Below are 288,358 nucleotides of genomic sequence, written 5' to 3'. Positions count from 1 at the left end.
GCAACCTAAATGCCCACAGAAAGACGAATGGATAAAGATGTGGTACATATATAAAATGGAATATTGCTCAGCCATAAAAAGGAATGAAACTGGCTCATTTGTAGAGAAGTCGATGGATCTAGAGACTGTCATACAGAGTGAAGTAAGTCAGAAAGAGAAAAACAAATATTGTATATTAATGCATATATGTGGAACCTAGAAAAATGGTACAGATGAACTGGTATGCAGGACAGAAATAGAGACACAGAGGTAGAGAACAAACGTATGGACACCAAGTGGGGGAAGCCATGGGGTGGTGGTGGTGGGATGAGTTGGGAGATTGGGATGGACCTGTATACATGTATATGCATAAAATATATAACTAATAGTAACCTGCTGTATAAAGAAATAAATAAAATTAAATTTCAAAATTTTTAAAAATAAAACAGAAGAAAGTTCTTCCATTCACACAGATATATTTATATGAATGAATTATTCCCATGCTTATATCTATAAATACATAAACGAGGAATAAAATCTAACTTGAACCAAGAAAGAAAAAAAAACCTAAACCAAACAGTTATACAGAGGAAAACACTACCAAGGCACTTGTTCCAGCAGTAAACAATTCTGAAATTGGTCAGTGGTGGGGAATCATCTTCCATACAACCAACAGCCCCGTCCCCCCATGCAAGGAGCGTCCTCACTGCAAAGCTGGGGGACCATGCCGAGGCCTCTGTGAGTAAACGTGAGCTGAGCCCCAGGCCAGCTGCTACTGAACTGTTCCCACCCTTCCCAGGTAAAACACCTGAATATGTACAAGGGCTTGAAAGCCTAGAGGAAGGGCCGTGGAGCCACACCAGCGACAGCACGCAGGCCAACTTGCTGCCTGCAGGCCAGCCAGGATGGTCCTGGCCCCGGGCGCTCTTCTGGAAGCTTTCCATTTCCCTGCCTGAGATACCCCTCCTGTCCCGGCCCCCACTCCTTTTTTTCCTTCCTCAGCCCGGAGAGAAATTCCAGTGGAAGTTATGGGTGACACATCCTCTTCTTTACAGGTGGCAGCCTGGCAACTCCTGCAGAAAGTCCAGCAGAGCCCCACTCACACCGGGCCACCAACAAAGCCGTGGACCCTCACACCCTCCCACCAGCACAGCCCCGAGACTGCTGACGGGGCAGAGAATATGGAGTCAGGCACAGCTGCAGGGGCTATTGCTGCCTGGAGTGCAGTTTCTATTGACCTCAACCCAGGCACACCTGGGGAGGGCTTGCCGGCAGGGTCAGGCTGCCCAGGTCAGCTAATCCTCAGCCCTCAGGGAATCACACTGCGGAAAATGGACCTCGCTAAGACAGAATATTAGCCAAGGGAAAAAAGGACACAATGCCATTTGCAGCACCGTAGATGAGTCTAGAGGTAATCACGTGACTTGTAGTAAGTCAGAAAGTGAAAGACACATATCGTAGGATATCACTTATAGGTGTTACCTAAAAATTGATACCAGGGCAGATATTTCCACGGAGAAGGGCAGTCACAGATTCATTAAACAAACTTATGGTTCACCAATGGAAAGGTGTGAGGATTGGATTCATTAGGATATCGGGGTTAACAGACATATACAAACACAGGTGAAATATATAATCACCAAAGACCTACGGAATACCAAGAGAAGACTACTCAACATTCTGTCATAACGTACATGGGAAAAGGGTCCCAGGAAGAACAGACCTATGTATATGTGTAAAAGAACCACATCTTGCACACCTACAACAAGCCAAACGTTGTCATCAAACTCGCTGTAATAAAAAATAAAAAATTAAATTAAAAACACGAACAAGAAGTAGTGAGACAAACTTGAGGGGCTTTCTCCTGGCACATTCCATTCTAAATTCCAATCTAGAACAGGACTTCCATTGAGGCTCTGTGGCCCTAGTAACCAGATTTGGTAAGCGAGAACTGCTGCCACCTTGTGGCCGTTTCACACAACAGCAGCTTTAATCCCAGCGCTAATGGTCAGGGGATATTCAAAATCGTTGCAGGCCTGTAAATGACACCTGCCCTGAAAACAAATCCTGGGGTCATATACCGACCAAAAAATTCAAAAGACGTCCATATTTCAAAACGACTGTTTCAAGAGGCATATTTCACGCACATTAGTGTTCTGCTTCTTTTGCTTTCTTTCTTTTTTGGTTAAAGAAACGGGAATGGAAAAAGGCAAGCCTCAGAATGGGCGAAAACGTTCGCAAACGAATCAATGGACAAAGGTTTAATCTCCAATATATATAAACAGCTCACGCAGCTTAATATTAATAAAACAAACAACCCAGTACAAAAATGGGCAGAAGATCTATATAGACGTTTCTTTAAAGAAGTCACAGAGATGGCCAAGACGCACATGAAAAGCTGCTCAACATCACTAATTATTAGAGAAATGCAAATCCAAACGACAATGAGGTATGACATCACACCTGTTAGAATCGGCATCATCAGCAAATCTACAAACAACAAATTCCGGGGATGGTGTGGACAAAAGGAACCCTCTTCCACTATTGGTGGGAAGTTAAATTGATACACTCACTATGGAGAGCAGTATGGATGTTCCTTTAAATAACTAAAAAGAGAATTACCATAGGAGCCTGCAATCCAACTTTTGGGCATATACCCAGAGAAAACCATAAATCAAAAAGACACATTCACCACAATGTTCATTGCAGCACAATTTACAATAGCCAGGTAATGGAAGCAACCTAAATGCCCACAGAAAGACGAATGGATAAAGATGTGGTACATATATAAAATGGAATATTGCTCAGCCATAAAAAGGAATGAAACTGGGTCATTTGTAGAGAAGTCGATGGATCTAGAGACTGTCATACAGAGTGAAGTAAGTCAGAAAGAGAAAAACAAATATTGTATATTAATGCATATAGGTGGAACCTAGAAAAATGGTACAGATGAACTGGTATGCAGGACAGAAATAGAGACACAGAGGTAGAGAACAAACGTATGGACACCAAGTGGGGGAAGCCATGGGGTGGTGGTGGTGGGATGAGTTGGGAGATTGGGATGGACCTGTATACATGTATATGCATAAAATATATAACTAATAGTAACCTGCTGTATAAAGAAATAAATAAAATTAAATTTCAAAATTTTTAAAAATAAAACAGAAGAAAGTTCTTCCATTCACACAGATATATTTATATGAATGAATTATTCCCATGCTCATATCTATAAATACATAAACGAGGAATAAAATCTAACTTGAACCAAGAAAGAAAAAAAAAACCTAAACCAAACAGTTATACAGAGGAAAACACTACCAAGGCACTTGTTCCAGCAGTAAACAATTCTGAAATTGGTCAGTGGTGGGGAATCATCTTCCATACAACCGACTGCCCCGTCCCCCCATGCAAGGAGCGTCCTCACTGCAAAGCTGGGGGACCATGCCGAGGCCTCTGTGAGTAAACGTGAGCTGAGCCCCAGGCCAGCTGCTACTGAACTGTTCCCACCCTTCCCAGGTAAAACACCTGAATATGTACAAGGGCTTGAAAGCCTAGAGGAAGGGCCGTGGAGCCACACCAGCGACAGCACGCAGGCCAACTTGCTGCCTGCAGGCCAGCCAGGATGGTCCTGGCCCCGGGCGCTCTTCTGGAAGCTTTCCATTTCCCTGCCTGAGATACCCCTCCTGTCCCGGCCCCCACTCCTTTTTTTCCTTCCTCAGCCCGGAGAGAAATTCCAGTGGAAGTTATGGGTGACACATCCTCTTCTTTACAGGTGGCAGCCTGGCAACTCCTGCAGAAAGTCCAGCAGAGCCCCACTCACACCGGGCCACCAACAAAGCCGTGGACCCTCACACCCTCCCACCAGCACAGCCCCGAGACTGCTGACGGGGCAGAGAATATGGAGTCAGGCACAGCTGCAGGGGCTATTGCTGCCTGGAGTGCAGTTTCTATTGACCTCAACCCAGGCACACCTGGGGAGGGCTTGCCGGCAGGGTCAGGCTGCCCAGGTCAGCTAATCCTCAGCCCACAGGGAATCACACTGCGGAAAATGGACCTCGCTAAGACAGAATATTAGCCAAGGGAAAAAAGGACACAATGCCATTTGCAGCACCGTAGATGAGTCTAGAGGTAATCACGTGACTTGTAGTAAGTCAGAAAGTGAAAGACACATATCGTAGGATATCACTTATAGGTGTTACCTAAAAATTGATACCAGGGCAGATATTTCCACGGAGAAGGGCAGTCACAGATTCATTAAACAAACTTATGGTTCACCAATGGGAAGGTGTGAGGATTGGATTCATTAGGATATCGGGGTTAACAGACATATACAAACACAGGTGAAATATATAATCACCAAAGACCTACGGAATACCAAGAGAAGACTACTCAACATTCTGTCATAACGTACATGGGAAAAGGGTCCCAGGAAGAACAGACCTATGTATATGTGTAAAAGAACCACATCTTGCACACCTACAACAAGCCAAACGTTGTCATCAAACTCGCTGTAATAAAAAATAAAAAATTAAATTAAAAACACGAACAAGAAGTAGTGAGACAAACTTGAGGGGCTTTCTCCTGGCACATTCCATTCTAAATTCCAATCTAGAACAGGACTTCCATTGAGGCTCTGTGGCCCTAGTAACCAGATTTGGTAAGCGAGAACTGCTGCCACCTTGTGGCCGTTTCACACAACAGCAGCTTTAATCCCAGCGCTAATGGTCAGGGGATATTCAAAATCGTTGCAGGCCTGTAAATGACACCTGCCCTGAAAACAAATCCTGGGGTCATATATGGACCAAAAACTTCAAAAGACGTCCATATTTCAAAACGACTGTTTCAAGAGGCATATTTCACGCACATTAGTGTTCTGCTTCTTTTGCTTTCTTTCTTTTTTGGTTAAAGAAACGGGAATGGAAAAAGGCAAGCCTCAGAATGGGCGAAAACGTTCGCAAACGAATCAATGGACAAAGGTTTAATCTCCAATATATATAAACAGCTCACGCAGCTTAATATTAATAAAACAAACAACCCAGTACAAAAATGGGCAGAAGATCTATATAGACGTTTCTTTAAAGAAGTCACAGAGATGGCCAAGACGCACATGAAAAGCTGCTCAACATCACTAATTATTAGAGAAATGCAAATCCAAACGACAATGAGGTATGACCTCACACCTGTTAGAATCGGCATCATCAGCAAATCTACAAACAACAAATTCCGGGGATGGTGTGGACAAAAGGAACCCTCTTCCACTATTGGTGGGAAGGTAAATTGATACACTCACTATGGAGAGCAGTATGGAGGTTCCTTTAAATAACTAAAAAGAGAATTACCATAGGAGCCTGCAATCCAACTTTTGGGCATATACCCAGAGAAAACCATAAATCAAAAAGACACATTCACCACAATGTTCATTGCAGCACAATTTACAATAGCCAGGTAATGGAAGCAACCTAAATGCCCACAGAAAGACGAATGGATAAAGATGTGGTACATATATAAAATGGAATATTGCTCAGCCATAAAAAGGAATGAAACTGGGTCATTTGTAGAGAAGTCGATGGATCTAGAGACTGTCATACAGAGTGAAGTAAGTCAGAAAGAGAAAAACAAATATTGTATATTAATGCATATATGTGGAACCTAGAAAAATGGTACAGATGAACTGGTATGCAGGACAGAAATAGAGACACAGAGGTAGAGAACAAACGTATGGACACCAAGTGGGGGAAGCCATGGGGTGGTGGTGGTGGGATGAGTTGGGAGATTGGGATGGACCTGTATACATGTATATGCATAAAATATATAACTAATAGTAACCTGCTGTATAAAGAAATAAATAAAATTAAATTTCAAAATTTTTAAAAATAAAACAGAAGAAAGTTCTTCCATTCACACAGATATATTTATATGAATGAATTATTCCCATGCTTATATCTATAAATACATAAACGAGGAATAAAATCTAACTTGAACCAAGAAAGAAAAAAAAACCTAAACCAAACAGTTATACAGAGGAAAACACTACCAAGGCACTTGTTCCAGCAGTAAACAATTCTGAAATTGGTCAGTGGTGGGGAATCATCTTCCATACAACCAACAGCCCCGTCCCCCCATGCAAGGAGCGTCCTCACTGCAAAGCTGGGGGACCATGCCGAGGCCTCTGTGAGTAAACGTGAGCTGAGCCCCAGGCCAGCTGCTACTGAACTGTTCCCACCCTTCCCAGGTAAAACACCTGAATATGTACAAGGGCTTGAAAGCCTAGAGGAAGGGCCGTGGAGCCACACCAGCGACAGCACGCAGGCCAACTTGCTGCCTGCAGGCCAGCCAGGATGGTCCTGGCCCCGGGCGCTCTTCTGGAAGCTTTCCATTTCCCTGCCTGAGATACCCCTCCTGTCCCGGCCCCCACTCCTTTTTTTCCTTCCTCAGCCCGGAGAGAAATTCCAGTGGAAGTTATGGGTGACACATCCTCTTCTTTACAGGTGGCAGCCTGGCAACTCCTGCAGAAAGTCCAGCAGAGCCCCACTCACACCGGGCCACCAACAAAGCCGTGGACCCTCACACCCTCCCACCAGCACAGCCCCGAGACTGCTGACGGGGCAGAGAATATGGAGTCAGGCACAGCTGCAGGGGCTATTGCTGCCTGGAGTGCAGTTTCTATTGACCTCAACCCAGGCACACCTGGGGAGGGCTTGCCGGCAGGGTCAGGCTGCCCAGGTCAGCTAATCCTCAGCCCTCAGGGAATCACACTGCGGAAAATGGACCTCGCTAAGACAGAATATTAGCCAAGGGAAAAAAGGACACAATGCCATTTGCAGCACCGTAGATGAGTCTAGAGGTAATCACGTGACTTGTAGTAAGTCAGAAAGTGAAAGACACATATCGTAGGATATCACTTATAGGTGTTACCTAAAAATTGATACCAGGGCAGATATTTCCACGGAGAAGGGCAGTCACAGATTCATTAAACAAACTTATGGTTCACCAATGGAAAGGTGTGAGGATTGGATTCATTAGGATATCGGGGTTAACAGACATATACAAACACAGGTGAAATATATAATCACCAAAGACCTACGGAATACCAAGAGAAGACTACTCAACATTCTGTCATAACGTACATGGGAAAAGGGTCCCAGGAAGAACAGACCTATGTATATGTGTAAAAGAACCACATCTTGCACACCTACAACAAGCCAAACGTTGTCATCAAACTCGCTGTAATAAAAAATAAAAAATTAAATTAAAAACACGAACAAGAAGTAGTGAGACAAACTTGAGGGGCTTTCTCCTGGCACATTCCATTCTAAATTCCAATCTAGAACAGGACTTCCATTGAGGCTCTGTGGCCCTAGTAACCAGATTTGGTAAGCGAGAACTGCTGCCACCTTGTGGCCGTTTCACACAACAGCAGCTTTAATCCCAGCGCTAATGGTCAGGGGATATTCAAAATCGTTGCAGGCCTGTAAATGACACCTGCCCTGAAAACAAATCCTGGGGTCATATACCGACCAAAAAATTCAAAAGACGTCCATATTTCAAAACGACTGTTTCAAGAGGCATATTTCACGCACATTAGTGTTCTGCTTCTTTTGCTTTCTTTCTTTTTTGGTTAAAGAAACGGGAATGGAAAAAGGCAAGCCTCAGAATGGGCGAAAACGTTCGCAAACGAATCAATGGACAAAGGTTTAATCTCCAATATATATAAACAGCTCACGCAGCTTAATATTAATAAAACAAACAACCCAGTACAAAAATGGGCAGAAGATCTATATAGACGTTTCTTTAAAGAAGTCACAGAGATGGCCAAGACGCACATGAAAAGCTGCTCAACATCACTAATTATTAGAGAAATGCAAATCCAAACGACAATGAGGTATGACCTCACACCTGTTAGAATCGGCATCATCAGCAAATCTACAAACAACAAATTCCGGGGATGGTGTGGACAAAAGGAACCCTCTTCCACTATTGGTGGGAAGGTAAATTGATACACTCACTATGGAGAGCAGTATGGATGTTCCTTTAAATAACTAAAAAGAGAATTACCATAGGAGCCTGCAATCCCACTTTTGGGCATATACCCAGAGAAAACCATAAATCAAAAAGACACATTCACCACAATGTTCATTGCAGCACAATTTACAATAGCCAGGTAATGGAAGCAACCTAAATGCCCACAGAAAGACGAATGGATAAAGATGTGGTACATATATAAAATGGAATATTGCTCAGCCATAAAAAGGAATGAAACTGGGTCATTTGTAGAGAAGTCGATGGATCTAGAGACTGTCATACAGAGTGAAGTAAGTCAGAAAGAGAAAAACAAATATTGTATATTAATGCATATAGGTGGAACCTAGAAAAATGGTACAGATGAACTGGTATGCAGGACAGAAATAGAGACACAGAGGTAGAGAACAAACGTATGGACACCAAGTGGGGGAAGCCATGGGGTGGTGGTGGTGGGATGAGTTGGGAGATTGGGATGGACCTGTATACATGTATATGCATAAAATATATAACTAATAGTAACCTGCTGTATAAAGAAATGAATAAAATTAAATTTCAAAATTTTTAAAAATAAAACAGAAGAAAGTTCTTCCATTCACACAGATGTATTTATATGAATGAATTATTCCCATGCTTATATCTATAAATACATAAACGAGGAATAAAATCTAACTTGAACCAAGAAAGAAAAAAAAAACCTAAACCAAACAGTTATACAGAGGAAAACACTACCAAGGCACTTGTTCCAGCAGTAAACAATTCTGAAATTGGTCAGTGGTGGGGAATCATCTTCCATACAACCAACAGCCCGGTCCCCCCATGCAAGGAGCGTCCTCACTGCAAAGTTGGGGGACCATGCCGAGGCCTCTCTGAGTAAACGTGAGCTGAGCCCCAGGCCAGCTGCTACTGAACTGTTCCCACCCTTCCCAGGTAAAACACCTGAATATGTACAAGGGCTTGAAAGCCTGGAGGAAGTGCCGTGGAGCCACACCAGCGACAGCACGCAGGCCAACTTGCTGCCTGCAGGCCAGCCAGGATGGTCCTGGCCCCGGGCGCTCTTCTGGAAGCTTTCCATTTCCCTGCCTGAGATACCCCTCCTGTCCCGGCCCCCACTCCTTTTTTTCCTTCCTCAGCCCGGAGAGAAATTCCAGTGGAAGTTATGGGTGACACATCCTCTTCTTTACAGGTGGCAGCCTGGCAACTCCTGCAGAAAGTCCAGCAGAGCCCCACTCACACCGGGCCACCAACAAAGCCGTGGACCCTCACACCCTCCCACCAGCACAGCCCCGAGACTGCTGACGGGGCAGAGAATATGGAGTCAGGCACAGCTGCAGGGGCTATTGCTGCCTGGAGTGCAGTTTCTATTGACCTCAACCCAGGCACACCTGGGGAGGGCTTGCCGGCAGGGTCAGGCTGCCCAGGTCAGCTAATCCTCAGCCCTCAGGGAATCACACTGCGGAAAATGGACCTCGCTAAGACAGAATATTAGCCAAGGGAAAAAAGGACACAATGCCATTTGCAGCACCGTAGATGAGTCTAGAGGTAATCACGTGACTTGTAGTAAGTCAGAAAGTGAAAGACACATATCGTAGGATATCACTTATAGGTGTTACCTAAAAATTGATACCAGGGCAGATATTTCCACGGAGAAGGGCAGTCACAGATTCATTAAACAAACTTATGGTTCACCAATGGAAAGGTGTGAGGATTGGATTCATTAGGATATCGGGGTTAACAGACATATACAAACACAGGTGAAATATATAATCACCAAAGACCTACGGAATACCAAGAGAAGACTACTCAACATTCTGTCATAACGTACATGGGAAAAGGGTCCCAGGAAGAACAGACCTATGTATATGTGTAAAAGAACCACATCTTGCACACCTACAACAAGCCAAACGTTGTCATCAAACTCGCTGTAATAAAAAATAAAAAATTAAATTAAAAACACGAACAAGAAGTAGTGAGACAAACTTGAGGGGCTTTCTCCTGGCACATTCCATTCTAAATTCCAATCTAGAACAGGACTTCCATTGAGGCTCTGTGGCCCTAGTAACCAGATTTGGTAAGCGAGAACTGCTGCCACCTTGTGGCCGTTTCACACAACAGCAGCTTTAATCCCAGCGCTAATGGTCAGGGGATATTCAAAATCTTTGCAGGCCTGTAAATGACACCTGCCCTGAAAACAAATCCTGGGGTCATATACCGACCAAAAAATTCAAAAGACGTCCATATTTCAAAACGACTGTTTCAAGAGGCATATTTCACGCACATTAGTGTTCTGCTTCTTTTGCTTTCTTTCTTTTTTGGTTAAAGAAACGGGAATGGAAAAAGGCAAGCCTCAGAATGGGCGAAAACGTTCGCAAACGAATCAATGGACAAAGGTTTAATCTCCAATATATATAAACAGCTCACGCAGCTTAATATTAATAAAACAAACAACCCAGTACAAAAATGGGCAGAAGATCTATATAGACGTTTCTTTAAAGAAGTCACAGAGATGGCCAAGACGCACATGAAAAGCTGCTCAACATCACTAATTATTAGAGAAATGCAAATCCAAACGACAATGAGGTATGACCTCACACCTGTTAGAATCGGCATCATCAGCAAATCTACAAACAACAAATTCCGGGGATGGTATGGACAAAAGGAACCCTCTTCCACTATTGGTGGGAAGGTAAATTGATACACTCACTATGGAGAGCAGTATGGAGGTTCCTTTAAATAACTAAAAAGAGAATTACCATAGGAGCCTGCAATCCAACTTTTGGGCATATACCCAGAGAAAACCATAAATCAAAAAGACACATTCACCACAATGTTCATTGCAGCACAATTTACAATAGCCAGGTAATGGAAGCAACCTAAATGCCCACAGAAAGACGAATGGATAAAGATGTGGTACATATATAAAATGGAATATTGCTCAGCCATAAAAAGGAATGAAACTGGCTCATTTGTAGAGAAGTCGATGGATCTAGAGACTGTCATACAGAGTGAAGTAAGTCAGAAAGAGAAAAACAAATATTGTATATTAATGCATATATGTGGAACCTAGAAAAATGGTACAGATGAACTGGTATGCAGGACAGAAATAGAGACACAGAGGTAGAGAACAAACGTATGGACACCAAGTGGGGGAAGCCATGGGGTGGTGGTGGTGGGATGAGTTGGGAGATTGGGATGGACCTGTATACATGTATATGCATAAAATATATAACTAATAGTAACCTGCTGTATAAAGAAATAAATAAAATTAAATTTCAAAATTTTTAAAAATAAAACAGAAGAAAGTTCTTCCATTCACACAGATATATTTATATGAATGAATTATTCCCATGCTTATATCTATAAATACATAAACGAGGAATAAAATCTAACTTGAACCAAGAAAGAAAAAAAAACCTAAACCAAACAGTTATACAGAGGAAAACACTACCAAGGCACTTGTTCCAGCAGTAAACAATTCTGAAATTGGTCAGTGGTGGGGAATCATCTTCCATACAACCAACAGCCCCGTCCCCCCATGCAAGGAGCGTCCTCACTGCAAAGCTGGGGGACCATGCCGAGGCCTCTGTGAGTAAACGTGAGCTGAGCCCCAGGCCAGCTGCTACTGAACTGTTCCCACCCTTCCCAGGTAAAACACCTGAATATGTACAAGGGCTTGAAAGCCTAGAGGAAGGGCCGTGGAGCCACACCAGCGACAGCACGCAGGCCAACTTGCTGCCTGCAGGCCAGCCAGGATGGTCCTGGCCCCGGGCGCTCTTCTGGAAGCTTTCCATTTCCCTGCCTGAGATACCCCTCCTGTCCCGGCCCCCACTCCTTTTTTTCCTTCCTCAGCCCGGAGAGAAATTCCAGTGGAAGTTATGGGTGACACATCCTCTTCTTTACAGGTGGCAGCCTGGCAACTCCTGCAGAAAGTCCAGCAGAGCCCCACTCACACCGGGCCACCAACAAAGCCGTGGACCCTCACACCCTCCCACCAGCACAGCCCCGAGACTGCTGACGGGGCAGAGAATATGGAGTCAGGCACAGCTGCAGGGGCTATTGCTGCCTGGAGTGCAGTTTCTATTGACCTCAACCCAGGCACACCTGGGGAGGGCTTGCCGGCAGGGTCAGGCTGCCCAGGTCAGCTAATCCTCAGCCCTCAGGGAATCACACTGCGGAAAATGGACCTCGCTAAGACAGAATATTAGCCAAGGGAAAAAAGGACACAATGCCATTTGCAGCACCGTAGATGAGTCTAGAGGTAATCACGTGACTTGTAGTAAGTCAGAAAGTGAAAGACACATATCGTAGGATATCACTTATAGGTGTTACCTAAAAATTGATACCAGGGCAGATATTTCCACGGAGAAGGGCAGTCACAGATTCATTAAACAAACTTATGGTTCACCAATGGAAAGGTGTGAGGATTGGATTCATTAGGATATCGGGGTTAACAGACATATACAAACACAGGTGAAATATATAATCACCAAAGACCTACGGAATACCAAGAGAAGACTACTCAACATTCTGTCATAACGTACATGGGAAAAGGGTCCCAGGAAGAACAGACCTATGTATATGTGTAAAAGAACCACATCTTGCACACCTACAACAAGCCAAACGTTGTCATCAAACTCGCTGTAATAAAAAATAAAAAATTAAATTAAAAACATGAACAAGAAGTAGTGAGACAAACTTGAGGGGCTTTCTCCTGGCACATTCCATTCTAAATTCCAATGTAGAACAGGACTTCCATTGAGGCTCTGTGGCCCTAGTAACCAGATTTGGTAAGCGAGAACTGCTGCCACCTTGTGGCCGTTTCACACAACAGCAGCTTTAATCCCAGCGCTAATGGTCAGGGGATATTCAAAATCTTTGCAGGCCTGTAAATGACACCTGCCCTGAAAACAAATCCTGGGGTCATATACCGACCAAAAACTTCAAAAGACGTCCATATTTCAAAACGACTGTTTCAAGAGGCATATTTCACGCACATTAGTGTTCTGCTTCTTTTGCTTTCTTTCTTTTTTGGTTAAAGAAACGGGAATGGAAAAAGGCAAGCCTCAGAATGGGCGAAAACGTTCGCAAACGAATCAATGGACAAAGGTTTAATCTCCAATATATATAAACAGCTCACGCAGCTTAATATTAATAAAACAAACAACCCAGTACAAAAATGGGCAGAAGATCTATATAGACGTTTCTTTAAAGAAGTCACAGAGATGGCCAAGACACACATGAAAAGCTGCTCAACATCACTAATTATTAGAGAAATGCAAATCCAAACGACAATGAGGTATGACCTCACACCTGTTAGAATCGGCATCATCAGCAAATCTACAAACAACAAATTCCGGGGATGGTGTGGACAAAAGGAACCCTCTTCCACTATTGGTGGGAAGGTAAATTGATACACTCACTATGGAGAGCAGTATGGATGTTCCTTTAAATAACTAAAAAGAGAATTACCATAGGAGCCTGCAATCCCACTTTTGGGCATATACCCAGAGAAAACCATAAATCAAAAAGACACATTCACCACAATGTTCATTGCAGCACAATTTACAATAGCCAGGTAATGGAAGCAACCTAAATGCCCACAGAAAGACGAATGGATAAAGATGTGGTACATATATAAAATGGAATATTGCTCAGCCATAAAAAGGAATGAAACTGGCTCATTTGTAGAGAAGTCGATGGATCTAGAGACTGTCATACAGAGTGAAGTAAGTCAGAAAGAGAAAAACAAATATTGTATATTAATGCATATAGGTGGAACCTAGAAAAATGGTACAGATGAACTGGTATGCAGGACAGAAATAGAGACACAGAGGTAGAGAACAAACGTATGGACACCAAGTGGGGGAAGCCGTGGGGTGGTGGTGGTGGGATGAGTTGGGAGATTGGGATGGACCTGTATACATGTATATGCATAAAATATATAACTAATAGTAACCTGCTGTATAAAGAAATAAATAAAATTAAATTTCAAAATTTTTAAAAATAAAACAGAAGAAAGTTCTTCCATTCACACAGATATATTTATATGAATGAATTATTCCCATGCTTATATCTATAAATACATAAACGAGGAATAAAATCTAACTTGAACCAAGAAAGAAAAAAAAACCTAAACCAAACAGTTATACAGAGGAAAACACTACCAAGGCACTTGTTCCAGCAGTAAACAATTCTGAAATTGGTCAGTGGTGGGGAATCATCTTCCATACAACCAACAGCCCCGTCCCCCCATGCAAGGAGCGTCCTCACTGCAAAGCTGGGGGACCATGCCGAGGCCTCTGTGAGTAAACGTGAGCTGAGCCCCAGGCCAGCTGCTACTGAACTGTTCCCACCCTTCCCAGGTAAAACACCTGAATATGTACAAGGGCTTGAAAGCCTAGAGGAAGGGCCGTGGAGCCACACCAGCGACAGCACGCAGGCCAACTTGCTGCCTGCAGGCCAGCCAGGATGGTCCTGGCCCCGGGCGCTCTTCTGGAAGCTTTCCATTTCCCTGCCTGAGATACCCCTCCTGTCCCGGCCCCCACTCCTTTTTTTCCTTCCTCAGCCCGGAGAGAAATTCCAGTGGAAGTTATGGGTGACACATCCTCTTCTTTACAGGTGGCAGCCTGGCAACTCCTGCAGAAAGTCCAGCAGAGCCCCACTCACACCGGGCCACCAACAAAGCCGTGGACCCTCACACCCTCCCACCAGCACAGCCCCGAGACTGCTGACGGGGCAGAGAATATGGAGTCAGGCACAGCTGCAGGGGCTATTGCTGCCTGGAGTGCAGTTTATATTGACCTCAACCCAGGCACACCTGGGGAGGGCTTGCCGGCAGGGTCAGGCTGCCCAGGTCAGCTAATCCTCAGCCCTCAGGGAATCACACTGCGGAAAATGGACCTCGCTAAGACAGAATATTAGCCAAGGGAAAAAAGGACACAATGCCATTTGCAGCACCGTAGATGAGTCTAGAGGTAATCACGTGACTTGTAGTAAGTCAGAAAGTCAAAGACACATATCGTAGGATATCACTTATAGGTGTTACCTAAAAATTGATACCAGGGCAGATATTTCCACGGAGAAGGGCAGTCACAGATTCATTAAACAAACTTATGGTTCACCAATGGAAAGGTGTGAGGATTGGATTCATTAGGATATCGGGGTTAACAGACATATACAAACACAGGTGAAATATATAATCACCAAAGACCTACGGAATACCAAGAGAAGACTACTCAACATTCTGTCATAACGTACATGGGAAAAGGGTCCCAGGAAGAACAGACCTATGTATATGTGTAAAAGAACCACATCTTGCACACCTACAACAAGCCAAACGTTGTCATCAAACTCGCTGTAATAAAAAATAAAAAATTAAATTAAAAACACGAACAAGAAGTAGTGAGACAAACTTGAGGGGCTTTCTCCTGGCACATTCCATTCTAAATTCCAATCTAGAACAGGACTTCCATTGAGGCTCTGTGGCCCTAGTAACCAGATTTGGTAAGCGAGAACTGCTGCCACCTTGTGGCCGTTTCACACAACAGCAGCTTTAATCCCAGCGCTAATGGTCAGGGGATATTCAAAATCGTTGCAGGCCTGTAAATGACACCTGCCCTGAAAACAAATCCTGGGGTCATATACCGACCAAAAAATTCAAAAGACGTCCATATTTCAAAACGACTGTTTCAAGAGGCATATTTCACGCACATTAGTGTTCTGCTTCTTTTGCTTTCTTTCTTTTTTGGTTAAAGAAACGGGAATGGAAAAAGGCAAGCCTCAGAATGGGCGAAAACGTTCGCAAACGAATCAATGGACAAAGGTTTAATCTCCAATATATATAAACAGCTCACGCAGCTTAATATTAATAAAACAAACAACCCAGTACAAAAATGGGCAGAAGATCTATATAGACGTTTCTTTAAAGAAGTCACAGAGATGGCCAAGACGCACATGAAAAGCTGCTCAACATCACTAATTATTAGAGAAATGCAAATCCAAACGACAATGAGGTATGACCTCACACCTGTTAGAATCGGCATCATCAGCAAATCTACAAACAACAAATTCCGGGGATGGTGTGGACAAAAGGAACCCTCTTCCACTATTGGTGGGAAGGTAAATTGATACACTCACTATGGAGAGCAGTATGGATGTTCCTTTAAATAACTAAAAAGAGAATTACCATAGGAGCCTGCAATCCCACTTTTGGGCATATACCCAGAGAAAACCATAAATCAAAAAGACACATTCACCACAATGTTCATTGCAGCACAATTTACAATAGCCAGGTAATGGAAGCAACCTAAATGCCCACAGAAAGACGAATGGATAAAGATGTGGTACATATATAAAATGGAATATTGCTCAGCCATAAAAAGGAATGAAACTGGCTCATTTGTAGAGAAGTCGATGGATCTAGAGACTGTCATACAGAGTGAAGTAAGTCAGAAAGAGAAAAACAAATATTGTATATTAATGCATATAGGTGGAACCTAGAAAAATGGTACAGATGAACTGGTATGCAGGACAGAAATAGAGACACAGAGGTAGAGAACAAACGTATGGACACCAAGTGGGGGAAGCCATGGGGTGGTGGTGGTGGGATGAGTTGGGAGATTGGGATGGACCTGTATACATGTATATGCATAAAATATATAACTAATAGTAACCTGCTGTATAAAGAAATAAATAAAATTAAATTTCAAAATTTTTAAAAATAAAACAGAAGAAAGTTCTTCCATTCACACAGATATATTTATATGAATGAATTATTCCCATGCTTATATCTATAAATACATAAACGAGGAATAAAATCTAACTTGAACCAAGAAAGAAAAAAAAACCTAAACCAAACAGTTATACAGAGGAAAACACTACCAAGGCACTTGTTCCAGCAGTAAACAATTCTGAAATTGGTCAGTGGTGGGGAATCATCTTCCATACAACCAACAGCCCCGTCCCCCCATGCAAGGAGCGTCCTCACTGCAAAGCTGGGGGACCATGCCGAGGCCTCTGTGAGTAAACGTGAGCTGAGCCCCAGGCCAGCTGCTACTGAACTGTTCCCACCCTTCCCAGGTAAAACACCTGAATATGTACAAGGGCTTGAAAGCCTAGAGGAAGGGCCGTGGAGCCACACCAGCGACAGCACGCAGGCCAACTTGCTGCCTGCAGGCCAGCCAGGATGGTCCTGGCCCCGGGCGCTCTTCTGGAAGCTTTCCATTTCCCTGCCTGAGATACCCCTCCTGTCCCGGCCCCCACTCCTTTTTTTCCTTCCTCAGCCCGGAGAGAAATTCCAGTGGAAGTTATGGGTGACACATCCTCTTCTTTACAGGTGGCAGCCTGGCAACTCCTGCAGAAAGTCCAGCAGAGCCCCACTCACACCGGGCCACCAACAAAGCCGTGGACCCTCACACCCTCCCACCAGCACAGCCCCGAGACTGCTGACGGGGCAGAGAATATGGAGTCAGGCACAGCTGCAGGGGCTATTGCTGCCTGGAGTGCAGTTTCTATTGACCTCAACCCAGGCACACCTGGGGAGGGCTTGCCGGCAGGGTCAGGCTGCCCAGGTCAGCTAATCCTCAGCCCTCAGGGAATCACACTGCGGAAAATGGACCTCGCTAAGACAGAATATTAGCCAAGGGAAAAAAGGACACAATGCCATTTGCAGCACCGTAGATGAGTCTAGAGGTAATCACGTGACTTGTAGTAAGTCAGAAAGTGAAAGACACATATCGTAGGATATCACTTATAGGTGTTACCTAAAAATTGATACCAGGGCAGATATTTCCACGGAGAAGGGCAGTCACAGATTCATTAAACAAACTTATGGTTCACCAATGGAAAGGTGTGAGGATTGGATTCATTAGGATATCGGGGTTAACAGACATATACAAACACAGGTGAAATATATAATCACCAAAGACCTACGGAATACCAAGAGAAGACTACTCAACATTCTGTCATAACGTACATGGGAAAAGGGTCCCAGGAAGAACAGACCTATGTATATGTGTAAAAGAACCACATCTTGCACACCTACAACAAGCCAAACGTTGTCATCAAACTCGCTGTAATAAAAAATAAAAAAATAAATTAAAAACACGAACAAGAAGTAGTGAGACAAACTTGAGGGGCTTTCTCCTGGCACATTCCATTCTAAATTCCAATCTAGAACAGGACTTCCATTGAGGCTCTGTGGCCCTAGTAACCAGATTTGGTAAGCGAGAACTGCTGCCACCTTGTGGCCGTTTCACACAACAGCAGCTTTAATCCCAGCGCTAATGGTCAGGGGATATTCAAAATCGTTGCAGGCCTGTAAATGACACCTGCCCTGAAAACAAATCCTGGGGTCATATACCGACCAAAAAATTCAAAAGACGTCCATATTTCAAAACGACTGTTTCAAGAGGCATATTTCACGCACATTAGTGTTCTGCTTCTTTTGCTTTCTTTCTTTTTTGGTTAAAGAAACGGGAATGGAAAAAGGCAAGCCTCAGAATGGGCGAAAACGTTCGCAAACGAATCAATGGACAAAGGTTTAATCTCCAATATATATAAACAGCTCACGCAGCTTAATATTAATAAAACAAACAACCCAGTACAAAAATGGGCAGAAGATCTATATAGACGTTTCTTTAAAGAAGTCACAGAGATGGCCAAGACGCACATGAAAAGCTGCTCAACATCACTAATTATTAGAGAAATGCAAATCCAAACGACAATGAGGTATGACCTCACACCTGTTAGAATCGGCATCATCAGCAAATCTACAAACAACAAATTCCGGGGATGGTGTGGACAAAAGGAACCCTCTTCCACTATTGGTGGGAAGGTAAATTGATACACTCACTATGGAGAGCAGTATGGATGTTCCTTTAAATAACTAAAAAGAGAATTACCATAGGAGCCTGCAATCCCACTTTTGGGCATATACCCAGAGAAAACCATAAATCAAAAAGACACATTCACCACAATGTTCATTGCAGCACAATTTACAATAGCCAGGTAATGGAAGCAACCTAAATGCCCACAGAAAGACGAATGGATAAAGATGTGGTACATATATAAAATGGAATATTGCTCAGCCATAAAAAGGAATGAAACTGGGTCATTTGTAGAGAAGTCGATGGATCTAGAGACTGTCATACAGAGTGAAGTAAGTCAGAAAGAGAAAAACAAATATTGTATATTAATGCATATAGGTGGAACCTAGAAAAATGGTACAGATGAACTGGTATGCAGGACAGAAATAGAGACACAGAGGTAGAGAACAAACGTATGGACACCAAGTGGGGGAAGCCATGGGGTGGTGGTGGTGGGATGAGTTGGGAGATTGGGATGGACCTGTATACATGTATATGCATAAAATATATAACTAATAGTAACCTGCTGTATAAAGAAATAAATAAAATTAAATTTCAAAATTTTTAAAAATAAAACAGAAGAAAGTTCTTCCATTCACACAGATATATTTATATGAATGAATTATTCCCATGCTTATATCTATAAATACATAAACGAGGAATAAAATCTAACTTGAACCAAGAAAGAAAAAAAAACCTAAACCAAACAGTTATACAGAGGAAAACACTACCAAGGCACTTGTTCCAGCAGTAAACAATTCTGAAATTGGTCAGTGGTGGGGAATCATCTTCCATACAACCAACAGCCCCGTCCCCCCATGCAAGGAGCGTCCTCACTGCAAAGCTGGGGGACCATGCCGAGGCCTCTGTGAGTAAACGTGAGCTGAGCCCCAGGCCAGCTGCTACTGAACTGTTCCCACCCTTCCCAGGTAAAACACCTGAATATGTACAAGGGCTTGAAAGCCTAGAGGAAGGGCCGTGGAGCCACACCAGCGACAGCACGCAGGCCAACTTGCTGCCTGCAGGCCAGCCAGGATGGTCCTGGCCCCGGGCGCTCTTCTGGAAGCTTTCCATTTCCCTGCCTGAGATACCCCTCCTGTCCCGGCCCCCACTCCTTTTTTTCCTTCCTCAGCCCGGAGAGAAATTCCAGTGGAAGTTATGGGTGACACATCCTCTTCTTTACAGGTGGCAGCCTGGCAACTCCTGCAGAAAGTCCAGCAGAGCCCCACTCACACCGGGCCACCAACAAAGCCGTGGACCCTCACACCCTCCCACCAGCACAGCCCCGAGACTGCTGACGGGGCAGAGAATATGGAGTCAGGCACAGCTGCAGGGGCTATTGCTGCCTGGAGTGCAGTTTCTATTGACCTCAACCCAGGCACACCTGGGGAGGGCTTGCCGGCAGGGTCAGGCTGCCCAGGTCAGCTAATCCTCAGCCCTCAGGGAATCACACTGCGGAAAATGGACCTCGCTAAGACAGAATATTAGCCAAGGGAAAAAAGGACACAATGCCATTTGCAGCACCGTAGATGAGTCTAGAGGTAATCACGTGACTTGTAGTAAGTCAGAAAGTCAAAGACACATATCGTAGGATATCACTTATAGGTGTTACCTAAAAATTGATACCAGGGCAGATATTTCCACGGAGAAGGGCAGTCACAGATTCATTAAACAAACTTATGGTTCACCAATGGAAAGGTGTGAGGATTGGATTCATTAGGATATCGGGGTTAACAGACATATACAAACACAGGTGAAATATATAATCACCAAAGACCTACGGAATACCAAGAGAAGACTACTCAACATTCTGTCATAACGTACATGGGAAAAGGGTCCCAGGAAGAACAGACCTATGTATATGTGTAAAAGAACCACATCTTGCACACCTACAACAAGCCAAACGTTGTCATCAAACTCGCTGTAATAAAAAATAAAAAATTAAATTAAAAACACGAACAAGAAGTAGTGAGACAAACTTGAGGGGCTTTCTCCTGGCACATTCCATTCTAAATTCCAATCTAGAACAGGACTTCCATTGAGGCTCTGTGGCCCTAGTAACCAGATTTGGTAAGCGAGAACTGCTGCCACCTTGTGGCCGTTTCACACAACAGCAGCTTTAATCCCAGCGCTAATGGTCAGGGGATATTCAAAATCGTTGCAGGCCTGTAAATGACACCTGCCCTGAAAACAAATCCTGGGGTCATATACCGACCAAAAACTTCAAAAGACGTCCATATTTCAAAACGACTGTTTCAAGAGGCATATTTCACGCACATTAGTGTTCTGCTTCTTTTGCTTTCTTTCTTTTTTGGTTAAAGAAACGGGAATGGAAAAAGGCAAGCCTCAGAATGGGCGAAAACGTTTGCAAACGAATCAATGGACAAAGGTTTAATCTCCAATATATATAAACAGCTCACGCAGCTTAATATTAATAAAACAAACAACCCAGTACAAAAATGGGCAGAAGATCTATATAGACGTTTCTTTAAAGAAGTCACAGAGATGGCCAAGACGCACATGAAAAGCTGCTCAACATCACTAATTATTAGAGAAATGCAAATCCAAACGACAATGAGGTATGACCTCACACCTGTTAGAATCGGCATCATCAGCAAATCTACAAACAACAAATTCCGGGGATGGTGTGGACAAAAGGAACCCTCTTCCACTATTGGTGGGAAAGTAAATTGATACACTCACTATGGAGAGCAGTATGGATGTTCCTTTAAATAACTAAAAAGAGAATTACCATAGGAGCCTGCAATCCCACTTTTGGGCATATACCCAGAGAAAACCATAAATCAAAAAGACACATTCACCACAATGTTCATTGCAGCACAATTTACAATAGCCAGGTAATGGAAGCAACCTAAATGCCCACAGAAAGACGAATGGATAAAGATGTGGTACATATATAAAATGGAATATTGCTCAGCCATAAAAAGGAATGAAACTGGGTCATTTGTAGAGAAGTCGATGGATCTAGAGACTGTCATACAGAGTGAAGTAAGTCAGAAAGAGAAAAACAAATATTGTATATTAATGCATATAGGTGGAACCTAGAAAAATGGTACAGATGAACTGGTATGCAGGACAGAAATAGAGACACAGAGGTAGAGAACAAACGTATGGACACCAAGTGGGGGAAGCCATGGGGTGGTGGTGGTGGGATGAGTTGGGAGATTGGGATGGACCTGTATACATGTATATGCATAAAATATATAACTAATAGTAACCTGCTGTATAAAGAAATAAATAAAATTAAATTTCAAAATTTTTAAAAATAAAACAGAAGAAAGTTCTTCCATTCACACAGATATATTTATATGAATGAATTATTCCCATGCTTATATCTATAAATACATAAACGAGGAATAAAATCTAACTTGAACCAAGAAAGAAAAAAAAACCTAAACCAAACAGTTATACAGAGGAAAACACTACCAAGGCACTTGTTCCAGCAGTAAACAATTCTGAAATTGGTCAGTGGTGGGGAATCATCTTCCATACAACCAACAGCCCCGTCCCCCCATGCAAGGAGCGTCCTCACTGCAAAGCTGGGGGACCATGCCGAGGCCTCTGTGAGTAAACGTGAGCTGAGCCCCAGGCCAGCTGCTACTGAACTGTTCCCACCCTTCCCAGGTAAAACACCTGAATATGTACAAGGGCTTGAAAGCCTAGAGGAAGGGCCGTGGAGCCACACCAGCGACAGCACGCAGGCCAACTTGCTGCCTGCAGGCCAGCCAGGATGGTCCTGGCCCCGGGCGCTCTTCTGGAAGCTTTCCATTTCCCTGCCTGAGATACCCCTCCTGTCCCGGCCCCCACTCCTTTTTTTCCTTCCTCAGCCCGGAGAGAAATTCCAGTGGAAGTTATGGGTGACACATCCTCTTCTTTACAGGTGGCAGCCTGGCAACTCCTGCAGAAAGTCCAGCAGAGCCCCACTCACACCGGGCCACCAACAAAGCCGTGGACCCTCACACCCTCCCACCAGCACAGCCCCGAGACTGCTGACGGGGCAGAGAATATGGAGTCAGGCACAGCTGCAGGGGCTATTGCTGCCTGGAGTGCAGTTTCTATTGACCTCAACCCAGGCACACCTGGGGAGGGCTTGCCGGCAGGGTCAGGCTGCCCAGGTCAGCTAATCCTCAGCCCTCAGGGAATCACACTGCGGAAAATGGACCTCGCTAAGACAGAATATTAGCCAAGGGAAAAAAGGACACAATGCCATTTGCAGCACCGTAGATGAGTCTAGAGGTAATCACGTGACTTGTAGTAAGTCAGAAAGTGAAAGACACATATCGTAGGATATCACTTATAGGTGTTACCTAAAAATTGATACCAGGGCAGATATTTCCACGGAGAAGGGCAGTCACAGATTCATTAAACAAACTTATGGTTCACCAATGGAAAGGTGTGAGGATTGGATTCATTAGGATATCGGGGTTAACAGACATATACAAACACAGGTGAAATATATAATCACCAAAGACCTACGGAATACCAAGAGAAGACTACTCAACATTCTGTCATAACGTACATGGGAAAAGGGTCCCAGGAAGAACAGACCTATGTATATGTGTAAAAGAACCACATCTTGCACACCTACAACAAGCCAAACGTTGTCATCAAACTCGCTGTAATAAAAAATAAAAAATTAAATTAAAAACATGAACAAGAAGTAGTGAGACAAACTTGAGGGGCTTTCTCCTGGCACATTCCATTCTAAATTCCAATGTAGAACAGGACTTCCATTGAGGCTCTGTGGCCCTAGTAACCAGATTTGGTAAGCGAGAACTGCTGCCACCTTGTGGCCGTTTCACACAACAGCAGCTTTAATCCCAGCGCTAATGGTCAGGGGATATTCAAAATCTTTGCAGGCCTGTAAATGACACCTGCCCTGAAAACAAATCCTGGGGTCATATACCGACCAAAAACTTCAAAAGACGTCCATATTTCAAAACGACTGTTTCAAGAGGCATATTTCACGCACATTAGTGTTCTGCTTCTTTTGCTTTCTTTCTTTTTTGGTTAAAGAAACGGGAATGGAAAAAGGCAAGCCTCAGAATGGGCGAAAACGTTTGCAAACGAATCAATGGACAAAGGTTTAATCTCCAATATATATAAACAGCTCACGCAGCTTAATATTAATAAAACAAACAACCCAGTACAAAAATGGGCAGAAGATCTATATAGACGTTTCTTTAAAGAAGTCACAGAGATGGCCAAGACACACATGAAAAGCTGCTCAACATCACTAATTATTAGAGAAATGCAAATCCAAACGACAATGAGGTATGACCTCACACCTGTTAGAATCGGCATCATCAGCAAATCTACAAACAACAAATTCCGGGGATGGTGTGGACAAAAGGAACCCTCTTCCACTATTGGTGGGAAGGTAAATTGATACACTCACTATGGAGAGCAGTATGGATGTTCCTTTAAATAACTAAAAAGAGAATTACCATAGGAGCCTGCAATCCCACTTTTGGGCATATACCCAGAGAAAACCATAAATCAAAAAGACACATTCACCACAATGTTCATTGCAGCACAATTTACAATAGCCAGGTAATGGAAGCAACCTAAATGCCCACAGAAAGACGAATGGATAAAGATGTGGTACATATATAAAATGGAATATTGCTCAGCCATAAAAAGGAATGAAACTGGCTCATTTGTAGAGAAGTCGATGGATCTAGAGACTGTCATACAGAGTGAAGTAAGTCAGAAAGAGAAAAACAAATATTGTATATTAATGCATATAGGTGGAACCTAGAAAAATGGTACAGATGAACTGGTATGCAGGACAGAAATAGAGACACAGAGGTAGAGAACAAACGTATGGACACCAAGTGGGGGAAGCCGTGGGGTGGTGGTGGTGGGATGAGTTGGGAGATTGGGATGGACCTGTATACATGTATATGCATAAAATATATAACTAATAGTAACCTGCTGTATAAAGAAATAAATAAAATTAAATTTCAAAATTTTTAAAAATAAAACAGAAGAAAGTTCTTCCATTCACACAGATATATTTATATGAATGAATTATTCCCATGCTTATATCTATAAATACATAAACGAGGAATAAAATCTAACTTGAACCAAGAAAGAAAAAAAAACCTAAACCAAACAGTTATACAGAGGAAAACACTACCAAGGCACTTGTTCCAGCAGTAAACAATTCTGAAATTGGTCAGTGGTGGGGAATCATCTTCCATACAACCAACAGCCCCGTCCCCCCATGCAAGGAGCGTCCTCACTGCAAAGCTGGGGGACCATGCCGAGGCCTCTGTGAGTAAACGTGAGCTGAGCCCCAGGCCAGCTGCTACTGAACTGTTCCCACCCTTCCCAGGTAAAACACCTGAATATGTACAAGGGCTTGAAAGCCTAGAGGAAGGGCCGTGGAGCCACACCAGCGACAGCACGCAGGCCAACTTGCTGCCTGCAGGCCAGCCAGGATGGTCCTGGCCCCGGGCGCTCTTCTGGAAGCTTTCCATTTCCCTGCCTGAGATACCCCTCCTGTCCCGGCCCCCACTCCTTTTTTTCCTTCCTCAGCCCGGAGAGAAATTCCAGTGGAAGTTATGGGTGACACATCCTCTTCTTTACAGGTGGCAGCCTGGCAACTCCTGCAGAAAGTCCAGCAGAGCCCCACTCACACCGGGCCACCAACAAAGCCGTGGACCCTCACACCCTCCCACCAGCACAGCCCCGAGACTGCTGACGGGGCAGAGAATATGGAGTCAGGCACAGCTGCAGGGGCTATTGCTGCCTGGAGTGCAGTTTATATTGACCTCAACCCAGGCACACCTGGGGAGGGCTTGCCGGCAGGGTCAGGCTGCCCAGGTCAGCTAATCCTCAGCCCTCAGGGAATCACACTGCGGAAAATGGACCTCGCTAAGACAGAATATTAGCCAAGGGAAAAAAGGACACAATGCCATTTGCAGCACCGTAGATGAGTCTAGAGGTAATCACGTGACTTGTAGTAAGTCAGAAAGTCAAAGACACATATCGTAGGATATCACTTATAGGTGTTACCTAAAAATTGATACCAGGGCAGATATTTCCACGGAGAAGGGCAGTCACAGATTCATTAAACAAACTTATGGTTCACCAATGGAAAGGTGTGAGGATTGGATTCATTAGGATATCGGGGTTAACAGACATATACAAACACAGGTGAAATATATAATCACCAAAGACCTACGGAATACCAAGAGAAGACTACTCAACATTCTGTCATAACGTACATGGGAAAAGGGTCCCAGGAAGAACAGACCTATGTATATGTGTAAAAGAACCACATCTTGCACACCTACAACAAGCCAAACGTTGTCATCAAACTCGCTGTAATAAAAAATAAAAAAATAAATTAAAAACACGAACAAGAAGTAGTGAGACAAACTTGAGGGGCTTTCTCCTGGCACATTCCATTCTAAATTCCAATCTAGAACAGGACTTCCATTGAGGCTCTGTGGCCCTAGTAACCAGATTTGGTAAGCGAGAACTGCTGCCACCTTGTGGCCGTTTCACACAACAGCAGCTTTAATCCCAGCGCTAATGGTCAGGGGATATTCAAAATCGTTGCAGGCCTGTAAATGACACCTGCCCTGAAAACAAATCCTGGGGTCATATACCGACCAAAAAATTCAAAAGACGTCCATATTTCAAAACGACTGTTTCAAGAGGCATATTTCACGCACATTAGTGTTCTGCTTCTTTTGCTTTCTTTCTTTTTTGGTTAAAGAAACGGGAATGGAAAAAGGCAAGCCTCAGAATGGGCGAAAACGTTCGCAAACGAATCAATGGACAAAGGTTTAATCTCCAATATATATAAACAGCTCACGCAGCTTAATATTAATAAAACAAACAACCCAGTACAAAAATGGGCAGAAGATCTATATAGACGTTTCTTTAAAGAAGTCACAGAGATGGCCAAGACGCACATGAAAAGCTGCTCAACATCACTAATTATTAGAGAAATGCAAATCCAAACGACAATGAGGTATGACCTCACACCTGTTAGAATCGGCATCATCAGCAAATCTACAAACAACAAATTCCGGGGATGGTGTGGACAAAAGGAACCCTCTTCCACTATTGGTGGGAAGGTAAATTGATACACTCACTATGGAGAGCAGTATGGATGTTCCTTTAAATAACTAAAAAGAGAATTACCATAGGAGCCTGCAATCCCACTTTTGGGCATATACCCAGAGAAAACCATAAATCAAAAAGACACATTCACCACAATGTTCATTGCAGCACAATTTACAATAGCCAGGTAATGGAAGCAACCTAAATGCCCACAGAAAGACGAATGGATAAAGATGTGGTACATATATAAAATGGAATATTGCTCAGCCATAAAAAGGAATGAAACTGGGTCATTTGTAGAGAAGTCGATGGATCTAGAGACTGTCATACAGAGTGAAGTAAGTCAGAAAGAGAAAAACAAATATTGTATATTAATGCATATAGGTGGAACCTAGAAAAATGGTACAGATGAACTGGTATGCAGGACAGAAATAGAGACACAGAGGTAGAGAACAAACGTATGGACACCAAGTGGGGGAAGCCATGGGGTGGTGGTGGTGGGATGAGTTGGGAGATTGGGATGGACCTGTATACATGTATATGCATAAAATATATAACTAATAGTAACCTGCTGTATAAAGAAATAAATAAAATTAAATTTCAAAATTTTTAAAAATAAAACAGAAGAAAGTTCTTCCATTCACACAGATATATTTATATGAATGAATTATTCCCATGCTTATATCTATAAATACATAAACGAGGAATAAAATCTAACTTGAAGCAAGAAAGAAAAAAAAACCTAAACCAAACAGTTATACAGAGGAAAACACTACCAAGGCACTTGTTCCAGCAGTAAACAATTCTGAAATTGGTCAGTGGTGGGGAATCATCTTCCATACAACCAACAGCCCCGTCCCCCCATGCAAGGAGCATCCTCACTGCAAAGCTGGGGGACCATGCCGAGGCCTCTGTGAGTAAACGTGAGCTGAGCCCCAGGCCAGCTGCTACTGAACTGTTCCCACCCTTCCCAGGTAAAACACCTGAATATGTACAAGGGCTTGAAAGCCTAGAGGAAGGGCCGTGGAGCCACACCAGCGACAGCACGCAGGCCAACTTGCTGCCTGCAGGCCAGCCAGGATGGTCCTGGCCCCGGGCGCTCTTCTGGAAGCTTTCCATTTCCCTGCCTGAGATACCCCTCCTGTCCCGGCCCCCACTCCTTTTTTTCCTTCCTCAGCCCGGAGAGAAATTCCAGTGGAAGTTATGGGTGACACATCCTCTTCTTTACAGGTGGCAGCCTGGCAACTCCTGCAGAAAGTCCAGCAGAGCCCCACTCACACCGGGCCACCAACAAAGCCGTGGACCCTCACACCCTCCCACCAGCACAGCCCAGAGACTGCTGACGGGGCAGAGAATATGGAGTCAGGCACAGCTGCAGGGGCTATTGCTGCCTGGAGTGCAGTTTCTATTGACCTCAACCCAGGCACACCTGGGGAGGGCTTGCCGGCAGGGTCAGGCTGCCCAGGTCAGCTAATCCTCAGCCCTCAGGGAATCACACTGCGGAAAATGGACCTCGCTAAGACAGAATATTAGCCAAGGGAAAAAAGGACACAATGCCATTTGCAGCACCGTAGATGAGTCTAGAGGTAATCACGTGACTTGTAGTAAGTCAGAAAGTGAAAGACACATATCGTAGGATATCACTTATAGGTGTTACCTAAAAATTGATACCAGGGCAGATATTTCCACGGAGAAGGGCAGTCACAGATTCATTAAACAAACTTATGGTTCACCAATGGAAAGGTGTGAGGATTGGATTCATTAGGATATCGGGGTTAACAGACATATACAAACACAGGTGAAATATATAATCACCAAAGACCTACGGAATACCAAGAGAAGACTACTCAACATTCTGTCATAACGTACATGGGAAAAGGGTCCCAGGAAGAACAGACCTATGTATATGTGTAAAAGAACCACATCTTGCACACCTACAACAAGCCAAACGTTGTCATCAAACTCGCTGTAATAAAAAATAAAAAATTAAATTAAAAACATGAACAAGAAGTAGTGAGACAAACTTGAGGGGCTTTCTCCTGGCACATTCCATTCTAAATTCCAATGTAGAACAGGACTTCCATTGAGGCTCTGTGGCCCTAGTAACCAGATTTGGTAAGCGAGAACTGCTGCCACCTTGTGGCCGTTTCACACAACAGCAGCTTTAATCCCAGCGCTAATGGTCAGGGGATATTCAAAATCTTTGCAGGCCTGTAAATGACACCTGCCCTGAAAACAAATCCTGGGGTCATATACCGACCAAAAACTTCAAAAGACGTCCATATTTCAAAACGACTGTTTCAAGAGGCATATTTCACGCACATTAGTGTTCTGCTTCTTTTGCTTTCTTTCTTTTTTGGTTAAAGAAACGGGAATGGAAAAAGGCAAGCCTCAGAATGGGCGAAAACGTTTGCAAACGAATCAATGGACAAAGGTTTAATCTCCAATATATATAAACAGCTCACGCAGCTTAATATTAATAAAACAAACAACCCAGTACAAAAATGGGCAGAAGATCTATATAGACGTTTCTTTAAAGAAGTCACAGAGATGGCCAAGACACACATGAAAAGCTGCTCAACATCACTAATTATTAGAGAAATGCAAATCCAAACGACAATGAGGTATGACCTCACACCTGTTAGAATCGGCATCATCAGCAAATCTACAAACAACAAATTCCGGGGATGGTGTGGACAAAAGGAACCCTCTTCCACTATTGGTGGGAAGGTAAATTGATACACTCACTATGGAGAGCAGTATGGATGTTCCTTTAAATAACTAAAAAGAGAATTACCATAGGAGCCTGCAATCCCACTTTTGGGCATATACCCAGAGAAAACCATAAATCAAAAAGACACATTCACCACAATGTTCATTGCAGCACAATTTACAATAGCCAGGTAATGGAAGCAACCTAAATGCCCACAGAAAGACGAATGGATAAAGATGTGGTACATATATAAAATGGAATATTGCTCAGCCATAAAAAGGAATGAAACTGGCTCATTTGTAGAGAAGTCGATGGATCTAGAGACTGTCATACAGAGTGAAGTAAGTCAGAAAGAGAAAAACAAATATTGTATATTAATGCATATATGTGGAACCTAGAAAAATGGTACAGATGAACTGGTATGCAGGACAGAAATAGAGACACAGAGGTAGAGAACAAACGTATGGACACCAAGTGGGGGAAGCCATGGGGTGGTGGTGGTGGGATGAGTTGGGAGATTGGGATGGACCTGTATACATGTATATGCATAAAATATATAACTAATAGTAACCTGCTGTATAAAGAAATAAATAAAATTAAATTTCAAAATTTTTAAAAATAAAACAGAAGAAAGTTCTTACATTCACACAGATATATTTATATGAATGAATTATTCCCATGCTTATATCTATAAATACATAAACGAGGAATAAAATCTAACTTGAACCAAGAAAGAAAAAAAAACCTAAACCAAACAGTTATACAGAGGAAAACACTACCAAGGCACTTGTTCCAGCAGTAAACAATTCTGAAATTGGTCAGTGGTGGGGAATCATCTTCCATACAACCAACAGCCCCGTCCCCCCATGCAAGGAGCGTCCTCACTGCAAAGCTGGGGGACCATGCCGAGGCCTCTGTGAGTAAACGTGAGCTAAGCCCCAGGCCAGCTGCTACTGAACTGTTCCCACCCTTCCCAGGTAAAACACCTGAATATGTACAAGGGCTTGAAAGCCTAGAGGAAGGGCCGTGGAGCCACACCAGCGACAGCACGCAGGCCAACTTGCTGCCTGCAGGCCAGCCAGGATGGTCCTGGCCCCGGGCGCTCTTCTGGAAGCTTTCCATTTCCCTGCCTGAGATACCCCTCCTGTCCCGGCCCCCACTCCTTTTTTTCCTTCCTCAGCCCGGAGAGAAATTCCAGTGGAAGTTATGGGTGACACATCCTCTTCTTTACAGGTGGCAGCCTGGCAACTCCTGCAGAAAGTCCAGCAGAGCCCCACTCACACCGGGCCACCAACAAAGCCGTGGACCCTCACACCCTCCCACCAGCACAGCCCCGAGACTGCTGACGGGGCAGAGAATATGGAGTCAGGCACAGCTGCAGGGGCTATTGATGCCTGGAGTGCAGTTTATATTGACCTCAACCCAGGCACACCTGGGGAGGGCTTGCCGGCAGGGTCAGGCTGCCCAGGTCAGCTAATCCTCAGCCCTCAGGGAATCACACTGCGGAAAATGGACCTCGCTAAGACAGAATATTAGCCAAGGGAAAAAAGGACACAATGCCATTTGCAGCACCGTAGATGAGTCTAGAGGTAATCACGTGACTTGTAGTAAGTCAGAAAGTGAAAGACACATATCGTAGGATATCACTTATAGGTGTTACCTAAAAATTGATACCAGGGCAGATATTTCCACGGAGAAGGGCAGTCACAGATTCATTAAACAAACTTATGGTTCACCAATGGAAAGGTGTGAGGATTGGATTCATTAGGATATCGGGGTTAACAGACATATACAAACACAGGTGAAATATATAATCACCAAAGACCTACGGAATACCAAGAGAAGACTACTCAACATTCTGTCATAACGTACATGGGAAAAGGGTCCCAGGAAGAACAGACCTATGTATATGTGTAAAAGAACCACATCTTGCACACCTACAACAAGCCAAACGTTGTCATCAAACTCGCTGTAATAAAAAATAAAAAATTAAATTAAAAACACGAACAAGAAGTAGTGAGACAAACTTGAGGGGCTTTCTCCTGGCACATTCCATTCTAAATTCCAATCTAGAACAGGACTTCCATTGAGGCTCTGTGGCCCTAGTAACCAGATTTGGTAAGCGAGAACTGCTGCCACCTTGTGGCCGTTTCAAACAACAGCAGCTTTAATCCCAGCGCTAATGGTCAGGGGATATTCAAAATCTTTGCAGGCCTGTAAATGACACCTGCCCTGAAAACAAATCCTGGGGTCATATACCGACCAAAAACTTCAAAAGACGTCCATATTTCAAAACGACTGTTTCAAGAGGCATATTTCACGCACATTAGTGTTCTGCTTCTTTTGCTTTCTTTCTTTTTTGGTTAAAGAAACGGGAATGGAAAAAGGCAAGCCTCAGAATGGGTGAAAACGTTCGCAAACGAATCAATGGACAAAGGTTTAATCTCCAATATATATAAACAGCTCACGCAGCTTAATATTAATAAAACAAACAACCCAGTACAAAAATGGGCAGAAGATCTATATAGACGTTTCTTTAAAGAAGTCACAGAGATGGCCAAGACACACATGAAAAGCTGCTCAACATCACTAATTATTAGAGAAATGCAAATCCAAACGACAATGAGGTATGACCTCACACCTGTTAGAATCGGCATCATCAGCAAATCTACAAACAACAAATTCCGGGGATGGTGTGGACAAAAGGAACCCTCTTCCACTATTGGTGGGAAGGTAAATTGATACACTCACTATGGAGAGCAGTATGGATGTTCCTTTAAATAACTAAAAAGAGAATTACCATAGGAGCCTGCAATCCCACTTTTGGGCATATACCCAGAGAAAACCATAAATCAAAAAGACACATTCACCACAATGTTCATTGCAGCACAATTTACAATAGCCAGGTAATGGAAGCAACCTAAATGCCCACAGAAAGACGAATGGATAAAGATGTGGTACATATATAAAATGGAATATTGCTCAGCCATAAAAAGGAATGAAACTGGGTCATTTGTAGAGAAGTCGATGGATCTAGAGACTGTCATACAGAGTGAAGTAAGTCAGAAAGAGAAAAACAAATATTGTATATTAATGCATATATGTGGAACCTAGAAAAATGGTACAGATGAACTGGTATGCAGGACAGAAATAGAGACACAGAGGTAGAGAACAAACGTATGGACACCAAGTGGGGGAAGCCATGGGGTGGTGGTGGTGGGATGAGTTGGGAGATTGGGATGGACCTGTATACATGTATATGCATAAAATATATAACTAATAGTAACCTGCTGTATAAAGAAATAAATAAAATTAAATTTCAAAATTTTTAAAAATAAAACAGAAGAAAGTTCTTCCATTCACACAGATATATTTATATGAATGAATTATTCCCATGCTTATATCTATAAATACATAAACGAGGAATAAAATCTAACTTGAACCAAGAAAGAAAAAAAAACCTAAACCAAACAGTTATACAGAGGAAAACACTACCAAGGCACTTGTTCCAGCAGTAAACAATTCTGAAATTGGTCAGTGGTGGGGAATCATCTTCCATACAACCAACAGCCCCGTCCCCCCATGCAAGGAGCGTCCTCACTGCAAAGCTGGGGGACCATGCCGAGGCCTCTGTGAGTAAACGTGAGCTGAGCCCCAGGCCAGCTGCTACTGAACTGTTCCCACCCTTCCCAGGTAAAACACCTGAATATGTACAAGGGCTTGAAAGCCTAGAGGAAGGGCCGTGGAGCCACACCAGCGACAGCACGCAGGCCAACTTGCTGCCTGCAGGCCAGCCAGGATGGTCCTGGCCCCGGGCGCTCTTCTGGAAGCTTTCCATTTCCCTGCCTGAGATACCCCTCCTGTCCCGGCCCCCACTCCTTTTTTTCCTTCCTCAGCCCGGAGAGAAATTCCAGTGGAAGTTATGGGTGACACATCCTCTTCTTTACAGGTGGCAGCCTGGCAACTCCTGCAGAAAGTCCAGCAGAGCCCCACTCACACCGGGCCACCAACAAAGCCGTGGACCCTCACACCCTCCCACCAGCACAGCCCCGAGACTGCTGACGGGGCAGAGAATATGGAGTCAGGCACAGCTGCAGGGGCTATTGCTGCCTGGAGTGCAGTTTCTATTGACCTCAACCCAGGCACACCTGGGGAGGGCTTGCCGGCAGGGTCAGGCTGCCCAGGTCAGCTAATCCTCAGCCCTCAGGGAATCACACTGCGGAAAATGGACCTCGCTAAGACAGAATATTAGCCAAAGGAAAAAAGGACACAATGCCATTTGCAGCACCGTAGATGAGTCTAGAGGTAATCACGTGACTTGTAGTAAGTCAGAAAGTGAAAGACACATATCGTAGGATATCACTTATAGGTGTTACCTAAAAATTGATACCAGGGCAGATATTTCCACGGAGAAGGGCAGTCATAGATTCATTAAACAAACTTATGGTTCACCAATGGAAAGGTGTGAGGATTGGATTCATTAGGATATCGGGGTTAACAGACATATACAAACACAGGTGAAATATATAATCACCAAAGACCTACGGAATACCAAGAGAAGACTACTCAACATTCTGTCATAACGTACATGGGAAAAGGGTCCCAGGAAGAACAGACCTATGTATATGTGTAAAAGAACCACATCTTGCACACCTACAACAAGCCAAACGTTGTCATCAAACTCGCTGTAATAAAAAATAAAAAATTAAATTAAAAACACGAACAAGAAGTAGTGAGACAAACTTGAGGGGCTTTCTCCTGGCACATTCCATTCTAAATTCCAATCTAGAACAGGACTTCCATTGAGGCTCTGTGGCCCTAGTAACCAGATTTGGTAAGCGAGAACTGCTGCCACCTTGTGGCCGTTTCACACAACAGCAGCTTTAATCCCAGCGCTAATGGTCAGGGGATATTCAAAATCGTTGCAGGCCTGTAAATGACACCTGCCCTGAAAACAAATCCTGGGGTCATATATGGACCAAAAACTTCAAAAGTGTCCATATTTCAAAACGACTGTTTCAAGAGGCATATTTCACGCACATTAGTGTTCTGCTTCTTTTGCTTTCTTTCTTTTTTGGTTAAAGAAATGGGAATGGAAAAAGGCAAGCCTCAGAATGGGCGAAAACGTTCGCAAACGAATCAATGGACAAAGGTTTAATCTCCAATATATATAAACAGCTCACGCAGCTTAATATTAATAAAACAAACAACCCAGTACAAAAATGGGCAGAAGATCTATATAGACGTTTCTTTAAAGAAGTCACAGAGATGGCCAAGACGCACATGAAAAGCTGCTCAACATCACTAATTATTAGAGAAATGCAAATCCAAACGACAATGAGGTATGACCTCACACCTGTTAGAATCGGCATCATCAGCAAATCTACAAACAACAAATTCCGGGGATGGTGTGGACAAAAGGAACCCTCTTCCACTATTGGTGGGAAGGTAAATTGATACACTCACTATGGAGAGCAGTATGGAGGTTCCTTTAAATAACTAAAAAGAGAATTACCATAGGAGCCTGCAATCCCACTTTTGGGCATATACCCAGAGAAATCCATAAATCAAAAAGACACATTCACCACAATGTTCATTGCAGCACAATTTACAATAGCCAGGTAATGGAAGCAACCTAAATGCCCACAGAAAGACGAATGGATAAAGATGTGGTACATATATAAAATGGAATATTGCTCAGCCATAAAAAGGAATGAAACTGGGTCATTTGTAGAGAAGTCGATGGATCTAGAGACTGTCATACAGAGTGAAGTAAGTCAGAAAGAGAAAAACAAATATTGTATATTAATGCATATATGTGGAACCTAGAAAAATGGTACAGATGAACTGGTATGCAGGACAGAAATAGAGACACAGAGGTAGAGAACAAACGTATGGACACCAAGTGGGGGAAGCCATGGGGTGGTGGTGGTGGGATGAGTTGGGAGATTGGGATGGACCTGTATACATGTATATGCATAAAATATATAACTAATAGTAACCTGCTGTATAAAGAAATAAATAAAATTAAATTTCAAAATTTTTAAAAATAAAACAGAAGAAAGTTCTTCCATTCACACAGATATATTTATATGAATGAATTATTCCCATGCTTATATCTATAAATACATAAACGAGGAATAAAATCTAACTTGAACCAAGAAAGAAAAAAAAACCTAAACCAAACAGTTATACAGAGGAAAACACTACCAAGGCACTTGTTCCAGCAGTAAACAATTCTGAAATTGGTCAGTGGTGGGGAATCATCTTCCATACAACCAACAGCCCCGTCCCCCCATGCAAGGAGCGTCCTCACTGCAAAGCTGGGGGACCATGCCGAGGCCTCTGTGAGTAAACGTGAGCTGAGCCCCAGGCCAGCTGCTACTGAACTGTTCCCACCCTTCCCAGGTAAAACACCTGAATATGTACAAGGGCTTGAAAGCCTAGAGGAAGGGCCGTGGAGCCACACCAGCGACAGCACGCAGGCCAACTTGCTGCCTGCAGGCCAGCCAGGATGGTCCTGGCCCCGGGCGCTCTTCTGGAAGCTTTCCATTTCCCTGCCTGAGATACCCCTCCTGTCCCGGCCCCCACTCCTTTTTTTCCTTCCTCAGCCCGGAGAGAAATTCCAGTGGAAGTTATGGGTGACACATCCTCTTCTTTACAGGTGGCAGCCTGGCAACTCCTGCAGAAAGTCCAGCAGAGCCCCACTCACACCGGGCCACCAACAAAGCCGTGGACCCTCACACCCTCCCACCAGCACAGCCCCGAGACTGCTGACGGGGCAGAGAATATGGAGTCAGGCACAGCTGCAGGGGCTATTGCTGCCTGGAGTGCAGTTTCTATTGACCTCAACCCATGCACACCTGGGGAGGGCTTGCCGGCAGGGTCAGGCTGCCCAGGTCAGCTAATCCTCAGCCCTCAGGGAATCACACTGCGGAAAATGGACCTCGCTAAGACAGAATATTAGCCAAGGGAAAAAAGGACACAATGCCATTTGCAGCACCGTAGATGAGTCTAGAGGTAATCACGTGACTTGTAGTAAGTCAGAAAGTGAAAGACACATATCGTAGGATATCACTTATAGGTGTTACCTAAAAATTGATACCAGGGCAGATATTTCCACGGAGAAGGGCAGTCACAGATTCATTAAACAAACTTATGGTTCACCAATGGAAAGGTGTGAGGATTGGATTCATTAGGATATCGGGGTTAACAGACATATACAAACACAGGTGAAATATATAATCACCAAAGACCTACGGAATACCAAGAGAAGACTACTCAACATTCTGTCATAACGTACATGGGAAAAGGGTCCCAGGAAGAACAGACCTATGTATATGTGTAAAAGAACCACATCTTGCACACCTACAACAAGCCAAACGTTGTCATCAAACTCGCTGTAATAAAAAATAAAAAATTAAATTAAAAACACGAACAAGAAGTAGTGAGACAAACTTGAGGGGCTTTCTCCTGGCACATTCCATTCTAAATTCCAATCTAGAACAGGACTTCCATTGAGGCTCTGTGGCCCTAGTAACCAGATTTGGTAAGCGAGAACTGCTGCCACCTTGTGGCCGTTTCACACAACAGCAGCTTTAATCCCAGCGCTAATGGTCAGGGGATATTCAAAATCGTTGCAGGCCTGTAAATGACACCTGCCCTGAAAACAAATCCTGGGGTCATATACCGACCAAAAAATTCAAAAGACGTCCATATTTCAAAACGACTGTTTCAAGAGGCATATTTCACGCACATTAGTGTTCTGCTTCTTTTGCTTTCTTTCTTTTTTGGTTAAAGAAACGGGAATGGAAAAAGGCAAGCCTCAGAATGGGCGAAAACGTTCGCAAACGAATCAATGGACAAAGGTTTAATCTCCAATATATATAAACAGCTCACGCAGCTTAATATTAATAAAACAAACAACCCAGTACAAAAATGGGCAGAAGATCTATATAGACGTTTCTTTAAAGAAGTCACAGAGATGGCCAAGACGCACATGAAAAGCTGCTCAACATCACTAATTATTAGAGAAATGCAAATCCAAACGACAATGAGGTATGACCTCACACCTCTTAGAATCGGCATCATCAGCAAATCTACAAACAACAAATTCCGGGGATGGTGTGGACAAAAGGAACCCTCTTCCACTATTGGTGGGAAGGTAAATTGATACACTCACTATGGAGAGCAGTATGGATGTTCCTTTAAATAACTAAAAAGAGAATTACCATAGGAGCCTGCAATCCAACTTTTGGGCATATACCCAGAGAAAACCATAAATCAAAAAGACACATTCACCACAATGTTCATTGCAGCACAATTTACAATAGCCAGGTAATGGAAGCAACCTAAATGCCCACAGAAAGACGAATGGATAAAGATGTGGTACATATATAAAATGGAATATTGCTCAGCCATAAAAAGGAATGAAACTGGGTCATTTGTAGAGAAGTCGATGGATCTAGAGACTGTCATACAGAGTGAAGTAAGTCAGAAAGAGAAAAACAAATATTGTATATTAATGCATATATGTGGAACCAAAAAAATGGTACAGATGAACTGGTATGCAGGACAGAAATAGAGACACAGAGGTAGAGAACAAACGTATGGACACCAAGTGGGGGAAGCCATGGGGTGGTGGTGGTGGGATGAGTTGGGAGATTGGGATGGACCTGTATACATGTATATGCATAAAATATATAACTAATAGTAACCTGCTGTATAAAGAAATAAATAAAATTAAATTTCAAAATTTTTAAAAATAAAACAGAAGAAAGTTCTTCCATTCACACAGATATATTTATATGAATGAATTATTCCCATGCTTATATCTATAAATACATAAACGAGGAATAAAATCTAACTTGAACCAAGAAAGAAAAAAAAACCTAAACCAAACAGTTATACAGAGGAAAACACTACCAAGGCACTTGTTCCAGCAGTAAACAATTCTGAAATTGGTCAGTGGTGGGGAATCATCTTCCATACAACCAACAGCCCCGTCCCCCCATGCAAGGAGCGTCCTCACTGCAAAGCTGGGGGACCATGCCGAGGCCTCTGTGAGTAAACGTGAGCTGAGCCCCAGGCCAGCTGCTACTGAACTGTTCCCACCCTTCCCAGGTAAAACACCTGAATATGTACAAGGGCTTGAAAGCCTAGAGGAAGGGCCGTGGAGCCACACCAGCGACAGCACGCAGGCCAACTTGCTGCCTGCAGGCCAGCCAGGATGGTCCTGGCCCCGGGCGCTCTTCTGAAAGCTTTCCATTTCCCTGCCTGAGATACCCCTCCTGTCCGGGCCCCCACTCCTTTTTTTCCTTCCTCAGCCCGGAGAGAAATTCCAGTGGAAGTTATGGGTGACACATCCTCTTCTTTACAGGTGGCAGCCTGGCAACTCCTGCAGAAAGTCCAGCAGAGCCCCACTCACACCGGGCCACCAACAAAGCCGTGGACCCTCACACCCTCCCACCAGCACAGCCCCGAGACTGCTGACGGGGCAGAGAATATGGAGTCAGGCACAGCTGCAGGGGCTATTGCTGCCTGGAGTGCAGTTTATATTGACCTCAACCCAGGCACACCTGGGGAGGGCTTGCCGGCAGGGTCAGGCTGCCCAGGTCAGCTAATCCTCAGCCCTCAGGGAATCACACTGCGGAAAATGGACCTCGCTAAGACAGAATATTAGCCAAGGGAAAAAAGGACACAATGCCATTTGCAGCACCGTAGATGAGTCTAGAGGTAATCACGTGACTTGTAGTAAGTCAGAAAGTGAAAGACACATATCGTAGGATATCACTTATAGGTGTTACCTAAAAATTGATACCAGGGCAGATATTTCCACGGAGAAGGGCAGTCACAGATTCATTAAACAAACTTATGGTTCACCAATGGAAAGGTGTGAGGATTGGATTCATTAGGATATCGGGGTTAACAGACATATACAAACACAGGTGAAATATATAATCACCAAAGACCTACGGAATACCAAGAGAAGACTACTCAACATTCTGTCATAACGTACATGGGAAAAGGGTCCCAGGAAGAACAGACCTATGTATATGTGTAAAAGAACCACATCTTGCACACCTACAACAAGCCAAACGTTGTCATCAAACTCGCTGTAATAAAAAATAAAAAATTAAATTAAAAACACGAACAAGAAGTAGTGAGACAAACTTGAGGGGCTTTCTCCTGGCACATTCCATTCTAAATTCCAATCTAGAACAGGACTTCCATTGAGGCTCTGTGGCCCTAGTAACCAGATTTGGTAAGCGAGAACTGCTGCCACCTTGTGGCCATTTCACACAACAGCAGCTTTAATCCCAGCGCTAATGGTCAGTGGATATTCAAAATCGTTGCAGGCCTGTAAATGACACCTGCCCTGAAAACAAATCCTGGGGTCATATACCGACCAAAAAATGCAAAAGACGTCCATATTTCAAAACGACTGTTTCAAGAGGCATATTTCACGCACATTAGTGTTCTGCTTCTTTTGCTTTCTTTCTTTTTTGGTTAAAGAAACGGGAATGGAAAAAGGCAAGCCTCAGAATGGGCGAAAACGTTCGCAAACGAATCAATGGACAAAGGTTTAATCTCCAATATATATAAACAGCTCACGCAGCTTAATATTAATAAAACAAACAACCCAGTACAAAAATGGGCAGAAGATCTATATAGACGTTTCTTTAAAGAAGTCACAGAGATGGCCAAGACGCACATGAAAAGCTGCTCAACATCACTAATTATTAGAGAAATGCAAATCCAAACGACAATGAGGTATGACCTCACACCTGTTAGAATCGGCATCATCAGCAAATCTACAAACAACAAATTCCGGGGATGGTGTGGACAAAAGGAACCCTCTTCCACTATTGGTGGGAAGGTAAATTGATACACTCACTATGGAGAGCAGTATGGATGTTCCTTTAAATAACTAAAAAGAGAATTACCATAGGAGCCTGCAATCCCACTTTTGGGCATATACCCAGAGAAAACCATAAATCAAAAAGACACATTCACCACAATGTTCATTGCAGCACAATTTACAATAGCCAGGTAATGGAAGCAACCTAAATGCCCACAGAAAGACGAATGGATAAAGATGTGGTACATATATAAAATGGAATATTGCTCAGCCATAAAAAGGAATGAAACTGGGTCATTTGTAGAGAAGTCGATGGATCTAGAGACTGTCATACAGAGTGAAGTAAGTCAGAAAGAGAAAAACAAATATTGTATATTAATGCATATATGTGGAACCTAGAAAAATGGTACAGATGAACTGGTATGCAGGACAGAAATAGAGACACAGAGGTAGAGAACAAACGTATGGACACCAAGTGGGGGAAGCCATGGGGTGGTGGTGGTGGGATGAGTTGGGAGATTGGGATGGACCTGTATACATGTATATGCATAAAATATATAACTAATAGTAACCTGCTGTATAAAGAAATAAATAAAATTAAATTTCAAAATTTTTAAAAATAAAACAGAAGAAAGTTCTTCCATTCACACAGATATATTTATATGAATGAATTATTCCCATGCTTATATCTATAAATACATAAACGAGGAATAAAATCTAACTTGAACCAAGAAAGAAAAAAAAACCTAAACCAAACAGTTATACAGAGGAAAACACTACCAAGGCACTTGTTCCAGCAGTAAACAATTCTGAAATTGGTCAGTGGTGGGGAATCATCTTCCATACAACCAACAGCCCCGTCCCCCCATGCAAGGAGCATCCTCACTGCAAAGCTGGGGGACCATGCCGAGGCCTCTGTGAGTAAACGTGAGCTGAGCCCCAGGCCAGCTGCTACTGAACTGTTCCCACCCTTCCCAGGTAAAACACCTGAATATGTACAAGGGCTTGAAAGCCTAGAGGAAGGGCCGTGGAGCCACACCAGCGACAGCACGCAGGCCAACTTGCTGCCTGCAGGCCAGCCAGGATGGTCCTGGCCCCGGGTGCTCTTCTGAAAGCTTTCCATTTCCCTGCCTGAGATACCCCTCCTGTCCCGGCCCCCACTCCTTTTTTTCCTTCCTCAGCCCGGAGAGAAATTCCAGTGGAAGTTATGGGTGACACATCCTCTTCTTTACAGGTGGCAGCCTGGCAACTCCTGCAGAAAGTCCAGCAGAGCCCCACTCACACCGGGCCACCAACAAAGCCGTGGACCCTCACAGCAGCACAGCCCCGAGACTGCTGACGGGGCAGAGAATATGGAGTCAGGCACAGCTTCAGGGGCTATTGCTGCCTGGAGTGCAGTTTATATTGACCTCAACCCAGGCACACCTGGGGAGGGCTTGCCGGCAGGGTCAGGCTGCCCAGGTCAGCTAATCCTCAGCCCTCAGGGAATCACACTGCGGAAAATGGACCTCGCTAAGACAGAATATTAGCCAAGGGGAAAAAGGACACAATGCCATTTGCAGCACCGTAGATGAGTCTAGAGGTAATCACGTGACTTGTAGTAAGTCAGAAAGTGAAAGACACATATCGTAGGATATCACTTATAGGTGTTAACTAAAAATTGATACCAGGGCAGATATTTCCACGGAGAAGGGCAGTCACAGATTCATTAAACAAACTTATGGTTCACCAATGGAAAGGTGTGAGGATTGGATTCATTAGGATATCGGGGTTAACAGACATATACAAACACAGGTGAAATATATAATCACCAAAGACCTACGGAATACCAGGAGAAGACTACTCAACATTCTGTCATAACGTACATGGGAAAAGGGTCCCAGGAAGAACAGACCTATGTATATGTGTAAAAGAACCACATCTTGCACACCTACAACAAGCCAAACGTTGTCATCAAACTCGCTGTAATAAAAAATAAAAAATTAAATTAAAAACACGAACAAGAAGTAGTGAGACAAACTTGAGGGGCTTTCTCCTGGCACATTCCATTCTAAATTCCAATCTAGAACAGGACTTCCATTGAGGCTCTGTGGCCCTAGTAACCAGATTTGGTAAGCGAGAACTGCTGCCACCTTGTGGCCGTTTCACACAACAGCAGCTTTAATCCCAGCGCTAATGGTCAGTGGATATTCAAAATCGTTGCAGGCCTGTAAATGACACCTGCCCTGAAAACAAATCCTGGGGTCATATACCGACCAAAAAATGCAAAAGACGTCCATATTTCAAAACGACTGTTTCAAGAGGCATATTTCACGCACATTAGTGTTCTGCTTCTTTTGCTTTCGTTCTTTTTTGGTTAAAAAAACGGGAATGGAAAAAGGCAAGCCTCAGAATGGGCGAAAACGTTCGCAAACGAATCAATGGACAAAGGTTTAATCTCCAATATATATAAACAGCTCACGCAGCTTAATATTAATAAAACAAACAACCCAGTACAAAAATGGGCAGAAGATCTATATAGACGTTTCTTTAAAGAAGTCACAGAGATGGCCAAGACGCACATGAAAAGATGCTCAACATCACTAATTATTAGAGAAATGCAAATCCAAACGACAATGAGGTATGACCTCACACCTGTTAGAATCGGCATCATCAGCAAATCTACAAACAACAAATTCTGGGGATGGTGTGGACAAAAGGAACCCTCTTCCACTATTGGTGGGAAGGTAAATTGATACACTCACTATGGAGAGCAGTATGGATGTTCCTTTAAATAACTAAAAAGAGAATTACCATAGGAGCCTGCAATCCCACTTTTGGGCATATACCCAGAGAAAACCATAAATCAAAAAGACACATTCACCACAATGTTCATTGCAGCACAATTTACAATAGCCAGGTAATGGAAGCAACCTAAATGCCCACAGAAAGACGAATGGATAAAGATGTGGTACATATATAAAATGGAATATTGCTCAGCCATAAAAAGGAATGAAACTGGGTCATTTGTAGAGAAGTCGATGGATCTAGAGACTGTCATACAGAGTGAAGTAAGTCAGAAAGAGAAAAACAAATATTGTATATTAATGCATATATGTGGAACCTAGAAAAATGGTACAGATGAACTGGTATGCAGGACAGAAATAGAGACACAGAGGTAGAGAACAAACGTATGGACACCAAGTGGGGGAAGCCATGGGGTGGTGGTGGTGGGATGAGTTGGGAGATTGGGATGGACCTGTATACATGTATATGCATAAAATATATAACTAATAGTAACCTGCTGTATAAAGAAATAAATAAAATTAAATTTCAAAATTTTTAAAAATAAAACAGAAGAAAGTTCTTCCATTCACACAGATATATTTATATGAATGAATTATTCCCATGCTTATATCTATAAAAACATAAACGAGGAATAAAATCTAACTTGAACCAAGAAAGAAAAAAAAACCTAAACCAAACAGTTATACAGAGGAAAACACTACCAAGGCACTTGTTCCAGCAGTAAACAATTCTGAAATTGGTCAGTGGTGGGGAATCATCTTCCATACAACCAACAGCCCCGTCCCCCCATGCAAGGAGCGTCCTCACTGCAAAGCTGGGGGACCATGCCGAGGCCTCTGTGAGTAAACGTGAGCTGAGCCCCAGGCCAGCTGCTACTGAACTGTTCCCACCCTTCCCAGGTAAAACACCTGAATATGTACAAGGGCTTGAAAGCCTAGAGGAAGGGCCGTGGAGCCACACCAGCGACAGCACGCAGGCCAACTTGCTGCCTGCAGGCCAGCCAGGATGGTCCTGGCCCCGGGCGCTCTTCTGGAAGCTTTCCATTTCCCTGCCTGAGATACCCCTCCTGTCCCGGCCCCCACTCCTTTTTTTCCTTCCTCAGCCCGGAGAGAAATTCCAGTGGAAGTTATGGGTGACACATCCTCTTCTTTACAGGTGGCAGCCTGGCAACTCCTGCAGAAAGTCCAGCAGAGCCCCACTCACACCGGGCCACCAACAAAGCCGTGGACCCTCACACCCTCCCACCAGCACAGCCCCGAGACTGCTGACGGGGCAGAGAATATGGAGTCAGGCACAGCTGCAGGGGCTATTGCTGCCTGGAGTGCAGTTTATATTGACCTCAACCCAGGCACACCTGGGGAGGGCTTGCCGGCAGGGTCAGGCTGCCCAGGTCAGCTAATCCTCAGCCCTCAGGGAATCACACTGCGGAAAATGGACCTCGCTAAGACAGAATATTAGCCAAGGGAAAAAAGGACACAATGCCATTTGCAGCACCGTAGATGAGTCTAGAGGTAATCACGTGACTTGTAGTAAGTCAGAAAGTGAAAGACACATATCGTAGGATATCACTTATAGGTGTTAACTAAAAATTGATACCAGGGCAGATATTTCCACGGAGAAGGGCAGTCACAGATTCATTAAACAAACTTATGGTTCACCAATGGAAAGGTGTGAGGATTGGATTCATTAGGATATCGGGGTTAACAGACATATACAAACACAGGTGAAATATATAATCACCAAAGACCTACGGAATACCAGGAGAAGACTACTCAACATTCTGTCATAACGTACATGGGAAAAGGGTCCCAGGAAGAACAGACCTATGTATATGTGTAAAAGAACCACATCTTGCACACCTACAACAAGCCAAACGTTGTCATCAAACTCGCTGTAATAAAAAATAAAAAATTAAATTAAAAACACGAACAAGAAGTAGTGAGACAAACTTGAGGGGCTTTCTCCTGGCACATTCCATTCTAAATTCCAATCTAGAACAGGACTTCCATTGAGGCTCTGTGGCCCTAGTAACCAGATTTGGTAAGCGAGAACTGCTGCCACCTTGTGGCCGTTTCACACAACAGCAGCTTTAATCCCAGCGCTAATGGTCAGTGGATATTCAAAATCGTTGCAGGCCTGTAAATGACACCTGCCCTGAAAACAAATCCTGGGGTCATATACCGACCAAAAAATTCAAAAGACGTCCATATTTCAAAACGACTGTTTCAAGAGGCATATTTCACGCACATTAGTGTTCTGCTTCTTTTGCTTTCGTTCTTTTTTGGTTAAAAAAACGGGAATGGAAAAAGGCAAGCCTCAGAATGGGCGAAAACGTTCGCAAACGAATCAATGGACAAAGGTTTAATCTCCAATATATATAAACAGCTCACGCAGCTTAATATTAATAAAACAAACAACCCAGTACAAAAATGGGCAGAAGATCTATATAGACGTTTCTTTAAAGAAGTCACAGAGATGGCCAAGACGCACATGAAAAGCTGCTCAACATCACTAATTATTAGAGAAATGCAAATCCAAACGACAATGAGGTATGACCTCACACCTGTTAGAATCGGCATCATCAGCAAATCTACAAACAACAAATTCTGGGGATGGTGTGGACAAAAGGAACCCTCTTCCACTATTGGTGGGAAGGTAAATTGATACACTCACTATGGAGAGCAGTATGGATGTTCCTTTAAATAACTAAAAAGAGAATTACCATAGGAGCCTGCAATCCCACTTTTGGGCATATACCCAGAGAAAACCATAAATCAAAAAGACACATTCACCACAATGTTCATTGCAGCACAATTTACAATAGCCAGGTAATGGAAGCAACCTAAATGCCCACAGAAAGACGAATGGATAAAGATGTGGTACATATATAAAATGGAATATTGCTCAGCCATAAAAAGGAATGAAACTGGGTCATTTGTAGAGAAGTCGATGGATCTAGAGACTGTCATACAGAGTGAAGTAAGTCAGAAAGAGAAAAACAAATATTGTATATTAATGCATATATGTGGAACCTAGAAAAATGGTACAGATGAAGTGGTATGCAGGACAGAAATAGAGACACAGAGGTAGAGAACAAACGTATGGACACCAAGTGGGGGAAGCCATGGGGTGGTGGTGGTGGGATGAGTTGGGAGATTGCGATGGACCTGTATACATGTATATGCATAAAATATATAACTAATAGTAACCTGCTGTATAAAGAAATAAATAAAATTAAATTTCAAAATTTTTAAAAATAAAACAGAAGAAAGTTCTTCCATTCACACAGATATATTTATATGAATGAATTATTCCCATGCTTATATCTATAAAAACATAAACGAGGAATAAAATCTAACTTGAACCAAGAAAGAAAAAAAAACCTAAACCAAACAGTTATACAGAGGAAAACACTACCAAGGCACTTGTTCCAGCAGTAAACAATTCTGAAATTGGTCAGTGGTGGGGAATCATCTTCCATACAACCAACAGCCCCGTCCCCCCATGCAAGGAGCGTCCTCACTGCAAAGCTGGGGGACCATGCCGAGGCCTCTGTGAGTAAACGTGAGCTGAGCCCCAGGCCAGCTGCTACTGAACTGTTCCCACCCTTCCCAGGTAAAACACCTGAATATGTACAAGGGCTTGAAAGCCTAGAGGAAGGGCCGTGGAGCCACACCAGCGACAGCACGCAGGCCAACTTGCTGCCTGCAGGCCAGCCAGGATGGTCCTGGCCCCGGGCGCTCTTCTGGAAGCTTTCCATTTCCCTGCCTGAGATACCCCTCCTGTCCCGGCCCCCACTCCTTTTTTTCCTTCCTCAGCCCGGAGAGAAATTCCAGTGGAAGTTATGGGTGACACATCCTCTTCTTTACAGGTGGCAGCCTGGCAACTCCTGCAGAAAGTCCAGCAGAGCCCCACTCACACCGGGCCACCAACAAAGCCGTGGACCCTCACACCCTCCCACCAGCACAGCCCCGAGACTGCTGACGGGGCAGAGAATATGGAGTCAGGCACAGCTGCAGGGGCTATTGCTGCCTGGAGTGCAGTTTCTATTGACCTCAACCCAGGCACACCTGGGGAGGGCTTGCCGGCAGGGTCAGGCTGCCCAGGTCAGCTAATCCTCAGCCCTCAGGGAATCACACTGCGGAAAATGGACCTCGCTAAGACAGAATATTAGCCAAGGGAAAAAAGGACACAATGCCATTTGCAGCACCGTAGATGAGTCTAGAGGTAATCACGTGACTTGTAGTAAGTCAGAAAGTGAAAGACACATATCGTAGGATATCACTTATAGGTGTTACCTAAAAATTGATACCAGGGCAGATATTTCCACGGAGAAGGGCAGTCACAGATTCATTAAACAAACTTATGGTTCACCAATGGAAAGGTGTGAGGATTGGATTCATTAGGATATCGGGGTTAACAGACATATACAAACACAGGTGAAATATATAATCACCAAAGACCTACGGAATACCAAGAGAAGACTACTCAACATTCTGTCATAACGTACATGGGAAAAGGGTCCCAGGAAGAACAGACCTATGTATATGTGTAAAAGAACCACATCTTGCACACCTACAAGAAGCCAAACGTTGTCATCAAACTTGCTGTAATAAAAAATAAAAAATTAAATTAAAAACACGAACAAGAAGTAGTGAGACAAACTTGAGGGGCTTTCTCCTGGCACATTCCATTCTAAATTCCAATCTAGAACAGGACTTCAATTGAGGCTCTGTGGCCCTATTAACCAGATTTGGTAAGCGAGAACTGCTGCCACCTTGTGGCCGTTTCACACAACAGCAGCTTTAATCCCAGCGCTAATGGTCAGTGGATATTCAAAATCGTTGCAGGCCTGTAAATGACACCTGCCCTGAAAACAAATCCTGGGGTCATATACCGACCAAAAAATTCAAAAGACGTCCATATTCCAAAACGACTGTTTCAAGAGGCATATTTCACGCACATTAGTGTTCTGCTTCTTTTGCTTTCGTTCTTTTTTGGTTAAAAAAACGGGAATGGAAAAAGGCAAGCCTCAGAATGGGAGAAAACGTTCGCAAACGAATCAATGGACAAAGGTTTAATCTCCAATATATATAAACAGCTCACGCAGCTTAATATTAATAAAACAAACAACCCAGTACAAAAATGGGCAGAAGATCTATATAGACGTTTCTTTAAAGAAGTCACAGAGATGGCCAAGACGCACATGAAAAGCTGCTCAACATCACTAATTATTAGAGAAATGCAAATCCAAACGACAATGAGGTATGACCTCACACCTGTTAGAATCGGCATCATCAGCAAATCTACAAACAACAAATTCCGGGGATGGTGTGGACAAAAGGAACCCTCTTCCACTATTGGTGGGAAGGTAAATTGATACACTCACTATGGAGAGCAGTATGGATGTTCCTTTAAATAACTAAAAAGAGAATTACCATAGGAGCCTGCAATCCCACTTTTGGGCATATACCCAGAGAAAACCATAAATCAAAAAGACACATTCACCACAATGTTCATTGCAGCACAATTTACAATAGCCAGGTAATGGAAGCAACCTAAATGCCCACAGAAAGACGAATGGATAAAGATGTGGTACATATATAAAATGGAATATTGCTCAGCCATAAAAAGGAATGAAACTGGCTCATTTGTAGAGAAGTCGATGGATCTAGAGACTGTCATACAGAGTGAAGTAAGTCAGAAAGAGAAAAACAAATATTGTATATTAATGCATATAGGTGGAACCTAGAAAAATGGTACAGATGAACTGGTATGCAGGACAGAAATAGAGACACAGAGGTAGAGAACAAACGTATGGACACCAAGTGGGGGAAGCCATGGGGTGGTGGTGGTGGGATGAGTTGTGAGATTGGGATGGACCTGTATACATGTATATGCATAAAATATATAACTAATAGTAACCTGCTGTATAAAGAAATAAATAAAATTAAATTTCAAAATTTTTAAAAATAAAACAGAAGAAAGTTCTTCCATTCACACAGATGTATTTATATGAGTGAATTATTCCCATGCTTATATCTATAAATACATAAACGAGGAATAAAATCTAACTTGAACCAAGAAAGAAAAAAAAACCTAAACCAAACAGTTATACAGAGGAAAACACTACCAAGGCACTTGTTCCAGCAGTAAACAATTCTGAAATTGGTCAGTGGTGGGGAATCATCTTCCATACAGCCAACAGCCTCGTCCCCCCATGCAAGGAGCGTCCTCACTGCAAAGCTGGGGGACCATGCCGAGGCCTCTGTGAGTAAACGTCAGCTGAGCCCCAGGCCAGCTGCTACTGAACTGTTCCCACCCTTCCCAGGTAAAACACCTGAATATGTACAAGGGCTTGAAAGCCTAGAGGAAGGGTCGTGGAGCCACACCAGCGACAGCACGCAGGCCAACTTGCTGCCTGCAGGCCAGCCAGGATGGTCCTGGCCCCGGGCGCTCTTCTGGAAGCTTTCCATTTCCCTGCCTGAGATACCCCTCCTGTCCCGGCCCCCACTCCTTTTTTTCCTTCCTCAGCCCGGAGAGAAATTCCAGTGGAAGTTATGGGTGACACATCCTCTTCTTTACAGGTGGCAACCTGGCAACTCCTGCAGAAAGTCCAGCAGAGCCCCACTCACACCGGGCCACCAACAAAGCCGTGGACCCTCACACCCTCCCACCAGCACAGCCCCGAGACTGCTGACGGGGCAGAGATTATGGAGTCAGGCACAGCTGCAGGGGCTATTGCTGCCTGGAGTGCAGTTTATATTGACCTCAACCCAGGCACACCTGGGGAGGGCTTGCCGGCAGGGTCAGGCTGCCCAGGTCAGCTAATCCTCAGCCCTCAGGGAATCACACTGCGGAAAATGGACCTCGCTAAGACAGAATATTAGCCAAGGGAAAAAAGGACACAATGCCATTTGCAGCACCGTAGATGAGTCTAGAGGTAATCACGTGACTTGTAGTAAGTCAGAAAGTGAAAGACACATATCGTAGGATATCACTTATAGGTGTTACCTAAAAATTGATACCAGGGCAGATATTTCCACGGAGAAGGGCAGTCACAGATTCATTAAACAAACTTATGGTTCACCAATGGAAAGGTGTGAGGATTGGATTCATAAGGATATCGGGGTTAACAGACATATACAAACACAGGTGAAATATATAATCACCAAAGACCTACGGAATACCAAGAGAAGACTACTCAACATTCTGTCATAACGTACATGGGAAAAGGGTCCTAGGAAGAACAGACCTATGTATATGTGTAAAAGAACCACATCTTGCACACCTACAACAAGCCAAACGTTGTCATCAAACTTGCTGTAATAAAAAATAAAAAATTAAATTAAAAACACGAACAAGAAGTAGTGAGACAAACTTGAGGGGCTTTCTCCTGGCACATTCCATTCTAAATTCCAATCTAGAACAGGACTTCCATTGAGGCTCTGTGGCCCTATTAACCAGATTTGGTAAGCGAGAACTGCTGCCACCTTGTGGCCGTTTCACACAACAGCAGCTTTAATCCCAGCGCTAATGGTCAGTGGATATTCAAAATCGTTGCAGGCCTGTAAATGACACCTGCCCTGAAAACAAATCCTGGGGTCATATACCGACCAAAAAATTCAAAAGACGTCCATATTCCAAAACGACTGTTTCAAGAGGCATATTTCACGCACATTAGTGTTCTGCTTCTTTTGCTTTCGTTCTTTTTTGGTTAAAAAAACGGGAATGGAAAAAGGCAAGCCTCAGAATGGGCGAAAACGTTCGCAAACGAATCAATGGACAAAGGTTTAATCTCCAATATATATAAACAGCTCACGCAGCTTAATATTAATAAAACAAACAACCCAGTACAAAAATGGGCAGAAGATCTATATAGACGTTTCTTTAAAGAAGTCACAGAGATGGCCAAGACGCACATGAAAAGCTGCTCAACATCACTAATTATTAGAGAAATGCAAATCCAAACGACAATGAGGTATGACCTCACACCTGTTAGAATCGGCATCATCAGCAAATCTACAAACAACAAATTCCGGGGATGGTGTGGACAAAAGGAACCCTCTTCCACTATTGGTGGGAAGGTAAATTGATACACTCACTATGGAGAGCAGTATGGATGTTCCTTTAAATAACTAAAAAGAGAATTACCATAGGAGCCTGCAATCCCACTTTTGGGCATATACCCAGAGAAAACCATAAATCAAAAAGACACATTCACCACAATGTTCATTGCAGCACAATTTACAATAGCCAGGTAATGGAAGCAACCTAAATGCCCACAGACAGACGAATGGATAAAGATGTGGTACATATATAAAATGGAATATTGCTCAGCCATAAAAAGGAATGAAACTGGGTCATTTGTAGAGAAGTCGATGGATCTAGAGACTGTCATACAGAGTGAAGTAAGTCAGAAAGAGAAAAACAAATATTGTATACTAATGCATATAGGTGGAACCTAGAAAAATGGTACAGATGAACTGGTATGCAGGACAGAAATAGACACACAGAGGTAGAGAACAAACGTATGGACACCAAGTGGGGGAAGCCATGGGGTGGTGGTGGTGGGATGAGTTGGGAGATTGCGATGGACCTGTATACATGTATATGCATAAAATATATAACTAATAGTAACCTGCTGTATAAAGAAATAAATAAAATTAAATTTCAAAATTTTTAAAAATAAAACAGAAGAAAGTTCTTCCATTCACACAGATATATTTATATGAATGAATTATTCCCATGCTTATATCTATAAATACATAAACGAGGAATAAAATCTAACTTGAACCAAGAAAGAAAAAAAAAACCTAAACCAAACAGTTATACAGAGGAAAACACTACCAAGGCACTTGTTCCAGCAGTAAACAATTCTGAAATTGGTCAGTGGTGGGGAATCATCTTCCATACAACCAACAGCCCCGTCCCCCCATGCAAGGAGCGTCCTCACTGCAAAGCTGGGGTACCATGCCGAGGCCTCTGTGAGTAAACGTGAGCTGAGCCCCAGGCCAGCTGCTACTGAACTGTTCCCACCCTTCCCAGGTAAAACACCTGAATATGTACAAGGGCTTGAAAGCCTAGAGGAAGGGCCGTGGAGCCACACCAGCGACAGCACGCAGGCCAACTTGCTGCCTGCAGGCCAGCCAGGATGGTCCTGGCCCCGGGCGCTCTTCTAGAAGCTTTCCATTTCCCTGCCTGAGATACCCCTCCTGTCCCGGCCCCCACTCCTTTTTTTCCTTCCTCAGCCCAGAGAGAAATTCCAGTGGAAGTTATGGGTGACACATCCTCTTCTTTATAGGTGGCAGCCTGGCAACTCCTGCAGAAAGTCCAGCAGAGCCCCACTCACACCGGGCCACCAACAAAGCCGTGGACCCTCACACCATCCCACCAGCACAGCCCCGAGACTGCTGACGGGGCAGAGAATATGGAGCAAGGCACAGCTGCAGGGGCTATTGCTGCCTGGAGTGCTGTTTATATTGACCTCAAACCAGGCACACCTGGGGAGGGCTTGCCGGCAGGGTCAGGCTGCCCAGGTCAGCTAATCCTCAGCCCTCAGGGAATCACATTGCAGAAAAAGGACCTCGCTAAGACAGAATATTAGCCAAGGGAAAAAAGGACACAATGCCATTTGCAGCACCGTAGATGAGTCTAGAGGTAATCACGTGGCTTGTAGTAAGTCAGAAAGTGAAAGACACATATCGTAGGATATCACTTATAGGTGTTACCTAAAAATTGATACCAGGGCAGATATTTCCACGGAGAAGGGCAATCACAGATTCATTATACAAACTTATGGTTCACCAATCGAAAGGTGTGAGGATTGGATTCATTAGGATATCGGGGTTAACAGACATATACAAACACAGGTGAAATATATAATCACCAAAGACCTACGGAATACCAAGAGAAGACTACTCAACATTCTGTCATAACGTACATGGGAAAAGGGTCCCAGGAAGAACAGACCTATGTATATGTGTAAAAGAACCACATCTTGCACACCTACAAGAAGCCAAACGTTGTCATCAAACTTGCTGTAATAAAAAATAAAAAATTAAATTAAAAACACGAACAAGAAGTAGTGAGACAAACTTGAGGGGCTTTCTCCTGGCACATTCCATTCTAAATTCCAATCTAGAACAGGACTTCCATTGAGGCTCTGTGGCCCTAGTAACCAGATTTGGTAAGCGAGAACTGCTGCCACCTTGTGGCCGTTTCACACAACAGCAGCTTTAATCCCAGCGCTAATGGTCAGGGGATATTCAAAATCGTTGCAGGCCTGTAAATGACACCTGCCCTGAAAACAAATCCTGGGGTCATATACCGACCAAAAAATTCAAAAGACGTCCATATTCCAAAACGACTGTTTCAAGAGGCATATTTCACGCACATTAGTGTTCTTCTTCTTTTGTTTCGTTCTTTTTTGGTTAAAAAAACGGGAATGGAAAAAGGCAAGCCTCAGAATGGGCGAAAACGTTCGCAAACGAATCAATGGACAAAGGTTTAATCTCCAATATATATAAACAGCTCACGCAGCTTAATATTAATAAAACAAACAACCCAGTACAAAAATGGGCAGAAGATCTATATAGACGTTTCTTTAAAGAAGTCACAGAGATGGCCAAGACGCACATGAAAAGCTGCTCAACATCACTAATTATTAGAGAAATGCAAATCCAACCGACAATGAGGTATGACCTCACACCTGTTAGAATCGGCATCATCAGCAAATCTACAAACAACAAATTCCGGGGATGGTGTGGACAAAAGGAACCCTCTTCCACTATTGGTGGGAAGGTAAATTGATACACTCACTATGGAGAGCAGTATGGATGTTCCTTTAAATAACTAAAAAGAGAATTACCATAGGAGCCTGCAATCCCACTTTTGGGCATATACCCAGAGAAAACCATAAATCAAAAAGACACATTCACCACAATGTTCATTGCAGCACAATTTACAATAGCCAGGTAATGGAAGCAACCTAAATGCCCACAGAAAGACGAATGGATAAAGATGTGGTACATATATAAAATGGAATATTGCTCAGCCATAAAAAGGAATGAAACTGGGTCATTTGTAGAGAAGTCGATGGATCTAGAGACTGTCATACAGAGTGAAGTATGTCAGAAAGAGAAAAACAAATATTGTATATTAATGCATATATGTGGAACCTAGAAAAATGGTACAGATGAACTGGTATGCAGGACAGAAATAGAGACACAGAGGTAGAGAACAAACGTATGGACACCAAGTGGGGGAAGCCATGGGGTGGTGGTGGTGGGATGAGTTGTGAGATTGGGATGGACCTGTATACATGTATATGCATAAAATATATAACTAATAGTAACCTGCTGTATAAAGAAATAAATAAAATTAAATTTCAAAATTTTTAAAAATAAAACAGAAGAAAGTTCTTCCATTCACACTGATGTATTTATATGAATGAATTATTCCCATGCTTATATCTATAAATACATAAACGAGGAATAAAATCTAACTTGAACCAAGAAAGAAAAAAAAAACCTAAACCAAACAGTTATACAGAGGAAAACACTACCAAGGCACTTGTTCCAGCAGTAAACAATTCTGAAATTGGTCAGTGGTGGGGAATCATCTTCCATACAACCAACAGCCCCGTCCCCCCATGCAAGGAGCGTCCTCACTGCAAAGCTGGGGGACCATGCCGAGGCCTCTGTGAGTAAACGTGAGCTGAGCCCCAGGCCAGCTGCTACTGAACTGTTCCCACCCTTCCCAGGTAAAACACCTGAATATGTACAAGGGCTTGAAAGCCTAGAGGAAGGGCCGTGGAGCCACACCAGCGACAGCACGCAGGCCAACTTGCTGCCTGCAGGCCAGCCAGGATGGTCCTGGCCCCGGGCGCTCTTCTGGAAGCTTTCCATTTCCCTGCCTGAGATACCCCTCCTGTCCCGACACCCACTCCTTTTTTTTCCTTCCTCAGCCCGGAGAGAAATTCCAGTGGAAGTTATGGGTGACACATCCTCTTCTTTACAGGTGGCAGCCTGGCAACTCCTGCAGAAAGTCCAGCAGAGCCCCACTCACACCGGGCCACCAACAAAGCCGTGGACCCTCACACCCTCCCACCAGCACAGCCCCGAGACTGCTGACGGGGCAGAGAATATGGAGTCAGGCACAGCTGCAGGGGCTATTGCTGCCTGGAGTGCAGTTTATATTGACCTCAACCCAGGCACACCTGGGGAGGGCTTGCCGGCAGGGTCAGGCTGCCCAGGTCAGCTAATCCTCAGCCCTCAGGGAATCACACTGCAGAAAATGGACCTCGCTAAGACAGAATATTAGCCAAGGGAAAAAAGGACACAATGCCATTTGCAGCACCGTAGATGAGTCTAGAGGTAATCACGTGACTTGTAGTAAGTCAGAAAGTGAAAGACACATATCGTAGGATATCACTTATAGGTGTTACCTAAAAATTGATACCAGGGCAGATATTTCCACGGAGAAGGGCAGTCACAGATTCATTAAACAAACTTATGGTTCACCAATGGAAAGGTGTGAGGATTGGATTCATTAGGATATCGGGGTTAACAGACATATACAAACACAGGTGAAATATATAATCACCAAAGACCTACGGAATACCAAGAGAAGACTACTCAACATTCTGTCATAACGTACATGGGAAAAGGGTCCCAGGAAGCACAGACCTATGTATATGTGTAAAAGAACCACATCTTGCACACCTACAACAAGCCAAACGTTGTCATCAAACTTGCTGTAATAAAAAATAAAAAATTAAATTAAAAACACGAACAAGAAGTAGTGAGACAAACTTGAGGGGCTTTCTCCTGGCACATTCCATTCTAAATTCCAATCTAGAACAGGACTTCCATTGAGGCTCTGTGGCCCTAGTAACCAGATTTGGTAAGCGAGAACTGCTGCCACCTTGTGGCCGTTTCACACAACAGCAGCTTTAATCCCAGCGCTAATGGTCAGTGGATATTCAAAATCGTTGCAGGCCTGTAAATGACACCTGCCCTGAAAACAAATCCTGGGTTCATATACCGACCAAAAAATTCAAAAGACGTCCATATTTCAAAACGACTGTTTCAAGAGGCATATTTCACGCACATTAGTGTTCTGCTTCTTTTGCTTTCTTTCTTTTTTGGTTAAAAAAACGGGAATGGAAAAAGGCAAGCCTCAGAATGGGCGAAAACGTTCGCAAACGACTCAATGGACAAAGGTTTAATCTCCAATATATATAAACAGCTCACGCAGCTTAATATTAATAAAACAAACAACCCAGTACAAAAATGGGCAGAAGATCTATATAGATGTTTCTTTAAAGAAGTCACAGAGATGGCCAAGACGCACATGAAAAGCTGCTCAACATCACTAATTATTAGAGAAATACAAATCCAAACGACAATGAGGTATGACCTCACACCTGTTAGAATCGGCATCATCAGCAAATCTACAAACAACAAATTCCGGGGATGGTGTTGACAAAAGGAACCCTCTTCCACTATTGGTGGGAAGGTAAATTGATACACTCACTATGGAGAGCAGTATGGAGGTTCCTTTAAATAACTAAAAAGAGAATTACCATAGGAGCCTGCAATCCCACTTTTGGGCATATACCCAGAGAAAACCATAAATCAAAAAGACACATTCACCACAATGTTCATTGCAGCACAATTTACAATAGCCAGGTAATGGAAGCAACCTAAATGCCCACAGAAAGACGAATGGATAAAGATGTGGTACATATATAAAATGGAATATTGCTCAGCCATAAAAAGGAATGAAACTGGGTCATTTGTAGAGAAGTCGATGGATCTAGAGACTGTCATACAGAGTGAAGTAAGTCAGAAAGAGAAAAACAAATATTGTATATTAATGCATATAGGTGGAACCTAGAAAAATGGTACAGATGAACTGGTATGCAGGACAGAAATAGAGACACAGAGGTAGAGAACAAACGTATGGACACCAAGTGGGGGAAGCCATGGGGTGGTGGTGGTGGGATGAGTTGGGAGATTGGGATGGACCTGTATACATGTATATGCATAAAATATATAACTAATAGTAACCTGCTGTATAAAGAAATAAATAAAATTAAATTTCAAAATTTTTAAAAATAAAACAGAAGAAAGTTCTTCCATTCACACAGATGTATTTATATGAATGAATTATTCCCATGCTTATATCTATAAATACATAAACGAGGAATAAAATCTAACTTGAAGCAAGAAAGAAACAAAAACCTAAACCAAACAGTTATACAGAGGAAAACACTACCAAGGCACTTGTTCCAGCAGTAAACAATTCTGAAATTGGTCAGTGGTGGGGAATCATCTTCCATACAACCAACAGCCCCGTCCCCCCATGCAAGGAGCGTCCTCACTGCAAAGCTGGGGGACCATGCCGTGGCCTCTGTGAGTAAACGTGAGCTGAGCCCCAGGCCAGCTGCTACTGAACTGTTCCCACCCTTCCCCGGTAAAACACCTGAATATGTACAAGGGCTTGAAAGCCTAGAGGAAGGGCCGTGGAGCCACACCAGCGACAGCACGCAGGCCAACTTGCTGCCTGCAGGCCAGCCAGGATGGTCCTGGCCCCGGGCGCTCTTCTGGAAGCTTTCCATTTCCCTGCCTGAGATACCCCTCCTGTCCCGGCCCCCACTCCTTTTTTTCCTTCCTCAGCCCGGAGAGAAATTCCAGTGGAAGTTATGGGTGACACATCCTCTTCTTTACAGGTGGCAGCCTGGCAACTCCTGCAGAAAGTCCAGCAGAGCCCCACTCACACCGGGCCACCAACAAAGCCGTGGACCCTCACACCCTCCCACCAGCACAGCCCCGAGACTGCTGACGGGGCAGAGAATATGGAGTCAGGCACAGCTGCAGGGGCTATTGCTGCCTGGAGTGCAGTTTATATTGACCTCAACCCAGGCACACCTGGGGAGGGCTTGCCGGCAGGGTCAGGCTGCCCAGGTCAGCTAATCCTCAGCCCTCAGGGAATCACACTGCAGAAAATGGACCTCGCTAAGACAGAATATTAGCCAAGGGAAAAAAGGACACAATGCCATTTGCAGCACCGTAGATGAGTCTAGAGGTAATCACGTGACTTGTAGTAAGTCAGAAAGTGAAAGACACATATCGTAGGATATCACTTATAGGTGTTACCTAAAAATTGATACCAGGGCAGATATTTCCACGGAGAAGGGCAGTCACAGATTCATTAAACAAACTTATGGTTCACCAATGGAAAGGTGTGAGGATTGGATTCATTAGGATATCGGGGTTAACAGACATATACAAACACAGGTGAAATATATAATCACCAAAGACCTACGGAATACCAAGAGAAGACTACTCAACATTCTGTCATAACGTACATGGGAAAAGGGTCCCAGGAAGAACAGACCTATGTATATGTGTAAAAGAACCACATCTTGCACACCTACAACAAGCCAAACGTTGTCATCAAACTTGCTGTAATAAAAAATAAAAAATTAAATTAAAAACACGAACAAGAAGTAGTGAGACAAACTTGAGGGGCTTTCTCCTGGCACATTCCATTCTAAATTCCAATCTAGAACAGGACTTCCATTGAGGCTCTGTGGCCCTAGTAACCAGATTTGGTAAGCGAGAACTGCTGCCACCTTGTGGCCGTTTCACACAACAGCAGCTTTAATCCCAGCGCTAATGGTCAGTGGATATTCAAAATCGTTGCAGGCCTGTAAATGACACCTGCCCTGAAAACAAATCCTGGGGTCATATACCGACCAAAAAATTCAAAAGACGTCCATATTTCAAAACGACTGTTTCAAGAGGCATATTTCACGCACATTAGTGTTCTGCTTCTTTTGCTTTCGTTCTTTTTTGGTTAAAAAAACGGGAATGGAAAAAGGCAAGCCTCAGAATGGGCGAAAACGTTCGCAAACGAATCAATGGACAAAGGTTTAATCTCCAATATATATAAACAGCTCACGCAGCTTAATATTAATAAAACAAACAACCCAGTACAAAAATGGGCAGAAGATCTATATAGACGTTTCTTTAAAGAAGTCACAGAGATGGCCAAGACGCACATGAAAAGCTGCTCAACATCACTAATTATTAGAGAAATGCAAATCCAAACGACAATGAGGTATGACCTCACACCTGTTAGAATCGGCATCATCAGCAAATCTACAAACAACAAATTCTGGGGATGGTGTGGACAAAAGGAACCCTCTTCCACTATTGGTGGGAAGGTAAATTGATACACTCACTATGGAGAGCAGTATGGAGGTTCCTTTAAATAACTAAAAAGAGAATTACCATAGGAGCCTGCAATCCCACTTTTGGGCATATACCCAGAGAAAACCATAAATCAAAAAGACACATTCACCACAATGTTCATTGCAGCACAATTTACAATAGCCAGGTAATGGAAGCAACCTAAATGCCCACAGAAAGACGAATGGATAAAGATGTGGTACATATATAAAATGGAATATTGCTCAGCCATAAAAAGGAATGAAACTGGGTCATTTGTAGAGAAGTCGATGGATCTAGAGACTGTCATACAGAGTGAAGTAAGTCAGAAAGAGAAAAACAAATATTGTATATTAATGCATATATGTGGAACCTAGAAAAATGGTACAGATGAACTGGTATGCAGGACAGAAATAGAGACACAGAGGTAGAGAACAAACGTATGGACACCAAGTCGGGGAAGCCATGGGGTGGTGGTGGTGGGATGAGTTGGGAGATTGCGATGGACCTGTATACATGTATATGCATAAAATATATAACTAATAGTAACCTGCTGTATAAAGAAATAAATAAAATTAAATTTCAAAATTTTTAAAAATAAAACAGAAGAAAGTTCTTCCATTCACACAGATATATTTATATGAATGAATTATTCCCATGCTTATATCTATAAAAACATAAACGAGGAATAAAATCTAACTTGAACCAAGAAAGAAAAAAAAAACCTAAACCAAACAGTTATACAGAGGAAAACACTACCAAGGCACTTGTTCCAGCAGTAAACAATTCTGAAATTGGTCAGTGGTGGGGAATCATCTTCCATACAACCAACAGCCCCGTCCCCCCATGCAAGGAGCGTCCTCACTGCAAAGCTGGGGGACCATGCCGAGGCCTCTGTGAGTAAACGTGAGCTGAGCCCCAGGCCAGCTGCTACTGAACTGTTCCCACCCTTCCCAGGTAAAACACCTGAATATGTACAAGGGCTTGAAAGCCTAGAGGAAGGGCCGTGGAGCCACACCAGCGACAGCACGCAGGCCAACTTGCTGCCTGCAGGCCAGCCAGGATGGTCCTGGCCCCGGGCGCTCTTCTGGAAGCTTTCCATTTCCCTGCCTGAGATACCCCTCCTGTCCCGGCCCCCACTCCTTTTTTTCCTTCCTCAGCCCGGAGAGAAATTCCAGTGGAAGTTATGGGTGACACATCCTCTTCTTTACAGGTGGCAGCCTGGCAACTCCTGCAGAAAGTCCAGCAGAGCCCCACTCACACCGGGCCACCAACAAAGCCGTGGACCCTCACACCCTCCCACCAGCACAGCCCCGAGACTGCTGACGGGGCAGAGAATATGGAGTCAGGCACAGCTGCAGGGGCTATTGCTGCCTGGAGTGCAGTTTCTATTGACCTCAACCCAGGCACACCTGGGGAGGGCTTGCCGGCAGGGTCAGGCTGCCCAGGTCAGCTAATCCTCAGCCCTCAGGGAATCACACTGCGGAAAATGGACCTCGCTAAGACAGAATATTAGCCAAGGGAAAAAAGGACACAATGCCATTTGCAGCACCGTAGATGAGTCTAGAGGTAATCACGTGACTTGTAGTAAGTCAGAAAGTGAAAGACACATATCGTAGGATATCACTTATAGGTGTTACCTAAAAATTGATACCAGGGCAGATATTTCCACGGAGAAGGGCAGTCACAGATTCATTAAACAAACTTATGGTTCACCAATGGAAAGGTGTGAGGATTGGATTCATTAGGATATCGGGGTTAACAGACATATAGAAACACAGGTGAAATATATAATCACCAAAGACCTACGGAATACCAAGAGAAGACTACTCAACATTCTGTCATAACGTACATGGGAAAAGGGTCCCAGGAAGAACAGACCTATGTATATGTGTAAAAGAACCACATCTTGCACACCTACAACAAGCCAAACGTTGTCATCAAACTTGCTGTAATAAAAAATAAAAAATTAAAAACACGAACAAGAAGTAGTGAGACAAACTTGAGGGGCTTTCTCCTGGCACATTCCATTCTAAATTCCAATCTAGAACAGGACTTCCATTGAGGCTCTGTGGCCCTAGTAACCAGATTTGGTAAGCGAGAACTGCTGCCACCTTGTGGCCGTTTCACACAACAGCAGCTTTAATCCCAGCGCTAATGGTCAGTGGATATTCAAAATCGTTGCAGGCCTGTAAATGACACCTGCCCTGAAAACAAATCCTGGGGTCATATACCGACCAAAAAATGCAAAAGACGTCCATATTTCAAAACGACTGTTTCAAGAGGCATATTTCACGCACATTAGTGTTCTGCTTCTTTTGCTTTCTTTCTTTTTTGGTTAAAAAAACGGGAATGGAAAAAGGCAAGCCTCAGAATGGGCGAAAACGTTCGCAAACGAATCAATGGACAAAGGTTTAATCTCCAATATATATAAACAGCTCACGCAGCTTAATATTAATAAAACAAACAACCCAGTACAAAAATGGGCAGAAGATCTATATAGACGTTTCTTTAAAGAAGTCACAGAGATGGCCAAGACGCACATGAAAAGCTGCTCAACATCACTAATTATTAGAGAAATGCAAATCCAAACGACAATGAGGTATGACCTCACACCTGTTAGAATCGGCATCATCAGCAAATCTACAAACAACAAATTCCGGGGATGGTGTGGACAAAAGGAACCCTCTTCCACTATTGGTGGGAAGGTAAATTGATACACTCACTATGGAGAGCAGTATGGATGTTCCTTTAAATAACTAAAAAGAGAATTACCATAGGAGCCTGCAATCCCACTTTTGGGCATATACCCAGAGAAAACCATAAATCAAAAAGACACATTCACCACAATGTTCATTGCAGCACAATTTACAATAGCCAGGTAATGGAAGCAACCTAAATGCCCACAGAAAGACGAATGGATAAAGATGTGGTACATATATAAAATGGAATATTGCTCAGCCATAAAAAGGAATGAAACTGGCTCATTTGTAGAGAAGTCGATGGATCTAGAGACTGTCATACAGAGTGAAGTAAGTCAGAAAGAGAAAAACAAATATTGTATATTAATGCATATAGGTGGAACCTAGAAAAATGGTACAGATGAACTGGTATGCAGGACAGAAATAGAGACACAGAGGTAGAGAACAAACGTATGGACACCAAGTGGGGGAAGCCATGGGGTGGTGGTGGTGGGATGAGTTGTGAGATTGGGATGGACCTGTATACATGTATATGCATAAAATATATAACTAATAGTAACCTGCTGTATAAAGAAATAAATAAAATTAAATTTCAAAATTTTTAAAAATAAAACAGAAGAAAGTTCTTCCATTCACACAGATGTATTTATATGAGTGAATTATTCCCATGCTTATATCTATAAATACATAAACGAGGAATAAAATCTAACTTGAACCAAGAAAGAAAAAAAAACCTAAACCAAACAGTTATACAGAGGAAAACACTACCAAGGCACTTGTTCCAGCAGTAAACAATTCTGAAATTGGTCAGTGGTGGGGAATCATCTTCCATACAGCCAACAGCCTCGTCCCCCCATGCAAGGAGCGTCCTCACTGCAAAGCTGGGGGACCATGCCGAGGCCTCTGTGAGTAAACGTGAGCTGAGCCCCAGGCCAGCTGCTACTGAACTGTTCCCACCCTTCCCAGGTAAAACACCTGAATATGTACAAGGGCTTGAAAGCCTAGAGGAAGGGCCGTGGAGCCACACCAGCGACAGCACGCAGGCCAACTTGCTGCCTGCAGGCCAGCCAGGATGGTCCTGGCCCCGGGCGCTCTTCTGGAAGCTTTCCATTTCCCTGCCTGAGATACCCCTCCTGTCCCGGCCCCCACTCCTTTTTTTCCTTCCTCAGCCCGGAGAGAAATTCCAGTGGAAGTTATGGGTGACACATCCTCTTCTTTACAGGTGGCAGCCTGGCAACTCCTGCAGAAAGTCCAGCAGAGCCCCACTCACACCGGGCCACCAACAAAGCCGTGGACCCTCACACCCTCCCACCAGCACAGCCCCGAGACTGCTGACGGGGCAGAGAATATGGAGTCAGGCACAGCTGCAGGGGCTATTGCTGCCTGGAGTGCAGTTTATATTGACCTCAACCCAGGCACACCTGGGGAGGGCTTGCCGGCAGGGTCAGGCTGCCCAGGTCAGCTAATCCTCAGCCCTCAGGGAATCACACTGCGGAAAATGGACCTCGCTAAGACAGAATATTAGCCAAGGGAAAAAAGGACACAATGCCATTTGCAGCACCGTAGATGAGTCTAGAGGTAATCACGTGACTTGTAGTAAGTCAGAAAGTGAAAGACACATATCGTAGGATATCACTTATAGGTGTTACCTAAAAATTGATACCAGGGCAGATATTTCCACGGAGAAGGGCAGTCACAGATTCATTAAACAAACTTATGGTTCACCAATGGAAAGGTGTGAGGATTGGATTCATAAGGATATCGGGGTTAACAGACATATACAAACACAGGTGAAATATATAATCACCAAAGACCTACGGAATACCAAGAGAAGACTACTCAACATTCTGTCATAACGTACATGGGAAAAGGGTCCTAGGAAGAACAGACCTATGTATATGTGTAAAAGAACCACATCTTGCACACCTACAACAAGCCAAACGTTGTCATCAAACTTGCTGTAATAAAAAATAAAAAATTAAATTAAAAACACGAACAAGAAGTAGTGAGACAAACTTGAGGGGCTTTCTCCTGGCACATTCCATTCTAAATTCCAATCTAGAACAGGACTTCAATTGAGGCTCTGTGGCCCTATTAACCAGATTTGGTAAGCGAGAACTGCTGCCACCTTGTGGCCGTTTCACACAACAGCAGCTTTAATCCCAGCGCTAATGGTCAGTGGATATTCAAAATCGTTGCAGGCCTGTAAATGACACCTGCCCTGAAAACAAATCCTGGGGTCATATACCGACCAAAAAATTCAAAAGACGTCCATATTCCAAAACGACTGTTTCAAGAGGCATATTTCACGCACATTAGTGTTCTGCTTCTTTTGCTTTCGTTCTTTTTTGGTTAAAAAAACGGGAATGGAAAAAGGCAAGCCTCAGAATGGGCGAAAACGTTCGCAAACGAATCAATGGACAAAGGTTTAATCTCCAATATATATAAACAGCTCACGCAGCTTAATATTAATAAAACAAACAACCCAGTACAAAAATGGGCAGAAGATCTATATAGACGTTTCTTTAAAGAAGTCACAGAGATGGCCAAGACGCACATGAAAAGCTGCTCAACATCACTAATTATTAGAGAAATGCAAATCCAAACGACAATGAGGTATGACCTCACACCTGTTAGAATCGGCATCATCAGCAAATCTACAAACAACAAATTCCGGGGATGGTGTGGACAAAAGGAACCCTCTTCCACTATTGGTGGGAAGGTAAATTGATACACTCACTATGGAGAGCAGTATGGATGTTCCTTTAAATAACTAAAAAGAGAATTACCATAGGAGCCTGCAATCCCACTTTTGGGCATATACCCAGAGAAAACCATAAATCAAAAAGACACATTCACCACAATGTTCATTGCAGCACAATTTACAATAGCCAGGTAATGGAAGCAACCTAAATGCCCACAGAAAGACGAATGGATAAAGATGTGGTACATATATAAAATGGAATATTGCTCAGCCATAAAAAGGAATGAAACTGGCTCATTTGTAGAGAAGTCGATGGATCTAGAGACTGTCATACAGAGTGAAGTAAGTCAGAAAGAGAAAAACAAATATTGTATATTAATGCATATAGGTGGAACCTAGAAAAATGGTACAGATGAACTGGTATGCAGGACAGAAATAGAGACACAGAGGTAGAGAACAAACGTATGGACACCAAGTGGGGGAAGCCATGGGGTGGTGGTGGTGGGATGAGTTGTGAGATTGGGATGGACCTGTATACATGTATATGCATAAAATATATAACTAATAGTAACCTGCTGTATAAAGAAATAAATAAAATTAAATTTCAAAATTTTTAAAAATAAAACAGAAGAAAGTTCTTCCATTCACACAGATGTATTTATATGAGTGAATTATTCCCATGCTTATATCTATAAATACATAAACGAGGAATAAAATCTAACTTGAACCAAGAAAGAAAAAAAAACCTAAACCAAACAGTTATACAGAGGAAAACACTACCAAGGCACTTGTTCCAGCAGTAAACAATTCTGAAATTGGTCAGTGGTGGGGAATCATCTTCCATACAGCCAACAGCCTCGTCCCCCCATGCAAGGAGCGTCCTCACTGCAAAGCTGGGGGACCATGCCGAGGCCTCTGTGAGTAAACGTCAGCTGAGCCCCAGGCCAGCTGCTACTGAACTGTTCCCACCCTTCCCAGGTAAAACACCTGAATATGTACAAGGGCTTGAAAGCCTAGAGGAAGGGCCGTGGAGCCACACCAGCGACAGCACGCAGGCCAACTTGCTGCCTGCAGGCCAGCCAGGATGGTCCTGGCCCCGGGCGCTCTTCTGGAAGCTTTCCATTTCCCTGCCTGAGATACCCCTCCTGTCCCGGCCCCCACTCCTTTTTTTCCTTCCTCAGCCCGGAGAGAAATTCCAGTGGAAGTTATGGGTGACACATCCTCTTCTTTACAGGTGGCAGCCTGGCAACTCCTGCAGAAAGTCCAGCAGAGCCCCACTCACACCGGGCCACCAACAAAGCCGTGGACCCTCACACCCTCCCACCAGCACAGCCCCGAGACTGCTGACGGGGCAGAGAATATGGAGTCAGGCACAGCTGCAGGGGCTATTGCTGCCTGGAGTGCAGTTTATATTGACCTCAACCCAGGCACACCTGGGGAGGGCTTGCCGGCAGGGTCAGGCTGCCCAGGTCAGCTAATCCTCAGCCCTCAGGGAATCACACTGCGGAAAATGGACCTCGCTAAGACAGAATATTAGCCAAGGGAAAAAAGGACACAATGCCATTTGCAGCACCGTAGATGAGTCTAGAGGTAATCACGTGACTTGTAGTAAGTCAGAAAGTGAAAGACACATATCGTAGGATATCACTTATAGGTGTTACCTAAAAATTGATACCAGGGCAGATATTTCCACGGAGAAGGGCAGTCACAGATTCATTAAACAAACTTATGGTTCACCAATGGAAAGGTGTGAGGATTGGATTCATAAGGATATCGGGGTTAACAGACATATACAAACACAGGTGAAATATATAATCACCAAAGACCTACGGAATACCAAGAGAAGACTACTCAACATTCTGTCATAACGTACATGGGAAAAGGGTCCTAGGAAGAACAGACCTATGTATATGTGTAAAAGAACCACATCTTGCACACCTACAACAAGCCAAACGTTGTCATCAAACTTGCTGTAATAAAAAATAAAAAATTAAATTAAAAACACGAACAAGAAGTAGTGAGACAAACTTGAGGGGCTTTCTCCTGGCACATTCCATTCTAAATTCCAATCTAGAACAGGACTTCCATTGAGGCTCTGTGGCCCTATTAACCAGATTTGGTAAGCGAGAACTGCTGCCACCTTGTGGCCGTTTCACACAACAGCAGCTTTAATCCCAGCGCTAATGGTCAGTGGATATTCAAAATCGTTGCAGGCCTGTAAATGACACCTGCCCTGAAAACAAATCCTGGGGTCATATACCGACCAAAAAATTCAAAAGACGTCCATATTCCAAAACGACTGTTTCAAGAGGCATATTTCACGCACATTAGTGTTCTGCTTCTTTTGCTTTCGTTCTTTTTTGGTTAAAAAAACGGGAATGGAAAAAGGCAAGCCTCAGAATGGGCGAAAACGTTCGCAAACGAATCAATGGACAAAGGTTTAATCTCCAATATATATAAACAGCTCACGCAGCTTAATATTAATAAAACAAACAACCCAGTACAAAAATGGGCAGAAGATCTATATAGACGTTTCTTTAAAGAAGTCACAGAGATGGCCAAGACGCACATGAAAAGCTGCTCAACATCACTAATTATTAGAGAAATGCAAATCCAAACGACAATGAGGTATGACCTCACACCTGTTAGAATCGGCATCATCAGCAAATCTACAAACAACAAATTCCGGGGATGGTGTGGACAAAAGGAACCCTCTTCCACTATTGGTGGGAAGGTAAATTGATACACTCACTATGGAGAGCAGTATGGATGTTCCTTTAAATAACTAAAAAGAGAATTACCATAGGAGCCTGCAATCCCACTTTTGGGCATATACCCAGAGAAAACCATAAATCAAAAAGACACATTCACCACAATGTTCATTGCAGCACAATTTACAATAGCCAGGTAATGGAAGCAACCTAAATGCCCACAGACAGACGAATGGATAAAGATGTGGTACATATATAAAATGGAATATTGCTCAGCCATAAAAAGGAATGAAACTGGGTCATTTGTAGAGAAGTCGATGGATCTAGAGACTGTCATACAGAGTGAAGTAAGTCAGAAAGAGAAAAACAAATATTGTATACTAATGCATATAGGTGGAACCTAGAAAAATGGTACAGATGAACTGGTATGCAGGACAGAAATAGACACACAGAGGTAGAGAACAAACGTATGGACACCAAGTGGGGGAAGCCATGGGGTGGTGGTGGTGGGATGAGTTGGGAGATTGCGATGGACCTGTATACATGTATATGCATAAAATATATAACTAATAGTAACCTGCTGTATAAAGAAATAAATAAAATTAAATTTCAAAATTTTTAAAAATAAAACAGAAGAAAGTTCTTCCATTCACACAGATATATTTATATGAATGAATTATTCCCATGCTTATATCTATAAATACATAAACGAGGAATAAAATCTAACTTGAACCAAGAAAGAAAAAAAAACCTAAACCAAACAGTTATACAGAGGAAAACACTACCAAGGCACTTGTTCCAGCAGTAAACAATTCTGAAATTGGTCAGTGGTGGGGAATCATCTTCCATACAACCAACAGCCCCGTCCCCCCATGCAAGGAGCGTCCTCACTGCAAAGCTGGGGTACCATGCCGAGGCCTCTGTGAGTAAACGTGAGCTGAGCCCCAGGCCAGCTGCTACTGAACTGTTCCCACCCTTCCCAGGTAAAACACCTGAATATGTACAAGGGCTTGAAAGCCTAGAGGAAGGGCCGTGGAGCCACACCAGCGACAGCACGCAGGCCAACTTGCTGCCTGCAGGCCAGCCAGGATGGTCCTGGCCCCGGGCGCTCTTCTAGAAGCTTTCCATTTCCCTGCCTGAGATACCCCTCCTGTCCCGGCCCCCACTCCTTTTTTTCCTTCCTCAGCCCAGAGAGAAATTCCAGTGGAAGTTATGGGTGACACATCCTCTTCTTTATAGGTGGCAGCCTGGCAACTCCTGCAGAAAGTCCAGCAGAGCCCCACTCACACCGGGCCACCAACAAAGCCGTGGACCCTCACACCATCCCACCAGCACAGCCCCGAGACTGCTGACGGGGCAGAGAATATGGAGCAAGGCACAGCTGCAGGGGCTATTGCTGCCTGGAGTGCTGTTTATATTGACCTCAAACCAGGCACACCTGGGGAGGGCTTGCCGGCAGGGTCAGGCTGCCCAGGTCAGCTAATCCTCAGCCCTCAGGGAATCACATTGCAGAAAAAGGACCTCGCTAAGACAGAATATTAGCCAAGGGAAAAAAGGACACAATGCCATTTGCAGCACCGTAGATGAGTCTAGAGGTAATCACGTGGCTTGTAGTAAGTCAGAAAGTGAAAGACACATATCGTAGGATATCACTTATAGGTGTTACCTAAAAATTGATACCAGGGCAGATATTTCCACGGAGAAGGGCAATCACAGATTCATTATACAAACTTATGGTTCACCAATCGAAAGGTGTGAGGATTGGATTCATTAGGATATCGGGGTTAACAGACATATACAAACACAGGTGAAATATATAATCACCAAAGACCTACGGAATACCAAGAGAAGACTACTCAACATTCTGTCATAACGTACATGGGAAAAGGGTCCCAGGAAGAACAGACCTATGTATATGTGTAAAAGAACCACATCTTGCACACCTACAACAAGCCAAACGTTGTCATCAAACTTGCTGTAATAAAAAATAAAAAATTAAATTAAAAACACGAACAAGAAGTAGTGAGACAAACTTGAGGGGCTTTCTCCTGGCACATTCCATTCTAAATTCCAATCTAGAACAGGACTTCCATTGAGGCTCTGTGGCCCTAGTAACCAGATTTGGTAAGCGAGAACTGCTGCCACCTTGTGGCCGTTTCACACAACAGCAGCTTTAATCCCAGCGCTAATGGTCAGGGGATATTCAAAATCGTTGCAGGCCTGTAAATGACACCTGCCCTGAAAACAAATCCTGGGGTCATATACCGACCAAAAAATTCAAAAGACGTCCATATTCCAAAACGACTGTTTCAAGAGGCATATTTCACGCACATTAGTGTTCTTCTTCTTTTGTTTCGTTCTTTTTTGGTTAAAAAAACGGGAATGGAAAAAGGCAAGCCTCAGAATGGGCGAAAACGTTCGCAAACGAATCAATGGACAAAGGTTTAATCTCCAATATATATAAACAGCTCACGCAGCTTAATATTAATAAAACAAACAACCCAGTACAAAAATGGGCAGAAGATCTATATAGACGTTTCTTTAAAGAAGTCACAGAGATGGCCAAGACGCACATGAAAAGCTGCTCAACATCACTAATTATTAGAGAAATGCAAATCCAACCGACAATGAGGTATGACCTCACACCTGTTAGAATCGGCATCATCAGCAAATCTACAAACAACAAATTCCGGGGATGGTGTGGACAAAAGGAACCCTCTTCCACTATTGGTGGGAAGGTAAATTGATACACTCACTATGGAGAGCAGTATGGATGTTCCTTTAAATAACTAAAAAGAGAATTACCATAGGAGCCTGCAATCCCACTTTTGGGCATATACCCAGAGAAAACCATAAATCAAAAAGACACATTCACCACAATGTTCATTGCAGCACAATTTACAATAGCCAGGTAATGGAAGCAACCTAAATGCCCACAGAAAGACGAATGGATAAAGATGTGGTACATATATAAAATGGAATATTGCTCAGCCATAAAAAGGAATGAAACTGGGTCATTTGTAGAGAAGTCGATGGATCTAGAGACTGTCATACAGAGTGAAGTATGTCAGAAAGAGAAAAACAAATATTGTATATTAATGCATATATGTGGAACCTAGAAAAATGGTACAGATGAACTGGTATGCAGGACAGAAATAGAGACACAGAGGTAGAGAACAAACGTATGGACACCAAGTGGGGGAAGCCATGGGGTGGTGGTGGTGGGATGAGTTGTGAGATTGGGATGGACCTGTATACATGTATATGCATAAAATATATAACTAATAGTAACCTGCTGTATAAAGAAATAAATAAAATTAAATTTCAAAATTTTTAAAAATAAAACAGAAGAAAGTTCTTCCATTCACACTGATGTATTTATATGAATGAATTATTCCCATGCTTATATCTATAAATACATAAACGAGGAATAAAATCTAACTTGAACTAAGAAAGAAAAAAAAAACCTAAACCAAACAGTTATACAGAGGAAAACACTACCAAGGCACTTGTTCCAGCAGTAAACAATTCTGAAATTGGTCAGTGGTGGGGAATCATCTTCCATACAACCAACAGCCCCGTCCCCCCATGCAAGGAGCGTCCTCACTGCAAAGCTGGGGGACCATGCCGAGGCCTCTGTGAGTAAACGTGAGCTGAGCCCCAGGCCAGCTGCTACTGAACTGTTCCCACCCTTCCCAGGTAAAACACCTGAATATGTACAAGGGCTTGAAAGCCTAGAGGAAGGGCCGTGGAGCCACACCAGCGACAGCACGCAGGCCAACTTGCTGCCTGCAGGCCAGCCAGGATGGTCCTGGCCCCGGGCGCTCTTCTGGAAGCTTTCCATTTCCCTGCCTGAGATACCCCTCCTGTCCCGACACCCACTCCTTTTTTTTCCTTCCTCAGCCCGGAGAGAAATTCCAGTGGAAGTTATGGGTGACACATCCTCTTCTTTACAGGTGGCAGCCTGGCAACTCCTGCAGAAAGTCCAGCAGAGCCCCACTCACACCGGGCCACCAACAAAGCCGTGGACCCTCACACCCTCCCACCAGCACAGCCCCGAGACTGCTGACGGGGCAGAGAATATGGAGTCAGGCACAGCTGCAGGGGCTATTGCTGCCTGGAGTGCAGTTTATATTGACCTCAACCCAGGCACACCTGGGGAGGGCTTGCCGGCAGGGTCAGGCTGCCCAGGTCAGCTAATCCTCAGCCCTCAGGGAATCACACTGCAGAAAATGGACCTCGCTAAGACAGAATATTAGCCAAGGGAAAAAAGGACACAATGCCATTTGCAGCACCGTAGATGAGTCTAGAGGTAATCACGTGACTTGTAGTAAGTCAGAAAGTGAAAGACACATATCGTAGGATATCACTTATAGGTGTTACCTAAAAATTGATACCAGGGCAGATATTTCCACGGAGAAGGGCAGTCACAGATTCATTAAACAAACTTATGGTTCACCAATGGAAAGGTGTGAGGATTGGATTCATTAGGATATCGGGGTTAACAGACATATACAAACACAGGTGAAATATATAATCACCAAAGACCTACGGAATACCAAGAGAAGACTACTCAACATTCTGTCATAACGTACATGGGAAAAGGGTCCCAGGAAGCACAGACCTATGTATATGTGTAAAAGAACCACATCTTGCACACCTACAACAAGCCAAACGTTGTCATCAAACTTGCTGTAATAAAAAATAAAAAATTAAATTAAAAACACGAACAAGAAGTAGTGAGACAAACTTGAGGGGCTTTCTCCTGGCACATTCCATTCTAAATTCCAATCTAGAACAGGACTTCCATTGAGGCTCTGTGGCCCTAGTAACCAGATTTGGTAAGCGAGAACTGCTGCCACCTTGTGGCCGTTTCACACAACAGCAGCTTTAATCCCAGCGCTAATGGTCAGTGGATATTCAAAATCGTTGCAGGCCTGTAAATGACACCTGCCCTGAAAACAAATCCTGGGTTCATATACCGACCAAAAAATTCAAAAGACGTCCATATTTCAAAACGACTGTTTCAAGAGGCATATTTCACGCACATTAGTGTTCTGCTTCTTTTGCTTTCTTTCTTTTTTGGTTAAAAAAACGGGAATGGAAAAAGGCAAGCCTCAGAATGGGCGAAAACGTTCGCAAACGACTCAATGGACAAAGGTTTAATCTCCAATATATATAAACAGCTCACGCAGCTTAATATTAATAAAACAAACAACCCAGTACAAAAATGGGCAGAAGATCTATATAGATGTTTCTTTAAAGAAGTCACAGAGATGGCCAAGACGCACATGAAAAGCTGCTCAACATCACTAATTATTAGAGAAATGCAAATCCAAACGACAATGAGGTATGACCTCACACCTGTTAGAATCGGCATCATCAGCAAATCTACAAACAACAAATTCCGGGGATGGTGTTGACAAAAGGAACCCTCTTCCACTATTGGTGGGAAGGTAAATTGATACACTCACTATGGAGAGCAGTATGGAGGTTCCTTTAAATAACTAAAAAGAGAATTACCATAGGAGCCTGCAATCCCACTTTTGGGCATATACCCAGAGAAAACCATAAATCAAAAAGACACATTCACCACAATGTTCATTGCAGCACAATTTACAATAGCCAGGTAATGGAAGCAACCTAAATGCCCACAGAAAGACGAATGGATAAAGATGTGGTACATATATAAAATGGAATATTGCTCAGCCATAAAAAGGAATGAAACTGGGTCATTTGTAGAGAAGTCGATGGATCTAGAGACTGTCATACAGAGTGAAGTAAGTCAGAAAGAGAAAAACAAATATTGTATATTAATGCATATAGGTGGAACCTAGAAAAATGGTACAGATGAACTGGTATGCAGGACAGAAATAGAGACACAGAGGTAGAGAACAAACGTATGGACACCAAGTGGGGGAAGCCATGGGGTGGTGGTGGTGGGATGAGTTGGGAGATTGGGATGGACCTGTATACATGTATATGCATAAAATATATAACTAATAGTAACCTGCTGTATAAAGAAATAAATAAAATTAAATTTCAAAATTTTTAAAAATAAAACAGAAGAAAGTTCTTCCATTCACACAGATGTATTTATATGAATGAATTATTCCCATGCTTATATCTATAAATACATAAACGAGGAATAAAATCTAACTTGAAGCAAGAAAGAAAAAAAAACCTAAACCAAACAGTTATACAGAGGAAAACACTACCAAGGCACTTGTTCCAGCAGTAAACAATTCTGAAATTGGTCAGTGGTGGGGAATCATCTTCCATACAACCAACAGCCCCGTCCCCCCATGCAAGGAGCGTCCTCACTGCAAAGCTGGGGGACCATGCCGTGGCCTCTGTGAGTAAACGTGAGCTGAGCCCCAGGCCAGCTGCTACTGAACTGTTCCCACCCTTCCCCGGTAAAACACCTGAATATGTACAAGGGCTTGAAAGCCTAGAGGAAGGGCCGTGGAGCCACACCAGCGACAGCACGCAGGCCAACTTGCTGCCTGCAGGCCAGCCAGGATGGTCCTGGCCCCGGGCGCTCTTCTGGAAGCTTTCCATTTCCCTGCCTGAGATACCCCTCCTGTCCCGGCCCCCACTCCTTTTTTTCCTTCCTCAGCCCGGAGAGAAATTCCAGTGGAAGTTATGGGTGACACATCCTCTTCTTTACAGGTGGCAGCCTGGCAACTCCTGCAGAAAGTCCAGCAGAGCCCCACTCACACCGGGCCACCAACAAAGCCGTGGACCCTCACACCCTCCCACCAGCACAGCCCCGAGACTGCTGACGGGGCAGAGAATATGGAGTCAGGCACAGCTGCAGGGGCTATTGCTGCCTGGAGTGCAGTTTATATTGACCTCAACCCAGGCACACCTGGGGAGGGCTTGCCGGCAGGGTCAGGCTGCCCAGGTCAGCTAATCCTCAGCCCTCAGGGAATCACACTGCAGAAAATGGACCTCGCTAAGACAGAATATTAGCCAAGGGAAAAAAGGACACAATGCCATTTGCAGCACCGTAGATGAGTCTAGAGGTAATCACGTGACTTGTAGTAAGTCAGAAAGTGAAAGACACATATCGTAGGATATCACTTATAGGTGTTACCTAAAAATTGATACCAGGGCAGATATTTCCACGGAGAAGGGCAGTCACAGATTCATTAAACAAACTTATGGTTCACCAATGGAAAGGTGTGAGGATTGGATTCATTAGGATATCGGGGTTAACAGACATATACAAACACAGGTGAAATATATAATCACCAAAGACCTACGGAATACCAAGAGAAGACTACTCAACATTCTGTCATAACGTACATGGGAAAAGGGTCCCAGGAAGAACAGACCTATGTATATGTGTAAAAGAACCACATCTTGCACACCTACAACAAGCCAAACGTTGTCATCAAACTTGCTGTAATAAAAAATAAAAAATTAAATTAAAAACACGAACAAGAAGTAGTGAGACAAACTTGAGGGGCTTTCTCCTGGCACATTCCATTCTAAATTCCAATCTAGAACAGGACTTCCATTGAGGCTCTGTGGCCCTAGTAACCAGATTTGGTAAGCGAGAACTGCTGCCACCTTGTGGCCGTTTCACACAACAGCAGCTTTAATCCCAGCGCTAATGGTCAGTGGATATTCAAAATCGTTGCAGGCCTGTAAATGACACCTGCCCTGAAAACAAATCCTGGGTTCATATACCGACCAAAAAATTCAAAAGACGTCCATATTTCAAAACGACTGTTTCAAGAGGCATATTTCACGCACATTAGTGTTCTGCTTCTTTTGCTTTCTTTCTTTTTTGGTTAAAAAAACGGGAATGGAAAAAGGCAAGCCTCAGAATGGGCGAAAACGTTCGCAAACGACTCAATGGACAAAGGTTTAATCTCCAATATATATAAACAGCTCACGCAGCTTAATATTAATAAAACAAACAACCCAGTACAAAAATGGGCAGAAGATCTATATAGACGTTTCTTTAAAGAAGTCACAGAGATGGCCAAGACGCACATGAAAAGCTGCTCAACATCACTAATTATTAGAGAAATGCAAATCCAAACGACAATGAGGTATGACCTCACACCTGTTAGAATCGGCATCATCAGCAAATCTACAAACAACAAATTCCGGGGATGGTGTGGACAAAAGGAACCCTCTTCCACTATTGGTGGGAAGGTAAATTGATACACTCACTATGGAGAGCAGTATGGAGGTTCCTTTAAATAACTAAAAAGAGAATTACCATAGGAGCCTGCAATCCCACTTTTGGGCATATACCCAGAGAAAACCATAAATCAAAAAGACACATTCACCACAATGTTCATTGCAGCACAATTTACAATAGCCAGGTAATGGAAGCAACCTAAATGCCCACAGAAAGACGAATGGATAAAGATGTGGTACATATATAAAATGGAATATTGCTCAGCCATAAAAAGGAATGAAACTGGGTCATTTGTAGAGAAGTCGATGGATCTAGAGACTGTCATACAGAGTGAAGTAAGTCAGAAAGAGAAAAACAAATATTGTATATTAATGCATATAGGTGGAACCTAGAAAAATGGTACAGATGAACTGGTATGCAGGACAGAAATAGAGACACAGAGGTAGAGAACAAACGTATGGACACCAAGTGGGGGAAGCCATGGGGTGGTGGTGGTGGGATGAGTTGGGAGATTGGGATGGACCTGTATACATGTATATGCATAAAATATATAACTAATAGTAACCTGCTGTATAAAGAAATAAATAAAATTAAATTTCAAAATTTTTAAAAATAAAACAGAAGAAAGTTCTTCCATTCACACAGATGTATTTATATGAATGAATTATTCCCATGCTTATATCTATAAATACATAAACGAGGAATAAAATCTAACTTGAAGCAAGAAAGAAAAAAAAACCTAAACCAAACAGTTATACAGAGGAAAACACTACCAAGGCACTTGTTCCAGCAGTAAACAATTCTGAAATTGGTCAGTGGTGGGGAATCATCTTCCATACAACCAACAGCCCCGTCCCCCCATGCAAGGAGCGTCCTCACTGCAAAGCTGGGGGACCATGCCGTGGCCTCTGTGAGTAAACGTGAGCTGAGCCCCAGGCCAGCTGCTACTGAACTGTTCCCACCCTTCCCAGGTAAAACACCTGAATATGTACAAGGGCTTGAAAGCCTAGAGGAAGGGCCGTGGAGCCACACCAGCGACAGCACGCAGGCCAACTTGCTGCCTGCAGGCCAGCCAGGATGGTCCTGGCCCCGGGCGCTCTTCTGGAAGCTTTCCATTTCCCTGCCTGAGATACCCCTCCTGTCCCGGCCCCCACTCCTTTTTTTCCTTCCTCAGCCCGGAGAGAAATTCCAGTGGAAGTTATGGGTGACACATCCTCTTCTTTACAGGTGGCAGCCTGGCAACTCCTGCAGAAAGTCCAGCAGAGCCCCACTCACACCGGGCCACCAACAAAGCCGTGGACCCTCACACCCTCCCACCAGCACAGCCCCGAGACTGCTGACGGGGCAGAGAATATGGAGTCAGGCACAGCTGCAGGGGCTATTGCTGCCTGGAGTGCAGTTTATATTGACCTCAACCCAGGCACACCTGGGGAGGGCTTGCCGGCAGGGTCAGGCTGCCCAGGTCAGCTAATCCTCAGCCCTCAGGGAATCACACTGCAGAAAATGGACCTCGCTAAGACAGAATATTAGCCAAGGGAAAAAAGGACACAATGCCATTTGCAGCACCGTAGATGAGTCTAGAGGTAATCACGTGACTTGTAGTAAGTCAGAAAGTGAAAGACACATATCGTAGGATATCACTTATAGGTGTTACCTAAAAATTGATACCAGGGCAGATATTTCCACGGAGAAGGGCAGTCACAGATTCATTAAACAAACTTATGGTTCACCAATGGAAAGGTGTGAGGATTGGATTCATTAGGATATCGGGGTTAACAGACATATACAAACACAGGTGAAATATATAATCACCAAAGACCTACGGAATACCAAGAGAAGACTACTCAACATTCTGTCATAACGTACATGGGAAAAGGGTCCCAGGAAGAACAGACCTATGTATATGTGTAAAAGAACCACATCTTGCACACCTACAACAAGCCAAACGTTGTCATCAAACTTGCTGTAATAAAAAATAAAAAATTAAATTAAAAACACGAACAAGAAGTAGTGAGACAAACTTGAGGGGCTTTCTCCTGGCACATTCCATTCTAAATTCCAATCTAGAACAGGACTTCCATTGAGGCTCTGTGGCCCTAGTAACCAGATTTGGTAAGCGAGAACTGCTGCCACCTTGTGGCCGTTTCACACAACAGCAGCTTTAATCCCAGCGCTAATGGTCAGTGGATATTCAAAATCGTTGCAGGCCTGTAAATGACACCTGCCCTGAAAACAAATCCTGGGGTCATATACCGACCAAAAAATTCAAAAGACGTCCATATTTCAAAACGACTGTTTCAAGAGGCATATTTCACGCACATTAGTGTTCTGCTTCTTTTGCTTTCTTTCTTTTTTGGTTAAAAAAACGGGAATGGAAAAAGGCAAGCCTCAGAATGGGCGAAAACGTTCGCAAACGACTCAATGGACAAAGGTTTAATCTCCAATATATATAAACAGCTCACGCAGCTTAATATTAATAAAACAAACAACCCAGTACAAAAATGGGCAGAAGATCTATATAGATGTTTCTTTAAAGAAGTCACAGAGATGGCCAAGACGCACATGAAAAGCTGCTCAACATCACTAATTATTAGAGAAATGCAAATCCAAACGACAATGAGGTATGACCTCACACCTGTTAGAATCGGCATCATCAGCAAATCTACAAACAACAAATTCCGGGGATGGTGTGGACAAAAGGAACCCTCTTCCACTATTGGTGGGAAGGTAAATTGATACACTCACTATGGAGAGCCGTATGGAGGTTCCTTTAAATAACTAAAAAGAGAATTACCATAGGAGCCTGCAATCCCACTTTTGGGCATATACCCAGAGAAAACCATAAATCAAAAAGACACATTCACCACAATGTTCATTGCAGCACAATTTACAATAGCCAGGTAATGGAAGCAACCTAAATGCCCACAGAAAGACGAATGGATAAAGATGTGGTACATATATAAAATGGAATATTGCTCAGCCATAAAATGGAATGAAACTGGGTCATTTGTAGAGAAGTCGATGGATCTAGAGACTGTCATACAGAGTGAACTAAGTCAGAAAGAGAAAAACAAATATTGTATATTAATGCATATAGGTGGAACCTAGAAAAATGGTACAGATGAACTGGTATGCAGGACAGAAATAGAGACACAGAGGTAGAGAACAAACGTATGGACACCAAGTGGGGGAAGCCATGGGGTGGTGGTGGTGGGATGAGTTGGGAGATTGGGATGGACCTGTATACATGTATATGCATAAAATATATAACTAATAGTAACCTGCTGTATAAAGAAATAAATAAAATTAAATTTCAAAATTTTTAAAAATAAAACAGAAGAAAGTTCTTCCATTCACACAGATGTATTTATATGAATGAATTATTCCCATGCTTATATCTATAAATACATAAACGAGGAATAAAATCTAACTTGAAGCAAGAAAGAAAAAAAAACCTAAACCAAACAGTTATACAGAGGAAAACACTACCAAGGCACTTGTTCCAGCAGTAAACAATTCTGAAATTGGTCAGTGGTGGGGAATCATCTTCCATACAACCAACAGCCCCGTCCCCCCATGCAAGGAGCGTCCTCACTGCAAAGCTGGGGGACCATGCCGAGGCCTCTGTGAGTAAACGTGAGCTGAGCCCCAGGCCAGCTGCTACTGAACTGTTCCCACCCTTCCCAGGTAAAACACCTGAATATGTACAAGGGCTTGAAAGCCTAGAGGAAGGGCCGTGGAGCCACACCAGCGACAGCACGCAGGCCAACTTGCTGCCTGCAGGCCAGCCAGGATGGTCCTGGCCCCGGGCGCTCTTCTGGAAGCTTTCCATTTCCCTGCCTGAGATACCCCTCCTGTCCCGGCCCCCACTCCTTTTTTTCCTTCCTCAGCCCGGAGAGAAATTCCAGTGGAAGTTATGGGTGACACATCCTCTTCTTTACAGGTGGCAGCCTGGCAACTCCTGCAGAAAGTCCAGCAGAGCCCCACTCACACCGGGCCACCAACAAAGCCGTGGACCCTCACACCCTCCCACCCGCACAGCCCCGAGACTGCTGACGGGGCAGAGAATATGGAGTCAGGCACAGCTGCAGGGGCTATTGCTGCCTGGAGTGCAGTTTATATTGACCTCAACCCAGGCACACCTGGGGAGGGCTTGCCGGCAGGGTCAGGCTGCCCAGGTCAGCTAATCCTCAGCCCTCAGGGAATCACACTGCAGAAAATGGACCTCGCTAAGACAGAATATTAGCCAAGGGAAAAAAGGACACAATGCCATTTGCAGCACCGTAGATGAGTCTAGAGGTAATCACGTGACTTGTAGTAAGTCAGAAAGTGAAAGACACATATCGTAGGATATCACTTATAGGTGTTACCTAAAAATTGATACCAGGGCAGATATTTCCACGGAGAAGGGCAGTCACAGATTCATTAAACAAACTTATGGTTCACCAATGGAAAGGTGTGAGGATTGGATTCATTAGGATATCGGGGTTAACAGACATATAGAAACACAGGTGAAATATATAATCACCAAAGACCTACGGAATACCAAGAGAAGACTACTCAACATTCTGTCATAACGTACATGGGAAAAGGGTCCCAGGAAGAACAGACCTATGTATATGTGTAAAAGAACCACATCTTGCACACCTACAACAAGCCAAACGTTGTCATCAAACTTGCTGTAATAAAAAATAAAAAATTAAATTAAAAACACGAACAAGAAGTAGTGAGACAAACTTGAGGGGCTTTCTCCTGGCACATTCCATTCTAAATTCCAATCTAGAACAGGACTTCCATTGAGGCTCTGTGGCCCTATTAACCAGATTTGGTAAGCGAGAACTGCTGCCACCTCGTGGCCGTTTCACACAACAGCAGCTTTAATCCCAGCGCTAATAGTCAGTGGATATTCAAAATCATTGCAGGCCTGTAAATGACACCTGCCCTGAAAACAAATCCTGGGTTCATATACCGACCAAAAAATTCAAAAGACGTCCATATTTCAAAACGACTGTTTCAAGAGGCATATTTCACGCACATTAGTGTTCTGCTTCTTTTTCTTTCTTTCTTTTTTGGTTAAAAAAACGGGAATGGAAAAAGGCAAGCCTCACAATGGGCGAAAACGTTCGCAAACGACTCAATGGACAAAGGTTTAATCTCCAATATATATAAACAGCTCACGCAGCTTAATATTAATAAAACAAACAACCCAGTACAAAAATGGGCAGAAGATCTATATAGATGTTTCTTTAAAGAAGTCACAGAGATGGCCAAGACGCACATGAAAAGCTGCTCAACATCACTAATTATTAGAGAAATGCAAATCCAAACGACAATGAGGTATGACCTCACACCTGTTAGAATCGGCATCATCAGCAAATCTACAAACAACAAATTCCGGGGATGGTGTGGACAAAAGGAACCCTCTTCCACTATTGGTGGGAAGGTAAATTGATACACTCACTATGGAGAGCAGTATGGAGGTTCCTTTAAATAACTAAAAAGAGAATTACCATAGGAGCCTGCAATCCCACTTTTGGGCATATACCCAGAGAAAACCATAAATCAAAAAGACACATTCACCACAATGTTCATTGCAGCACAATTTACAATAGCCAGGTAATGGAAGCAACCTAAATGCCCACAGAAAGACGAATGGATAAAGATGTGGTACATATATAAAATGGAATATTGCTCAGCCATAAAAAGGAATGAAACTGGGTCATTTGTAGAGAAGTCGATGGATCTAGAGACTGTCATAGAGAGTGAACTAAGTCAGAAAGAGAAAAACAAATATTGTATATTAATGCATATAGGTGGAACCTAGAAAAATGGTACAGATGAACTGGTATGCAGGACAGAAATAGAGACACAGAGGTAGAGAACAAACGTATGGACACCAAGTGGGGGAAGCCATGGGGTGGTGGTGGTGGGATGAGTTGGGAGATTGGGATGGACCTGTATACATGTATATGCATAAAATATATAACTAATAGTAACCTGCTGTATAAAGAAATAAATAAAATTAAATTTCAAAATTTTTAAAAATAAAACAGAAGAAAGTTCTTCCATTCACACAGATGTATTTATATGAATGAATTATTCCCATGCTTATATCTATAAATACATAAACGAGGAATAAAATCTAACTTGAACCAAGAAAGAAAAAAAAACCTAAACCAAACAGTTATACAGAGGAAAACACTACCAAGGCACTTGTTCCAGCAGTAAACAATTCTGAAATTGGTCAGTGGTGGGGAATCATCTTCCATACAACCAACAGCCCGGTCCCCCCATGCAAGGAGCGTCCTCACTGCAAAGCTGGGGGACCATGCCGAGGCCTCTGTGAGTAAACGTGAGCTGAGCCCCAGGCCAGCTGCTACTGAACTGTTCCCACCCTTCCCAGGTAAAACACCTGAATATGTACAAGGGATTGAAAGCCTAGAGGAAGGGCCGTGGAGCCACACCAGCGACAGCACGCAGGCCAACTTGCTGCCTGCAGGCCAGCCAGGATGGTCCTGGCCCCGGGCGCTCTTCTGGAAGCTTTCCATTTCCCTGCCTGAGATACCCCTCCTGTCCCGGCCCCCACTCCTTTTTTTCCTTCCTCAGCCCGGAGAGAAATTCCAGTGGAAGTTATGGGTGACACATCCTCTTCTTTACAGGTGGCAGCCTGGCAACTCCTGCAGAAAGTCCAGCAGAGCCCCACTCACACCGGGCCACCAACAAAGCCGTGGACCCTCACACCCTCCCACCCGCACAGCCCCGAGACTGCTGACGGGGCAGAGAATATGGAGTCAGGCACAGCTGCAGGGGCTATTGCTGCCTGGAGTGCAGTTTATATTGACCTCAACCCAGGCACACCTGGGGAGGGCTTGCCGGCAGGGTCAGGCTGCCCAGGTCAGCTAATCCTCAGCCCTCAGGGAATCACACTGCAGAAAATGGACCTCGCTAAGACAGAATATTAGCCAAGGGAAAAAAGGACACAATGCCATTTGCAGCACCGTAGATGAGTCTAGAGGTAATCACGTGACTTGTAGTAAGTCAGAAAGTGAAAGACACATATCGTAGGATATCACTTATAGGTGTTACCTAAAAATTGATACCAGGGCAGATATTTCCACGGAGAAGGGCAGTCACAGATTCATTAAACAAACTTATGGTTCACCAATGGAAAGGTGTGAGGATTGGATTCATTAGGATATCGGGGTTAACAGACATATAGAAACACAGGTGAAATATATAATCACCAAAGACCTACGGAATACCAAGAGAAGACTACTCAACATTCTGTCATGACGTACATGGGAAAAGGGTCCCAGGAAGAACAGACCTATGTATATGTGTAAAAGAACCACATCTTGCACACCTACAACAAGCCAAACGTTGTCATCAAACTTGCTGTAATAAAAAATATAAAATTAAATTAAAAACACGAACAAGAAGTAGTGAGACAAACTTGAGGGGCTTTCTCCTGGCACATTCCATTCTAAATTCCAATCTAGAACAGGACTTCCATTGAGGCTCTGTGGCCCTAGTAACCAGATTTGGTAAGCGAGAACTGCTGCCACCTTGTGGCCGTTTCACACAACAGCAGCTTTAATCCCAGCGCTAATGGTCAGTGGATATTCAAAATCGTTGCAGGCCTGTAAATGACACCTGCCCTGAAAACAAATCCTGGGGTCATATACCGACCAAAAAATTCAAAAGACGTCCATATTTCAAAACGACTGTTTCAAGAGGCATATTTCACGCACATTAGTGTTCTGCTTCTTTTGCTTTCTTTCTTTTTTGGTTAAAAAAACGGGAATGGAAAAAGGCAAGCCTCAGAATGGGCGAAAACGTTCGCAAACGAATCAATGGACAAAGGTTTAATCTCCAATATATATAAACAGCTCACGCAGCTTAATATTAATAAAACAAACAACCCAGTACAAAAATGGGCAGAAGATCTATATAGACGTTTCTTTAAAGAAGTCACAGAGATGGCCAAGACGCACATGAAAAGCTGCTCAACATCACTAATTATTAGAGAAATGCAAATCCAAACGACAATGAGGTATGACCTCACACCTCTTAGAATCGGCATCATCAGCAAATCTACAAACAACAAATTCCGGGGATGGTGTGGACAAAAGGAACCCTCTTCCACTATTGGTGGGAAGGTAAATTGATACACTCACTATGGAGAGCAGTATGGAGGTTCCTTTAAATAACTAAAAAGAGAATTACCATAGGAGCCTGCAATCCCACTTTTGGGCATATACCCAGAGAAAACCATAAATCAAAAAGACACATTCACCACAATGTTCATTGCAGCACAATTTACAATAGCCAGGTAATGGAAGCAACCTAAATGCCCACAGAAAGACGAATGGATAAAGATGTGGTACATATATAAAATGGAATATTGCTCAGCCATAAAAAGGAATGAAACTGGGTCATTTGTAGAGAAGTCGATGGATCTAGAGACTGTCATAGAGAGTGAAGTAAGTCAGAAAGAGAAAAACAAATATTGTATATTAATGCATATAGGTGGAACCTAGAAAAATGGTACAGATGAACTGGTATGCAGGACAGAAATAGAGACACAGAGGTAGAGAACAAACGTATGGACACCAAGTGGGGGAAGCCATGGGGTGGTGGTGGTGGGATGAGTTGGGAGATTGGGATGGACCTGTATACATGTATATGCATAAAATATATAACTAATAGTAACCTGCTGTATAAAGAAATAAATAAAATTAAATTTCAAAATTTTTAAAAATAAAACAGAAGAAAGTTCTTCCATTCACACAGATGTATTTATATGAATGAATTATTCCCATGCTTATATCTATAAATACATAAACGAGGAATAAAATCTAACTTGAACCAAGAAAGAAAAAAAAAACCTAAACCAAACAGTTATACAGAGGAAAACACTACCAAGGCACTTGTTCCAGCAGTAAACAATTCTGAAATTGGTCAGTGGTGGGGAATCATCTTCCATACAACCAACAGCCCCGTCCCCCCATGCAAGGAGCGTCCTCACTGCAAAGCTGGGGGACCATGCCGAGGCCTCTGTGAGTAAACGTGAGCTGAGCCCCAGTCCAGCTGCTACTGAACTGTTCCCACCCTTCCCAGGTAAAACACCTGAATATGTACAAGGGCTTGAAAGCCTAGAGGAAGGGCCGTGGAGCCACACCAGCGACAGCACGCAGGCCAACTTGCTGCCTGCAGGCCAGCCAGGATGGTCCTGGCCCCGGGCGCTCTTCTGGAAGCTTTCCATTTCCCTGCCTGAGATACCCCTCCTGTCCCGACACCCACTCCTTTTTTTCCTTCCTCAGCCCGGAGAGAAATTCCAGTGGAAGTTATGGGTGACACATCCTCTTCTTTACAGGTGGCAGCCTGGCAACTCCTGCAGAAAGTCCAGCAGAGCCCCACTCACACCGGGCCACCAACAAAGCCGTGGACCCTCACACCCTCCCACCAGCACAGCCCCGAGACTGCTGACGGGGCAGAGAATATGGAGTCAGGCACAGCTGCAGGGGCTATTGCTGCCTGGAGTGCTGTTTATATTGACCTCAACCCAGGCACACCTGGGGAGGGCTTGCCGGCAGGGTCAGGCTGCCCAGGTCAGCTAATCCTCAGCCCTCAGGGAATCACACTGCAGAAAATGGACCTCGCTAAGACAGAATATTAGCCAAGGGAAAAAAGGACACAATGCCATTTGCAGCACCATAGATGAGTCTAGAGGTAATCACGTGACTTGTAGTAAATCAGAAAGTGAAAGACACATATCGTAGGATATCACTTATAGGTGTTACCTAAAAATTGATACCAGGGCAGATATTTCCACGGAGAAGGGCAGTCACAGATTCATTAAACAAACTTATGGTTCACCAATGGAAAGGTGTGAGGATTGGATTCATTAGGATATCGGGGTTAACAGACATATAGAAACACAGGTGAAATATATAATCACCAAAGACCTACGGAATACCAAGAGAAGACTACTCAACATTCTGTCATAACGTACATGGGAAAAGGGTCCCAGGAAGAACAGACCTATGTATATGTGTAAAAGAACCACATCTTGCACACCTACAACAAGCCAAACGTTGTCATCAAACTTGCTGTAATAAAAAATAAAAAATTAAATTAAAAACACGAACAAGAAGTAGTCAGACAAACTTGAGGGGCTTTCTCCTGGCACATTCCATTCTAAATTCCAATCTAGAACAGGACTTCCATTGAGGCTCTGTGGCCCTAGTAACCAGATTTGGTAAGCGAGAACTGCTGCCACCTTGTGGCCGTTTCACACAACAGCAGCTTTAATCCCAGCGCTAATAGTCAGTGGATATTCAAAATCGTTGCAGGCCTGTAAATGACACCTGCCCTGAAAACAAATCCTGGGGTCATATACCGACCAAAAAATGCAAAAGACGTCCATATTTCAAAACGACTGTTTCAAGAGGCATATTTCACGCACATTAGTGTTCTGCTTCTTTTGCTTTCTTTCTTTTTTGGTTAAAAAAAACGGGAATGGAAAAAGGCAAGCCTCAGAATGGGCGAAAACGTTCGCAAACGACTCAATGGACAAAGGTTTAATCTCCAATATATATAAACAGCTCACGCAGCTTAATATTAATAAAACAAACAACCCAGTACAAAAATGGGCAGAAGATCTATATAGATGTTTCTTTAAAGAAGTCACAGAGATGGCCAAGACGCACATGAAAAGCTGCTCAACATCACTAATTATTAGAGAAATGCAAATCCAAACGACAATGAGGTATGACCTCACACCTGTTAGAATCGGCATCATCAGCAAATCAACAAACAACAAATTCCGGGGATGGTGTGGACAAAAGGAACCCTCTTCCACTATTGGTGGGAAGGTAAATTGATACACTCACTATGGAGAGCCGTATGGAGGTTCCTTTAAATAACTAAAAAGAGAATTACCATAGGAGCCTGCAATCCCACTTTTGGGCATATACCCAGAGAAAACCATAAATCAAAAAGACACATTCACCACAATGTTCATTGCAGCACAATTTACAATAGCCAGGTAATGGAAGCAACCTAAATGCCCACAGAAAGACGAATGGATAAAGATGTGGTACATATATAAAATGGAATATTGCTCAGCCATAAAAAGGAATGAAACTGGGTCATTTGTAGAGAAGTCGATGGATCTAGAGACTGTCATACAGAGTGAAGTAAGTCAGAAAGAGAAAAACAAATATTGTATATTAATGCATATAGGTGGAACCTAGAAAAATGGTACAGATGAACTGGTATGCAGGACAGAAATAGAGACACAGAGGTAGAGAACAAACGTATGGACACCAAGTGGGGGAAGCCATGGGGTGGTGGTGGTGGGATGAGTTGGGAGATTGGGATGGACCTGTATACATGTATATGCATAAAATATATAACTAATAGTAACCTGCTGTATAAAGAAATAAATAAAATTAAATTTCAAAATTTTTAAAAATAAAACAGAAGAAAGTTCTTCCATTCACACAGATGTATTTATATGAATGAATTATTCCCATGCTTATATCTATAAATACATAAACGAAGAATAAAATCTAACTTGAAGCAAGAAAGAAAAAAAAACCTAAACCAAACAGTTATACAGAGGAAAACACTACCAAGGCACTTGTTCCAGCAGTAAACAATTCTGAAATTGGTCAGTGGTGGGGAATCATCTTCCATACAACCAACAGCCCCGTCCCCCCATGCAAGGAGCGTCCTCACTGCAAAGCTGGGGGACCATGCCGAGGCCTCTGTGAGTAAACGTGAGCTGAGCCCCAGGCCAGCTGCTACTGAACTGTTCCCACCCTTCCCAGGTAAAACACCTGAATATGTACAAGGGCTTGAAAGCCTAGAGGAAGGGCCGTGGAGCCACACCAGCGACAGCACGCAGGCCAACTTGCTGCCTGCAGGCCAGCCAGGATGGTCCTGGCCCCGGGCGCTCTTCTGGAAGCTTTCCATTTCCCTGCCTGAGATACCCCTCCTGTCCCGGCCCCCACTCCTTTGTTTCCTTCCTCAGCCCGGAGAGAAATTCCAGTGGAAGTTATGGGTGACACATCCTCTTCTTTACAGGTGGCAGCCTGGCAACTCCTGCAGAAAGTCCAGCAGAGCCCCACTCACACCGGGCCACCAACAAAGCCGTGGACCCTCACACCCTCCCACCAGCACAGCCCCGAGACTGCTGACGGGGCAGAGAATATGGAGTCAGGCACAGCTGCAGGGGCTATTGCTGCCTGGAGTGCAGTTTATATTGACCTCAACCCAGGCACACCTGGGGAGGGCTTGCCGGCAGGGTCAGGCTGCCCAGGTCAGCTAATCCTCAGCCCTCAGGGAATCACACTGCAGAAAATGGACCTCGGTAAGACAGAATATTAGCCAAGGGAAAAAAGGACACAATGCCATTTGCAGCACCGTAGATGAGTCTAGAGGTAATCACGTGACTTGTAGTAAGTCAGAAAGTGAAAGACACATATCGTAGGATATCACTTATAGGTGTTACCTAAAAATTGATACCAGGGCAGATATTTCCACGGAGAAGGGCAGTCACAGATTCATTAAACAAACTTATGGTTCACCAATGGAAAGGTGTGAGGATTGGATTCATTAGGATATCGGGGTTAACAGACATATAGAAACACAGGTGAAATATATAATCACCAAAGACCTACGGAATACCAAGAGAAGACTACTCAACATTCTGTCATAACGTACATGGGAAAAGGGTCCCAGGAAGAACAGACCTATGTATATGTGTAAAAGAACCACATCTTGCACACCTACAAGAAGCCAAACGTTGTCATCAAACTTGCTGTAATAAAAAATAAAAAATTAAATTAAAAACACGAACAAGAAGTAGTGAGACAAACTTGAGGGGCTTTCTCCTGGCACATTCCATTCTAAATTCCAATCTAGAACAGGACTTCCATTGAGGCTCTGTGGCCCTAGTAACCAGATTTGGTAAGCGAGAACTGCTGCCACCTTGTGGCCGTTTCACACAACAGCAGCTTTAATCCCAGCGCTAATGGTCAGTGGATATTCAAAATCATTGCAGGCCTGTAAATGACACCTGCCCTGAAAACAAATCCTGGGGTCATATACCGACCAAAAAATTCAAAAGACGTCCATATTTCAAAACGACTGTTTCAAGAGGCATATTTCACGCACATTAGTGTTCTGCTTCTTTTGCTTTCTTTCTTTTTTGGTTAAAAAAACGGGAATGGAAAAAGGCAAGCTTCAGAATGGGCGAAAACGTTCACAAACGAATCAATGGACAAAGCTTTAATCTCCAACATATATAAACAGCTCACGCAGCTTAATATTAATAAAACAAACAACCCAGTACAAAAATGGGCAGAAGATCTATATAGACGTTTCTTTAAAGAAGTCACAGAGATGGCCAAGACGCACATGAAAAGCTGCTCAACATCACTAATTATTAGAGAAATGCAAATCCAAACGACAATGAGGTATGACCTCACACCTGTTAGAATCGGCATCATCAGCAAATCTACAAACAACAAATTCCGGGGATGGTGTGGACAAAAGGAACCCTCTTCCACTATTGGTGGGAAGGTAAATTGATACACTCACTATGGAGAGCAGTATGGAGGTTCCTTTAAATAACTAAAAAGAGAATTACCATAGGAGCCTGCAATCCCACTTTTGGGCATATACCCAGAGAAAACCATAAATCAAAAAGACACATTCACCACAATGTTCATTGCAGCACAATTTACAATAGCCAGGTAATGGAAGCAACCTAAATGCCCACAGAAAGACGAATGGATAAAGATGTGGTACATATATAAAATGGAATATTGCTCAGCCATAAAAAGGAATGAAACTGGGTCATTTGTAGAGAAGTCGATGGATCTAGAGACTGTCATACAGAGTGAAGTAAGTCAGAAAGAGAAAAACAAATATTGTATATTAATGCATATAGGTGGAACCTAGAAAAATGGTACAGATGAACTGGTATGCAGGACAGAAATAGAGACACAGAGGTAGAGAACAAACGTATGGACACCAAGTGGGGGAAGCCATGGGGTGGTGGTGGTGGGATGAGTTGGGAGATTGGGATGGACCTGTATACATGTATATGCATAAAATATATAACTAATAGTAACCTGCTGTATAAAGAAATAAATAAAATTAAATTTCAAAATTTTTAAAAATAAAACAGAAGAAAGTTCTTCCATTCACACAGATGTATTTATATGAATGAATTATTCCCATGCTTATATCTATAAATACATAAACGAGGAATAAAATCTAACTTGAACCAAGATAGAAAAAAAAAACCTAAACCAAACAGTTATACAGAGGAAAACACTACCAAGGCACTTGTTCCAGCAGTAAACAATTCTGAAATTGGTCAGTGGTGGGGAATAATCTTCCATACAACCAACAGCCCCGTCCCCCCATGCAAGGAGCGTCCTCACTGCAAAGCTGGGGGACCATGCCGAGGCCTCTGTGAGTAAACGTGAGCTGAGCCCCAGGCCAGCTGCTACTGAACTGTTCCCACCCTTCCCAGGTAAAACACCTGAATATGTACAAGGGCTTGAAAGCCTAGAGGAAGGGCCGTGGAGCCACACCAGCGACAGCACGCAGGCCAACTTGCTGCCTGCAGGCCAGCCAGGATGGTCCTGGCCCCGGGCGCTCTTCTGGAAGCTTTCCATTTCCCTGCCTGAGATACCCCTCCTGTCCCGACACCCACTCCTTTTTTTCCTTCCTCAGCCCGGAGAGAAATTCTAGTGGAAGTTATGGGTGACACATCCTCTTCTTTACAGGTGGCAGCCTGGCAACTCCTGCAGAAAGTCCAGCAGAGCCCCACTCACACCGGGCCACCAACAAAGCCGTGGACCCTCACACCCTCCCACCAGCACAGCCCCGAGACTGCTGACGGGGCAGAGAATATGGAGTCAGGCACAGCTGCAGGGGCTATTGCTGCCTGGAGTGCAGTTTATATTGACCTCAACCCAGGCACACCTGGGGAGGGCTTGCCGGCAGGGTCAGGCTGCCCAGGTCAGCTAATCCTCAGCCCTCAGGGAATCACACTGCAGAAAATGGACCTCGCTAAGACAGAATATTAGCCAAGGGAAAAAAGGACACAATGCCATTTGCAGCACCATAGATGAGTCTAGAGGTAATCACGTGACTTGTAGTTAGTCAGAAAGTGAAAGACACATATCGTAGGATATCACTTATAGGTGTTACCTAAAAATTGATACCAGGGCAGATATTTCCACGGAGAAGGGCAGTCACAGATTCATTAAACAAACTTATGGTTCACCAATGGAAAGGTGTGAGGATTGGATTCATTAGGATATCGGGGTTAACAGACATATAGAAACACAGGTGAAATATATAATCACCAAAGACCTACGGAATACCAAGAGAAGACTACTCAACATTCTGTCATAACGTACATGGGAAAAGGGTCCCAGGAAGAACAGACCTATGTATATGTGTAAAAGAACCACATCTTGCACACCTACAACAAGCCAAACGTTGTCATCAAACTTGCTGTAATAAAAAATAAAAATTTAAATTAAAAACACGAACAAGAAGTAGTGAGACAAACTTGAGGGGCTTTCTCCTGGCACATTCCATTCTAAATTCCAATCTAGAACAGGACTTCCATTGAGGCTCTGTGGCCCTAGTAACCAGATTTGGTAAGCAAGAACTGCTGCCACCTTGTGGCCGTTTCACACAACAGCAGCTTTAATCCCAGCGCTAATGGTCAGTGGATATTCAAAATCGTTGCAGGCCTGTAAATGACACCTGCCCTGAAAACAAATCCTGGGGTCATATACCGACCAAAAAATGCAAAAGACGTCCATATTTCAAAACGACTGTTTCAAGAGGCATATTTCACGCACATTAGTGTTCTGCTTCTTTTGCTTTCTTTCTTTTTTGGTTAAAAAAACGGGAATGGAAAAAGGCAAGCCTCAGAATGGGCGAAAACGTTCGCAAACGAATCAATGGACAAAGGTTTAATCTCCAATATATATATAAACAGCTCACGCAGCCTAATATTAATAAAACAAACAACCCAGTACAAAAATGGGCAGAAGATCTATATAGACGTTTCTTTAAAGAAGTCACAGAGATGGCCAAGACGCACATGAAAAGCTGCTCAACATCACTAATTATTAGAGAAATGCAAATCCAAACGACAATGAGGTATGACCTCACACCTGTTAGAATCGGCATCATCAGCAAATCTACAAACAACAAATTCCGGGGATGGTGTGGACAAAAGGAACCCTCTTCCACTATTGGTGGGAAGGTAAATTGATACACTCACTATGAAGAGCAGTATGGAGGTTCCTTTAAATAACTAAAAAGAGAATTACCATAGGAGCCTGCAATCCCACTTTTGGGCATATACCCAGAGAAAACCATAAATCAAAAAGACACATTCACCACAATGTTCATTGCAGCACAATTTACAATAGCCAGGTAATGGAAGCAACCTAAATGCCCACAGAAAGACGAATGGATAAAGATGTGGTACATATATAAAATGGAATATTGCTCAGCCATAAAAAGGAATGAAACTGGGTCATTTGTAGAGAAGTCGATGGATCTAGAGACTGTCATACAGAGTGAACTAAGTCAGAAAGAGAAAAACAAATATTGTATATTAATGCATATAGGTGGAACCTAGAAAAATGGTACAGATGATCTGGTATGCAGGACAGAAATAGAGACACAGAGGTAGACAACAAACGTATGGACACCAAGTGGGGGAATCCATGGGGTGGTGGTGGTGGGATGAGTTGGGAGATTGGGATGGACCTGTATACATGTATATGCATAAAATATATAACTAATAGTAACCTGCTGTATAAAGAAATAAATAAAATTAAATTTCAAAATTTTTAAAAATAAAACAGAAGAAAGATCTTCCATTCACACAGATGTATTTATATGAATGAATTATTCCCATGCTTATATCTATAAATACATAAACGAGGAATAAAATCTAACTTGAACCAAGAAAGAAAAAAAACCTAAACCAAACAGTTATACAGAGGAAAACACTACCAAGGCACTTGTTCCAGCAGTAAACAATTCTGAAATTGGTCAGTGGTGGGGAATCATCTTCCATACAACCAACTGCCCCGTTCCCCCATGCAAGGAGCGTCCTCACTGCAAAGCTGGGGGACCATGCCGAGGCCTCTGTGATTAAACGTGAGCTGAGCCGCAGGCCAGCTGCTACTGAACTCTTCCCACCCTTCCCAGGTAAAACACCTGAATATGTACAAGGGCTTGAAAGCCTAGAGGAAGGGCCGTGGAGCCACACCAGCGACAGCACGCAGGTCAACTTGCTGCCTGCAGGCCAGCCAGGATGGTCCTGGCCACGGGCGCTCTTCTGGAAGCTTTCCATTTCCCTGCCTGAGATACCCCTCCTGTCCCGGCCCCCACTCCTTTGTTTCCTTCCTCAGCCCGGAGAGAAATTCCAGTGGAAGTTATGGGTGACACATCCTCTTCTTTACAGGTGGCAGCCTGGCAACTCCTGCAGAAAGTCCAGCAGAGCCCCACTCACACCGGGCCACCAACAAAGCCGTGGACCCTCACACCCTCCCACCAGCACAGCCCCGAGACTGCTGACGGGGCAGAGAATATGGAGTCAGGCACAGCTGCAGGGGCTATTGCTGCCTGGAGTGCAGTTTATATTGACCTCAACCCAGGCACACCTGGGGAGGGCTTGCCGGCAGGGTCAGGCTGCCCAGGTCAGCTAATCCTCAGCCCTCAGGGAATCACACTGCAGAAAATGGACCTCGCTAAGACAGAATATTAGCCAAGGGAAAAAAGGACACAATGCCATTTGCAGCACCATAGATGAGTCTAGAGGTAATCACGTGACTTGTAGTAAATCAGAAAGTGAAAGACACATATCGTAGGATATCACTTATAGGTGTTACCTAAAAATTGATACCAGGGCAGATATTTCCATGGAGAAGGGCAGTCACAGATTCATTAAACAAACTTATGGTTCACCAATGGAAAGGTGTGAGGATTGGATTCATTAGGATATCGGGGTTAACAGACATATAGAAACACAGGTGAAATATATAATCACCAAAGACCTACGGAATACCAAGAGAAGACTACTCAACATTCTGTCATAACGTACATGGGAAAAGGGTCCCAGGAAGAACAGACCTATGTATATGTGTAAAAGAACCACATCTTGCACACCTACAAGAAGCCAAACGTTGTCATCAAACTTGCTGTAATAAAAAATAAAAAATTAAATTAAAAACACGAACAAGAAGTAGTGAGACAAACTTGAGGGGCTTTCTCCTGGCACATTCCATTCTAAATTCCAATCTAGAACAGGACTTCCATTGAGGCTCTGTGGCCCTAGTAACCAGATTTGGTAAGCGAGAACTGCTGCCACCTTGTGGCCGTTTCACACAACAGCAGCTTTAATCCCAGCGCTAATAGTCAGTGGATATTCAAAATCGTTGCAGGCCTGTAAATGACACCTGCCCTGAAAACAAATCCTAGGTTCATATACCGACCAAAAAATTCAAAAGACGTCCATATTTCAAAACGACTGTTTCAAGAGGCATATTTCACGCACATTAGTGTTCTGCTTCTTTTGCTTTCTTTCTTTTTTGGTTAAAAAAACGGGAATGGAAAAAGGCAAGCCTCAGAATGGGCGAAAACGTTCGCAAACGACTCAATGGACAAAGGTTTAATCTCCAATATATATAAACAGCTCACGCAGCTTAATATTAATAAAACAAACAACCCAGTACAAAAATGGGCAGAAGATCTATATAGATGTTTCTTTAAAGAAGTCACAGAGATGGCCAAGACGCACATGAAAAGCTGCTCAACATCACTAATTATTAGAGAAATGCAAATCCAAACGACAATGAGGTATGACCTCACACCTGTTAGAATCGGCATCATCAGCAAATCTACAAACAACAAATTCCGGGGATGGTGTGGACAAAAGGAACCCTCTTCCACTATTGGTGGGAAGGTAAATTGATACACTCACTATGGAGAGCCGTATGGAGGTTCCTTTAAATAACTAAAAAGAGAATTACCATAGGAGCCTGCAATCCCACTTTTGGGCATATACCCAGAGAAAACCATAAATCAAAAAGACACATTCACCACAATGTTCATTGCAGCACAATTTACAATAGCCAGGTAATGGAAGCAACCTAAATGCCCACAGAAAGACGAATGGATAAAGATGTGGTACATATATAAAATGGAATATTGCTCAGCCATAAAAAGGAATGAAACTGGGTCATTTGTAGAGAAGTCGATGGATCTAGAGACTGTCATAGAGAGTGAAGTAAGTCAGAAAGAGAAAAACAAATATTGTATATTAATGCATATAGGTGGAACCTAGAAAAATGGTACAGATGAACTGGTATGCAGGACAGAAATAGAGACACAGAGGTAGAGAACAAACGTATGGACACCAAGTGGGGGAAGCCATGGGGTGGTGGTGGTGGGATGAGTTGGGAGATTGGGATGGACCTGTATACATGTATATGCATAAAATATATAACTAATAGTAACCTGCTGTATAAAGAAATAAATAAAATTAAATTTCAAAATTTTTAAAAATAAAACAGAAGAAAGTTCTTCCATTCACACAGATGTATTTATATGAATGAATTATTCCCTTGCTTATATCTATAAATACATAAACGAAGAATAAAATCTAACTTGAAGCAAGAAAGAAAAAAAAAAACCTAAACCAAACAGTTATACAGAGGAAAACACTACCAAGGCACTTGTTCCAGCAGTAAACAATTCTGAAATTGGTCAGTGGTGGGGAATAATCTTCCATACAACCAACAGCCCCGTCCCCCCATGCAAGGAGCGTCCTCACTGCAAAGCTGGGGGACCATGCCAAGGCCTCTGTGAGTAAACGTGAGCTGAGCCCCAGGCCAGCTGCTACTGAACTGTTCCCACCCTTCCCAGGTAAAACACCTGAATATGTACAAGGGCTTGAAAGCCTAGAGGAAGGGCCGTGGAGCCACACCAGCGACAGCACGCAGGCCAACTTGCTGCCTGCAGGCCAGCCAGGATGGTCCTGGCCCCGGGCGCTCTTCTGGAAGCTTTCCATTTCCCTGCCTGAGATACCCCTCCTGTCCCGACACCCACTCCTTTTTTTCCTTCCTCAGCCCGGAGAGAAATTCCAGTGGAAGTTATGGGTGACACATCCTCTTCTTTACAGGTGGCAGCCTGGCAACTCCTGCAGAAAGTCCAGCAGAGCCCCACTCACACCGGGCCAACAACAAAGCCGTGGACCCTCACACCCTCCCACCAGCACAGCCCCGAGACTGCTGACGGGGCAGAGAATATGGAGTCAGGCACAGCTGCAGGGGCTATTGCTGCCTGGAGTGCAGTTTATATTGACCTCAACCCAGGCACACCTGGGGAGGGCTTGCCGGCAGGGTCAGGCTGCCCAGGTCAGCTAATCCTCAGCCCTCAGGGAATCACACTGCAGAAAATGGACCTCGCTAAGACAGAATATTAGCCAAGGGAAAAAAAGGACACAATGCCATTTGCAGCACCATAGATGAGTCTAGAGGTAATCACGTGACTTGTAGTTAGTCAGAAAGTGAAAGACACATATCGTAGCATATCACTTATAGGTGTTACCTAAAAATTGATACCAGGGCAGATATTTCCACGGAGAAGGGCAGTCACAGATTCATTAAACAAACTTATGGTTCACCAATGGAAAGGTGTGAGGATTGGATTCATTAGGATATCGGGGTTAACAGACATATAGAAACACATGTGAAATATATAATCACCAAAGACCTACGGAATACCAAGAGAAGACTACTCAACATTCTGTCATAACGTACATGGGAAAAGGGTCCCAGGAAGAACAGACCTATGTATATGTGTAAAAGAACCACATCTTGCACACCTACAAGAAGCCAAACGTTGTCATCAAACTTGCTGTAATAAAAAATAAAAAATTAAATTAAAAACACGAACAAGAAGTAGTGAGACAAACTTGAGGGGCTTTCTCCTGGCACATTCCATTCTAAATTCCAATCTAGAACAGGACTTCCATTGAGGCTCTGTGGCCCTAGTAACCAGATTTGGTAAGCGAGAACTGCTGCCACCTTGTGGCCGTTTCACACAACAGCAGCTTTAATCCCAGCGCTAATAGTCAGTGGATATTCAAAATCGTTGCAGGCCTGTAAATGACACCTGCCCTGAAAACAAATCCTGGGTTCATATACCGACCAAAAAATTCAAAAGACGTCCATATTTCAAAACGACTGTTTCAAGAGGCATATTTCACGCACATTAGTGTTCTGCTTCTTTTGCTTTCTTTCTTTTTTGGTTAAAAAAACGGGAATGGAAAAAGGCAAGCCTCAGAATGGGCGAAAACGTTCGCAAACGACTCAATGGACAAAGGTTTAATCTCCAATATATATAAACAGCTCACGCAGCTTAATATTAATAAAACAAACAACCCAGTACAAAAATGGGCAGAAGATCTATATAGACGTTTCTTTAAAGAAGTCACAGAGATGGCCAAGACGCACATGAAAAGCTGCTCAACATCACTAATTATTAGAGAAATGCAAATCCAAACGACAATGAGGTATGACCTCACACCTGTTAGAATCGGCATCATCAGCAAATCTACAAACAACAAATTCCGGGGATGGTGTGGACAAAAGGAACCCTCTTCCACTATTGGTGGGAAGGTAAATTGATACACTCACTATGGAGAGCAGTATGGAGGTTCCTTTAAATAACTAAAAAGAGAATTACCATAGGAGCCTGCAATCCCACTTTTGGGCATATACCCAGAGAAAACCATAAATCAAAAAGACACATTCACCACAATGTTCATTGCAGCACAATTTACAATAGCCAGGTAATGGAAGCAACCTAAATGCCCACAGAAAGACGAATGGATAAAGATGTGGTACATATATAAAATGGAATATTGCTCAGCCATAAAAAGGAATGAAACTGGGTCATTTGTAGAGAAGTCGATGGATCTAGAGACTGTCATACAGAGTGAAGTAAGTCAGAAAGAGAAAAACAAATATTGTATATTAATGCATATAGGTGGAACCTAGAAAAATGGTACAGATGAACTGGTATGCAGGACAGAAATAGAGACACAGAGGTAGAGAACAAACGTATGGACACCAAGTGGGGGAAGCCATGGGGTGGTGGTGGTGGGATGAGTTGGGAGATTGGGATGGACCTGTATACATGTATATGCATAAAATATATAACTAATAGTAACCTGCTGTATAAATAAATAAATAAAATTAAATTTCAAAATTTTTAAAAATAAAACAGAAGAAAGTTCTTCCATTCACACAGATGTATTTATATGAATGAATTATTCCCATGCTTATATCTATAAATACATAAACGAGGAATAAAATCTAACTTGAACCAAGAAAGAAAAAAAACCTAAACCAAACAGTTATACAGAGGAAAACACTACCAAGGCACTTGTTCCAGCAGTAAACAATTCTGAAATTGGTCAGTGGTGGGGAATCATCTTCCATACAAACAACAGCCCCGTCCCCCCATGCAAGGAGCGTCCTCACTGCAAAGCTGGGGGACCATGCCGAGGCCTCTGTGAGTAAACGTGAGCTGAGCCGCAGGCCAGCTGCTACTGAACTGTTCCCACCCTTCCCAGGTAAAACACCTGAATATGTACAAGGGCTTGAAAGCCTAGAGGAAGGGCCGTGGAGCCACACCAGCGGCAGCACGCAGGCCAACTTGCTGCCTGCAGGCCAGCCAGGATGGTCCTGGCCCCGGGCGCTCTTCTAGAAGCTTTCCATTTTCCTGCCTGAGATACCCCTCCTGTCCCGGCCCCCACTCCTTTTTTTCCTTCCTCAGCCCGGAGAGAAATTCCAGTGGAAGTTATGGGTGACACATCCTCTTCTTTACAGGTGGCAGCCTGGCAACTCCTGCAGAAAGTCCAGCAGAGCCCCACTCACACCGGGCCACCAACAAAGCCGTGGACCCTCACACCCTCCCACCAGCACAGCCCCGAGACTGCTGACGGGGCAGAGAATATGGAGTCAGGCACAGCTGCAGGGGCTATTGCTGCCTGGAGTGCAGTTTATATTGACCTCAACCCAGGCACACCTGGGGAGGGCTTGCCGGCAGGGTCAGGCTGCCCAGGTCAGCTAATCCTCAGCCCTCAGGGAATCACACTGCAGAAAATGGACCTCGCTAAGACAGAATATTAGCCAAGGGAAAAAAGGACACAATGCCATTTGCAGCACCGTAGATGAGTCTAGAGGTAATCACGTGACTTGTAGTAAGTCAGAAAGTGAAAGACACATATCGTAGGATATCACTTATAGGTGTTACCTAAAAATTGATACCAGGGCAGATATTTCCACGGAGAAGGGCAGTCACAGATTCATTAAACAAACTTATGGTTCACCAATGGAAAGGTGTGAGGATTGGATTCATTAGGATATCGGGGTTAACAGACATATACAAACACAGGTGAAATATATAATCACCAAAGACCTACGGAATACCAAGAGAAGACTACTCAACATTCTGTCATAACGTACATGGGAAAAGGGTCCCAGGAAGAACAGACCTATGTATATGTGTAAAAGAACCACATCTTGCACACCTACAAGAAGCCAAACGTTGTCATCAAACTTGCTGTAATAAAAAATAAAAAATTAAATTAAAAACACGAACAAGAAGTAGTGAGACAAACTTGAGGGGCTTTCTCCTGGCACATTCCATTCTAAATTCCAATCTAGAACAGGACTTCCATTGAGGCTCTGTGGCCCTAGTAACCAGATTTGGTAAGCGAGAACTGCTGCCACCTTGTGGCCGTTTCACACAACAGCAGCTTTAATCCCAGCGCTAATGGTCAGTGGATATTCAAAATCGTTGCAGGCCTGTAAATGACACCTGCCCTGAAAACAAATCCTGGGGTCATATACCGACCAAAAAATGCAAAAGACGTCCATATTTCAAAACGACTGTTTCAAGAGGCATATTTCACGCACATTAGTGTTCTGCTTCTTTTGCTTTCTTTCTTTTTTGGTTAAAAAAACGGGAATGGAAAAAGGCAAGCCTCAGAATGGGCGAAAACGTTCGCAAACGAATCAATGGACAAAGGTTTAATCTCCAATATATATAAACAGCTCACGCAGCTTAATATTAATAAAACAAACAACCCAGTACAAAAATGGGCAGAAGATCTATATAGATGTTTCTTTAAAGAAGTCACAGAGATGGCCAAGACGCACATGAAAAGCTGCTCAACATCACTAATTATTAGAGAAATGCAAATCCAAACGACAATGAGGTATGACCTCACACCTGTTAGAATTGGCATCATCAGCAAATCTACAAACAACAAATTCCGGGGATGGTGTGGACAAAAGGAACCCTCTTCCACTATTGGTGGGAAGGTAAATTGATACACTCACTATGGAGAGCCGTATGGAGGTTCCTTTAAATAACTAAAAAGAGAATTACCATAGGAGCCTGCAATCCCACTTTTGGGCATATACCCAGAGAAAACCATAAATCAAAAAGACACATTCACCACAATGTTCATTGCAGCACAATTTACAATAGCCAGGTAATGGAAGCAACCTAAATGCCCACAGAAAGACGAATGGATAAAGATGTGGTACATATATAAAATGGAATATTGCTCAGCCATAAAAAGGAATGAAACTGGGTCGTTTGTAGAGAAGTCGATGGATCTAGAGACTGTCATAGAGAGTGAAGTAAGTCAGAAAGAGAAAAACAAATATTGTATATTAATGCATATAGGTGGAACCTAGAAAAATGGTACAGATGAACTGGTATGCAGGACAGAAATAGAGACACAGAGGTAGAGAACAAACGTATGGACACCAAGTGGGGGAAGCCATGGGGTGGTGGTGGTGGGATGAGTTGGGAGATTGGGATGGACCTGTATACATGTATATGCATAAAATATATAACTAATAGTAACCTGCTGTATAAAGAAATAAATAAAATTAAATTTCAAAATTTTTAAAAATAAAACAGAAGAAAGTTCTTCCATTCACACAGATGTATTTATATGAATGAATTATTCCCATGCTTATATCTATAAATACATAAACGAAGAATAAAATCTAACTTGAAGCAAGAAAGAAAAAAAAACCTAAACCAAACAGTTATACAGAGGAAAACACTACCAAGGCACTTGTTCCAGCAGTAAACAATTCTGAAATTGGTCAGTGGTGGGGAATAATCTTCCATACAACCAACAGCCCCGTCCCCCCATGCAAGGAGCGTCCTCACTGCAAAGCTGGGGGACCATGCCAAGGCCTCTGTGAGTAAACGTGAGCTGAGCCCCAGGCCAGCTGCTACTGAACTGTTCCCACCCTTCCCAGGTAAAACACCTGAATATGTACAAGGGCTTGAAAGCCTAGAGGAAGGGCCGTGGAGCCACACCAGCGACAGCACGCAGGCCAACTTGCTGCCTGCAGGCCAGCCAGGATGGTCCTGGCCCCGGGCGCTCTTCTGGAAGCTTTCCATTTCCCTGCCTGAGATACCCCTCCTGTCCCGACACCCACTCCTTTTTTTCCTTCCTCAGCCCGGAGAGAAATTCCAGTGGAAGTTATGGGTGACACATCCTCTTCTTTACAGGTGGCAGCCTGGCAACTCCTGCAGAAAGTCCAGCAGAGCCCCACTCACACCGGGCCACCAACAAAGCCGTGGACCCTCACACCCTCCCACCAGCACAGCCCCGAGACTGCTGACGGGGCAGAGAATATGGAGTCAGGCACAGCTGCAGGGGCTATTGCTGCCTGGAGTGCAGTTTATATTGACCTCAACCCAGGCACACCTGGGGAGGGCTTGCCGGCAGGGTCAGGCTGCCCAGGTCAGCTAATCCTCAGCCCTCAGGGAATCACACTGCAGAAAATGGACCTCGCTAAGACAGAATATTAGCCAAGGGAAAAAAAGGACACAATGCCATTTGCAGCACCATAGATGAGTCTAGAGGTAATCACGTGACTGGTAGTTAGTCAGAAAGTGAAAGACACATATCGTAGGATATCACTTATAGGTGTTACCTAAAAATTGATACCAGGGCAGATATTTCCACGGAGAAGGGCAGTCACAGATTCATTAAACAAACTTATGGTTCACCAATGGAAAGGTGTGAGGATTGGATTCATTAGGATATCGGGGTTAACAGACATATAGAAACACATGTGAAATATATAATCACCAAAGACCTACGGAATACCAAGAGAAGACTACTCAACATTCTGTCATAACGTACATGGGAAAAGGGTCCCAGGAAGAACAGACCTATGTATATGTGTAAAAGAACCACATCTTGCACACCTACAAGAAGCCAAACGTTGTCATCAAACTTGCTGTAATAAAAAATAAAAAATTAAATTAAAAACACGAACAAGAAGTAGTGAGACAAACTTGAGGGGCTTTCTCCTGGCACATTCCATTCTAAATTCCAATCTAGAACAGGACTTCCATTGAGGCTCTGTGGCCCTAGTAACCAGATTTGGTAAGCAAGAACTGCTGCCACCTTGTGGCCGTTTCACACAACAGCAGCTTTAATCCCAGCGCTAATGGTCAGTGGATATTCAAAATCGTTGCAGGCCTGTAAATGACACCTGCCCTGAAAACAAATCCTGGGGTCATATACCGACCAAAAAATTCAAAAGACGTCCATATTTCAAAACGACTGTTTCAAGAGGCATATTTCACGCACATTAGTTTTCTGCTTCTTTTGCTTTCTTTCTTTTTTGGTTAAAAAACGGGAATGGAAAAAGGCAAGCCTCAGAATGGGCGAAAACGTTCGCAAACGAATCAATGGACAAAGGTTTAATCTCCAATATATATAAACAGCTCACGCAGCTTAATATTAATAAAACAAACAACCCAGTACAAAAATGGGCAGAAGATCTATATAGACGTTTCTTTAAAGAAGTCACAGAGATGGCCAAGACGCACATGAAAAGCTGCTCAACATCACTAATTATTAGAGAAATGCAAATCCAAACGACAATGAGGTATGACCTCACACCTGTTAGAATCGGCATCATCAGCAAATCTACAAACAACAAATTCCGGGGATGGTGTGGACAAAAGGAACCCTCTTCCACTATTGGTGGGAAGGTAAATTGATACACTCACTATGGAGAGCAGTATGGAGGTTCCTTTAAATAACTAAAAAGAGAATTACCATAGGAGCCTGCAATCCAACTTTTGGGCATATACCCAGAGAAAACCATAAATCAAAAAGACACATTCACCACAATGTTCATTGCAGCACAATTTACAATAGCCAGGTAATGGAAGCAACCTAAATGCCCACAGAAAGACGAATGGATAAAGATGTGGTACATATATAAAATGGAATATTGCTCAGCCATAAAAAGGAATGAAACTGGGTCATTTGTAGAGAAGTCGATGGATGTAGAGACTGTCATACAGAGTGAACTAAGTCAGAAAGAGAAAAACAAATATTGTATATTAATGCATATAGGTGGAACCTAGAAAAATGGTACAGGTGAACTGGTATGCAGGACAGAAATAGAGACACAGAGGTAGAGAACAAACGTATGGACACCAAGTGGGGGAAGCCGTGAGGTGGTGGTGGTGGGATGAGTTGGGAGATTGGGATGGACCTGTATACATGTATATGCATAAAATATATAACTAATAGTAACCTGCTGTATAAAGAAATAAATAAAATTAAATTTCAAAATTTTTAAAAATAAAACAGAAGAAAGTTCTTCCATTCACACAGATGTATTTATATGAATGAATTATTCCCATGCTTATATCTATAAATACATAAACGAGGAATAAAATCTAACTTAAACCAAGAAAGAAAAAAAAAACCTAAACCAAACAGTTATACAGAGGAAAACACTACCAAGGCACTTGTTCCAGCAGTAAACAATTCTGAAATTGGTCAGTGGTGGGGAATCATCTTCCATACAACCAACAGCCCCGTCCCCCCATGCAAGGAGCGTCGTCACTGCAAAGCTGGGGGACCATGCCGAGGCCTCTGTGAGTAAACGTGAGCTGAGCCCCAGGCCAGCTGCTACTGAACTGTTCCCACCCTTCCCAGGTAAAACACCTGAATATGTACAAGGGCTTGAAAGCCTAGAGGAAGGGCCGTGGAGCCACACCAGCGACAGCACGCAGGCCAACTTGCTGCCTGCAGGCCAGCCAGGATGGTCCTGGCCCCGGGCGCTCTTCTGGAAGCTTTCCATTTCCCTGCCTGAGATACCCCTCCTGTCCCGACACCCACTCCTTTTTTTCCTTCCTCAGCCGGGAGAGAAATTCCAGTGGAAGTTATGGGTGACACATCCTCTTCTTTACAGGTGGCAGCCTGGCAAATCCTGCAGAAAGTCCAGCAGAGCCCCACTCACACCGGGCCACCAACAAAGCCGTGGACCCTCACACCCTCCCACCAGCACAGCCCCGAGACTGCTGACGGGGCAGAGAATATGGAGTCAGGCACAGCTGCAGGGGCTATTGCTGCCTGGAGTGCTGTTTATATTGACCTCAACCCAGGCACACCTGGGGAGGGCTTGCCGGCAGGGTCAGGCTGCCCAGGTCAGCTAATCCTCAGCCCTCAGGGAATCACACTGCAGAAAATGGACCTCGCTAAGACAGAATATTAGCCAAGGGAAAAAAGGACACAATGCCATTTGCAGCACCGTAGATGAGTCTAGAGGTAATCACGTGACTTGTAGTAAGTCAGAAAGTGAAAGACACATATCGTAGGATATCACTTATAGGTGTTACCTAAAAATTGATACCAGGGCAGATATTTCCACGGAGAAGGGCAGTCACAGATTCATTAAACAAACTTATGGTTCACCAATGGAAAGGTGTGAGGATTGGATTCATTAGGATATCGGGGTTAACAGACATATAGAAACACAGGTGAAATATATAATCACCAAAGACCTACGGAATACCAAGAGAAGACTACTCAACATTCTGTCATAACGTACATGGGAAAAGGGTCCCAGGAAGAACAGACCTATGTATATGTGTAAAAGAACCACATCTTGCACACCTACAACAAGCCAAACGTTGTCATCAAACTTGCTGTAATAAAAAATAAAAAATTAAATTAAAAACACGAACAAGAAGTAGTGAGACAAACTTGAGGGGCTTTCTCCTGGCACATTCCATTCTAAATTCCAATCTAGAACAGGATTTCCATTGAGGCTCTGTGGCCCTAGTAACCAGATTTGGTAAGCGAGAACTGCTGCCACCTTGTGGCCGTTTCACACAACAGCACCTTTAATCCCAGCGCTAATGGTCAGTGGATATTCAAAATCGTTGCAGGCCTGTAAATGACACCTGCCCTGAAAACAAATCCTGGGGTCATATACCGACCAAAAAATGCAAAAGACGTCCATATTTCAAAACGACTGTTTCAAGAGGCATATTTCACGCACATTAGTGTTCTGCTTCTTTTGCTTTCTTTCTTTTTTGGTTAAAAAAACGGGAATGGACAAAGGCAAGCCTCAGAATGGGCGAAAACGTTCGCAAACGAATCAATGGACAAAGGTTTAATCTCCAATATATATATAAACAGCTCACGCAGCTTAATATTAATAAAACAAACAACCCAGTACAAAAATGGGCAGAAGATCTATATAGACGTTTCTTTAAAGAAGTCACAGAGATGGCCAAGACGCACATGAAAAGCTGCTCAACATCACTAATTATTAGAGAAATGCAAATCCAAACGACAATGAGGTATGACCTCACACCTGTTAGAATCGGCATCATCAGCAAATCTACAAACAACAAATTCCGGGGATGGTGTGGACAAAAGGAACCCTCTTCCACTATTGGTGGGAAGGTAAATTGATACACTCACTATGAAGAGCAGTATGGAGGTTCCTTTAAATAACTAAAAAGAGAATTACCATAGGAGCCTGCAATCCCACTTTTGGGCATATACCCAGAGAAAACCATAAATCAAAAAGACACATTCACCACAATGTTCATTGCAGCACAATTTACAATAGCCAGGTAATGGAAGCAACCTAAATGCCCACAGAAAGACGAATGGATAAAGATGTGGTACATATATAAAATGGAATATTGCTCAGCCATAAAAAGGAATGAAACTGGGTCATTTGTAGAGAAGTCGATGGATCTAGAGACTGTCATACAGAGTGAACTAAGTCAGAAAGAGAAAAACAAATATTGTATATTAATGCATATAGGTGGAACCTAGAAAAATGGTACAGATGATCTGGTATGCAGGACAGAAATAGAGACACAGAGGTAGACAACAAACGTATGGACACCAAGTGGGGGAATCCATGGGGTGGTGGTGGTGGGATGAGTTGGGAGATTGGGATGGACCTGTATACATGTATATGCATAAAATATATAACTAATAGTAACCTGCTGTATAAAGAAATAAATAAAATTAAATTTCAAAATTTTTAAAAATAAAACAGAAGAAAGTTCTTCCATTCACACAGATGTATTTATATGAATGAATTATTCCCATGCTTATATCTATAAATACATAAACGAGGAATAAAATCTAACTTGAACCAAGAAAGAAAAAAAACCTAAACCAAACAGTTATACAGAGGAAAACACTACCAAGGCACTTGTTCCAGCAGTAAACAATTCTGAAATTGGTCAGTGGTGGGGAATCATCTTCCATACAACCAACTGCCCCGTTCCCCCATGCAAGGAGCGTCCTCACTGCAAAGCTGGGGGACCATGCCGAGGCCTCTGTGATTAAACGTGAGCTGAGCCGCAGGCCAGCTGCTACTGAACTCTTCCCACCCTTCCCAGGTAAAACACCTGAATATGTACAAGGGCTTGAAAGCCTAGAGGAAGGGCCGTGGAGCCACACCAGCGACAGCACGCAGGTCAACTTGCTGCCTGCAGGCCAGCCAGGATGGTCCTGGCCACGGGCGCTCTTCTGGAAGCTTTCCATTTCCCTGCCTGAGATACCCCTCCTGTCCCGGCCCCCACTCCTTTGTTTCCTTCCTCAGCCCGGAGAGAAATTCCAGTGGAAGTTATGGGTGACACATCCTCTTCTTTACAGGTGGCAGCCTGGCAACTCCTGCAGAAAGTCCAGCAGAGCCCCACTCACACCGGGCCACCAACAAAGCCGTGGACCCTCACACCCTCCCACCAGCACAGCCCCGAGACTGCTGACGGGGCAGAGAATATGGAGTCAGGCACAGCTGCAGGGGCTATTGCTGCCTGGAGTGCAGTTTATATTGACCTCAACCCAGGCACACCTGGGGAGGGCTTGCCGGCAGGGTCAGGCTGCCCAGGTCAGCTAATCCTCAGCCCTCAGGGAATCACACTGCAGAAAATGGACCTCGCTAAGACAGAATATTAGCCAAGGGAAAAAAGGACACAATGCCATTTGCAGCACCATAGATGAGTCTAGAGGTAATCACGTGACTTGTAGTAAATCAGAAAGTGAAAGACACATATCGTAGGATATCACTTATAGGTGTTACCTAAAAATTGATACCAGGGCAGATATTTCCATGGAGAAGGGCAGTCACAGATTCATTAAACAAACTTATGGTTCACCAATGGAAAGGTGTGAGGATTGGATTCATTAGGATATCGGGGTTAACAGACATATAGAAACACAGGTGAAATATATAATCACCAAAGACCTACGGAATACCAAGAGAAGACTACTCAACATTCTGTCATAACGTACATGGGAAAAGGGTCCCAGGAAGAACAGACCTATGTATATGTGTAAAAGAACCACATCTTGCACACCTACAAGAAGCCAAACGTTGTCATCAAACTTGCTGTAATAAAAAATAAAAAATTAAATTAAAAACACGAACAAGAAGTAGTGAGACAAACTTGAGGGGCTTTCTCCTGGCACATTCCATTCTAAATTCCAATCTAGAACAGGACTTCCATTGAGGCTCTGTGGCCCTAGTAACCAGATTTGGTAAGCGAGAACTGCTGCCACCTTGTGGCCGTTTCACACAACAGCAGCTTTAATCCCAGCGCTAATAGTCAGTGGATATTCAAAATCGTTGCAGGCCTGTAAATGACACCTGCCCTGAAAACAAATCCTAGGTTCATATACCGACCAAAAAATTCAAAAGACGTCCATATTTCAAAACGACTGTTTCAAGAGGCATATTTCACGCACATTAGTGTTCTGCTTCTTTTGCTTTCTTTCTTTTTTGGTTAAAAAAACGGGAATGGAAAAAGGCAAGCCTCAGAATGGGCGAAAACGTTCGCAAACGACTCAATGGACAAAGGTTTAATCTCCAATATATATAAACAGCTCACGCAGCTTAATATTAATAAAACAAACAACCCAGTACAAAAATGGGCAGAAGATCTATATAGATGTTTCTTTAAAGAAGTCACAGAGATGGCCAAGACGCACATGAAAAGCTGCTCAACATCACTAATTATTAGAGAAATGCAAATCCAAACGACAATGAGGTATGACCTCACACCTGTTAGAATCGGCATCATCAGCAAATCTACAAACAACAAATTCCGGGGATGGTGTGGACAAAAGGAACCCTCTTCCACTATTGGTGGGAAGGTAAATTGATACACTCACTATGGAGAGCCGTATGGAGGTTCCTTTAAATAACTAAAAAGAGAATTACCATAGGAGCCTGCAATCCCACTTTTGGGCATATACCCAGAGAAAACCATAAATCAAAAAGACACATTCACCACAATGTTCATTGCAGCACAATTTACAATAGCCAGGTAATGGAAGCAACCTAAATGCCCACAGAAAGACGAATGGATAAAGATGTGGTACATATATAAAATGGAATATTGCTCAGCCATAAAAAGGAATGAAACTGGGTCATTTGTAGAGAAGTCGATGGATCTAGAGACTGTCATAGAGAGTGAAGTAAGTCAGAAAGAGAAAAACAAATATTGTATATTAATGCATATAGGTGGAACCTAGAAAAATGGTACAGATGAACTGGTATGCAGGACAGAAATAGAGACACAGAGGTAGAGAACAAACGTATGGACACCAAGTGGGGGAAGCCATGGGGTGGTGGTGGTGGGATGAGTTGGGAGATTGGGATGGACCTGTATACATGTATATGCATAAAATATATAACTAATAGTAACCTGCTGTATAAAGAAATAAATAAAATTAAATTTCAAAATTTTTAAAAATAAAACAGAAGAAAGTTCTTCCATTCACACAGATGTATTTATATGAATGAATTATTCCCATGCTTATATCTATAAATACATAAACGAAGAATAAAATCTAACTTGAAGCAAGAAAGAAAAAAAAAACCTAAACCAAACAGTTATACAGAGGAAAACACTACCAAGGCACTTGTTCCAGCAGTAAACAATTCTGAAATTGGTCAGTGGTGGGGAATAATCTTCCATACAACCAACAGCCCCGTCCCCCCATGCAAGGAGCGTCCTCACTGCAAAGCTGGGGGACCATGCCAAGGCCTCTGTGAGTAAACGTGAGCTGAGCCCCAGGCCAGCTGCTACTGAACTGTTCCCACCCTTCCCAGGTAAAACACCTGAATATGTACAAGGGCTTGAAAGCCTAGAGGAAGGGCCGTGGAGCCACACCAGCGACAGCACGCAGGCCAACTTGCTGCCTGCAGGCCAGCCAGGATGGTCCTGGCCCCGGGCGCTCTTCTGGAAGCTTTCCATTTCCCTGCCTGAGATACCCCTCCTGTCCCGACACCCACTCCTTTTTTTCCTTCCTCAGCCCGGAGAGAAATTCCAGTGGAAGTTATGGGTGACACATCCTCTTCTTTACAGGTGGCAGCCTGGCAACTCCTGCAGAAAGTCCAGCAGAGCCCCACTCACACCGGGCCAACAACAAAGCCGTGGACCCTCACACCCTCCCACCAGCACAGCCCCGAGACTGCTGACGGGGCAGAGAATATGGAGTCAGGCACAGCTGCAGGGGCTATTGCTGCCTGGAGTGCAGTTTATATTGACCTCAACCCAGGCACACCTGGGGAGGGCTTGCCGGCAGGGTCAGGCTGCCCAGGTCAGCTAATCCTCAGCCCTCAGGGAATCACACTGCAGAAAATGGACCTCGCTAAGACAGAATATTAGCCAAGGGAAAAAAAGGACACAATGCCATTTGCAGCACCATAGATGAGTCTAGAGGTAATCACGTGACTTGTAGTTAGTCAGAAAGTGAAAGACACATATCGTAGCATATCACTTATAGGTGTTACCTAAAAATTGATACCAGGGCAGATATTTCCACGGAGAAGGGCAGTCACAGATTCATTAAACAAACTTATGGTTCACCAATGGAAAGGTGTGAGGATTGGATTCATTAGGATATCGGGGTTAACAGACATATAGAAACACATGTGAAATATATAATCACCAAAGACCTACGGAATACCAAGAGAAGACTACTCAACATTCTGTCATAACGTACATGGGAAAAGGGTCCCAGGAAGAACAGACCTATGTATATGTGTAAAAGAACCACATCTTGCACACCTACAAGAAGCCAAACGTTGTCATCAAACTTGCTGTAATAAAAAATAAAAAATTAAATTAAAAACACGAACAAGAAGTAGTGAGACAAACTTGAGGGGCTTTCTCCTGGCACATTCCATTCTAAATTCCAATCTAGAACAGGACTTCCATTGAGGCTCTGTGGCCCTAGTAACCAGATTTGGTAAGCGAGAACTGCTGCCACCTTGTGGCCGTTTCACACAACAGCAGCTTTAATCCCAGCGCTAATAGTCAGTGGATATTCAAAATCGTTGCAGGCCTGTAAATGACACCTGCCCTGAAAACAAATCCTGGGTTCATATACCGACCAAAAAATTCAAAAGACGTCCATATTTCAAAACGACTGTTTCAAGAGGCATATTTCACGCACATTAGTGTTCTGCTTCTTTTGCTTTCTTTCTTTTTTGGTTAAAAAAACGGGAATGGAAAAAGGCAAGCCTCAGAATGGGCGAAAACGTTCGCAAACGACTCAATGGACAAAGGTTTAATCTCCAATATATATAAACAGCTCACGCAGCTTAATATTAATAAAACAAACAACCCAGTACAAAAATGGGCAGAAGATCTATATAGATGTTTCTTTAAAGAAGTCACAGAGATGGCCAAGACGCACATGAAAAGCTGCTCAACATCACTAATTATTAGAGAAATGCAAATCCAAACGACAATGAGGTATGACCTCACACCTGTTAGAATCGGCATCATCAGCAAATCTACAAACAACAAATTCCGGGGATGGTGTGGACAAAAGGAACCCTCTTCCACTATTGGTGGGAAGGTAAATTGATACACTCACTATGGAGAGCAGTATGGAGGTTCCTTTAAATAACTAAAAAGAGAATTACCATAGGAGCCTGCAATCCCACTTTTGGGCATATACCCAGAGAAAACCATAAATCAAAAAGACACATTCACCACAATGTTCATTGCAGCACAATTTACAATAGCCAGGTAATGGAAGCAACCTAAATGCCCACAGAAAGACGAATGGATAAAGATGTGGTACATATATAAAATGGAATATTGCTCAGCCATAAAAAGGAATGAAACTGGGTCATTTGTAGAGAAGTCGATGGATCTAGAGACTGTCATACAGAGTGAAGTAAGTCAGAAAGAGAAAAACAAATATTGTATATTAATGCATATAGGTGGAACCTAGAAAAATGGTACAGATGAACTGGTATGCAGGACAGAAATAGAGACACAGAGGTAGAGAACAAACGTATGGACACCAAGTGGGGGAAGCCATGGGGTGGTGGTGGTGGGATGAGTTGGGAGATTGGGATGGACCTGTATACATGTATATGCATAAAATATATAACTAATAGTAACCTGCTGTATAAAGAAATAAATAAAATTAAATTTCAAAATTTTTAAAAATAAAACAGAAGAAAGTTCTTCCATTCACACAGATGTATTTATATGAATGAATTATTCCCATGCTTATATCTATAAATACATAAACGAGGAATAAAATCTAACTTGAACCAAGAAAGAAAAAAAACCTAAACCAAACAGTTATACAGAGGAAAACACTACCAAGGCACTTGTTCCAGCAGTAAACAATTCTGAAATTGGTCAGTGGTGGGGAATCATCTTCCATACAAACAACAGCCCCGTCCCCCCATGCAAGGAGCGTCCTCACTGCAAAGCTGGGGGACCATGCCGAGGCCTCTGTGAGTAAACGTGAGCTGAGCCGCAGGCCAGCTGCTACTGAACTGTTCCCACCCTTCCCAGGTAAAACACCTGAATATGTACAAGGGCTTGAAAGCCTAGAGGAAGGGCCGTGGAGCCACACCAGCGGCAGCACGCAGGCCAACTTGCTGCCTGCAGGCCAGCCAGGATGGTCCTGGCCCCGGGCGCTCTTCTAGAAGCTTTCCATTTTCCTGCCTGAGATACCCCTCCTGTCCCGGCCCCCACTCCTTTTTTTCCTTCCTCAGCCCGGAGAGAAATTCCAGTGGAAGTTATGGGTGACACATCCTCTTCTTTACAGGTGGCAGCCTGGCAACTCCTGCAGAAAGTCCAGCAGAGCCCCACTCACACCGGGCCACCAACAAAGCCGTGGACCCTCACACCCTCCCACCAGCACAGCCCCGAGACTGCTGACGGGGCAGAGAATATGGAGTCAGGCACAGCTGCAGGGGCTATTGCTGCCTGGAGTGCAGTTTATATTGACCTCAACCCAGGCACACCTGGGGAGGGCTTGCCGGCAGGGTCAGGCTGCCCAGGTCAGCTAATCCTCAGCCCTCAGGGAATCACACTGCAGAAAATGGACCTCGCTAAGACAGAATATTAGCCAAGGGAAAAAAGGACACAATGCCATTTGCAGCACCGTAGATGAGTCTAGAGGTAATCACGTGACTTGTAGTAAGTCAGAAAGTGAAAGACACATATCGTAGGATATCACTTATAGGTGTTACCTAAAAATTGATACCAGGGCAGATATTTCCACGGAGAAGGGCAGTCACAGATTCATTAAACAAACTTATGGTTCACCAATGGAAAGGTGTGAGGATTGGATTCATTAGGATATCGGGGTTAACAGACATATACAAACACAGGTGAAATATATAATCACCAAAGACCTACGGAATACCAAGAGAAGACTACTCAACATTCTGTCATAACGTACATGGGAAAAGGGTCCCAGGAAGAACAGACCTATGTATATGTGTAAAAGAACCACATCTTGCACACCTACAAGAAGCCAAACGTTGTCATCAAACTTGCTGTAATAAAAAATAAAAAATTAAATTAAAAACACGAACAAGAAGTAGTGAGACAAACTTGAGGGGCTTTCTCCTGGCACATTCCATTCTAAATTCCAATCTAGAACAGGACTTCCATTGAGGCTCTGTGGCCCTAGTAACCAGATTTGGTAAGCGAGAACTGCTGCCACCTTGTGGCCGTTTCACACAACAGCAGCTTTAATCCCAGCGCTAATGGTCAGTGGATATTCAAAATCGTTGCAGGCCTGTAAATGACACCTGCCCTGAAAACAAATCCTGGGGTCATATACCGACCAAAAAATTCAAAAGACGTCCATATTTCAAAACGACTGTTTCAAGAGGCATATTTCACGCACATTAGTTTTCTGCTTCTTTTGCTTTCTTTCTTTTTTGGTTAAAAAACGGGAATGGAAAAAGGCAAGCCTCAGAATGGGCGAAAACGTTCGCAAACGAATCAATGGACAAAGGTTTAATCTCCAATATATATAAACAGCTCACGCAGCTTAATATTAATAAAACAAACAACCCAGTACAAAAATGGGCAGAAGATCTATATAGACGTTTCTTTAAAGAAGTCACAGAGATGGCCAAGACGCACATGAAAAGCTGCTCAACATCACTAATTATTAGAGAAATGCAAATCCAAACGACAATGAGGTATGACCTCACACCTGTTAGAATCGGCATCATCAGCAAATCTACAAACAACAAATTCCGGGGATGGTGTGGACAAAAGGAACCCTCTTCCACTATTGGTGGGAAGGTAAATTGATACACTCACTATGGAGAGCAGTATGGAGGTTCCTTTAAATAACTAAAAAGAGAATTACCATAGGAGCCTGCAATCCAACTTTTGGGCATATACCCAGAGAAAACCATAAATCAAAAAGACACATTCACCACAATGTTCATTGCAGCACAATTTACAATAGCCAGGTAATGGAAGCAACCTAAATGCCCACAGAAAGACGAATGGATAAAGATGTGGTACATATATAAAATGGAATATTGCTCAGCCATAAAAAGGAATGAAACTGGGTCATTTGTAGAGAAGTCGATGGATCTAGAGACTGTCATACAGAGTGAACTAAGTCAGAAAGAGAAAAACAAATATTGTATATTAATGCATATAGGTGGAACCTAGAAAAATGGTACAGGTGAACTGGTATGCAGGACAGAAATAGAGACACAGAGGTAGAGAACAAACGTATGGACACCAAGTGGGGGAAGCCATGGGGTGGTGGTGGTGGGATGAGTTGGGAGATTGGGATGGACCTGTATACATGTATATGCATAAAATATATAACTAATAGTAACCTGCTGTATAAAGAAATAAATAAAATTAAATTTCAAAATTTTTAAAAATAAAACAGAAGAAAGTTCTTCCATTCACACAGATGTATTTATATGAATGAATTATTCCCATGCTTATATCTATAAATACATAAACGAAGAATAAAATCTAACTTGAAGCAAGAAAGAAAAAAAAACCTAAACCAAACAGTTATACAGAGGAAAACACTACCAAGGCACTTGTTCCAGCAGTAAACAATTCTGAAATTGGTCAGTGGTGGGGAATAATCTTCCATACAACCAACAGCCCCGTCCCCCCATGCAAGGAGCGTCCTCACTGCAAAGCTGGGGGACCATGCCAAGGCCTCTGTGAGTAAACGTGAGCTGAGCCCCAGGCCAGCTGCTACTGAACTGTTCCCACCCTTCCCAGGTAAAACACCTGAATATGTACAAGGGCTTGAAAGCCTAGAGGAAGGGCCGTGGAGCCACACCAGCGACAGCACGCAGGCCAACTTGCTGCCTGCAGGCCAGCCAGGATGGTCCTGACCCCGGGCGCTCTTCTGGAAGCTTTCCATTTCCCTGCCTGAGATACCCCTCCTGTCCCGACACCCACTCCTTTTTTTCCTTCCTCAGCCCGGAGAGAAATTCCAGTGGAAGTTATGGGTGACACATCCTCTTCTTTACAGGTGGCAGCCTGGCAACTCCTGCAGAAAGTCCAGCAGAGCCCCACTCACACCGGGCCACCAACAAAGCCATGGACCCTCACACCCTCCCACCAGCACAGCCCCGAGACTGCTGACGGGGCAGAGAATATGGAGTCAGGCACAGCTGCAGGGGCTATTGCTGCCTGGAGTGCAGTTTATATTGACCTCAACCCAGGCACACCTGGGGAGGGCTTGCCGGCAGGGTCAGGCTGCCCAGGTCAGCTAATCCTCAGCCCTCAGGGAATCACACTGCAGAAAATGGACCTCGCTAAGACAGAATATTAGCCAAGGGAAAAAAAGGACACAATGCCATTTGCAGCACCATAGATGAGTCTAGAGGTAATCACGTGACTGGTAGTTAGTCAGAAAGTGAAAGACACATATCGTAGGATATCACTTATAGGTGTTACCTAAAAATTGATACCAGGGCAGATATTTCCACGGAGAAGGGCAGTCACAGATTCATTAAACAAACTTATGGTTCACCAATGGAAAGGTGTGAGGATTGGATTCATTAGGATATCGGGGTTAACAGACATATAGAAACACATGTGAAATATATAATCACCAAAGACCTACGGAATACCAAGAGAAGACTACTCAACATTCTGTCATAACGTACATGGGAAAAGGGTCCCAGGAAGAACAGACCTATGTATATGTGTAAAAGAACCACATCTTGCACACCTACAAGAAGCCAAACGTTGTCATCAAACTTGCTGTAATAAAAAATAAAAAATTAAATTAAAAACACGAACAAGAAGTAGTGAGACAAACTTGAGGGGCTTTCTCCTGGCACATTCCATTCTAAATTCCAATCTAGAACAGGACTTCCATTGAGGCTCTGTGGCCCTAGTAACCAGATTTGGTAAGCAAGAACTGCTGCCACCTTGTGGCCGTTTCACACAACAGCAGCTTTAATCCCAGCGCTAATGGTCAGTGGATATTCAAAATCGTTGCAGGCCTGTAAATGACACCTGCCCTGAAAACAAATCCTGGGGTCATATACCGACCAAAAAATTCAAAAGACGTCCATATTTCAAAACGACTGTTTCAAGAGGCATATTTCACGCACATTAGTTTTCTGCTTCTTTTGCTTTCTTTCTTTTTTGGTTAAAAAACGGGAATGGAAAAAGGCAAGCCTCAGAATGGGCGAAAACGTTCGCAAACGAATCAATGGAGAAAGGTTTAATCTCCAATATATATAAACAGCTCACGCAGCTTAATATTAATAAAACAAACAACCCAGTACAAAAATGGGCAGAAGATCTATATAGACGTTTCTTTAAAGAAGTCACAGAGATGGCCAAGACGCACATGAAAAGCTGCTCAACATCACTAATTATTAGAGAAATGCAAATCCAAACGACAATGAGGTATGACCTCACACCTGTTAGAATCGGCATCATCAGCAAATCTACAAACAACAAATTCCGGGGATGGTGTGGACAAAAGGAACCCTCTTCCACTATTGGTGGGAAGGTAAATTGATACACTCACTATGGAGAGCAGTATGGAGGTTCCTTTAAATAACTAAAAAGAGAATTACCATAGGAGCCTGCAATCCAACTTTTGGGCATATACCCAGAGAAAACCATAAATCAAAAAGACACATTCACCACAATGTTCATTGCAGCACAATTTACAATAGCCAGGTAATGGAAGCAACCTAAATGCCCACAGAAAGACGAATGGATAAAGATGTGGTACATATATAAAATGGAATATTGCTCAGCCATAAAAAGGAATGAAACTGGGTCATTTGTAGAGAAGTCGATGGATGTAGAGACTGTCATACAGAGTGAACTAAGTCAGAAAGAGAAAAACAAATATTGTATATTAATGCATATAGGTGGAACCTAGAAAAATGGTACAGGTGAACTGGTATGCAGGACAGAAATAGAGACACAGAGGTAGAGAACAAACGTATGGACACCAAGTGGGGGAAGCCATGAGGTGGTGGTGGTGGGATGAGTTGGGAGATTGGGATGGACCTGTATACATGTATATGCATAAAATATATAACTAATAGTAACCTGCTGTATAAAGAAATAAATAAAATTAAATTTCAAAATTTTTAAAAATAAAACAGAAGAAAGTTCTTCCATTCACACAGATGTATTTATATGAATGAATTATTCCCATGCTTATATCTATAAATACATAAACGAGGAATAAAATCTAACTTAAACCAAGAAAGAAAAAAAAAACCTAAACCAAACAGTTATACAGAGGAAAACACTACCAAGGCACTTGTTCCAGCAGTAAACAATTCTGAAATTGGTCAGTGGTGGGGAATCATCTTCCATACAACCAACAGCCCCGTCCCCCCATGCAAGGAGCGTCGTCACTGCAAAGCTGGGGGACCATGCCGAGGCCTCTGTGAGTAAACGTGAGCTGAGCCCCAGGCCAGCTGCTACTGAACTGTTCCCACCCTTCCCAGGTAAAACACCTGAATATGTACAAGGGCTTGAAAGCCTAGAGGAAGGGCCGTGGAGCCACACCAGCGACAGCACGCAGGCCAACTTGCTGCCTGCAGGCCAGCCAGGATGGTCCTGGCCCCGGGCGCTCTTCTGGAAGCTTTCCATTTCCCTGCCTGAGATACCCCTCCTGTCCCGACACCCACTCCTTTTTTTCCTTCCTCAGCCCGGAGAGAAATTCCAGTGGAAGTTATGGGTGACACATCCTCTTCTTTACAGGTGGCAGCCTGGCAACTCCTGCAGAAAGTCCAGCAGAGCCCCACTCACACCGGGCCACCAACAAAGCCGTGGACCCTCACACCCTCCCACCAGCACAGCCCCGAGACTGCTGACGGGGCAGAGAATATGGAGTCAGGCACAGCTGCAGGGGCTATTGCTGCCTGGAGTGCTGTTTATATTGACCTCAACCCAGGCACACCTGGGGAGGGCTTGCCGGCAGGGTCAGGCTGCCCAGGTCAGCTAATCCTCAGCCCTCAGGGAATCACACTGCAGAAAATGGACCTCGCTAAGACAGAATATTAGCCAAGGGAAAAAAGGACACAATGCCATTTGCAGCACCGTAGATGAGTCTAGAGGTAATCACGTGACTTGTAGTAAGTCAGAAAGTGAAAGACACATATCGTAGGATATCACTTATAGGTGTTACCTAAAAATTGATACCAGGGCAGATATTTCCACGGAGAAGGGCAGTCACAGATTCATTAAACAAACTTATGGTTCACCAATGGAAAGGTGTGAGGATTGGATTCATTAGGATATCGGGGTTAACAGACATATAGAAACACAGGTGAAATATATAATCACCAAAGACCTACGGAATACCAAGAGAAGACTACTCAACATTCTGTCATAACGTACATGGGAAAAGGGTCCCAGGAAGAACAGACCTATGTATATGTGTAAAAGAACCACATCTTGCACACCTACAACAAGCCAAACGTTGTCATCAAACTTGCTGTAATAAAAAATAAAAAATTAAATTAAAAACACGAACAAGAAGTAGTGAGACAAACTTGAGGGGCTTTCTCCTGGCACATTCCATTCTAAATTCCAATCTAGAACAGGATTTCCATTGAGGCTCTGTGGCCCTAGTAACCAGATTTGGTAAGCGAGAACTGCTGCCACCTTGTGGCCGTTTCACACAACAGCACCTTTAATCCCAGCGCTAATGGTCAGTGGATATTCAAAATCGTTGCAGGCCTGTAAATGACACCTGCCCTGAAAACAAATCCTGGGGTCATATACCGACCAAAAAATGCAAAAGACGTCCATATTTCAAAACGACTGTTTCAAGAGGCATATTTCACGCACATTAGTGTTCTGCTTCTTTTGCTTTCTTTCTTTTTTGGTTAAAAAAACGGGAATGGACAAAGGCAAGCCTCAGAATGGGCGAAAACGTTCGCAAACGAATCAATGGACAAAGGTTTAATCTCCAATATATATATAAACAGCTCACGCAGCTTAATATTAATAAAACAAACAACCCAGTACAAAAATGGGCAGAAGATCTATATAGACGTTTCTTTAAAGAAGTCACAGAGATGGCCAAGACGCACATGAAAAGCTGCTCAACATCACTAATTATTAGAGAAATGCAAATCCAAACGACAATGAGGTATGACCTCACACCTGTTAGAATCGGCATCATCAGCAAATCTACAAACAACAAATTCCGGGGATGGTGTGGACAAAAGGAACCCTCTTCCACTATTGGTGGGAAGGTAAATTGATACACTCACTATGGAGAGCAGTATGGAGGTTCCTTTAAATAACTAAAAAGAGAATTACCATAGGAGCCTGCAATCCCACTTTTGGGCATATACCCAGAGAAAACCATAAATCAAAAAGACACATTCACCACAATGTTCATTGCAGCACAATTTACAATAGCCAGGTAATGGAAGCAACCTAAATGCCCACAGAAAGACGAATGGATAAAGATGTGGTACATATATAAAATGGAATATTGCTCAGCCATAAAAAGGAATGAAACTGGGTCATTTGTAGAGAAGTCGATGGATCTAGAGACTGTCATACAGAGTGAACTAAGTCAGAAAGAGAAAAACAAATATTGTATATTAATGCATATAGGTGGAACCTAGAAAAATGGTACAGATGATCTGGTATGCAGGACAGAAATAGAGACACAGAGGTAGACAACAAACGTATGGACACCAAGTGGGGGAATCCATGGGGTGGTGGTGGTGGGATGAGTTGTGAGATTGGGATGGACCTGTATTCATGTATATGCATAAAATATATAACTAATAGTAACCTGCTGTATAAAGAAATAAATAAAATTAAATTTCAAAATTTTTAAAAATAAAACAGAAGAAAGTTCTTCCATTCACACAGATGTATTTATATGAATGAATTATTCCCATGCTTATATCTATAAATACATAAACGAGGAATAAAATCTAACTTGAACCAAGAAAGAAAAAAAAACCTAAACCAAACAGTTATACAGAGGAAAACACTACCAAGGCACTTGTTCCAGCAGTAAACAATTCTGAAATTGGTCAGTGGTGGGGAATCATCTTCCATACAACCAACTGCCCCGTTCCCCCATGCAAGGAGCGTCCTCACTGCAAAGCTGCGGGACCATGCCGAGGCCTCTGTGAGTAAACGTCAGCTGAGCCCCAGGCCAGCTGCTACTGAACTCTTCCCACCCTTCCCAGGTAAAACACCTGAATATGTACAAGGGCTTGAAAGCCTACAGGAAGGGCCGTGGAGCCACACCAGCGACAGCACGCAGGCCAACTTGCTGCCTGCAGGCCAGCCAGGATGGTCCTGGCCGCGGGCACTCTTCTGGAAGCTTTCCATTTCCCTGCCTGAGATACCCCTCCTGTCCCGGCCCCAAATCCTTTGTTTCCTTCCTCAGCCCGGAGAGAAATTCCAGTGGAAGTTATGGGTGACACATCCTCTTCTTTACAGGTGGCAGCCTGGCAACTCCTGCAGAAAGTCCAGCAGAGCCCCACTCACACCGGGCCACCAACAAAGCCGTGGACCCTCACACCCTCCCACCAGCACAGCCCCGAGACTGCTGACGGGGCAGAGAATATGGAGTCAGGCACAGCTGCAGGGGCTATTGCTGCCTGGAGTGCAGTTTATATTGACCTCAACCCAGGCACACCTGGGGAGGGCTTGCCGGCAGGGTCAGGCTGCCCAGGTCAGCTAATCCTCAGCCCCCAGGGAATCACATTGCAGAAAATGGACCTCGCTAAGACAGAATATTAGCCAAGGGAAAAAAGGACACAATGCCATTTGCAGCACCGTAGATGAGTCTAGAGGTAATCACGTGACTTGTAGTAAGTCAGAAAGTGAAAGACACATATCGTAGGATATCACTTATAGGTGTTGCCTAAAAATTGATACCAGGGCAGATATTTCCACGGAGAAGGGCAATCACAGATTCATTAAACAAACTTATGGTTCACCAATGGAAAGGTGTGAGGATTGGATTCATTAGGATATCGGGGTTAACAGACATATACAAACACAGGTGAAATATATAATCACCAAAGACCTACGGAATACCAAGAGAAGACTACTCAACATTCTGTCATAACGTACATGGGAAAAGGGTCCCAGGAAGAACAGACCTATGTATATGTGTAAAAGAACCACATCTTGCACACCTACAACAAGCCAAACGTTGTCATCAAACTTGCTGTAATAAAAAATAAAAAATTAAATTAAAAACACGAACAAGAAGTAGTGAGACAAACTTGAGGGGCTTTCTCCTGGCACATTCCATTCTAAATTCCAATCTAGAACAGGACTTCCATTGAGGCTCTGTGGCCCTAGTAACCAGATTTGGTAAGCGAGAACTGCTGCCACCTTGTGGCCGTTTCACACAACAGCAGCTTTAATCCCAGCGCTAATGGTCAGTGGATATTCAAAATCGTTGCAGGCCTGTAAATGACACCTGCCCTGAAAACAAATCCTGGGGTCATATACCGACCAAAAAATTCAAAAGACGTCCATATTTCAAAACGACTGTTTCAAGAGGCATATTTCACGCACATTAGTGTTCTGCTTCTTTTGCTTTCTTTCTTTTTTGGTTAAAAAAACGGGAATGGAAAAAGGCAAGCCTCAGAATGGGCAAAAACGTTCCCAAACGAATCAATGGACAAAGTTTAATCTCCAATATATATATAAACAGCTCACACAGCTTAATATTAATAAAACAAACAACCCAGTACAAAAATGGGCAGAAGATCTATATAGACGTTTCTTTAAAGAATTCACAGAGATGGCCAAGACGCACATGAAAAGCTGCTCAACATCACTAATTATTAGAGAAATGCAAATCCAAACGACAATGAGGTATGACCTCACACCTGTTAGAATCGGCATCATCAGCAAATCTACAAACAACAAATTCCGGGGATGGTGTGGACAAAAGGAACCCTCTTCCACTATTGGTGGGAAGGTAAATTGATACACTCACTATGGAGAACAGTATGGAGGTTCCTTTAAATAACTAAAAAGAGAATTACCATAGGAGCCTGCAATCCCACTTTTGGGCATATACCCAGAGAAAACCATAAATCAAAAAGACACATTCACCACAATGTTCATTGCAGCACAATTTACAATAGCCAGGTAATGGAAGCAACCTAAATGCCCACAGAAAGACGAATGGATAAAGATGTGGTACATATATAAAATGGAATATTGCTCAGCCATAAAAAGGAATGAAACTGGGTCATTTGTAGAGAAGTCGATGGATCTAGAGACTGTCATACAGAGTGAAGTAAGTCAGAAAGAGAAAAACAAATATTGTATATTAATGCATATATGTGGAACCTAGAAAAATGGTACAGATGAACTGGTATGCAGGACAGAAATAGAGACACAGAGGTAGAGAACAAACGTATGGACACCAAGTGGGGGAAGCCATGGTGTTGTGGTGGTGGGATGAGTTGGGAGATTGGGATGGACCTGTATACATGTATATGCATAAAATATATAACTAATAGTAACCTGCTGTATAAAGAAATAAATAAAATTAAATTTCAAAATTTTTAAAAATAAAACAGAAGAAAGTTTTTCCATTCACACAGATGTATTTATATGAATGAATTATTCCCATGCTTATATCTATAAATACATAAACGAGGAATAAAATCGAACTTGAACCAAGAAAGAAAAAAAAACCTAAACCAAACAGTTATACAGAGGAAAACACTACCAAGGCACTTGTTCCAGCAGTAAACAATTCTGAAATTGGTCAGTGGTGGGGAATCATCTTCCATACAACCAACAGCCCCGTCCCCCCATGCAAGGAGCGTCCTCACTGCAAAGCTGCGGGACCATGCCGAGGCCTCTGTGAGTAAACGTCAGCTGAGCCCCAGGCCAGCTGCTACTGAACTGTTCCCACCCTTCCCAGGTAAAACACCTGAATATGTACAAGGGCTTGAAAGCCTAGAGGAAGGGCCGTGGAGCCACACCAGCGACAGCACGCAGGCCAACTTGCTGCCTGCAGGCCAGCCAGGATGGTCCTGGCCGCGGGCACTCTTCTGGAAGCTTTCCATTTCCCTGCCTGAGATACCCCTCCTGTCCCGGCCCCAAATCCTTTGTTTCCTTCCTCAGCCCGGAGAGAAATTCCAGTGGAAGTTATGGGTGACACATCCTCTTCTTTACAGGTGGCAGCCTGGCAACTCCTGCAGAAAGTCCAGCAGAGCCCCACTCACACCGGGCCACCAACAAAGCCGTGGACCCTCACACCCTCCCACCAGCACAGCCCCGAGACTGCTGACGGGGCAGAGAATATGGAGTCAGGCACAGCTGCAGGGGCTATTGCTGCCTGGAGTGCAGTTTATATTGACCTCAACCCAGGCACACCTGGGGAGGGCTTGCCGGCAGGGTCAGGCTGCCCAGGTCAGCTAATCCTCAGCCCCCAGGGAATCACATTGCAGAAAATGGACCTCGCTAAGACAGAATATTAGCCAAGGGAAAAAAGGACACAATGCCATTTGCAGCACCGTAGATGAGTCTAGAGGTAATCACGTGACTTGTAGTAAGTCAGAAAGTGAAAGACACATATCGTAGGATATCACTTATAGGTGTTACCTAAAAATTGATACCAGGGCAGATATTTCCACGGAGAAGGGCAATCACAGATTCATTAAACAAACTTATGGTTCACCAATGGAAAGGTGTGAGGATTGGATTCATTAGGATATCGGGGTTAACAGACATATACAAACACAGGTGAAATATATAATCACCAAAGACCTACGGAATACCAAGAGAAGACTACTCAACATTCTGTCATAACGTACATGGGAAAAGGGTCCCAGGAAGAACAGACCTATGTATATGTGTAAAAGAACCACATCTTGCACACCTACAACAAGCCAAACGTTGTCATCAAACTTGCTGTAATAAAAAATAAAAAATTAAATTAAAAACACGAACAAGAAGTAGTGAGACAAACTTGAGGGGCTTTCTCCTGGCACATTCCATTCTAAATTCCAATCTAGAACAGGACTTCCATTGAGGCTCTGTGGCCCTAGTAACCAGATTTGGTAAGCGAGAACTGCTGCCACCTTGTGGCCGTTTCACACAACAGCAGGTTTAATCCCAGCGCTAATGGTCAGTGGATATTCAAAATCGTTGCAGGCCTGTAAATGACACCTGCCCTGAAAACAAATCCTGGGGTCATATACCGACCAAAAAATGCAAAAGACGTCCATATTTCAAAACGACTGTTTCAAGAGGCATATTTCACGCACATTAGTGTTCTGCTTCTTTTGCTTTCTTTCTTTTTTGGTTAAAAAAACGGGAATGGAAAAAGACAACCCTCAGAATGGGCGAAATCGTTCGCAAACGAATCAATGGACAAAGGTTTAATCTCCAATATATATAAACAGCTCACGCAGCTTAATATTAATAAAACAAACAACCCAATACAAAAATGGGCAGAAGATCTATATAGACGTTTCTTCAAAGATGTCACAGAGATGGCCAAGACGCACATGAAAAGCTGCTCAACATCACTAATTATTAGAGAAATGCAAATCCAAACGACAATGAGGTATGACCTCACACCTGTTAGAATCGGCATCATCAGAAAATCTACAAACAACAAATTCTGGGGAGGGTGTGGACAAAAGGAACCCTCTTCCACTATTGGTGGGAAGGTAAATTGATACAGTCACTATGGAGAACAGTATGGAGGTTCCTTTAAATAACTAAAAAGAGAATTACCATAGGATCCAGCAATCCCACTTCTGGGCATATACCCAGAGAAAACCATAAATCAAAAAGACACATTCACCACAATGTTCATTGCAGCACAATTTACAATAGCCAGGTAATGGAAGCAACCTAAATGCCCACAGAAAGACGAATGGATAAAGATGTGGTACATATATAAAATGGAATATTTCTCAGCCATAAAAAGGAATGAAACTGGGTCATTTGTAGGGAAGTCGATGGATCTAGAGACTGTCATACAGAGTGAACTAAGTCAGAAAGAGAAAAACAAATATTGTATATTAATGCATATATGTGGAACCTAGAAAAATGGTACAGATGAACTGGTATGCAGGACAGAAATAGAGACACAGAGGTAGAGAACAAACGTATGGACACCAAGTGGGGGAAGCCATGGGGTGGTGGTGGTGGGATGAGTTGGGAGATTGGGATGGACCTGTATACATGTATATGCATAAAATATATAACTAATAGTAACCTGCTGTATAAAGAAATAAATAAAATTAAATTTCAAAATTTTTAAAAATAAAACAGAAGAAAGTTCTTCCATTCACACAGATGTATTTATATGAATGAATTATTCCCATGCTTATATCTATAAATACATAAACGAGGAATAAAATCTAACTTGAACCAAGAAAGAAAAAAAAACCTAAACCAAACAGTTATACAGAGGAAAACACTACCAAGGCACTTGTTCCAGCAGTAAACAATTCTGAAATTGATCACTGGTGGGGAATCATCTTCCATACAACCAACAGCCCCGTCCCCCCATGCAAGGAGCGTCCTCACTGCAAAGCTGGGGGACCATGCCGAGGCCTCTGTGAGTAAACGTCAGCTGAGCCCCAGGCCAGCTGCTACTGAACTGTTCCCACCCTTCCCAGGTAAAACACCTGAATATGTACAAGGGCTTGAAAGCCTAGAGGAAGGGCCGTGGAGCCACACCAGCGACAGCACGCAGGCCAACTTGCTGCCTGCAGGCCAGCCAGGATGGTCCTGGCCCCGGGCGCTCTTTTGGAAGGTTTCCATTTCCCTGCCTGAGATACCCCTCCTGTCCCGGACCCCAATCCTTTGTTTCCTTCCTCGGCCCGGAGAGAAATTCCAGTGCAAGTTATGGGTGACACATCCTCTTCTTTACAGGTGGCAGCCTGGCAACTCCTGCAGAAAGTCCAGCAGAGCCCCACTCACACTGGGCCACCAACAAAGCCGTGGACCCTCACACCCTCCCACCAGCACAGCCCCGAGACTGCTGACGGGGCAGAGAATATGGAGTCAGGCACAGCTGCAGGGGCTATTGCTGCCTGGAGTGCTGTTTATATTGACCTCAACCAAGGCAAACCTGGGCAGGGCTTGCCGGCAGGGTCAGGCTGCCCAGGTCAGCTAACCCTCAGCCCCCAGGGAATCACATTGCAGAAAATGGACCTCGCTAAGACAGAATATTAGCCAAGGGAAAAAAGGACACAATGCCATTTGCAGCACCGTAGATGAGTCTAGAGGTAATCACGTGACTTGTAGTAAGTCAGAAAGTGAAAGACACATATCGTAGGATATCACTTATAGGTGTTACCTAAAAATTGATACCAGGGCAGATATTTCCACGGAGAAGGGCAATCACAGATTCATTAAACAAACTTATGGTTCACCAATGGAAAGGTGTGAGGATTGGATTCATTAGGATATCGGGGTTAACAGACATATACAAACACAGGTGAAATATATAATCACCAAAGACCTACGGAATACCAAGAGAAGACTACTCAACATTCTGTCATAACGTACATGGGAAAAGGGTCCCAGGAAGAACAGACCTATGTATATGTGTAAAAGAACCACATCTTGCACACCTACAAGAAGCCAAACGTTGTCATCAAACTTGCTGTAATAAAAAATAAAAAATTAAATTAAAAACACGAACAAGAAGTAGTGAGACAAACTTGAGGGGCTTTCTCCTGGCACATTCCATTCTAAATTCCAATCTAGAACAGGACTTCCATTGAGGCTCTGTGGCCCTAGTAACCAGATTTGGTAAGCGAGAACTGCTGCCACCTTGTGGCCGTTTCACACAACAGCAGCTTTAATCCCAGCGCTAATGGTCAGTGGATATTCAAAATCGTTGCAGGCCTGTAAATGACACCTGCCCTGAAAACAAATCCTGGGGTCATATACCGACCAAAAAATGCAAAAGACGTCCATATTTCAAAACGACTGTTTCAAGAGGCATATTTCACGCACATTAGTGTTCTGCTTCTTTTGCTTTCTTTCTTTTTTGGTTAAAAAAACGGGAATGGAAAAAGGCAAGCCTCAGAATGGGCGAAAACGTTCGCAAACGAATCAATGGACAAAGGTTTAATCTCCAATATATATATAAACAGCTCACGCAGCTTAATATTAATAAAACAAACAACCCAGTACAAAAATGGGCAGAAGATCTATATAGACGTTTCTTTAAAGAAGTCACAGAGATGGCCAAGACGCACATGAAAAGCTGCTCAACATCACTAATTATTAGAGAAATGCAAATCCAAACGACAATGAGGTATGACCTCACACCTGTTAGAATCGGCATCATCAGCAAATCTACAAACAACAAATTCCGGGGATGGTGTGGACAAAAGGAACCCTCTTCCACTATTGGTGGGAAGGTAAATTGATACACTCACTATGAAGAGCAGTATGGAGGTTCCTTTAAATAACTAAAAAGAGAATTACCATAGGAGCCTGCAATCCCACTTTTGGGCATATACCCAGAGAAAACCATAAATCAAAAAGACACATTCACCACAATGTTCATTGCAGCACAATTTACAATAGCCAGGTAATGGAAGCAACCTAAATGCCCACAGAAAGACGAATGGATAAAGATGTGGTACATATATAAAATGGAATATTGCTCAGCCATAAAAAGGAATGAAACTGGGTCATTTGTAGAGAAGTCGATGGATCTAGAGACTGTCATACAGAGTGAAGTAAGTCAGAAAGAGAAAAACAAATATTGTATATTAATGCATATAGGTGGAACCTAGAAAAATGGTACAGATGAACTGGTATGCAGGACAGAAATAGAGACACAGAGGTAGAGAACAAACGTATGGACACCAAGTGGGGGAAGCCATGGGGTGGTGGTGGTGGGATGAGTTGGGAGATTGGGATGGACCTGTATACATGTATATGCATAAAATATATAACTAATAGTAACCTGCTGCATAAAGAAATAAACAAAATTAAATTTCAAAATTTTTAAAAATAAAACAGGAAAAAGTTCTTCCATTCACACAGATGTATTTATATGAATGAATTATTCCCATGCTTATATCTATAAATATATAAAAGAGGAATAAAATCTAACTTGAACCAAAAAACAAAAAAAATAAATCCTAAACCAAACAGTTATACAGAGGAAAACACTACCTAGGCACTTGTTCCAGCAGTAAACAATTCTGAAATTGGTCAGTGGTGGGGAATCATCTTCCATACAACCAACAGCCCCGTCCCCCCATGCAAGGAGCGTCCTCACTGCAAAGCTGGGGGACCATGCCGAGGCCTCTGTGAGTAAACGTGAGCTGAGCCCCAGGCCAGCTGCTACTGAACTGTTCCCACCCTTCCCAGGTAAAACACCTGAATATGTACAAGGGCTTGAAAGCCTGGAGGAAGGGCCATGGAGCCACACCAGCGACAGCACGCAGGCCAACTTGCTGCCTGCAGGCCAGCCAGGATGGTCCTGGCCCCGGGCGCTCTTCTGGAAGCTTTCCATTTCCCTGCCTGAGATACCCCTCCTGTCCCGGCCCCCACTCCTTTTTTTCCTTCCTCAGCCCGGAGAGAAATTCCAGTGCAAGTTATGGGTGACACATCCTCTTCTTTACAGGTGGCAGCCTGGCAACTCCTGCAGAAAGTCCAGCAGAGCCCCACTCACACCGGGCCACCAACAAAGCCGTGGACCCTCACACCCTCCCACCAGCACAGCCCCGAGACTGCTGACGGGGCAGAGAATATGGAGTCAGGCACAGCTGCAGGGGCTATTGCTGCCTGGAGTGCAGTTTATATTGACCTCAACCCAGGCACACCTGGGGAGGGCTTGCCGGCAGGGTCAGGCTGCCCAGGTCAGCTAATCCTCAGCCCTCAGGGAATCACATTGCAGAAAAAGGACCTCGCTAAGACAGAATATTAGCCAAGGGAAAAAAGGACACAATGCCATTTGCAGCACCGTAGATGAGTCTAGAGGTAATCACGTGACTTGTAGTAAGTCAGAAAGTGAAAGACACATATCGTAGGATATCACTTATAGGTGTTACCTAAAAATTGATACCAGGGCAGATATTTTCACGGAGAAGGGCAATCACAGATTCATTAAACAAACTTATGGTTCACCAATGGAAAGGTGTGAGGATTGGATTCATTAGGATATCGGGGTTAACAGACATATACAAACACAGCTGAAATATATAATCACCAAAGACCTACGGAATACCAAGAGAAGACTACTCAACATTCTGTCATAACGTACATGGGAAAAGGGTCCCAGGAAGAACAGACCTATGTATATGTGTAAAAGAACCACATCTTGCACACCTACAAGAAGCCAAACGTTGTCATCAAACTTGCTGTAATAAAAAATAAAAAATTAAATTAAAAACACGAACAAGAAGTAGTGAGACAAACTTGAGGGGCTTTCTCCTGGCACATTCCATTCTAAATTCCAATCTAGAACAGGACTTCCATTGAGGCTCTGTGGCCCTAGTAACCAGATTTGGTAAGCGAGAACTGCTGCCACCTTGTGGCCGTTTCACACAACAGCAGGTTTAATCCCAGCGCTAATGGTCAGTGGATATTCAAAATCGTTGCAGGCCTGTAAATGACACCTGCCCTGAAAACAAATCCTAGGGTCATATATCGACCAAAAAATTCAAAAGACGTCCATATTTCAAAACGACAGTTTCAAGAGGCATATTTCACGCACATTAGTGTTCTGCTTCTTTTGCTTTCTTTCTTTTTTGGTTAAAAAAACGGGGATGGAAAAAGACAACCCTCAGAATGGGCGAAATCGTTCGCAAACGAATCAATGGACAAAGGTTTAATCTCCAATATATATAAACAGCTCACGCAGCTTAATATTAATAAAACAAACAACCCAATACAAAAATGGGCAGAAGATCTATATAGACGTTTCTTCAAAGATGTCACAGAGATGGCCAAGACGCACATGAAAAGCTGCTCAACATCACTAATTATTAGAGAAATGCAAATCCAAACGACAATGAGGTATGACCTCACACCTGTTAGAATCGGCATCATCAGAAAATCTACAAACAACAAATTCTGGGGAGGGTGTGGACAAAAGGAACCCTCTTCCACTATTGGTGGGAAGGTAAATTGATACAGTCACTATGGAGAACAGTATGGAGGTTCCTTTAAATAACTAAAAATTGAATTACCATAGGATCCAGCAATCCCACTTCTGGGCATATACCCAGAGAAAACCATAAATCAAAAAGACACATTTACCACAATGTTCATTGCAGCACAATTTACAATAGCCAGGTAATGGAAGCAACCTAAATGCCCACAGAAAGACGAATGGATAAAGATGTGGTACATATATAAAATGGAATATTTCTCAGCCATAAAAAGGAATGAACCTGGGTCATTTGTAGGGAAGTCGATGGATCTAGAGACTGTCATACAGAGTGAACTAAGTCAGAAAGAGAAAAAAAAATATTGTATATTAATGCATATATGTGGAACCTAGAAAAATGGTACAGATGAACTGGTATGCAGGACAGAAATAGAGACACAGAGGTAGAGAACAAACGTATGGACACCAAGTGGGGGAAGCCATGGGGTGGTGGTGGTGGGATGAGTTGGGAGATTGGGATGGACCTGTATACATGTATATGCATAAAATATATAACTAATAGTAACCTGCTGTATAAAGAAATAAATAAAATTAAATTTCAAAATTTTTAAAAATAAAACAGAAGAAAGTTCTTCCATTCACACAGATGTATTTATATGAATGAATTATTCCCATGCTTATATCTATAAATACATAAACGAGGAATAAAATCTAACTTGAACCAAGAAAGAAAAAAAAACCTAAACCAAACAGTTATACAGAGGAAAACACTACCAAGGCACTTGTTCCAGCAGTAAACAATTCTGAAATTGATCAGTGGTGGGGAATCATCTTCCATACAACCAACAGCCCCGTCCCCCCATGCAAGGAGCGTCCTCACTGCAAAGCTGGGGGACCATGCCGAGGCCTCTGTGAGTAAACGTCAGCTAAGCCCCAGGCCAGCTGCTACTGAACTGTTCCCACCCTTCCCAGGTAAAACACCTGAATATGTACAAGGGCTTGAAAGCCTAGAGGAAGGGCCGAGGAGCCACACCAGCGACAGCACGCAGGCCAACTTGCTGCCTGCAGGCCAGCCAGGATGGTCCTGGCCCCGGGCGCTCTTTTGGAAGGTTTCCATTTCCCTGCCTGAGATACCCCTCCTGTCCCGGACCCCAATCCTTTGTTTCCTATCTCAGCCCGGAGAGAAATTCCAGTGGAAGTTATGGGTGACACATCCTCTTCTTTACAGGTGGCAGCCTGGCAACTCCTGCAGAAAGTCCAGCAGAGCCCCACTCACACCGGGCCACCAACAAAGCCGTGGACCCTCACACCCTCCCACCAGCACAGCCCCGAGACTGCTGACGGGGCAGAGAATATGGAGTCAGGCACAGCTGCAGGGGCTATTGCTGCCTGGAGTGCTGTTTATATTGACCTCAACCAAGGCACACCTGGGCAGGGCTTGCCGGCAGGGTCAGGCTGCCCAGGTCAGCTAACCCTCAGCCCCCAGGGAATCACATTGCAGAAAATGGACCTCGCTAAGACAGAATATTAGCCAAGGGAAAAAAGGACACAATGCCATTTGCAGCACCGTAGATGAGTCTAGAGGTAATCACGTGACTTGTAGTAAGTCAGAAAGTGAAAGACACATATCGTAGGATATCACTTATAGGTGTTACCTAAAAATTGATACCAGGGCAGATATTTCCACGGAGAAGGGCAATCACAGATTCATTAAACAAACTTATGGTTCACCAATCGAAAGGTGTGAGGATTGGATTCATTAGGATATCCGGGTTAACAGACATATACAAACACAGGTGAAATATATAATCACCAAAGACCTACGGAATACCAAGAGAAGACTACTCAACATTCTCTCATAACGTACATGGGAAAAGGGTCCCAGGAAGAACAGACCTATGTATATGTGTAAAAGAACCACATCTTGCACACCTACAACAAGCCAAACGTTGTCATCAAAGTTGCTGTAATAAAAAATAAAAAAATTTAATTAAAAACACGAACAAGAAGTAGTGAGACAAACTTGAGGGGCTTTCTCCTGGCACATTCCATTCTAATTTCCAATCTAGAACAGGACTTCCATTGAGGCTCTGTGGCCCTAGTAACCAGATTTGGTAAGCGAGAACTGCTGCCACCTGGTGGCCGTTTCACACAACAGCAGCTTTAATCCCAGCGCTAATGGTCAGTGGATATTCAAAATCGTTGCAGGCCTGTAAATGACACCTGCCCTGAAAACAAATCCTAGGGTCATATACCGACCAAAAAATGCAAAAGACGTCCATATTTCAAAACGACTGTTTCAAGAGGCATATTTCACGCACATTAGTGTTCTGCTTCTTTTGCTTTCTTTTTTGGTTAAAAAAACGGGAATGGAAAAAGGCAAGCCTCAGAATGGGCGAAAACCTTTGCAAACGAATCAATGGACAAAGGTTTAATCTCCAATATATATAAACAGCTCACGCAGCTTAATATTAATAAAACAAACAACCCAGTACAAAAATGGGCAGAAGATCTATATAGACGTTTCTTTAAAGAAGTCACAGAGATGGCCAAGACGCACATGAAAAGCTGCTCAACATCACTAATTATTAGAGAAATGCAAATCCAAACGACAATGAGGTATGACCTCACACCTGTAAGAATCGGCCTCATCAGCAAATCTACAAACAACAAATTCCGGGGATGGTGTGGACAAAAGGAACCCTCTTCCACTATTGGTGGGAAGGTAAATTGATACACTCACTATGGAGAACAGTATGGATGTTCCTTTAAATAACTAAAAAGAGAATTACCATAGGAGCCTGCAGTCCCACTTTTGGGCATATACCCAGAGAAAACCATAAATCAAAAAGACACATTCACCACAATGTTCATTGCAGCACAATTTACAATAGCCAGGTAATGGAAGCAACCTAAATGCCCACAGAAAGACGAATGGATAAAGATGTGGTACATATATAAAATGGAATATTGCTCAGCCATAAAAAGGAATGAAACTGGGTCATTTGTAGAGAAGTCGATGGATCTAGAGACTGTCATACAGAGTGAAGTAAGTCAGAAAGAGAAAAACAAATATTGTATATTAATGCATATAGGTGGAACCTAGAAAAATGGTACAGATGAACTGGTATGCAGGACAGAAAGAGAGACACAGAGGTAGAGAACAAACGTATGGACACCAAGTGGGGGAAGCCATGGGGTGGTGGTGGTGGGATGAGTTGGGAGATTGGGATGGACCTGTATACATGTATATGCATAAAATATATAACTAATAGTAACCTGCTGTATAAAGAAATAAATAAAATTAAATTTCAAAATTTTTAAAAATAAAACAGAAGAAAGTTCTTCCATTCACACAGATGTATTTATATGAATGAATTATTCCCATGCTTATATCTATAAATACATAAACGAGGAATAAAATCTAACTTGAAGCAAGAAAGAAAAAAAAACCTAAACCAAACAGTTATACAGAGGAAAACACTACCAAGGCACTTGTTCCAGCAGTAAACAATTCTGAAATTGGTCAGTGGTGGGGAATCATCTTCCATACAACCAACAGCCCCGTCCCCCCATGCAAGGAGCGTCCTCACTGCAAAGCTGGGGGGACCATGCCGAGGCCTCTGTGAATAAACGTGAGCTGAGCCCCAGGCCAGCTGCTACTGAACTGTTCCCACCCTTCCCAGGTAAAACACCTGAATATGTACAAGGGCTTGAAAGCCTAGAGGAAGGGCCGTGGAGCCACACCAGCGACAGCACGCAGGCCAACTTGCTGCCTGCAGGCCAGCCAGGATGGTCCTGGCCCCGGGCGCTCTTCTGGAAGCTTTCCATTTCCCTGCCTGAGATACCCATCCTGTCCCGGCCCCCACTCCTTTCTTTCCTTCCTCGGCCCGGAGAGAAATTCCAGTGGAAGTTATGGGTGACACATCCTCTTCTTTACAGGTGGCAGCCTGGCAACTCCTGCAGAAAGTCCAGCAGAGCCCCACTCACACCGGGCCACCAACAAAGCCGTGGACCCTCACACCCTCCCACCAGCACAGCCCCGAGACTGCTGACGGGGCAGAGAATATGGAGTCAGGCACAGCTGCAGGGGCTATTGCTGCCTGGAGTGCAGTTTATATTGACCTCAACCCAGGCACACCTGGGGAGGGCTTGCCGGCAGGGTCAGGCTGCCCAGGTCAGCTAATCCTCAGCCCCCAGGGAATCACATTGCAGAAAATGGACCTCGCTAAGACAGAATATTAGCCAAGGGAAAAAAGGACACAATGCCATTTGCAGCACCGTAGATGAGTCTAAATGTAATCACGTGACTTGTAGTAAGTCAGAAAGTGAAAGACACATATCGTAGGATATCACTTATAGGTGTTACCTAAAAATTGATACCAGGGTAGATATTTTCACGGAGAAGGGCAATCACAGATTCATTAAACAAACTTATGGTTCACCAATGGAAAGGTGTGAGGATTGGATTCATTAGGATATCGGGGTTAACAGACATATACAAACACAGGTGAAATATATAATCACCAAAGACCTACGGAATACCAAGAGAAGACTACTCAACATTCTGTCATAACGTACATGGGAAAAGGGTCCCAGGAAGAACAGACCTATGTATATGTGTAAAAGAACCACATCTTGCACACCTACAACAAGCCAAACGTTGTCATCAAACTTGCTGTAATAAAAAATAAAAAATTAAATTAAAAACACGAACAAGAAGTAGTGAGACAAACTTGAGGGGCTTTCTCCTGGCACATTCCATTCTAAATTCCAATCTAGAACAGGACTTCCATTGAGGCTCTGTTGCCCTAATAACCAGATTTGGTAAGCGAGAACTGCTGCCACCTTGTGGCCGTTTCACACAACAGCAGGTTTAATCCCAGGGCTAATGGTCAGTGGATATTCAAAATCGTTGCAGGCCTGTAAATGACACCTGCCCTGAAAACAAATCCTAGGGTCATATATCGACCAAAAAATTCAAAAGACGTCCATATTTCAAAACGACAGTTTCAAGAGGCATATTTCACGCACATTAGTGTTCTGCTTCTTTTGCTTTCTTTCTTTTTTGGTTAAAAAAATGGGGATGGAAAAAGACAACCCTCAGAATGGGCGAAAACATTCGCAAACGAATCAATGGACAAAGGTTTAATCTCCAATATATATAAACAGCTCACGCAGCTTAATATAAATAAAACAAACAACCCAATACAAAAATGGGCAGAAGATCTATATAGACGTTTCTTTAAAGAAGTCACAGAGATGGCCAAGACGCACATGAAAAGCTGCTCAACATCACTAATTATTAGAGAAATGCAAATCCAAACGACAATGAGGTATGACCTCACACCTGTTAGAATCGGCATCATCAGAAAATCTACAAACAACAAATTCCGGGGATGGTGTGGACCAAAGGAACCCTCTTCCACTATTGGTGGGAAGGTAAATTGATACACTCACTATGGAGAGCAGTATGGAGGTTCCTTTAAATAACTAAAAAGAGAATTACCATAGGATCCAGCAATCCCACTTCTGGGCATATACCCAGAGAAAACCATAAATCAAAAAGACACATTCACCACAATGTTCATTGCAGCACAATTTACAATAGCCAGGTAATGGAAGCAACCTAAATGCCCACAGAAAGCCGAATGGATAAAGATGTGGTACATATATAAAATGGAATATTGCTCAGCCATAAAAAGGAATGAAACTGGGTCATTTGTAGAGAAGTCGATGGATCTAGAGACTGTCATACAGAGTGAAGTAAGTCAGAAAGAGAAAAACAAATATTGTATATTAATGCATATAGGTGGAACCTAGAAAAATGGTACAGATGAACTGGTATGCAGGACAGAAATAGAGACACAGAGGTAGAGAACAAACGTATGGACACCAAGTGGGGGAAGCCATGGGGTGGTGGTGGTGGGATGAGTTGGGAGATTGGGATGGACCTGTATACATGTATATGCATAAAATATATAACTAATAGTAACCTGGTATATAAAGAAATAAATAAAATTAAATTTCAAAATTTTAAAAAATAAAACCGAAGAAAGTTCTTCCATTCACACAGATGTATTTATATGAATGAATTATTCCCATGCTTATATCTATAAATACATAAACGAGGAATAAAACCTAACTTGAACCAAGAAAGAAAAAAAAACCTAAACCAAACAGTTATACAGAGGAAAACACTACCAAGGCACTTGTTCCAGCAGTAAACAATTCTGAAATTGGTCAGTGGTGGGGAATCATCTTCCATACAACCAACAGCCCCGTCCCCCCATGCAAGGAGCGTCCTCACTGCAAAGCTGGGGGAACATGCCGAGGCCTCTGTGAGTAAACGTCAGCTGAGACCCAGGCCAGCTGCTACTGAACTGTTCCCACCCTTCCCAGGTAAAACACCTGAATATGTACAAGGGCTTGAAAGCCTAGAGGAAGGGCCGTGGAGCCACACCAGCGACAGCACGCAGGCCAACTTGCTGCCTGCAGGCCAGCCAGGATGGTCCTGGCCCCGGGCGCTCTTCTGGAAGCTTTCCATTTCCCTGCCTGAGATACCCCTCCTGTCCCGGCCCCCACTCCTTTGTTTCCTTCCTCGGCCCGGAGAGAAATTCCAGTGGAAGTTATGGGTGACACATCCTCTTCTTTACAGGTGGCAGCCTGGCAACTCCTGCAGAAAGTCCAGCAGAGCCCCACTCACACCGGGCCACCAACAAAGCCGTGGACCCTCACACCCTCCCACCAGCACAGCCCCGAGACTGCTGACGGGGCAGAGAATATGGAGTCAGGCACAGCTGCAGGGGCTATTGCTGCCTGGAGTGCTGTTTATATTGACCTCAAACCAGGCACACCTGGGGAGGGCTTGCCGGCAGGGTCAGGCTGCCCAGGTCAGCTAATCCTCAGCCCCCAGGGAATCACATTGCAGAAAATGGACCTCGCTAAGACAGAATATTAGCCAAGGGAAAAAAGGACACAATGCCATTTGCAGCACCGTAGATGAGTCTAGAGGTAATCACGTGACTTGTAGTAAGTCAGAAAGTGAAAGACACATATCGTAGGATATCACTTATAGGTGTTACCTAAAAATTGATACCAGGGCAGATATTTCCACGGAGAAGGGCAATCACAGATTCATTAAACAAACTTATGGTTCACCAATGGAAAGGTGTGAGGATTGGATTCATTAGGATATCGGGGTTAACAGACATATACAAACACAGGTGAAATATATAATCACCAAAGACCTACGGAATACCAAGAGAAGACTACTCAACATTCTGTCATAACGTACATGGGAAAAGGGTCCCAGGAAGAACAGACCTATGTATATGTGTAAAAGAACCACATCTTGCACACCTACAAGAAGCCAAACGTTGTCATCAAAATTGCTGTAATAAAAAATAAAAAATTAAATTAAAAACACGAACAAGAAGTAGTGAGACAAACTTGAGGGGCTTTCTCCTGGCACATTCCATTCTAAATTCCAATCTAGAACAGGACTTCCATTGAGGCTCTGTTGCCCTAGTAACCAGATTTGGTAAGCGAGAACTGCTGCCACCTTGTGGCCGTTTCAAACAACAGCAGCTTTAATCCCAGCGCTAATGGTCAGTGGATATTCAAAATCGTTGCAGGCCTGTAAATGACACCTGCCCTGAAAACAAATCCTGGGGTCATATACCGACCAAAAAATGCAAAAGACGTCCAGATTTCAAAACGACTGTTTCAAGAGGCATATTTCACGCACATTAGTGTTCTGCTTCTTTTGCTTTCTTTCTTTTTTGGTTAAAAAAACGGGAATGGAAAAAGGCAAGCCTCAGAATGGGCGGAAACGTTCGCAAACGAATCAATGGACAAAGGTTTAATCTCCAATATATATAAACAGCTCACGCAGCTTAATATTAATAAAACAAACAACCCAGTACAAAAATGGGCAGAAGATCTATATAGACGTTTCTTTAAAGAAGTCACAGAGATGGCCAAGACGCACATGAAAAGCTGCTCAACATCACTAATTATTAGAGAAATGCAAATCCAAACGACAATGAGGTATGACCTCACACCTGTTAGAATCGGCATCATCAGCAAATTTACAAACAACAAATTCCGGGGATGGTGTGGACAAAAGGAACCCTCTTCCACTATTGGTGGGAAGGTAAATTGATACACTCACTATGGAGAACAGTATGGATGTTCCTTTAAATAACTAAAAAGAGAATTACCATAGGAGCCTGCAATCCCACTTTTGGGCATATACCCAGAGAAAACCATAAATCAAAAAGACACATTCACCACAATGTTCATTGCAGCACAATTTACAATAGCCAGGTAATGGAAGCAACCTAAATGCCCACAGAAAGACGAATGGATAAAGATGTGGTACATACATAAAATGGAATATTGCTCAGCCATAAAAAGGAATGAAACTGGGTCATTTGTAGAGAAGTCGATGGATCTAGAGACTGTCATACAGAGTGAACTAAGTCAGAAAGAGAAAAACAAATATTGTATATTAATGCATATAGGTGGAACCTAGAAAAATGGTACAGATGAACTGGTATGCAGGACAGAAATAGAGACACAGAGGTAGAGAACAAACGTATGGACACCAAGTGGGGGAAGCCATGGGGTGGTGGTGGTGGGATGAGTTGGGAGATTGGGATGGACCTGTATACATGTATATGCATAAAATATATAACTAATAGTAACCTGCTGCATAAAGAAATAAACAAAATTAAATTTCAAAATTTTTAAAAATAAAACAGGAAAAAGTTCTTCCATTCACACAGATGTATTTATATGAATGAATTATTCCCATGCTTATATCTATAAATATATAAAAGAGGAATAAAATCTAACTTGAACCAAAAAACAAAAAAATAAATCCTAAAGCAAACAGTTATACAGAGGAAAACACTACCTAGGCACTTGTTCCAGCAGTAAACAATTCTGAAATTGGTCAGTGGTGGGGAATCATCTTCCATACAACCAACAGCCCCGTCCCCCCATGCAAGGAGCGTCCTCACTGCAAAGCTGGGGGACCATGCCGAGGCCTCTGTGAGTAAACGTGAGCTGAGCCCCAGGCCAGCTGCTACTGAACTGTTCCCACCCTTCCCAGGTAAAACACCTGAATATGTACAAGGGCTTGAAAGCCTGGAGGAAGGGCCGTGGAGCCACACCAGCGACAGCACGCAGGCCAACTTGCTGCCTGCAGGCCAGCCAGGATTGTCCTGGCCCCGGGCGCTCTTCTGGAAGCTTTCCATTTCCCTGCCTGAGATACCCCTCCTGTCCCGGCCCCCACTCCTTTTTTTCCTTCCTCAGCCCGGAGAGAAATTCCAGTGCAAGTTATGGGTGACACATCCTCTTCTTTACAGGTGGCAGCCTGGCAACTCCTGCAGAAAGTCCAGCAGAGCCCCACTCACACCGGGCCACCAACAAAGCCGTGGACCCTCACACCCTCCCACCAGCACAGCCCCAAGACTGCTGACGGGGCAGAGAATATGGAGTCAGGCACAACTGCAGGGGCTATTGCTGCCTGGAGTGCTGTTTATATTGACCTCAACCCAGGCACACCTGGGGAGGGCTTGCCGGCAGGGTCAGGCTGCCCAGGTCAGCTAATCCTCAGCCCTCAGGGAATCACATTGCAGAAAAAGGACCTCGCTAAGACAGAATATTAGCCAAGGGAAAAAAGGACACAATGCCATTTGCAGCACCGTAGATGAGTCTAGAGGTAATCACGTGACTTGTAGTAAGTCAGAAAGTGAAAGACACATATCGTAGGATATCACTTATAGGTGTTACCTAAAAATTGATACCAGGGCAGATATTTCCACGGAGAAGGGCAATCACAGATTCATTAAACAAACTTATGGTTCACCAATGGAAAGGTGTGAGGATTGGATTCATTAGGATATCGGGGTTAACAGACATATACAAACACAGGTGAAATATATAATCACCAAAGACCTACGGAATACCAAGAGAAGACTACTCAACATTCTGTCATAACGTACATGGGAAAAGGGTCCCAGGAAGAACAGACCTATGTATATGTGTAAAAGAACCACATCTTGCACACCTACAAGAAGCCAAACGTTGTCATCAAACTTGCTGTAATAAAAAATAAAAAATTAAATTAAAAACACGAACAAGAAGTAGTGAGACAAACTTGAGGGGCTTTCTCCTGGCACATTCCATTCTAAATTCCAATCTAGAACAGGACTTCCATTGAGGCTCTGTGGCCCTAGTAACCAGATTTGGTAAGCGAGAACTGCTGCCACCTTGTGGCCGTTTCACACAACAGCAGCTTTAATCCCAGCGCTAATGGTCAGTGGATATTCAAAATCGTTGCAGGCCTGTAAATGACACCTGCCCTGAAAAAAAATCCTAGGGTCATATATCGACCAAAAAATTCAAAAGACGTCCATATTTCAAAACGACAGTTTCAAGAGGCATATTTCACGCACATTAGTGTTCTGCTTCTTTTGCTTTCTTTCTTTTTTGGTTAAAAAAACGGGGATGGAAAAAGGCAAGCCTCAGAATGGGCGAAAACGTTCGCAAACGAATCAATGGACAAAGGTTTAATCTCCAATATATATAAACAGCTCACGCAGCTTAATATTAATAAAACAAACAACCCAATACAAAAATGGGCAGAAGATCTTAATAGACGTTTCTTCAAAGATGTCACAGAGATGGCCAAGACGCACATGAAAAGCTGCTCAACATCACTAATTATTAGAGAAATGCAAATCCAAACGACAATGAGGTATGACCTCACACCTGTTAGAATCGGCATCATCAGAAAATCTACAAACAACAAATTCCGGGGATGGTGTGGACAAAAGGAACCCTCTTCCACTATTGGTGGGAAGGTAAATTGATACAGTCACTATGGAGAACAGTATGGAGGTTCCTTTAAAAAACTAAAAAGAGAATTACCATAGGATCCAGCAATCCCACTTCTGGGCATATACCCAGAGAAAACCATAAATCAAAAAGACACATTCACCACAATGTTCATTGCAGCACAATTTACAATAGCCAGGTAATGGAAGCAACCTAAATGCCCACAGAAAGACGAATGGATAAAGATGTGCTACATATATAAAATGGAATATTGCTCAGCCATAAAAAGGAATGAAACTGGGTCATTTGTAGAGAAGTCGATGGATCTAGAGACTGTCATACAGAGTGAAGTAAGTCAGAAAGAGAAAAACAAATATTGTATATTAATGCATATAGGTGGAACCTAGAAAAATGGTACAGATGAACTGGTATGCAGGACAGAAATAGAGACACAGAGGTAGAGAACAAACGTATGGACACCAAGTGGGGGAAGCCATGGAGTGGTGGTGGTGGGATGAGTTGGGAGATTGGGATGGACCTGTATACATGTATATGCATAAAATATATAACTAATAGTAACCTGCTGTATAAAGAAATGAATAAAATTAAATTTCAAAATTTTTAAAAATAAAACAGAAGAAAGTTCTTCCATTCACACAGATGTATTTATATGAATGAATTATTCCCATGCTTATATCTATAAATACATAAACGAGGAATAAAATCTAACTTGAACCAAGAAAGAAAAAAAAACCTAAACCAAACAGTTATACAGAGGAAAACACTACCAAGGCACTTGTTCCAGCAGTAAACAATTCTGAAATTGGTCAGTGGTGGGGAATCATCTTCCATACAACCAACAGCCCGGTCCCCCCATGCAAGGAGCGTCCTCACTGCAAAGTTGGGGGACCATGCCGAGGCCTCTGTGAGTAAACGTGAGCTGAGCCCCAGGCCAGCTGCTACTGAACTGTTCCCACCCTTCCCAGGTAAAACACCTGAATATGTACAAGGGCTTGAAAGCCTGGAGGAAGTGCCGTGGAGCCACACCAGCGACAGCACGCAGGCCAACTTGCTGCCTGCAGGCCAGCCAGGATGGTCCTGGCCCCGGGCGCTCTTCTGGAAGCTTTCCATTTCCCTGCCTGAGATACCCCTCCTGTCCCGGCCCCCACTCCTTTTTTTCCTTCCTCAGCCCGGAGAGAAATTCCAGTGCAAGTTATGGGTGACACATCCTCTTCTTTACAGGTGGAAGCCTGGCAACTCCTGCAGAAAGTCCAGCAGAGCCCCACTCACACCGGGCCACCAACAAAGCCGTGGACCCTCACACCCTCCCACCAGCACAGCCCCGAGACTGCTGACGGGGCAGAGAATATGGAGTCAGGCACAGCTGCAGGGGCTATTGCTGCCTGGAGTGCTGTTTATATTGACCTCAACCCAGGCACACCTGGGGAGGGCTTGCCGGCAGGGTCAGGCTGCCCAGGTCAGCTAATCCTCAGCCCTCAGGGAATCACATTGCAGAAAATGGACCTCGCTAAGACAGAATATTAGCCAAGGGAAAAAAGGACACAATGCCATTTGCAGCACCGTAGATGAGTCTAGAGGTAATCACGTGACTTGTAGTAAGTCAGAAAGTGAAAGACACATATCGTAGGATATCACTTATAGGTGTTACCTAAAAATTGATACCAGGGTAGATATTTCCACGGAGAAGGGCAGTCACAGATTCATTAAACAAACTTATGGTTCACCAATGGAAAGGTGTGAGAATTGGATTAATTAGGATATCGGGGCTAACAAACATATACAAACACAGGTGAAATATATAATCACCAAAGACCTACGGAATACCAAGAGAAGACTACTCAACATTCTGTCATAACGTACATGGGAAAAGGGTCCCAGGAAGAACAGACCTATGTATATGTGTAAAAGAACCACATCTTGCACACCTACAACAAGCCAAACGTTGTCATCAAACTTGCTGTAATAAAAAATAAAAAAATTAAATTAAAAACACGAACAAGAAGTAGTGAGACAAACTTGAGGGGCTTTCTCCTGGCACATTCCATTCTAAATTCCAATCTAGAACAGGACTTCCATTGAGGCTCTGTGGCCCTAGTAACCAGATTTGGTAAGCGAGAACTGCTGCCACCTTGTGGCCGTTTCACACAACAGCAGGTTTAATCCCAGCGCTAATGGTCAGTGGATATTCAAAATCGTTGCAGGCCTGTAAATGACACCTGCCCTGAAAACAAATCCTAGGGTCATATACCGACCAAAAAATGCAAAAGACGTCCATATTTCAAAACGACTGTTTCAAGAGGCATATTTCACGCACATTAGTGTTCTGCTTCTTTTGCTTTCTTTCTTTTTGGTTAAAAAAACGGGAATGGAAAAAGGCAAGCCTCAGAATGGGCGAAAACGTTTGCAAACGAATCAATGGACAAAGGTTTAATCTCCAATATATATAAACAGCTCACGCAGCTTAATATTAATAAAACAAACAACCCAGTACAAAAATGGGCAGAAGATCTATATAGACGTTTCTTTAAAGAAGTCACAGAGATGGCCAAGACGCACATGAAAAGCTGCTCAACATCACTAATTATTAGAGAAATGCAAATCCAAACGACAATGAGGTATGACCTCACACCTCTTAGAATCGGCATCATCAGCAAATCTACAAACAACAAATTCCGGGGATGGTGTGGACAAAAGGAACCCTCTTCCACTATTGGTGGGAAGGTAAATTGATACACTCACTATGGAGAACAGTATGGATGTTCCTTTAAATAACTAAAAAGAGAATTACCATAGGAGCCTGCAATCCCACTTTTGGGCATATACCCAGAGAAAACCATAAATCAAAAAGACACATTCACCACAATGTTCATTGCAGCACAATTTACAATAGCCAGGTAATGGAAGCAACCTAAATGCCCACAGAAAGACGAATGGATAAAGATGTGGTACATATATAAAATGGAATATTGCTCAGCCATAAAAAGGAATGAAACTGGGTCATTTGTAGAGAAGTCGATGGATCTAGAGACTGTCATAGAGAGTGAAGTAAGTCAGAAAGAGAAAAACAAATATTGTATATTAATGCATATAGGTGGAACCTAGAAAAATGGTACAGATGAACTGGTATGCAGGACAGAAATAGAGACACAGATGTAGAGAACAAACATATGGACACCAAGTGGGGGAAGCCATGGGGTGGTGGTGGTGGGATGAGTTGGGAGATTGGGATGGACCTGTATACATGTATATGCATAAAATATATAACTAATAGTAACCTGCTGTATAAAGAAATAAATAAAATTAAATTTCAAAATTTTTAAAAATAAAACAGAAGAAAGTTCTTCCATTCACACAGATGTATTTATATGAATGAATTATTCACATGCTTATATCTATAAATACATAAACGAGGAATAAAATCTAACTTGAACCAAGAAAGAAAAAAAAAACCTAAACCAAACAGTTATACAGAGGAAAACACTACCAAGGCACTTGTTCCAGCAGTAAACAATTCTGAAATTGGTCAGTGGTGGGGAATCATCTTCCATACAACCAACAGCCCCGTCCCCCCATGCAAGGAGCGTCCTCACTGCAAAGCTGGGGGACCATGCCGAGGCCTCTGTGAGTAAACATGAGCTGAGCCCCAGGCCAGCTGCTACTGAACTGTTCCCACCCTTCCCAGGTAAAACACCTGAATATGTACAAGGGCTTGAAAGCCTGGAGGAAGGGCCATGGAGCCACACCAGCCACAGGACGCAGGCCAACTTGCTGCCTGCAGGCCAGCCAGGATGGTCCTGGCCCCGGGCGCTCTTCTGGAAGCTTTCCATTTCCCTGCCTGAGATACCCCTCCTGTCCCGGCCCCCACTCCTTTTTTTCCTTCCTCAGCTCGGAGAGAAATTCCAGTGGAAGTTATGGGTGACACATCCTCTTCTTTACAGGTGGCAGCCTGGCAACTCCTGCAGAAAGTCCAGCAGAGCCCCACTCACACCGGGCCACCAACAAAGCCGTGGACCCTCACACCCTCCCACCAGCACAGCCCCGAGACTGCTGACGGGGCAGAGAATATGGAGTCAGGCACAGCTGCAGGGGCTATTGCTGCCTGGAGTGCTGTTTATATTGACCTCAAACCAGGCACACCTGGGGAGGGCTTGCCGGCAGGGTCAGGCTGCCCAGGTCAGCTAATCCTCAGCCCTCAGGGAATCACATTGCAGAAAAAGGACCTCGCTAAGACAGAATATTAGCCAAGGGAAAAAAGGACACAATGCCATTTGCAGCACCGTAGATGAGTCTAGAGGTAATCACGTGACTTGTAGTAAGTCAGAAAGTGAAAGACACATATCGTAGGATATCACTTATAGGTGTTACCTAAAAATTGATACCAGGGCAGATATTTCCACGGAGAAGGGCAATCACAGATTCATTAAACAAACTTATGGTTCACCAATGGAAAAGTGTGAGGATTGGATTCATTAGGATATCGGGGTTAACAGACATATACAAACACAGCTGAAATATATAATCACCAAAGACCTACGGAATACCAAGAGAAGACTACTCAACATTCTGTCATAACGTACATGGGAAAAGGGTCCCAGGAAGAACAGACCTATGTATATGTGTAAAAGAACCACATCTTGCACACCTACAAGAAGCCAAACGTTGTCATCAAACTTGCTGTAATAAAAAATAAAAAAATTAAATTAAAAACACGAACAAGAAGTAGTGAGACAAACTTGAGGGGCTTTCTCCTGGCACATTCCATTCTAAATTCCATTCTAGAACAGGACTTCCATTGAGGCTCTGTGGCCCTAGTAACCAGATTTGGTAAGCGAGAACTGCTGCCACCTTGTGGCCGTTTCACACAACAGCAGCTTTAATCCCAGCGCTAATGGTCAGTGGATATTCAAAATCGTTGCAGGCCTGTAAATTACACCTGCCCTGAAAACAAATCCTAGGGTCATATATCGACCAAAAAATTCAAAAGACGTCCATATTTCAAAACGACAGTTTCAAGAGGCATATTTCACGCACATTAGTGTTCTGCTTCTTTTGCTTTCTTTCTTTTTTGGTTAAAAATACGGGGATGGAAAAAGGCAACCCTCAGAATGGGCGAAAACATTCGCAAACGAATCAATGGACAAAGGTTTAATCTCCAATATATATAAACAGCTCACGCAGCTTAATATTAATAAAACAAACAACCCAATACAAAAATGGGCAGAAGATCTATATAGACGTTTCTTCAAAGATGTCACAGAGATGGCCAAGACGCACATGAAAAGCTGCTCAACATCACTAATTATTAGAGAAATGCAAATCCAAACGACAATGAGGTATGACCTCACACCTCTTAGAATCGGCATCATCAGAAAATCTACAAACAAGAAATTCTGGGGAGGGTGTGGACAAAAGGAACCCTCTTCCACTATTGGTGGGAAGGTAAATTGATACAGTCACTATGGAGAACAGTATGGAGGTTCCTTTAAAAAACTAAAAACAGAATTACCATAGGATCCAGCAATCCCACTTCTGGGCATATACCCAGAGAAAACCATAAATCAAAAAGACACATTCACCACAATGTTCATTGCAGCACAATTTACAATAGCCAGGTAATGGAAGCAACCTAAATGCCCACAGAAAGACGAATGGATAAAGATGTGGTACATATATAAAATGGAATATTGCTCAGCCATAAAAAGGAATGAAACTGGGTCATTTGTAGAGAAGTCGATGGATCTAGAGACTGTCATACAGAGTGAAGTAAGTCAGAAAGAGAAAAACAAATATTGTATATTAATGCATATAGGTGGAACCTAGAAAAATGGTACAGAAGAACTGGTATGCAGGACAGAAATAGAGACACAGAGGTAGAGAACAAACGTATGGACACCAAGTGGGGCAAGCCATGGGATGGTGGAGGTGGGATGAGTTGGGAGATTGGGATGGACCTGTATACATGTATATGCATAAAATATATAACTAATAGTAACCTGCTGCATAAAGAAATAAACAAAATTAAATTTCAAAATTTTTAAAAATAAAACAGGAAAAAGTTCTTCCATTCACACAGATGTATTTATATGAATGAATTATTCCCATGCTTATATCTATAAATATATAAAAGAGGAATAAAATCTAACTTGAACCAAAAAACAAAAAAATAAATCCTAAACCAAACAGTTATACAGAGGAAAACACTACCTAGGCACTTGTTCCAGCAGTAAACAATTCTGAAATTGGTCAGTGGTGGGGAATCATCTTCCATAAAACCAACAGCCCCGTCCCCCCATGCAAGGAGCGTCCTCACTGCAAAGTTGGGGGACCATGCCGAGGCCTCTGTGAGTAAACGTGAGATGAGCCCCAGGCCAGCTGCTACTGAACTGTTCCCACCCTTCCCAGGTAAAACACCTGAATATGTACAAGGGCTTGAAAGCCTGGAGGAAGGGCCGTGGAGCCACACCAGCGACAGCATGCAGGCCAACTTGCTGCCTGCAGGCCAGCCAGGATGGTCCTGGCCCCGGGCGCTCTTCTGGAAGCTTTCCATTTCCCTGCCTGAGATACCCCTCCTGTCCCGGCCCCCACTCCTTTTTTTCCTTCCTCAGCCCGGAGAGAAATTCCAGTGGAAGTTATGGGTGACACATCCTCTTCTTTACAGGTGGCAGCCTGGCAACTCCTGCAGAATGTCCAGCAGAGCCCCACTCACACCGGGCCACCAACAAAGCCGTGGACCCTCACACCCTCCCACCAGCACAGCCCCAAGACTGCTGACGGGGCAGAGAATATGGAGTCAGGCACAACTGCAGGGGCTATTGCTGCCTGGAGTGCTGTTTATATTGACCTCAACCCAGGCACACCTGGGGAGGGCTTGCCGGCAGGGTCAGGCTGCCCAGGTCAGCTAATCCTCAGCCCTCAGGGAATCACATTGCAGAAAAAGGACCTCGCTAAGACAGAATATTAGCCAAGGGAAAAAAGGACACAATGCCATTTGCAGCACCGTAGATGAGTCTAGAGGTAATCACGTGACTTGTAGTAAGTCAGAAAGTGAAAGACACATATCGTAGGATATCACTTATAGGTGTTACCTAAAAATTGATACCAGGGCAGATATTTCCACGGAGAAGGGCAATCACAGATTCATTAAACAAACTTATGGTTCACCAATGGAAAGGTGTGAGGATTGGATTCATTAGGATATCGGGGTTAACAGACATATACAAACACAGGTGAAATATATAATCACCAAAGACCTACGGAATACCAAGAGAAGACTACTCAACATTCTGTCATAACGTACATGGGAAAAGGGTCCCAGGAAGAACAGACCTATGTATATGTGTAAAAGAACCACATCTTGCACACCTACAAGAAGCCAAACGTTGTCATCAAACTTGCTGTAATAAAAAATAAAAAATTAAATTAAAAACACGAACAAGAAGTAGTGAGACAAACTTGAGGGGCTTTCTCCTGGCACATTCCATTCTAAATTCCAATCTAGAACAGGACTTCCATTGAGGCTCTGTGGCCCTAGTAACCAGATTTGGTAAGCGAGAACTGCTGCCACCTTGTGGCCGTTTCACACAACAGCAGCTTTAATCCCAGCGCTAATGGTCAGTGGATATTCAAAATCGTTGCAGGCCTGTAAATGACACCTGCCCTGAAAACAAATCCTAGGGTCATATATCGACCAAAAAATTCAAAAGACGTCCATATTTCAAAACGACAGTTTCAAGAGGCATATTTCATGCACATTAGTGTTCTGCTTCTTTTGCTTTCTTTCTTTTTTGGTTAAAAATACGGGGATGGAAAAAGGCAAGCCTCAGAATGGGCGAAAACATTCGCAAACGAATCAATGGACAAAGGTTTAATCTCCAATATATATAAACAGCTCACGCAGCTTAATATTAATAAAACAAACAACCCAATACAAAAATGGGCAGAAGATCTATATAGACGTTTCTTCAAAGATGTCACAGAGATGGCCAAGACGCACATGAAAAGCTGCTCAACATCACTAATTATTAGAGAAATGCAAATCCAAACGACAATGACTTATGACCTCACACCTGTTAGAATCGGCATCATCAGAAAATCTACAAACAACAAATTCTGGGGAGGGTGTGGACAAAAGGAACCCTCTTCCACTATTGGTGGGAAGGTAAATTGATACAGTCACTATGGAGAACAGTATGGAGGTTCCTTTAAAAAACTAAAAAGAGAATTACCATAGGATCCAGCAATCCCACTTCTGGGCATATACCCAGAGAAAACCATAAATCAAAAAGACACATTCACCACAATGTTCATTGCAGCACAATTTACAATAGCCAGGTAATGGAAGCAACCTAAATGCCCACAGAAAGACGAATGGATAAAGATGTGGTACATATATAAAATGGAATATTGCTCAGCCATAAAAAGGAATGAAACTGGGTCATTTGTAGAGAAGTCGATGGATCTAGAGACTGTCATACAGAGTGAAGTAAGTCAGAAAGAGAAAAACAAATATTGTATATTAATGCATATATGTGGAACCTAGAAAAATGGTACAGATGAACTGGTATGCAGGACAGAAATAGAGACACAGAGGTAGAGAACAAACGTATGGACACCAAGTGGGGGAAGCCATGGGGTGGTGGTGGTGGGATGAGTTGGGAGATTGGGATGGACCTGTATACATGTATATGCATAAAATATATAACTAATAGTAACCTGCTGTATAAAGAAATAAATAAAATTAAATTTCAAAATTTTAAAAAATAAAACAGAAGAAAGTTCTTCCATTCACACAGATGTATTTATATGAATGAATTATTCCCATGCTTATATCTATAAATACATAAACGAGGAATAAAATCTAACTTGAACCAAGAAAGAAAAAAAAACCTAAACCAAACAGTTATACAGAGGAAAACACTACCAAGGCACTTGTTCCAGCAGTAAACAATTCTGAAATTGGTCAGTGGTGGGGAATCATCTTCCATACAACCAACAGCCCCGTCCCCCCATGCAAGGAGCGTCCTCACTGCAAAGCTGGGGGACCATGCCGAGGCCTCTGTGAGTAAACGTGAGCTGAGCCCCAGGCCAGCTGCTACTGAACTGTTCCCACCCTTCCCAGGTAAAACACCTGAATATGTACAAGGGCTTGAAAGCCTGGAGGAAGTGCCGTGGAGCCACACCAGCGACAGCACGCAGGCCAACTTGCTGCCTGCAGGCCAGCCAGGATGGTCCTGGCCCCGGGCGCTCTTCTGGAAGCTTTCCATTTCCCTGCCTGAGATACCCCTCCTGTCCCGGCCCCCACTCCTTTTTTTCCTTCCTCAGCCCGGAGAGAAATTCCAGTGCAAGTTATGGGTGACACATCCTCTTCTTTACAGGTGGCAGCCTGGCAACTCCTGCAGAAAGTCCAGCAGAGCCCCACTCACACCGGGCCACCAACAAAGCCGTGGACCCTCACACCCTCCCACCAGCACAGCCCCGAGACTGCTGACGGGGCAGAGAATATGGAGTCAGGCACAGCTGCAGGGGCTATTGCTGCCTGGAGTGCAGTTTATATTGACCTCAACCCAGGCACACCTGGGGAGGGCTTGCCGGCAGGGTCAGGCTGCCCAGGTCAGCTAATCCTCAGCCCTCAGGGAATCACATTGCAGAAAATGGACCTCGCTAAGACAGAATATTAGCCAAGGGAAAAAAGGACACAATGCCATTTGCAGCACCGTAGATGAGTCTAGAGGTAATCACGTGACTTGTAGTAAGTCAGAAAGTGAAAGACACATATCGTAGGATATCACTTATAGGTGTTACCTAAAAATTGATACCAGGGCAGATATTTCCACGGAGAAGGGCAGTCACAGATTCATTAAACAAACTTATGGTTCACCAATGGAAAGGTGTGAGGATTGGATTAATTAGGATATCGGGGTTAACAAACATATACAAACACAGGTGAAATATATAATCACCAAAGACCTACGGAATACCAAGAGAAGACTACTCAACATTCTGTCATAACGTACATGGGAAAAGGGTCCCAGGAAGAACAGACCTATGTATATGTGTAAAAGAACCACATCTTGCACACCTACAACAAGCCAAACGTTGTCATCAAACTTGCTGTAATAAAAAATAAAAAAATTAAATTAAAAACACGAACAAGAAGTAGTGAGACAAACTTGAGGGGCTTTCTCCTGGCCCATTCCATTCTAAATTCCAATCTAGAACAGGACTTCAATTGAGGCTCTGTGGCCCTAGTAACCAGATTTGGTAAGCGAGAACTGCTGCCACCTTGTGGCCGTTTCACACAACAGCAGCTTTAATCCCAGCGCTAATGGTCAGTGGATATTCAAAATCGTTGCAGGCCTGTAAATGACACCTGCCCTGAAAACAAATCCTAGGGTCATATACCGACCAAAAAATGCAAAAGACGTCCATATTTCAAAACGACTGTTTCAAGAGGCATATTTCACGCACATTAGTGTTCTGCTTCTTTTGCTTTCTTTCTTTTTTGGTTAAAAAAACGGGAATGGAAAAAGGCAAGCCTCAGAATGGGCGAAAACGTTTGCAAACGAATCAATGGACAAAGGTTTAATCTCCAATATATATAAACAGCTCACGCAGCTTAATATTAATAAAACAAACAACCCAGTACAAAAATGGGCAGAAGATCTATATAGACGTTTCTTTAAAGAAGTCACAGAGATGGCCAAGACGCACATGAAAAGCTGCTCAACATCACTAATTATTAGAGAAATGCAAATCCAAACGACAATGAGGTATGACCTCACACCTCTTAGAATCGGCATCATCAGCAAATCTACAAACAACAAATTCCAGGGATGGTGTGGACAAAAGGAACCCTCTTCCACTATTGGTGGGAAGGTAAATTAATACACTCACTATGGAGAACAGTATGGAGGTTCCTTTAAAAAACTAAAAAGAGAATTACCATAGGAGCCTGCAATCCCACTTTTGGGCATATACCCAGAGAAAACCATAAATCAAAAAGACACATTCACCACAATGTTCATTGCAGCACAATTTACAATAGCCAGGTAATGGAAGCAACCTAAATGCCCACAGAAAGATGAATGGATAAAGATGTGGTACATATATAAAATGGAATATTGCTCAGCCATAAAAAGGAATGAAACTGGGTCATTTGTAGAGAAGTCGATGGATCTAGAGACTGTCATACAGAGTGAAGTAAGTCAGAAAGAGAAAAACAAATATTGTATATTAATGCATATAGGTGGAACCTAGAAAAATGGTACAGATGAACAGGTTTGCAGGGCAGAAATAGAGACACAGAGGTAGAGAACAAACGTATGGACACCAAGTGTGGGAAGCCATGGGGTGGTGGTGGTAGGATGAGTTGGGAGATTGGGATGGACCTGTATACATGTATATGCATAAAATATATAACTAATAGTAACCTGCTGTATAAAGAAATAAACAAAATTAAATTTCAAAATTTTTAAAAATAAAACAGGAAAAAGTTCTTCCATTCACACAGATGTATTTATATGAATGAATTATGCCCATGCTTATATCTATAAATATATAAAAGAGGAATAAAATCTAACTTGAACCAAAGAAGAAAAAAAAACCTAAACCAAACAGTTATACAGAGGAAAACCCTACCAAGGCACTTGCTCCAGCGGTAAACAATTCTGAAATTGGGCAGAGGTGGGGAATCATCTCCCATACAGCCAACAGCCCCGCCCGCCCATGCAAGGAGCGTCCTCATTGCAAAGCTGGGGGACCATGCCGAGGCCTCTGTGAGTAAACGTGAGCTGAGCCCCAGGCCAGCTGCTGCTGAACTGTTCCCACCCTTCCCAGGTAAAACACCTGAATATGTACAAGGGCTTGAAAGCCTAGAGGAAGGGCCGTGGAGCCACACCAGCGACAGCACGCAGGCCAACTTGCTGCCTGCAGGCCAGCCAGGATGATCCTGGCCCCGGGCGCTCTTCTGGAAGCTTTCCATTTCCCTGCCTGAGATACCCCTCCTGTCCCGGCCCCCACTCCTTTTTTTCCTTCCTCAGCCCGGAGAGAAATTCCAGTGGAAGTTATGGGTGACACATCCTCTTCTTTACAGGTGGCAGCCTGGCAACTCCTGCAGAAAGTCCAGCAGAGCCCCACTCACACCGGGCCACCAACAAAGCCGTGGACCCTCACACCCTCCCACCAGCACAGCCCCGAGACTGCTGACGGGGCAGAGAATATGGAGTCAGGCACAGCTGCAGGGGCTATTGCTGCCTGGAGTGCTGTTTATATTGACCTCAACCCAGGCACACCTGGGGAGGGCTTGCCGGCAGGGTCAGGCTGCCCAGGTCAGCTAATCCTCAGCCCTCAGGGAATCACATTGCAGAAAAAGGACCTCGCTAAGACAGAATATTAGCCAAGGGAAAAAAGGACACAATGCCATTTGCAGCACCGTAGATGAGTCTAGAGGTAATCACGTGACTTGTAGTAAGTCAGAAAGTGAAAGACACATATCGTAGGATATCACTTATAGGTGTTACCTAAAAATTGATACCAGGGCAGATATTTCCACGGAGAAGGGCAATCACAGATTCATTAAACAAACTTATGGTTCACCAATGGAAAGGTGTGAGGATTGGATTCATTAGGATATCGGGGTTAACAGACATATACAAACACAGGTGAAATATATAATCACCAAAGACCTACGGAATACCAAGAGAAGACTACTCAACATTCTTTCATAACGTACATGGGAAAAGGGTCCCAGGAAGAACAGACCTATGTATATGTGTAAAAGAACCACATCTTGCACACCTACAACAAGCCAAACGTTGTCATCAAACTTGCTGTAATAAAAAATAAAAAAATAAATTAAAAACACGAACAAGAAGTAGTGAGACAAACTTGAGGGGCTTTCTCCTGGCACATTCCATTCTAAATTCCAATCTAGAACAGGACTTCCATTGAGGCTCTGTGGCCCTAGTAACCAGATTTGGTAAGCGAGAACTGCTGCCACCTTGTGGCCATTTCACACAACAGCAGCTTTAATCCCAGCGCTAATGGTCAGTGGATATTCAAAATCGTTGCAGGCCTGTAAATGACACCTGCCCTGAAAACAAATCCTGGGGTCATATACCGACCAAAAAATGCAAAAGACGTCCATATTTCAAAACGACTGTTTCAAGAGGCATATTTCACGCACATTAGTGTTCTGCTTCTTTTGCTTTCTTTCTTTTTTGGTTAAAAAAACGGGAATGGAAAAAGGCAAGCCTCAGAATGGGCGAAAACGTTCGCAAACGAATCAATGGACAAAGGTTTAATCTCCAATATATATAAACATCTCACGCAGCTTAATATTAATAAAACAAACAACCCAGTACAAAAATGGGCAGAAGATCTATATAGACGTTTCTTTAAAGAAGTCACAGAGATGGCCAAGACGCACATGAAAAGCTGCTCAACATCACTAATTATTAGAGAAATGCAAATCCAAACGACAATGAGGTATGACCTCACACCTCTTAGAATCGGCATCATCAGCAAATCTACAAACAACAAATTCCGGGGATGGTGTGGACAAAAGGAACCCTCTTCCACTATTGGTGGGAAGGTAAATTGATACACTCACTATGGAGAGCAGTATGGATGTTCCTTTAAATAACTAAAAAGAGAATTACCATAGGAGCCTGCAATCCCACTTTTGGGCATATACCCAGAGAAAACCATAAATCAAAAAGACACATTCGGTAGTGTATATATGTCCATGCCGCTCTTTCACTTTGTCACAGCTTACCCTTCCCCCTCCCCATATCGTCAAGTCCATGCTCTAGTAGGTCTGTGTCTTTATTCCTGTCTTACCCCTATGTTCCTGATGACATTTTTTTCTTAAATTCCATATATATGTGTCAGCATACAGTATCTGTCTTTCTCTTTCTGACTTACTTCACTCTGTATGACAGACTCTAGGTCCATCCACCTCATTACAAATAGCTCAATTTCATTTCTTTTTATGGCTGAGTTATATTCCATTGTATATATGTGCCACATCTTCTTTATCCATTCATCCGATGATGGACACTTAGGTTGTTTCCATCTCCGGGCTATTGTAAATAGGGCTGCTATGAACATTTTGGTACATGTCTCTTTTTGAATTATGTTTTTCTCAGGGTATATGCCCAGTAGTGGGATTGCTGGGTAGATAGCTAGTGGGAAGCAGCCTCATAGCACAGGGAGATCAGCTCGGTTCTTTGTGACCGCCTGGAGGGGTGGGATAGGGAGGGTGGGAGGGAGACACAAAAGGGAGGGGATATGGGAACATATGTATATGTATAACTGATTAAATTTGTAAAATAAAAAAAAAATATATAAAAAAACTTTAAAAAAAATAATAATAGTAATAAAGAGTAGAATAATGACTCCTCAAAAAAAAAAAAAAGACACATTCACCACAATGTTCATTGCAGCACAATTTACAATAGCCAGGTAATGGAAGCAACCTAAATGCCCACAGAAAGATGAATGGATAAAGATGTGGTACATATATAAAATGGAATATTGCTCAGCCATAAAAAGGAATGAAACTGGGTCATTTGTAGAGAAGTCGATGGATCTAGAGACTGTCATACAGAGTGAAGTAAGTCAGAAAGAGAAAAACAAATATTGTATATTAATGCATATAGGTGGAACCTAGAAAAATGGTACAGATGAACAGGTTTGCAGGGCAGAAATAGAGACACAGAGGTAGAGAACAAACGTATGGACACCAAGTGTGGGAAGCCATGGGGTGGTGGTGGTAGGATGAGTTGGGAGATTGGGATGGACCTGTATACATGTATATGCATAAAATATATAACTAATAGTAACCTGCTGTATAAAGAAATAAACAAAATTAAATTTCAAAATTTTTAAAAATAAAACAGGAGAAAGTTCTTCCATTCACACAGATGTATTTATATGAATGAATTATGCCCATGCTTATATCTATAAATATATAAAAGAGGAATAAAATCTAACTTGAACCAAAAAAGAAAAAAAAACCTAAACCAAACAGTTATACAGAGGAAAACCATACCAAGGCACTTGCTCCAGCGGTAAACAATTCTGAAATTGGGCAGAGGTGGGGAATCATCTCCCATACAGCCAACAGCCCCGCCCCCCCATGCAAGGAGCGTCCTCATTGCAAAGCTGGGGGACCATGCCGAGGCCTCTGTGAGTAAACGTGAGCTGAGCCCCAGGCCAGCTGCTGCTGAACTGTTCCCACCCTTCCCAGGTAAAACACCTGAATATGTACAAGGGCTTGAAAGCCTAGAGGAAGGGCCGTGGAGCCACACCAGCGACAGCACGCAGGCCAACTTGCTGCCTGCAGGCCAGCCAGGATGATCCTGGCCCCGGGCGCTCTTCTGGAAGCTTTCCATTTCCCTGCCTGAGATACCCCTCCTGTCCCGGCCCCCACTCCTTTTTTTCCTTCCTCAGCCCAGAGAGAAATTCCAGTGCAAGTTATGGGTGACACATCCTCTTCTTTACAGGTGGCAGCCTGGCAACTCCTGCAGAAAGTCCAGCAGAGCCCCACTCACACCGGGCCACCAACAAAGCCGTGGACCCTCACACCCTCCCACCAGCACAGCCCCGAGACTGCTGACGGGGCAGAGAATATGGAGTCAGGCACAGCTGCAGGGGCTATTGCTGCCTGGAGTGCTGTTTATATTGACCTCAACCCAGGCACACCTGGGGAGGGCTTGCCGGCAGGGTCAGGCTGCCCAGGTCAGCTAATCCTCAGCCCTCAGGGAATCACATTGCAGAAAAAGGACCTCGCTAAGACAGAATATTAGCCAAGGGAAAAAAGGACACAATGCCATTTGCAGCACCGTAGATGAGTCTAGAGGTAATCACGTGACTTGTAGTAAGTCAGAAAGTGAAAGACACATATCGTAGGATATCACTTATAGGTGTTACCTAAAAATTGATACCAGGGCAGATATTTCCACGGAGAAGGGCAGTCACAGATTCATTAAACAAACTTATGGTTCACCAATGGAAAGGTGTGAGGATTGGATTCATTAGGATATCGGGGTTAACAGACATATAGAAACACAGGTGAAATATATAATCACCAAAGACCTACGGAATACCAAGAGAAGACTACTCAACATTCTGTCATAACGTACATGGGAAAAGGGTCCCAGGAAGAACAGACCTATGTATATGTGTAAAAGAACCACATCTTGCACACCTACAAGAAGCCAAACGTTGTCATCAAACTTGCTGTAATAAAAAATAAAAAATTAAATTAAAAACACGAACAAGAAGTAGTGAGACAAACTTGAGGGGCTTTCTCCTGGCACATTCCATTCTAAATTCCAATCTAGAACAGGACTTCCATTGAGGCTCTGTGGCCCTAGTAACCAGATTTGGTAAGCGAGAACTGCTGCCACCTTGTGGCCGTTTCACACAACAGCAGCTTTAATCCCAGCGCTAATGGTCAGTGGATATTCAAAATCGTTGCAGGCCTGTAAATGTCACCTGCCCTGAAAACAAATCCTGGGGTCATATACCGACCAAAAAATGCAAAAGACGTCCATATTTCAAAACGACTGTTTCAAGAGGCATATTTCACGCACATTAGTGTTCTGCTTCTTTTGCTTTCTTTCTTTTTTGGTTAAAAAAACGGGAATGGAAAAAGGCAAGCCTCAGAATGGGCGAAAACGTTCGCAAACGAATCAATGGACAAAGGTTTAATCTCCAATATATATAAACAGCTCACGCAGCTTAATATTAATAAAACAAACAACCCAGTACAAAAATTGGCAGAAGATCTATATAGACGTTTCTTTAAAGAAGTCACAGAGATGGCCAAGACGCACATGAAAAGCTGCTCAACATCACTAATTATTAGAGAAATGCAAATCTAAACGACAATGAGGTATGACCTCACACCTCTTAGAATCGGCATCATCAGCAAATCTACAAACAACAAATTCCAGGGATGGTGTGGACAAAAGGAACCCTCTTCCACTATTGGTGGGAAGGTAAATTGATACACTCACTATGGAGAACAGTATGGAGGTTCCTTTAAAAAACTAAAAAGAGAATTACCATAGGATCCAGCAATCCCACTTCTGGGCATAAACCCAGAGAAAACCATAAATCAAAAAGACACATTCACCACAATGTTCATTGCAGCACAATTTACAATAGCCAGGTAATGGAAGCAACCTAAATGCCCACAGACAGACGAATGGATAAAGATGTGGTACATATATAAAATGGAATATTACTCAGCCATAAATAGGAATGAAACTGGTTCATTTGTAGAAGTCGATGGATCTAGAGACTGTCATACAGAGTGAAGTAAGTCAGAAAGAGAAAAACAAATATTGTATATTAATGCATATAGGTGGAACCTAGAAAAATGGTACAGATGAACTGGTTTGCAGGACAGAAATAGAGACACAGAGGTAGAGAACAAACGTATGGACACCAAGTGGGGGAAGCCATGGGGTGGTGGTGGTGGGATGAGTTGGGAGATTGGGATGGACCTGTATACATGTGTATGCATAAAATATATAACTAATAGTAACCTGCTGTATAAAGAAATAAACAAAATCAAATTTCAAAATTTTTAAAAATAAAACAGGAAAAAGTTCTTCCATTCACACAGATGTATTTATATGAATGAATTATTCCCATGCTTATATCTATAAATATATAAAAGAGGAAAAAAATCTAACTTGAACCAAAGAAGAAAAAAAAACCTAAACCAAACAGTTATACAGAGGAAAACCATACCAAGGCACTTGCTCCAGCGGTAAACAATTCTGAAATTGGGCAGAGGTGGGGAATCATCTCCCATACAGCCAACAGCCCCGCCCCCCCCATGCAAGGAGCGTCCTCATTGCAAAGCTGGGGGACCATGCCGAGGCCTCTGTGAGTAAACGTGAGCTGAGCCCCAGGCCAGCTGCTGCTGAACTGTTCCCACCCTTCCCAGGTAAAACACCTGAATATGTACAAGGGCTTGAAAGCCTAGAGGAAGGGCCGTGGAGCCACACCAGCGACAGCACGCAGGCCAACTTGCTGCCTGCAGGCCAGCCAGGATGATCCTGGCCCCGGGCGCTCTTCTGGAAGCTTTCCATTTCCCTGCCTGAGATACCCCTCCTGTCCCGGCCCCCACTCCTTTTTTTCCTTCCTCAGCCCAGAGAGAAATTCCAGTGCAAGTTATGGGTGACACATCCTCTTCTTTACAGGTGGCAGCCTGGCAACTCCTGCAGAAAGTCCAGCAGAGCCCCACTCACACCGGGCCACCAACAAAGCCGTGGACCCTCACACCCTCCCACCAGCACAGCCCCGAGACTGCTGACGGGGCAGAGAATATGGAGTCAGGCACAGCTGCAGGGGCTATTGCTGCCTGGAGTGCTGTTTATATTGACCTCAACCCAGGCACACCTGGGGAGGGCTTGCCGGCAGGGTCAGGCTGCCCAGGTCAGCTAATCCTCAGCCCTCAGGGAATCACATTGCAGAAAAAGGACCTCGCTAAGACAGAATATTAGCCAAGGGAAAAAAGGACACAATGCCATTTGCAGCACCGTAGATGAGTCTAGAGGTAATCACGTGACTTGTAGTAAGTCAGAAAGTGAAAGACACATATCGTAGGATATCACTTATAGGTGTTACCTAAAAATTGATACCAGGGCAGATATTTCCACGGAGAAGGGCAATCACAGATTCATTAAACAAACTTATGGTTCACCAATGGAAATGTGTGAGGATTGGATTCATTAGGATATCGGGGTTAACAGACATATACAAACACAGGTGAAATATATAATCACCAAAGACCTACGGAATACCAAGAGAAGACTACTCAACATTCTGTCATAACGTACATGGGAAAAGGGTCCCAGGAAGAACAGACCTATGTATATGTGTAAAAGAACCACATCTTGCACACCTACAACAAGCCAAACGTTGTCATCAAACTTGCTGTAATAAAAAATAAAAAATTAAATTAAAAACACGAACAAGAAGTAGTGAGACAAACTTGAGGGGCTTTCTCCTGGCACATTCCATTCTAAATTCCAATCTAGAACAGGACTTCCATTGAGGCTCTGTGGCCCTAGTAACCAGATTTGGTAAGCGAGAACTGCTGCCACCTTGTGGCCGTTTCACACAAGAGCAGCTTTAATCCCAGCGCTAATGGTCAGTGGATATTCAAAATCGTTGCAGGCCTGTAAATGACACCTGCCCTGAAAACAAATCCTGGGGTCATATACCGACCAAAAAATGCAAAAGACGTCCATATTTCAAAACGACTGTTTCAAGAGGCATATTTCACGCACATTAGTGTTCTGCTTCTTTTGCTTTCTTTCTTTTTTGGTTAAAAAAACGGGAATGGAAAAAGGCAAGCCTCAGAATGGGCGAAAACGTTCGCAAACGAATCAATGGACAAAGGTTTAATCTCCAATATATATAAACAGCTCACGCAGCTTAATATTAATAAAACAAACAACCCAGTACAAAAATGGGCAGAAGATCTATATAGACGTTTCTTTAAAGAAGTCACAGAGATGGCCAAGACGCACATGAAAAGCTGCTCAACATCACTAATTATTAGAGAAATGCAAATCCAAACGACAATGAGGTATGACCTCACACCTCTTAGAATCGGCATCATCAGCAAATCTACAAACAACAAATTCCGGGGATGGTGTGGACAAAAGGAACCCTCTTCCACTATTGGTGGGAAGGTAAATTGATACACTCACTATGGAGAGCAGTATGGATGTTCCTTTAAATAACTAAAAAGAGAATTACCATAGGAGCCTGCAATCCCACTTTTGGGCATATACCCAGAGAAAACCATAAATCAAAAAGACACATTCGGTAGTGTATATATGTCCATGCCGCTCTTTCACTTTGTCACAGCTTACCCTTCCCCCTCCCCATATCGTCAAGTCCATGCTCTAGTAGGTCTGTGTCTTTATTCCTGTCTTACCCCTATGTTCCTGATGACATTTTTTTCTTAAATTCCATATATATGTGTCAGCATACAGTATCTGTCTTTCTCTTTCTGACTTACTTCACTCTGTATGACAGACTCTAGGTCCATCCACCTCATTACAAATAGCTCAATTTCATTTCTTTTTATGGCTGAGTAATATTCCATTGTATATATGTGCCACATCTTCTTTATCCATTCATCCGATGATGGACACTTAGGTTGTTTCCATCTCCGGGCTATTGTAAATAGGGCTGCTATGAACATTTTGGTACATGTCTCTTTTTGAATTATGTTTTTCTCAGGGTATATGCCCAGTAGTGGGATTGCTGGGTAGATAGCTAGTGGGAAGCAGCCTCATAGCACAGGGAGATCAGCTCGGTTCTTTGTGACCGCCTGGAGGGGTGGGATAGGGAGGGTGGGAGGGAGACACAAAAGGGAGGGGATATGGGAACATATGTATATGTATAACTGATTAAATTTGTAAAATAAAAAAAAATATATAAAAAAACGTTAAAAAAATAATAATAGTAATAAAGAGTAGAATAATGACTCCTCAAAAAAAAAAAAAAAAGACACATTCACCACAATGTTCATTGCAGCACAATTTACAATAGCCAGGTAATGGAAGCAACCTAAATGCCCACAGAAAGATGAATGGATAAAGATGTGGTACATATATAAAATGGAATATTGCTCAGCCATAAAAAGGAATGAAACTGGGTCATTTGTAGAGAAGTCGATGGATCTAGAGACTGTCATACAGAGTGAAGTAAGTCAGAAAGAGAAAAACAAATATTGTATATTAATGCATATAGGTGGAACCTAGAAAAATGGTACAGATGAACAGGTTTGCAGGGCAGAAATAGAGACACAGAGGTAGAGAACAAACGTATGGACACCAAGTGTGGGAAGCCATGGGGTGGTGGTGGTAGGATGAGTTGGGAGATTGGGATGGACCTGTATACATGTATATGCATAAAATATATACCTAATAGTAAACTGCTGTATAAAGAAATAAACAAAATTAAATTTCAAAATTTTTAAAAATAAAACAGGAAAACGTTCTTCCATTCACACAGATGTATTTATATGAATGAATTATGCCCATGCTTATATCTATAAATATATAAAAGAGGAATAAAATCTAACTTGAACCAAAAAAGAAAAAAAACCTAAACCAAACAGTTATACAGAGGAAAACCATACCAAGGCACTTGCTCCAGCGGTAAACAATTCTGAAATTGGGCAGAGGTGGGGAATCATCTCCCATACAGCCAACAGCCCCGCCCGCCCATGCAAGGAGCGTCCTCATTGCAAAGCTGGGGGACCATGCCGAGGCCTCTGTGAGTAAACGTGAGCTGAGCCCCAGGCCAGCTGCTGCTGAACTGTTCCCACCCTTCCCAGGTAAAACACCTGAATATGTACAAGGGCTTGAAAGCCTAGAGGAAGGGCCGTGGAGCCACACCAGCGACAGCACGCAGGCCAACTTGCTGCCTGCAGGCCAGCCAGGATGATCCTGGCCCCGGGCGCTCTTCTGGAAGCTTTCCATTTCCCTGCCTGAGATACCCCTCCTGTCCCGGCCCCCACTCCTTTTTTTCCTTCCTCAGCCCAGAGAGAAATTCCAGTGGAAGTTATGGGTGACACATCCTCTTCTTTACAGGTGGCAGCCTGGCAACTCCTGCAGAAAGTCCAGCAGAGCCCCACTCACACCGGGCCACCAACAAAGCCGTGGACCCTCACACCCTCCCACCAGCACAGCCCCGAGACTGGTGACGGGGCAGAGAATATGGAGTCAGGCACAGCTGCAGGGGCTATTGCTGCCTGGAGTGCAGTTTATATTGACCTCAACCCAGGCACACCTGGGGAGGGCTTGCCGGCAGGGTCAGGCTGCCCAGGTCAGCTAATCCTCAGCCCTCAGGGAATCACATTGCAGAAAAAGGACCTCGCTAAGACAGAATATTAGCCAAGGGAAAAAAGGACACAATGCCATTTGCAGCACCGTAGATGAGTCTAGAGGTAATCACGTGACTTGTAGTAAGTCAGAAAGTGAAAGACACATATCGTAGGATATCACTTATAGGTGTTACCTAAAAATTGATACCAGGGCAGATATTTCCACGGAGAAGGGCAATCACAGATTCATTAAACAAACTTATGGTTCACCAATGGAAATGTGTGAGGATTGGATTCATTAGGATATCGGGGTTAACAGACATATACAAACACAGGTGAAATATATAATCACCAAAGACCTACGGAATACCAAGAGAAGACTACTCAACATTCTGTCATAACGTACATGGGAAAAGGGTCCCAGGAAGAACAGACCTATGTATATGTGTAAAAGAACCACATCTTGCACACCTACAAGAAGCCAAACGTTGTCATCAAACTTGCTGTAATAAAAAATAAAAAATTAAATTAAAAACACGAACAAGAAGTAGTGAGACAAACTTGAGGGGCTTTCTCCTGGCACATTCCATTCTAAATTCCAATCTAGAACAGGACTTCCATTGAGGCTCTGTGGCCCTAGTAACCAGATTTGGTAAGCGAGAACTGCTGCCACCTTGTGGCCGTTTCACACAACAGCAGCTTTAATCCCAGCGCTAATGGTCAGTGGATATTCAAAATCGTTGCAGGCCTGTAAATGTCACCTGCCCTGAAAACAAATCCTGGGGTCATATACCGATCAAAAAACGCAAAAGACGTCCCTATTTCAAAACGACTGTTTCAAGAGGCATATTTCACGCACATTAGTGTTCTGCTTCTTTTGCTTTCTTTCTTTTTTGGTTAAAAAAACGGGAATGGAAAAAGGCAAGCCTCAGAATGGGCGAAAACGTTCGCAAACGAATCAATGGACAAAGGTTTAATCTCCAATATATATAAACAGCTCACGCAGCTTAATATTAATAAAACAAACAACCCAGTACAAAAATGGGCAGAAGATCTATATAGACGTTTCTTTAAAGAAGTCACAGAGATGGCCAAGACGCACATGAAAAGCTGCTCAACATCACTAATTATTAGAGAAATGCAAATCCAAACGACAATGAGGTATGACCTCACACCTCTTAGAATCGGCATCATCAGCAAATCTACAAACAACAAATTCCGGGGATGGTGTGGACAAAAGGAACCCTCTTCCACTATTGGTGGGAAGGTAAATTGATACACTCACTATGGAGAGCAGTATGGATGTTCCTTTAAATAACTAAAAAGAGAATTACCATAGGAGCCTGCAATCCCACTTTTGGGCATAAACCCAGAGAAAACCATAAATCAAAAAGACACATTCACCACAATGTTCATTGCAGCACAATTTACAATAGCCAGGTAATGGAAGCAACCTAAATGCCCACAGACAGACGAATGGATAAAGATGTGGTACATATATAAAATGGAATATTACTCAGCCATAAATAGGAATGAAACTGGTTCATTTGTAGAAGTCGATGGATCTAGAGACTGTCATACAGAGTGAAGTAAGTCAGAAAGAGAAAAACAAATATTGTATACTAATGCATATAGGTGGAACCTAGAAAAATGGTACAGATGAACTGGTTTGCAGGGCAGAAATAGAGACACAGAGGTAGAGAACAAATGTATGGACACCAAGTGGGGGAAGCCATGGGGTGGTGGTGGTGGGATGAGTTGGGAGATTGGGATGGACCTGTATACATGTGTATGCATAAAATATATAACTAATAGTAACCTGCTGTATAAAGAAATAAACAAAATTAAATTTCAAAATTTTTAAAAATAAAACAGGAAAAAGTTCTTCCATTCACACAGATGTATTTATATGAATGAATTATTCCCATGCTTATATCTATAAATATATAAAAGAGGAATAAAATCTAACTTGAACCAAAAAACAAAAAATAAATCCTAAACCAAACAGTTATACAGAGGAAAACACTACCTAGGCACTTGTTCCAGCAGTAAACAATTCTGAAATTGGTCAGTGGTGGGGAATCATCTTCCATACAACCAACAGCCCCGTCCCCCCATGCAAGGAGCGTCCTCACTGCAAAGCTGGGGGACCATGCCGAGGCCTCTGTGAGTAAACGTGAGCTGAGCCCCAGGCCAGCTGCTACTGAACTGTTCCCACCCTTCCCAGGTAAAACACCTGAATATGTACAAGGGCTTGAAAGCCTGGAGGAAGGGCCATGGAGCCACACCAGCGACAGCACGCAGGCCAACTTGCTGCCTGCAGGCCAGCCAGGATGGTCCTGGCCCCGGGCGCTCTTCTGGAAGCTTTCCATTTCCCTGCCTGAGATACCCCTCCTGTCCCGGCCCCCACTCCTTTTTTTCCTTCCTCAGCCCGGAGAGAAATTCCAGTGGAAGTTATGGGTGACACATCCTCTTCTTTACAGGTGGCAGCCTGGCAACTCCTGCAGAAAGTCCAGCAGAGCCCCACTCACACCGGGCCACCAACAAAGCCGTGGACCCTCACACCCTCCCACCAGCACAGCCCCGAGACTGCTGACGGGGCAGAGAATATGGAGTCAGGCACAGCTGCAGGGGCTATTGCTGCCTGGAGTGCTGTTTATATTGACCTCAAACCAGGCACACCTGGGGAGGGCTTGCCGGCAGGGTCAGGCTGCCCAGGTCAGCTAATCCTCAGCCCTCAGGGAATCACATTGCAGAAAAAGGACCTCGCTAAGACAGAATATTAGCCAAGGGAAAAAAGGACACAATGCCATTTGCAGCACCGTAGATGAGTCTAGAGGTAATCACGTGACTTGTAGTAAGTCAGAAAGTGAAAGACACATATCGTAGGATATCACTTATAGGTGTTACCTAAAAATTGATACCAGGGCAGATATTTCCACGGAGAAGGGCAATCACAGATTCATTAAACAAACTTATGGTTCACCAATGGAAAGGTGTGAGGATTGGATTCATTAGGATATCGGGGTTAACAGACATATACAAACACAGGTGAAATATATAATCACCAAAGACCTACGGAATACCAAGAGAAGACTACTCAACATTCTTTCATAACGTACATGGGAAAAGGGTCCCAGGAAGAACAGACCTATGTATATGTGTAAAAGAACCACATCTTGCACACCTACAACAAGCCAAACGTTGTCATCAAACTTGCTGTAATAAAAAATAAAAAATTAAATTAAAAACACGAACAAGAAGTAGTGAGACAAACTTGAGGGGCTTTCTCCTGGCACATTCCATTCTAAATTCCAATCTAGAACAGGACTTCCATTGAGGCTCTGTGGCCCTAGTAACCAGATTTGGTAAGCGAGAACTGCTGCCACCTTGTGGCCGTTTCACACAACAGCAGCTTTAATCCCAGCGCTAATGGTCAGTGGATATTCAAAATCGTTGCAGGCCTGTAAATGACACCTGCCCTGAAAACAAATCCTGGGGTCATATACCGATCAAAAAATGCAAAAGACGTCCATATTTCAAAACGACTGTTTCAAGAGGCATATTTCACGCACATTAGTGTTCTGCTTCTTTTGCTTTCTTTCTTTTTTGGTTAAAAAAACGGGAATGGAAAAAGGCAAGCCTCAGAATGGGCGAAAACGTTCGCAAACGAATCAATGGACAAAGGTTTAATCTCCAATATATATAAACAGCTCACGCAGCTTAATATTAATAAAACAAACAACCCAGTACAAAAATGGGCAGAAGATCTATATAGACGTTTCTTTAAAGAAGTCACAGAGATGGCCAAGACGCACATGAAAAGCTGCTCAACATCACTAATTATTAGAGAAATGCAAATCCAAACGACAATGAGGTATGACCTCACACCTCTTAGAATCGGCATCATCAGCAAATCTACAAACAACAAATTCCGGGGATGGTGTGGACAAAAGGAACCCTCTTCCACTATTGGTGGGAAGGTAAATTGATACACTCACTATGGAGAGCAGTATGGATGTTCCTTTAAATAACTAAAAAGAGAATTACCATAGGAGCCTGCAATCCCACTTTTGGGCATATACCCAGAGAAAACCATAAATCAAAAAGACACATTCGGTAGTGTATATATGTCCATGCCGCTCTTTCACTTTGTCACAGCTTACCCTTCCCCCTCCCCATATCGTCAAGTCCATGCTCTAGTAGGTCTGTGTCTTTATTCCTGTCTTACCCCTATGTTCCTGATGACATTTTTTTCTTAAATTCCATATATATGTGTCAGCATACAGTATCTGTCTTTCTCTTTCTGACTTACTTCACTCTGTATGACAGACTCTAGGTCCATCCACCTCATTACAAATAGCTCAATTTCATTTCTTTTTATGGCTGAGTAATATTCCATTGTATATATGTGCCACATCTTCTTTATCCATTCATCCGATGATGGACACTTAGGTTGTTTCCATCTCCGGGCTATTGTAAATAGGGCTGCTATGAACATTTTGGTACATGTCTCTTTTTGAATTATGCTTTTCTCAGGGTATATGCCCAGTAGTGGGATTGCTGGGTAGATAGCTAGTGGGAAGCAGCCTCATAGCACAGGGAGATCAGCTCGGTTCTTTGTGACCGCCTGGAGGGGTGGGATAGGGAGGGTGGGAGGGAGACACAAAAGGGAGGGGATATGGGAACATATGTATATGTATAACTGATTAAATTTGTAAAATAAAAAAATATATATAAAAAAACTTTAAAAAAAAATAATAATAGTAATAAAGAGTAGAATAATGACTCCTCAAAAAAAAAAAAAAAGACACATTCACCACAATGTTCATTGCAGCACAATTTACAATAGCCAGGTAATGGAAGCAACCTAAATGCCCACAGAAAGATGAATGGATAAAGATGTGGTACATATATAAAATGGAATATTGCTCAGCCATAAAAAGGAATGAAACTGGGTCATTTGTAGAGAAGTCGATGGATCTAGAGACTGTCATACAGAGTGAAGTAAGTCAGAAAGAGAAAAACAAATATTGTATATTAATGCATATAGGTGGAACCTAGAAAAATGGTACAGATGAACAGGTTTGCAGGGCAGAAATAGAGACACAGAGGTAGAGAACAAACGTATGGACACCAAGTGTGGGAAGCCATGGGGTGGTGGTGGTAGGATGAGTTGGGAGATTGGGATGGACCTGTATACATGTATATGCATAAAATATATAACTAATAGTAACCTGCTGTATAAAGAAATAAACAAAATTAAATTTCAAAATTTTTAAAAATAAAACAGGAAAACGTTCTTCCATTCACACAGATGTATTTATATGAATGAATTATGCCCATGCTTATATCTATAAATATATAAAAGAGGAATAAAATCTAACTTGAACCAAAAAAGAAAAAAAAACCTAAACCAAACAGTTATACAGAGGAAAACCATACCAAGGCACTTGCTCCAGCGGTAAACAATTCTGAAATTGGGCAGAGGTGGGGAATCATCTCCCATACAGCCAACAGCCCCGCCCCCCCATGCAAGGAGCGTCCTCATTGCAAAGCTGGGGGACCATGCCGAGGCCTCTGTGAGTAAACGTGAGCTGAGCCCCAGGCCAGCTGCTGCTGAACTGTTCCCACCCTTCCCAGGTAAAACACCTGAATATGTACAAGGGCTTGAAAGCCTAGAGGAAGGGCCGTGGAGACACACCAGCGACAGCACGCAGGCCAACTTGCTGCCTGCAGGCCAGCCAGGATGATCCTGGCCCCGGGCGCTCTTCTGGAAGCTTTCCATTTCCCTGCCTGAGATACCCCTCCTGTCCCGGCCCCCACTCCTTTTTTTCCTTCCTCAGCCCAGAGAGAAATTCCAGTGGAAGTTATGGGTGACACATCCTCTTCTTTACAGGTGGCAGCCTGGCAACTCCTGCAGAAAGTCCAGCAGAGCCCCACTCACACCAGGCCACCAACAAAGCCGTGGACCCTCACACCCTCCCACCAGCACAGCCCCGAGACTGCTGACGGGGCAGAGAATATGGAGTCAGGCACAGCTGCAGGGGCTATTGCTGCCTGGAGTGCTGTTTATATTGACCTCAACCCAGGCACACCTGGGGAGGGCTTGCCGGCAGGGTCAGGCTGCCCAGGTCAGCTAATCCTCAGCCCTCAGGGAATCACATTGCAGAAAAAGGACCTCGCTAAGACAGAATATTAGCCAAGGGAAAAAAGGACACAATGCCATTTGCAGCACCGTAGATGAGTCTAGAGGTAATCACGTGACTTGTAGTAAGTCAGAAAGTGAAAGACACATATCGTAGGATATCACTTATAGGTGTTACCTAAAAATTGATACCAGGGCAGATATTTCCACGGAGAAGGGCAATCACAGGTTCATTAAACAAACTTATGGTTCACCAATGGAAATGTGTGAGGATTGGATTCATTAGGATATCGGGGTTAACAGACATATACAAACACAGGTGAAATATATAATCACCAAAGACCTACGGAATACCAAGAGAAGACTACTCAACATTCTGTCATAACGTACATGGGAAAAGGGTCCCAGGAAGAACAGACCTATGTATATGTGTAAAAGAACCACATCTTGCACACCTACAAGAAGCCAAACGTTGTCATCAAACTTGCTGTAATAAAAAATAAAAAATTAAATTAAAAACACGAACAAGAAGTAGTGAGACAAACTTGAGGGGCTTTCTCCTGGCACATTCCATTCTAAATTCCAATCTAGAACAGGACTTCCATTGAGGCTCTGTGGCCCTAGTAACCAGATTTGGTAAGCGAGAACTGCTGCCACCTTGTGGCCGTTTCACACAACAGCAGCTTTAATCCCAGCGCTAATGGTCAGTGGATATTCAAAATCGTTGCAGGCCTGTAAATGTCACCTGCCCTGAAAACAAATCCTGGGGTCATATACCGATCAAAAAATGCAAAAGACGTCCATATTTCAAAACGACTGTTTCAAGAGGCATATTTCACGCACATTAGTGTTCTGCTTCTTTTGCTTTCTTTCTTTTTTGGTTAAAAAAACGGGAATGGAAAAAGGCAAGCCTCAGAATGGGCGAAAACGTTCGCAAACGAATCAATGGACAAAGGTTTAATCTCCAATATATATAAACAGCTCACGCAGCTTAATATTAATAAAACAAACAACCCAGTACAAAAATGGGCAGAAGATCTATATAGACGTTTCTTTAAAGAAGTCACAGAGATGGCCAAGACGCACATGAAAAGCTGCTCAACATCACTAATTATTAGAGAAATGCAAATCCAAACGACAATGAGGTATGACCTCACACCTGTTAGAATCGGCATCATCAGCAAATCTACAAACAACAAATTCCAGGGATGGTGTGGACAAAAGGAACCCTCTTCCACTATTGGTGGGAAGGTAAATTGATACACTCACTATGGAGAACAGTATGGAGGTTCCTTTAAAAAACTAAAAAGAGAATTACCATAGGATCCAGCAATCCCACTTCTGGGCATAAACCCAGAGAAAACCATAAATCAAAAAGACACATTCACCACAATGTTCATTGCAGCACAATTTACAATAGCCAGGTAATGGAAGCAACCTAAATGCCCACAGACAGACGAATGGATAAAGATGTGGTACATATATAAAATGGAATATTACTCAGCCATAAATAGGAATGAAACTGGTTCATTTGTAGAAGTCAATGGATCTAGAGACTGTCATACAGAGTGAAGTAAGTCAGAAAGAGAAAAACAAATATTGTATACTAATGCATATAGGTGGAACCTAGAAAAATGGTACAGATGAACTGGTTTGCAGGGCAGAAATAGAGACACAGAGGTAGAGAACAAATGTATGGACACCAAGTGGGGGAAGCCATGGGGTGGTGGTGGTAGGATGAGTTGGGAGATTGGGATGGACCTGTATACATGTGTATGCATAAAATATATAACTAATAGTAACCTGCTGTATAAAGAAATAAACAAAATTAAATTTCAAAATTTTTAAAAATAAAACAGGAAAAAGTTCTTCCATTCACACAGATGTATTTATATGAATGAATTATTCCCATGCTTATATCTATAAATATATAAAAGAGGAATAAAATCTAACTTGAACCAAAAAACAAAAAATAAATCCTAAACCAAACAGTTATACAGAGGAAAACACTACCTAGGCACTTGTTCCAGCAGTAAACAATTCTGAAATTGGTCAGTGGTGGGGAATCATCTTCCATACAACCAACAGCCCCGTCCCCCCATGCAAGGAGCGTCCTCACTGCAAAGCTGGGGGACCATGCCGAGGCCTCTGTGAGTAAACGTGAGCTGAGCCCCAGGCCAGCTGCTACTGAACTGTTCCCACCCTTCCCAGGTAAAACACCTGAATATGTACAAGGGCTTGAAAGCCTGGAGGAAGGGCCATGGAGCCACACCAGCGACAGCACGCAGGCCAACTTGCTGCCTGCAGGCCAGCCAGGATGGTCCTGGCCCCGGGCGCTCTTCTGGAAGCTTTCCATTTCCCTGCCTGAGATACCCCTCCTGTCCCGGCCCCCACTCCTTTTTTTCCTTCCTCAGCCCGGAGAGAAATTCCAGTGGAAGTTATGGGTGACACATCCTCTTCTTTACAGGTGGCAGCCTGGCAACTCCTGCAGAAAGTCCAGCAGAGCCCCACTCACACCGGGCCACCAACAAAGCCGTGGACCCTCACACCCTCCCACCAGCACAGCCCCGAGACTGCTGACGGGGCAGAGAATATGGAGTCAGGCACAGCTGCAGGGGCTATTGCTGCCTGGAGTGCTGTTTATATTGACCTCAAACCAGGCACACCTGGGGAGGGCTTGCCGGCAGGGTCAGGCTGCCCAGGTCAGCTAATCCTCAGCCCTCAGGGAATCACATTGCAGAAAAAGGACCTCGCTAAGACAGAATATTAGCCAAGGGAAAAAAGGACACAATGCCATTTGCAGCACCGTAGATGAGTCTAGAGGTAATCACGTGACTTGTAGTAAGTCAGAAAGTGAAAGACACATATCGTAGGATATCACTTATAGGTGTTACCTAAAAATTGATACCAGGGCAGATATTTCCACGGAGAAGGGCAATCACAGATTCATTAAACAAACTTATGGTTCACCAATGGAAAGGTGTGAGGATTGGATTCATTAGGATATCGGGGTTAACAGACATATACAAACACAGGTGAAATATATAATCACCAAAGACCTACGGAATACCAAGAGAAGACTACTCAACATTCTTTCATAACGTACATGGGAAAAGGGTCCCAGGAAGAACAGACCTATGTATATGTGTAAAAGAACCACATCTTGCACACCTACAACAAGCCAAACGTTGTCATCAAACTTGCTGTAATAAAAAATAAAAAATTAAATTAAAAACACGAACAAGAAGTAGTGAGACAAACTTGAGGGGCTTTCTCCTGGCACATTCCATTCTAAATTCCAATCTAGAACAGGACTTCCATTGAGGCTCTGTGGCCCTAGTAACCAGATTTGGTAAGCGAGAACTGCTGCCACCTTGTGGCCGTTTCACACAACAGCAGCTTTAATCCCAGCGCTAATGGTCAGTGGATATTCAAAATCGTTGCAGGCCTGTAAATGACACCTGCCCTGAAAACAAATCCTGGGGTCATATACCGATCAAAAAATGCAAAAGACGTCCATATTTCAAAACGACTGTTTCAAGAGGCATATTTCACGCACATTAGTGTTCTGCTTCTTTTGCTTTCTTTCTTTTTTGGTTAAAAAAACGGGAATGGAAAAAGGCAAGCCTCAGAATGGGCGAAAACGTTCGCAAACGAATCAATGGACAAAGGTTTAATCTCCAATATATATAAACAGCTCACGCAGCTTAATATTAATAAAACAAACAACCCAGTACAAAAATGGGCAGAAGATCTATATAGACGTTTCTTTAAAGAAGTCACAGAGATGGCCAAGACGCACATGAAAAGCTGCTCAACATCACTAATTATTAGAGAAATGCAAATCCAAACGACAATGAGGTATGACCTCACACCTCTTAGAATCGGCATCATCAGCAAATCTACAAACAACAAATTCCGGGGATGGTGTGGACAAAAGGAACCCTCTTCCACTATTGGTGGGAAGGTAAATTGATACACTCACTATGGAGAGCAGTATGGATGTTCCTTTAAATAACTAAAAAGAGAATTACCATAGGAGCCTGCAATCCCACTTTTGGGCATATACCCAGAGAAAACCATAAATCAAAAAGACACATTCGGTAGTGTATATATGTCCATGCCGCTCTTTCACTTTGTCACAGCTTACCCTTCCCCCTCCCCATATCGTCAAGTCCATGCTCTAGTAGGTCTGTGTCTTTATTCCTGTCTTACCCCTATGTTCCTGATGACATTTTTTTCTTAAATTCCATATATATGTGTCAGCATACAGTATCTGTCTTTCTCTTTCTGACTTACTTCACTCTGTATGACAGACTCTAGGTCCATCCACCTCATTACAAATAGCTCAATTTCATTTCTTTTTATGGCTGAGTAATATTCCATTGTATATATGTGCCACATCTTCTTTATCCATTCATCCGATGATGGACACTTAGGTTGTTTCCATCTCCGGGCTATTGTAAATAGGGCTGCTATGAACATTTTGGTACATGTCTCTTTTTGAATTATGTTTTTCTCAGGGTATATGCCCAGTAGTGGGATTGCTGGGTAGATAGCTAGTGGGAAGCAGCCTCATAGCACAGGGAGATCAGCTCGGTTCTTTGTGACCGCCTGGAGGGGTGGGATAGGGAGGGTGGGAGGGAGACACAAAAGGGAGGGGATATGGGAACATATGTATATGTATAACTGATTAAATTTGTAAAATAAAAAAAAATATATAAAAAAACGTTAAAAAAATAATAATAGTAATAAAGAGTAGAATAATGACTCCTCAAAAAAAAAAAAAAAGACACATTCACCACAATGTTCATTGCAGCACAATTTACAATAGCCAGGTAATGGAAGCAACCTAAATGCCCACAGAAAGATGAATGGATAAAGATGTGGTACATATATAAAATGGAATATTGCTCAGCCATAAAAAGGAATGAAACTGGGTCATTTGTAGAGAAGTCGATGGATCTAGAGACTGTCATACAGAGTGAAGTAAGTCAGAAAGAGAAAAACAAATATTGTATATTAATGCATATAGGTGGAACCTAGAAAAATGGTACAGATGAACAGGTTTGCAGGGCTGAAATAGAGACACAGAGGTAGAGAACAAACGTATGGACACCAAGTGTGGGAAGCCATGGGGTGGTGGTGGTAGGATGAGTTGGGAGATTGGGATGGACCTGTATACATGTATATGCATAAAATATATAACTAATAGTAACCTGCTGTATAAAGAAATAAACAAAATTAAATTTCAAAATTTTTAAAAATAAAACAGGAAAACGTTCTTCCATTCACACAGATGTATTTATATGAATGAATTATGCCCATGCTTATATCTATAAATATATAAAAGAGGAATAAAATCTAACTTGAACCAAAAAAGAAAAAAAAACCTAAACCAAACAGTTATACAGAGGAAAACCATACCAAGGCACTTGCTCCAGTGGTAAACAATTCTGAAATTGGGCAGAGGTGGGGAATCATCTCCCATACAGCCAACAGCCCCGCCCCCCCCATGCAAGGAGCGTCCTCATTGCAAAGCTGGGGGACCATGCCGAGGCCTCTGTGAGTAAACGTGAGCTGAGCCCCAGGCCAGCTGCTGCTGAACTGTTCCCACCCTTCCCAGGTAAAACACCTGAATATGTACAAGGGCTTGAAAGCCTAGAGGAAGGGCCGTGGAGCCACACCAGCGACAGCACGCAGGCCAACTTGCTGCCTGCAGGCCAGCCAGGATGATCCTGGCCCCGGGCGCTCTTCTGGAAGCTTTCCATTTCCCTGCCTGAGATACCCCTCCTGTCCCGGCCCCCACTCCTTTTTTTCCTTCCTCAGCCCAGAGAGAAATTCCAGTGGAAGTTATGGGTGACACATCCTCTTCTTTACAGGTGGCAGCCTGGCAACTCCTGCAGAAAGTCCAGCAGAGCCCCACTCACACCGGGCCACCAACAAAGCCGTGGACCCTCACACCCTCCCACCAGCACAGCCCCGAGACTGCTGACGGGGCAGAGAATATGGAGTCAGGCACAGCTGCAGGGGCTATTGCTGCGTGGAGTGCTGTTTATATTGACCTCAACCCAGGCACACCTGGGGAGGGCTTGCCGGCAGGGTCAGGCTGCCCAGGTCAGCTAATCCTCAGCCCTCAGGGAATCACATTGCAGAAAAAGGAACTCGCTAAGACATAAAATTAGCCAAGGGAAAAAAGGACACAATGCCATTTGCAGCACCGTAGATGAGTCTAGAGGTAATCACGTGACTTGTAGTAAGTCAGAAAGTGAAAGACACATATCGTAGGATATCACTTATAGGTGTTACCTAAAAATTGATACCAGGGCAGATATTTCCACGGAGAAGGGCAATCACAGATTCATTAAACAAACTTATGGTTCACCAATGGAAAAGTGTGAGGATTGGATTCATTAGGATATCGGGGTTAACAGACATATACAAACACAGCTGAAATATATAATCACCAAAGACCTACGGAATACCAAGAGAAGACTACTCAACATTCTGTCATAACGTACATGGGAAAAGGGTCCCAGGAAGAACAGACCTATGTATATGTGTAAAAGAACCACATCTTGCACACCTACAAGAAGCCAAACGTTGTCATCAAACTTGCTGTAATAAAAAATAAAAAAATTAAATTAAAAACACGAACAAGAAGTAGTGAGACAAACTTGAGGGGCTTTCTCCTGGCACATTCCATTCTAAATTCCATTCTAGAACAGGACTTCCATTGAGGCTCTGTGGCCCTAGTAACCAGATTTGGTAAGCGAGAACTGCTGCCACCTTGTGGCCGTTTCACACAACAGCAGCTTTAATCCCAGCGCTAATGGTCAGTGGATATTCAAAATCGTTGCAGGCCTGTAAATTACACCTGCCCTGAAAACAAATCCTAGGGTCATATATCGACCAAAAAATTCAAAAGACGTCCATATTTCAAAACGACAGTTTCAAGAGGCATATTTCACGCACATTAGTGTTCTGCTTCTTTTGCTTTCTTTCTTTTTTGGTTAAAAAAACGGGGATGGAAAAAGGCAACCCTCAGAATGGGCGAAAACATTCGCAAACGAATCAATGGACAAAGGTTTAATCTCCAATATATATAAACAGCTCACGCAGCTTAATATTAATAAAACAAACAACCCAATACAAAAATGGGCAGAAGATCTATATAGACGTTTCTTCAAAGATGTCACAGAGATGGCCAAGACGCACATGAAAAGCTGCTCAACATCACTAATTATTAGAGAAATGCAAATACAAACGACAATGAGGTATGACCTCACACCTCTTAGAATCGGCATCATCAGAAAATCTACAAACAAGAAATTCTGGGGAGGGTGTGGACAAAAGGAACCCTCTTCCACTATTGGTGGGAAGGTAAATTGATACAGTCACTATGGAGAACAGTATGGAGGTTCCTTTAAAAAACTAAAAACAGAATTACCATAGGATCCAGCAATCCCACTTCTGGGCATATACCCAGAGAAAACCATAAATCAAAAAGACACATTCACCACAATGTTCATTGCAGCACAATTTACAATAGCCAGGTAATGGAAGCAACCTAAATGCCCACAGAAAGACGAATGGATAAAGATGTGGTACATATATAAAATGGAATATTGCTCAGCCATAAAAAGGAATGAAACTGGGTCATTTGTAGAGAAGTCGATGGATCTAGAGACTGTCATACAGAGTGAAGTAAGTCAGAAAGAGAAAAACAAATATTGTATATTAATGCATATAGGTGGAACCTAGAAAAATGGTACAGAAGAACTGGTATGCAGGACAGAAATAGAGACACAGAGGTAGAGAACAAACGTATGGACACCAAGTGGGGCAAGCCATGGGATGGTGGTGGTGGGATGAGTTGGGAGATTGGGATGGACCTGTATACATGTATATGCATAAAATATATAACTAATAGTAACCTGCTGCATAAAGAAATAAACAAAATTAAATTTCAAAATTTTTAAAAATAAAACAGGAAAAAGTTCTTCCATTCACACAGATGTATTTATATGAATGAATTATTCCCATGCTTATATCTATAAATATATAAAAGAGGAATAAAATCTAACTTGAACCAAAAAACAAAAAAATAAATCCTAAACCAAACAGTTATACAGAGGAAAACACTACCTAGGCACTTGTTCCAGCAGTAAACAATTCTGAAATTGGTCAGTGGTGGGGAATCATCTTCCATACAACCAACAGCCCCGTCCCCCCATGCAAGGAGCGTCCTCACTGCAAAGCAGGGGGACCATGCCGAGGCCTCTGTGAGTAAACGTGAGCTGAGCCCCAGGCCAGCTGCTACTGAACTGTTCCCACCCTTCCCAGGTAAAACACCTGAATATGTACAAGGGCTTGAAAGCCTGGAGGAAGGGCCGTGGAGCCACACCAGCGACAGCACGCAGGCCAACTTGCTGCCTGCAGGCCAGCCAGGATGGTCCTGGCCCCGGGCGCTCTTCTGGAAGCTTTCCATTTCCCTGCCTGAGATACCCCTCCTGTCCCGGCCCCCACTCCTTTTTTTCCTTCCTCAGCCCGGAGAGAAATTCCAGTGCAAGTTATGGGTGACACATCCTCTTCTTTACAGGTGGCAGCCTGGCAACTCCTGCAGAAAGTCCAGCAGAGCCCCACTCACACCGGGCCACCAACAAAGCCGTGGACCCTCACACCCTCCCACCAGCACAGCCCCGAGACTGCTGACGGGGCAGAGAATATGGAGTCAGGCACAGCTGCAGGGGCTATTGCTGCCTGGAGTGCAGTTTATATTGACCTCAACCCAGGCACACCTGGGGAGGGCTTGCCGGCAGGGTCAGGCTGCCCAGGTCAGCTAATCCTCAGCCCTCAGGGAATCACATTGCAGAAAATGGACCTCGCTAAGACAGAATATTAGCCAAGGGAAAAAAGGACACAATGCCATTTGCAGCACCGTAGATGAGTCTAGAGGTAATCACGTGACTTGTAGTAAGTCAGAAAGTGAAAGACACATATCGTAGGATATCACTTATAGGTGTTACCTAAAAATTGATACCAGGGCAGATATTTCCACGGAGAAGGGCAGTCACAGATTCATTAAACAAACTTATGGTTCACCAATGGAAAGGTGTGAGGATTGGATTAATTAGGATATCGGGGTTAACAAACATATACAAACACAGGTGAAATATATAATCACCAAAGACCTACGGAATACCAAGAGAAGACTACTCAACATTCTGTCATAACGTACATGGGAAAAGGGTCCCAGGAAGAACAGACCTATGTATATGTGTAAAAGAACCACATCTTGCACACCTACAACAAGCCAAACGTTGTCATCAAACTTGCTGTAATAAAAAATAAAAAAATTAAATTAAAAACACGAACAAGAAGTAGTGAGACAAACTTGAGGGGCTTTCTCCTGGCCCATTCCATTCTAAATTCCAATCTAGAACAGGACTTCAATTGAGGCTCTGTGGCCCTAGTAACCAGATTTGGTAAGCGAGAACTGCTGCCACCTTGTGGCCGTTTCACACAACAGCAGCTTTAATCCCAGCGCTAATGGTCAGTGGATATTCAAAATCGTTGCAGGCCTGTAAATGACACCTGCCCTGAAAACAAATCCTAGGGTCATATACCGACCAAAAAATGCAAAAGACGTCCATATTTCAAAACGACTGTTTCAAGAGGCATATTTCACGCACATTAGTGTTCTGCTTCTTTTGCTTTCTTTCTTTTTTGGTTAAAAAAACGGGAATGGAAAAAGGCAAGCCTCAGAATGGGCGAAAACGTTTGCAAACGAATCAATGGACAAAGGTTTAATCTCCAATATATATAAACAGCTCACGCAGCTTAATATTAATAAAACAAACAACCCAGTACAAAAATGGGCAGAAGATCTATATAGACGTTTCTTTAAAGAAGTCACAGAGATGGCCAAGACGCACATGAAAAGCTGCTCAACATCACTAATTATTAGAGAAATGCAAATACAAACGACAATGAGGTATGACCTCACACCTCTTAGAATCGGCATCATCAGCAAATCTACAAACAACAAATTCCAGGGATGGTGTGGACAAAAGGAACCCTCTTCCACTATTGGTGGGAAGGTAAATTGATACACTCACTATGGAGAACAGTATGGAGGTTCCTTTAAAAAACTAAAAAGAGAATTACCATAGGAGCCTGCAATCCCACTTTTGGGCATATACCCAGAGAAAACCATAAATCAAAAAGACACATTCACCACAATGTTCATTGCAGCACAATTTACAATAGCCAGGTAATGGAAGCAACCTAAATGCCCACAGAAAGATGAATGGATAAAGATGTGGTACATATATAAAATGGAATATTGCTCAGCCATAAAAAGGAATGAAACTGGGTCATTTGTAGAGAAGTCGATGGATCTAGAGACTGTCATACAGAGTGAAGTAAGTCAGAAAGAGAAAAACAAATATTGTATATTAATGCATATAGGTGGAACCTAGAAAAATGGTACAGATGAACAGGTTTGCAGGGCAGAAATAGAGACACTGAGGTAGAGAACAAACGTATGGACACCAAGTGTGGGAAGCCATGGGGTGGTGGTGGTAGGATGAGTTGGGAGATTGGGATGGACCTGTATACATGTATATGCATAAAATATATAACTAATAGTAACGTGCTGTATAAAGAAATAAACAAAATTAAATTTCAAAATTTTTAAAAATAAAACAGGAAAACGTTCTTCCATTCACACAGATGTATTTATATGAATGAATTATGCCCATGCTTATATCTATAAATATATAAAAGAGGAATAAAATCTAACTTGAACCAAAAAAGAAAAAAAAACCTAAACCAAACAGTTATACAGAGGAAAACCATACCAAGGCACTTGCTCCAGCGGTAAACAATTCTGAAATTGGGCAGAGGTGGGGAATCATCTCCCATACAGCCAACAGCCCCGCCCACCCATGCAAGGAGCGTCCTCATTGCAAAGCTGGGGGACCATGCCGAGGCCTCTGTGAGTAAACGTGAGCTGAGCCCCAGGCCAGCTGCTGCTGAACTGTTCCCACCCTTCCCAGGTAAAACACCTGAATATGTACAAGGGCTTGAAAGCCTAGAGGAAGGGCCGTGGAGCCACACCAGCGACAGCACGCAGGCCAACTTGCTGCCTGCAGGCCAGCCAGGATGATCCTGGCCCCGGGCGCTCTTCTGGAAGCTTTCCATTTCCCTGCCTGAGATACCCCTCCTGTCCCGGCCCCCACTCCTTTTTTTCCTTCCTCAGCCCGGAGAGAAATTCCAGTGGAAGTTATGGGTGACACATCCTCTTCTTTACAGGTGGCAGCCTGGCAACTCCTGCAGAAAGTCCAGCAGAGCCCCACTCACACCGGGCCACCAACAAATCCGTGGACCCTCACACCCTCCCACCAGCACAGCCCCGAGACTGCTGACGGGGCAGAGAATATGGAGTCAGGCACAGCTGCAGGGGCTATTGCTGCCTGGAGTGCTGTTTATATTGACCTCAACCCAGGCACACCTGGGGAGGGCTTGCCGGCAGGGTCAGGCTGCCCAGGTCAGCTAATCCTCAGCCCTCAGGGAATCACATTGCAGAAAAAGGACCTCGCTAAGACAGAATATTAGCCAAGGGAAAAAAGGACACAATGCCATTTGCAGCACCGTAGATGAGTCTAGAGGTAATCACGTGACTTGTAGTAAGTCAGAAAGTGAAAGACACATATCGTAGGATATCACTTATAGGTGTTACCTAAAAATTGATACCAGGGCAGATATTTCCACGGAGAAGGGCAATCACAGATTCATTAAACAAACTTATGGTTCACCAATGGAAAGGTGTGAGGATTGGATTCATTAGGATATCGGGGTTAACAGACATATACAAACACAGGTGAAATATAGAATCACCAAAGACCTACGGAATACCAAGAGAAGACTACTCAACATTCTTTCATAACGTACATGGGAAAAGGGTCCCAGGAAGAACAGACCTATGTATATGTGTAAAAGAACCACATCTTGCACACCTACAACAAGCCAAACGTTGTCATCAAACTTGCTGTAATAAAAAATAAAAAATTAAATTAAAAACACGAACAAGAAGTAGTGAGACAAACTTGAGGGGCTTTCTCCTGGCACATTCCATTCTAAATTCCAATCTAGAACAGGACTTCCATTGAGGCTCTGTGGCCCTAGTAACCAGATTTGGTAAGCGAGAACTGCTGCCACCTTGTGGCCATTTCACACAACAGCAGCTTTAATCCCAGCGCTAATGGTCAGTGGATATTCAAAATCGTTGCAGGCCTGTAAATGACACCTGCCCTGAAAACAAATCCTGGGGTCATATACCGACCAAAAAATTCAAAAGACGTCCATATTTCAAAACGACTGTTTCAAGAGGCATATTTCACGCACATTAGTGTTCTGCTTCTTTTGCTTTCTTTCTTTTTTGGTTAAGAAAACGGGAATGGAAAAAGGCAAGCCTCAGAATGGGCGAAAACGTTCGCAAACGAATCAATGGACAAAGGTTTAATCTCCAATATATATAAACAGCTCACGCAGCTTAATATTAATAAAACAAACAATCCAGTACAAAAATGGGCAGAAGATCTATATAGACGTTTCTTTAAAGAAGTCACAGAGATGGCCAAGACGCACATGAAAAGCTGCTCAACATCACTAATTATTAGAGAAATGCAAATCCAAACGACAATGAGGTATGACCTCACACCTCTTAGAATCGGCATCATCAGCAAATCTACAAACAACAAATTCCGGGGATGGTGTGGACAAAAGGAACCCTCTTCCACTATTGGTGGGAAGGTAAATTGATACACTCACTATGGAGAGCAGTATGGATGTTCCTTTAAATAACTAAAAAGAGAATTACCATAGGAGCCTGCAATCCCACTTTTGGGCATATACCCAGAGAAAACCATAAATCAAAAAGACACATTCGGTAGTGTATATATGTCCATGCCGCTCTTTCACTTTGTCACAGCTTACCCTTCCCCCTCCCCATATCGTCAAGTCCATGCTCTAGTAGGTCTGTGTCTTTATTCCTGTCTTACCCCTATGTTCCTGATGACATTTTTTTCTTAAATTCCATATATATGTGTCAGCATACAGTATCTGTCTTTCTCTTTCTGACTTACTTCACTCTGTATGACAGACTCTAGGTCCATCCACCTCATTACAAATAGCTCAATTTCATTTCTTTTTATGGCTGAGTAATATTCCATTGTATATATGTGCCACATCTTCTTTATCCATTCATCCGATGATGGACACTTAGGTTGTTTCCATCTCCGGGCTATTGTAAATAGGGCTGCTATGAACATTTTGGTACATGTCTCTTTTTGAATTATGTTTTTCTCAGGGTATATGCCCAGTAGTGGGATTGCTGGGTAGATAGCTAGTGGGAAGCAGCCTCATAGCACAGGGAGATCAGCTCGGTTCTTTGTGACCGCCTGGAGGGGTGGGATAGGGAGGGTGGGAGGGAGACACAAAAGGGAGGGGATATGGGAACATATGTATATGTATAACTGATTAAATTTGTAAAATAAAAAAATATATATAAAAAAACTTTAAAAAAATATAATAATAGTAATAAAGAGTAGAATAATGACTCCTCAAAAAAAAAAAAAAAGACACATTCACCACAATGTTCATTGCAGCACAATTTACAATAGCCAGGTAATGGAAGCAACCTAAATGCCCACAGAAAGATGAATGGATAAAGATGTGGTACATATATAAAATGGAATATTGCTCAGCCATAAAAAGGAATGAAACTGGGTCATTTGTAGAGAAGTCGATGGATCTAGAGACTGTCATACAGAGTGAAGTAAGTCAGAAAGAGAAAAACAAATATTGTATATTAATGCATATAGGTGGAACCTAGAAAAATGGTACAGATGAACAGGTTTGCAGGGCAGAAATAGAGACACAGAGGTAGAGAACAAACGTATGGACACCAAGTGTGGGAAGCCATGGGGTGGTGGTGGTAGGATGAGTTGGGAGATTGGGATGGACCTGTATACATGTATATGCATAAAATATATAACTAATAGTAACCTGCTGTATAAAGAAATAAACAAAATTAAATTTCAAAATTTTTAAAAATAAAACAGGAAAACGTTCTTCCATTCACACAGATGTATTTATATGAATGAATTATGCCCATGCTTATATCTATAAATATATAAAAGAGGAATAAAATCTAACTTGAACCAAAAAAGAAAAAAAAACCTAAACCAAACAGTTATACAGAGGAAAACCATACCAAGGCACTTGCTCCAGCGGTAAACAATTCTGAAATTGGGCAGAGGTGGGGAATCATCTCCCATACAGCCAACAGCCCCGTCCCCCCATGCAAGGAGCGTCCTCATTGCAAAGCTGGGGGACCATGCCGAGGCCTCTGTGAGTAAACGTGAGCTGAGCCCCAGGCCAGCTGCTGCTGAACTGTTCCCACCCTTCCCAGGTAAAACACCTGAATATGTACAAGGGCTTGAAAGCCTAGAGGAAGGGCCGTGGAGCCACACCAGCGACAGCACGCAGGCCAACTTGCTGCCTGCAGGCCAGCCAGGATGATCCTGGCCCCGGGCGCTCTTCTGGAAGCTTTCCATTTCCCTGCCTGAGATACCCCTCCTGTCCCGGCCCCCACTCCTTTTTTTCCTTCCTCAGCCCAGAGAGAAATTCCAGTGGAAGTTATGGGTGACACATCCTCTTCTTTACAGGTGGCAGCCTGGCAACTCCTGCAGAAAGTCCAGCAGAGCCCCACTCACACCAGGCCACCAACAAAGCCGTGGACCCTCACACCCTCCCACCAGCACAGCCCCGAGACTGCTGACGGGGCAGAGAATATGGAGTCAGGCACAGCTGCAGGGGCTATTGCTGCCTGGAGTGCTGTTTATATTGACCTCAACCCAGGCACACCTGGGGAGGGCTTGCCGGCAGGGTCAGGCTGCCCAGGTCAGCTAATCCTCAGCCCTCAGGGAATCACATTGCAGAAAAAGGACCTCGCTAAGACAGAATATTAGCCAAGGGAAAAAAGGACACAATGCCATTTGCAGCACCGTAGATGAGTCTAGAGGTAATCACGTGACTTGTAGTAAGTCAGAAAGTGAAAGACACATATCGTAGGATATCACTTATAGGTGTTACCTAAAAATTGATACCAGGGCAGATATTTCCACGGAGAAGGGCAATCACAGATTCATTAAACAAACTTATGGTTCACCAATGGAAATGTGTGAGGATTGGATTCATTAGGATATCGGGGTTAACAGACATATACAAACACAGGTGAAATATATAATCACCAAAGACCTACGGAATACCAAGAGAAGACTACTCAACATTCTGTCATAACGTACATGGGAAAAGGGTCCCAGGAAGAACAGACCTATGTATATGTGTAAAAGAACCACATCTTGCACACCTACAAGAAGCCAAACGTTGTCATCAAACTTGCTGTAATAAAAAATAAAAAATTAAATTAAAAACACGAACAAGAAGTAGTGAGACAAACTTGAGGGGCTTTCTCCTGGCACATTCCATTCTAAATTCCAATCTAGAACAGGACTTCCATTGAGGCTCTGTGGCCCTAGTAACCAGATTTGGTAAGCGAGAACTGCTGCCACCTTGTGGCCGTTTCACACAACAGCAGCTTTAATCCCAGCGCTAATGGTCAGTGGATATTCAAAATCGTTGCAGGCCTGTAAATGTCACCTGCCCTGAAAACAAATCCTGGGGTCATATACCGACCAAAAAATGCAAAAGACGTCCATATTTCAAAACGACTGTTTCAAGAGGCATATTTCACGCACATTAGTGTTCTGCTTCTTTTGCTTTCTTTCTTTTTTGGTTAAAAAAACGGGAATGGAAAAAGGCAAGCCTCAGAATGGGCGAAAACGTTCGCAAACGAATCAATGGACAAAGGTTTAATCTCCAATATATATAAACAGCTCACGCAGCTTAATATTAATAAAACAAACAACCCAGTACAAAAATGGGCAGAAGATCTATATAGACGTTTCTTTAAAGAAGTCACAGAGATGGCCAAGACGCACATGAAAAGCTGCTCAACATCACTAGTTATTAGAGAAATGCAAATCTAAACGACAATGAGGTATGACCTCACACCTCTTAGAATCGGCATCATCAGCAAATCTACAAACAACAAATTCCAGGGATGGTGTGGACAAAAGGAACCCTCTTCCACTATTGGTGGGAAGGTAAATTGATACACTCACTATGGAGAACAGTATGGAGGTTCCTTTAAAAAACTAAAAAGAGAATTACCATAGGATTCAGCAATCCCACATCTGGGCATAAACCCAGAGAAAACCATAAATCAAAAAGACACATTCACCACAATGTTCATTGCAGCACAATTTACAATAGCCAGGTAATGGAAGCAACCTAAATGCCCACAGACAGACGAATGGATAAAGATGTGGTACATATATAAAATGGAATATTACTCAGCCATAAATAGGAATGAAACTGGTTCATTTGTAGAAGTCGATGGATCTAGAGACTGTCATACAGAGTGAAGTAAGTCAGAAAGAGAAAAACAAATATTGTATATTAATGCATATAGGTGGAACCTAGAAAAATGGTACAGATGAACTGGTTTGCAGGACAGAAATAGAGACACAGAGGTAGAGAACAAACGTATGGACACCAAGTGGGGGAAGCCATGGGGTGGTGGTGGTGGGATGAGTTGGGAGATTGGGATGGACCTGTATACATGTGTATGCATAAAATATATAACTAATAGTAACCTGCTGTATAAAGAAATAAACAAAATTAAATTTCAAAATTTTTAAAAATAAAACAGGAAAAAGTTCTTCCATTCACACAGATGTATTTATATGAATGAATTATTCCCATGCTTATATCTATAAATATATAAAAGAGGAATAAAATCTAACTTGAACCAAAAAACAAAAAATAAATCCTAAACCAAACAGTTATACAGAGGAAAACACTACCTAGGCACTTTTTCCAGCAGTAAACAATTCTGAAATTGGTCAGTGGTGGGGAATCATCTTCCATACAACCAACAGCCCCGTCCCCCCATGCAAGGAGCGTCCTCACTGCAAAGCTGGGGGACCATGCCGAGGCCTCTGTGAGTAAACGTGAGCTGAGCCCCAGGCCAGCTGCTACTGAACTGTTCCCACCCTTCCCAGGTAAAACACCTGAATATGTACAAGGGCTTGAAAGCCTGGAGGAAGGGCCATGGAGCCACACCAGCGACAGTACGCAGGCCAACTTGCTGCCTGCAGGCCAGCCAGGATGGTCCTGGCCCCGGGCGCTCTTCTGGAAGCTTTCCATTTCCCTGCCTGAGATACCCCTCCTGTCCCGGCCCCCACTCCTTTTTTTCCTTCCTCAGCCCGGAGAGAAATTCCAGTGGAAGTTATGGGTGACACATCCTCTTCTTTACAGGTGGCAGCCTGGCAACTCCTGCAGAAAGTCCAGCAGAGCCCCACTCACACCGGGCCACCAACAAAGCCATGGACCCTCACACCCTCCGACCAGCACAGCCCCGAGACTGCTGACGGGGCAGAGAATATGGAGTCAGGCACAGCTGCAGGGGCTATTGCTGCCTGGAGTGCTGTTTATATTGACCTCAACCCAGGCACACCTGGGGAGGGCTTGCCGGCAGGGTCAGGCTGCCCAGGTCAGCTAATCCTCAGCCCTCAGGGAATCACATTGCAGAAAAAGGACCTCGCTAAGACAGAATATTAGCCAAGGGAAAAAAGGACACAATGCCATTTGCAGCACCGTAGATGAGTCTAGAGGTAATCACGTGACTTGTAGTAAGTCAGAAAGTGAAAGACACATATCGTAGGATATCACTTATAGGTGTTACCTAAAAATTGATACCAGGGCAGATATTTCCACGGAGAAGGGCAATCACAGATTCATTAAACAAACTTATGGTTCACCAATGGAAATGTGTGAGGATTGGATTCATTAGGATATCGGGGTTAACAGACATATACAAACACAGGTGAAATATATAATCACCAAAGACCTACGGAATACCAAGAGAAGACTACTCAACATTCTTTCATAACGTACATGGGAAAAGGGTCCCAGGAAGAACAGACCTATGTATATGTGTAAAAGAACCACATCTTGCACACCTACAACAAGCCAAACGTTGTCATCAAACTTGCTGTAATAAAAAATAAAAAATTAAATTAAAAACACGAACAAGAAGTAGTGAGACAAACTTGAGGGGCTTTCTCCTGGCACATTCCATTCTAAATTCCAATCTAGAACAGGACTTCCATTGAGGCTCTGTGGCCCTAGTAACCAGATTTGGTAAGCGAGAACTGCTGCCACCTTGTGGCCGTTTCACACAACAGCAGCTTTAATCCCAGCGCTAATGGTCAGTGGATATTCAAAATCGTTGCAGGCCTGTAAATGACACCTGCCCTGAAAACAAATCCTGGGGTCATATACCGACCAAAAAATGCAAAAGACGTCCATATTTCAAAACGACTGTTTCAAGAGGCATATTTCACGCACATTAGTGTTCTGCTTCTTTTGCTTTCTTTCTTTTTTGGTTAAAAAAACGGGAATGGAAAAAGGCAAGCCTCAGAATGGGCGAAAACGTTCGCAAACGAATCAATGGACAAAGGTTTAATCTCCAATATATATAAACAGCTCACGCAGCTTAATATTAATAAAACAAACAACCCAGTACAAAAATGGGCAGAAGATCTATATAGACGTTTCTTTAAAGAAGTCACAGAGATGGCCAAGACGCACATGAAAAGCTGCTCAACATCACTAATTATTAGAGAAATGCAAATCCAAACGACAATGAGGTATGACCTCACACCTCTTAGAATCGGCATCATCAGCAAATCTACAAACAACAAATTCCGGGGATGGTGTGGACAAAAGGAACCCTCTTCCACTATTGGTGGGAAGGTAAATTGATACACTCACTATGGAGAGCAGTATGGATGTTCCTTTAAATAACTAAAAAGAGAATTACCATAGGAGCCTGCAATCCCACTTTTGGGCATATACCCAGAGAAAACCATAAATCAAAAAGACACATTCGGTAGTGTATATATGTCCATGCCGCTCTTTCACTTTGTCACAGCTTACCCTTCCCCCTCCCCATATCGTCAAGTCCATGCTCTAGTAGGTCTGTGTCTTTATTCCTGTCTTACCCCTATGTTCCTGATGACATTTTTTTCTTAAATTCCATATATATGTGTCAGCATACAGTATCTGTCTTTCTCTTTCTGACTTACTTCACTCTGTATGACAGACTCTAGGTCCATCCACCTCATTACAAATAGCTCAATTTCATTTCTTTTTATGGCTGAGTAATATTCCATTGTATATATGTGCCACATCTTCTTTATCCATTCATCCGATGATGGACACTTAGGTTGTTTCCATCTCCGGGCTATTGTAAATAGGGCTGCTATGAACATTTTGGTACATGTCTCTTTTTGAATTATGTTTTTCTCAGGGTATATGCCCAGTAGTGGGATTGCTGGGTAGATAGCTAGTGGGAAGCAGCCTCATAGCACAGGGAGATCAGCTCGGTTCTTTGTGACCGCCTGGAGGGGTGGGATAGGGAGGGTGGGAGGGAGACACAAAAGGGAGGGGATATGGGAACATATGTATATGTATAACTGATTAAATTTGTAAAATAAAAAAAAATATATAAAAAAACGTTAAAAAAATAATAATAGTAATAAAGAGTAGAATAATGACTCCTCAAAAAAAAAAAAAAAAAGACACATTCACCACAATGTTCATTGCAGCACAATTTACAATAGCCAGGTAATGGAAGCAACCTAAATGCCCACAGAAAGATGAATGGATAAAGATGTGGTACATATATAAAATGTAATATTGCTCAGCCATAAAAAGGAATGAAACTGGGTCATTTGTAGAGAAGTCGATGGATCTAGAGACTGTCATACAGAGTGAAGTAAGTCAGAAAGAGAAAAACAAATATTGTATATTAATGCATATAGGTGGAACCTAGAAAAATGGTACAGATGAACAGGTTTGCAGGGCAGAAATAGAGACACAGAGGTAGAGAACAAACGTATGGACACCAAGTGTGGGAAGCCATGGGGTGGTGGTGGTAGGATGAGTTGGGAGATTGGGATGGACCTGTATACATGTATATGCATAAAATATATAACTAATAGTAACCTGCTGTATAAAGAAATAAACAAAATTAAATTTCAAAATTTTTAAAAATAAAACAGGAAAAAGTTCTTCCATTCACACAGATGTATTTATATGAATGAATTATGCCCATGCTTATATCTATAAATATATAAAAGAGGAATAAAATCTAACTTGAACCAAAGAAGAAAAAAAAACATAAACCAAACAGTTATACAGAGGAAAACCATACCAAGGCACTTGCTCCAGCGGGAAACAATTCTGAAATTGGGCAGAGGTGGGGAATCATCTCCCATACAGCCAACAGCCCCGCCCGCCCATGCAAGGAGCGTCCTCATTGCAAAGCTGGGGGACCATGCCGAGGCCTCTGTGAGTAAACGTGAGCTGAGCCCCAGGCCAGCTGCTGCTGAACTGTTCCCACCCTTCCCAGGTAAAACACCTGAATATGTACAAGGGCTTGAAAGCCTAGAGGAAGGGCCGTGGAGCCACACCAGCGACAGCACGCAGGCCAACTTGCTGCCTGCAGGCCAGCCAGGATGATCCTGGCCCCGGGCGCTCTTCTGGAAGCTTTCCATTTCCCTGCCTGAGATACCCCTCCTGTCCCGGCCCCCACTCCTTTTTTTCCTTCCTCAGCCCGGAGAGAAATTCCAGTGGAAGTTATGGGTGACACATCCTCTTCTTTACAGGTGGCAGCCTGGCAACTCCTGCAGAAAGTCCAGCAGAGCCCCACTCACACCGGGCCACCAACAAAGCCGTGGACCCTCACACCCTCCCACCAGCACAGCCCCGAGACTGCTGACGGGGCAGAGAATATGGAGTCAGGCACAGCTGCAGGGGCTATTGCTGCCTGGAGTGCTGTTTATATTGACCTCAACCCAGGCACACCTGGGGAGGGCTTGCCGGCAGGGTCAGGCTGCCCAGGTCAGCTAATCCTCAGCCCTCAGGGAATCACATTGCAGAAAAAGGACCTCGCTAAGACAGAATATTAGCCAAGGGAAAAAAGGACACAATGCCATTTGCAGCACCGTAGATGAGTCTAGAGGTAATCACGTGACTTGTAGTAAGTCAGAAAGTGAAAGACACATATCGTAGGATATCACTTATAGGTGTTACCTAAAAATTGATACCAGGGCAGATATTTCCACGGAGAAGGGCAATCACAGATTCATTAAACAAACTTATGGTTCACCAATGGAAAGGTGTGAGGATTGGATTCATTAGGATATCGGGGTTAACAGACATATACAAACACAGGTGAAATATATAATCACCAAAGACCTACGGAATACCAAGAGAAGACTACTCAACATTCTGTCATAACGTACATGGGAAAAGGGTCCCAGGAAGAACAGACCTATGTATATGTGTAAAAGAACCACATCTTTCACACCTACAACAAGCCAAACGTTGTCATCAAACTTGCTGTAATAAAAAATAAAAAAATTAAATTAAAAACACGAACAAGAAGTAGTGAGACAAACTTGAGGGGCTTTCTCCTGGCCCATTCCATTCTAAATTCCAATCTAGAACAGGACTTCAATTGAGGCTCTGTGGCCCTAGTAACCAGATTTGGTAAGCGAGAACTGCTGCCACCTTGTGGCCGTTTCACACAACAGCAGCTTTAATCCCAGCGCTAATGGTCAGTGGATATTCAAAATCGTTGCAGGCCTGTAAATGACACCTGCCCTGAAAACAAATCCTAGGGTCATATACCGACCAAAAAATTCAAAAGACGTCCATATTTCAAAACGACTGTTTCAAGAGGCATATTTCACGCACATTAGTGTTCTGCTTCTTTTGCTTTCTTTCTTTTTTGGTTAAAAAAACGGGAATGGAAAAAGGCAAGCCTCAGAATGGGCGAAAACGTTTGCAAACGAATCAATGGACAAAGGTTTAATCTCCAATATATATAAACAGCTCACGCAGCTTAATATTAATAAAACAAACAACCCAGTACAAAAATGGGCAGAAGATCTATATAGACGTTTCTTTAAAGAAGTCACAGAGATGGCCAAGACGCACATGAAAAGCTGCTCAACATCACTAATTATTAGAGAAATGCAAATACAAACGACAATGAGGTATGACCTCACACCTCTTAGAATCGGCATCATCAGCAAATCTACAAACAACAAATTCCAGGGATGGTGTGGACAAAAGGAACCCTCTTCCACTATTGGTGGGAAGGTAAATTGATACACTCACTATGGAGAACAGTATGGAGGTTCCTTTAAAAAACTAAAAAGAGAATTACCATAGGAGCCTGCAATCCCACTTTTGGGCATATACCCAGAGAAAACCATAAATCAAAAAGACACATTCACCACAATGTTCATTGCAGCACAATTTACAATAGCCAGGTAATGGAAGCAACCTAAATGCCCACAGAAAGATGAATGGATAAAGATGTGGTACATATATAAAATGGAATATTGCTCAGCCATAAAAAGGAATGAAACTGGGTCATTTGTAGAGAAGTCGATGGATCTAGAGACTGTCATACAGAGTGAAGTAAGTCAGAAAGAGAAAAACAAATATTGTATATTAATGCATATAGGTGGAACCTAGAAAAATGGTACAGATGAACAGGTTTGCAGGGCAGAAATAGAGACACTGAGGTAGAGAACAAACGTATGGACACCAAGTGTGGGAAGCCATGGGGTGGTGGTGGTAGGATGAGTTGGGAGATTGGGATGGACCTGTATACATGTATGTGCATAAAATATATAACTAATAGTAACGTGCTGTATAAAGAAATAAACAAAATTAAATTTCAAAATTTTTAAAAATAAAACAGGAAAACGTTCTTCCATTCACACAGATGTATTTATATGAATGAATTATGCCCATGCTTATATCTATAAATATATAAAAGAGGAATAAAATCTAACTTGAACCAAAAAAGAAAAAAAAACCTAAACCAAACAGTTATACAGAGGAAAACCATACCAAGGCACTTGCTCCAGCGGTAAACAATTCTGAAATTGGGCAGAGGTGGGGAATCATCTCCCATACAGCCAACAGCCCCGCCCACCCATGCAAGGAGCGTCCTCATTGCAAAGCTGGGGGACCATGCCGAGGCCTCTGTGAGTAAACGTGAGCTGAGCCCCAGGCCAGCTGCTGCTGAACTGTTCCCACCCTTCCCAGGTAAAACACCTGAATATGTACAAGGGCTTGAAAGCCTAGAGGAAGGGCCGTGGAGCCACACCAGCGACAGCACGCAGGCCAACTTGCTGCCTGCAGGCCAGCCAGGATGATCCTGGCCCCGGGCGCTCTTCTGGAAGCTTTCCATTTCCCTGCCTGAGATACCCCTCCTGTCCCGGCCCCCACTCCTTTTTTTCCTTCCTCAGCCCGGAGAGAAATTCCAGTGGAAGTTATGGGTGACACATCCTCTTCTTTACAGGTGGCAGCCTGGCAACTCCTGCAGAAAGTCCAGCAGAGCCCCACTCACACCGGGCCACCAACAAATCCGTGGACCCTCACACCCTCCCACCAGCACAGCCCCGAGACTGCTGACGGGGCAGAGAATATGGAGTCAGGCACAGCTGCAGGGGCTATTGCTGCCTGGAGTGCTGTTTATATTGACCTCAACCCAGGCACACCTGGGGAGGGCTTGCCGGCAGGGTCAGGCTGCCCAGGTCAGCTAATCCTCAGCCCTCAGGGAATCACATTGCAGAAAAAGGACCTCGCTAAGACAGAATATTAGCCAAGGGAAAAAAGGACACAATGCCATTTGCAGCACCGTAGATGAGTCTAGAGGTAATCACGTGACTTGTAGTAAGTCAGAAAGTGAAAGACACATATCGTAGGATATCACTTATAGGTGTTACCTAAAAATTGATACCAGGGCAGATATTTCCACGGAGAAGGGCAATCACAGATTCATTAAACAAACTTATGGTTCACCAATGGAAAGGTGTGAGGATTGGATTCATTAGGATATCGGGGTTAACAGACATATACAAACACAGGTGAAATATATAATCACCAAAGACCTACGGAATACCAAGAGAAGACTACTCAACATTCTTTCATAACGTACATGGGAAAAGGGTCCCAGGAAGAACAGACCTATGTATATGTGTAAAAGAACCACATCTTGCACACCTACAACAAGCCAAACGTTGTCATCAAACTTGCTGTAATAAAAAATAAAAAATTAAATTAAAAACACGAACAAGAAGTAGTGAGACAAACTTGAGGGGCTTTCTCCTGGCACATTCCATTCTAAATTCCAATCTAGAACAGGACTTCCATTGAGGCTCTGTGGCCCTAGTAACCAGATTTGGTAAGCGAGAACTGCTGCCACCTTGTGGCCATTTCACACAACAGCAGCTTTAATCCCAGCGCTAATGGTCAGTGGATATTCAAAATCGTTGCAGGCCTGTAAATGACACCTGCCCTGAAAACAAATCCTGGGGTCATATACCGACCAAAAAATTCAAAAGACGTCCATATTTCAAAACGACTGTTTCAAGAGGCATATTTCACGCACATTAGTGTTCTGCTTCTTTTGCTTTCTTTCTTTTTTGGTTAAAAAAACGGGAATGGAAAAAGGCAAGCCTCAGAATGGGCGAAAACGTTCGCAAACGAATCAATGGACAAAGGTTTAATCTCCAATATATATAAACAGCTCACGCAGCTTAATATTAATAAAACAAACAACCCAGTACAAAAATGGGCAGAAGATCTATATAGACGTTTCTTTAAAGAAGTCACAGAGATGGCCAAGACGCACATGAAAAGCTGCTCAACATCACTAATTATTAGAGAAATGCAAATCCAAACGACAATGAGGTATGACCTCACACCTGTTAGAATCGGCATCATCAGCAAATCTACAAACAACAAATTCCGGGGATGGTGTGGACAAAAGGAACCCTCTTCCACTATTGGTGGGAAGGTAAATTGATACACTCACTATGGAGAGCAGTATGGATGTTCCTTTAAATAACTAAAAAGAGAATTACCATAGGAGCCTGCAATCCCACTTTTGGGCATATACCCAGAGAAAACCATAAATCAAAAAGACACATTCGGTAGTGTATATATGTCCATGCCGCTCTTTCACTTTGTCACAGCTTACCCTTCCCCCTCCCCATATCGTCAAGTCCATGCTCTAGTAGGTCTGTGTCTTTATTCCTGTCTTACCCCTATGTTCCTGATGACATTTTTTTCTTAAATTCCATATATATGTGTCAGCATACAGTATCTGTCTTTCTCTTTCTGACTTACTTCACTCTGTATGACAGACTCTAGGTCCATCCACCTCATTACAAATAGCTCAATTTCATTTCTTTTTATGGCTGAGTAATATTCCATTGTATATATGTGCCACATCTTCTTTATCCATTCATCCGATGATGGACACTTAGGTTGTTTCCATCTCCGGGCTATTGTAAATAGGGCTGCTATGAACATTTTGGTACATGTCTCTTTTTGAATTATGTTTTTCTCAGGGTATATGCCCAGTAGTGGGATTGCTGGGTAGATAGCTAGTGGGAAGCAGCCTCATAGCACAGGGAGATCAGCTCGGTTCTTTGTGACCGCCTGGAGGGGTGGGATAGGGAGGGTGGGAGGGAGACACAAAAGGGAGGGGATATGGGAACATATGTATATGTATAACTGATTAAATTTGTAAAATAAAAAAAATATATATAAAAAAACTTTAAAAAAAAATAATAATAGTAATAAAGAGTAGAATAATGACTCCTCAAAAAAAAAAAAAGACACATTCACCACAATGTTCATTGCAGCACAATTTACAATAGCCAGGTAATGGAAGCAACCTAAATGCCCACAGAAAGATGAATGGATAAAGATGTGGTACATATATAAAATGGAATATTGCTCAGCCATAAAAAGGAATGAAACTGGGTCATTTGTAGAGAAGTCGATGGATCTAGAGACTGTCATACAGAGTGAAGTAAGTCAGAAAGAGAAAAACAAATATTGTATATTAATGCATATAGGTGGAACCTAGAAAAATGGTACAGATGAACTGGTATGCAGGACAGAAAGAGAGACACAGAGGTAGAGAACACACGTATGGACACCAAGTGGGGGAAGCCATGGGGTGGTGGTGGTGGGATGAGTTGGGAGATTGGGATGGACCTGTATACATGTATATGCATAAAATATATAACTAATAGTAACCTGCTGTATAAAGAAATAAATAAAATTAAATTTCAAAATTTTTAAAAATAAAACAGAAGAAAGTTCTTCCATTCACACAGATGTATTTATATGAATGAATTATTCCCATGCTTATATCTATAAATACATAAACGAGGAATAAAATCTAACTTGAAGCAAGAAAGAAAAAAAAACCTAAACCAAACAGTTATACAGAGGAAAACACTACCAAGGCACTTGTTCCAGCAGTAAACAATTCTGAAATTGGTCAGTGGTGGGGAATCATCTTCCATACAACCAACAGCCCTGTCCCCCCATGCAAGGAGCGTCCTCACTGCAAAGCTGGGGGGACCATGCAGAGGCCTCTGTGAATAAACGTGAGCTGAGCCCCAGGCCAGCTGCTACTGAACTGTTCCCACCCTTCCCAGGTAAAACACCTGAATATGTACAAGGGCTTGAAAGCCTAGAGGAAGGGCCGTGGAGCCACACCAGCGACAGCACGCAGGCCAACTTGCTGCCTGCAGGCCAGCCAGGATGGTCCTGGCCCCGGGCGCTCTTCTGGAAGCTTTCCATTTCCCTGCCTGAGATACCCATCCTGTCCCGGCCCCCACTCCTTTCTTTCCTTCCTCGGCCCGGAGAGAAATTCCAGTGGAAGTTATGGGTGACACATCCTCTTCTTTACAGGTGGCAGCCTGGCAACTCCTGCAGAAAGTCCAGCAGAGCCCCACTCACACCGGGCCACCAACAAAGCCGTGGACCCTCACACCCTCCCACCAGCACAGCCCCGAGACTGCTGACGGGGCAGAGAATATGGAGTCAGGCACAGCTGCAGGGGCTATTGCTGCCTGGAGTGCAGTTTATATTGACATCAACCCAGGCACACCTGGGGAGGGCTTGCCGGCAGGGTCAGGCTGCCCAGGTCAGCTAATCCTCAGCCCCAAGGGAATCACATTGCAGAAAATGGACCTCGCTAAGACAGAATATTAGCCAAGGGAAAAAAGGACACAATGCCATTTGCAGCACCGTAGATGAGTCTAGATGTAATCACGTGACTTGTAGTAAGTCAGAAAGTGAAAGACACATATCGTAGGATATCACTTATAGGTGTTACCTAAAAATTGATACCAGGGCAGATATTTTCACGGAGAAGGGCAATCACAGATTCATTAAACAAACTTATGGTTCACCAATGGAAAGGTGTGAGGATTGGATTCATTAGGATATCGGGGTTAACAGACATATACAAACACAGGTGAAATATATAATCACCAAAGACCTACGGAATACCAAGAGAAGACTACTCAACATTCTGTCATAACGTACATGGGAAAATGGTCCCAGGAAGAACAGACCTATGTATATGTGTAAAAGAACCACATCTTGCACACCTACAACAAGCCAAACGTTGTCATCAAACTTGCTGTAATAAAAAATAAAAAATTAAATTAAAAACACGAACAAGAAGTAGTGAGACAAACTTGAGGGGCTTTCTCCTGGCACATTCCATTCTAAATTCCAATCTAGAACAGGACTTCCATTGAGGCTCTGTTGCCCTAATAACCAGATTTGGTAAGCGAGAACTGCTGCCACCTTGTGGCCGTTTCCCACAACAGCAGGTTTAATCCCAGGGCTAATGGTCAGTGGATATTCAAAATCGTTGCAGGCCTGTAAATGACACCTGCCCTGAAAACAAATCCTAGGGTCATATATCGACCAAAAAATTCAAAAGACGTCCATATTTCAAAACGACAGTTTCAAGAGGCATATTTCACGCACATTAGTGTTCTGCTTCTTTTGCTTTCTTTCTTTTTTGGTTAAAAAAATGGGGATGGAAAAAGACAACCCTCAGAATGGGCGAAAACATTCGCAAACGAATCAATGGACAAAGGTTTAATCTCCAATATATATAAACAGCTCACGCAGCTTAATATTAATAAAACAAACAACCCAATACAAAAATGGGCAGAAGATCTATATAGACGTTTCTTTAAAGAAGTCACAGAGATGGCCAAGACGCACATGAAAAGCTGCTCAACATCACTAATTATTAGAGAAATGCAAATCCAAACGACAATGAGGTATGACCTCACACCTGTTAGAATCGGCATCATCAGAAAATCTACAAACAACAAATTCCGGGGATGGTGTGGACAAAAGGAACCCTCTTCCACTATTGGTGGGAAGGTAAATTGATACACTCACTATGGAGAACATTATGGAGGTTCCTTTAAATAAATAAAAAGAGAATTACCATAGGAGCCTGCAATCCCACTTTTGGGCATATACCCAGAGAAAACCATAAATCAAAAAGACACATTCACCACAATGTTCATTGCAGCACAATTTACAATAGCCAGGTAATGGAAGCAACCTAAATGCCCACAGAAAGCCAAATGGATAAAGATGTGGTACATATATAAAATGGAATATTGCTCAGCCATAAAAAGGAATGAAACTGGGTCATTTGTAGAGAAGTCGATGGATCTAGAGACTGTCATACAGAGTGAGGTAAGTCAGAAAGAGAAAAACAAATATTGTATATTAATGCATATAGGTGGAACCTAGAAAAATGGTACAGATGAACTGGTATGCAGGACAGAAATAGAGACACAGAGGTAGAGAACAAACGTATGGACACCAAGTGGGGGAAGCCATGGGGTGGTGGTGGTGGGATGAGTTGGGAGATTGGGATGGACCTGTATACATGTATATGCATAAAATATATAACTAATAGTAACCTGGTGTATAAAGAAATAAATAAAATTAAATTTCAAAATTTTAAAAAATAAAACAGAAGAAAGTTCTTCCATTCACACAGATGTATTTATATGAATGAATTATTCCCATGCTTATATCTATAAATACATAAACGAGGAATAAAATCTAACTTGAACCAAGAAAGAAAAAAAAACCTAAACCAAACAGTTATACAGAGGAAAACACTACCAAGGCACTTGTTCCAGCAGTAAACAATTCTGAAATTGGTCAGTGGTGGGGAATCATCTTCCATACAACCAACAGCCCCGTCCCCCCATGCAAGGAGCGTCCTCACTGCAAAGCTGGGGGACCATGCCGAGGCCTCTGTGAGTAAACGTCAGCTGAGCCCCAGGCCAGCTGCTACTGAACTGTTCCCACCCTTCCCAGGTAAAACACCTGAATATGTACAAGGGCTTGAAAGCCTAGAGGAAGGGCCGTGGAGCCACACCAGCGACAGCACGCAGGCCAACTTGCTGCCTGCAGGCCAGCCAGGATGGTCCTGGCCCCGGGCGCTCTTCTGGAAGCTTTCCATTTCCCTGCCTGAGATACCCCTCCTGTCCCGGCCCCCACTCCTTTGTTTCCTTCCTCGGCCCGGAGAGAAATTCCAGTGGAAGTTATGGGTGACACATCCTCTTCTTTACAGGTGGCAGCCTGGCAACTCCTGCAGAAAGTCCAGCAGAGCCCCACTCACACCGGGCCACCAACAAAGCCGTGGACCCTCACACCCTCCCACCAGCACAGCCCCGAGACTGCTGACGGGGCAGAGAATATGGAGTCAGGCACAGCTGCAGGGGCTATTGCTGCCTGGAGTGCTGTTTATATTGACCTCAAACCAGGCACACCTGGGGAGGGCTTGCCGGCAGGGTCAGGCTGCCCAGGTCAGCTAATCCTCAGCCCCCAGGGAATCACATTGCAGAAAATGGACCTCGCTAAGACAGAATATTAGCCAAGGGAAAAAAGGACACAATGCCATTTGCAGCACCGTAGATGAGTCTAGAGGTAATCACGTGACTTGTAGTAAGTCAGAAAGTGAAAGACACATATCGTAGGATATCACTTATAGGTGTTACCTAAAAATTGATACCAGGGCAGATATTTCCACGGAGAAGGGCAATCACAGATTCATTAAACAGACTTATGGTTCACCAATGGAAAGGTGTGAGGATTGGATTCATTAGGATATCGGGGTTAACAGACATATACAAACACAGGTGAAATATATAATCACCAAAGACCTACGGAATACCAAGAGAAGACTACTCAACATTCTGTCATAACGTACATGGGAAAAGGGTCCCAGGAAGAACAGACCTATGTATATGTGTAAAAGAACCACATCTTGCACACCTACAACAAGCCAAACGTTGTCATCAAACTTGCTGTAATAAAAAATAAAAAATTAAATTAAAAACACGAACAAGAAGTAGTGAGACAAACTTGAGGGGCTTTCTCCTGGCACATTCCATTCTAAATTCCAATCTAGAACAGGACTTCCATTGAGGCTCTGTTGCCCTAGTAACCAGATTTGGTAAGCGAGAACTGCTGCCACCTTGTGGCCGTTTCAAACAACAGCAGCTTTAATCCCAGCGCTAATGGTCAGTGGATATTCAAAATCGTTGCAGGCCTGTAAATGACACCTGCCCTGAAAACAAATCCTGGGGTCATATACCGACCAAAAAATGCAAAAGACGTCCAGATTTCAAAACGACTGTTTCAAGAGGCATATTTCACGCACATTAGTGTTCTGCTTCTTTTGCTTTCTTTCTTTTTTGGTTAAAAAAACGGGAATGGAAAAAGGTAAGCCTCAGAATGGGCGGAAACGTTCGCAAACGAATCAATGGACAAAGGTTTAATCTCCAATATATATAAACAGCTCACGCAGCTTAATATTAATAAAACAAACAACCCAGTACAAAAATGGGCAGAAGATCTATATAGACGTTTCTTTAAAGAAGTCACAGAGATGGCCAAGACGCACATGAAAAGCTGCTCAACATCACTAATTATTAGAGAAATGCAAATCCAAACGACAATGAGGTATGACCTCACACCTGTTAGAATCGGCATCATCAGCAAATTTACAAACAACAAATTCCGGGGATGGTGTGGACAAAAGGAACCCTCTTCCACTATTGGTGGGAAGGTAAATTGATACACTCACTATGGAGAACAGTATGGATGTTCCTTTAAATAACTAAAAAGAGAATTACCATAGGAGCCTGCAATCCCACTTTTGGGCATATACCCAGAGAAAACCATAAATCAAAAAGACACATTCACCACAATGTTCATTGCAGCACAATTTACAATAGCCAGGTAATGGAAGCAACCTAAATGCCCACAGAAAGACGAATGGATAAAGATGTGGTACATACATAAAATGGAATATTGCTCAGCTATAAAAAGGAATGAAACTGGGTCATTTGTAGAGAAGTCGATGGATCTAGAGACTGTCATACAGAGTGAACTAAGTCAGAAAGAGAAAAACAAATATTGTATATTAATGCATATAGGTGGAACCTAGAAAAATGGTACAGATGAACTGGTATGCAGGACAGAAATAGAGACACAGAGGTAGAGAACAAACGTATGGACACCAAGTGGGGGAAGCCATGGGGTGGTGGTGGTGGGATGAGTTGGGAGATTGGGATGGACCTGTATACATGTATATGCATAAAATATATAACTAATAGTAACCTGCTGCATAAAGAAATAAACAAAATTAAATTTCAAAATTTTTAAAAATAAAACAGGAAAAAGTTCTTCCATTCACACAGATGTATTTATATGAATGAATTATTCCCATGCTTATATCTATAAATATATAAAAGAGGAATAAAATCTAACTTGAACCAAAAAACAAAAAAATAAATCCTAAACCAAACAGTTATACAGAGGAAAACACTACCTAGGCACTTGTTCCAGCAGTAAACAATTCTGAAATTGGTCAGTGGTGGGGAATCATCTTCCATACAACCAACAGCCCCGTCCCCCCATGCAAGGAGCGTCCTCACTGCAAAGCTGGGGGACCATGCCGAGGCCTCTGTGAGTAAACGTGAGCTGAGCCCCAGGCCAGCTGCTACTGAACTGTTCCCACCCTTCCCAGGTAAAACACCTGAATATGTACAAGGGCTTGAAAGCCTGGAGGAAGGGCCGTGGAGCCACACCAGCGACAGCACGCAGGCCAACTTGCTGCCTGCAGGCCAGCCAGGATGGTCCTGGCCCCGGGCGCTCTTCTGGAAGCTTTCCATTTCCCTGCCTGAGATACCCCTCCTGTCCCGGCCCCCACTCCTTTTTTTCCTTCCTCAGCCCGGAGAGAAATTCCAGTGCAAGTTATGGGTGACACATCCTCTTCTTTACAGGTGGCAGCCTGGCAACTCCTGCAGAAAGTCCAGCAGAGCCCCACTCACACCGGGCCACCAACAAAGCCGTGGACCCTCACACCCTCCCACCAGCACAGCCCCAAGACTGCTGACGGGGCAGAGAATATGGAGTCAGGCACAACTGCAGGGGCTATTGCTGCCTGGAGTGCTGTTTATATTGACCTCAACCCAGGCACACCTGGGGAGGGCTTGCCGGCAGGGTCAGGCTGCCCAGGTCAGCTAATCCTCAGCCCTCAGGGAATCACATTGCAGAAAAAGGACCTCGCTAAGACAGAATATTAGCCAAGGGAAAAAAGGACACAATGCCATTTGCAGCACCGTAGATGAGTCTAGAGGTAATCACGTGACTTGTAGTAAGTCAGAAAGTGAAAGACACATATCGTAGGATATCACTTATAGGTGTTACCTAAAAATTGATACCAGGGCAGATATTTCCACGGAGAAGGGCAATCACAGATTCATTAAACAAACTTATGGTTCACCAATGGAAAGGTGTGAGGATTGGATTCATTAGGATATCGGGGTTAACAGACATATACAAACACAGGTGAAATATATAATCACCAAAGACCTACGGAATACCAAGAGAAGACTACTCAACATTCTGTCATAACGTACATGGGAAAAGGGTCCCAGGAAGAACAGACCTATGTATATGTGTAAAAGAACCACATCTTGCACACCTACAAGAAGCCAAACGTTGTCATCAAACTTGCTGTAATAAAAAATAAAAAATTAAATTAAAAACACGAACAAGAAGTAGTGAGACAAACTTGAGGGGCTTTCTCCTGGCACATTCCATTCTAAATTCCAATCTAGAACAGGACTTCCATTGAGGCTCTGTGGCCCTAGTAACCAGATTTGGTAAGCGAGAACTGCTGCCACCTTGTGGCCGTTTCACACAACAGCAGCTTTAATCCCAGCGCTAATGGTCAGTGGATATTCAAAATCGTTGCAGGCCTGTAAATGACACCTGCCCTGAAAAAAAATCCTAGGGTCATATATCGACCAAAAAATTCAAAAGACGTCCATATTTCAAAACGACAGTTTCAAGAGGCATATTTCACGCACATTAGTGTTCTGCTTCTTTTGCTTTCTTTCTTTTTTGGTTAAAAAAACGGGGATGGAAAAAGGCAAGCCTCAGAATGGGCGAAAACGTTCGCAAACGAATCAATGGACAAAGGTTTAATCTCCAATATATATAAACAGCTCACGCAGCTTAATATTAATAAAACAAACAACCCAATAGAAAAATGGGCAGAAGATCTTAATAGACGTTTCTTCAAAGATGTCACAGAGATGGCCAAGACGCACATGAAAAGCTGCTCAACATCACTAATTATTAGAGAAATGCAAATCCAAACGACAATGAGGTATGACCTCACACCTGTTAGAATCGGCATCATCAGAAAATCTACAAACAACAAATTCCGGGGATGGTGTGGACAAAAGGAACCCTCTTCCACTATTGGTGGGAAGGTAAATTGATACAGTCACTATGGAGAACAGTATGGAGGTTCCTTTAAAAAACTAAAAAGAGAATTACCATAGGATCCAGCAATCCCACTTCTGGGCATATACCCAGAGAAAACCATAAATCAAAAAGACACATTCACCACAATGTTCATTGCAGCACAATTTACAATAGCCAGGTAATGGAAGCAACCTAAATGCCCACAGAAAGACGAATGGATAAAGATGTGCTACATATATAAAATGGAATATTGCTCAGCCATAAAAAGGAATGAAACTGGGTCATTTGTAGAGAAGTCGATGGATCTAGAGACTGTCATACAGAGTGAAGTAAGTCAGAAAGAGAAAAACAAATATTGTATATTAATGCATATAGGTGGAACCTAGAAAAATGGTACAGATGAACTGGTATGCAGGACAGAAATAGAGACACAGAGGTAGAGAACAAACGTATGGACACCAAGTGGGGGAAGCCATGGAGTGGTGGTGGTGGGATGAGTTGGGAGATTGGGATGGACCTGTATACATGTATATGCATAAAATATATAACTAATAGTAACCTGCTGTATAAAGAAATGAATAAAATTAAATTTCAAAATTTTAAAAAATAAAACAGAAGAAAGTTCTTCCATTCACACAGATGTATTTATATGAATGAATTATTCCCATGCTTATATGTATAAATACATAAACGAGGAATAAAATCTAACTTGAACCAAGAAAGAAAAAAAAACCTAAACCAAACAGTTATACAGAGGAAAACACTACCAAGGCACTTGTTCCAGCAGTAAACAATTCTGAAATTGGTCAGTGGTGGGGAATCATCTTCCATACAACCAACAGCCCGGTCCCCCCATGCAAGGAGCGTCCTCACTGCAAAGTTGGGGGACCATGCCGAGGCCTCTGTGAGTAAACGTGAGCTGAGCCCCAGGCCAGCTGCTACTGAACTGTTCCCACCCTTCCCAGGTAAAACACCTGAATATGTACAAGGGCTTGAAAGCCTGGAGGAAGTGCCGTGGAGCCACACCAGCGACAGCACGCAGGCCAACTTGCTGCCTGCAGGCCAGCCAGGATGGTCCTGGCCCCGGGCGCTCTTCTGGAAGCTTTCCATTTCCCTGCCTGAGATACCCCTCCTGTCCCGGCCCCCACTACTTTTTTTCCTTCCTCAGCCCGGAGAGAAATTCCAGTGCAAGTTATGGGTGACACATCCTCTTCTTTACAGGTGGCAGCCTGGCAACTCCTGCAGAAAGTCCAGCAGAGCCCCACTCACACCGGGCCACCAACAAAGCCGTGGACCCTCCCACCCTCCCACCAGCACAGCCCCCAGACTGCTGACGGGGCAGAGAATATGGAGTCAGGCACAGCTGCAGGGGCTATTGCTGCCTGGAGTGCTGTTTATATTGACCTCAACCCAGGCACACCTGGGGAGGGCTTGCCGGCAGGGTCAGGCTGCCCAGGTCAGCTAATCCTCAGCCCTCAGGGAATCACATTGCAGAAAATGGACCTCGCTAAGACAGAATATTAGCCAAGGGAAAAAAGGACACAATGCCATTTGCAGCACCGTAGATGAGTCTAGAGGTAATCACGTGACTTGTAGTAAGTCAGAAAGTGAAAGACACATATCGTAGGATATCACTTATAGGTGTTACCTAAAAATTGATACCAGGGCAGATATTTCCACGGAGAAGGGCAATCACAGATTCATTAAACAAACTTATGGTTCACCAATGGAAAGGTGTGAGGATTGGATTCATTAGGATATCGGGGTTAACAGACATATACAAACACAGGTGAAATATATAATCACCAAAGACCTACGGAATACCAAGAGAAGACTACTCAACATTCTGTCATAACGTACATGGGAAAAGGGTCCCAGGAAGAACAGACCTATGTATATGTGTAAAAGAACCACATCTTGCACACCTACAACAAGCCAAACGTTGTCATCAAACTTGCTGTAATAAAAAATAAAAAATTAAATTAAAAACACGAACAAGAAGTAGTGAGACAAACTTGAGGGGCTTTCTCCTGGCACATTCCATTCTAAATTCCAATCTAGAACAGGACTTCCATTGAGGCTCTGTGGCCCTAGTAACCAGATTTGGTAAGCGAGAACTGCTGCCACCTTGTGGCCGTTTCACACAACAGCAGCTTTAATCCCAGCGCTAATGGTCAGTGGATATTCAAAATCGTTGCAGGCCTGTAAATGACACCTGCCCTGAAAAAAAATCCTAGGTTCATATATCGACCAAAAAATTCAAAAGACGTCCATATTTCAAAACGACAGTTTCAAGAGGCATATTTCACGCACATTAGTGTTCTGCTTCTTTTGCTTTCTTTCTTTTTTGGTTAAAAAAACGGGGATGGAAAAAGGCAAGCCTCAGAATGGGCGAAAACGTTCGCAAACGAATCAATGGACAAAGGTTTAATCTCCAATATATATAAACAGCTCACGCAGCTTAATATTAATAAAACAAACAACCCAATACAAAAATGGGCAGAAGATCTTAATAGACGTTTCTTCAAAGATGTCACAGAGATGGCCAAGACGCACATGAAAAGCTGCTCAACATCACTAATTATTAGAGAAATGCAAATCCAAACGACAATGAGGTATGACCTCACACCTGTTAGAATCGGCATCATCAGAAAATCTACAAACAACAAATTCCGGGGATGGTGTGGACAAAAGGAACCCTCTTCCACTATTGGTGGGAAGGTAAATTGATACAGTCACTATGGAGAACAGTATGGAGGTTCCTTTAAAAAACTAAAAAGAGAATTACCATAGGATCCAGCAATCCCACTTCTGGGCATATACCCAGAGAAAACCATAAATCAAAAAGACACATTCACCACAATGTTCATTGCAGCACAATTTACAATAGCCAGGTAATGGAAGCAACCTAAATGCCCACAGAAAGACGAATGGATAAAGATGTGCTACATATATAAAATGGAATATTGCTCAGCCATAAAAAGGAATGAAACTGGGTCATTTGTAGAGAAGTCGATGGATCTAGAGACTGTCATACAGAGTGAAGTAAGTCAGAAAGAGAAAAACAAATATTGTATATTAATGCATATAGGTGGAACCTAGAAAAATGGTACAGATGAACTGGTATGCAGGACAGAAATAGAGACACAGAGGTAGAGAACAAACGTATGGACACCAAGTGGGGGAAGCCATGGAGTGGTGGTGGTGGGATGAGTTGGGAGATTGGGATGGACCTGTATACATGTATATGCATAAAATATATAACTAATAGTAACCTGCTGTATAAGGAAATGAATAAAATTAAATTTCAAAATTTTAAAAAATAAAACAGAAGAAAGTTCTTCCATTCACACAGATGTATTTATATGAATGAATTATTCCCATGCTTATATCTATAAATACATAAACGAGGAATAAAATCTAACTTGAACCAAGAAAGAAAAAAAAACCTAAACCAAACAGTTATACAGAGGAAAACACTACCAAGGCACTTGTTCCAGCAGTAAACAATTCTGAAATTGGTCAGTGGTGGGGAATCATCTTCCATACAACCAACAGCCCGGTCCCCCCATGCAAGGAGCGTCCTCACTGCAAAGTTGGGGGACCATGCCGAGGCCTCTGTGAGTAAACGTGAGCTGAGCCCCAGGCCAGCTGCTACTGAACTGTTCCCACCCTTCCCAGGTAAAACACCTGAATATGTACAAGGGCTTGAAAGCCTGGAGGAAGTGCCGTGGAGCCACACCAGCGACAGCACGCAGGCCAACTTGCTGCCTGCAGGCCAGCCAGGATGGTCCTGGCCCCGGGCGCTCTTCTGGAAGCTTTCCATTTCCCTGCCTGAGATACCCCTCCTGTCCCGGCCCCCACTACTTTTTTTCCTTCCTCAGCCCGGAGAGAAATTCCAGTGCAAGTTATGGGTGACACATCCTCTTCTTTACAGGTGGCAGCCTGGCAACTCCTGCAGAAAGTCCAGCAGAGCCCCACTCACACCGGGCCACCAACAAAGCCGTGGACCCTCACACCCTCCCACCAGCACAGCCCCGAGACTGCTGACGGGGCAGAGAATATGGAGTCAGGCACAGCTGCAGGGGCTATTGCTGCCTGGAGTGCAGTTTATATTGACCTCAACCCAGGCACACCTGGGGAGGGCTTGCCGGCAGGGTCAGGCTGCCCAGGTCAGCTAATCCTCAGCCCTCAGGGAATCACATTGCAGAAAATGGACCTCGCTAAGACAGAATATTAGCCAAGGGAAAAAAGGACACAATGCCATTTGCAGCACCGTAGATGAGTCTAGAGGTAATCACGTGACTTGTAGTAAGTCAGAAAGTGAAAGACACATATCGTAGGATATCACTTATAGGTGTTACCTAAAAATTGATACCAGGGTAGATATTTCCACGGAGAAGGGCAGTCACAGATTCATTAAACAAACTTATGGTTCACCAATGGAAAGGTGTGAGGATTGGATTAATTAGGATATCGGGGTTAACAAACATATACAAACACAGGTGAAATATAGAATCACCAAAGACCTACGGAATACCAAGAGAAGACTACTCAACATTCTGTCATAACGTACATGGGAAAAGGGTCCCAGGAAGAACAGACCTATGTATATGTGTAAAAGAACCACACCTTGCACACCTACAACAAGCCAAACGTTGTCATCAAACTTGCTGTAATAAAAAATAAAAAAATTAAATTAAAAACACGAACAAGAAATAGTGAGACAAACTTGAGGGGCTTTCTCCTGGCACATTCCATTCTAAATTCCAATATAGAACAGGACTTCAATTGAGGCTCTGTGGCCCTAGTAACCAGATTTGGTAAGCGAGAACAGCTGCCACCTTGTGGCCGTTTCACACAACAGCAGCTTTAATCCCAGCGCTAATGGTCAGTGGATATTCAAAATCGTTGCAGGCCTGTAAATGACACCTGCCCTGAAAACAAATCCTAGGGTCATATACCGACCAAAAAATGCAAAAGACGTCCATATTTCAAAACGACTGTTTCAAGAGGCATATTTCACGCACATTAGTGTTCTGCTTCTTTTGCTTTCTTTCTTTTTGGTTAAAAAAACGGGAATGGAAAAAGGCAAGCCTCAGAATGGGCGATAATGTTTGCAAACGAATCAATGGACAAAGGTTTAATCTCCAATATATATAAACAGCTCACGCAGCTTAATATTAATAAAACAAACAACCCAGTACAAAAATGGGCAGAATATCTATATAGACGTTTCTTTAAAGAAGTCACAGAGATGGCCAAGACGCACATGAAAAGCTGCTCAACATCACTAATTATTAGAGAAATGCAAATCCAAACGACAATGAGGTATGACCTCACACCTCTTAGAATCGGCATCATCAGCAAATCTACAAACAACAAATTCCGGGGATGGTGTGGACAAAAGGAACCCTCTTCCACTATTGGTGGGAAGGTAAATTGATACACTCACTATGGAGAACATTATGGATGTTCCTTTAAATAACTAAAAAGAGAATTACCATAGGAGCCTGCAATCCCACTTTTGGGCATATACCCAGAGAAAACCATAAATCAAAAAGACACATTCACCACAATGTTCATTGCAGCACAATTTACAATAGCCAGGTAATGGAAGCAACCTAAATGCCCACAGAAAGACCAATGGATAAAGATGTGGTACATATATAAAATGGAATATTGCTCAGCCATAAAAAGGAATGAAACTGGGTCATTTGTAGAGAAGTCGATGGATCTAGAGACTGTCATAGAGAGTGAAGTAAGTCAGAAAGAGAAAAACAAATATTGTATATTAATGCATATAGGTGGAACCTAGAAAAATGGTACAGATGAACTGGTATGCAGGACAGAAATAGAGACACAGATGTAGAGAACAAACATATGGACACCAAGTGGGGGAATCCATGGGGTGGTGGTGGTGGGATGAGTTGGGAGATTGGGATGGACCTGTATACATGTATATGCATAAAATATATAACTAATAGTAACCTGCTGTATAAAGAAATAAATAAAATTAAATTTCAAAATTTTTAAAAATAAAACAGAAGAAAGTTCTTCCATTCACACAGATGTATTTATATGAATGAATTATTCACATGCTTATATCTATAAATACATAAACGAGGAATAAAATCTAACTTGAACCAAGAAAGAAAAAAAAAACCTAAACCAAACAGTTATACAGAGGAAAACACTACCAAGGCACTTGTTCCAGCAGTAAACAATTCTGAAATTGGTCAGTGGTGGGGAATCATCTTCCATACAACCAACAGCCACGTCCCCCCATGCAAGGAGCGTCCTCACTGCAAAGCTGGGGGACCATGCCGAGGCCTCTTTGAGTAAACATGAGCTGAGCCCCAGGCCAGCTGCTACTGAACTGTTCCCACCCTTCCCAGGTAAAACACCTGAATATGTACAAGGGCTTGAAAGCCTGGAGGAAGGGCCATGGAGCCACACCAGCGACAGCACGCAGGCCAACTTGCTGCCTGCAGGCCAGCCAGGATGGTCCTGGCCCCGGGCGCTCTTCTGGAAGCTTTCCATTTCCCTGCCTGAGATACCCCTCCTGTCCCGGCCCCCACTCCTTTTTTTCCTTCCTCAGCTCGGAGAGAAATTCCAGTGGAAGTTATGGGTGACACATCCTCTTCTTTACAGGTGGCAGCCTGGCAACTCCTGCAGAAAGTCCAGCAGAGCCCCACTCACACCGGGCCACCAACAAAGCCGTGGACCCTCACACCCTCCCACCAGCACAGCCCCGAGACTGCTGACGGGGCAGAGAATATGGAGTCAGGCACAGCTGCAGGGGCTATTGCTGCCTGGAGTGCTGTTTATATTGACCTCAAACCAGGCACACCTGGGGAGGGCTTGCCGGCAGGGTCAGGCTGCCCAGGTCAGCTAATCCTCAGCCCTCAGGGAATCACATTGCAGAAAAAGGACCTCGCTAAGACAGAATATTAGCCAAGGGAAAAAAGGACACAATGCCATTTGCAGCACCGTAGATGAGTCTAGAGGTAATCACGTGACTTGTAGTAAGTCAGAAAGTGAAAGACACATATCGTAGGATATCACTTATAGGTGTTACCTAAAAATTGATACCAGGGCAGATATTTCCACGGAGAAGGGCAATCACAGATTCATTAAACAAACTTATGGTTCACCAATGGAAAAGTGTGAGGATTGGATTCATTAGGATATCGGGGTTAACAGACATATACAAACACAGCTGAAATATATAATCACCAAAGACCTACGGAATACCAAGAGAAGACTACTCAACATTCTGTCATAACGTACATGGGAAAAGGGTCCCAGGAAGAACAGACCTATGTATATGTGTAAAAGAACCACATCTTGCACACCTACAAGAAGCCAAACGTTGTCATCAAACTTGCTGTAATAAAAAATAAAAAATTAAATTAAAAACACGAACAAGAAGTAGTGAGACAAACTTGAGGGGCTTTCTCCTGGCACATTCCATTCTAAATTCCAATCTAGAACAGGACTTCCATTGAGGCTCTGTGGCCCTAGTAACCAGATTTGGTAAGCGAGAACTGCTGCCACCTTGTGGCCGTTTCACACAACAGCAGCTTTAATCCCAGCGCTAATGGTCAGTGGATATTCAAAATCGTTGCAGGCCTGTAAATGACACCTGCCCTGAAAAAAAATCCTAGGGTCATATATCGACCAAAAAATTCAAAAGACGTCCATATTTCAAAATGACAGTTTCAAGAGGCATATTTCACGCACATTAGTGTTCTGCTTCTTTTGCTTTCTTTCTTTTTTGGTTAAAAAAACGGGGATGGAAAAAGGCAAGCCTCAGAATGGGCGAAAACGTTCGCAAACGAATCAATGGACAAAGGTTTAATCTCCAATATATATAAACAGCTCACGCAGCTTAATATTAATAAAACAAACAACCCAATACAAAAATGGGCAGAAGATCTTAATAGACGTTTCTTCAAAGATGTCACAGAGATGGCCAAGACGCACATGAAAAGCTGCTCAACATCACTAATTATTAGAGAAATGCAAATCCAAACGACAATGAGGTATGACCTCACACCTGTTAGAATCGGCATCATCAGAAAATCTACAAACAACAAATTCCGGGGATGGTGTGGACAAAAGGAACCCTCTTCCACTATTGGTGGGAAGGTAAATTGATACAGTCACTATGGAGAACAGTATGGAGGTTCCTTTAAAAAACTAAAAACAGAATTACCATAGGATCCAGCAATCCCACTTCTGGGCATATACCCAGAGAAAACCATAAATCAAAAAGACACATTCACCACAATGTTCATTGCAGCACAATTTACAATAGCCAGGTAATGGAAGCAACCTAAATGCCCACAGAAAGACGAATGGATAAAGATGTGGTACATATATAAAATGGAATATTGCTCAGCCATAAAAAGGAATGAAACTGGGTCATTTGTAGAAGTCGATGGATCTAGAGACTGTCATACAGAGTGAAGTAAGTCAGAAAGAGAAAAACAAATATTGTATATTAATGCATATAGGTGGAACCTAGAAAAATGGTACAGAAGAACTGGTATGCAGGACAGAAATAGAGACACAGAGGTAGAGAACAAACGTATGGACACCAAGTGGGGCAAGCCATGGGATGGTGGTGGTGGGATGAGTTGGGAGATTGGGATGGACCTGTATACATGTATATGCATAAAATATATAACTAATAGTAACCTGCTGCATAAAGAAATAAACAAAATTAAATTTCAAAATTTTTAAAAATAAAACAGGAAAAAGTTCTTCCATTCACACAGATGTATTTATATGAATGAATTATTCCCATGCTTATATCTATAAATATATAAAAGAGGAATAAAATCTAACTTGAACCAAAAAACAAAAAAATAAATCCTAAACCAAACAGTTATACAGAGGAAAACACTACCTAGGCACTTGTTCCAGCAGTAAACAATTCTGAAATTGGTCAGTGGTGGGGAATCATCTTCCATAAAACCAACAGCCCCGTCCCCCCATGCAAGGAGCGTCCTCACTGCAAAGCTGGGGGACCATGCCGAGGCCTCTGTGAGTAAACGTGAGATGAGCCCCAGGCCAGCTGCTACTGAACTGTTCCCACCCTTCCCAGGTAAAACACCTGAATATGTACAAGGGCTTGAAAGCCTGGAGGAAGGGCCGTGGAGCCACACCAGCGACAGCACGCAGGCCAACTTGCTGCCTGCAGGCCAGCCAGGATGGTCCTGGCCCCGGGCGCTCTTCTGGAAGCTTTCCATTTCCCTGCCTGAGATACCCCTCCTGTCCCGGCCCCCACTCCTTTTTTTCCTTCCTCAGCCCGGAGAGAAATTCCAGTGGAAGTTATGGGTGACACATCCTCTTCTTTACAGGTGGCAGCCTGGCAACTCCTGCAGAATGTCCAGCAGAGCCCCACTCACACCGGGCCACCAACAAAGCCGTGGACCCTCACACCCTCCCACCAGCACAGCCCCAAGACTGCTGACGGGGCAGAGAATATGGAGTCAGGCACAGCTGCAGGGGCTATTGCTGCCTGGAGTGCAGTTTATATTGACCTCAACCCAGGCACACCTGGGGAGGGCTTGCCGGCAGGGTCAGGCTGCCCAGGTCAGCTAATCCTCAGCCCTCAGGGAATCACATTGCAGAAAAAGGACCTCGCTAAGACAGAATATTAGCCAAGGGAAAAAAGGACACAATGCCATTTGCAGCACCGTAGATGAGTCTAGAGGTAATCACGTGACTTGTAGTAAGTCAGAAAGTGAAAGACACATATCGTAGGATATCACTTATAGGTGTTACCTAAAAATTGATATCAGGGCAGATATTTCCACGGAGAAGGGCAATCACAGATTCATTAAACAAACTTATGGTTCACCAATGGAAAGGTGTGAGGATTGGATTCATTAGGATATCGGGGTTAACAGACATATACAAACACAGGTGAAATATATAATCACCAAAGACCTACAGAATACCAAGAGAAGACTACTCAACATTCTGTCATAACGTACATGGGAAAAGGGTCCCAGGAAGAACAGACCTATGTATATGTGTAAAAGAACCACATCTTGCACACCTACAACAAGCCAAACGTTGTCATCAAACTTGCTGTAATAAAAAATAAAAAATTAAATTAAAAACACGAACAAGAAGTAGTGAGACAAACTTGAGGGGCTTTCTCCTGGCACATTCCATTCTAAATTCCAATCTAGAACAGGACTTCCATTGAGGCTCTGTGGCCCTAGTAACCAGATTTGGTAAGCGAGAACTGCTGCCACCTTGTGGCCGTTTCACACAACAGCAGCTTTAATCCCAGCGCTAATGGTCAGTGGATATTCAAAATCGTTGCAGGCCTGTAAATGACACCTGCCCTGAAAACAAATCCTAGGGTCATATATCGACCAAAAAATTCAAAAGACGTCCATATTTCAAAACGACAGTTTCAAGAGGCATATTTCATGCACATTAGTGTTCTGCTTCTTTTGCTTTCTTTCTTTTTTGGTTAAAAAAACGGGGATGGAAAAAGGCAACCCTCAGAATGGGCGAAAACATTCGCAAACGAATCAATGGACAAAGGTTTAATCTCCAATATATATAAACAGCTCACGCAGCTTAATATTAATAAAACAAACAACCCAATACAAAAATGGGCAGAAGATCTATATAGACGTTTCTTCAAAGATGTCACAGAGATGGCCAAGACGCACATGAAAAGCTGCTCAACATCACTAATTATTAGAGAAATGCAAATCCAAACGACAATGAGGTATGACCTCACACCTGTTAGAATCGGCATCATCAGAAAATCTACAAACAACAAATTCTGGGGAGGGTGTGGACAAAAGGAACCCTCTTCCACTATTGGTGGGAAGGTAAATTGATACAGTCACTATGGAGAACAGTATGGAGGTTCCTTTAAAAAACTAAAAAGAGAATTACCATAGGATCCAGCAATCCCACTTCTGGGCATATACCCAGAGAAAACCATAAATCAAAAAGACACATTCACCACAATGTTCATTGCAGCACAATTTACAATAGCCAGGTAATGGAAGCAACCTAAATGCCCACAGAAAGACGAATGGATAAAGATGTGGTACATATATAAAATGGAATATTGCTCAGCCATAAAAAGGAATGAAACTGGGTCATTTGTAGAGAAGTCGATGGATCTAGAGACTGTCATAGAGAGTGAAGTAAGTCAGAAAGAGAAAAACAAATATTGTATATTAATGCATATATGTGGAACCTAGAAAAATGGTACAGATGAACTGGTATGCAGGACAGAAATAGAGACACAGAGGTAGAGAACAAACGTATGGACACCAAGTGGGGGAAGCCATGGGGTGGTGGTGGTGGGATGAGTTGGGAGATTGGGATGGACCTGTATACATGTATATGCATAAAATATATAACTAATAGTAACCTGCTGTATAAAGAAATAAATAAAATTAAATTTCAAAATTTTAAAAAATAAAACAGAAGAAAGTTCTTCCATTCACACAGATGTATTTATATGAATGAATTATTCCCATGCTTATATCTATAAATACATAAACGAGGAATAAAATCTAACTTGAACCAAGAAAGAAAAAAAAACCTAAACCAAACAGTTATACAGAGGAAAACACTACCAAGGCACTTGTTCCAGCAGTAAACAATTCTGAAATTGGTCAGTGGTGGGGAATCATCTTCCATACAACCAACAGCCCCGTCCCCCCATGCAAGGAGCGTCCTCACTGCAAAGCTGGGGGACCATGCCGAGGCCTCTGTGAGTAAACGTGAGCTGAGCCCCAGGCCAGCTGCTACTGAACTGTTCCCACCCTTCCCAGGTAAAACACCTGAATATGTACAAGGGCTTGAAAGCCTGGAGGAAGGGCCGTGGAGCCACACCAGCGACAGCACGCAGGCCAACTTGCTGCCTGCAGGCCAGCCAGGATGGTCCTGGCCCCGGGCGCTCTTCTGGAAGCTTTCCATTTCCCTGCCTGAGATACCCCTCCTGTCCCGGCCCCCACTCCTTTTTTTCCTTCCTCAGCCCGGAGAGAAATTCCAGTGCAAGTTATGGGTGACACATCCTCTTCTTTACAGGTGGCAGCCTGGCAACTCCTGCAGAAAGTCCAGCAGAGCCCCACTCACACCGGGCCACCAACAAAGCCGTGGACCCTCACACCCTCCCACCAGCACAGCCCCGAGACTGCTGACGGGGCAGAGAATATGGAGTCAGGCACAGCTGCAGGGGCTATTGCTGCCTGGAGTGCAGTTTATATTGACCTCAACCCAGGCACACCTGGGGAGGGCTTGCCGGCAGGGTCAGGCTGCCCAGGTCAGCTAATCCTCAGCCCTCAGGGAATCACATTGCAGAAAAAGGACCTCGCTAAGACAGAATATTAGCCAAGGGAAAAAAGGACACAATGCCATTTGCAGCACCGTAGATGAGTCTAGAGGTAATCACGTGACTTGTAGTAAGTCAGAAAGTGAAAGACACATATCGTAGGATATCACTTATAGGTGTTACCTAAAAATTGATACCAGGGCAGATATTTCCATGGAGAAGGGCAATCACAGATTCATTAAACAAACTTATGGTTCACCAATGGAAAGGTGTGAGGATTGGATTAATTAGGATATCGGGGTTAACAAACATATACAAACACAGGTGAAATATATAATCACCAAAGACCTACGGAATACCAAGAGAAGGCTACTCAACATTCTGTCATAACATACATGGGAAAAGGGTCCCAGGAAGAACAGACCTATGTATATGTGTAAAAGAACCACATCTTGCACACCTACAACAAGCCAAACGTTGTCATCAAACTTGCTGTAATAAAAAATAAAAAAATTAAATTAAAAACACGAACAAGAAGTAGTGAGACAAACTTGAGGGGCTTTCTCCTGGCCCATTCCATTCTAAATTCCAATCTAGAACAGGACTTCAATTGAGGCTCTGTGGCCCTAGTAACCAGATTTGGTAAGCGAGAACTGCTGCCACCTTGTGGCCGTTTCACACAACAGCAGCTTTAATCCCAGCGCTAATGGTCAGTGGTTATTCAAAATCGTTGCAGGCCTGTAAATGACACCTGCCCTGAAAACAAATCCTAGGGTCATATACCGACCAAAAAATGCAAAAGACGTCCATATTTCAAAACGACTGTTTCAAGAGGCATATTTCACGCACATTAGTGTTCTGCTTCTTTTGCTTTCTTTCTTTTTTGGTTAAAAAAACGGGAATGGAAAAAGGCAAGCCTCAGAATGGGCGAAAACGTTTGCAAACGAATCAATGGACAAAGGTTTAATCTCCAATATATATAAACAGCTCACGCAGCTTAATATTAATAAAACAAACAACCCAGTACAAAAATGGGCAGAAGATCTATATAGACGTTTCTTTAAAGAAGTCACAGAGATGGCCAAGACGCACATGAAAAGCTGCTCAACATCACTAATTATTAGAGAAATGCAAATCCAAACGACAATGAGGTATGACCTCACACCTCTTAGAATCGGCATCATCAGCAAATCTACAAACAACAAATTCCAGGGATGGTGTGGACAAAAGGAACCCTCTTCCACTATTGGTGGGAAGGTAAATTGATACACTCACTATGGAGAACAGTATGGAGGTTCCTTTAAAAAACTAAAAAGAGAATTACCATAGGAGCCTGCAATCCCACTTTTGGGCATATACCCAGAGAAAACCATAAATCAAAAAGACACATTCACCACAATGTTCATTGCAGCACAATTTACAATAGCCAGGTAATGGAAGCAACCTAAATGCCCACAGAAAGATGAATGGATAAAGATGTGGTACATATATAAAATGGAATATTGCTCAGCCATAAAAAGGAATGAAACTGGGTCATTTGTAGAGAAGTCGATGGATCTAGAGACTGTCATACAGAGTGAAGTAAGTCAGAAAGAGAAAAACAAATATTGTATATTAATGCATATAGGTGGAACCTAGAAAAATGGTACAGATGAACAGGTTTGCAGGGCAGAAATAGAGACACAGAGGTAGAGAACAAACGTATGGACACCAAGTGTGGGAAGCCATGGGGTGGTGGTGGTAGGATGAGTTGGGAGATTGGGATGGACCTGTATACATGTATATGCATAAAATATATAACTAATAGTAACCTGCTGTATAAAGAAATAAACAAAATTAAATTTCAAAATTTTTAAAAATAAAACAGGAAAAAGTTCTTCCATTCACACAGATGTATTTATATGAATGAATTATGCCCATGCTTATATCTATAAATATATAAAAGAGGAATAAAATCTAACTTGAACCAAAGAAGAAAAAAAAACCTAAACCAAACAGTTATACAGAGGAAAACCATACCAAGGCACTTGCTCCAGCGGTAAACAATTCTGAAATTGGGCAGAGGTGGGGAATCATCTCCCATACAGCCAACAGCCCCGCCCCCCCATGCAAGGAGCGTCCTCATTGCAAAGCTGGGGGACCATGCCGAGGCCTCTGTGAGTAAACGTGAGCTGAGCCCCAGGCCAGCTGCTGCTGAACTGTTCCCACCCTTCCCAGGTAAAACACCTGAATATGTACAAGGGCTTGAAAGCCTAGAGGAAGGGCCGTGGAGCCACACCAGCGACAGCACGCAGGCCAACTTGCTGCCTGCAGGCCAGCCAGGATGATCCTGGCCCCGGGCGCTCTTCTGGAAGCTTTCCATTTCCCTGCCTGAGATACCCCTCCTGTCCCGGCCCCCACTCCTTTTTTTCCTTCCTCAGCCCGGAGAGAAATTCCAGTGGAAGTTATGGGTGACACATCCTCTTCTTTACAGGTGGCAGCCTGGCAACTCCTGCAGAAAGTCCAGCAGAGCCCCACTCACACCGGGCCACCAACAAAGCCGTGGACCCTCACACCCTCCCACCAGCACAGCCCCGAGACTGCTGACGGGGCAGAGAATATGGAGTCAGGCACAGCTGCAGGGGCTATTGCTGCCTGGAGTGCTGTTTATATTGACCTCAAACCAGGCACACCTGGGGAGGGCTTGCCGGCAGGGTCAGGCTGCCCAGGTCAGCTAATCCTCAGCCCTCAGGGAATCACATTGCAGAAAAAGGACCTCGCTAAGACAGAATATTAGCCAAGGGAAAAAAGGACACAATGCCATTTGCAGCACCGTAGATGAGTCTAGAGGTAATCACGTGACTTGTAGTAAGTCAGAAAGTGAAAGACACATATCGTAGGATATCACTTATAGGTGTTACCTAAAAATTGATACCAGGGCAGATATTTCCAGGGAGAAGGGCAATCACACATTCATTAAACAAACTTATGGTTCACCAATGGAAAGGTGTGAGGATTGGATTCATTAGGATATCGGGGTTAACAGACATATACAAACACAGGTGAAATATATAATCACCAAAGACCTACGGAATACCAAGAGAAGACTACTCAACATTCTTTCATAACGTACATGGGAAAAGGGTCCCAGGAAGAACAGACCTATGTATATGTGTAAAAGAACCACATCTTGCACACCTACAAGAAGCCAAACGTTGTCATCAAACTTGCTGTAATAAAAAATAAAAAATTAAATTAAAAACACGAACAAGAAGTAGTGAGACAAACTTGAGGGGCTTTCTCCTGGCACATTCCATTCTAAATTCCAATCTAGAACAGGACTTCCATTGAGGCTCTGTGGCCCTAGTAACCAGATTTGGTAAGCGAGAACTGCTGCCACCTTGTGGCCGTTTCACACAACAGCAGCTTTAATCCCAGCGCTAATGGTCAGTGGATATTCAAAATCGTTGCAGGCCTGTAAATGACACCTGCCCTGAAAACAAATCCTGGGGTCATATACCGACCAAAAAATGCAAAAGACGTCCATATTTCAAAACGACTGTTTCAAGAGGCATATTTCACGCACATTAGTGTTCTGCTTCTTTTGCTTTCTTTCTTTTTTGGTTAAAAAAACGGGAATGGAAAAAGGCAAGCCTCAGAATGGGCGAAAACGTTCGCAAACGAATCAATGGACAAAGGTTTAATCTCCAATATATATAAACAGCTCACGCAGCTTAATATTAATAAAACAAACAACCCAGTACAAAAATGGGCAGAAGATCTATATAGACGTTTCTTTAAAGAAGTCACAGAGATGGCCAAGACGCACATGAAAAGCTGCTCAACATCACTAATTATTAGAGAAATGCAAATCCAAACGACAATGAGGTATGACCTCACACCTCTTAGAATCGGCATCATCAGCAAATCTACAAACAACAAATTCCGGGGATGGTGTGGACAAAAGGAACCCTCTTCCACTATTGGTGGGAAGGTAAATTGATACACTCACTATGGAGAGCAGTATGGATGTTCCTTTAAATAACTAAAAAGAGAATTACCATAGGAGCCTGCAATCCCACTTTTGGGCATATACCCAGAGAAAACCATAAATCAAAAAGACACATTCGGTAGTGTATATATGTCCATGCCGCTCTTTCACTTTGTCACAGCTTACCCTTCCCCCTCCCCATATCGTCAAGTCCATGCTCTAGTAGGTCTGTGTCTTTATTCCTGTCTTACCCCTATGTTCCTGATGACATTTTTTTCTTAAATTCCATATATATGTGTCAGCATACAGTATCTGTCTTTCTCTTTCTGACTTACTTCACTCTGTATGACAGACTCTAGGTCCATCCACCTCATTACAAATAGCTCAATTTCATTTCTTTTTATGGCTGAGTAATATTCCATTGTATATATGTGCCACATCTTCTTTATCCATTCATCCGATGATGGACACTTAGGTTGTTTCCATCTCCGGGCTATTGTAAATAGGGCTGCTATGAACATTTTGGTACATGTCTCTTTTTGAATTATGTTTTTCTCAGGGTATATGCCCAGTAGTGGGATTGCTGGGTAGATAGCTAGTGGGAAGCAGCCTCATAGCACAGGGAGATCAGCTCGGTTCTTTGTGACCGCCTGGAGGGGTGGGATAGGGAGGGTGGGAGGGAGACACAAAAGGGAGGGGATATGGGAACATATGTATATGTATAACTGATTAAATTTGTAAAATAAAAAAAATATATATAAAAAAACTTTAAAAAAAAATAATAATAGTAATAAAGAGTAGAATAATGACTCCTCAAAAAAAAAAAAAGACACATTCACCACAATGTTCATTGCAGCACAATTTACAATAGCCAGGTAATGGAAGCAACCTAAATGCCCACAGAAAGATGAATGGATAAAGATGTGGTACATATATAAAATGGAATATTGCTCAGCCATAAAAAGGAATGAAACTGGGTCATTTGTAGAGAAGTCGATGGATCTAGAGACTGTCATACAGAGTGAAGTAAGTCAGAAAGAGAAAAACAAATATTGTATATTAATGCATATAGGTGGAACCTAGAAAAATGGTACAGATGAACAGGTTTGCAGGGCAGAAATAGAGACACAGAGGTAGAGAACAAACGTATGGACACCAAGTGTGGGAAGCCATGGGGTGGTGGTGGTAGGATGAGTTGGGAGATTGGGATGGACCTGTATACATGTATATGCATAAAATATATAACTAATAGTAACCTGCTGTATAAAGAAATAAACAAAATTAAATTTCAAAATTTTTAAAAATAAAACAGGAAAACGTTCTTCCATTCACACAGATGTATTTATATGAATGAATTATGCCCATGCTTATATCTATAAATATATAAAAGAGGAATAAAATCTAACTTGAACCAAAAAAGAAAAAAAAACCTAAACCAAACAGTTATACAGAGGAAAACCATACCAAGGCACTTGCTCCAGCGGTAAACAATTCTGAAATTGGGCAGAGGTGGGGAATCATCTCCCATACAGCCAACAGCCCCGCCCCCCCATGCAAGGAGCGTCCTCATTGCAAAGCTGGGGGACCATGCCGAGGCCTCTGTGAGTAAACGTGAGCTGAGCCCCAGGCCAGCTGCTGCTGAACTGTTCCCACCCTTCCCAGGTAAAACACCTGAATATGTACAAGGGCTTGAAAGCCTAGAGGAAGGGCCGTGGAGCCACACCAGCGACAGCACGCAGGCCAACTTGCTGCCTGCAGGCCAGCCAGGATGATCCTGGCCCCGGGCGCTCTTCTGGAAGCTTTCCATTTCCCTGCCTGAGATACCCCTCCTGTCCCGGCCCCCACTCCTTTTTTTCCTTCCTCAGCCCAGAGAGAAATTCCAGTGGAAGTTATGGGTGACACATCCTCTTCTTTACAGGTGGCAGCCTGGCAACTCCTGCAGAAAGTCCAGCAGAGCCCCACTCACACCGGGCCACCAACAAAGCCGTGGACCCTCACACCCTCCCACCAGCACAGCCCCGAGACTGCTGACGGGGCAGAGAATATGGAGTCAGGCACAGCTGCAGGGGCTATTGCTGCCTGGAGTGCTGTTTATATTGACCTCAACCCAGGCACACCTGGGGAGGGCTTGCCGGCAGGGTCAGGCTGCCCAGGTCAGCTAATCCTCAGCCCTCAGGGAATCACATTGCAGAAAAAGGACCTCGCTAAGACAGAATATTAGCCAAGGGAAAAAAGGACACAATGCCATTTGCAGCACCGTAGATGAGTCTAGAGGTAATCACGTGACTTGTAGTAAGTCAGAAAGTGAAAGACACATATCGTAGGATATCACTTATAGGTGTTACCTAAAAATTGATACCAGGGCAGATATTTCCACGGAGAAGGGCAATCACAGATTCATTAAACAAACTTATGGTTCACCAATGGAAAGGTGTGAGGATTGGATTCATTAGGATATCGGGGTTAACAGACATATACAAACACAGGTGAAATATATAATCACCAAAGACCTACGGAATACCAAGAGAAGACTACTCAACATTCTTTCATAACGTACATGGGAAAAGGGTCCCAGGAAGAACAGACCTATGTATATGTGTAAAAGAACCACATCTTGCACACCTACAAGAAGCCAAACGTTGTCATCAAACTTGCTGTAATAAAAAATAAAAAATTAAATTAAAAACACGAACAAGAAGTAGTGAGACAAACTTGAGGGGCTTTCTCCTGGCACATTCCATTCTAAATTCCAATCTAGAACAGGACTCCCATTGAGGCTCTGTGGCCCTAGTAACCAGATTTGGTAAGCGAGAACTGCTGCCACCTTGTGGCCATTTCACACAACAGCAGCTTTAATCCCAGCGCTAATGGTCAGTGGATATTCAAAATCGTTGCAGGCCTGTAAATGACACCTGCCCTGAAAACAAATCCTGGGGTCATATACCGACCAAAAAATGCAAAAGACGTCCATATTTCAAAACGACTGTTTCAAGAGGCATATTTCACGCACATTAGTGTTCTGCTTCTTTTGCTTTCTTTCTTTTTTGGTTAAAAAAACGGGAATGGAAAAAGGCAAGCCTCAGAATGGGCGAAAACGTTCGCAAACGAATCAATGGACAAAGGTTTAATCTCCAATATATATAAACAGCTCACGCAGCTTAATATTAATAAAACAAACAACCCAGTACAAAAATGGGCAGAAGATCTATATAGACGTTTCTTTAAAGAAGTCACAGAGATGGCCAAGACGCACATGAAAAGCTGCTCAACATCACTAATTATTAGAGAAATGCAAATCCAAACGACAATGAGGTATGACCTCACACCTCTTAGAATCGGCATCATCAGCAAATCTACAAACAACAAATTCCGGGGATGGTGTGGACAAAAGGAACCCTCTTCCACTATTGGTGGGAAGGTAAATTGATACACTCACTATGGAGAGCAGTATGGATGTTCCTTTAAATAACTAAAAAGAGAATTACCATAGGAGCCTGCAATCCCACTTTTGGGCATATACCCAGAGAAAACCATAAATCAAAAAGACACATTCGGTAGTGTATATATGTCCATGCCGCTCTTTCACTTTGTCACAGCTTACCCTTCCCCCTCCCCATATCGTCAAGTCCATGCTCTAGTAGGTCTGTGTCTTTATTCCTGTCTTACCCCTATGTTCCTGATGACATTTTTTTCTTAAATTCCATATATATGTGTCAGCATACAGTATCTGTCTTTCTCTTTCTGACTTACTTCACTCTGTATGACAGACTCTAGGTCCATCCACCTCATTACAAATAGCTCAATTTCATTTCTTTTTATGGCTGAGTAATATTCCATTGTATATATGTGCCACATCTTCTTTATCCATTCATCCGATGATGGACACTTAGGTTGTTTCCATCTCCGGGCTATTGTAAATAGGGCTGCTATGAACATTTTGGTACATGTCTCTTTTTGAATTATGTTTTTCTCAGGGTATATGCCCAGTAGTGGGATTGCTGGGTAGATAGCTAGTGGGAAGCAGCCTCATAGCACAGGGAGATCAGCTCGGTTCTTTGTGACCGCCTGGAGGGGTGGGATAGGGAGGGTGGGAGGGAGACACAAAAGGGAGGGGATATGGGAACATATGTATATGTATAACTGATTAAATTTGTAAAATAAAAAAAATATATATAAAAAAACTTTAAAAAAAAATAATAATAGTAATAAAGAGTAGAATAATGACTCCTCAAAAAAAAAAAAAAAAGACACATTCACCACAATGTTCATTGCAGCACAATTTACAATAGCCAGGTAATGGAAGCAACCTAAATGCCCACAGAAAGATGAATGGATAAAGATGTGGTACATATATAAAATGGAATATTGCTCAGCCATAAAAAGGAATGAAACTGGGTCATTTGTAGAGAAGTCGATGGATCTAGAGACTGTCATACAGAGTGAAGTAAGTCAGAAAGAGAAAAACAAATATTGTATATTAATGCATATAGGTGGAACCTAGAAAAATGGTACAGATGAACAGGTTTGCAGGGCAGAAATAGAGACACAGAGGTAGAGAACAAACGTATGGACACCAAGTGTGGGAAGCCATGGGGTGGTGGTGGTAGGATGAGTTGGGAGATTGGGATGGACCTGTATACATGTATATGCATAAAATATATAACTAATAGTAACCTGCTGTATAAAGAAATAAACAAAATTAAATTTCAAAATTTTTAAAAATAAAACAGGAAAACGTTCTTCCATTCACACAGATGTATTTATATGAATGAATTATGCCCATGCTTATATCTATAAATATATAAAAGAGGAATAAAATCTAACTTGAACCAAAAAAGAAAAAAAAACCTAAACCAAACAGTTATACAGAGGAAAACCATACCAAGGCACTTGCTCCAGCGGTAAACAATTCTGAAATTGGGCAGAGGTGGGGAATCATCTCCCATACAGCCAACAGCCCCGCCCCCCCATGCAAGGAGCGTCCTCATTGCAAAGCTGGGGGACCATGCTGAGGCCTCTGTGAGTAAACGTGAGCTGAGCCCCAGGCCAGCTGCTGCTGAACTGTTCCCACCCTTCCCAGGTAAAACACCTGAATATGTACAAGGGCTTGAAAGCCTAGAGGAAGGGCCGTGGAGCCACACCAGCGACAGCACGCAGGCCAACTTGCTGCCTGCAGGCCAGCCAGGATGATCCTGGCCCCGGGCGCTCTTCTGGAAGCTTTCCATTTCCCTGCCTGAGATACCCCTCCTGTCCCGGCCCCCACTCCTTTTTTTCCTTCCTCAGCCCAGAGAGAAATTCCAGTGGAAGTTATGGGTGACACATCCTCTTCTTTACAGGTGGCAGCCTGGCAACTCCTGCAGAAAGTCCAGCAGAGCCCCACTCACACCGGGCCACCAACAAAGCCGTGGACCCTCACACCCTCCCACCAGCACAGCCCCGAGACTGCTGACGGGGCAGAGAATATGGAGTCAGGCACAGCTGCAGGGGCTATTGCTGCCTGGAGTGCTGTTTATATTGACCTCAACCCAGGCACACCTGGGGAGGGCTTGCCGGCAGGGTCAGGCTGCCCAGGTCAGCTAATCCTCAGCCCTCAGGGAATCACATTGCAGAAAAAGGACCTCGCTAAGACAGAATATTAGCCAAGGGAAAAAAGGACACAATGCCATTTGCAGCACCGTAGATGAGTCTAGAGGTAATCACGTGACTTGTAGTAAGTCAGAAAGTGAAAGACACATATCGTAGGATATCACTTATAGGTGTTACCTAAAAATTGATACCAGGGCAGATATTTCCACGGAGAAGGGCAGTCACAGATTCATTAAACAAACTTATGGTTCACCAATGGAAAGGTGTGAGGATTGGATTCATTAGGATATCGGGGTTAACAGACATATAGAAACACAGGTGAAATATATAATCACCAAAGACCTACGGAATACCAAGAGAAGACTACTCAACATTCTGTCATAACGTACATGGGAAAAGGGTCCCAGGAAGAACAGACCTATGTATATGTGTAAAAGAACCACATCTTGCACACCTACAACAAGCCAAACGTTGTCATCAAACTTGCTGTAATAAAAAATAAAAAATTAAATTAAAAACACGAACAAGAAGTAGTGAGACAAACTTGAGGGGCTTTCTCCTGGCACATTCCATTCTAAATTCCAATCTAGAACAGGACTTCCATTGAGGCTCTGTGGCCCTAGTAACCAGATTTGGTAAGCGAGAACTGCTGCCACCTTGTGGCCGTTTCACACAACAGCAGCTTTAATCCCAGCGCTAATGGTCAGTGGATATTCAAAATCGTTGCAGGCCTGTAAATGTCACCTGCCCTGAAAACAAATCCTGGGGTCATATACCGACCAAAAAATGCAAAAGACGTCCATATTTCAAAACGACTGTTTCAAGAGGCATATTTCACGCACATTAGTGTTCTGCTTCTTTTGCTTTCTTTCTTTTTTGGTTAAAAAAACGGGAATGGAAAAAGGCAAGCCTCAGAATGGGCGAAAACGTTCGCAAACGAATCAATGGACAAAGGTTTAATCTCCAATATATATAAACAGCTCACGCAGCTTAATATTAATAAAACAAACAACCCAGTACAAAAATTGGCAGAAGATCTATATAGACGTTTCTTTAAAGAAGTCACAGAGATGGCCAAGACGCACATGAAAAGCTGCTCAACATCACTAATTATTAGAGAAATGCAAATCTAAACGACAATGAGGTATGACCTCACACCTCTTAGAATCGGCATCATCAGCAAATCTACAAACAACAAATTCCAGGGATGGTGTGGACAAAAGGAACCCTCTTCCACTATTGGTGGGAAGGTAAATTGATACACTCACTATGGAGAACAGTATGGAGGTTCCTTTAAAAAACTAAAAAGAGAATTACCATAGGATCCAGCAATCCCACTTCTGGGCATAAACCCAGAGAAAACCATAAATCAAAAAGACACATTCACCACAATGTTCATTGCAGCACAATTTACAATAGCCAGGTAATGGAAGCAACCTAAATGCCCACAGACAGACGAATGGATAAAGATGTGGTACATATATAAAATGGAATATTACTCAGCCATAAATAGGAATGAAACTGGTTCATTTGTAGAAGTCGATGGATCTAGAGACTGTCATACAGAGTGAAGTAAGTCAGAAAGAGAAAAACAAATATTGTATATTAATGCATATAGGTGGAACCTAGAAAAATGGTACAGATGAACTGGTTTGCAGGACAGAAATAGAGACACAGAGGTAGAGAACAAACGTATGGACACCAAGTGGGGGAAGCCATGGGGTGGTGGTGGTGGGATGAGTTGGGAGATTGGGATGGACCTGTATACATGTGTATGCATAAAATATATAACTAATAGTAACCTGCTGTATAAAGAAATAAACAAAATCAAATTTCAAAATTTTTAAAAATAAAACAGGAAAAAGTTCTTCCATTCACACAGATGTATTTATATGAATGAATTATTCCCATGCTTATATCTATAAATATATAAAAGAGGAAAAAAATCTAACTTGAACCAAAGAAGAAAAAAAAACCTAAACCAAACAGTTATACAGAGGAAAACCATACCAAGGCACTTGCTCCAGCGGTAAACAATTCTGAAATTGGGCAGAGGTGGGGAATCATCTCCCATACAGCCAACAGCCCTGTCCCCCCATGCAAGGAGCGTCCTCACTGCAAAGCTGGGGGACCATGCCGAGGCCTCTGTGAGTAAACGTGAGCTGAGCCCCAGGCCAGCTGCTGCTGAACTGTTCCCACCCTTCCCAGGTAAAACACCTGAATATGTACAAGGGCTTGAAAGCCTAGAGGAAGGGCCGTGGAGCCACACCAGCGACAGCACGCAGGCCAACTTGCTGCCTGCAGGCCAGCCAGGATGATCCTGGCCCCGGGCGCTCTTCTGGAAGCTTTCCATTTCCCTGCCTGAGATACCCCTCCTGTCCCGGCCCCCACTCCTTTTTTTCCTTCCTCAGCCCGGAGAGAAATTCCAGTGGAAGTTATGGGTGACACATCCTCTTCTTTACAGGTGGCAGCCTGGCAACTCCTGCAGAAAGTCCAGCAGAGCCCCACTCACACCGGGCCACCAACAAAGCCGTGGACCCTCACACCCTCCCACCAGCACAGCCCCGAGACTGCTGACGGGGCAGAGAATATGGAGTCAGGCACAGCTGCAGGGGCTATTGCTGCCTGGAGTGCTGTTTATATTGACCTCAACCCAGGCACACCTGGGGAGGGCTTGCCGGCAGGGTCAGGCTGCCCAGGTCAGCTAATCCTCAGCCCTCAGGGAATCACATTGCAGAAAAAGGACCTCGCTAAGACAGAATATTAGCCAAGGGAAAAAAGGACACAATGCCATTTGCAGCACCGTAGATGAGTCTAGAGGTAATCACGTGACTTGTAGTAAGTCAGAAAGTGAAAGACACATATCGTAGGATATCACTTATAGGTGTTACCTAAAAATTGATACCAGGGCAGATATTTCCACGGAGAAGGGCAATCACAGATTCATTAAACAAACTTATGGTTCACCAATGGAAATGTGTGAGGATTGGATTCATTAGGATATCGGGGTTAACAGACATATACAAACACAGGTGAAATATATAATCACCAAAGACCTACGGAATACCAAGAGAAGACTACTCAACATTCTTTCATAACGTACATGGGAAAAGGGTCCCAGGAAGAACAGACCTATGTATATGTGTAAAAGAACCACATCTTGCACACCTACAAGAAGCCAAACGTTGTCATCAAACTTGCTGTAATAAAAAATAAAAAATTAAATTAAAAACACGAACAAGAAGTAGTGAGACAAACTTGAGGGGCTTTCTCCTGGCACATTCCATTCTAAATTCCAATCTAGAACAGGACTCCCATTGAGGCTCTGTGGCCCTAGTAACCAGATTTGGTAAGCGAGAACTGCTGCCACCTTGTGGCCATTTCACACAACAGCAGCTTTAATCCCAGCGCTAATGGTCAGTGGATATTCAAAATCGTTGCAGGCCTGTAAATGACACCTGCCCTGAAAACAAATCCTGGGGTCATATACCGACCAAAAAATGCAAAAGACGTCCATATTTCAAAACGACTGTTTCAAGAGGCATATTTCACGCACATTAGTGTTCTGCTTCTTTTGCTTTCTTTCTTTTTTGGTTAAAAAAACGGGAATGGAAAAAGGCAAGCCTCAGAATGGGCGAAAACGTTCGCAAACGAATCAATGGACAAAGGTTTAATCTCCAATATATATAAACAGCTCACGCAGCTTAATATTAATAAAACAAACAACCCAGTACAAAAATGGGCAGAAGATCTATATAGACGTTTCTTTAAAGAAGTCACAGAGATGGCCAAGACGCACATGAAAAGCTGCTCAACATCACTAATTATTAGAGAAATGCAAATCCAAACGACAATGAGGTATGACCTCACACCTCTTAGAATCGGCATCATCAGCAAATCTACAAACAACAAATTCCGGGGATGGTGTGGACAAAAGGAACCCTCTTCCACTATTGGTGGGAAGGTAAATTGATACACTCACTATGGAGAGCAGTATGGATGTTCCTTTAAATAACTAAAAAGAGAATTACCATAGGAGCCTGCAATCCCACTTTTGGGCATATACCCAGAGAAAACCATAAATCAAAAAGACACATTCGGTAGTGTATATATGTCCATGCCGCTCTTTCACTTTGTCACAGCTTACCCTTCCCCCTCCCCATATCGTCAAGTCCATGCTCTAGTAGGTCTGTGTCTTTATTCCTGTCTTACCCCTATGTTCCTGATGACATTTTTTTCTTAAATTCCATATATATGTGTCAGCATACAGTATCTGTCTTTCTCTTTCTGACTTACTTCACTCTGTATGACAGACTCTAGGTCCATCCACCTCATTACAAATAGCTCAATTTCATTTCTTTTTATGGCTGAGTAATATTCCATTGTATATATGTGCCACATCTTCTTTATCCATTCATCCGATGATGGACACTTAGGTTGTTTCCATCTCCGGGCTATTGTAAATAGGGCTGCTATGAACATTTTGGTACATGTCTCTTTTTGAATTATGTTTTTCTCAGGGTATATGCCCAGTAGTGGGATTGCTGGGTAGATAGCTAGTGGGAAGCAGCCTCATAGCACAGGGAGATCAGCTCGGTTCTTTGTGACCGCCTGGAGGGGTGGGATAGGGAGGGTGGGAGGGAGACACAAAAGGGAGGGGATATGGGAACATATGTATATGTATAACTGATTAAATTTGTAAAATAAAAAAAATATATATAAAAAAACTTTAAAAAAAAATAATAATAGTAATAAAGAGTAGAATAATGACTCCTCAAAAAAAAAAAAAAAGACACATTCACCACAATGTTCATTGCAGCACAATTTACAATAGCCAGGTAATGGAAGCAACCTAAATGCCCACAGAAAGATGAATGGATAAAGATGTGGTACATATATAAAATGGAATATTGCTCAGCCATAAAAAGGAATGAAACTGGGTCATTTGTAGAGAAGTCGATGGATCTAGAGACTGTCATACAGAGTGAAGTAAGTCAGAAAGAGAAAAACAAATATTGTATATTAATGCATATAGGTGGAACCTAGAAAAATGGTACAGATGAACAGGTTTGCAGGGCAGAAATAGAGACACAGAGGTAGAGAACAAACGTATGGACACCAAGTGTGGGAAGCCATGGGGTGGTGGTGGTAGGATGAGTTGGGAGATTGGGATGGACCTGTATACATGTATATGCATAAAATATATAACTAATAGTAACCTGCTGTATAAAGAAATAAACAAAATTAAATTTCAAAATTTTTAAAAATAAAACAGGAAAACGTTCTTCCATTCACACAGATGTATTTATATGAATGAATTATGCCCATGCTTATATCTATAAATATATAAAAGAGGAATAAAATCTAACTTGAACCAAAAAAGAAAAAAAAACCTAAACCAAACAGTTATACAGAGGAAAACCATACCAAGGCACTTGCTCCAGCGGTAAACAATTCTGAAATTGGGCAGAGGTGGGGAATCATCTCCCATACAGCCAACAGCCCCGCCCCCCCATGCAAGGAGCGTCCTCATTGCAAAGCTGGGGGACCATGCTGAGGCCTCTGTGAGTAAACGTGAGCTGAGCCCCAGGCCAGCTGCTGCTGAACTGTTCCCACCCTTCCCAGGTAAAACACCTGAATATGTACAAGGGCTTGAAAGCCTAGAGGAAGGGCCGTGGAGCCACACCAGCGACAGCACGCAGGCCAACTTGCTGCCTGCAGGCCAGCCAGGATGATCCTGGCCCCGGGCGCTCTTCTGGAAGCTTTCCATTTCCCTGCCTGAGATACCCCTCCTGTCCCGGCCCCCACTCCTTTTTTTCCTTCCTCAGCCCAGAGAGAAATTCCAGTGGAAGTTATGGGTGACACATCCTCTTCTTTACAGGTGGCAGCCTGGCAACTCCTGCAGAAAGTCCAGCAGAGCCCCACTCACACCGGGCCACCAACAAAGCCGTGGACCCTCACACCCTCCCACCAGCACAGCCCCGAGACTGCTGACGGGGCAGAGAATATGGAGTCAGGCACAGCTGCAGGGGCTATTGCTGCCTGGAGTGCTGTTTATATTGACCTCAACCCATGCACACCTGGGGAGGGCTTGCCGGCAGGGTCAGGCTGCCCAGGTCAGCTAATCCTCAGCCCTCAGGGAATCACATTGCAGAAAAAGGACCTCGCTAAGACAGAATATTAGCCAAGGGAAAAAAGGACACAATGCCATTTGCAGCACCGTAGATGAGTCTAGAGGTAATCACGTGACTTGTAGTAAGTCAGAAAGTGAAAGACACATATCGTAGGATATCACTTATAGGTGTTACCTAAAAATTGATACCAGGGCAGATATTTCCACGGAGAAGGGCAGTCACAGATTCATTAAACAAACTTATGGTTCACCAATGGAAAGGTGTGAGGATTGGATTCATTAGGATATCGGGGTTAACAGACATATAGAAACACAGGTGAAATATATAATCACCAAAGACCTACGGAATACCAAGAGAAGACTACTCAACATTCTGTCATAACGTACATGGGAAAAGGGTCCCAGGAAGAACAGACCTATGTATATGTGTAAAAGAACCACATCTTGCACACCTACAACAAGCCAAACGTTGTCATCAAACTTGCTGTAATAAAAAATAAAAAATTAAATTAAAAACACGAACAAGAAGTAGTGAGACAAACTTGAGGGGCTTTCTCCTGGCACATTCCATTCTAAATTCCAATCTAGAACAGGACTTCCATTGAGGCTCTGTGGCCCTAGTAACCAGATTTGGTAAGCGAGAACTGCTGCCACCTTGTGGCCGTTTCACACAACAGCAGCTTTAATCCCAGCGCTAATGGTCAGTGGATATTCAAAATCGTTGCAGGCCTGTAAATGACACCTGCCCTGAAAAAAAATCCTAGGTTCATATATCGACCAAAAAATTCAAAAGACGTCCATATTTCAAAACGACAGTTTCAAGAGGCATATTTCACGCACATTAGTGTTCTGCTTCTTTTGCTTTCTTTCTTTTTTGGTTAAAAAAACGGGGATGGAAAAAGGCAAGCCTCAGAATGGGCGAAAACGTTCGCAAACGAATCAATGGACAAAGGTTTAATCTCCAATATATATAAACAGCTCACGCAGCTTAATATTAATAAAACAAACAACCCAATACAAAAATGGGCAGAAGATCTTAATAGACGTTTCTTCAAAGATGTCACAGAGATGGCCAAGACGCACATGAAAAGCTGCTCAACATCACTAATTATTAGAGAAATGCAAATCCAAACGACAATGAGGTATGACCTCACACCTGTTAGAATCGGCATCATCAGAAAATCTACAAACAACAAATTCCGGGGATGGTGTGGACAAAAGGAACCCTCTTCCACTATTGGTGGGAAGGTAAATTGATACAGTCACTATGGAGAACAGTATGGAGGTTCCTTTAAAAAACTAAAAAGAGAATTACCATAGGATCCAGCAATCCCACTTCTGGGCATATACCCAGAGAAAACCATAAATCAAAAAGACACATTCACCACAATGTTCATTGCAGCACAATTTACAATAGCCAGGTAATGGAAGCAACCTAAATGCCCACAGAAAGACGAATGGATAAAGATGTGCTACATATATAAAATGGAATATTGCTCAGCCATAAAAAGGAATGAAACTGGGTCATTTGTAGAGAAGTCGATGGATCTAGAGACTGTCATACAGAGTGAAGTAAGTCAGAAAGAGAAAAACAAATATTGTATATTAATGCATATAGGTGGAACCTAGAAAAATGGTACAGATGAACTGGTATGCAGGACAGAAATAGAGACACAGAGGTAGAGAACAAACGTATGGACACCAAGTGGGGGAAGCCATGGAGTGGTGGTGGTGGGATGAGTTGGGAGATTGGGATGGACCTGTATACATGTATATGCATAAAATATATAACTAATAGTAACCTGCTGTATAAGGAAATGAATAAAATTAAATTTCAAAATTTTAAAAAATAAAACAGAAGAAAGTTCTTCCATTCACACAGATGTATTTATATGAATGAATTATTCCCATGCTTATATCTATAAATACATAAACGAGGAATAAAATCTAACTTGAACCAAGAAAGAAAAAAAAACCTAAACCAAACAGTTATACAGAGGAAAACACTACCAAGGCACTTGTTCCAGCAGTAAACAATTCTGAAATTGGTCAGTGGTGGGGAATCATCTTCCATACAACCAACAGCCCGGTCCCCCCATGCAAGGAGCGTCCTCACTGCAAAGTTGGGGGACCATGCCGAGGCCTCTGTGAGTAAACGTGAGCTGAGCCCCAGGCCAGCTGCTACTGAACTGTTCCCACCCTTCCCAGGTAAAACACCTGAATATGTACAAGGGCTTGAAAGCCTGGAGGAAGTGCCGTGGAGCCACACCAGCGACAGCACGCAGGCCAACTTGCTGCCTGCAGGCCAGCCAGGATGGTCCTGGCCCCGGGCGCTCTTCTGGAAGCTTTCCATTTCCCTGCCTGAGATACCCCTCCTGTCCCGGCCCCCACTACTTTTTTTCCTTCCTCAGCCCGGAGAGAAATTCCAGTGCAAGTTATGGGTGACACATCCTCTTCTTTACAGGTGGCAGCCTGGCAACTCCTGCAGAAAGTCCAGCAGAGCCCCACTCACACCGGGCCACCAACAAAGCCGTGGACCCTCACACCCTCCCACCAGCACAGCCCCGAGACTGCTGACGGGGCAGAGAATATGGAGTCAGGCACAGCTGCAGGGGCTATTGCTGCCTGGAGTGCAGTTTATATTGACCTCAACCCAGGCACACCTGGGGAGGGCTTGCCGGCAGGGTCAGGCTGCCCAGGTCAGCTAATCCTCAGCCCTCAGGGAATCACATTGCAGAAAATGGACCTCGCTAAGACAGAATATTAGCCAAGGGAAAAAAGGACACAATGCCATTTGCAGCACCGTAGATGAGTCTAGAGGTAATCACGTGACTTGTAGTAAGTCAGAAAGTGAAAGACACATATCGTAGGATATCACTTATAGGTGTTACCTAAAAATTGATACCAGGGTAGATATTTCCACGGAGAAGGGCAGTCACAGATTCATTAAACAAACTTATGGTTCACCAATGGAAAGGTGTGAGGATTGGATTAATTAGGATATCGGGGTTAACAAACATATACAAACACAGGTGAAATATAGAATCACCAAAGACCTACGGAATACCAAGAGAAGACTACTCAACATTCTGTCATAACGTACATGGGAAAAGGGTCCCAGGAAGAACAGACCTATGTATATGTGTAAAAGAACCACACCTTGCACACCTACAACAAGCCAAACGTTGTCATCAAACTTGCTGTAATAAAAAATAAAAAAATTAAATTAAAAACACGAACAAGAAATAGTGAGACAAACTTGAGGGGCTTTCTCCTGGCACATTCCATTCTAAATTCCAATATAGAACAGGACTTCAATTGAGGCTCTGTGGCCCTAGTAACCAGATTTGGTAAGCGAGAACAGCTGCCACCTTGTGGCCGTTTCACACAACAGCAGCTTTAATCCCAGCGCTAATGGTCAGTGGATATTCAAAATCGTTGCAGGCCTGTAAATGACACCTGCCCTGAAAACAAATCCTAGGGTCATATACCGACCAAAAAATGCAAAAGACGTCCATATTTCAAAACGACTGTTTCAAGAGGCATATTTCACGCACATTAGTGTTCTGCTTCTTTTGCTTTCTTTCTTTTTGGTTAAAAAAACGGGAATGGAAAAAGGCAAGCCTCAGAATGGGCGATAATGTTTGCAAACGAATCAATGGACAAAGGTTTAATCTCCAATATATATAAACAGCTCACGCAGCTTAATATTAATAAAACAAACAACCCAGTACAAAAATGGGCAGAATATCTATATAGACGTTTCTTTAAAGAAGTCACAGAGATGGCCAAGACGCACATGAAAAGCTGCTCAACATCACTAATTATTAGAGAAATGCAAATCCAAACGACAATGAGGTATGACCTCACACCTCTTAGAATCGGCATCATCAGCAAATCTACAAACAACAAATTCCGGGGATGGTGTGGACAAAAGGAACCCTCTTCCACTATTGGTGGGAAGGTAAATTGATACACTCACTATGGAGAACATTATGGATGTTCCTTTAAATAACTAAAAAGAGAATTACCATAGGAGCCTGCAATCCCACTTTTGGGCATATACCCAGAGAAAACCATAAATCAAAAAGACACATTCACCACAATGTTCATTGCAGCACAATTTACAATAGCCAGGTAATGGAAGCAACCTAAATGCCCACAGAAAGACCAATGGATAAAGATGTGGTACATATATAAAATGGAATATTGCTCAGCCATAAAAAGGAATGAAACTGGGTCATTTGTAGAGAAGTCGATGGATCTAGAGACTGTCATAGAGAGTGAAGTAAGTCAGAAAGAGAAAAACAAATATTGTATATTAATGCATATAGGTGGAACCTAGAAAAATGGTACAGATGAACTGGTATGCAGGACAGAAATAGAGACACAGATGTAGAGAACAAACATATGGACACCAAGTGGGGGAATCCATGGGGTGGTGGTGGTGGGATGAGTTGGGAGATTGGGATGGACCTGTATACATGTATATGCATAAAATATATAACTAATAGTAACCTGCTGTATAAAGAAATAAATAAAATTAAATTTCAAAATTTTTAAAAATAAAACAGAAGAAAGTTCTTCCATTCACACAGATGTATTTATATGAATGAATTATTCACATGCTTATATCTATAAATACATAAACGAGGAATAAAATCTAACTTGAACCAAGAAAGAAAAAAAAAACCTAAACCAAACAGTTATACAGAGGAAAACACTACCAAGGCACTTGTTCCAGCAGTAAACAATTCTGAAATTGGTCAGTGGTGGGGAATCATCTTCCATACAACCAACAGCCACGTCCCCCCATGCAAGGAGCGTCCTCACTGCAAAGCTGGGGGACCATGCCGAGGCCTCTTTGAGTAAACATGAGCTGAGCCCCAGGCCAGCTGCTACTGAACTGTTCCCACCCTTCCCAGGTAAAACACCTGAATATGTACAAGGGCTTGAAAGCCTGGAGGAAGGGCCATGGAGCCACACCAGCGACAGCACGCAGGCCAACTTGCTGCCTGCAGGCCAGCCAGGATGGTCCTGGCCCCGGGCGCTCTTCTGGAAGCTTTCCATTTCCCTGCCTGAGATACCCCTCCTGTCCCGGCCCCCACTCCTTTTTTTCCTTCCTCAGCTCGGAGAGAAATTCCAGTGGAAGTTATGGGTGACACATCCTCTTCTTTACAGGTGGCAGCCTGGCAACTCCTGCAGAAAGTCCAGCAGAGCCCCACTCACACCGGGCCACCAACAAAGCCGTGGACCCTCACACCCTCCCACCAGCACAGCCCCGAGACTGCTGACGGGGCAGAGAATATGGAGTCAGGCACAGCTGCAGGGGCTATTGCTGCCTGGAGTGCTGTTTATATTGACCTCAAACCAGGCACACCTGGGGAGGGCTTGCCGGCAGGGTCAGGCTGCCCAGGTCAGCTAATCCTCAGCCCTCAGGGAATCACATTGCAGAAAAAGGACCTCGCTAAGACAGAATATTAGCCAAGGGAAAAAAGGACACAATGCCATTTGCAGCACCGTAGATGAGTCTAGAGGTAATCACGTGACTTGTAGTAAGTCAGAAAGTGAAAGACACATATCGTAGGATATCACTTATAGGTGTTACCTAAAAATTGATACCAGGGCAGATATTTCCACGGAGAAGGGCAATCACAGATTCATTAAACAAACTTATGGTTCACCAATGGAAAAGTGTGAGGATTGGATTCATTAGGATATCGGGGTTAACAGACATATACAAACACAGCTGAAATATATAATCACCAAAGACCTACGGAATACCAAGAGAAGACTACTCAACATTCTGTCATAACGTACATGGGAAAAGGGTCCCAGGAAGAACAGACCTATGTATATGTGTAAAAGAACCACATCTTGCACACCTACAAGAAGCCAAACGTTGTCATCAAACTTGCTGTAATAAAAAATAAAAAATTAAATTAAAAACACGAACAAGAAGTAGTGAGACAAACTTGAGGGGCTTTCTCCTGGCACATTCCATTCTAAATTCCAATCTAGAACAGGACTTCCATTGAGGCTCTGTGGCCCTAGTAACCAGATTTGGTAAGCGAGAACTGCTGCCACCTTGTGGCCGTTTCACACAACAGCAGCTTTAATCCCAGCGCTAATGGTCAGTGGATATTCAAAATCGTTGCAGGCCTGTAAATGACACCTGCCCTGAAAAAAAATCCTAGGGTCATATATCGACCAAAAAATTCAAAAGACGTCCATATTTCAAAATGACAGTTTCAAGAGGCATATTTCACGCACATTAGTGTTCTGCTTCTTTTGCTTTCTTTCTTTTTTGGTTAAAAAAACGGGGATGGAAAAAGGCAAGCCTCAGAATGGGCGAAAACGTTCGCAAACGAATCAATGGACAAAGGTTTAATCTCCAATATATATAAACAGCTCACGCAGCTTAATATTAATAAAACAAACAACCCAATACAAAAATGGGCAGAAGATCTTAATAGACGTTTCTTCAAAGATGTCACAGAGATGGCCAAGACGCACATGAAAAGCTGCTCAACATCACTAATTATTAGAGAAATGCAAATCCAAACGACAATGAGGTATGACCTCACACCTGTTAGAATCGGCATCATCAGAAAATCTACAAACAACAAATTCCGGGGATGGTGTGGACAAAAGGAACCCTCTTCCACTATTGGTGGGAAGGTAAATTGATACAGTCACTATGGAGAACAGTATGGAGGTTCCTTTAAAAAACTAAAAACAGAATTACCATAGGATCCAGCAATCCCACTTCTGGGCATATACCCAGAGAAAACCATAAATCAAAAAGACACATTCACCACAATGTTCATTGCAGCACAATTTACAATAGCCAGGTAATGGAAGCAACCTAAATGCCCACAGAAAGACGAATGGATAAAGATGTGGTACATATATAAAATGGAATATTGCTCAGCCATAAAAAGGAATGAAACTGGGTCATTTGTAGAAGTCGATGGATCTAGAGACTGTCATACAGAGTGAAGTAAGTCAGAAAGAGAAAAACAAATATTGTATATTAATGCATATAGGTGGAACCTAGAAAAATGGTACAGAAGAACTGGTATGCAGGACAGAAATAGAGACACAGAGGTAGAGAACAAACGTATGGACACCAAGTGGGGCAAGCCATGGGATGGTGGTGGTGGGATGAGTTGGGAGATTGGGATGGACCTGTATACATGTATATGCATAAAATATATAACTAATAGTAACCTGCTGCATAAAGAAATAAACAAAATTAAATTTCAAAATTTTTAAAAATAAAACAGGAAAAAGTTCTTCCATTCACACAGATGTATTTATATGAATGAATTATTCCCATGCTTATATCTATAAATATATAAAAGAGGAATAAAATCTAACTTGAACCAAAAAACAAAAAAATAAATCCTAAACCAAACAGTTATACAGAGGAAAACACTACCTAGGCACTTGTTCCAGCAGTAAACAATTCTGAAATTGGTCAGTGGTGGGGAATCATCTTCCATAAAACCAACAGCCCCGTCCCCCCATGCAAGGAGCGTCCTCACTGCAAAGCTGGGGGACCATGCCGAGGCCTCTGTGAGTAAACGTGAGATGAGCCCCAGGCCAGCTGCTACTGAACTGTTCCCACCCTTCCCAGGTAAAACACCTGAATATGTACAAGGGCTTGAAAGCCTGGAGGAAGGGCCGTGGAGCCACACCAGCGACAGCACGCAGGCCAACTTGCTGCCTGCAGGCCAGCCAGGATGGTCCTGGCCCCGGGCGCTCTTCTGGAAGCTTTCCATTTCCCTGCCTGAGATACCCCTCCTGTCCCGGCCCCCACTCCTTTTTTTCCTTCCTCAGCCCGGAGAGAAATTCCAGTGGAAGTTATGGGTGACACATCCTCTTCTTTACAGGTGGCAGCCTGGCAACTCCTGCAGAATGTCCAGCAGAGCCCCACTCACACCGGGCCACCAACAAAGCCGTGGACCCTCACACCCTCCCACCAGCACAGCCCCAAGACTGCTGACGGGGCAGAGAATATGGAGTCAGGCACAGCTGCAGGGGCTATTGCTGCCTGGAGTGCAGTTTATATTGACCTCAACCCAGGCACACCTGGGGAGGGCTTGCCGGCAGGGTCAGGCTGCCCAGGTCAGCTAATCCTCAGCCCTCAGGGAATCACATTGCAGAAAAAGGACCTCGCTAAGACAGAATATTAGCCAAGGGAAAAAAGGACACAATGCCATTTGCAGCACCGTAGATGAGTCTAGAGGTAATCACGTGACTTGTAGTAAGTCAGAAAGTGAAAGACACATATCGTAGGATATCACTTATAGGTGTTACCTAAAAATTGATATCAGGGCAGATATTTCCACGGAGAAGGGCAATCACAGATTCATTAAACAAACTTATGGTTCACCAATGGAAAGGTGTGAGGATTGGATTCATTAGGATATCGGGGTTAACAGACATATACAAACACAGGTGAAATATATAATCACCAAAGACCTACAGAATACCAAGAGAAGACTACTCAACATTCTGTCATAACGTACATGGGAAAAGGGTCCCAGGAAGAACAGACCTATGTATATGTGTAAAAGAACCACATCTTGCACACCTACAACAAGCCAAACGTTGTCATCAAACTTGCTGTAATAAAAAATAAAAAATTAAATTAAAAACACGAACAAGAAGTAGTGAGACAAACTTGAGGGGCTTTCTCCTGGCACATTCCATTCTAAATTCCAATCTAGAACAGGACTTCCATTGAGGCTCTGTGGCCCTAGTAACCAGATTTGGTAAGCGAGAACTGCTGCCACCTTGTGGCCGTTTCACACAACAGCAGCTTTAATCCCAGCGCTAATGGTCAGTGGATATTCAAAATCGTTGCAGGCCTGTAAATGACACCTGCCCTGAAAACAAATCCTAGGGTCATATATCGACCAAAAAATTCAAAAGACGTCCATATTTCAAAACGACAGTTTCAAGAGGCATATTTCATGCACATTAGTGTTCTGCTTCTTTTGCTTTCTTTCTTTTTTGGTTAAAAAAACGGGGATGGAAAAAGGCAACCCTCAGAATGGGCGAAAACATTCGCAAACGAATCAATGGACAAAGGTTTAATCTCCAATATATATAAACAGCTCACGCAGCTTAATATTAATAAAACAAACAACCCAATACAAAAATGGGCAGAAGATCTATATAGACGTTTCTTCAAAGATGTCACAGAGATGGCCAAGACGCACATGAAAAGCTGCTCAACATCACTAATTATTAGAGAAATGCAAATCCAAACGACAATGAGGTATGACCTCACACCTGTTAGAATCGGCATCATCAGAAAATCTACAAACAACAAATTCTGGGGAGGGTGTGGACAAAAGGAACCCTCTTCCACTATTGGTGGGAAGGTAAATTGATACAGTCACTATGGAGAACAGTATGGAGGTTCCTTTAAAAAACTAAAAAGAGAATTACCATAGGATCCAGCAATCCCACTTCTGGGCATATACCCAGAGAAAACCATAAATCAAAAAGACACATTCACCACAATGTTCATTGCAGCACAATTTACAATAGCCAGGTAATGGAAGCAACCTAAATGCCCACAGAAAGACGAATGGATAAAGATGTGGTACATATATAAAATGGAATATTGCTCAGCCATAAAAAGGAATGAAACTGGGTCATTTGTAGAGAAGTCGATGGATCTAGAGACTGTCATAGAGAGTGAAGTAAGTCAGAAAGAGAAAAACAAATATTGTATATTAATGCATATATGTGGAACCTAGAAAAATGGTACAGATGAACTGGTATGCAGGACAGAAATAGAGACACAGAGGTAGAGAACAAACGTATGGACACCAAGTGGGGGAAGCCATGGGGTGGTGGTGGTGGGATGAGTTGGGAGATTGGGATGGACCTGTATACATGTATATGCATAAAATATATAACTAATAGTAACCTGCTGTATAAAGAAATAAATAAAATTAAATTTCAAAATTTTAAAAAATAAAACAGAAGAAAGTTCTTCCATTCACACAGATGTATTTATATGAATGAATTATTCCCATGCTTATATCTATAAATACATAAACGAGGAATAAAATCTAACTTGAACCAAGAAAGAAAAAAAAACCTAAACCAAACAGTTATACAGAGGAAAACACTACCAAGGCACTTGTTCCAGCAGTAAACAATTCTGAAATTGGTCAGTGGTGGGGAATCATCTTCCATACAACCAACAGCCCCGTCCCCCCATGCAAGGAGCGTCCTCACTGCAAAGCTGGGGGACCATGCCGAGGCCTCTGTGAGTAAACGTGAGCTGAGCCCCAGGCCAGCTGCTACTGAACTGTTCCCACCCTTCCCAGGTAAAACACCTGAATATGTACAAGGGCTTGAAAGCCTGGAGGAAGGGCCGTGGAGCCACACCAGCGACAGCACGCAGGCCAACTTGCTGCCTGCAGGCCAGCCAGGATGGTCCTGGCCCCGGGCGCTCTTCTGGAAGCTTTCCATTTCCCTGCCTGAGATACCCCTCCTGTCCCGGCCCCCACTCCTTTTTTTCCTTCCTCAGCCCGGAGAGAAATTCCAGTGCAAGTTATGGGTGACACATCCTCTTCTTTACAGGTGGCAGCCTGGCAACTCCTGCAGAAAGTCCAGCAGAGCCCCACTCACACCGGGCCACCAACAAAGCCGTGGACCCTCACACCCTCCCACCAGCACAGCCCCGAGACTGCTGACGGGGCAGAGAATATGGAGTCAGGCACAGCTGCAGGGGCTATTGCTGCCTGGAGTGCAGTTTATATTGACCTCAACCCAGGCACACCTGGGGAGGGCTTGCCGGCAGGGTCAGGCTGCCCAGGTCAGCTAATCCTCAGCCCTCAGGGAATCACATTGCAGAAAAAGGACCTCGCTAAGACAGAATATTAGCCAAGGGAAAAAAGGACACAATGCCATTTGCAGCACCGTAGATGAGTCTAGAGGTAATCACGTGACTTGTAGTAAGTCAGAAAGTGAAAGACACATATCGTAGGATATCACTTATAGGTGTTACCTAAAAATTGATACCAGGGCAGATATTTCCATGGAGAAGGGCAATCACAGATTCATTAAACAAACTTATGGTTCACCAATGGAAAGGTGTGAGGATTGGATTAATTAGGATATCGGGGTTAACAAACATATACAAACACAGGTGAAATATATAATCACCAAAGACCTACGGAATACCAAGAGAAGGCTACTCAACATTCTGTCATAACGTACATGGGAAAAGGGTCCCAGGAAGAACAGACCTATGTATATGTGTAAAAGAACCACATCTTGCACACCTACAACAAGCCAAACGTTGTCATCAAACTTGCTGTAATAAAAAATAAAAAAATTAAATTAAAAACACGAACAAGAAGTAGTGAGACAAACTTGAGGGGCTTTCTCCTGGCCCATTCCATTCTAAATTCCAATCTAGAACAGGACTTCAATTGAGGCTCTGTGGCCCTAGTAACCAGATTTGGTAAGCGAGAACTGCTGCCACCTTGTGGCCGTTTCACACAACAGCAGCTTTAATCCCAGCGCTAATGGTCAGTGGTTATTCAAAATCGTTGCAGGCCTGTAAATGACACCTGCCCTGAAAACAAATCCTAGGGTCATATACCGACCAAAAAATGCAAAAGACGTCCATATTTCAAAACGACTGTTTCAAGAGGCATATTTCACGCACATTAGTGTTCTGCTTCTTTTGCTTTCTTTCTTTTTTGGTTAAAAAAACGGGAATGGAAAAAGGCAAGCCTCAGAATGGGCGAAAACGTTTGCAAACGAATCAATGGACAAAGGTTTAATCTCCAATATATATAAACAGCTCACGCAGCTTAATATTAATAAAACAAACAACCCAGTACAAAAATGGGCAGAAGATCTATATAGACGTTTCTTTAAAGAAGTCACAGAGATGGCCAAGACGCACATGAAAAGCTGCTCAACATCACTAATTATTAGAGAAATGCAAATCCAAACGACAATGAGGTATGACCTCACACCTCTTAGAATCGGCATCATCAGCAAATCTACAAACAACAAATTCCAGGGATGGTGTGGACAAAAGGAACCCTCTTCCACTATTGGTGGGAAGGTAAATTGATACACTCACTATGGAGAACAGTATGGAGGTTCCTTTAAAAAACTAAAAAGAGAATTACCATAGGAGCCTGCAATCCCACTTTTGGGCATATACCCAGAGAAAACCATAAATCAAAAAGACACATTCACCACAATGTTCATTGCAGCACAATTTACAATAGCCAGGTAATGGAAGCAACCTAAATGCCCACAGAAAGATGAATGGATAAAGATGTGGTACATATATAAAATGGAATATTGCTCAGCCATAAAAAGGAATGAAACTGGGTCATTTGTAGAGAAGTCGATGGATCTAGAGACTGTCATACAGAGTGAAGTAAGTCAGAAAGAGAAAAACAAATATTGTATATTAATGCATATAGGTGGAACCTAGAAAAATGGTACAGATGAACAGGTTTGCAGGGCAGAAATAGAGACACAGAGGTAGAGAACAAACGTATGGACACCAAGTGTGGGAAGCCATGGGGTGGTGGTGGTAGGATGAGTTGGGAGATTGGGATGGACCTGTATACATGTATATGCATAAAATATATAACTAATAGTAACCTGCTGTATAAAGAAATAAACAAAATTAAATTTCAAAATTTTTAAAAATAAAACAGGAAAAAGTTCTTCCATTCACACAGATGTATTTATATGAATGAATTATGCCCATGCTTATATCTATAAATATATAAAAGAGGAATAAAATCTAACTTGAACCAAAGAAGAAAAAAAAACCTAAACCAAACAGTTATACAGAGGAAAACCATACCAAGGCACTTGCTCCAGCGGTAAACAATTCTGAAATTGGGCAGAGGTGGGGAATCATCTCCCATACAGCCAACAGCCCCGCCCCCCCATGCAAGGAGCGTCCTCATTGCAAAGCTGGGGGACCATGCCGAGGCCTCTGTGAGTAAACGTGAGCTGAGCCCCAGGCCAGCTGCTGCTGAACTGTTCCCACCCTTCCCAGGTAAAACACCTGAATATGTACAAGGGCTTGAAAGCCTAGAGGAAGGGCCGTGGAGCCACACCAGCGACAGCACGCAGGCCAACTTGCTGCCTGCAGGCCAGCCAGGATGATCCTGGCCCCGGGCGCTCTTCTGGAAGCTTTCCATTTCCCTGCCTGAGATACCCCTCCTGTCCCGGCCCCCACTCCTTTTTTTCCTTCCTCAGCCCGGAGAGAAATTCCAGTGGAAGTTATGGGTGACACATCCTCTTCTTTACAGGTGGCAGCCTGGCAACTCCTGCAGAAAGTCCAGCAGAGCCCCACTCACACCGGGCCACCAACAAAGCCGTGGACCCTCACACCCTCCCACCAGCACAGCCCCGAGACTGCTGACGGGGCAGAGAATATGGAGTCAGGCACAGCTGCAGGGGCTATTGCTGCCTGGAGTGCTGTTTATATTGACCTCAAACCAGGCACACCTGGGGAGGGCTTGCCGGCAGGGTCAGGCTGCCCAGGTCAGCTAATCCTCAGCCCTCAGGGAATCACATTGCAGAAAAAGGACCTCGCTAAGACAGAATATTAGCCAAGGGAAAAAAGGACACAATGCCATTTGCAGCACCGTAGATGAGTCTAGAGGTAATCACGTGACTTGTAGTAAGTCAGAAAGTGAAAGACACATATCGTAGGATATCACTTATAGGTGTTACCTAAAAATTGATACCAGGGCAGATATTTCCAGGGAGAAGGGCAATCACACATTCATTAAACAAACTTATGGTTCACCAATGGAAAGGTGTGAGGATTGGATTCATTAGGATATCGGGGTTAACAGACATATACAAACACAGGTGAAATATATAATCACCAAAGACCTACGGAATACCAAGAGAAGACTACTCAACATTCTTTCATAACGTACATGGGAAAAGGGTCCCAGGAAGAACAGACCTATGTATATGTGTAAAAGAACCACATCTTGCACACCTACAAGAAGCCAAACGTTGTCATCAAACTTGCTGTAATAAAAAATAAAAAATTAAATTAAAAACACGAACAAGAAGTAGTGAGACAAACTTGAGGGGCTTTCTCCTGGCACATTCCATTCTAAATTCCAATCTAGAACAGGACTTCCATTGAGGCTCTGTGGCCCTAGTAACCAGATTTGGTAAGCGAGAACTGCTGCCACCTTGTGGCCGTTTCACACAACAGCAGCTTTAATCCCAGCGCTAATGGTCAGTGGATATTCAAAATCGTTGCAGGCCTGTAAATGACACCTGCCCTGAAAACAAATCCTGGGGTCATATACCGACCAAAAAATGCAAAAGACGTCCATATTTCAAAACGACTGTTTCAAGAGGCATATTTCACGCACATTAGTGTTCTGCTTCTTTTGCTTTCTTTCTTTTTTGGTTAAAAAAACGGGAATGGAAAAAGGCAAGCCTCAGAATGGGCGAAAACGTTCGCAAACGAATCAATGGACAAAGGTTTAATCTCCAATATATATAAACAGCTCACGCAGCTTAATATTAATAAAACAAACAACCCAGTACAAAAATGGGCAGAAGATCTATATAGACGTTTCTTTAAAGAAGTCACAGAGATGGCCAAGACGCACATGAAAAGCTGCTCAACATCACTAATTATTAGAGAAATGCAAATCCAAACGACAATGAGGTATGACCTCACACCTCTTAGAATCGGCATCATCAGCAAATCTACAAACAACAAATTCCGGGGATGGTGTGGACAAAAGGAACCCTCTTCCACTATTGGTGGGAAGGTAAATTGATACACTCACTATGGAGAGCAGTATGGATGTTCCTTTAAATAACTAAAAAGAGAATTACCATAGGAGCCTGCAATCCCACTTTTGGGCATATACCCAGAGAAAACCATAAATCAAAAAGACACATTCGGTAGTGTATATATGTCCATGCCGCTCTTTCACTTTGTCACAGCTTACCCTTCCCCCTCCCCATATCGTCAAGTCCATGCTCTAGTAGGTCTGTGTCTTTATTCCTGTCTTACCCCTATGTTCCTGATGACATTTTTTTCTTAAATTCCATATATATGTGTCAGCATACAGTATCTGTCTTTCTCTTTCTGACTTACTTCACTCTGTATGACAGACTCTAGGTCCATCCACCTCATTACAAATAGCTCAATTTCATTTCTTTTTATGGCTGAGTAATATTCCATTGTATATATGTGCCACATCTTCTTTATCCATTCATCCGATGATGGACACTTAGGTTGTTTCCATCTCCGGGCTATTGTAAATAGGGCTGCTATGAACATTTTGGTACATGTCTCTTTTTGAATTATGTTTTTCTCAGGGTATATGCCCAGTAGTGGGATTGCTGGGTAGATAGCTAGTGGGAAGCAGCCTCATAGCACAGGGAGATCAGCTCGGTTCTTTGTGACCGCCTGGAGGGGTGGGATAGGGAGGGTGGGAGGGAGACACAAAAGGGAGGGGATATGGGAACATATGTATATGTATAACTGATTAAATTTGTAAAATAAAAAAAATATATATAAAAAAACTTTAAAAAAAAATAATAATAGTAATAAAGAGTAGAATAATGACTCCTCAAAAAAAAAAAAAGACACATTCACCACAATGTTCATTGCAGCACAATTTACAATAGCCAGGTAATGGAAGCAACCTAAATGCCCACAGAAAGATGAATGGATAAAGATGTGGTACATATATAAAATGGAATATTGCTCAGCCATAAAAAGGAATGAAACTGGGTCATTTGTAGAGAAGTCGATGGATCTAGAGACTGTCATACAGAGTGAAGTAAGTCAGAAAGAGAAAAACAAATATTGTATATTAATGCATATAGGTGGAACCTAGAAAAATGGTACAGATGAACAGGTTTGCAGGGCAGAAATAGAGACACAGAGGTAGAGAACAAACGTATGGACACCAAGTGTGGGAAGCCATGGGGTGGTGGTGGTAGGATGAGTTGGGAGATTGGGATGGACCTGTATACATGTATATGCATAAAATATATAACTAATAGTAACCTGCTGTATAAAGAAATAAACAAAATTAAATTTCAAAATTTTTAAAAATAAAACAGGAAAACGTTCTTCCATTCACACAGATGTATTTATATGAATGAATTATGCCCATGCTTATATCTATAAATATATAAAAGAGGAATAAAATCTAACTTGAACCAAAAAAGAAAAAAAAACCTAAACCAAACAGTTATACAGAGGAAAACCATACCAAGGCACTTGCTCCAGCGGTAAACAATTCTGAAATTGGGCAGAGGTGGGGAATCATCTCCCATACAGCCAACAGCCCCGCCCCCCCATGCAAGGAGCGTCCTCATTGCAAAGCTGGGGGACCATGCCGAGGCCTCTGTGAGTAAACGTGAGCTGAGCCCCAGGCCAGCTGCTGCTGAACTGTTCCCACCCTTCCCAGGTAAAACACCTGAATATGTACAAGGGCTTGAAAGCCTAGAGGAAGGGCCGTGGAGCCACACCAGCGACAGCACGCAGGCCAACTTGCTGCCTGCAGGCCAGCCAGGATGATCCTGGCCCCGGGCGCTCTTCTGGAAGCTTTCCATTTCCCTGCCTGAGATACCCCTCCTGTCCCGGCCCCCACTCCTTTTTTTCCTTCCTCAGCCCAGAGAGAAATTCCAGTGGAAGTTATGGGTGACACATCCTCTTCTTTACAGGTGGCAGCCTGGCAACTCCTGCAGAAAGTCCAGCAGAGCCCCACTCACACCGGGCCACCAACAAAGCCGTGGACCCTCACACCCTCCCACCAGCACAGCCCCGAGACTGCTGACGGGGCAGAGAATATGGAGTCAGGCACAGCTGCAGGGGCTATTGCTGCCTGGAGTGCTGTTTATATTGACCTCAACCCAGGCACACCTGGGGAGGGCTTGCCGGCAGGGTCAGGCTGCCCAGGTCAGCTAATCCTCAGCCCTCAGGGAATCACATTGCAGAAAAAGGACCTCGCTAAGACAGAATATTAGCCAAGGGAAAAAAGGACACAATGCCATTTGCAGCACCGTAGATGAGTCTAGAGGTAATCACGTGACTTGTAGTAAGTCAGAAAGTGAAAGACACATATCGTAGGATATCACTTATAGGTGTTACCTAAAAATTGATACCAGGGCAGATATTTCCACGGAGAAGGGCAATCACAGATTCATTAAACAAACTTATGGTTCACCAATGGAAAGGTGTGAGGATTGGATTCATTAGGATATCGGGGTTAACAGACATATACAAACACAGGTGAAATATATAATCACCAAAGACCTACGGAATACCAAGAGAAGACTACTCAACATTCTTTCATAACGTACATGGGAAAAGGGTCCCAGGAAGAACAGACCTATGTATATGTGTAAAAGAACCACATCTTGCACACCTACAAGAAGCCAAACGTTGTCATCAAACTTGCTGTAATAAAAAATAAAAAATTAAATTAAAAACACGAACAAGAAGTAGTGAGACAAACTTGAGGGGCTTTCTCCTGGCACATTCCATTCTAAATTCCAATCTAGAACAGGACTCCCATTGAGGCTCTGTGGCCCTAGTAACCAGATTTGGTAAGCGAGAACTGCTGCCACCTTGTGGCCATTTCACACAACAGCAGCTTTAATCCCAGCGCTAATGGTCAGTGGATATTCAAAATCGTTGCAGGCCTGTAAATGACACCTGCCCTGAAAACAAATCCTGGGGTCATATACCGACCAAAAAATGCAAAAGACGTCCATATTTCAAAACGACTGTTTCAAGAGGCATATTTCACGCACATTAGTGTTCTGCTTCTTTTGCTTTCTTTCTTTTTTGGTTAAAAAAACGGGAATGGAAAAAGGCAAGCCTCAGAATGGGCGAAAACGTTCGCAAACGAATCAATGGACAAAGGTTTAATCTCCAATATATATAAACAGCTCACGCAGCTTAATATTAATAAAACAAACAACCCAGTACAAAAATGGGCAGAAGATCTATATAGACGTTTCTTTAAAGAAGTCACAGAGATGGCCAAGACGCACATGAAAAGCTGCTCAACATCACTAATTATTAGAGAAATGCAAATCCAAACGACAATGAGGTATGACCTCACACCTCTTAGAATCGGCATCATCAGCAAATCTACAAACAACAAATTCCGGGGATGGTGTGGACAAAAGGAACCCTCTTCCACTATTGGTGGGAAGGTAAATTGATACACTCACTATGGAGAGCAGTATGGATGTTCCTTTAAATAACTAAAAAGAGAATTACCATAGGAGCCTGCAATCCCACTTTTGGGCATATACCCAGAGAAAACCATAAATCAAAAAGACACATTCGGTAGTGTATATATGTCCATGCCGCTCTTTCACTTTGTCACAGCTTACCCTTCCCCCTCCCCATATCGTCAAGTCCATGCTCTAGTAGGTCTGTGTCTTTATTCCTGTCTTACCCCTATGTTCCTGATGACATTTTTTTCTTAAATTCCATATATATGTGTCAGCATACAGTATCTGTCTTTCTCTTTCTGACTTACTTCACTCTGTATGACAGACTCTAGGTCCATCCACCTCATTACAAATAGCTCAATTTCATTTCTTTTTATGGCTGAGTAATATTCCATTGTATATATGTGCCACATCTTCTTTATCCATTCATCCGATGATGGACACTTAGGTTGTTTCCATCTCCGGGCTATTGTAAATAGGGCTGCTATGAACATTTTGGTACATGTCTCTTTTTGAATTATGTTTTTCTCAGGGTATATGCCCAGTAGTGGGATTGCTGGGTAGATAGCTAGTGGGAAGCAGCCTCATAGCACAGGGAGATCAGCTCGGTTCTTTGTGACCGCCTGGAGGGGTGGGATAGGGAGGGTGGGAGGGAGACACAAAAGGGAGGGGATATGGGAACATATGTATATGTATAACTGATTAAATTTGTAAAATAAAAAAAATATATATAAAAAAACTTTAAAAAAAAATAATAATAGTAATAAAGAGTAGAATAATGACTCCTCAAAAAAAAAAAAAAAAGACACATTCACCACAATGTTCATTGCAGCACAATTTACAATAGCCAGGTAATGGAAGCAACCTAAATGCCCACAGAAAGATGAATGGATAAAGATGTGGTACATATATAAAATGGAATATTGCTCAGCCATAAAAAGGAATGAAACTGGGTCATTTGTAGAGAAGTCGATGGATCTAGAGACTGTCATACAGAGTGAAGTAAGTCAGAAAGAGAAAAACAAATATTGTATATTAATGCATATAGGTGGAACCTAGAAAAATGGTACAGATGAACAGGTTTGCAGGGCAGAAATAGAGACACAGAGGTAGAGAACAAACGTATGGACACCAAGTGTGGGAAGCCATGGGGTGGTGGTGGTAGGATGAGTTGGGAGATTGGGATGGACCTGTATACATGTATATGCATAAAATATATAACTAATAGTAACCTGCTGTATAAAGAAATAAACAAAATTAAATTTCAAAATTTTTAAAAATAAAACAGGAAAACGTTCTTCCATTCACACAGATGTATTTATATGAATGAATTATGCCCATGCTTATATCTATAAATATATAAAAGAGGAATAAAATCTAACTTGAACCAAAAAAGAAAAAAAAACCTAAACCAAACAGTTATACAGAGGAAAACCATACCAAGGCACTTGCTCCAGCGGTAAACAATTCTGAAATTGGGCAGAGGTGGGGAATCATCTCCCATACAGCCAACAGCCCCGCCCCCCCATGCAAGGAGCGTCCTCATTGCAAAGCTGGGGGACCATGCTGAGGCCTCTGTGAGTAAACGTGAGCTGAGCCCCAGGCCAGCTGCTGCTGAACTGTTCCCACCCTTCCCAGGTAAAACACCTGAATATGTACAAGGGCTTGAAAGCCTAGAGGAAGGGCCGTGGAGCCACACCAGCGACAGCACGCAGGCCAACTTGCTGCCTGCAGGCCAGCCAGGATGATCCTGGCCCCGGGCGCTCTTCTGGAAGCTTTCCATTTCCCTGCCTGAGATACCCCTCCTGTCCCGGCCCCCACTCCTTTTTTTCCTTCCTCAGCCCAGAGAGAAATTCCAGTGGAAGTTATGGGTGACACATCCTCTTCTTTACAGGTGGCAGCCTGGCAACTCCTGCAGAAAGTCCAGCAGAGCCCCACTCACACCGGGCCACCAACAAAGCCGTGGACCCTCACACCCTCCCACCAGCACAGCCCCGAGACTGCTGACGGGGCAGAGAATATGGAGTCAGGCACAGCTGCAGGGGCTATTGCTGCCTGGAGTGCTGTTTATATTGACCTCAACCCAGGCACACCTGGGGAGGGCTTGCCGGCAGGGTCAGGCTGCCCAGGTCAGCTAATCCTCAGCCCTCAGGGAATCACATTGCAGAAAAAGGACCTCGCTAAGACAGAATATTAGCCAAGGGAAAAAAGGACACAATGCCATTTGCAGCACCGTAGATGAGTCTAGAGGTAATCACGTGACTTGTAGTAAGTCAGAAAGTGAAAGACACATATCGTAGGATATCACTTATAGGTGTTACCTAAAAATTGATACCAGGGCAGATATTTCCACGGAGAAGGGCAGTCACAGATTCATTAAACAAACTTATGGTTCACCAATGGAAAGGTGTGAGGATTGGATTCATTAGGATATCGGGGTTAACAGACATATAGAAACACAGGTGAAATATATAATCACCAAAGACCTACGGAATACCAAGAGAAGACTACTCAACATTCTGTCATAACGTACATGGGAAAAGGGTCCCAGGAAGAACAGACCTATGTATATGTGTAAAAGAACCACATCTTGCACACCTACAACAAGCCAAACGTTGTCATCAAACTTGCTGTAATAAAAAATAAAAAATTAAATTAAAAACACGAACAAGAAGTAGTGAGACAAACTTGAGGGGCTTTCTCCTGGCACATTCCATTCTAAATTCCAATCTAGAACAGGACTTCCATTGAGGCTCTGTGGCCCTAGTAACCAGATTTGGTAAGCGAGAACTGCTGCCACCTTGTGGCCGTTTCACACAACAGCAGCTTTAATCCCAGCGCTAATGGTCAGTGGATATTCAAAATCGTTGCAGGCCTGTAAATGTCACCTGCCCTGAAAACAAATCCTGGGGTCATATACCGACCAAAAAATGCAAAAGACGTCCATATTTCAAAACGACTGTTTCAAGAGGCATATTTCACGCACATTAGTGTTCTGCTTCTTTTGCTTTCTTTCTTTTTTGGTTAAAAAAACGGGAATGGAAAAAGGCAAGCCTCAGAATGGGCGAAAACGTTCGCAAACGAATCAATGGACAAAGGTTTAATCTCCAATATATATAAACAGCTCACGCAGCTTAATATTAATAAAACAAACAACCCAGTACAAAAATTGGCAGAAGATCTATATAGACGTTTCTTTAAAGAAGTCACAGAGATGGCCAAGACGCACATGAAAAGCTGCTCAACATCACTAATTATTAGAGAAATGCAAATCTAAACGACAATGAGGTATGACCTCACACCTCTTAGAATCGGCATCATCAGCAAATCTACAAACAACAAATTCCAGGGATGGTGTGGACAAAAGGAACCCTCTTCCACTATTGGTGGGAAGGTAAATTGATACACTCACTATGGAGAACAGTATGGAGGTTCCTTTAAAAAACTAAAAAGAGAATTACCATAGGATCCAGCAATCCCACTTCTGGGCATAAACCCAGAGAAAACCATAAATCAAAAAGACACATTCACCACAATGTTCATTGCAGCACAATTTACAATAGCCAGGTAATGGAAGCAACCTAAATGCCCACAGACAGACGAATGGATAAAGATGTGGTACATATATAAAATGGAATATTACTCAGCCATAAATAGGAATGAAACTGGTTCATTTGTAGAAGTCGATGGATCTAGAGACTGTCATACAGAGTGAAGTAAGTCAGAAAGAGAAAAACAAATATTGTATATTAATGCATATAGGTGGAACCTAGAAAAATGGTACAGATGAACTGGTTTGCAGGACAGAAATAGAGACACAGAGGTAGAGAACAAACGTATGGACACCAAGTGGGGGAAGCCATGGGGTGGTGGTGGTGGGATGAGTTGGGAGATTGGGATGGACCTGTATACATGTGTATGCATAAAATATATAACTAATAGTAACCTGCTGTATAAAGAAATAAACAAAATCAAATTTCAAAATTTTTAAAAATAAAACAGGAAAAAGTTCTTCCATTCACACAGATGTATTTATATGAATGAATTATTCCCATGCTTATATCTATAAATATATAAAAGAGGAAAAAAATCTAACTTGAACCAAAGAAGAAAAAAAAACCTAAACCAAACAGTTATACAGAGGAAAACCATACCAAGGCACTTGCTCCAGCGGTAAACAATTCTGAAATTGGGCAGAGGTGGGGAATCATCTCCCATACAGCCAACAGCCCTGTCCCCCCATGCAAGGAGCGTCCTCACTGCAAAGCTGGGGGACCATGCCGAGGCCTCTGTGAGTAAACGTGAGCTGAGCCCCAGGCCAGCTGCTGCTGAACTGTTCCCACCCTTCCCAGGTAAAACACCTGAATATGTACAAGGGCTTGAAAGCCTAGAGGAAGGGCCGTGGAGCCACACCAGCGACAGCACGCAGGCCAACTTGCTGCCTGCAGGCCAGCCAGGATGATCCTGGCCCCGGGCGCTCTTCTGGAAGCTTTCCATTTCCCTGCCTGAGATACCCCTCCTGTCCCGGCCCCCACTCCTTTTTTTCCTTCCTCAGCCCGGAGAGAAATTCCAGTGGAAGTTATGGGTGACACATCCTCTTCTTTACAGGTGGCAGCCTGGCAACTCCTGCAGAAAGTCCAGCAGAGCCCCACTCACACCGGGCCACCAACAAAGCCGTGGACCCTCACACCCTCCCACCAGCACAGCCCCGAGACTGCTGACGGGGCAGAGAATATGGAGTCAGGCACAGCTGCAGGGGCTATTGCTGCCTGGAGTGCTGTTTATATTGACCTCAACCCAGGCACACCTGGGGAGGGCTTGCCGGCAGGGTCAGGCTGCCCAGGTCAGCTAATCCTCAGCCCTCAGGGAATCACATTGCAGAAAAAGGACCTCGCTAAGACAGAATATTAGCCAAGGGAAAAAAGGACACAATGCCATTTGCAGCACCGTAGATGAGTCTAGAGGTAATCACGTGACTTGTAGTAAGTCAGAAAGTGAAAGACACATATCGTAGGATATCACTTATAGGTGTTACCTAAAAATTGATACCAGGGCAGATATTTCCACGGAGAAGGGCAATCACAGATTCATTAAACAAACTTATGGTTCACCAATGGAAATGTGTGAGGATTGGATTCATTAGGATATCGGGGTTAACAGACATATACAAACACAGGTGAAATATATAATCACCAAAGACCTACGGAATACCAAGAGAAGACTACTCAACATTCTTTCATAACGTACATGGGAAAAGGGTCCCAGGAAGAACAGACCTATGTATATGTGTAAAAGAACCACATCTTGCACACCTACAAGAAGCCAAACGTTGTCATCAAACTTGCTGTAATAAAAAATAAAAAATTAAATTAAAAACACGAACAAGAAGTAGTGAGACAAACTTGAGGGGCTTTCTCCTGGCACATTCCATTCTAAATTCCAATCTAGAACAGGACTCCCATTGAGGCTCTGTGGCCCTAGTAACCAGATTTGGTAAGCGAGAACTGCTGCCACCTTGTGGCCATTTCACACAACAGCAGCTTTAATCCCAGCGCTAATGGTCAGTGGATATTCAAAATCGTTGCAGGCCTGTAAATGACACCTGCCCTGAAAACAAATCCTGGGGTCATATACCGACCAAAAAATGCAAAAGACGTCCATATTTCAAAACGACTGTTTCAAGAGGCATATTTCACGCACATTAGTGTTCTGCTTCTTTTGCTTTCTTTCTTTTTTGGTTAAAAAAACGGGAATGGAAAAAGGCAAGCCTCAGAATGGGCGAAAACGTTCGCAAACGAATCAATGGACAAAGGTTTAATCTCCAATATATATAAACAGCTCACGCAGCTTAATATTAATAAAACAAACAACCCAGTACAAAAATGGGCAGAAGATCTATATAGACGTTTCTTTAAAGAAGTCACAGAGATGGCCAAGACGCACATGAAAAGCTGCTCAACATCACTAATTATTAGAGAAATGCAAATCCAAACGACAATGAGGTATGACCTCACACCTCTTAGAATCGGCATCATCAGCAAATCTACAAACAACAAATTCCGGGGATGGTGTGGACAAAAGGAACCCTCTTCCACTATTGGTGGGAAGGTAAATTGATACACTCACTATGGAGAGCAGTATGGATGTTCCTTTAAATAACTAAAAAGAGAATTACCATAGGAGCCTGCAATCCCACTTTTGGGCATATACCCAGAGAAAACCATAAATCAAAAAGACACATTCGGTAGTGTATATATGTCCATGCCGCTCTTTCACTTTGTCACAGCTTACCCTTCCCCCTCCCCATATCGTCAAGTCCATGCTCTAGTAGGTCTGTGTCTTTATTCCTGTCTTACCCCTATGTTCCTGATGACATTTTTTTCTTAAATTCCATATATATGTGTCAGCATACAGTATCTGTCTTTCTCTTTCTGACTTACTTCACTCTGTATGACAGACTCTAGGTCCATCCACCTCATTACAAATAGCTCAATTTCATTTCTTTTTATGGCTGAGTAATATTCCATTGTATATATGTGCCACATCTTCTTTATCCATTCATCCGATGATGGACACTTAGGTTGTTTCCATCTCCGGGCTATTGTAAATAGGGCTGCTATGAACATTTTGGTACATGTCTCTTTTTGAATTATGTTTTTCTCAGGGTATATGCCCAGTAGTGGGATTGCTGGGTAGATAGCTAGTGGGAAGCAGCCTCATAGCACAGGGAGATCAGCTCGGTTCTTTGTGACCGCCTGGAGGGGTGGGATAGGGAGGGTGGGAGGGAGACACAAAAGGGAGGGGATATGGGAACATATGTATATGTATAACTGATTAAATTTGTAAAATAAAAAAAATATATATAAAAAAACTTTAAAAAAAAATAATAATAGTAATAAAGAGTAGAATAATGACTCCTCAAAAAAAAAAAAAAAGACACATTCACCACAATGTTCATTGCAGCACAATTTACAATAGCCAGGTAATGGAAGCAACCTAAATGCCCACAGAAAGATGAATGGATAAAGATGTGGTACATATATAAAATGGAATATTGCTCAGCCATAAAAAGGAATGAAACTGGGTCATTTGTAGAGAAGTCGATGGATCTAGAGACTGTCATACAGAGTGAAGTAAGTCAGAAAGAGAAAAACAAATATTGTATATTAATGCATATAGGTGGAACCTAGAAAAATGGTACAGATGAACAGGTTTGCAGGGCAGAAATAGAGACACAGAGGTAGAGAACAAACGTATGGACACCAAGTGTGGGAAGCCATGGGGTGGTGGTGGTAGGATGAGTTGGGAGATTGGGATGGACCTGTATACATGTATATGCATAAAATATATAACTAATAGTAACCTGCTGTATAAAGAAATAAACAAAATTAAATTTCAAAATTTTTAAAAATAAAACAGGAAAACGTTCTTCCATTCACACAGATGTATTTATATGAATGAATTATGCCCATGCTTATATCTATAAATATATAAAAGAGGAATAAAATCTAACTTGAACCAAAAAAGAAAAAAAAACCTAAACCAAACAGTTATACAGAGGAAAACCATACCAAGGCACTTGCTCCAGCGGTAAACAATTCTGAAATTGGGCAGAGGTGGGGAATCATCTCCCATACAGCCAACAGCCCCGCCCCCCCATGCAAGGAGCGTCCTCATTGCAAAGCTGGGGGACCATGCTGAGGCCTCTGTGAGTAAACGTGAGCTGAGCCCCAGGCCAGCTGCTGCTGAACTGTTCCCACCCTTCCCAGGTAAAACACCTGAATATGTACAAGGGCTTGAAAGCCTAGAGGAAGGGCCGTGGAGCCACACCAGCGACAGCACGCAGGCCAACTTGCTGCCTGCAGGCCAGCCAGGATGATCCTGGCCCCGGGCGCTCTTCTGGAAGCTTTCCATTTCCCTGCCTGAGATACCCCTCCTGTCCCGGCCCCCACTCCTTTTTTTCCTTCCTCAGCCCAGAGAGAAATTCCAGTGGAAGTTATGGGTGACACATCCTCTTCTTTACAGGTGGCAGCCTGGCAACTCCTGCAGAAAGTCCAGCAGAGCCCCACTCACACCGGGCCACCAACAAAGCCGTGGACCCTCACACCCTCCCACCAGCACAGCCCCGAGACTGCTGACGGGGCAGAGAATATGGAGTCAGGCACAGCTGCAGGGGCTATTGCTGCCTGGAGTGCTGTTTATATTGACCTCAACCCAGGCACACCTGGGGAGGGCTTGCCGGCAGGGTCAGGCTGCCCAGGTCAGCTAATCCTCAGCCCTCAGGGAATCACATTGCAGAAAAAGGACCTCGCTAAGACAGAATATTAGCCAAGGGAAAAAAGGACACAATGCCATTTGCAGCACCGTAGATGAGTCTAGAGGTAATCACGTGACTTGTAGTAAGTCAGAAAGTGAAAGACACATATCGTAGGATATCACTTATAGGTGTTACCTAAAAATTGATACCAGGGCAGATATTTCCACGGAGAAGGGCAGTCACAGATTCATTAAACAAACTTATGGTTCACCAATGGAAAGGTGTGAGGATTGGATTCATTAGGATATCGGGGTTAACAGACATATAGAAACACAGGTGAAATATATAATCACCAAAGACCTACGGAATACCAAGAGAAGACTACTCAACATTCTGTCATAACGTACATGGGAAAAGGGTCCCAGGAAGAACAGACCTATGTATATGTGTAAAAGAACCACATCTTGCACACCTACAACAAGCCAAACGTTGTCATCAAACTTGCTGTAATAAAAAATAAAAAATTAAATTAAAAACACGAACAAGAAGTAGTGAGACAAACTTGAGGGGCTTTCTCCTGGCACATTCCATTCTAAATTCCAATCTAGAACAGGACTTCCATTGAGGCTCTGTGGCCCTAGTAACCAGATTTGGTAAGCGAGAACTGCTGCCACCTTGTGGCCGTTTCACACAACAGCAGCTTTAATCCCAGCGCTAATGGTCAGTGGATATTCAAAATCGTTGCAGGCCTGTAAATGTCACCTGCCCTGAAAACAAATCCTGGGGTCATATACCGACCAAAAAATGCAAAAGACGTCCATATTTCAAAACGACTGTTTCAAGAGGCATATTTCACGCACATTAGTGTTCTGCTTCTTTTGCTTTCTTTCTTTTTTGGTTAAAAAAACGGGAATGGAAAAAGGCAAGCCTCAGAATGGGCGAAAACGTTCGCAAACGAATCAATGGACAAAGGTTTAATCTCCAATATATATAAACAGCTCACGCAGCTTAATATTAATAAAACAAACAACCCAGTACAAAAATTGGCAGAAGATCTATATAGACGTTTCTTTAAAGAAGTCACAGAGATGGCCAAGACGCACATGAAAAGCTGCTCAACATCACTAATTATTAGAGAAATGCAAATCTAAACGACAATGAGGTATGACCTCACACCTCTTAGAATCGGCATCATCAGCAAATCTACAAACAACAAATTCCAGGGATGGTGTGGACAAAAGGAACCCTCTTCCACTATTGGTGGGAAGGTAAATTGATACACTCACTATGGAGAACAGTATGGAGGTTCCTTTAAAAAACTAAAAAGAGAATTACCATAGGATCCAGCAATCCCACTTCTGGGCATAAACCCAGAGAAAACCATAAATCAAAAAGACACATTCACCACAATGTTCATTGCAGCACAATTTACAATAGCCAGGTAATGGAAGCAACCTAAATGCCCACAGACAGACGAATGGATAAAGATGTGGTACATATATAAAATGGAATATTACTCAGCCATAAATAGGAATGAAACTGGTTCATTTGTAGAAGTCGATGGATCTAGAGACTGTCATACAGAGTGAAGTAAGTCAGAAAGAGAAAAACAAATATTGTATATTAATGCATATAGGTGGAACCTAGAAAAATGGTACAGATGAACTGGTTTGCAGGACAGAAATAGAGACACAGAGGTAGAGAACAAACGTATGGACACCAAGTGGGGGAAGCCATGGGGTGGTGGTGGTGGGATGAGTTGGGAGATTGGGATGGACCTGTATACATGTGTATGCATAAAATATATAACTAATAGTAACCTGCTGTATAAAGAAATAAACAAAATCAAATTTCAAAATTTTTAAAAATAAAACAGGAAAAAGTTCTTCCATTCACACAGATGTATTTATATGAATGAATTATTCCCATGCTTATATCTATAAATATATAAAAGAGGAAAAAAATCTAACTTGAACCAAAGAAGAAAAAAAAACCTAAACCAAACAGTTATACAGAGGAAAACCATACCAAGGCACTTGCTCCAGCGGTAAACAATTCTGAAATTGGGCAGAGGTGGGGAATCATCTCCCATACAGCCAACAGCCCTGTCCCCCCATGCAAGGAGCGTCCTCACTGCAAAGCTGGGGGACCATGCCGAGGCCTCTGTGAGTAAACGTGAGCTGAGCCCCAGGCCAGCTGCTGCTGAACTGTTCCCACCCTTCCCAGGTAAAACACCTGAATATGTACAAGGGCTTGAAAGCCTAGAGGAAGGGCCGTGGAGCCACACCAGCGACAGCACGCAGGCCAACTTGCTGCCTGCAGGCCAGCCAGGATGATCCTGGCCCCGGGCGCTCTTCTGGAAGCTTTCCATTTCCCTGCCTGAGATACCCCTCCTGTCCCGGCCCCCACTCCTTTTTTTCCTTCCTCAGCCCGGAGAGAAATTCCAGTGGAAGTTATGGGTGACACATCCTCTTCTTTACAGGTGGCAGCCTGGCAACTCCTGCAGAAAGTCCAGCAGAGCCCCACTCACACCGGGCCACCAACAAAGCCGTGGACCCTCACACCCTCCCACCAGCACAGCCCCGAGACTGCTGACGGGGCAGAGAATATGGAGTCAGGCACAGCTGCAGGGGCTATTGCTGCCTGGAGTGCTGTTTATATTGACCTCAACCCAGGCACACCTGGGGAGGGCTTGCCGGCAGGGTCAGGCTGCCCAGGTCAGCTAATCCTCAGCCCTCAGGGAATCACATTGCAGAAAAAGGACCTCGCTAAGACAGAATATTAGCCAAGGGAAAAAAGGACACAATGCCATTTGCAGCACCGTAGATGAGTCTAGAGGTAATCACGTGACTTGTAGTAAGTCAGAAAGTGAAAGACACATATCGTAGGATATCACTTATAGGTGTTACCTAAAAATTGATACCAGGGCAGATATTTCCACGGAGAAGGGCAATCACAGATTCATTAAACAAACTTATGGTTCACCAATGGAAATGTGTGAGGATTGGATTCATTAGGATATCGGGGTTAACAGACATATACAAACACAGGTGAAATATATAATCACCAAAGACCTACGGAATACCAAGAGAAGACTACTCAACATTCTTTCATAACGTACATGGGAAAAGGGTCCCAGGAAGAACAGACCTATGTATATGTGTAAAAGAACCACATCTTGCACACCTACAAGAAGCCAAACGTTGTCATCAAACTTGCTGTAATAAAAAATAAAAAATTAAATTAAAAACACGAACAAGAAGTAGTGAGACAAACTTGAGGGGCTTTCTCCTGGCACATTCCATTCTAAATTCCAATCTAGAACAGGACTTCCATTGAGGCTCTGTGGCCCTAGTAACCAGATTTGGTAAGCGAGAACTGCTGCCACCTTGTGGCCGTTTCACACAACAGCAGCTTTAATCCCAGCGCTAATGGTCAGTGGATATTCAAAATCGTTGCAGGCCTGTAAATGACACCTGCCCTGAAAACAAATCCTGGGGTCATATACCGACCAAAAAATGCAAAAGACGTCCATATTTCAAAACGACTGTTTCAAGAGGCATATTTCACGCACATTAGTGTTCTGCTTCTTTTGCTTTCTTTCTTTTTTGGTTAAAAAAACGGGAATGGAAAAAGGCAAGCCTCAGAATGGGCGAAAACGTTCGCAAACGAATCAATGGACAAAGGTTTAATCTCCAATATATATAAACAGCTCACGCAGCTTAATATTAATAAAACAAACAACCCAGTACAAAAATGGGCAGAAGATCTATATAGACGTTTCTTTAAAGAAGTCACAGAGATGGCCAAGACGCACATGAAAAGCTGCTCAACATCACTAATTATTAGAGAAATGCAAATCCAAACGACAATGAGGTATGACCTCACACCTCTTAGAATCGGCATCATCAGCAAATCTACAAACAACAAATTCCGGGGATGGTGTGGACAAAAGGAACCCTCTTCCACTATTGGTGGGAAGGTAAATTGATACACTCACTATGGAGAGCAGTATGGATGTTCCTTTAAATAACTAAAAAGAGAATTACCATAGGAGCCTGCAATCCCACTTTTGGGCATATACCCAGAGAAAACCATAAATCAAAAAGACACATTCGGTAGTGTATATATGTCCATGCCGCTCTTTCACTTTGTCACAGCTTACCCTTCCCCCTCCCCATATCCTCAAGTCCATGCTCTAGTAGGTCTGTGTCTTTATTCCTGTCTTACCCCTATGTTCCTGATGACATTTTTTTCTTAAATTCCATATATATGTGTCAGCATACAGTATCTGTCTTTCTCTTTCTGACTTACTTCACTCTGTATGACAGACTCTAGGTCCATCCACCTCATTACAAATAGCTCAATTTCATTTCTTTTTATGGCTGAGTAATATTCCATTGTATATATGTGCCACATCTTCTTTATCCATTCATCCGATGATGGACACTTAGGTTGTTTCCATCACCGGGCTATTGTAAATAGGGCTGCTATGAACATTTTGGTACATGTCTCTTTTTGAATTATGTTATTCTCAGGGTATATGCCCAGTAGTGGGATTGCTGGGTAGATAGCTAGTGGGAAGCAGCCTCATAGCACAGGGAGATCAGCTCGGTTCTTTGTGACCGCCTGGAGGGGTGGGATAGGGAGGGTGGGAGGGAGACACAAAAGGGAGGGGATATGGGAACATATGTATATGTATAACTGATTAAATTTGTAAAATAAAAAAAAAATATATAAAAAAACGTTAAAAAAATAATAATAGTAATAAAGAGTAGAATAATGACTCCTCAAAAAAAAAAAAAAGACACATTCACCACAATGTTCATTGCAGCACAATTTACAATAGCCAGGTAATGGAAGCAACCTAAATGCCCACAGAAAGATGAATGGATAAAGATGTGGTACATATATAAAATGGAATATTGCTCAGCCATAAAAAGGAATGAAACTGGGTCATTTGTAGAGAAGTCGATGGATCTAGAGACTGTCATACAGAGTGAAGTAAGTCAGAAAGAGAAAAACAAATATTGTATATTAATGCATATAGGTGGAACCTAGAAAAATGGTACAGATGAACAGGTTTGCAGGGCAGAAATAGAGACACAGAGGTAGAGAACAAACGTATGGACACCAAGTGTGGGAAGCCATGGGGTGGTGGTGGTAGGATGAGTTGGGAGATTGGGATGGACCTGTATACATGTATATGCATAAAATATATAACTAATAGTAACCTGCTGTATAAAGAAATAAACAAAATTAAATTTCAAAATTTTTAAAAATAAAACAGGAAAACGTTCTTCCATTCACACAGATGTATTTATATGAATGAATTATGCCCATGCTTATATCTATAAATATATAAAAGAGGAATAAAATCTAACTTGAACCAAAAAAGAAAAAAAATCCTAAACCAAACAGTTATACAGAGGAAAACCATACCAAGGCACTTGCTCCAGCGGTAAACAATTCTGAAATTGGGCAGAGGTGGGGAATCATCTCCCATACAGCCAACAGCCCCGCCCGCCCATGCAAGGAGCGTCCTCATTGCAAAGCTGGGGGACCATGCCGAGGCCTCTGTGAGTAAACGTGAGCTGAGCCCCAGGCCAGCTGCTGCTGAACTGTTCCCACCCTTCCCAGGTAAAACACCTGAATATGTACAAGGGCTTGAAAGCCTAGAGGAAGGGCCGTGGAGCCACACCAGCGACAGCACGCAGGCCAACTTGCTGCCTGCAGGCCAGCCAGGATGATCCTGGCCCCGGGCGCTCTTCTGGAAGCTTTCCATTTCCCTGCCTGAGATACCCCTCCTGTCCCGGCCCCCACTCCTTTTTTTCCTTCCTCAGCCCAGAGAGAAATTCCAGTGGAAGTTATGGGTGACACATCCTCTTCTTTACAGGTGGCAGCCTGGCAACTCCTGCAGAAAGTCCAGCAGAGCCCCACTCACACCGGGCCACCAACAAAGCCGTGGACCCTCACACCCTCCCACCAGCACAGCCCCGAGACTGCTGACGGGGCAGAGAATATGGAGTCAGGCACAGCTGCAGGGGCTATTGCTGCCTGGAGTGCAGTTTATATTGACCTCAACCCAGGCACACCTGGGGAGGGCTTGCCGGCAGGGTCAGGCTGCCCAGGTCAGCTAATCCTCAGCCCTCAGGGAATCACATTGCAGAAAAAGGACCTCGCTAAGACAGAATATTAGCCAAGGGAAAAAAGGACACAATGCCATTTGCAGCACCGTAGATGAGTCTAGAGGTAATCACGTGACTTGTAGTAAGTCAGAAAGTGAAAGACACATATCGTAGGATATCACTTATAGGTGTTACCTAAAAATTGATACCAGGGCAGATATTTCCACGGAGAAGGGCAATCACAGATTCATTAAACAAACTTATGGTTCACCAATGGAAATGTGTGAGGATTGGATTCATTAGGATATCGGGGTTAACAGACATATACAAACACAGGTGAAATATATAATCACCAAAGACCTACGGAATACCAAGAGAAGACTACTCAACATTCTGTCATAACGTACATGGGAAAAGGGTCCCAGGAAGAACAGACCTATGTATATGTGTAAAAGAACCACATCTTGCACACCTACAAGAAGCCAAACGTTGTCATCAAACTTGCTGTAATAAAAAATAAAAAATTAAATTAAAAACACGAACAAGAAGTAGTGAGACAAACTTGAGGGGCTTTCTCCTGGCACATTCCATTCTAAATTCCAATCTAGAACAGGACTTCCATTGAGGCTCTGTGGCCCTAGTAACCAGATTTGGTAAGCGAGAACTGCTGCCACCTTGTGGCCGTTTCACACAACAGCAGCTTTAATCCCAGCGCTAATGGTCAGTGGATATTCAAAATCGTTGCAGGCCTGTAAATGTCACCTGCCCTGAAAACAAATCCTGGGGTCATATACCGATCAAAAAATGCAAAAGACGTCCATATTTCAAAACGACTGTTTCAAGAGGCATATTTCACGCACATTAGTGTTCTGCTTCTTTTGCTTTCTTTCTTTTTTGGTTAAAAAAACGGGAATGGAAAAAGGCAAGCCTCAGAATGGGCGAAAACGTTCGCAAACGAATCAATGGACAAAGGTTTAATCTCCAATATATATAAACAGCTCACGCAGCTTAATATTAATAAAACAAACAACCCAGTACAAAAATGGGCAGAAGATCTATATAGACGTTTCTTTAAAGAAGTCACAGAGATGGCCAAGACGCACATGAAAAGCTGCTCAACATCACTAATTATTAGAGAAATGCAAATCCAAACGACAATGAGGTATGACCTCACACCTCTTAGAATCGGCATCATCAGCAAATCTACAAACAACAAATTCCGGGGATGGTGTGGACAAAAGGAACCCTCTTCCACTATTGGTGGGAAGGTAAATTGATACACTCACTATGGAGAGCAGTATGGATGTTCCTTTAAATAACTAAAAAGAGAATTACCATAGGAGCCTGCAATCCCACTTTTGGGCATATACCCAGAGAAAACCATAAATCAAAAAGACACATTCGGTAGTGTATATATGTCCATGCCGCTCTTTCACTTTGTCACAGCTTACCCTTCCCCCTCCCCATATCGTCAAGTCCATGCTCTAGTAGGTCTGTGTCTTTATTCCTGTCTTACCCCTATGTTCCTGATGACATTTTTTTCTTAAATTCCATATATATGTGTCAGCATACAGTATCTGTCTTTCTCTTTCTGACTTACTTCACTCTGTATGACAGACTCTAGGTCCATCCACCTCATTACAAATAGCTCAATTTCATTTCTTTTTATGGCTGAGTAATATTCCATTGTATATATGTGCCACATCTTCTTTATCCATTCATCCGATGATGGACACTTAGGTTGTTTCCATCTCCGGGCTATTGTAAATAGGGCTGCTATGAACATTTTGGTACATATCTCTTTTTGAATTATGTTTTTCTCAGGGTATATGCCCAGTAGTGGGATTGCTGGGTAGATAGCTAGTGGGAAGCAGCCTCATAGCACAGGGAGATCAGCTCGGTTCTTTGTGACCGCCTGGAGGGGTGGGATAGGGAGGGTGGGAGGGAGACACAAAAGGGAGGGGATATGGGAACATATGTATATGTATAACTGATTAAATTTGTAAAATAAAAAAAAATATATAAAAAAACGTTAAAAAAAATAATAATAGTAATAAAGAGTAGAATAATGACTCCTCAAAAAAAAAAAAAAAGACACATTCACCACAATGTTCATTGCAGCACAATTTACAATAGCCAGGTAATGGAAGCAACCTAAATGCCCACAGAAAGATGAATGGATAAAGATGTGGTACATATATAAAATGGAATATTGCTCAGCCATAAAAAGGAATGAAACTGGGTCATTTGTAGAGAAGTCGATGGATTTGGAGACTGTCATACAGAGTGAAGTAAGTCAGAAAGAGAAAAACAAATATTGTATATTAATGCATATAGGTGGAACCTAGAAAAATGGTACAGATGAACAGGTTTGCAGGGCAGAAATAGAGACACAGAGGTAGAGAACAAACGTATGGACACCAAGTGTGGGAAGCCATGGGGTGGTGGTGGTAGGATGAGTTGGGAGATTGGGATGGACCTGTATACATGTATATGCATAAAATATATAACTAATAGTAACCTGCTGTATAAAGAAATAAACAAAATTAAATTTCAAAATTTTTAAAAATAAAACAGGAAAACGTTCTTCCATTCACACAGATGTATTTATATGAATGAATTATGCCCATGCTTATATCTATAAATATATAAAAGAGGAATAAAATCTAACTTGAACCAAAAAAGAAAAAAAAACCTAAACCAAACAGTTATACAGAGGAAAACCATACCAAGGCACTTGCTCCAGCGGTAAACAATTCTGAAATTGGGCAGAGGTGGGGAATCATCTCCCATACAGCCAACAGCCCCGCCCGCCCATGCAAGGAGCGTCCTCATTGCAAAGCTGGGGGACCATGCCGAGGCCTCTGTGAGTAAACGTGAGCTGAGCCCCAGGCCAGCTGCTGCTGAACTGTTCCCACCCTTCCCAGGTAAAACACCTGAATATGTACAAGGGCTTGAAAGCCTAGAGGAAGGGCCGTGGAGCCACACCAGCGACAGCACGCAGGCCAACTTGCTGCCTGCAGGCCAGCCAGGATGATCCTGGCCCCGGGCGCTCTTCTGGAAGCTTTCCATTTCCCTGCCTGAGATACCCCTCCTGTCCCGGCCCCCACTCCTTTTTTTCCTTCCTCAGCCCAGAGAGAAATTCCAGTGGAAGTTATGGGTGACACATCCTCTTCTTTACAGGTGGCAGCCTGGCAACTCCTGCAGAAAGTCCAGCAGAGCCCCACTCACACCGGGCCACCAACAAAGCCGTGGACCCTCACACCCTCCCACCAGCACAGCCCCGAGACTGCTGACGGGGCAGAGAATATGGAGTCAGGCACAGCTGCAGGGGCTATTGCTGCCTGGAGTGCTGTTTATATTGACCTCAAACCAGGCACACCTGGGGAGGGCTTGCCGGCAGGGTCAGGCTGCCCAGGTCAGCTAATCCTCAGCCCTCAGGGAATCACATTGCAGAAAAAGGACCTCGCTAAGACAGAATATTAGCCAAGGGAAAAAAGGACACAATGCCATTTGCAGCACCGTAGATGAGTCTAGAGGTAATCACGTGACTTGTAGTAAGTCAGAAAGTGAAAGACACATATCGTAGGATATCACTTATAGGTGTTACCTAAAAATTGATACCAGGGCAGATATTTCCACGGAGAAGGGCAATCACAGATTCATTAAACAAACTTATGGTTCACCAATGGAAAGGTGTGAGGATTGGATTCATTAGGATATCGGGGTTAACAGACATATACAAACACAGGTGAAATATATAATCACCAAAGACCTACGGAATACCAAGAGAAGACTACTCAACATTCTGTCATAACGTACATGGGAAAAGGGTCCCAGGAAGAACAGACCTATGTATATGTGTAAAAGAACCACATCTTGCACACCTACAAGAAGCCAAACGTTGTCATCAAACTTGCTGTAATAAAAAATAAAAAATTAAATTAAAAACACGAACAAGAAGTAGTGAGACAAACTTGAGGGGCTTTCTCCTGGCACATTCCATTCTAAATTCCAATCTAGAACAGGACTTCCATTGAGGCTCTGTGGCCCTAGTAACCAGATTTGGTAAGCGAGAACTGCTGCCACCTTGTGGCCGTTTCACACAACAGCAGCTTTAATCCCAGCGCTAATGGTCAGTGGATATTCAAAATCGTTGCAGGCCTGTAAATGTCACCTGCCCTGAAAACAAATCCTGGGGTCATATACCGACCAAAAAATGCAAAAGACGTCCATATTTCAAAACGACTGTTTCAAGAGGCATATTTCACGCACATTAGTGTTCTGCTTCTTTTGCTTTCTTTCTTTTTTGGTTAAAAAAACGGGAATGGAAAAAGGCAAGCCTCAGAATGGGCGAAAACTTTCGCAAACGAATCAATGGACAAAGGTTTAATCTCCAATATATATAAACAGCTCACGCAGCTTAATATTAATAAAACAAACAACCAGTACAAAAATGGGCAGAAGATCTATATAGACGTTTCTTTAAAGAAGTCACAGAGATGGCCAAGACGCACATGAAAAGCTGCTCAACATCACTAATTATTAGAGAAATGCAAATCCAAACGACAATGAGGTATGACCTCACACCTCTTAGAATCGGCATCATCAGCAAATCTACAAACAACAAATTCCAGGGATGGTGTGGACAAAAGGAACCCTCTTCCACTATTGGTGGGAAGGTAAATTGATACACTCACTATGGAGAACAGTATGGAGGTTCCTTTAAAAAACTAAAAAGAGAATTACCATAGGATCCAGCAATCCCACTTCTGGGCATAAACCCAGATAAACCATAAATCAAAAAGACACATTCACCACAATGTTCATTGCAGCACAATTTACAATAGCCAGGTAATGGAAGCAACCTAAATGCCCACAGACAGACGAATGGATAAAGACGTGGTACATATATAAAATGGAATATTACTCAGCCATAAATAGGAATGAAACTGGTTCATTTGTAGAAGTCGATGGATCTAGAGACTGTCATACAGAGTGAAGTAAGTCAGAAAGAGAAAAACAAATATTGTATATTAATGCATATAGGTGGAACCTAGAAAAATGGTACAGATGAACTGGTTTGCAGGACAGAAATAGAGACACAGAGGTAGAGAACAAACGTATGGACACCAAGTGGGGGAAGCCATGGGGTGGTGGTGGTGGGATGAGTTGGGAGATTGGGATGGACCTGTATACATGTGTATGCATAAAATATATAACTAATAGTAACCTGCTGTATAAAGAAATAAACAAAATTAAATTTCAAAATTTTTAAAAATAAAACAGGAAAAAGTTCTTCCATTCACACAGATGTATTTATATGAATGAATTATTCCCATGCTTATATCTATAAATATATAAAAGAGGAATAAAATCTAACTTGAAGCAAAAAACAAAAAATAAATCCTAAACCAAACAGTTATACAGAGGAAAACACTACCTAGGCACTTGTTCCAGCAGTAAACAATTCTGAAATTGGTCAGTGGTGGGGAATCATCTTCCATACAACCAACAGCCCCGTCCCCCCATGCAAGGAGCGTCCTCACTGCAAAGCTGGGGGACCATGCCGAGGCCTCTGTGAGTAAACGTGAGCTGAGCCCCAGGCCAGCTGCTACTGAACTGTTCCCACCCTTCCCAGGTAAAACACCTGAATATGTACAAGGGCTTGAAAGCCTGGAGGAAGGGCCATGGAGCCACACCAGCGACAGTACGCAGGCCAACTTGCTGCCTGCAGGCCAGCCAGGATGGTCCTGGCCCCGGGCGCTCTTCTGGAAGCTTTCCATTTCCCTGCCTGAGATACCCCTCCTGTCCCGGCCCCCACTCCTTTTTTTCCTTCCTCAGCCCGGAGAGAAATTCCAGTGGAAGTTATGGGTGACACATCCTCTTCTTTACAGGTGGCAGCCTGGCAACTCCTGCAGAAAGTCCAGCAGAGCCCCACTCACACCGGGCCACCAACAAAGCCGTGGACCCTCACACCCTCCCACCAGCACAGCCCCGAGACTGCTGACGGGGCAGAGAATATGGAGTCAGGCACAGCTGCAGGGGCTATTGCTGCCTGGAGTGCTGTTTATATTGACCTCAAACCAGGCACACCTGGGGAGGGCTTGCCGGCAGGGTCAGGCTGCCCAGGTCAGCTAATCCTCAGCCCTCAGGGAATCACATTGCAGAAAAAGGACCTCGCTAAGACAGAATATTAGCCAAGGGAAAAAAGGACACAATGCCATTTGCAGCACCGTAGATGAGTCTAGAGGTAATCACGTGACTTGTAGTAAGTCAGAAAGTGAAAGACACATATCGTAGGATATCACTTATAGGTGTTACCTAAAAATTGATACCAGGGCAGATATTTCCACGGAGAAGGGCAATCACAGATTCATTAAACAAACTTATGGTTCACCAATGGAAATGTGTGAGGATTGGATTCATTAGGATATCGGGGTTAACAGACATATACAAACACAGGTGAAATATATAATCACCAAAGACCTACGGAATACCAAGAGAAGACTACTCAACATTCTTTCATAACGTACATGGGAAAAGGGTCCCAGGAAGAACAGACCTATGTATATGTGTAAAAGAACCACATCTTGCACACCTACAACAAGCCAAACGTTGTCATCAAACTTGCTGTAATAAAAAATAAAAAATTAAATTAAAAACACGAACAAGAAGTAGTGAGACAAACTTGAGGGGCTTTCTCCTGGCACATTCCATTCTAAATTCCAATCTAGAACAGGACTTCCATTGAGGCTCTGTGGCCCTAGTAACCAGATTTGGTAAGCGAGAACTGCTGCCACCTTGTGGCCGTTTCACACAACAGCAGCTTTAATCCCAGCGCTAATGGTCAGTGGATATTCAAAATCGTTGCAGGCCTGTAAATGACACCTGCCCTGAAAACAAATCCTGGGGTCATATACCGACCAAAAAATGCAAAAGACGTCCATATTTCAAAACGACTGTTTCAAGAGGCATATTTCACGCACATTAGTGTTCTGCTTCTTTTGCTTTCTTTCTTTTTTGGTTAAAAAAACGGGAATGGAAAAAGGCAAGCCTCAGAATGGGCGAAAACGTTCGCAAACGAATCAATGGACAAAGGTTTAATCTCCAATATATATAAACAGCTCACGCAGCTTAATATTAATAAAACAAACAACCCAGTACAAAAATGGGCAGAAGATCTATATAGACGTTTCTTTAAAGAAGTCACAGAGATGGCCAAGACGCACATGAAAAGCTGCTCAACATCACTAATTATTAGAGAAATGCAAATCCAAACGACAATGAGGTATGACCTCACACCTCTTAGAATCGGCATCATCAGCAAATCTACAAACAACAAATTCCGGGGATGGTGTGGACAAAAGGAACCCTCTTCCACTATTGGTGGGAAGGTAAATTGATACACTCACTATGGAGAGCAGTATGGATGTTCCTTTAAATAACTAAAAAGAGAATTACCATAGGAGCCTGCAATCCCACTTTTGGGCATATACCCAGAGAAAACCATAAATCAAAAAGACACATTCGGTAGTGTATATATGTCCATGCCGCTCTTTCACTTTGTCACAGCTTACCCTTCCCCCTCCCCATATCCTCAAGTCCATGCTCTAGTAGGTCTGTGTCTTTATTCCTGTCTTACCCCTATGTTCCTGATGACATTTTTTTCTTAAATTCCATATATATGTGTCAGCATACAGTATCTGTCTTTCTCTTTCTGACTTACTTCACTCTGTATGACAGACTCTAGGTCCATCCACCTCATTACAAATAGCTCAATTTCATTTCTTTTTATGGCTGAGTAATATTCCATTGTATATATGTGCCACATCTTCTTTATCCATTCATCCGATGATGGACACTTAGGTTGTTTCCATCTCCGGGCTATTGTAAATAGGGCTGCTATGAACATTTTGGTACATGTCTCTTTTTGAATTATGTTTTTCTCAGGGTATATGCCCAGTAGTGGGATTGCTGGGTAGATAGCTAGTGGGAAGCAGCCTCATAGCACAGGGAGATCAGCTCGGTTCTTTGTGACCGCCTGGAGGGGTGGGATAGGGAGGGTGGGAGGGAGACACAAAAGGGAGGGGATATGGGAACATATGTATATGTATAACTGATTAAATTTGTAAAATAGAAAAAAATATATAAAAAAACGTTAAAAAAATAATAATAGTAATAAAGAGTAGAATAATGACTCCTCAAAAAAAAAAAAAAGACACATTCACCACAATGTTCATTGCAGCACAATTTACAATAGCCAGGTAATGGAAGCAACCTAAATGCCCACAGAAAGATGAATGGATAAAGATGTGGTACATATATAAAATGGAATATTGCTCAGCCATAAAAAGGAATGAAACTGTGTCATTTGTAGAGAAGTCGATGGATCTAGAGACTGTCATACAGAGTGAAGTAAGTCAGAAAGAGAAAAACAAATATTGTATATTAATGCATATAGGTGGAACCTAGAAAAATGGTACAGATGAACAGGTTTGCAGGGCAGAAATAGAGACACAGAGGTAGAGAACAAACGTATGGACACCAAGTGTGGGAAGCCATGGGGTGGTGGTGGTAGGATGAGTTGGGAGATTGGGATGGACCTGTATACATGTATATGCATAAAATATATAACTAATAGTAACCTGCTGTATAAAGAAATAAACAAAATTAAATTTCAAAATTTTTAAAAATAAAACAGGAAAAAGTTCTTCCATTCACACAGATGTATTTATATGAATGAATTATGCCCATGCTTATATCTATAAATATATAAAAGAGGAATAAAATCTAACTTGAACCAAAAAAGAAAAAAAAACCTAAACCAAACAGTTATACAGAGGAAAACCATACCAAGGCACTTGCTCCAGCGGTAAACAATTCTGAAATTGGGCAGAGGTGGGGAATCATCTCCCATACAGCCAACAGCCCCGCCCCCCCATGCAAGGAGCGTCCTCATTGCAAAGCTGGGGGACCATGCCGAGGCCTCTGTGAGTAAACGTGAGCTGAGCCCCAGGCCAGCTGCTGCTGAACTGTTCCCACCCTTCCCAGGTAAAACACCTGAATATGTACAAGGGCTTGAAAGCCTAGAGGAAGGGCCGTGGAGCCACACCAGCGACAGCACGCAGGCCAACTTGCTGCCTGCAGGCCAGCCAGGATGATCCTGGCCCCGGGCGCTCTTCTGGAAGCTTTCCATTTCCCTGCCTGAGATACCCCTCCTGTCCCGGCCCCCACTCCTTTTTTTCCTTCCTCAGCCCAGAGAGAAATTCCAGTGGAAGTTATGGATGACACATCCTCTTCTTTACAGGTGGCAGCCTGGCAACTCCTGCAGAAAGTCCAGCAGAGCCCCACTCACACCGGGCCACCAACAAAGCCGTGGACCCTCACACCCTCCCACCAGCACAGCCCCGAGACTGCTGACGGGGCAGAGAATATGGAGTCAGGCACAGCTGCAGGGGCTATTGCTGCCTGGAGTGCAGTTTATATTGACCTCAACCCAGGCACACCTGGGGAGGGCTTGCCGGCAGGGTCAGGCTGCCCAGGTCAGCTAATCCTCAGCCCTCAGGGAATCACATTGCAGAAAATGGACCTCGCTAAGACAGAATATTAGCCAAGGGAAAAAAGGACACAATGCCATTTTCAGCACCGTAGATGAGTCTAGAGGTAATCACGTGACTTGTAGTAAGTCAGAAAGTGAAAGACACATATCATAGGATATCACTTATAGGTGTTACCTAAAAACTGATACCAGGGCAGATATTTCCACGGAGAAGGGCAATCACAGATTCATTAAACAAACTTATGGTTCACCAATGGAAAGGTGTGAGGATTGGATTCATTAGGATATCGGGGTTAACAGACATATACAAACACAGGTGAAATATATAATCACCAAAGACCTACGGAATACCAAGAGAAGACTACTCAACATTCTGTCATAACGTACATGGGAAAAGGGTCCCAGGAAGAACAGACCTATGTATATGTGTAAAAGAACCACATCTTGCACACCTACAAGAAGCCAAACGTTGTCATCAAACTTGCTGTAATAAAAAATAAAAAATTAAATTAAAAACACGAACAAGAAGTAGTGAGACAAACTTGAGGGGCTTTCTCCTGGCACATTCCATTCTAAATTCCAATCTAGAACAGGACTTCCATTGAGGCTCTGTGGCCCTAGTAACCAGATTTGGTAAGCGAGAACTGCTGCCACCTTGTGGCCGTTTCACACAACAGCAGCTTTAATCCCAGCGCTAATGGTCAGTGGATATTCAAAATCGTTGCAGGCCTGTAAATGTCACCTGCCCTGAAAACAAATCCTGGGGTCATATACCGACCAAAAAATGCAAAAGACGTCCATATTTCAAAACGACTGTTTCAAGAGGCATATTTCACGCACATTAGTGTTCTGCTTCTTTTGCTTTCTTTCTTTTTTGGTTAAAAAAACGGGAATGGAAAAAGGCAAGCCTCAGAATGGGCGAAAACGTTCGCAAACGAATCAATGGACAAAGGTTTAATCTCCAATATATATAAACAGCTCACGCAGCTTAATATTAATAAAACAAACAACCCAGTACAAAAATGGGCAGAAGATCTATATAGACGTTTCTTTAAAGAAGTCACAGAGATGGCCAAGACGCACATGAAAAGCTGCTCAACATCACTAATTATTAGAGAAATGCAAATCCAAACGACAATGAGGTATGACCTCACACCTGTTAGAATCGGCATCATCAGCAAATCTACAAACAACAAATTCCAGGGATGGTGTGGACAAAAGGAACCCTCTTCCACTATTGGTGGGAAGGTAAATTGATACACTCACTATGGAGAACAGTATGGAGGTTCCTTTAAAAAACTAAAAAGAGAATTACCATAGGATCCAGCAATCCCACTTCTGGGCATAAACCCAGAGAAAACCATAAATCAAAAAGACACATTCACCACAATGTTCATTGCAGCACAATTTACAATAGCCAGGTAATGGAAGCAACCTAAATGCCCACAGACAGACGAATGGATAAAGATGTGGTACATATATAAAATGGAATATTACTCAGCCATAAATAGGAATGAAACTGGTTCATTTGTAGAAGTCGATGGATCTAGAGACTGTCATACAGAGTGAAGTAAGTCAGAAAGAGAAAAACAAATATTGTATATTAATGCATATAGGTGGAACCTAGAAAAATGGTACAGATGAACTGGTTTGCAGGGCAGAAATAGAGACACAGAGGTAGAGAACAAATGTATGGACACCAAGTGGGGGAAGCCATGGGGTGGTGGTGGTGGGATGAGTTGGGAGATTGGGATGGACCTGTATACATGTGTATGCATAAAATATATAACTAATAGTAACCTGCTGTATAAAGAAATAAACAAAATTAAATTTCAAAAATTTTAAAAATAAAACAGGAAAAAGTTCTTCCATTCACACAGATGTATTTATATGAATGAATTATTCCCATGCTTATATCTATAAATATATAAAAGAGGAATAAAATCTAACTTGAACCAAAAAACAAAAAATAAATCCTAAACCAAACAGTTATACAGAGGAAAACACTACCTAGGCACTTGTTCCAGCAGTAAACAATTCTGAAATTGGTCAGTGGTGGGGAATCATCTTCCATACAACCAACAGCCCCGTCCCCCCATGCAAGGAGCGTCCTCACTGCAAAGCTGGGGGACCATGCCGAGGCCTCTGTGAGTAAACGTGAGCTGAGCCCCAGGCCAGCTGCTACTGAACTGTTCCCACCCTTCCCAGGTAAAACACCTGAATATGTACAAGGGCTTGAAAGCCTGGAGGAAGGGCCATGGAGCCACACCAGCGATAGCACGCAGGCCAACTTGCTGCCTGCAGGCCAGCCAGGATGGTCCTGGCCCCGGGCGCTCTTCTGGAAGCTTTCCATTTCCCTGCCTGAGATACCCCTCCTGTCCCGGCCCCCACTCCTTTTTTTCCTTCCTCAGCCCGGAGAGAAATTCCAGTGGAAGTTATGGGTGACACATCCTCTTCTTTACAGGTGGCAGCCTGGCAACTCCTGCAGAAAGTCCAGCAGAGCCCCACTCACACCGGGCCACCAACAAAGCCGTGGACCCTCACACCCTCCCACCAGCACAGCCCCGAGACTGCTGACGGGGCAGAGAATATGGAGTCAGGCACAGCTGCAGGGGCTATTGCTGCCTGGAGTGCTGTTTATATTGACCTCAACCCAGGCACACCTGGGGAGGGCTTGCCGGCAGGGTCAGGCTGCCCAGGTCAGCTAATCCTCAGCCCTCAGGGAATCACATTGCAGAAAAAGGACCTCGCTAAGACAGAATATTAGCCAAGGGAAAAAAGGACACAATGCCATTTGCAGCACCGTAGATGAGTCTAGAGGTAATCACGTGACTTGTAGTAAGTCAGAAAGTGAAAGACACATATCGTAGGATATCACTTATAGGTGTTACCTAAAAATTGATACCAGGGCAGATATTTCCACGGAGAAGGGCAATCACAGATTCATTAAACAAACTTATGGTTCACCAATGGAAATGTGTGAGGATTGGATTCATTAGGATATCGGGGTTAACAGACATATACAAACACAGGTGAAATATATAATCACCAAAGACCTACGGAATACCAAGAGAAGACTACTCAACATTCTTTCATAACGTACATGGGAAAAGGGTCCCAGGAATAACAGACCTATGTATATGTGTAAAAGAACCACATCTTGCACACCTACAACAAGACAAACGTTGTCATCAAACTTGCTGTAATAAAAAATAAAAAATTAAATTAAAAACACGAACAAGAAGTAGTGAGACAAACTTGAGGGGCTTTCTCCTGGCACATTCCATTCTAAATTCCAATCTAGAACAGGACTTCCATTGAGGCTCTGTGGCCCTAGTAACCAGATTTGGTAAGCGAGAACTGCTGCCACCTTGTGGCCGTTTCACACAACAGCAGCTTTAATCCCAGCGCTAATGGTCAGTGGATATTCAAAATCGTTGCAGGCCTGTAAATGTCACCTGCCCTGAAAACAAATCCTGGGGTCATATACCGACCAAAAAATGCAAAAGACGTCCATATTTCAAAACGACTGTTTCAAGAGGCATATTTCACGCACATTAGTGTTCTGCTTCTTTTGCTTTCTTTCTTTTTTGGTTAAAAAAACGGGAATGGAAAAAGGCAAGCCTCAGAATGGGCGAAAACGTTCGCAAACGAATCAATGGACAAAGGTTTAATCTCCAATATATATAAACAGCTCACGCAGCTTAATATTAATAAAACAAACAACCCAGTACAAAAATGGGCAGAAGATCTATATAGACGTTTCTTTAAAGAAGTCACAGAGATGGCCAAGACGCACATGAAAAGCTGCTCAACATCACTAATTATTAGAGAAATGCAAATCCAAACGACAATGAGGTATGACCTCACACCTCTTAGAATCGGCATCATCAGCAAATCTACAAACAACAAATTCCGGGGATGGTGTGGACAAAAGGAACCCTCTTCCACTATTGGTGGGAAGGTAAATTGATACACTCACTATGGAGAGCAGTATGGATGTTCCTTTAAATAACTAAAAAGAGAATTACCATAGGAGCCTGCAATCCCACTTTTGGGCATATACCCAGAGAAAACCATAAATCAAAAAGACACATTCGGTAGTGTATATATGTCCATGCCGCTCTTTCACTTTGTCACAGCTTACCCTTCCCCCTCCCCATATCCTCAAGTCCATGCTCTAGTAGGTCTGTGTCTTTATTCCTGTCTTACCCCTATGTTCCTGATGACATTTTTTTCTTAAATTCCATATATATGTGTCAGCATACAGTATCTGTCTTTCTCTTTCTGACTTACTTCACTCTGTATGACAGACTCTAGGTCCATCCACCTCATTACAAATAGCTCAATTTCATTTCTTTTTATGGCTGAGTAATATTCCATTGTATATATGTGCCACATCTTCTTTATCCATTCATCCGATGATGGACACTTAGGTTGTTTCCATCTCCGGGCTATTGTAAATAGGGCTGCTATGAACATTTTGGTACATGTCTCTTTTTGAATTATGTTTTTCTCAGGGTATATGCCCAGTAGTGGGATTGCTGGGTAGATAGCTAGTGGGAAGCAGCCTCATAGCACAGGGAGATCAGCTCGGTTCTTTGTGACCGCCTGGAGGGGTGGGATAGGGAGGGTGGGAGGGAGACACAAAAGGGAGGGGATATGGGAACATATGTATATGTATAACTGATTAAATTTGTAAAATAAAAAAAATATATAAAAAAACGTTAAAAAAAATAATAATAGTAATAAAGAGTAGAATAATGACTCCTCAAAAAAAAAAAAAAAAAGACACATTCACCACAATGTTCATTGCAGCACAATTTACAATAGCCAGGTAATGGAAGCAACCTAAATGCCCACAGAAAGATGAATGGATAAAGATGTGGTACATATATAAAATGGAATATTGCTCAGCCATAAAAAGGAATGAAACTGGGTCATTTGTAGAGAAGTCGATGGATCTAGAGACTGTCATACAGAGTGAAGTAAGTCAGAAAGAGAAAAACAAATATTGTATATTAATGCATATAGGTGGAACCTAGAAAAATGGTACAGATGAACAGGTTTGCAGGGCAGAAATAGAGACACAGAGGTAGAGAACAAACGTATGGACACCAAGTGTGGGAAGCCATGGGGTGGTGGTGGTAGGATGAGTTGGGAGATTGGGATGGACCTGTATACATGTATATGCATAAAATATATAACTAATAGTAACCTGCTGTATAAAGAAATAAACAAAATTAAATTTCAAAATTTTTAAAAATAAAACAGGAAAACGTTCTTCCATTCACACAGATGTATTTATATGAATGAATTATGCCCATGCTTATATCTATAAATATATAAAAGAGGAATAAAATCTAACTTGAACCAAAAAAGAAAAAAAAACCTAAACCAAACAGTTATACAGAGGAAAACCATACCAAGGCACTTGCTCCAGCGGTAAACAATTCTGAAATTGGGCAGAGGTGGGGAATCATCTCCCATACAGCCAACAGCCCCGCCCCCCCATGCAAGGAGCGTCCTCATTGCAAAGCTGGGGGACCATGCCGAGGCCTCTGTGAGTAAACGTGAGCTGAGCCCCAGGCCAGCTGCTACTGAACTGTTCCCACCCTTCCCAGGTAAAACACCTGAATATGTACAAGGGCTTGAAAGCCTAGAGGAAGGGCCGTGGAGCCACACCAGCGACAGCACGCAGGCCAACTTGCTGCCTGCAGGCCAGCCAGGATGGTCCTGGCCCCGGGCGCTCTTCTGGAAGCTTTCCATTTCCCTGCCTGAGATACCCCTCCTGTCCCGGCCCCCACTCCTTTTTTTCCTTCCTCAGCCCAGAGAGAAATTCCAGTGGAAGTTATGGGTGACACATCCTCTTCTTTACAGGTGGCAGCCTGGCAAATCCTGCAGAAAGTCCAGCAGAGCCCCACTCACACCAGGCCACCAACAAAGCCGTGGACCCTCACACCCTCCCACCAGCACAGCCCCGAGACTGCTGACGGGGCAGAGAATATGGAGTCAGGCACAGCTGCAGGGGCTATTGCTGCCTGGAGTGCTGTTTATATTGACCTCAACCCAGGCACACCTGGGGAGGGCTTGCCGGCAGGGTCAGGCTGCCCAGGTCAGCTAATCCTCAGCCCTCAGGGAATCACATTGCAGAAAAAGGACCTCGCTAAGACAGAATATTAGCCAAGGGAAAAAAGGACACAATGCCATTTGCAGCACCGTAGATGAGTCTAGAGGTAATCACGTGACTTGTAGTAAGTCAGAAAGTGAAAGACACATATCGTAGGATATCACTTATAGGTGTTACCTAAAAATTGATACCAGGGCAGATATTTCCACGGAGAAGGGCAATCACAGATTCATTAAACAAACTTATGGTTCACCAATGGAAATGTGTGAGGATTGGATTCATTAGGATATCGGGGTTAACAGACATATACAAACACAGGTGAAATATATAATCACCAAAGACCTACGGAATACCAAGAGAAGACTACTCAACATTCTGTCATAACGTACATGGGAAAAGGGTCCCAGGAAGAACAGACCTATGTATATGTGTAAAAGAACCACATCTTGCACACCTACAAGAAGCCAAACGTTGTCATCAAACTTGCTGTAATAAAAAATAAAAAATTAAATTAAAAACACGAACAAGAAGTAGTGAGACAAACTTGAGGGGCTTTCTCCTGGCACATTCCATTCTAAATTCCAATCTAGAACAGGACTTCCATTGAGGCTCTGTGGCCCTAGTAACCAGATTTGGTAAGCGAGAACTGCTGCCACCTTGTGGCCGTTTCACACAACAGCAGCTTTAATCCCAGCGCTAATGGTCAGGGGATATTCAAAATCGTTGCAGGCCTGTAAATGACACCTGCCCTGAAAACAAATCCTGGGGTCATATACCGACCAAAAAATGCAAAAGACGTCCATATTTCAAAACGACTGTTTCAAGAGGCATATTTCACGCACATTAGTGTTCTGCTTCTTTTGCTTTCTTTCTTTTTTGGTTAAAAAAACGGGAATGGAAAAAGGCAAGCCTCAGAATGGGCGAAAACGTTCGCAAACGAATCAATGGACAAAGGTTTAATCTCCAATATATATAAACAGCTCACGCAGCTTAATATTAATAAAACAAACAACCCAGTACAAAAATGGGCAGAAGATCTATATAGACGTTTCTTTAAAGAAGTCACAGAGATGGCCAAGACGCACATGAAAAGCTGCTCAACATCACTAATTATTAGAGAAATGCAAATCCAAACGACAATGAGGTATGACCTCACACCTCTTAGAATCGGCATCATCAGCAAATCTACAAACAACAAATTCCGGGGATGGTGTGGACAAAAGGAACCCTCTTCCACTATTGGTGGGAAGGTAAATTGATACACTCACTATGGAGAGCAGTATGGATGTTCCTTTAAATAACTAAAAAGAGAATTACCATAGGAGCCTGCAATCCCACTTTTGGGCATATACCCAGAGAAAACCATAAATCAAAAAGACACATTCGGTAGTGTATATATGTCCATGCCGCTCTTTCACTTTGTCACAGCTTACCCTTCCCCCTCCCCATATCGTCAAGTCCATGCTCTAGTAGGTCTGTGTCTTTATTCCTGTCTTACCCCTATGTTCCTGATGACATTTTTTTCTTAAATTCCATATATATGTGTCAGCATACAGTATCTGTCTTTCTCTTTCTGACTTACTTCACTCTGTATGACAGACTCTAGGTCCATCCACCTCATTACAAATAGCTCAATTTCATTTCTTTTTATGGCTGAGTAATATTCCATTGTATATATGTGCCACATCTTCTTTATCCATTCATCCGATGATGGACACTTAGGTTGTTTCCATCTCCGGGCTATTGTAAATAGGGCTGCTATGAACATTTTGGTACATGTCTCTTTTTGAATTATGTTTTTCTCAGGGTATATGCCCAGTAGTGGGATTGCTGGGTAGATAGCTAGTGGGAAGCAGCCTCATAGCACAGGGAGATCAGCTCGGTTCTTTGTGACCGCCTGGAGGGGTGGGATAGGGAGGGTGGGAGGGAGACACAAAAGGGAGGGGATATGGGAACATATGTATATGTATAACTGATTAAATATGTAAAATAAAAATATATATATAAAAAAACTTTAAAAAAAAATAATAATAGTAATAAAGAGTAGAATAATGACTCCTCAAAAAAAAAAAAAAAAGACACATTCACCACAATGTTCATTGCAGCACAATTTACAATAGCCAGGTAATGGAAGCAACCTAAATGCCCACAGAAAGATGAATGGATAAAGATGTGGTACATATATAAAATGGAATATTGCTCAGCCATAAAAAGGAATGAAACTGGGTCATTTGTAGAGAAGTCGATGGATCTAGAGACTGTCATACAGAGTGAAGTAAGTCAGAAAGAGAAAAACAAATATTGTATATTAATGCATATAGGTGGAACCTAGAAAAATGGTACAGATGAACAGGTTTGCAGGGCAGAAATAGAGACACAGAGGTAGAGAAAAAACGTATGGACACCAAGTGTGGGAAGCCATGGGGTGGTGGTGGTAGGATGAGTTGGGAGATTGGGATGGACCTGTATACATGTATATGCATAAAATATATAACTAATAGTAACCTGCTGTATAAAGAAATAAACAAAATTAAATTTCAAAATTTTTAAAAATAAAACAGGAAAACGTTCTTCCATTCACACAGATGTATTTATATGAATGAATTATGCCCATGCTTATATCTATAAATATATAAAAGAGGAATAAAATCTAACTTGAACCAAAAAAGAAAAAAAAACCTAAACCAAACAGTTATACAGAGGAAAACCATACCAAGGCACTTGCTCCAGCGGTAAACAATTCTGAAATTGGGCAGAGGTGGGGAATCATCTCCCATACAGCCAACAGCCCCGTCCCCCCATGCAAGGAGCGTCCTCATTGCAAAGCTGGGGGACCATGCCGAGGCCTCTGTGAGTAAACGTGAGCTGAGCCCCAGGCCAGCTGCTGCTGAACTGTTCCCACCCTTCCCAGGTAAAACACCTGAATATGTACAAGGGCTTGAAAGCCTAGAGGAAGGGCCGTGGAGCCACACCAGCGACAGCACGCAGGCCAACTTGCTGCCTGCAGGCCAGCCAGGATGATCCTGGCCCCGGGCGCTCTTCTGGAAGCTTTCCATTTCCCTGCCTGAGATACCCCTCCTGTCCCGGCCCCCACTCCTTTTTTTCCTTCCTCAGCCCAGAGAGAAATTCCAGTGGAAGTTATGGGTGACACATCTTCTTCTTTACAGGTGGCAGCCTGGCAACTCCTGCAGAAAGTCCAGCAGAGCCCCACTCACACCGGGCCACCAACAAAGCCGTGGACCCTCACACCCTCCCACCAGCACAGCCCCGAGACTGCTGACGGGGCAGAGAATATGGAGTCAGGCACAGCTGCAGGGGCTATTGCTGCCTGGAGTGCTGTTTATATTGACCTCAAACCAGGCACACCTGGGGAGGGCTTGCCGGCAGGGTCAGGCTGCCCAGGTCAGCTAATCCTCAGCCCTCAGGGAATCACATTGCAGAAAAAGGACCTCGCTAAGACAGAATATTAGCCAAGGGAAAAAAGGACACAATGCCATTTGCAGCACCGTAGATGAGTCTAGAGGTAATCACGTGACTTGTAGTAAGTCAGAAAGTGAAAGACACATATCGTAGGATATCACTTATAGGTGTTACCTAAAAATTGATACCAGGGCAGATATTTCCACGGAGAAGGGCAATCACAGATTCATTAAACAAACTTATGGTTCACCAATGGAAAGGTGTGAGGATTGGATTCATTAGGATATCGGGGTTAACAGACATATACAAACACAGGTGAAATATATAATCACCAAAGACCTACGGAATACCAAGAGAAGACTACTCAACATTCTGTCATAACGTACATGGGAAAAGGGTCCCAGGAAGAACAGACCTATGTATATGTGTAAAAGAACCACATCTTGCACACCTACAAGAAGCCAAACGTTGTCATCAAACTTGCTGTAATAAAAAATAAAAAATTAAATTAAAAACATGAACAAGAAGTAGTGAGACAAACTTGAGGGGCTTTCTCCTGGCACATTCCATTCTAAATTCCAATCTAGAACAGGACTTCCATTGAGGCTCTGTGGCCCTAGTAACCAGATTTGGTAAGCGAGAACTGCTGCCACCTTGTGGCCGTTTCACACAACAGCAGCTTTAATCCCAGCGCTAATGGTCAGTGGATATTCAAAATCGTTGCAGGCCTGTAAATGTCACCTGCCCTGAAAACAAATCCTGGGGTCATATACCGACCAAAAAATGCAAAAGACGTCCATATTTCAAAACGACTGTTTCAAGAGGCATATTTCACGCACATTAGTGTTCTGCTTCTTTTGCTTTCTTTCTTTTTTGGTTAAAAAAACGGGAATGGAAAAAGGCAAGCCTCAGAATGGGCGAAAACGTTCGCAAACGAATCAATGGACAAAGGTTTAATCTCCAATATATATAAACAGCTCACGCAGCTTAATATTAATAAAACAAACAACCCAGTACAAAAATGGGCAGAAGATCTATATAGACGTTTCTTTAAAGAAGTCACAGAGATGGCCAAGACGCACATGAAAAGCTGCTCAACATCACTAATTATTAGAGAAATGCAAATCTAAACGACAATGAGGTATGACCTCACACCTCTTAGAATCGGCATCATCAGCAAATCTACAAACAACAAATTCCAGGGATGGTGTGGACAAAAGGAACCCTCTTCCACTATTGGTGGGAAGGTAAATTGATACACTCACTATGGAGAACAGTATGGAGGTTCCTTTAAAAAACTAAAAAGAGAATTACCATAGGATCCAGCAATCCCACATCTGGGCATAAACCCAGAGAAAACCATAAATCAAAAAGACACATTCACCACAATGTTCATTGCAGCACAATTTACAATAGCCAGGTAATGGAAGCAACCTAAATGCCCACAGACAGACGAATGGATAAAGATGTGGTACATATATAAAATGGAATATTACTCAGCCATAAATAGGAATGAAACTGGTTCATTTGTAGAAGTCGATGGATCTAGAGACTGTCATACAGAGTGAAGTAAGTCAGAAAGAGAAAAACAAATATTGTATATTAATGCATATAGGTGGAACCTAGAAAAATGGTACAGATGAACTGGTTTGCAGGACAGAAATAGAGACACAGAGGTAGAGAACAAACGTATGGACACCAAGTGGGGGAAGCCATGGGGTGGTGGTGGTGGGATGAGTTGGGAGATTGGGATGGACCTGTATACATGTGTATGCATAAAATATATAACTAATAGTAACCTGCTGTATAAAGAAATAAACAAAATTAAATTTCAAAATTTTTAAAAATAAAACAGGAAAAAGTTCTTCCATTCACACAGATGTATTTATATGAATGAATTATTCCCATGCTTATATCTATAAATATATAAAAGAGGAATAAAATCTAACTTGAACCAAAAAACAAAAAATAAATCCTAAACCAAACAGTTATACAGAGGAAAACACTACCTAGGCACTTGTTCCAGCAGTAAACAATTCTGAAATTGGTCAGTGGTGGGGAATCATCTTCCATACAACCAACAGCCCCGTCCCCCCATGCAAGGAGCGTCCTCACTGCAAAGCTGGGGGACCATGCCGAGGCCTCTGTGAGTAAACGTGAGCTGAGCCCCAGGCCAGCTGCTACTGAACTGTTCCCACCCTTCCCAGGTAAAACACCTGAATATGTACAAGGGCTTGAAAGCCTGGAGGAAGGGCCATGGAGCCACACCAGCGACAGTACGCAGGCCAACTTGCTGCCTGCAGGCCAGCCAGGATGGTCCTGGCCCCGGGCGCTCTTCTGGAAGCTTTCCATTTCCCTGCCTGAGATACCCCTCCTGTCCCGGCCCCCACTCCTTTTTTTCCTTCCTCAGCCCGGAGAGAAATTCCAGTGGAAGTTATGGGTGACACATCCTCTTCTTTACAGGTGGCAGCCTGGCAACTCCTGCAGAAAGTCCAGCAGAGCCCCACTCACACCGGGCCACCAACAAAGCCGTGGACCCTCACACCCTCCCATCAGCACAGCCCCGAGACTGCTGACGGGGCAGAGAATATGGAGTCAGGCACAGCTGCAGGGGCTATTGCTGCCTGGAGTGCTGTTTATATTGACTTCAACCCAGGCACACCTGGGGAGGGCTTGCCGGCAGGGTCAGGCTGCCCAGGTCAGCTAATCCTCAGCCCTCAGGGAATCACATTGCAGAAAAAGGACCTCGCTAAGACAGAATATTAGCCAAGGGAAAAAAGGACACAATGCCATTTGCAGCACCGTAGATGAGTCTAGAGGTAATCACGTGACTTGTAGTAAGTCAGAAAGTGAAAGACACATATCGTAGGATATCACTTATAGGTGTTACCTAAAAATTGATACCAGGGCAGATATTTCCACGGAGAAGGGCAATCACAGATTCATTAAACAAACTTATGGTTCACCAATGGAAATGTGTGAGGATTGGATTCATTAGGATATCGGGGTTAACAGACATATACAAACACAGGTGAAATATATAATCACCAAAGACCTACGGAATACCAAGAGAAGACTACTCAACATTCTTTCATAACGTACATGGGAAAAGGGTCCCAGGAAGAACAGACCTATGTATATGTGTAAAAGAACCACATCTTGCACACCTACAACAAGCCAAACGTTGTCATCAAACTTGCTGTAATAAAAAATAAAAAATTAAATTAAAAACACGAACAAGAAGTAGTGAGACAAACTTGAGGGGCTTTCTCCTGGCACATTCCATTCTAAATTCCAATCTAGAACAGGACTTCCATTGAGGCTCTGTGGCCCTAGTAACCAGATTTGGTAAGCGAGAACTGCTGCCACCTTGTGGCCGTTTCACACAACAGCAGCTTTAATCCCAGCGCTAATGGTCAGTGGATATTCAAAATCGTTGCAGGCCTGTAAATGACACCTGCCCTGAAAACAAATCCTGGGGTCATATACCGACCAAAAAATGCAAAAGACGTCCATATTTCAAAACGACTGTTTCAAGAGGCATATTTCACGCACATTAGTGTTCTGCTTCTTTTGCTTTCTTTCTTTTTTGGTTAAAAAAACGGGAATGGAAAAAGGCAAGCCTCAGAATGGGCGAAAACGTTCGCAAACGAATCAATGGACAAAGGTTTAATCTCCAATATATATAAACAGCTCACGCAGCTTAATATTAATAAAACAAACAACCCAGTACAAAAATGGGCAGAAGATCTATATAGACGTTTCTTTAAAGAAGTCACAGAGATGGCCAAGACGCACATGAAAAGCTGCTCAACATCACTAATTATTAGAGAAATGCAAATCCAAACGACAATGAGGTATGACCTCACACCTCTTAGAATCGGCATCATCAGCAAATCTACAAACAACAAATTCCGGGGATGGTGTGGACAAAAGGAACCCTCTTCCACTATTGGTGGGAAGGTAAATTGATACACTCACTATGGAGAGCAGTATGGATGTTCCTTTAAATAACTAAAAAGAGAATTACCATAGGAGCCTGCAATCCCACTTTTGGGCATATACCCAGAGAAAACCATAAATCAAAAAGACACATTCGGTAGTGTATATATGTCCATGCCGCTCTTTCACTTTGTCACAGCTTACCCTTCCCCCTCCCCATATCCTCAAGTCCATGCTCTAGTAGGTCTGTGTCTTTATTCCTGTCTTACCCCTATGTTCCTGATGACATTTTTTTCTTAAATTCCATATATATGTGTCAGCATACAGTATCTGTCTTTCTCTTTCTGACTTACTTCACTCTGTATGACAGACTCTAGGTCCATCCACCTCATTACAAATAGCTCAATTTCATTTCTTTTTATGGCTGAGTAATATTCCATTGTATATATGTGCCACATCTTCTTTATCCATTCATCCGATGATGGACACTTAGGTTGTTTCCATCTCCGGGCTATTGTAAATAGGGCTGCTATGAACATTTTGGTACATGTCTCTTTTTGAATTATGTTTTTCTCAGGGTATATGCCCAGTAGTGGGATTGCTGGGTAGATAGCTAGTGGGAAGCAGCCTCATAGCACAGGGAGATCAGCTCGGTTCTTTGTGACCGCCTGGAGGGGTGGGATAGGGAGGGTGGGAGGGAGACACAAAAGGGAGGGGATATGGGAACATATGTATATGTATAACTGATTAAATTTGTAAAATAAAAAAAAATATATAAAAAAACGTTAAAAAAATAATAATAGTAATAAAGAGTAGAATAATGACTCCTCAAAAAAAAAAAAAAGACACATTCACCACAATGTTCATTGCAGCACAATTTACAATAGCCAGGTAATGGAAGCAACCTAAATGCCCACAGAAAGATGAATGGATAAAGATGTGGTACATATATAAAATGGAATATTGCTCAGCCATAAAAAGGAATGAAACTGGGTCATTTGTAGAGAAGTCGATGGATCTAGAGACTGTCATACAGAGTGAAGTAAGTCAGAAAGAGAAAAACAAATATTGTATATTAATGCATATAGGTGGAACCTAGAAAAATGGTACAGATGAACAGGTTTGCAGGGCAGAAATAGAGACACAGAGGTAGAGAACAAACGTATGGACACCAAGTGTGGGAAGCCATGGGGTGGTGGTGGTAGGATGAGGTGGGAGATTGGGATGGACCTGTATACATGTATATGCATAAAATATATAACTAATAGTAACCTGCTGTATAAAGAAATAAACAAAATTAAATTTCAAAATTTTTAAAAATAAAACAGGAAAACGTTCTTCCATTCACACAGATGTATTTATATGAATGAATTATGCCCATGCTTATATCTATAAATATATAAAAGAGGAATAAAATCTAACTTGAACCAAAAAAGAAAAAAAAACCTAAACCAAACAGTTATACAGAGGAAAACCATACCAAGGCACTTGCTCCAGCGGTAAACAATTCTGAAATTGGGCAGAGGTGGGGAATCATCTCCCATACAGCCAACAGCCCCGCCCCCCCATGCAAGGAGCGTCCTCATTGCAAAGCTGGGGGACCATGCCGAGGCCTCTGTGAGTAAACG

Source organism: Mesoplodon densirostris, chromosome 9, assembly GCF_025265405.1.
Source record: "Mesoplodon densirostris isolate mMesDen1 chromosome 9, mMesDen1 primary haplotype, whole genome shotgun sequence".
NCBI classification, from domain to species: domain Eukaryota; kingdom Metazoa; phylum Chordata; class Mammalia; order Artiodactyla; family Ziphiidae; genus Mesoplodon; species Mesoplodon densirostris.
This window is presented reverse-complemented; position numbering follows the sequence as displayed.